The following is a 278,585-nucleotide window of genomic DNA, read 5'->3' as shown; positions in this document are numbered from 1 at the left end:
GCCATACCAGGGGTGCCTTCGGTTACCCCTTTGCTCCTCTTGTTGAATCCAAAACTTGGTCTTTTTATTGGCTGAGTGTGAACCTTTTACACCTGTATAATCTATACACTTGGGCAAACTAGTTAGTCCGATTATTTGTGTTGGACAATTCAACCACCAAAATTAATTAGGGACTAGGTGTAAGCCTAATTCCCTTTCAATCTCCCCCTTTTTGGTGATTGATGCCAACACAAACCAAAGCAAATATAGAAGTGCATAATTGAACTAGTTTACATAACGTAAGTGTAAAGGTTGCTTGGAATTGAGCCAATATAAATGCTTAAAAGATATGCATGGATTGTTTCTTTTATTTTTAACATTTTGGACCACTTTTGCACCACATGTTTTGTTTTTGCAAATTCTTTTGTAAGTCCATTAAAAAAATATTTTGCAAATAGTCAAAGGTAAATGAATAAGAGTTTGCAAAGCATTTTCAAGATTTGAAATTTTCTCCCCGTGTTTCAAATGCTTTTCCTTTGACTTAACAAAACTCCCCCTAAAGGAGATCCACCTCTTAGTGTTCAAGAGGGTTTTGATATATAATTTTGAAATACTACTTTCTCCCCCTTTTTGAACATAATAGGAAAACCAATTGATAAATACTTAACACTAAGTCTTTTGAAAATGGTGGTGGTGCGGTCCTTTTGCTTTGGGCTCATACTCTCTCCCCCTTTGGCATGAATCGCCAAAAACGGAATTATTAGAGCCCTCGAAGTACTATCTTCCTCTTTGGTCATAAGTAAATGAGTTAAGATTATACCAAAGACGAAGTCCGGTCCTTTTGCTTGGGGCTTTTATTCTTTCCCCCAAGGACAAGGTTCTTTTCTTGGAGCGATGACGAAGGATGAGTTACGGAGTGGAAGCCTTTGTCTTCGCCGAAGACTCCAATTCCCTTTCAATATACCTATGACTTGGTTTGAAATAGACTTGAAAAACACATTAGTCATAGCGTATGAAAGAGACATGATCAAAGGTACATTCATGAGCTATGTGTGCAAGCTAGCAAAAGAAATTTCTAGAATCAAGAATATTGAGCTCATGCCTAAGTCTGGTAAAAGATTGTTCATCAAGTGGCTTGGTAAAGATATCGGCTAATTGATCTTTAGTATTAATGTAAGAAATCTCGATATCCCCCTTTTGTTGATGATCCCTAAGAAAATGATACCGAATGGCTATGTGCTTAGTGCGGCTATGCTCGACGGGATTGTCGGCCATTTTAATTGCACTCTCATTATCACATAGCAAAGGGACTTTGGTTAATTTGTAACCATAGTCCCGCAGGGTTTGCCTCATCCAAAGCAATTGCGCGCAACAATGACCTGCGGCAATGTACTCGGCTTCGGCGGTGGAAAGAGCGACCGAATTTTGCTTCTTTGAAGCCCAAGACACCAAGGATCTTCCCAAGAACTGGCAAGTCCCCGATGTGCTCTTCCTATTGATTTTACACCCCGCCCAATCGGCATCCGAATAACCAATCAAATCAAATGTGGATCCCCGAGGGTACCAAAGCCCAAATTTAGGAGTATAAGCCAAATATCTCAAGATTCGTTTTACGGCCGTAAGGTGGGATTCCTTAGGGTCGGATTGGAATCTTGCACACATGCAAACAGAAAGCATAATGTCCGGTCGAGATGCACATAAATAAAGCAATGAACCAATCATCGACCGGTATACCTTTTGATCCACGGACTTACCTCCCGTGTCGAGGTCGAGATGCCCATTTGTTCCCATGGGAGTCTTGATGGGCTTGGCATCCTTCATTCCAAACTTGGTTAGAATGTCTTGAGTGTACTTTGTTTGACAAATGAAGGTGCCCTCTTGGAGTTGCTTCACTTGAAATCCTAAGAAATACTTCAACTCCCCCATCATAGACATCTCGAATTTCTGTGTCATGATCCTACTAAACTCTTCACATGTAGACTCGTTAGTAGATCCAAATATGATATCATCAACATAAATTTGGCATACAAACAAGTCATTTTCAAGAGTTTTAGTAAAGAGAGTAGGATCGGCCTTGCCGACTTTGAAGCCATTAGCAATAAGGAAGTCTCTTAGGCATTCATACCATGCTCTTGGGGCTTGCTTGAGCCCATAAAGCGCCTTAGAGAGCCTATAGACATGGTTAGGGTACTCACTGTCTTCAAAGCCGGGAGGTTGCTCAACATAGACCTCTTCCTTGATTGGTCCGTTGAGGAAGGCACTTTTCACGTCCATTTGATAAAGCTTAAAGCCATGGTAAGTAGCATAGGCCAATAATATGCGAATTGACTCAAGCCTAGCTACGGGTGCATAGGTTTCACCGAAATCCAAACCTTCGACTTGGGAATATCCCTTGGCCACAAGTCGTGCTTTGTTCCTTGTCACCACACCATGCTCATCTTGCTTGTTGTGGAAGACCTATTTGGTTCCTACAACATTTTGGTTAGGACGTGGAACTAAATGCCATACCTCATTCCTAGTGAAGTTGTTGAGCTCCTCTTGCATCGCCACCACCCAATCCGAATCTTGAAGTGCTTCCTCCACCCTGTGTGGCTCAATAGAGGAAACAAAAGAGTAATGCTCACAGAAATGTGCAACCCGAGATCGAGTAGTTACCCCCTTATGAATGTCGCCGAGGATGGTGTCGACGGGGTGATCTCTTTGTATTGCATGGTGGACTCTTGGGTGTGGCGGCCTTTGCTCTTCATCCTCCTCGTCTTGATCATTTGCATCTCCCCCTTGATTATTGCCGTCATCTTGAGGTGGCTCATTTGCTTGATCTTCTACTTCATCAACTTGAGCTTCATCCTCATTTTGAGTTGGTGGAGATGCTAGAGTGGAGGAGGATGGTTGATCTTGTGCATGTGGAGGCTCTTCGGATTCCTTAGGACACACATCCCCAATGGACATGTTCCTTAGCGCTATGCATGGAGCCTGTTCATCACCTATCTCATCAAGATCAACTTGCTCTACTTGAGAGCCGTTAGTTTCATCAAACACAACGTCACATGAGACTTCAACTAGTCCAGTGGACTTGTTAAAGACCCTATATGCCCTTGTGTTTGAGTCATAACCAAGTAAAAAGCCTTCTACAGTTTTAGGAGCAAATTTTGATTTTCTACCTCTTTTAACAAGAATAAAGCATTTGCTACCAAAAACTCTAAAGTATGAAATGTTGGGCTTTTTACCGGTTAGGAGTTCATAGGATGTCTTCTTGAGGATTCGGTGAAGATATAACCGGTTGATGGCGTAGCAGGCGGTGTTGACCGCTTCGGCCCAAAACCGGTCCGGTGTCTTGTACTCATCAAGCATGGTTCTTGCCATGTCCAATAGAGTTCGATTCTTCCTCTCCACTACACCATTTTGTTGAGGTGTGTAGGGAGAAGAGAACTCATGCTTGATGCCCTCCTCCTCAAGGAAGCCTTCAATTTGAGAGTTCTTGAACTCCGTCCCGTTGTCGCTTCTTATTTTCTTGATCCTTAAGCCGAACTCATTTTGAGCCCGTCTCAAGAATCCCTTTAAAGTCTCTTGGGTTTGAGATTTTTCCTGTAAAAAGAATACCCAAGTGAAGCGAGAATAATCATCCATTATTACAAGACAATACTTACTCCCGCCGATGCTTATGTAAGCAATCGGGCCGAATAGATCCATGTGGAGTAGCTCAAGCGGCCTGTCGGTCGTCATGATGTTCTTGTGTGGATGATGGACTCCAACTTGCTTCCCCGCCTGGCATGCGCTACAAATCCTGTCTTTCTCAAAATGAACATTTGTTAATCCTAAAATGTGCTCTCCCTTTAGAAGCTTATGAAGATTCTTCATCCCAACATGGGCTAGTCGGCGGTGCCAGAGCCAACCCATGTTAGTCTTAGCAATTAAGCATGTGTCGAGCTCAGCTCTATCAAAATCTACTAAGTATAGCTGACCCTCTAACACACCCTTAAATGCTATTGAATCATCACTTCTTCTAAAGACAGTGACACCTACATCAGTAAAAAGACAGTTGTAGCCCATTTGACATAATTGGGAAACAGAAAGCAAGTTGTAATCTAAAGAATCAACAAGAAAAACATTGGAAATAGAATGGTCAGGAGATATAGCAATTTTACCAAGTCCTTTGACCAAACCTTGATTTCCATCCCCGAATGTGATAGCTCGTTGGGGATCTTGGTTTTTCTCATATGAGGAGAACATCCTTTTCTCCCCGGTCATGTGGTTTGTGCACCCGCTGTCGAGTATCCAACTTGAGCCCCCGGATGCATAAACCTACAAAACAGTTTTAGTTCTTGACTTTAGGTACCCAAACTGTTTTGGGTCCTTTGGCATTAGAAACAAGAACTTTGGGTACCCAAACACAAGTCTTGGAGCCCTTGTGTTTGCCCCCAACAAATTTGGCAACAACCTTGCCGGATTTGCTAGTAAGCACATAAGATGCATCAACAGTTTTAAATGAAATGGCATGATCATTTGATGCATTAGGAATTTTCTTCTTAGGCAACTTAGCATGGATTGGTTGCCTAGAACTAGATGTCTCACCCTTATACATATAAGCATGATTAGGGCCAGAGTGAGACTTCCTAGAATGAATCTTTCTAATTTTGCTCTCAGGATAGCCGGCAGGGTACAACATGTAACCCTCGTTATCCTGAGGCATGGGAGCCTTGCCCTTAACAAAGTTAGATAAGTTCTTTGGAGGGGCATTAAGTTTGACATTGTCTCCCCTTTGGAAGCCAATGCCATCCTTGATGCCAGGGCGTCTCTCATTATAGAGCATACTTCTAGCAAATTTAAATTTTTCATTTTCTAAGTTATGCTCGGCAATTTTAGCATCTAGTTTTGCTATGTGATCATTTTGTTGTTTAATTAACGACATGTGATCATGAATAGCATCAATATCAACATTTCTACATCTAGTACAAATAGTGACATGCTCAATGGTAGATGTAGATGGTTTGCAAGAATTAAGTTCAACAATCTTAGCACGAAGTATATCATTCTTATCTCTAAGATCGGCAATTGTAACTTTGCAAACATCAAAATCTTTAGCCTTAGCAATCAAATTTTCATTCTCTAATCTAAGGCTAGTAAGAGAAATGTTTAATTCTTCAATCCTAGCAAGCAAATCATCATTATTATCTCTAGGATTGGGAATTGAAACATTACAAACATGAGAATCAACCTTAGCATTTAAATTAGCATTTTCATTTCTAAGGTTGTCAATCACCTCACGGCAAGTGCTTAGCTCACTAGATAATTTTTCACATTTCTCAATTTCTAGAGCATAAGCCTTTTTAACCTTAACATGTTTCTTATTTTCTTTAATTAGACAATCCTCTTGGGAGTCCAAAAGGTCATCCTTTTCATGAATAGCACTAATCAATTCATTTAATTTTTCTTTTTGCTCCATGTTAAGATTGGCAAAGAGAGCACGCAAATTATCCTCCTCATCACTATTATTATCATCACTAAAAGACTCATATTTAGTGGAGGAGTTAGATTTAACCTTCTTTCGTTTGCCGTCCTTTGCCATGAGGCACTTGTGGCCGACGTTGGGGAAGAGAAGTCCCTTGGTGACGGCGATGTTGGCGGCGTCCTCGTCGTCGGAGGAGTCGCTAGAGCTTTCGTCGGAATCCCATTCCCGACAAACATGGGCATCGCCGCCCTTCTTCTTGTAGTACTTCTTCTTCTCCTTTCGCCTCCCCTTCTTGTCATCACCTCGGTCACTGTCACTAGATATAGGACATTTAGCAATAAAATGACCGGGCTTACCACACTTGTAGCAAACCTTCTTGGAGCGGGATTTGTAATCCTTCCCCCTCCTTTGCTTGAGGATTTGGCGGAAGCTCTTGATGACGAGCGCCATTTCCTCATTGTCGAGCTTGGAGGCGTCTATTGGTTGTCGACTTGGTGTAGCCTCCTCCTTCTTCTCCTCCGTTGCCTTGAATGCAACGGGTTGAGCTTCGGATGTGGTGGCATCATCAAGCTCGTTGATCTTCCTCGAGCCTTCGATCATGCACTCAAAACTCACAAAATTCCCGATAACTTCCTCGGGGGTCATTTTAGTATATCTAGGATTACCACGGATTAATTGAACTTGAGTAGGGTTAAGGAAAATAAGAGATCTTAGAATAACCTTAACCATCTCGTGGTCATCCCACTTTACGCTCCCGAGGTTGCGCACTTGATTCACCAAGGTCTTGAGCCGGTTGTACATGTGTTGTGGCTCCTCCCCTTTGCGAAGCCGGAATCGACCGAGCTCCCCCTCGATCGTTTCCCGCTTGGTGATCTTGGTGAGCTCGTCTCCTTCGTGCGCGGTTTTGAGCACATCCCAAATCTCCTTGGCGCTCTTCAACCCTTGTACTTTGTTATACTCCTCTCTACTTAGAGAGGCGAGGAGTATTGTTGTTGCTTGAGAGTTGAAGTGCTCGATTTGGGCCACCTCATCCTCATCATAGTTCTCATCCCCTACCGACGGTACCTGTGCACCAAACTCAACAATATCCCATATACCTTTGTGGAGCGAGGTTAGATGAAATCACATTAAATCGCTCCACCTAGCGTAATCTTCACCATCAAAAGTTGGTGGTTTGCCTAATGGGACGGAAAGTAAAGGTGTATGTTTGGAAATGCGAGGGTAGTGTAGGGGGATCTTACTATACTTCTCGCGCTCTTGGCGCTTAGAAGTGACGAAGGGCGCATCGGAGTCGGAGGTCGATGTTGATGAAGTGTCGGTCTCGTAGTAGACCACCTTCCTCATCCTTTTGTGCTTGTCCCCTCTCCGATGTGGCTTGTGAGAAGAAGATTTTTCCTTCTTCTCTTTGTGGTGAGAAGAGGAAGACTTTTTCTCCTTCCGTTTGGAGGAGTCCTTCTTCTTCTCCTTCCTCTTGGTGCGGGACTCTTCCTATGAAGTGCTCCCGTGGCTTGTAGTGGGCTTTTCGCCGGTCTCCATCTCCTTCTTGGCGTGATCTCCCGACATCACTTCGAGCGGTTAGGCTCTAATGAAGCACCGGGCTCTGATACCAATTGATAGTCGCCTAGAGGGGGGGTGAATAGGGCGAAACTGAAATTTACAAATATAAACACAACTACAAGCCGGGTTAGCGTTAGAAATATAAACGAGTCCGCGAGAGAGGGCGCAAAACAAATCGCAAGCGAATAATGAAGTGTGTGACACGTGGATTTGTTTTACCGAGGTTCGGTTCTTTCAAACCTACTCCCCGTTGAGGAGGCCACAAAGGCCGGGTCTCTTTCAACCCTTCCCTCTCTCAAACGGTCCCTCGGACCGTGTGAGCTTCTCTTCTCAAATCAAAGCCGGGAACAAAACTTCCCCGCAAGGGCCACCACACAATTGGTGCCTCTTGCCTTGATTACAATGGAACTTTGATCACAAGAAAGAATGCGAAAGAAAAGAAGCGATCCAAGCGCAAGAGCTCAAATGAACACTACAAATCACTCTCTCTAGTCACTAGGGTTTTGAATGAGATTGGGAGAGGATTTGATCTCTTGTTGGTGTGCTTTGCAATGAATGCTAGCTCTTGTATAGTGGTTGGAAGCTGGAAAACTTGGATGCAATGAATGGTGGGGTGGTTGGGGTATTTATAGCCCCAACCACCAAATGTGGCCGTTGGGAGGCTGTCTGTTCGATGGCGCACCGGACAGTCCGGTGCACACCGGACAGTCCGGTGCCCCCTGCCACGTCATCACTGCCGTTGGATTCTGACCGTTGGAGCTTCTGACATGTGGGCCCGCCTGGGTGTCCGGTGCACACCGGACAGGTACTGTTCCTTGTCCGGTGTGCCAGTATGGGCACGCCTGCCATCTGTGCGCGCAGAGCGCGCATTTATTGCGCGGCAGAGAGCCGTTGGCGCGGAGATAGCCGTTGCACCGGAGTCGCACCGGACAGTCCGGTGCACACCGGACAGTCCGGTGAATTATAGCGGACGAGTCGTTGGCTTTTCCCGAAGCTGGCGAGTTCCTGAGGCTAACCTCCCTTGGCGCACCGGACACTGTCCGGTGTACACCGGACAGTCCGGTGAATTATAGCCGAGTCTCCTCTGGACATTCCCGAAGGTGGCGAGTTTGAGTCTGAGTCCCCCTGGTGCACCGGATATGTCCGGTGGCACACCGGACAGTCCGGTGCGCCATACCAGGGGTGCCTTCGGTTACCCCTTTGCTCTTCTTGTTGAATCCAAAACTTGGTCTTTTTATTGGCTGAGTGTGAACCTTTTACACCTGTATAATCTATACACTTGGGCAAACTAGTTAGTCCGATTATTTGTGTTGGACAATTCAACCACCAAAATTAATTAGGGACTAGGTGTAAGCCTAATTCCCTTTCAATCCCCTACAGATGGTTCCTGCGTTCCAAATTCAACAATGTCCCAAATGCTAGCGTGGAGTGAGGTTAGATGGTGCCTCATTTTATCACTCCACATACAATAATCTTCACCATAAAAAACCGGTGGTTTGTGAAAGTCAACTAGAGCGGGGGTGAATAGGCAAATCTGAAATTTATAAAGTTTAAGCACAACTACAAGCCGGGTTAGCGTTAGAAATATAATCGAGTCCGAAAGAGAGGGCGAAAACAAATCAAAAGCAAATAAGAGCGGATGGCACGGTGATTTGTTTTACCGAGGTTCGGTTCTTGCAAACCTACTTCCCGTTGAGGAAGTCACAAAAACTGGGTCTCTTTCAATCCTTTCCCTCTCTCAAACGATCACTTAGACCGAGTGAGCTTCTCTTCTCAATCAAACGGGACACTAAGTCCCCACAAGGACCACCACACAATTGGTGTCTCTTGTTTTGATTACAAGTGAGTTGGAAACAAGAATAGAGGAAGAAGAAAAGCGATCCAAGCGCAAGAGCTCAAAAGAACACAAAAGTCTCTCTCTCTCTAGTCACTAATTTGTTTGGAGTGATTCCGGACTTGGGAGAGGATTTGATCTCTTTGTTTGTGTCTTGGAATGAAGCCTAGAGCTCTTGTATGAGGTTTGATGGATGAAAACTTGGATGCATTAAAGTGTGGTGGTTGGGGGTATTTATAGCCCCAACCACCAAAATGACCGTTGGTGAAGGCTTCAGTCGTATGGCACACCGGACAGTCCGGTGCGCCAACCACGTCACCAGGCCGTTGGGTTCTGACCGTTGGAGATTCTGACAACGGGGCCACCGGACAGTCCGGTGGTGCACCGGATAGTCTAGTGGTGCATCGGATAGTTACTATTCACTATCCGGTGCGCCTTCTGCACCTGCTCTGACTTCTGCGCGCGTAGTCGTGCACTGTAGCGTTTCATTGTTCCTCTATAGATGACCGTTGGCCCGAGTAGCCGTTGCTCCGCTTGGCACACCGGACAGTCTGATGAATTATAGTGGAGCGGCTTCCCCGAATTCCCAAAGGTGGCATGTTTGGAGTGGAACTCCCTGGTGCACTGGACATTGTCTGGTGGTGCACCGGAAACTGTCCGGTGCGCCAGACCAGGGCTGCCTTCGGTTGTCTTTGCTCCTTTTTATTTGAACCCTTTCTTGGACTTTTTATTGGTTTGTGTTGAACCTTTGGCACCTGTAGAACTTATAATCTAGAGTAAAGTAGTTAGTCCAATTATTTGTGTTGGGCAATTCAACCACCAAAATCATTTAGGAAAAGGTGTAAGCCTATTTCCCTTTCAATCTCCCCCTTTTTGGTGATTGATGCCAACACAAACCAAAGCAAAATAAATAAGTGCGGAATTGAACTAGTTTGCACGATGTAAGCACAAAGGTTACTTGGAATTAAACAATATACATTTCATAAGATGTGCATGGATGCTTTCTTCTAATTTAACATTTTGGACCACACTTGCACCACTTGTTTTGTTTTTGCAAACTCTTTTGGAAATTCTTTTCAAAATCCTTTTGCAAATAGTCAAAGGTAAATGAATAAGATTTTGAGAAGCATTTTCAAGATTTGAAATTTTCTCTCCCTGTTTCAAATGCTTTTCCTTTGACTAAACAAAACCCCCCTTGGTGTTAAAGAGGGTTTTAGATATTAATTTTGAAAGGGGTTATACCAATTTGAAAATTCTATAAAAAATAAGATACTATTTGAAAAATCCTTCTTTTAATACAAATTTGAAAGACTTCATTTTTGAAATTGGTGGTGGTACGGTCCTTTTGCTTTGGGCTAATGCATTCTCCCCCTTTGGCATGAATCGCCAAAAAACGGATACTTGTGAGTGAAATATAAGCCCTTTTATTATTTCTCCCTTTGGCAAATAATATATTGAAAGGGAAATGTGCCCTTGGGCCATTTCTAAGTATTTTGGTGATTGAGTGCAAACACAAGTGCTTAAATGTGAAAATATGCCCATGGATGAACAAAGTGCAAATCACAAGTAAAGGTATGTTTCTAAGCCTTAGTACATTAGTTTTGTGTACTAACATCTTGTCTAAGTGTTAGAAACAGGAGAAAGAAGAAAAGAAAAGAAGTGGAGAGTGGCTGTGTACAGCCAAAGGCTGCTTCGGGCTGGGGCACCGGACTGTCCGGTGTGCACCGGACAGTGTCCGGTGCGCCAGACCAGTGCGGAGCAAACCAGCCGCTCTCGGGTTTTTCTCCGGTGACTTCGGCTAAAATTCACCGGACTGTCCGGTGTGCACCGGACTGTCCGGTGAGCCAACGGTCGGCAGGGCCAACGGTTGGCCGCGCGATCAGCGCGCGACACGTGGCCGAGCCAACGGTCGGAAGGAAGCACCAGACTGTCTGGTGTGCACCGGACTGTCCGGTGCGCCAGATCTGCAACGGTCGGCAACGGTCGGCTTCGCCATTTAAGGAAAGGAATCGGGCACCGGACACTGTCCGGTGTGCACCGGACTGTCCGGTGCGCCCGACGACAGAAGGCAAGGATAGCCTTCCAGATGTGTTCTCAACGGCTCCTAGCTGCCTTGGGGCTATAAAAGGGACCCCTTGGCGCATGGAGGAGTTATACCAAGCATTCCTTGAGCACTCTTGATCACTCACACATCAATCTCGCGCACTTGTTCGACATTCTAGTGATTTGAGCTCCGTTCTAGTGTGCTAGTCTTTTGAGCTCAAGTCTGGGTCTTGTGTGTGTGTATTCGCTGTGATCTTTGTGTCGTGTGTGAGTTGCTAATCCCTCCCTTGCTCTGTGATTCTCTGTGAACATCTTTTGTAAGGGCGAGAGGCTCCAAGTTGTGGAGATTCCTCGCAAACGGGATTGAGAAAAGAAAAGCAAGAACACCGTGGTATTCAAGTTGATCATTGGATCACTTGAGAGGAGTTGAGTGCAACTCTCGTCCGTTGGGACGCCACAACGTGGAGTAGGCAAGTTTTGTACTTGGCCGAACCACGGGATAACCACTGTGTCATCTCTGTGATTGAATTCTTGTGGTTATTGTGTTTTGACTCCTCTCTAGCCACTTGGCATAAACTGTGCTAACGCCTAATCAAGTTTTGTGGCTATAAGTTTAAGTTTTTACAGGATCACCTATTCACCCCCCCCCCCCTCTAGGTGCTCTCAATTGGTATCAGAGCCGTTCTCTTCAAGAAAGGGACTAACCGCCCGAAGAGATGGATCCTAAGGGGAAGGGAATTGTGATCAACGACAAGGAGAAGGAGTCCTTCGTCAACGAGCCAAGGGATGACAAGTCCAATGACTCGGGCTCGGGCCACAAGCGAAGAGATGGGAAGAAGAAGAAGACAAGACGCATCAAGGAGATCGTCTACTACGACAGCGATGAGTCCTCTTCTTCCCAAAAGGACGACGACCACGACAAACAAAGGAAACCGGTTAATTCTAACTTTTCTTTTGACTACTCTCGTATTCCGCAAAGTTCAAATTCACATTTGCTTTCCATTCCACTCGACAAGCCCCCACACTTTGATGGGGAGGACTACGGATTTTGGAGCCACAAAATGCGTAGTCACCTATTCTCTCTCCATCCTAGCATATGGGAGATTGTAGATAGTGGAATGCACTTTAATAGTTCGGATAGTCCTATATTCATTAATGAGCAAATCCATAAGAATGCACAAGCTACTACTGTTCTTCTAGCCTCATTGTGCAGGGATGAATATAATAAAGTGAGTGGCTTGGATAACGCCAAGCAAATCTGGGATACCCTCAAGATCTCTCATGAGGGAAATGACGCTACCTTGCTCACCAAAATGGAGTTGGTGGAGGGCGAGCTTGGACGGTTCGCGATGATAAGGGGCGAGGAGCCAACTCAGACATACAACCGGCTCAAGACCCTTGTCAACAAAATAAGGAGCTACGGAAGCACGCGATGGACGGACCACGACGTCGTCCGACTAATGCTCAGGTCCTTTACCGTTCTTGATCCTCATTTGGTGAATAATATTCGTGAGAATCCCAGGTACACCAAAATGTCGCCCGAAGAAGTCCTAGGAAAATTCGTCAGCGGGCGAATGATGATCAAGGAGGCAAGGTATGTGGACGACGCCTTGAATGGACCGATCAACGAGCCGCAACCTTTTGCTCTCAAAGCCACAAGGAGCAAGGAGGCACTACCCAGCAAGGTGGCGCAAATTGAGGCAGCCGGTCTTAATGATGAAGAAATGGCCCTCATCATCAAGAGATTCAAGACGGTGCTAAAGGGTCGCAATGGACAGCCGAGCAAGACTAAGACCAAGGGGAAGCGATCATGCTTCAAATGCGGTAAGCTTGGTCATTTTATTGCTAACTGTCCTGATAATGAAAGTGACCAGGAAAAGGGGAACAAAAGGGAGAAGAAGAAGCACTACAAGAAAGCCAAGGGCGAGGCGCATCTAGGCAAGGAGTGGGATTCGGATTGCTCCTCCTCCGACTCCGACAATGAGGGACTCGCCGCCACCGCCTTCAACAAATCGGCCCTCTTCCCCAACGAGCGTCACACGTGTCTCATGGCTAAGGAGAAGAAAGTAAGTACTCGAAACTCTACTTATGCTTCTTCTAGTGATAATGATTCTAGTGACGATGATGAAATAGACTATTCTAGTGTATTTAAAGGTCTAGATAGAATTACAATTGGCAAAATTAATGAATTAATTGATGCATTGAATGAGAAGGATAAACTCTTAGAGAAACAAGAGGATTTATTGTATGAAGAGCATGATAAATTTTTAGAAGCTCAAAAATCTCATGCTCTAGAAGTTAAAAGAAATGAGATGCTTACTTGTGAATTATCCTCATGCCATGAAACAATTTCAAAATTAAAGAGCATTAACGATGAGTTGAATGTTAAGATAGAAATAGCTAGTAAATCAACAACTTGTGTAGAAAATGTTGCTATTTGCAATAGATGTAAAGAATTTGATATTGATGCTTGTAGTGAACACATAGCCTCTATTGCAAAGCTAAATAATGAAGTGGCTAGTCTTAATGTCCAACTTAAGACTAGCAAAAGTGAATTTGATAAGTTAAAATTTGCAAGGGATGCCTACACAATAGGAAGACATCCCTCAATTAAGGATGGGCTTGGCTTCAAGAGGGAAGCCAAGAACTTAACAAGCCATAAGGATCCCATTCCCGCCAAGGAGAAAGGGAAGGCCCCTATGGCTACTAGTGCTAAAAGGAACCATGCATTTTTGTATCATGATAGAAGACAAACTAGAAATGTAAGTCATGATGCTTTTGATTCATATGTTTATGATTCTCATGCCATGTTTGCTCCTAGTTCCTCTTATGTGTATGATAGAAATGTTACTAGGAGAAATGTTGTTCCTAAAAGAAATGCTATTCATCATGTGCCTAGAAGGAATGTTGTTCATGCTCCTAGGAAAATAGCAAATGAACCTTCTACAATTTATTGTGCCTTGAATGCTTCATTTGCAATTTGTAGAAAGGATAGAAAAGTAATTGCTAGGAAGTTAGGGGCAAAATGCAAAGGTGATAAAACTTGCATTTGGGTCCCTAAGGATATATGTGCTAACCTTGTAGGACCCAACATGAGTTGGGTACCTAAGACCCAAGCCTAAATTTGCCTTGCAGGTTTATGCATCCGGGGGTTCAAGCTGGATTATCGACAGCGGATGCACAAACCATATGACGGGGGAGAAGAAGATGTTCACCTCCTACGTCAAGAATAAAGATTCCCAAGATTCAATTGTATTCGGTGATGGGAATCAAGGCAAGGTAAAAGGTTTAGGTAAAATTGCAATTTCTAATGAGCACTCCATATCTAATGTGTTTTTAGTAGAGTCTCTTGGATATAATCTGCTATCTGTTAGTCAATTATGCAATATGGGGTATAACTGTCTATTTACAAATGTAGATGTGTCTGTCTTTAGAAGAAGTGATGGTTCACTAGCTTTTAAGGGTGTATTAGACGGTAAACTTTATTTAGTTGATTTTGCAAAAGAAGAGGCCGGTCTAGATGCATGCTTAATAGCTAAGACTAGCATGGGCTGGCTGTGGCATCGCCGCTTAGCACATGTGGGGATGAAGAACCTTCACAAGCTTCTAAAGGGAGAACACGTGATAGGTTTGACTAACGTGCATTTCGAAAAAGATAGACCTTGTGCAGCTTGTCAAGCAGGTAAACAAGTGGGAGGAGCGCATCACAGCAAGAACGTGATGGCCACTTCAAGACCCCTGGAGCTGCTGCATATGGACCTCTTCGGACCTGTCGCCTATCTAAGCATAGGAGGGAGTAAGTATGGTTTAGTTATTGTTGATGATTTTTCCCGCTTCACTTGGGTGTTCTTTTTGCAGGATAAGTCTGAAACCCAAGGGACCCTCAAGCGCTTCCTCAGGAGAGCTCAAAATGAGTTTGAGCTCAAAGTGAAGAAGATAAGGAGCGACAACGGATTCGAGTTCAAGAACCTTCAAGTGGAGGAGTTCCTTGAAGAGGAAGGGATCAAGCACGAGTTCTCCGCTCCCTACACACCACAGCAAAATGGTGTGGTAGAGAGGAAGAACAGGACGCTCATCGATATGGCGAGGACGATGCTAGGAGAGTTCAAGACCCCCGAGTGCTTTTGGACGGAAGCCGTTAACACTGCTTGCCACGCCATCAACAGGGTCTACCTTCATCGCCTCCTCAAGAAGACGTCGTATGAGCTACTAACCGGTAACAAACCCAATGTATCGTACTTTCGTGTATTTGGGAGTAAATGCTACATTCTAGTAAAGAAGGGTAGAAATTCTAAGTTTGCTCCCAAAGCTGTAGAAGGGTTTTTTTAGGTTATGACTCAAATACAAAGGCGTATAGAGTCTTCAACAAATCATCGGGTTTGGTTGAAGTCTCTAGCGACGTTGTATTTGATGAGACTAATGGCTCTCCAAGAGAGCAAGTTGTTGATTGTGATGATGTAGATGAAGAAGATGTTCCGACGGCCGCTATACGGACCATGGCGATTGGAGAAGTACGGCCACAGGAACAAGATGAACGAGATCAACCATCTTCCTCAACTATGGTGCTACCCCCAACTCAAGACGATGAACAGGAGGCGTGTGATCAAGGGGGAGCACAAGTTGATCATGTGATGGAGGAAGAAGCGCAACCGGCACCTCCAACCCAAGTTCGAGCGATGATTCAAAGGGATCATCCCGTCGACCAAATTCTGGGTGACATTAGCAAGGGAGTAACTACTCGGTCTCGATTAGTTAATTTTTGTGAGCATTACTCTTTTGTCTCTTCTATTGAGCCTTTCAGGGTAGAGGAGGCCTTGCTAGATCCGGATTGGGTGTTGGCCATGCAAGAGGAACTCAACAACTTCAAGCGCAATGAAGTTTGGACACTGGTGCCTCGTCCGAAGCAAAATGTTGTGGGAACCAAGTGGGTGTTCCGCAACAAACAGGACGAGCACGGGGTGGTGACGAGGAACAAGGCTCGACTTGTGGCAAAAGGTTATGCCCAAGTCGCAGGTTTGGACTTTGAGGAGACTTTTGCTCCTGTGGCTAGGCTAGAGTCCATTCGTATCTTGCTAGCATATGCCGCTCACCATTCTTTCAGGTTGTACCAAATGGATGTGAAGAGCGCTTTCCTCAATGGGCCAATCAAGGAGGAGGTGTACGTGGAGCAACCCCCTGGCTTTGAGGATGAACGATACCCCGACCATGTGTGTAAGCTCTCTAAGGCGCTCTATGGACTTAAGCAAGCCCCAAGAGCATGGTATGAATGCCTTAGAGATTTCTTAATTGTTAATGCTTTCAAGGTTGGGAAAGCCGATCCAACTCTTTTTACAAAGACATGTGATGGTGATTTGTTTGTGTGCCAAATTTATGTCGATGACATAATATTTGGTTCAACTAACCAAAAGTCTTGTGAAGAGTTTAGCAGGGTGATGACGCAGAAATTCGAGATGTCGATGATGGGCGAGTTGAACTACTTCCTTGGGTTCCAAGTGAAGCAACTCAAGGACGGCACCTTCATCTCTCAAACGAAGTACACGCAAGATCTACTAAAGCGGTTTGGGATGAAGGACGCCAAGCCCGCAAAGACTACGATGGGGACCGACGGACACACCGACCTCAACAAAGGAGGTAAGTCCGTTGATCAAAAAGCATACCGGTCAATGATAGGTTCTTTGCTCTACTTATGTGCTAGTAGACCGGATATTATGCTTAGCGTATGCATGTGTGCTAGATTTCAATCCGATCCTAAGGAGTGTCACTTAGTGGCGGTGAAGCGCATTCTTAGATATTTGGTTGCTACGCCTTGCTTCGGGCTCTGGTATCCAAAGGGGTCTACCTTTGACTTAGTTGGATACTCAGACTCCGACTATGCTGGATGTAAGGTCGATAGGAAGAGTACATCAGGGACGTGCCAATTCTTAGGAAGGTCCCTGGTGTCATGGAACTCTAAGAAACAAACATCCGTTGCCCTATCCACCGCTGAGGCCGAGTACGTTGCCGCAGGTCAGTGTTGCGCGCAACTACTTTGGATGAGGCAAACCCTCCGGGACTTTGGCTACAATCTGAGCAAAGTCCCACTCCTATGTGACAATGAGAGTGCTATCCGCATGGCGGAGAATCCTGTTGAGCACAGCCGCACAAAGCACATAGACATCCGGCATCACTTTTTGAGAGACCACCAGCAAAAGGGAGATATCGAAGTGTTTCATGTTAGCACCGAGAACCAGCTAGCCGATATCTTCACTAAGCCTCTAGATGAGAAGACCTTTTGCAGGTTGCGTAGTGAGCTAAATGTCATAGATTCGCGGAACCTGGATTGAATTGTAGCATACATGTACTTATGCTTTTGATCATGTTCCTTTTTGCATTTTGTTGCTTATTATGGTGCTCAAGTTGTACAAACACTCCCTGGACCTCACAAGTCCGTTGCAAAGTGATGCACATGTTTAGGGGGAGATGTGTTACAACTTGACCCTTTGAGACTAACCATGTGCTTGAGTTTGATAATTTAGTCTCGAAGGAGGATTGAAAGGGAAAAGGTGGACTTGGACCATGAAAGACTTCCACTGCACTCCGATGAGAGGGTAACTAATTCCAAGTTCATCTCATGAAATCTTATTGCCATTTGCTCTTAATTGAAGACTTTGGTGAGGCAATGGGGTTAAAAGGGCCAAGATTGATCCCGTTTTGGTGCTTGATGCCAAAGGGGGAGAAAATAAAGGCCAAAGCAATAAATGGATCAGCTACCACTTGAGAGATTTTGAGAAAATAGTAGAATAGAGTTTTTGTTTTGTCAAAAGCTTTTATGGTCTCTTATTGTCTCTATTGTCAAAAGTTGGCTTCTTGTGGGGAGAAGTGTTGATTATGGGAAATAGGGGGAGTTTTTGAAATCTTTGATCAATCTCTTTTGGAATGACTCTCGTTATGCTTCAACATGTGTGTTTGACTTAGAGATAGAGATTTGAGTTTGATTTGCAAAAACAAACCAAGTGGTGGCAAAAGATGATCCATATATGCCAAAATTGAATAAAACTCAAAGTCAGTTTGAAAGGGAAATGTGCCCTTGGGCCATTTCTAAGTATTTTGGTGATTGAGTGCAAACACAAGGGCCTAAATGTGAAAATATGCTCATGGATGAACAAAGTGTAAATCACAAGTAAAGGTATGTTTCTAAGCCTTAGTACATTAGTTTTGTGTACTAACATCTTGTCTAAGTGTTAGAAACAGGAGAAAGAAGAAAAGAAAAGAAGTGGAGAGTGGCTGTGTACAGCCAAAGGCTGCTTCGGGCTGGGGCACCGGACTGTCCGGTGTGCACCGGACAGTGTCCGGTGCGCCAGATCAGCGCAGCGAAAACCAGCCGCTCTCGGGTTTTTCTCCGGCGACTTCGGCTAAAATTCACCGGACTGTCCGGTGTGCACCGGACTGTCCGGTGAGCCAACGGTCGGCCGGGCCAACGGTCGGCCGCGCGATCGGCGCGCGACACGTGGCCGAGCCAACGGTCGGAAGGAAGCACCGGACTGTCCGGTGTGCACCGGACTGTCCGGTGTGCACCGGACTGTCCGGTGCGCCAGATCTGCAACGGTCGGCAACGGTCGGCTTCGCCATTTAAGGAAACAAATCGGGCACCGGACAGTGTCCGGTGTGCACCGGACTGTCCGGTGCGCCACGAGACAGAAGGCAAAGATGGCTTTCCAGATTTGTTCCCAACGGCTCCTAGCTGCCTTGGGGCTATAAAAGGGACCCCTAGGCACATGGAGGAGTACACCAAGCATTCCTTGAGCACTCTTGATCACTCACACATCAATCTCGCGCACTTGTTCGACATTCTAGTGATTTGAGCTCCGTTCTAGTGTGCTAGTCTTTTGAGCTCAAGTCTGGGTCTTGTGTGTGCGTATTCGCTGTGATCTTTGTGTCGTGTGTGAGTTGCTAATCCCTCCTTTGCTCTGTGATTCTCTGTGAACATCTTTTGTAAGGGCGAGAGGCTCCAAGTTGTGGAGATTCCTCGCAAACGGGATTGAGAAAAGAAAAGCAAGAACACCGTGGTATTCAAGTTGATCATTGGATCACTTGAGAGGAGTTGAGTGCAACTCTCGTCCGTTGGGACGCCACAACGTGGAGTAGGCAAGTTTTGTACTTGGCCGAACCACGGGATAACCACTGTGTCATCTCTGTGATTGGATTCTTGTGGTTATTGTGTTTTGACTCCTCTCTAGCCACTTGGCATCAACTGTGCTAACACCTAATCAAGTTTTGTGGCTATAAGTTTAAGTTTTTACAGGATCACCTATTCACCCCCCCCCCCTCTAGGTGCTCTCAATTGGTATCGGAGCCGTTCTCTTCAAGAAAGGGACTAACCGCCCGAAGAGATGGATCCTAAGGGGAAGGGAATTGTGATCAACGACAAGGAGAAGGAGTCCTTCGTCAACGAGCCAAGGGATGACAAGTCCAATGACTCGGGCTCGGGCCACAAGCGAAGAGATGGGAAGAAGAAGAAGACAAGACGCATCAAGGAGATCGTCTACTACGACAGCGATGAGTCCTCTTCTTCCCAAAAGGACGACGACTACGACAAACAAAGGAAACCGGTTAATTCTAACTTTTCTTTTGACTACTCTCGTATTCCGCATAGTTCAAATTCACATTTGCTTTCCATTCCACTCGGCAAGCCCCCACACTTTGATGGGGAGGACTACGGATTTTGGAGCCACAAAATGCGTAGTCACCTATTCTCTCTCCATCCTAGCATATGGGAGATTGTAGATAGTGGAATGCACTTTAATAGCTCGGATAGTCCTATATTCATTAATGAGCAAATCCATAAGAATGCACAAGCTACTACTGTTCTTCTAGCCTCATTGTGCAGGGATGAATATAATAAAGTGAGTGGCTTGGATAACGCCAAGCAAATCTGGGATACCCTCAAGATCTCTCATGAGGGAAATGACGCTACCTTGCTCACCAAAATGGAGTTGGTGGAGGGCGAGCTTGGACGGTTCGCGATGATAAGGGGCGAGGAGCCAACTCAAACATACAACCGGCTCAAGACCCTTGTCAACAAAATAAGGAGCTACGAAAGCACGCGATGGACGGACCACGACGTCGTCCGACTAATGCTCAGGTCCTTTACCGTTCTTGATCCTCATTTGGTGAATAATATTCGTGAGAATCCCAGATACACCAAAATGTCGCCCGAAGAAGTACTAGGAAAATTCGTCAGCGGGCGAATGATGATCAAGGAGGCAAGGTATGTGGACGACGCCTTGAATGGACCGATCAACGAGCCGCAACCTTTTGCTCTCAAAGCCACAGGGAACAAGGAGGCGCTACCCAGCAAGGTGGCGCAAATTGAGGCGGCCGGTCTTAATGAAGAAGAAATGGCCCTCATTATCAAGAGATTCAAGACGGTGCTAAAGGGTTGCAATGGACAGCCGAGCAAGACTAAGACCAAGGGGAAGCGATCATGCTTCAAATGCGGTAAGCTTGGTCATTTTATTGCTAACTGTCCTGATAATGATAGTGACCAGGAAAAGGGGAACAAGAGGGAAAAGAAGAAGCATTACAAGAAGGCAAAGGGCGAGGCGCATCTAGGCAAGGAGTGGGACTCGGATTGCTCCTCGTCCGACTCCGACAATGAAGGACTCGCCGCCACCGCCTTCAACAAATCAACCCTCTTCCCCAACGAGCGTCACACATGCCTTATGGCAAGAGAGAAGAAGGTATGTACTCGCAACTCTACCTATGCTTCTTCAAGTGAGGACGAATCTAGTGATGAGGATGAAGTAGATTATTCATGTTTGTTCAAGGGCTTAGATAGATCTAAGATAGACAAAATTAATGAATTAATTGATGCCTTGAATGAAAAGAATATACTTTTAGAAAAGCAAGAGGATTTGTTGTATGAAGAGCATGATAAATTTGTTGAGGCACAAAAATCCTATGCTTTAGAAGTTAAGAGAAATGAAATGCTTTCTTTTGAACTATCTACTTGTCATGAAACCATTTCTACTTTGAAAGGTGTCAACAATGATTTAAATGCTAAATTAGAAGTAGCAAACAAATCCAATTCTTGTGTAGAACATGTTGAAATTTGTACTAGGTGTAAAGACTTTGACATTAATGCTTGTAGTGAACACCTAGTTTCAATTTCCAAGCTTAATGATGAACTGGCTAGTCTTAATGCTCAACTTAAGACTAGCAAGAATGATTTCGATAAGCTAAAATTTGCAAGGGATGCCTACACAATTGGTAGACACCCCTCAATTAAGGATGGACTTGGCTTCAAGAGAGAAGCTAAGAACTTAACAAGCCATAAGGCTCCCATTCCCGCCAAGGAGAAAGGGAAGGCCCCTATGGCTACTAGTGCTAAAAGGAACCATGCATTTTTGTATCATGATAGAAGACAAACTAGAAATGTAAGTCATGATGCTTATGATTCATATGTTTATGATTCTCATACCATGTTTGCTCCTAGTTCCTCTTATGTGTATGATAGAAATGTTACTAGGAGAAATGTTGTTCCTAAAAGAAATGCTATTCATCATGTGCCTAGAAGGAATGTTATTCATGCTCCTAGGAAAATAGCAAATGAACCTTCCACAATTTATTATGCTTTAAATGCTTCCTTTGCTATTTGTAGAAAGGATAAGAAAATTGTTGCTAGGAAGTTAGGGGCAAAATGCAAGGGAGACAAAACTTGCATTTGGGTCCCTAAGGATATTTGCACTAACCTTGTAGGACCCAACATGAGTTGGGTACCTAAGACCCAAGCCTAAATTTGCCTTGCAGGTTTATGCATCCGGGGGTTCAAGCTGGATTATTGATAGCGGATGCACAAACCATATGACGGGGGAGAAGAAGATGTTCACCTCCTACGTCAAGAATAAGGATTCCCAAGATTCAATCATATTCGGTGATGGGAATCAAGGCAAGGTAAAAGGGTTAGGTAAAATTGCAATTTCTAATGAGCACTCTATCTCTAATGTGTTTTTAGTAGAGTCACTAGGATATAATTTACTATCTGTTAGTCAATTGTGCAATATGGGATATAACTGTCTGTTTACAAATATAGATGTGTCTGTCTTTAGAAGAAGTGATGGTTCACTAGCTTTTAAGGGTGTATTAGACGGCAAACTTTATTTAGTTGATTTTGCAAAAGAAGAGGCCGGTCTAGATGCATGCTTAATGGCTAAGACTTGCATGGGCTGGCTGTGGCATCGCCGCTTAGCACATGTGGGGATGAAGAACCTTCACAAGCTTCTAAAGGGAGAACACGTGATAGGTCTAACCAATGTTCAATTCGAAAAAGATAGACCTTGTGCAGCTTGTCAAGCAGGGAAACAGGTGGGAGGAGCGCATCACAGCAAGAATGTGATGACCACTTCAAGACCCCTGGAGCTGCTGCATATGGACCTCTTCGGACCCGTCGCCTATCTAAGCATAGGGGGGAGTAAGTATGGTTTAGTTATTGTTGATGATTTTTCCCGCTTCACTTGGGTGTTCTTTTTGCAGGATAAGTCTGAAACCCAAGGGACCCTCAAACGCTTCCTCAGGAGAGCTCAAAATGAGTTTGAGCTCAAAGTGAAAAAGATAAGAAGCGACAACGGGTCCGAGTTCAAGAACCTTCAAGTGGAGGAGTTCCTTGAAGAGGAAGGGATCAAGCACGAGTTCTCCGCTCCCTACACACCACAGCAAAATGGTGTGGTAGAGAGGAAGAACAGGACGCTCATCGACATGGCGAGGACGATGCTAGGAGAGTTCAAAACCCCCGAGTGCTTTTGGACGGAAGCCGTGAACACGGCGTGCCACGCCATCAACAGGGTCTACCTTCATCGCCTCCTCAAGAAGACGTCGTATGAGCTACTAACCGGTAACAAACCCAATGTATCGTACTTTCGTGTATTTGGGAGTAAATGCTACATTCTAGTAAAGAAGGGTAGAAATTCTAAGTTTGCTCCCAAAGCCGTAGAAGGGTTTTTATTAGGTTATGACTCAAATACAAAGGCGTATAGAGTCTTCAACAAATCATCGGGTTTGGTTGAAGTCTCTAGCGACGTTGTATTTGATGAGACTAATGGCTCTCCAAGAGAGCAAGTTGTTGATTGTGATGATGTAGATGAAGAAGATGTTCCGACGGCCGCTATACGGACCATGGCGATTGGAGAAGTACGGCCACAGGAACAAGATGAACGAGATCAACCTTCTTCCTCAACTATGGTGCAACCCCCAACCGAAGATGACGAACAGGTACCTCAAGTGGAGGCGCTTGATCAAGGGGGAGCACAAGATGATCAAGTGATAGAGGAAGAAGCGCAACCGGCACCTCCAACTCAAGTTCGAGCGATGATTCAAAGGGATCATCCCGTCGACCAAATTCTGGGTGACATTAGCAAGGGAGTAACTACTCGATCTCGATTAGTTAATTTTTGTGAGCATTACTCCTTTGTCTCTTCTATTGAGCCTTTCAGGGTAGAAGAGGCCTTGCTAGATCCGGACTGGGTGTTGGCCATGCAAGAGGAGTTAAACAACTTCAAGCGCAATGAAGTTTGGACACTGGTGCCTCGTCCGAAGCAAAATGTTGTGGGAACCAAGTGGGTGTTCCGCAACAAACAGGACGAGCACGGGGTGGTGACGAGGAACAAGGCTCGACTTGTGGCAAAAGGTTATGCCCAAGTTGCAGGTTTGGATTTCGAGGAGACTTTTGCTCCTGTGGCTAGGCTAGAATCAATTCGTATCTTGCTAGCATATGCCGCTCACCATTCTTTCAGGTTGTTTCAAATGGATGTGAAGAGCGCCTTCCTCAACGGGCCAATCAAGGAGGAGGTGTACGTGGAGCAACCCCCTGGCTTCGAGGATGAACGGTACCCCGACCATGTGTGTAAGCTCTCTAAGGCGCTCTATGGACTTAAGCAAGCCCCAAGAGCATGGTATGAATGCCTTAGAGATTTCTTAATTACTAATGCTTTCAAGGTTGGAAAAGCCGATCCAACTCTTTTTACTAAGACTTGTAATGGTGATTTGTTTGTGTGCCAAATTTATGTCGATGACATAATATTTGGTTCTACTAACCAAAAGTCTTGTGAAGAGTTTAGCAGGGTGATGACGCAGAAATTCGAGATGTCGATGATGGGCGAGTTGAACTACTTCCTTGGGTTCCAAGTGAAGCAACTCAAGGACGGCACCTTCATCTCCCAAACGAAGTACACGCAAGATCTGCTAAAGCGGTTTGGGATGAAGGACGCCAAGCCCGCAAAGACTCCGATGGGGACCGACGGACACACCGACCTCAACAAAGGAGGTAAGTCCGTTGATAAAAAAGCATACCGGTCAATGATAGGTTCTTTGCTTTACTTATGTGCTAGTAGACCGGATATTATGCTTAGCGTATGCATGTGTGCTAGATTTCAATCCGATCCTAAGGAGTGTCACTTAGTGGCGGTGAAGCGAATTCTTAGATATTTGGTTGCTACGCCTTGCTTCGGGCTCTGGTATCCAAAGGGGTCTACCTTTGACTTAGTTGGATACTCAGACTCCGACTATGCTGGATGTAAGGTCGATAGGAAGAGTACATCGGGGACGTGCCAATTCTTAGGAAGGTCCCTGGTGTCATGGAACTCTAAGAAACAAACTTCCGTTGCCCTATCCACCGCTGAGGCCGAGTATGTTGCCGCAGGACAGTGTTGCGCGCAACTACTTTGGATGAGGCAAACCCTCAGGGACTTTGGCTACAATCTGAGCAAAGTCCCACTCCTATGTGATAATGAGAGTGCTATCCGCATGGCGGAAAATCCTGTTGAACACAGCCGCACAAAGCACATAGACATCCGGCATCACTTTTTGAGAGACCACCAGCAAAAGGGAGATATCGAAGTGTTTCATGTTAGCACCGAGAACCAGCTAGCCGATATCTTCACTAAGCCTCTAGATGAGAAGACCTTTTGCAGGTTGCGTAGTGAGCTAAATGTCTTAGATTCGCGGAACCTGGATTGAATTGTAGCATACATGTAGTTATGCTTTTGATCATGTTCCTTTTTGCATTATGTTGCTTATTATGGTGCTCAAGTTGTACAAACACTCCCTGGACCTCACAAGTCCGTTGCAAAGTGATGCACATGTGTAGGGGGAGATGTGTTACAACTTGACCCTTTGAGACTAACCATGTGCTTGAGTTTGATAATTTAGTCTCGAAGGAGGATTGAAAGGGAAAAGGTGGACTTGGACCATGAAAGACTTCCACTGCACTCCGATGAGAGGGTAACTAATTCCAAGTTCATCTCATGAAATCTTATTGCCATTTGCTCTTAATTGAAGACTTTGGTGAGGCAATGGGGTTAACGGGCCAAGATTGATCCCGTTTTGGTGCTTGATGCCAAAGGGGGAGAAAATAAAGGCCAAAGTGATAAATGGATCAGCTACCACTTGAGAGATTTTGAAAATAGTAGAATAGAGTTTTTGTTTTGTCAAAAGCTTTTATTGTCTCTTATTGTCTCTATTTTCAAAAGTTGGCTTCTTGTGGGGAGAAGTGTTGATTATGGGAAAAAGGGGGAGTTTTTGAAATCTTTGATCAATCTCTTTTGGAATGACTCTCTTTATACTTCAACATGTGTGTTTGACTTAGAGATAGAGATTTGAGTTTGATTTGCAAAAACAAACCAAGTGGTGGCAAAGGATGATCCATATATGCCAAAATTGAATAAAACCAATTTGAGTTTTTATTTAAAGTGATTTTGCACTTGTTCTAGTTGCTTTATATTGTGTTGGCATAAATCACCAAAAAGGGGGAGATTGAAAGGGAAATGTGCCCTTGGGCCATTTCTAAGTATTTTGGTGATTGAGTGCAAACACAAGGGCCTAAATGTGAAAATATGCTCATGGATGAACAAAGTGTAAATCACAAGTAAAGGTATGTTTCTAAGCCTTAGTACATTAGTTTTGTGTACTAACATCTTGTCTAAGTGTTAGAAACAGGAGAAAGAAGAAAAGAAAAGAAGTGGAGAGTGGCTGTGTACAGCCAAAGGCTGCTTCGGGCTGGGGCACCGGACTGTCCGGTGCGCCAGATCAGCGCAGCGAAAACCAGCCGCTCTCGGGTTTTTCTCCGGCGACTTCGGCTAAAATTCACCGGACTGTCCGGTGTGCACCGGACTGTCCGGTGAGCCAACGGTCGGCCGGGCCAACGGTCGGCCGCGCGATCGGCGCGCGACACGTGGCCGAGCCAACGGTCGGAAGGAAGCACCGGACTGTCCGGTGTGCACCGGACTGTCCGGTGCGCCAGATCTGCAACGGTCGGCAACGGTCGGCTTCGCCATTTAAGGAAACAAATCGGGCACCGGACAGTGTCCGGTGTGCACCGGACTGTCCGGTGCGCCACGAGACAGAAGGCAAAGATGGCTTTCCAGATTTGTTCCCAACGGCTCCTAGCTGCCTTGGGGCTATAAAAGGGACCCCTAGGCACATGGAGGAGTACACCAAGCATTCCTTGAGCACTCTTGATCACTCACACATCAATCTCGCGCACTTGTTCGACATTCTAGTGATTTGAGCTCCGTTCTAGTGTGCTAGTCTTTTGAGCTCAAGTCTGGGTCTTGTGTGTGCGTATTCGCTGTGATCTTTGTGTCGTGTGTGAGTTGCTAATCCCTCCTTTGCTCTGTGATTCTCTGTGAACATCTTTTGTAAGGGCGAGAGGCTCCAAGTTGTGGAGATTCCTCGCAAACGGGATTGAGAAAAGAAAAGCAAGAACACCGTGGTATTCAAGTTGATCATTGGATCACTTGAGAGGAGTTGAGTGCAACTCTCGTCCGTTGGGACGCCACAACGTGGAGTAGGCAAGTTTTGTACTTGGCCGAACCACGGGATAACCACTGTGTCATCTCTGTGATTGGATTCTTGTGGTTATTGTGTTTTGACTCCTCTCTAGCCACTTGGCATCAACTGTGCTAACACCTAATCAAGTTTTGTGGCTATAAGTTTAAGTTTTTACAGGATCACCTATTCACCCCCCCTCTAGGTGCTCTCACAGTTTTTATTTGAAGTGATTTTGCACTTGTTCTAGTTGCTTTATGTTGTGTTGGCATAAATCACCAAAAAGGGGGAGATTGAAAGGGAAATGTGCCCTTGGGCCATTTCTAAGTATTTTGGTGATTGAGTGCAAACACAAGTGCTTAAATGTGAAAATATGCCCATGGATGAACAAAGTGCAAATCACAAGTAAAGGTATGTTTCTAAGCCTTAGTACATTAGTTTTGTGTACTAACATCTTGTCTAAGTGTTAGAAACAGGAGAAAGAAGAAAAGAAAAGAAGTGGAGAGTGGCTGTGTACATCCAAAGGCTGCTTCGGGCTGGGGCACCAGACTGTCCGGTGTGCACCGGACAGTGTCCGGTGCGCCAGACCAGTGCGGAGCAAACCAGCCGCTCTCGGGTTTTTCTCCGGTGACTTCGGCTAAAATTCACCGGACTGTCCGGTGTGCACCGGACTGCCCGGTGAGCCAACGGTCGGCAGGGCCAACGGTCGGCCGCGCGATCAGCGCGCGACACGTGGCCGAGCCAACGGTCGGAAGGAAGCACCGGACTGTCCGGTGTGCACCGGACTGTCCGGTGCGCCAGATCTGCAACGGTCGGCAACGGTCGGCTTCGCCATTTAAGGAAAGGAATCGGGCACCGGACACTGTCCGGTGTGCACCGGACTGTCCGGTGCGCCCGACGACAGAAGGCAAGGATAGCCTTCCAGATGTGTTCTCAACGGCTCCTAGCTGCCTTGGGGCTATAAAAGGGACCCCTTGGCGCATGGAGGAGTTATACCAAGCATTCCTTGAGCACTCTTGATCACTCACACATCAATCTCGCGCACTTGTTCGACATTCTAGTGATTTGAGCTCCGTTCTAGTGTGCTAGTCTTTTGAGCTCAAGTCTGGGTCTTGTGTGTGCGTATTCGCTGTGATCTTTGTGTCGTGTGTGAGTTGCTAATCCCTCCCTTGCTCCGTGATTCTCTGTGAACATCTTTTGTAAGGGCGAGAGGCTCCAAGTTGTGGAGATTCCTCGCAAACGGGATTGAGAAAAGAAAAGCAAGAACACCATGGTATTCAAGTTGATCATTGGATCACTTGAGAGGAGTTGAGTGCAACTCTCGTCCGTTGGGACGCCACAACGTGGAGTAGGCAAGTTTTGTACTTGGCCGAACCACGGGATAACCACTGTGTCATCTCTGTGATTGAATTCTTGTGGTTATTGTGTTTTGACTCCTCTCTAGCCACTTGGCATAAACTGTGCTAACGCCTAATCAAGTTTTGTGGCTATAAGTTTAAGTTTTTACAGGATCACCTATTCACCCCCCCCCTAGGTGCTCTCATATATGAGTGAAGATTATACCAAATTGGAGAGCAATGCGGAGTGTCAACGAAGGATGAATAATTTGATGGAGTGGAGTGGAAGCCTTGTCTTCGCCGAAGACTCCATTTCCCTTTCAATCCATGACTTATTATGAAATACACTTGAAAACCATATTAGTCATAGCACATGAAAGAGATGATCAAAGGTATATAAATGAGCTATGTGTGCAAAATATCAATCAAAATTCCTAGAATCAAGAATGTTTAGCTCATGCCTAAGTTTGGTAAATGTTTTCTCATCTAGTGGCTTGGTAAAGATATCAGCTAATTGTTCTTTGGTGTTAATATATGCAATCTCGATATCTCCCCATTGTTGGTGATCCCTCAAAAAGTGATACCGAATGGCTATGTGCTTAGTGCGGCTGTGCTCAACGGGATTATCCGCCATGTGGATTGCACTCTCATTATCACATAGGAGAGGAACTTTGGTTAATTTGTAACCATAGTCCCTAAGGGTTTGCCTCATCCAAAGCAATTGCGCGCAACAATGTCCTGCGGCAATGTACTCGGCTTCAGCGGTAGAAAGAGCTACGAAATTTTGTTTCTTAGAAGCCCAAGACACCAGAGATCTTCCCAAGAACTGGCAAGTCCTTGATGTGCTCTTTCTATCAATCTTACCCCTGCCCAATCAGCATCTGAATATCCAATTAAATCAAATGTGGATCCCCTGGGGTACCAAATGCCAAACTTAGGAGTATAAACTAAATATCTCAAGATTTGTTTCACGGCCCTAAGGTGAACTTCCTTAGGATCGGCTTGGAATCTTGCACACATGCATACGGAAAGCATAATATCCGGTCGAGATGCACATAAATAGAGTAAAGATCCTATCATCGACCGGTATACCTTTTGATCTACGGATTTACCTCCCGTATCGAGGTCGAGATGCCCATTGGTTCCCATGGGTGTCTTGATGGGCTTGGCATCCTTCATCCCAAACTTGGTGAGTATGTCTTGAATGTACTTTGTTTGGCTAATGAAAGTGCCCTCTTGGAGTTTCTTCACTTGAAATCCTAAGAAATACTTCAACTCCCCCATCATAGACATCTCAAATTTTTGAATCATAATCCTACTAAACTCTTCACAAGTAGATTTGTTAGTAGATCTAGATATGATATCATCAACATAATTTTGGCATACAAACAAATCATTTGCAATTGTTTTAGTAAAGAGAGTAGGATTAGCTTTTCCGACTTTGAAGTCATTAGCGACAAGAAAATCTCTTAGGCATTCATACCATGCTCTTGGGGCTTGCTTGAGCCCATAAAGCGCCTTAGAGAGTTTATATACATGGTTAAGATACTCACTATCTTCAAAGCCGGGAGGTTGCTCAACATAGACCTCCTCCTTGATTGGTCCATTGAGGAAGACACTTTTCACGTCTATTTGATAGAGCTTAAATCCATGGTAAGTAGCATAAGCAAGTAATATACGAATTGACTCAAGCCTAGCTACGGGTGCATAAGTTTCACCGAAATCCAAACCTTCGACTTGTGAGTATCCCTTGGCCACAAGTCGGGCTTTGTTCCTTGTCACCACACCATGCTCATCTTGCTTGTTGCGGAAGACCCACTTGGTTCCTACAACATTTCGATTAGGACGTGGAACTAAATGTCATACCTCATTCCTCGTGAAGTTGTTGAGTTCCTCTTGCATTGCCAACACCCAATCCGAATCTCTTAATGCATCTTCCACCCTGTATGGCTCAATAGAAGACACAAAAGAGTAATGTTCACAAAAATGAGCGACACGAGATCTAGTGGTTACCCCCTTATGAATATCGCCGAGGATGGAGTTCACGGGGTGATCTCGTTGTATCGCTTGGTGGACTCTTGGGTGTGGCGGTCTTGGACCATCATCATCTTCCTTGTCTTGATCATTGGCATCTCCCCCTTGATCATTGCCCTCCTCTTGAGGTGGCTCATCTTCTTGATCTTCATTTTCATCCTCTTGAGCTTGATCCTCATCTTGGGTTGGTGGAGATGCTTGCATGGAGGAAGATGGTTGATCTTGTGCATGTGGAGGCTCTTCGGATTCCTTAGGACACACATCCCCAATGGACATGTTCTTTAGCGCGACGCACGGAGCCTCTTCATCATCTAGCTCATCAAGATCAACTTGCTCTACTTGAGAGCCGTTAGTCTCATCAAACACAATGTCACAAGAAACTTCAACTAGTCCAGTGGACTTATTAAAGACTTTATATGCCCTTGTGTTTGAATTACAACCAAGTAAAAAGCCTTCTACAACCTTAGGAGCAAATTTAGATTTTCTACCTCTTTTAACAAGAATAAATCATTTGCTACCAAAGTCTCTAAAATATGAAACATTTGGCTTTTTACCGGTGAGGAGTTCATAGGATGTCTTTTTGAGGATTCGGTGAAGGTAGAGACGGTTGATGGCGTATCAAGCGGTGTTGATTGCTTCCGCCCAAAACCGGTCTGAAGTATTGTATTCATCAAGCATGGTCCTCGCCATGTCAAGTAGAGTTCTATTCTTCCTCTCCACTACACCATTTTGTTGTGGCGTGTAGGGAGAAGAGAACTCATGCTTGATCCCTCATCCTCAAGGAAGCCTTCTATTTGTGAGTTCTTGAACTCCGTCCCGTTGTCGCTTCTAATCTTTTTGATCCTTAAGCCGAACTCATTTTGAGCCTGTCTCAAGAATCCCTTTAAGGTCTCTTGGGTTTGAGATTTATCCTGCATAAATAACACCCAAGTGAAGTGAGAATAATCATCCACAATAACTAGACAGTACTTACTCCCGCCGATGCTTATGTAAGCTATCGGGCCGAATAGGTCCATGTGAAGTAGCTCAAGCGGCCTGTCAGTCGTCATGATGTTCTTGTGTGGATGATGAACACCAACTTGCTTCCTTGCTTGACATGCGCTACAAACCATGTATTTCTCAAAATGAACATTGGTTAGTCCCAAAATGTGCTCTCCCTTTAGAAGCTTATGAAGATTCTTCATCCCAACATGGGCTAGTCGGCGGTGCCAGAGCCAACCCATGTTAGTCTTAGCAATTAAGCAAGTGTCGAGTTCAGCTCTATTAAAATCAACTAAGTATAGTTGACCCTCTAACACTCCCTTAAATGGTACTGAATCATCACTTCTTCTAAAGAAAGTAACACCTATATTGGAAAAACGGAAAGCAAATTGTAATCTAAATAGTCTACAAGAAAAAACATTGGGAATAGAATGGTCAGGTGATATAGCAATTTTACCAAGTCCTTTGACCAAACCTTGATTTCCATCCCTGAAAGTAATAGCTCGTTGGGGATCATGGTTTTTCTCATAGGAGGAGAACATTCTTTTCTCCCCAGTCCTGTGGTTTATGCACCCGCTATCAATGATCCAACTTGAGCCCCCGGATGCATAAATTTACAAAACAAGTTTAGGCCTTGTTCTTAGGTACCCAAACGGTCTTGGGTCCTTTCACATTAGAAACAAGCACCTTGGGTACCCAAACACAAGTCTTTGACCTCTTGTGTTTGCCCCTAACATATTAACTATTTTGCCTGATTTATTAGTGAGCACATATGAAGCATCAAAAGTCTTAAATGAAATGTTATGATCATTTGATGCAATAGAAGATTTCTTTTTAGGCATTTTGACATGTGTAGAACGCCTAGAGTTAGAAGTCTCATTCTTATAAATAAAAGCATGGTGAGAAACCGAATGAGTCTTCTTAGCATAAATTCTCCTAATCTTATCATTAGGATAACCAGCAGGATATAAAATATAGCCCTCGTTATCCTGAGACATGGGAGCCTTGCCCTTAACAAAATTAGACAATCTTTTAGGGGCATTGATTTTGACATTGCCTCCCTATTGGAAGCCAATGCCATCCTTAATGCAAGAGCGTCTCCCATTATAGAGCATGCTTCTAGCAAATTTAAATTTTTTATTTTCTAAGTCATCCTCATTAATCTTAGAATTAAGTTGAGCTATGTGATCATTTTGTTGTTTAATTAAAGCTAGGTGATCATGTATAGCATCAACATTAATGTCTCTACATCTAGTACAAATAGTAACATGATCAACACTAGATGTAGAAGGTTTGCATGCATCTAATTCATCAATCTTAGCATGTAAAATAGCATTTTCACTCTTAAGATTGGAAATAACATTATTGCAAGCATTTAAATCTTTAGCCTTAGCAATTAATTTTTCATTCTCAATTTTAAGGCTAGAGAGAGATTCATTCAACATGTCAATCTTAGCAAATAAACTAGCATTATCATTTCTAAGATTAACAAATACATCATCACAAACATTTGATTTCTCAAACTTAGCAATTAATTTGGCATTTTTATTTTTAAGGCTATAAATAGTGTTATGGCAAGTGCTTAGCTCACTAGTTATTTTTTCACATTTTTCTACCTCTAGAGCATAAGCATTTTTAACCTTAACATGCTTTTTGTTTTCCTTAACAAGTAAGTCATCTTGGCTATCCAAGAGTTCATCCTTCTCATGAATAGCACTAATCAATTCATTCAATTTCTCTTTTTGTTGCATGTTAAGATTGATAAAAAGAGTAAGCAAGTTATCCTCATCATCACTAGAATTATCCTCGTCACTAGAAGTTGCATACTTAGTGGAGGATCTTGATTTTACCTTCTTCTTCTTGCCGTCCTTTTGATAGCACCTAGAGGGGGGTGAATAGGTGATCCTGTAAAAACTTAAAACTTATATCCACAAAACTTGATTAAGTGTTAGCACAATAGAATCAAGTGGCTAAGAACCGAGCTCTTGTGAAACACAATAGTCACAAAGAAAACAAGCACAAGAGACACGATGATTTATCCCGTGGTTCGGCAAAGTATAACACTTGCCTACTCCATGTTGTGGCATCCTAATGGACGAGGGTTGCACTCAACCCCTTTCCAAGTGATCCAATGATCGACTTGAATACCACGGTGTTTTTCTTTCTTTTACTCTTTCCCGTTTGCGAGGAATCTCCACAACTTGGAGCCTCTCGCCCTTACAATTGTTGATCATAAAGAAGCACGGAAGTAAAGATGGGAAGAGCAACACACGCAGGACTCAAAGCACGAGCACAATCACGCACACAAGCCACAACTTGAGCTCACAACACAACTCAAAGTGTTCTCTACTCAAATGGAGCTCAAGTCACTATCTCAAAGAATCGAATGCACGAGAATGAAGTTTTGGTGCTTAGGAATGATCAATGAATGCTTGGATGACTGCTCTATGCGCCTAGGGGTCCCTTTTATAGCTCCAAGGCAGCTAGGAGTCGTTGGAGGCATTCTTGGAAGGCAATTCTTGCCTTCTGTCGGGTGGCGCACCGGACAGTCCGGTGCACCACCGGACATCCACTGTTCATTGTCTGGTGCGGATCTCCTTCCTAAAATGGCACAGCCGACCGTTGCAGAATTGTAGCCGTTGGCGCACCGGACACTGTCCGGTGCACACCGGACAGTCCGGTGCCCCCAGCCGACCGTTGGTCGGGGCCACACGTCGCGATGGATTGTGCGGCCGACCGTTGCGCTGGCGGCCGTTGGCTCACCGGACAGTCCGGTGCACCATCGGACAGTCCGGTGAATTATAGCCGTACGCCGCCACAGTTTCCCGAGAGTGGTCAGTTCGACAGAGCCAGCATGGCGCACCGGACACTGTCCGGTGCACCACCGGACAGTCTGTTGCACCTAGACTGAGCAGCAGTTGGCTGTACACAGCCAACTCTTTTCCAATCCTTTCTTTTCCTGATTCTAGCACTTAGACAAATATATTAGTACATAAAAACCAATGCACTAAGTCTAGAACCATACCTTCTTGTCGATTTGCACTTCATCCATCATTTGGCATATAATTACTCACTCAAAATGTGTTGGGCACTTAATCACCAAAATATACTAGAAATTCCCCAAGGGCACATTTCCCTTTCAATCTCTCCCTTTTTGGTGATTTATGCCAACACATCAAAAAGCAACAAATGAAAGTGCAACATCAAGGCAATTGAGAACAAAAATAGTCTTTGACAAGATTTGACATATTTGGATCGTTCTTCGCCACCACTTGGTTTGATTTTGCAAATCAAATTCATTTTCCTATCTCTAAGTTAAACACACATGTTTAGACACAAAGAGAGATAATCCAAGAGTAAGAATGATTAAGAGCCAAAAACTCCCCCCTTTCCCATAATCAAACATTCTCCCCACGAGAGACCAAATTTTGATAGTAAGAGTTATTTTGACAAATCAAAAGTTCTACTCTTTTCTTTTTCAAAAATTTCACAAGTGGTAGCTGATCCATTTGCTTTGGCCTTATTTTCTCCCCCTTTGGCATTAAGAACCAAAACGAGATCGATCTTGGCCCTTTAACCTCATTGCCTCACCAAAATTGTCAACTAAGAGCAAAAAGGCAATATGAGTATGGAGATGAACTTGGAGTAAATTACCCTCTCAGCGGAGTGCAGTGGAAGTCTTGCATGGTCCAAGTTCACTTTTCCGTTTCAATTCACCTTTGAGACTAAAATAGAGTAAACTCAAGCACACGGTTAGTCTCAAAGGGTCAAGTTGTAGCACATCTCCCCCTAAATATGTGCATTACTCACACATGGACTTTTGAGGTCCGGGGATTGCTTTCACAACTTGAGCACCATAAATAAAGAATAATATGCATAAAGGAACATGATTAAAGACATAACACACATGTATGCTATAGATCAATCGAAGTTATGCGAATCCAAGACATTTAGTTCACTATGCAGCCTGCAAAAGGTCTTTTCATCTAAAGGCTTGGTAAAGATATCGGCTAGCTGGTACTCGGTGCTAACATAAAACACTTCGATATCTCCCTTTTGCTGGTGGTCTCTCAAAAAGTGATGCCGGATGTCTATGTGCTTAGTGCGGCTGTGTTCAACAGGATTATCTGTCATGCGGATTGCACTCTCATTATCACATAGGAGTGGGACTTTGCTCAGATTGTAGCCAAAGTCCCGAAGGGTTTGCCTCATCCAAAGTAGTTGCGCGCAACACTGTCCTGCGGCAACATACTCGGCCTCAGCGGTGGATAGGGCAACGGAAGTTTGTTTCTTAGAACTCCAAGACACCAGGGACCTTCCTAAGAATTGGCACGTCCCTGATGTACTCTTCCTATCAACCTTGCATCCAGCATAATTGGAGTCTGAGTATCCAATCAAGTCAAAGGTTGACCCCTTTGGATACCAGATCCCGAAGCAAGGCGTAGCAACTAAATATCTAAGAATTCGCTTAACGGCCACTAAGTGGCACTCCCTTGGATCGGATTGAAATCTAGCACACATGCATACGCTAAGCATGATATCCGGTCTACTAGCACATAAGTAAAGCAAGGAACCTATCATAGACTGGTATGCTTTTTTATCAACGGACTTACCTCCTTTGTTGAGGTCGACATGTCCGTCGGTTCCCATAGGTGTCTTTGCGGGCTTGGCGTCCTTCATCCCGAACCGCTTGAGCAAGTCTTGCGTGCACTTCGTTTGAGAGATGAAGGTGCCGTCCTTGAGTTGCTTCACTTGAAACCCAAGGAAGTAGTTCAACTCGCCCATCATAGACATCTCGAATTTCTGTGTCATCACCCTGCTAAACTCTTCACAAGACTTTTGGTTAGTAGAACCAAATATTATGTCATCGACATAAATTTGGCATACAAATAGATCACCATCACAAGTCTTAGTGAAAAGAGTTGGATCGGCTTTCCCAACCTTGAAAGCATTAGCAATTAGAAAATCTCTAAGGCATTCATACCATGCTCTTGGGGCTTGCTTAAGTCCATAGAGCGCCTTAGAGAGCTTACACACATGGTCGGGGTATCGTTCATCCTCAAAGCCAGGGGGTTGCTCCACGTACACCTCCTCCTTGATTGGCCCGTTGAGGAAGGCGCTCTTTACATCCATTTGGAACAACCTGAAGGAATGGTGAGCGGCATAGGCTAACAAAATGCGAATAGACTCTAGCCTAGCCATAGGAGCAAAAGTCTCCTCAAAGTCCAAACCTGCGACTTGGGCATAACCTTTTGCCACAAGTCGAGCCTTGTTCCTTGTCACCACCCCGTGCTCGTCTTGCTTGTTGCGGAACACCCACTTGGTTCCCACAACGTTTTGCTTTGGACGTGGCACCAGGGTCCAAACTTGATTTCGCTTGGAGTTATTGAGCTCTTCCTGCATGGCTAACACCCAGTCCGGATCTAGCAAGGCCTCTTCTACACTAAAAGGCTCAATAGAAGAGACAAACGAGTAATGCTCACAAAAATTAACTAATCTAGAACGAGTAGTTACTCCCTTGCTTATATCACCCAAAATCTGGTCGACGGGATGATTCCTTTGAATCGTCGCTCAGACTAGAGTGGGAGGGGCTTGTGATGCTTCTTCCTCCATAACTTGATCATCTTGTGCTCCCCCTTGATCACACGCCTCTTCTTGATGAACCTGTTCATCGTCTTGAGTTGGGGGATGCACCATTGTTGAGGAAGAAGGTTGATCTTGCTCTTTTTGTTACTGTGGTCGCACATCTCCAATTGCCATGGTGCGTATTGCGGCCGTTGGAACGTCATCTTCATCTGCATCATCAAGATCAACTTGCTCTCTTGGAGAGCCATTAGTCTCATCAAATACAACGTCGTTAGAGACTTCAACCAAACCCGATGATTTGTTGAAGACCCTATACGCCTTTGTATTTGAGTCATATCCTAACAAAAACCCTTCTACAACCTTGGGAGCAAATTTGGAATTCCTACATTTATTCACTAGAATATAACATTTACTCCCAAATACACGAAAGTATGATACGTTGGGTTTGTTACCGGTTAGAAGTTCGTACGACGTCTTCTTGAGGAGGCGATGAAGGTAGACCCGGTTTATGGCGTGGCAGGCTGTGTTCACAGCTTCCGACCAAAACCGCCTGGGAGTCTTGAATTCACCAAGCATTGTCCTCGCCATGTCTATAAGCGTCATGTTCTTCCTCTCTACCACACCATTTTGTTGTGGTGTGTAGGGAGCAGAGAACTCGTGCTTGATTCCTTCCTCCTCAAGGTACTCCTCCACTTGCAGATTCTTGAACTTGGACCCGTTGTCGCTCCTTATCTTTTTCACCTTGAGCTCAAATTCGTTTTGAGCTCTCCTTAGGAAGCGCTTTAGGGTCCCTTGGGTTTCTGTTTTATCCTGCAAAAAGAATACCCAAGTTGATGAGGACATCACTATGAGTACGACTACACCAGCATCACCTCCACATCAAGCGCCACTTCCTTCATTAGTTGGGCCAATCACTCGGGCCCGTGCCAGAGATCTTAACTTCGTCATGCTACTGAAGAATGAGGGCCCAGAAGAATAGACGACCAGCCCAACTGCGGCCCATAGTGGACGACCTAGGGTTGGCCGCCCCTAGGGGCTGCGCCCCTCTCTATTTATCCAGGAGCTGCGCCTCCTTTGTTTTCGAGTTTTGTTTTACGTTAGCTTTAGCTACTCTCGAACACGCGCAAATCTGCGCTGTCTTCGTGTATTCAGAACTCCACCCTCAAGTAATAGATTAGATTGCTCGCATCTTTTTCTTGTTCGTTCTTCGATTGCGCACAGGAAACGATCTTCGTGATCAGGCCGATCTTGCATCAGCAAGGTCAGTAACCACAGGGAGTTGGTTCAGCGGTTGCATTGGCGCCTCGGGCTTGCTCGTCGTAGTCGGATCGCAAGGGTCATCTTCCGCCAAATTGGAATTATCTGTACTCGCCGAAAGATCGGGCACCTCAGCTACATCAATTGGTATCAGATTTCCAGGTTGATCGGTGAGTTTATCGAGTGTTTTTGTTCTCCTACAGTCCACAAAACCACATAAAAATTCAGGTTAGACCTTATACCAGCACCCTTTTGAGCCTCACACCTTCTTTCAATAATCTGCATTGTTGAATTTGTGTGCTTTCGCGTCATTTGTTGCTGGTCGCATTGTGTTTTTTTCTCACCATCCTTCTTCTTCCTTGTTTTTCTCCTTCGGTTACATCAAACCCTAGCGCGCCACAAAAATTTTCATGCCATGATATTCCTGCTAATAGCCAAGTGAAGGCTGCCATTAGTGAATTTACTGATTTTGCTTTAATTTGGTGGCGTGAGTATAAACAAAAACTTCCCATTAACAGTGTCATTACTTGGACCCAATTAAAAACTACCATGCGCCACAGATTTGTTCCTTCCTATTATGCTCGTGATTTGCTTAACAAAATGCAGCGTTTTCAACAAGGTTCACAATCTGTTGAGGAATATTATCAGGAGTTACAAAAGGGTATGCTTCGTTGTGGTTTGGTTGAGTCGGATGACGCTGCTATGGCGCGTTTTCGTGGTGGTTTGAACAGGGAAATTCAGGATATACTTGATTATAAGGATTATTGTGATATAACCACATTGTTTGAATATGCTTGCAAAGCTGAACGTGAAGGGCAGGGACGACGATCAAAGACATATACTAACTCTTTTGCAGGCCGGGGTCCAACACACAGCTCAACTCCTTCCAGCCTTGCACCTTCTACGCCTAGCACTACATCGCGCACAGGGACGACCAAGCCAGTGGCGCCCCCTGCCAAAGGCGCCGCTTCTTCCACAGGACGTACACGGGATATTCAGTGCCATCGTTGCAGAGGGTTTGGGCACATGATTCGGGACTGCCCAAACAAGCGTACCTTGCTTATACGTGACAATGGTGAGTACTCTTCAGCCAGTGATTCTGAGGAAACTAGTCATGCTATGATTGCCACTAACCATGCAGAAAATGAGGAAGTCCACGTTGATCCCATCGACGCCGATAGGTATGAGAGTCTTGTTGTGCAGCGTGTTCTCAGCACACAGGTTGCCCAGGCCAAAAAAAATCAGCAACACACTCTATTCCATACCAAGGGCGTTGTGCACGAACGGTCGATTCGCATCATCATCGATAGTGGCAGCTGCAACAATTTGGCAAGTACATCGTTGGTAGAGAAATTATCCTTGCCCACTCGCACACACCCACATCCGTATCACATTAAATGGCTTAATGATGGTGGTAAAATAAAGGTAACACGTTCGGTACGTGTCCCCTTTTCGCTGGGTTCTTATTCTGATTATGCTGATTGCGATGTTATTCCTATGGAAGCATGCTCTTTGTTATTGGGTCGACCTTGGCAATATGATACTGATAGTTTACATCATGGTCGTTCAAATCATTATTCTTTCATGTTTAAAGGCCAGAAAATAATTATACATCCAATGACCCCTGACCAAATTTTGAAAGATGATCTTACTAGGGCTGCTAAAACTGCACAACAAGTCAAATCGACATCAGCCGCACCTATTAAATCTGAAATCAAGTTGCACTCTCCTGTTTTACTTGCTACACATGCTGATTTTGATGATCTCCATGAAGCTCATATGCCCTGTTATGCACTTGTATGCTCGCGCATGCTTGTTCCGCTTGATGATGCACCGTCTTTGGATATACCCCCTGCTGTTGTTAACCTTTTGCAGGAGTATGCTGATGTTTATCCTACGGACTTACCACCGGGTCTTCCCCCCCTCCGTGGCATTGAGCATCAGATCGATCTCATCCCTGGCGCTTCTCTTCCAAACTGCGCCCCGTACCGTACAAATCTAGATGAGACGAAGGAGATCCAGCGCCAGGTGCAGACACTGCTTGATAAAGGTTACATTCGTGAGTCTCTTAGCCCTTGCTCGGTTCCTGTTTTACTCGTTCCAAAGAAAGATGGGTCATGGCGTATGTGCGTAGATTGTCGTGCTATTAATAACATCACAGTTCGTTATCGATATCCTATTCCACGCCTTGATGATATGTTAGATGAGCTTAGTGGTGCCGTTATTTTCTCTAAGGTTGATTTGCGTAGCGGTTACCATCAGATTAGAATGAAACTCGGTGATGAATGGAAAACGACTTTTAAAACGAAATTTGGTTTATATGAATGGTTGGTTATGCCATTTGGATTGACTAATGCTCCCAGCACCTTTATGCGTTTAATGAACGAGGTTTTACGGACCTTCATAGGTTTGTTTGTTGTTGTTTATTTCGATGATATCCTTATTTACAGCAAGTCTATAGAGGAGCATTTAGAACATTTGCGTGCTGTTTTTGATGCTTTGCGTGCTGCTCGCTTGTTTGGTAACATGGAAAAGTGCACATTTTGCACGCAACGTGTCTCGTTTCTTGGTTATGTGGTTACTCCGCAGGGCATTGAGGTGGATAGCAGCAAGATTGCTGCCATTCGGGAGTGGCCTACACCGACGACGGTCACACAAATTCGGAGCTTTCTTGGACTTGTCGGTTTCTACCGCAGATTTGTTCGTGATTTTAGCTCCATTGCAGCGCCTCTACATGAGCTTACAAAGAAAGATGTGTCGTTTGCTTGGAGTGATTCGCAGGAGGTAGCGTTCAGCACTTTGAAAGATAAGTTAACCCAAGCTCCCCTCATGCAATTGCCTGATTTTAATAAAGTTTTTGAGCTTGAATGCGATGCTAGCGGTATTAGGCTAGGTGCTGTTTTGTTACAAGAAGGAAAACCAGTTGCTTATTTTAGTGAAAAATTAAGCGGTGCTAGTCTGAAATATTCTACTTATGATAAGGAGCTTTACGCTTTAGTGCGCACTTTGCATACTTGGCAGCACTATCTTTGGCATCGTGAGTTCATAATTCATTCTGATCATGAGGCTTTAAAACATATTCGTACCCAAACAAATCAGAACCGTCGTCATGCTAAATGGGTCGAATTCATTGAGTCCTTTCCTTACATTATTAAACACAAGAACGGGAAGGACAATGTTATTGCTGATGCTTTGTCTCGTCGATATACCATGATGTCACAATTAGATTTTAAAATCTTTGGTTTGGACACTGTGAAGGATCAATATGTTGACGATGCTGATTTTAAAGATGCTTTCAGCCATTGTATTAATGGGATACCATGGGGCAAATTTCACATACAGGATGGGTTCCTGTTTCGCGCTAACAAGCTGTGTGTTCCAGCTAGCTCGGTTCGTCTTTTGTTGTTACAGGAAGCGCATGGAGGCGGTCTCATGGGGCATTTTGGCGTCTACAAAACGCATGAGGTGTTGGCTGTCCACTTCTTTTGGCCTCGGATGCGCGCTGATGTTGAGCGCCTTGTTGCACGTTGCACTACTTGTCAGAAAGCTAAGTCACAGTTGAACAACCATGGTTTGTATATGCCTTTGCATGTCCCTTCTTCTCCTTGGCTTGATATCTCTATGGACTTTGTTTTGGGCTTGCCTAGAACTAAGAAGGGGAGGGATAGTATTTTTGTGGTTGTTGATAGATTCTTTAAAATGGCTCACTTTATACCTTGTCATAAAACTGATGATGCTAGCATTGTTGTTGAATTGTTCTTTAGAGAAATTATTCGTTTACATGGTATTCCAAAAACAATAGTCTCTGATCGCGATGCTAAGTTTCTAAGCCATTTTTGGAGATCTCTTTGGAATAAATTGGGAACTAAATTGTTGTTTAGCACTACTTGTCACCCTCAGACTGATGGACAAACTGAGGTAGTAAATAGAACTTTATCTACCATGCTTAGAGCTGTTTTAGACAAGAATTTGAGACGTTGGGAGGATTGCTTGCCTCATGTTAAATTTGCTTACAATCGTGCCACACATTCTTCTACAAAGATGTGCCCTTTCCAGATTGTTTATGGTTACATCCCTAGGGCACCTATTGATTTGATTTCACTTAATGCTGTGAACGCCCCACATGTAGATGCTGTTGCACGTGTTGAACAAATGATTAACATACATGAACAAACGAAACAGAACATTGCTGCTACTAATGCAAAAAATCAGGTTGCTGGTAGTAAAAGAAGAAAACATGTTACTTTTGAGCCAGGTGATATGGTTTGGTTGCACTTGAGAAAGGATCGGTTTCCTACTTTGCGCCGTTCTAAATTAATGCCTCGTGCTGCTGGTCCTTTTAAGGTGCTAACAAAGATTAATGATAATGCTTATATCCTTGACCTGCCTGCGGAATTTGGTGTTTCCACTAGTTTTAATGTTGCAGATTTGAAACCATATATGGCTGACGATGAGGAGTTGTCGTCGAGGACGACTTCACTTCAAGAAGGGGAGGATGATGAGGACATCACTATGAGTACGACTACACCAGCAGCACCTCCACATCAAGCGCCACTTCCTTCATTAGCTGGGTCAATCACTCGGACCCGTGCCAGAGATCTTAACTTCGTCATGCTACTGAAGAATGAGGGCCCAGAAGAATAGACGACCAGCCCAACTGCGGCCCATAGTGGACGACCTAGGGTTGGCCGCCCCTAGGGGCTGCGCTCCTCTCTATTTATCCAGGAGCTGCGCCTCCTTTGTTTTCGAGTTTTGTTTTACGTTAGCTTTAGCTACTCTCGAACACGCGCAAATCTGCGCTATCTTCGTGTATTCAGAACTCCACCCTCGAGTAATAGATTAGATTGCTCGCATCTTTTTCTTGTTCGTTCTTCGATTGCGCACAGGAAACGATCTTCATGATCAGGCCGATCTCGCATCAGCAAGGTCGGTAACCACAGGGAGTTGGTTCAGCGATTGCATTGGCGCCTCGGGCTTGCTCGTCGTAGTCGGATCGCAAGGGTCATCTTCCGCCAAATCGGAATTATCTCTACTCGCCGAAAGATTGGGCACCTCAGCTACATCACAAGTGAAGCGGGAAAAATCATCAACAATAACAAGACCATACTTACTTCCCCCGATGCTGAGGTAGACGACGGGTCCAAAGAGGTCCATGTGAAGTAGCTCCAAAGGTCTTGATGTGGTCATCACATTTTTGCTATGATGAGAACTTCCCACCTGTTTACCTGCTTGACAAGCTGCACAAGGTCTATCTTTTTCGAAAGTTACATTGGTTAGACCTAACACATGTTCTCCTTTTAGAAGTTTATGAAGGTTCTTCATCCCAACATGTGCTAGACGACGATGCCACAACCAGCCCATGCTAGTCTTAGCGATTAAGCATGCATCTAGACCGGCCTCCTCCTTCGAAAAATCAACTAATTAGAGTTTGTCGTCTAGTACACCCTTAAAAGCTAATGAACCATCACTCCTTCTAAAGACAGACACATCTACATTGGTAAATAAGCAATTGTAACCCATATTACATAGTTGACTAACGGACAACAAGTTATACCCGAGCGATTCAACTAAGAACACATTAGATATGGAATGCTCGGATGAAATAGCTATTTTTCCTAGTCCTTTAACCTTGCCTTGATTCCCGTCTCCAAAGATGATCGAATCTTGGGAATCTTTGTTCTTGACGTAGGAGGTGAACATCTTCTTCCCCCCCGTCATGTGGTTTGTGCATCCACTGTCGATAATCCAGCTTGAGCCCCCGGATGCATAAACCTGCAAGGCAAATTAGGCTTGGGTTTTAGGTACCCAACTCTTGTTGGGTCCTACAAGGTTAGTTACAATAGTCTTAGGGACCCAAATGCAAGTTTTATCTCCCTTGCATTTTGCCCCCAATTTCCTAGCAACCACTTTCTTATTTTTACATGAAAGTACAAAATCAGTGTTGCAGGCATGAAAAACAGTAGCAGATTTATTTTGCATTTTCTTAGGCACATGATGAACAACATTGTTTCTAGGCATATTTCTACTATGCACAAAGGAAGAACTTGAAACAATCATGGCATGTGAATCATAAGCATTATAACTCCTATTATGATGAGCATTCTTAGAAAATTTTCTATCATAAATAAATGCATGATTCTTTTAACTACTACTAGCCATAGGAGCCTTCCCTTTTTCCTTGTTGAAAATGGGAGCCCTTTGGCTTGTTAAGTTCTTGGCTTCCCTCTTAAAGCCGAGCTCATCCTTAATTGAGGGGTGTCTACCAACAGTGTAGGCATCCCTAGCAAATTTTAATTTATCAAAATCACTTTTGCAAGTCTTAAGTTGAGCATTAAGACTTTCTACTTCATCATTTAATTTAGAAATAGAAATTAAATGTTCATCACAAGCATCAATATTAAAATCCTTGCATCTATTGCAAATTACAATATGCTCTACACAAGGACTAGATTTATTAACTACCTCTAGCTTAGCATTTAAATCATCATTCAAAATCTTCAAGCTAGAAATAGATTCATTGCAAATAAATAAATCAGAAGATAGTAATTCATTCCTTTTAATCTCTAAGGCAAGAGACTTTTGAACACTAACAAATTTGTCATGTTCCTCATACAAGATGTCCTCTTGCCTCTCTAGCAGTCTATCTTTTTCATTCAATGCATCAATCAACTCATTAATCTTTTTCTACTTTAGCTCTATCTAATATTTGAACAAGCTAGTGTAATCTACTTCATCGTCACTATAGTCCTCATCACTATAAATAGAGTACTTAGGAGTTTCTTGAGCGTTTACCTTCTTCTCATTTGCCATTAGGCAAGTATGGCGCTCATCGGGGAAGAGCGACGATTTGTTGAAGGCCGAGGCGGCGAATCCTTCGTCGTCGGAGTCGGACGAAGAACAATCCGAGTCCCACTCTTTGCCAAGATATGCCTCGCCCTTCACCTTCTTGTAAACCTTCTTGTTCTCTCTCTTCCCATGTCTTTCGTCTCCCTGGTCATTTTCATTATCGGGACATTGAGCAATAAAATGACCTATCTTACCGCACTTGAAGCAGGAACACTTTCCCTTTGCCTTGTTCTTGATTGAGTACTCCTTGCGTCCTTTCAATGCGGTCTTGAAGCGCTTGATAATGAAGGCCATTTCATCCTCATTTGGCATGGACGCCTCAACTTGCGCCACCTTGCTAGGTAGTGCCTCTCTGCTACTTGTTGCTTTGAGAGCAACCGTTTGAGGCTCGTAGATGGGCATTGGACCATTCAATGCCTCATCAACGTATCTTGCTTCCTTGATCATCATACGCTCGCTTACAAACTTTCCGAGTATTTCCTCGGGCGTCATCTTAGTGTACCTAGGATTTTCACGGATAGGGTTCACAAGATGAGGACCAAGTACAGTGAAGGACCTGAGCATAAGTCGGACGACGTCGTGGTCCGTCCATCTCGTGCTTCCATAGCTCCTGATCTTGTTGACCAGGGTCTTGAGCCTGTTGTACGTTTGGGTTGGCTCCTCCCCCCTGATCATTGCGAACCTTCCCAGTTCGCCTTCCACCAACTCCATCTTGGTGAGCATGGTGGCGTCGTTCCCCTCATGAGAAATCTTGAGGGTGTCCCAAATTTGCTTGGCGTTATCCAAGCCGCTCACCTTGTGGTACTCGTCCCTGCACAAGGATGCTAGCAAAACAGTGGTAGCTTGTGCTTTTTTATGGATTTGCTCATTGATGAAAATGGGATTGTTAGTACTATCAAAAAGCATTCCATTTTCAACGATCTCCCAAATACTCGGATGGAGAGAGAATAGGTGACTACGCATTTTTTGCCTCCAAAATGAGTAGTCTTCTCCATCAAAGTGCGGAGGTTTCACAACTGGAATCAAAAGTAAATGAGCATTGGAGTTAGACGGAATACGAGAATAGTCAAAAGAAAAGTTTGAGTTAACCGTTTTCTTTTTCTCGTCGTCGTCGTCTCTTTGGGAAGAGGAAGACTCGTCGCTGTCGTAGTAGACTATCTTCTTGATGTGCCTCTTCTTCTTCCCATCCTTCTTCTTGTGACTTGAGCCAGAGTCAGTGGTGAGAGCACCTAGAGGGGGGGGGGGGTGAATAGGTGATCCTATAAAAACTTGAAACTTAATGCCACAAAACTTGACTAGGAGTTAGCACAATAAAGCCAAGTGGCTAGAGAGGAGTTCTTGCAAGACACGATAACCACAAGAAGATCAACACACATAGACACAGTGGTTTATCCCGTTGTTCGACCAAGTCCAACACTTGCCTACTCCACGTTGTGGCGTCCCAATGGACGAGGGTTGCAATCAACCCCTCTCAAGCGATCCAAAGAACCACTTGAATACCACGGTGTTTTGCTTTGTTTCACTATATCTCGCTTGCGAGGAATCTCCACAACCTGGAGCCTCTCGCCCTTACAATTTGATGTTCACAAAGAAGCACGAAAGTAAGGCTGAGATGAGCAACGCACACAAGACACAAAATCAGAGCACAAACACGCACACAAGTCACAACTCGAGCTCACAACACACCCCAGAGAGTTCTCTACTCAAATGGAGCTCTAGTTGCTATCACAAGGAATCGAATGCGCGGAATTGGAGTCTTGGTGCTTAGGAATGCTTAGAGAATGCTTGTTGTACTCCTCCATGCGCCTAGGGGTCTCTTTTATAGCCCCAAGGCAGCTAGGAGCCGTTGAGAGCATTCCAGGAAGGCAATTCTTGCCTTCTGTCGCCTGGCGCACTGGACAGCCCAGTGCACCACCGGACACTGTCCGGTGCGGATTTCTTTCCTTCTTTGGCGAAGCCGACCGTTGGAGATTCAGAGCCGTTGGCGCACCGGACACTCCGGTGCCCCCTTTTGACCATTGGCTCTGCCACGCGTCGCGCGCGGATTACGCGGCCGACCGTTGGCCTGGCCGACTGTTGGCTCACCGGACAGTCCGGTGCACCACCGGACAGTCTGGTGATTTATAGTCGTACGCCGTTGATCGCTTCCCGAGAGCGACGACTTCGCCTGTGAATGGCTCACCGGACAGTCCGATACACCACTGGACAGTCCGGTGATTTATAGCCGTACACCGCCGTCGAAGTCCCGAGAGCAGCCAGTTGACAGACGCCAGCCTGGCGCACCGGACACTGTCCGGTGCACCACCGGACAGTCCGGTGCACCCAGACCGAGCAGTCTTTTGGCTGTACACAGTCAACTTCTCCATAATTGTTTCTCCTGTTTCTAGCACTTAGACACAATACATTAGTCTTCAAAACAATGTACTAAGTCTAGAAACATATCTTTAATCTTGATTTGCACTTCTTGAGTCCTTGGCACAATTTAACACTTAGACACTTGTGTTGGACACTTAATCACCAAAATACTTAGAAATGGCCCAAGGCCACATTTCCCTTTCAATCTCCCCCTTTTTGGTTATTTATGCCAACACAACAAAAAGCAACTAAAAGAAGTGCAACATCAATGCAAATGAAAACTCAAATTTGTTTTGATTCAAATTTGACATATTTGGATCATTCTTTGCCACAACTTGGTTTTGTTTTTGCAAATCAACTTCAATTTCCTATCTCTAAGTCAAACACACTTGTTGAGACATAAAGAGAGTTGTTCCAAGAGAAATTGATCAAGGATTTCAAAAACTCCCCCTTTTCCCATAATCAACCATACTCCCCACAAGAGGCCAACTTTTGACAAAAGAGACAATAAGAGATTTTTGACAAACCAAAAGCTCTATTCTACTATTTTCAAAATTCTCAAGTGTACTATTTTCAAAATTCTCAAGTGGTAGCCGATCCATTTGTTGCTTTGGCCTTATTTTCTCCCCCTTTGGCATCAAGCACCAAAACGGGATCAATCTTGGCCCTTAAACCCCATTGCCATACCAAAATCTTCAATTAAGAGTAAAAAAGGCAATAAGAGCATGAAGATGAACTTGGAGTTAGTTACTCTTTCATCGGAGTGCAGTGGAAGCCTTTCATGGTCCAAGTCCAACATTCCCTTTCAATCCACCTTTGAGACTAAATTAAGAACACTCAAGCACATGGTTAGTCTCAAAGGATCAAGTTGTAGCATAACTCCCCCTAAATATGTGCATCACTTGCAAATGGACTTATGAGGTCCGGGTAGTGCTTGTACAACTTGAGCACCATTAATAAACAACAATATGCATAAAGGAACATGATCAAAGGCACAAAAACACATGTATGCTATAAATCAATCCAAGTTTCGCGAACCTAAGACATTTAGCTCACTACGCAGCCTGCAAAAGGTCTTCTCATCTAGAGGCTTGGTAAAGATATCGGCTAGCTGGTTCTCGGTGCTAACATAAAACACTTTTGCTGGTGGTCTCTCAAAAAGTGATGTCGGATGTCTATGTGCTTTGTGTGGCTGTGTTCAACAGGATTATCCGCCATGCGGATAGCACTCTCATTATCACATAGGAGTGGGACTTTGCTCAGATTGTAGCCAAAGTCCCTGAGGGTTTGCCTCATCCAAAGTAGTTGCGCGCAACACTGTCCTGCGGCAACATACTCGGCCTCAGCGGTGGATAGGGCAACAGAAGTTTGTTTCTTAGAGCTCCATGACACCAGGGACCTTTGAAAAGGAATTAGGCTTACATCTATTTCCTAAATGATTTTGGTGGTTGAATTACTCAACACAAATAATTGGACTAACTAGTTTGCTCTAGTGTATAAGTTATACAGGTGCCAAAGGTTCACACTTAGCCAATAAAAAGACCAAAAAATGGGTTCAACAAAGGGAGCAAGAGACAACCGAAGGCAGCCCTAGTCTGGCGCACCGGACTGTCCGGTGTGCCACCGGACAGTGTCCAGTGCACCATCGGACAATGTCCGGTGTACCAGGGAACTCGACGCCCAACTTCGCACCTTCGGAAATTTTTAGAGGCGCTTCGCTATAATTCACCGGACATGTCCGGTGCACACCGGACAGTGTCCGGTGCTCCAGAGGAGAGCGACTCTGAACTCGCCAGCTTCGGGAATCCGCTCCGCTATAATTCACCGGACATGTCCGGTGCACACCGGACTGTCCGGTGAGCCAGCGGAGCAACGACTACTTCGCGCCAACGGTCGTCTGCAACGCATTAAATGCACGCCAGCGCGCGCAGAGGAGCAGAGCACGCGCGGGTGGCACACCGGACAGTCTACAGGACTTGTCTGATGCACCACCGGACAGCCAGGCGGGCCCACACCTCAGAGCTCCAACGGTCGGAACCCAATGGCCTGGTGACGTGGCTGGCGCACCGGACAGTGTCCGGTGGCGCACCGGAGTCCGGTGCGCCATGCGACAGCAGCCTCCACCAAACGGCTAGTTTGGTGGTTGGGGCTATAAATACCCCCAACCACCCCACATTCAAGTCATCCAAGTTTTCCAACTTCCAACCACTTACAAGAGCTCTAGCATTCAATTCTAGACACACCCAAGTGATCAAATCCTCTCCAAATTCCACAAAAGCTTTAGTGTTAAGTGAGAGAGATTTGCTTGTGTTCTTTCGAGCTCTTGCGCTTGGATTGCTTCCTTCTTTCATTCTTTCTTGCGCTCATCTCATTTGTAAGCAAGGCAAGAGACACCAATTGTGTGGTGGTCCTTGCGGGAAGTTTGATTCCCAATTGATTTGAGAAGAGAAGCTCACTCGGTCCGAGGGACCATTTGAGAGAGGGAAAGGGTTGAAAGAGACCCGGTCTTTGTGACCACCTCAACGGGGAGTAGGTTTGCGAGAACTGAACCTCGGTAAAACAAATCCGCTTGTCACACTCTTTATTCGCTTGCGATTTGTTTTGCACCCTCTCTCGCGGACTTAATTATATTTCTAACGCTAACCCGGTTTGTAGTTGTGATTAACTTTGTAAATTTCAGTTTCGCCCTATTCACCCCCCCTCTAGGCGATTTTCAATTGGTATCAAATAGCTGTGGGCATTCGGGTTAGCCCGAAAATTCGGGTCGGGTTTTTTGGGCTTTTAAAATTTCGGGTATCTAGAAACTATACCCGAAAACAGATTTACTAGACTCTATACCCGATATATTGGGTACCCGAAATTTTCGGGTTCGGGTATGGGTAGCCCATTGTACCCGGTTTGGAACTTCTAGCTAGTCAAGGACCTTGGTGATGTTCCTGTTTCGGCGTTGTACTGGATGACCGAAGGAGTGGGGAGGAGGCACCAAACGACAGATGAATGAAGGAGAGGAGGCACATGGAACTTCTAGCTAGTCAAGGACCATGGCAGATGAATGAAGGAGCACGGGGAACTTCTAGCTGGTCAAGGACCATGGCAGATGAATGAAGGAGAGGAGGCATTAGCACAGCACGATCCACACCGGCGGTCAGTCGGAGTGTCGAACGAGGACGAGAGCGGAGGAAGCATCAACCATCGGAGCCAAGGACGTTGGAGCCTTGACCGGCTATCGACGGCGCTGCGGCGGCTAGGGTTCCTAGCCCTAGGAGCGCCTGGTGCTTGGTTGGGAGTTGGGACAGTGGGCGGCCTGGCTAGTTTGGGTGCTGCGCGCGGGCTAGTTTGGGTGATGTTTGGAGCCTGGATGTTCATGGGTAGTGGCTACGTGGCTCCAGGGTGGGGGCATTAGTGGGCTTGGCAACTGGGCTTCTTTTGGCTGAAAGCCTATAGAAAAGCTACAAGACGCACAACAAAATTAACTTCGGGCATTATGGGTACTTGGGTACCGCGACCCGTTACCCGGTTAGGCCCGAACTAAATTCGGGTTTTCAATTTCATTACCCGCAGAAATAATTTGAGTACCAGGCTTTGGGCTAAATGGGTACGGGTTCGGGTATTTTGGGTTTCAGGCTTCGGGTCCGGGTTTTATGCCCAGATCTAGTATCAAAGCCCGGTGCTTCATTAGAGCCTAACCGCTCGAAGTGATGTCGGGAGAACACGCCAAGAAGGAGATGGAGACCGGCGACAAGCCCACTACAAGCCACGGGAAGGCTTCATCGGAAGAGTCCCGCAAAAAGGGGAAAGGGAAGGATAAGAAAGCCTCCTCCCACAAGTCGCATCGGAGTGGCGACAAGAAAAAGAAGATGAGGAAGGTGGTCTACCACGAGACCGATACTTCATCACCTTCCACCTCCGGCTCCGACGCACCCTCCATAACTTCTAAGCGCCATGAGCGCAAGAAGTTTAGTAAGATTCCCCTACGCTACTGTAAGTGCAATCAACCCCAAGTGAGGGTTTTGGTGATTTAATGAGAAAACAAATAAGGGTACTAACAGTTTTTGTTCTCAGTGTATGATTAGAAAGAAACAGGAACTTAAGGAAGCACCAAGGACTTCATGCAACGGACGTATAAAAATTTATGTAAAATCTTGTGTTGCATGATGTAATTCTTCCTTATTCTTTTCCGCACAGGTATAGGTGTTTGCTATAGCTCAAGTCCCCAAATTCAAAAGCTATTTTTGAAAACCAAAAATCTCTTTAACATTATTTGGTTGACCATGGTTAGGGTTCAGAAACCTAGAGTGTTCTTGCTAAAAAGCAGTTGAACTTCTTCAACTGCAGCTGAGCTTTCCAGCTGAACTTAACTTCAGCTGTGATGAGCTTCTTCAGCTGCAGTTCAGCTTTTCAGTTGAGCTGGACTTCAGTTGAGTTGAACTTTCAACTCCAGCTGAACTTCAACTTCAGCTATGGACCTCTTTGACCATACCCAGTTGAACTTGCCCCCGGGCAGCTGAGCTGGGGTTTTCTCCAAAACTCTCTGGTCTAGACCAGCTGAACTGGTCCTGGGGGCAGCTCAACTGGTCTCTGACCCTCTGACTTCTGATCTGCAGTCTGCCAGTCAGACTGGCAGTCAGGTCGCTAGGGGTGTCAGGGGGCGGTTCAACCGCCCTAGGGGGCGGTTCAATCGGTCCTGACCTGTCTGACCCGCCTGCAGGTCCGTCTGCCAGTCAGTCTGGCAGTCAGACTGGCAGACAGTCTACTGACCTGTCAGGGCCGCCCTAGGGGGCGGTTCAACTGGTTTTCGGCGAGGTTTCTGGTCAAACGACTAGTTTTTGAGCCGTGACTATAAATAGAACCCTCTCTCTCTCTTCTTTAATACGGCTGGACACTCACTCATTTATTGCTCACCTAACTCGAGACAAAGCACTCATCTCTCCATCTCTCTCACACTTAAATCTTCCTCAAGATTCAACCTTGTTGGAGGAGCTCTTGGGTGTGAGGTTTGTGCTTGTGCTCACGATTTGGTTTTCCTCTCCCATCTCTTTTACAAAGACTTGAGCTTGTGCAAACCCCTCTTGTGCTTTCTTGGTGTTCTTGAAACCCTAGGTTTCAAGATCTTTTGAGGTTGCTTGGGAGTCTCCAAATTTGTGGACGACCCCAAGAAGTTTGTATCACCCGCTCTTTGAGCTAAGATAAAAAGAGATTGCCTTGACCTTTGTGGTCGGCTTTTGGAGGATTAGGGTTGAAAAAGACCCGGCCCTTTGTGGGCTCCTCAACGGGGAGTAGGACACCTTTGTGGTGTGGCCGAACCTCAGATTAAATCTTGTGTCTTGTGTTCTTGCTTGTTTTAACTTGAGATATTTTTACTTGCAAGATTGACATAAAGATTTTTCCGTAGAGTTTATCTAGAAGTGAAATAGCCTTTACATATTCATCTTTTCATCCTAACTTAGCTATATCTTACTTCTCACAAGAACTCGTGAAATACTTTTTCGAGTAGATTTTAGTCTAAAAGTTTATAAAACAGTTGGATTGGTTCAAAGTGGTTCAACTTGCACACGTAGCTGTTGAACCGGCCTGCACCAGTCGAACTGTGTATTTAACAATCTTTCGAAATTTGTTGTGAAAATATTCAGATTAGCCTATTCACCCCCCTCTAGGCTACTTTCAGCTACCCTCGCATTCCTAAACATACTCCATTACTTTCCGTTCCATTAGGCAAACCGCCAACCTTTGACGGTGAAGATTATGCTAGGTGGAGTGATTTGATGAAATTTCACCTAACCTCACTCCACAAAAGTATATGGAATGTTGTTGAGTTTGGAGCACAGGTACCATCCGTAGGGGATGAGGATTATGATGAGGACAATGTGGCACAAATCGAGCACTTCAACTCCCAAGCCACAACTATACTCCTCGCCTCTCTAAGTCGAGAGGAGTATAACAATGTGCAAGGATTAAAGAGCGCCAAGGAAGTTTGGGACGTGCTCAAGACCGCGCACGAGGGAGATGAACTAACCAAGATCACCAAGCGGGAGACGATCGAGGGGGAGCTCGGTCGCTTCCGGCTTCGCAAAGGGGAAGAGCCACAAGACATGTACAATCGACTCAAAACCTTGGTGAATCAAGTGCGCAACCTCGGGAGCAAAAAGTGGGATGACCACGAGATGGTTAAGGTTATTCTTAGATCACTTATTTTCCTTAACCCTACTCAAGTTCAATTAATTCGTGGTAATCCTAGATATACACTAATGACTCCCGAGTAAGTAATCAGGAATTTTGTAAGCTTTGAGTACATGATCAAGGGCTCAAAGAAAATCAATGAGCTAGATGATCCCTCCACATCCGAAGCACAACCGGTCGCATTTAAGGCGACGGAGGAGAGGAAGGAGGAGTCTACACCAAGTAGACAACCAATCGACGCCTCAAAGCTCGACAACGAGGAAATGGCGCTCGTCATCAAAAGCTTCCGCCAAATCCTCAAGCAAAGAAGGGGGAAAGATTACAAGCCCCGCTCCAAGAAGGTTTGCTACAAGTGTGGTAAGCCCGGTCACTTTATAGCAAAATGTCCTATTTCTAGTGACAGTGACAGGGGTGATGACAAGAAGGGGAGAAGAAAGGAGAAGAAGAAATACTACAAGAAGAAGGGTGGCGACGTCCATGTATGCCGCGAATGGGACTCGGACGAGAGCTCCTCCGACTCCTCCTCCGACGAGGACACCGCCAACATCGCCATCAACAAGGGTCTTCTCTTCCCCAACGTTGGCCACAAGTGCCTCATGGCCAAGGACGGCAAAAAGAAGAAGGGTAAATCCAAATCCTCCACTAGATATGAGTCCTCCAGCGATGATAATGCTAGTGACGAGGAAGATAATTTGCGTACTCTTTTTGCCAACTTAAACATGCAACAAAAAGAAAAAATAAATGAATTGATTAGTGTTATCCATGAGAAGGATGATCTCTTTGACTCCCAAGAGGACTTCCTTATTAAAGAAAACAAGAAGATGTTAAAGTTAAAAATGCTTACGTTCTAGAAGTAGAGAAATGTGAAAAACTTTCTAGTGAGCTAAGCACTTGCCATGAGACTATTGACAACCTTAGAAATGAAAATGCTAGTTTAATTGCTAAGGTTGATTCAAATGCTTGTAATGTTTCAATTCCCAGTCTTAGAGATGATAATGTTGATTTGCTTGCTAAGATTGAAGAATTAAATGTTACTCTTGCTAGCCTTATGAATGAAAATGAAAAATTGCTTGTTAAGGCTAAAGAATTAGACATTTGCAATACTTCCATTTCCGACCTTAGAAGTAGGAATGATATATTGCATGCTAAGGTTATAGAATTAAAATCTTGCAAACCCTCTATATCTACCGTTGAACACACCTCCAATTGCACTAGATGTAGAAACATTAATGTTGATGCTATCCATGATCACCTAGCTTTAATTAAGAAACAAAATGATCACATAGCTCAACTTAATGCTAAGATTAGTGAGCATGACTTAGAAAATGAGAAATTTAAATTTGCTAGAAGCATGCTCTATAATGGGAGACACCCTGGCATTAAGGATGGCATTGGCTTCCAACAGGGAGGCAATGTCAAACTTAATGCCCCTCCTAAGAAATTGTCCAACTTTGTTAAGGGCAAGGATCCCATGCCTCAGGATAACGAGGGTTACATTTTGTACCCTGCCGGTTATCCTGAGAGCAAAATTAGGAGAATTCATTCTAGGAAGTCTCACTCTGGACCTAATCATGCTTTTATGTATAAGGGTGAGACATCTAGCTCTAGGCAACAAACCCATGCTAAGTTGCCTAAGAAAAAAACTCCTAGTGCATCAAATGACCATAGCATTTCATTTAAAACTTTTGATGCCTCTTATGTCTTAACTAACAAATCCGGCAAGGTAGTTGCCAAGTATGTTGGGGGCAAGCACAAGGGGTCAAAGTCTTGTGTTTGGGTACCCAAAGTTCTTGTGTCTAATGCCAAAGGACCCAAAACCATTTGGGTACCTAAAGTCAAGAACTAAACTTGTTTTGTAGGTTTATGCATCCGGGGGCTCAAGTTGGATCATCGACAGCGGGTGCACAAACCACATGACACGGGAGAAGAAGATGTTCTCCTTCTACGAGAAAAACCAAGATCCCCAACGAGCTATCACATTTGGGGATGGAAACCAAGGTTTGGTCAAAGGATTGGGTAAAATTGCTATATCGCCTGACCATTCCATTTCCAATGTTTTTCTTGTAGATTCTTTAGATTACAATTTGCTTTCTGTTTCTCAATTATGTCAAATGGGCTACAACTGTCTATTTACTGATGTAGGTGTCACAGTCTTTAGAAGAAGTGATGATTCAGTAGCATTTAAGGGAGTGTTAGAGGGTCAGCTATACTTAGTAGATTTTGATAGAGCTGAACTCGACACTTGCTTAATTGCTAAGACTAACATGGGTTGGCTCTGGCACCGCCGACTAGCCCATGTTGGGATGAAGAATCTTCATAAGCTTCTAAAGGGAGAGCACATTTTAGGATTAACAAATGTTCATTTTGAGAAAGACAGGATTTGTAGCGCATGCCAAGCAGGGAAGCAAGTTTGTGCTCACCATCCACATAAGAACATCATGACGACTGACAGGCCACTGGAGCTCCTACACATAGACCTATTCGGCCTGATAGCCTACATAAGCATCGGCGGGAGTAAGTACTGTCTAGTTATTGTGGATGATTATTCTCGCTTCACTTGGGTATTCTTTTTGCAGGAAAAATCTCATACCCAAGAGACATTAAAGGGATTCTTAAGACGGGCTCAAAATGAGTTCGGCTTAAGGATCAAGAAAATAGGAAGCGACAACGGGACGGAGTTCAAGAACTCTCAAATTGAAGGCTTCCTTGAGGAGGAGGGCATCAAGCATGAGTTTTCTTCTCCCTACACGCCTCAACAAAATGGTGTAGTGGAGAGGAAGAATAGAACTCTATTGGACATGGAAAGAACCATGCTTGATGAATACAAAACTTCGGATCGGTTTTGGGCCGAGGCGATCAACACCGCCTGCTACGCCATCAACCGGTTGTATCTACACCGAATCCTCAAGAAGACATCATACGAACTCCTAACCGGTAAAAAGCCCAATATTTCATATTTTAGAGTCTCTGGTAGCAAGTGCTTTATACTTGTTAAAAGAGGTAGAAAATCTAAATTTGCTCCTAAGACTGTAGAAGGCTTTTTACTAGGATATGATTCAAACACAAGGGAATATAGAGTCTTTAACAAGTCCTCTGGACAAGTTGAAGTTTCTTGTGACGTTGTGTTTGATGAGACTAACGGCTCTCAAGTAGAGCAAGTTGATCTTGATGAGATAGGTGATGAAGAGGCTCCGTGCATCGCGCTAAGGAACATGTGTATTGGGGATGTGTGTCCTAAAGAATCCGAAGAGCCTCCAAATGCACAAGATCAACCATCCTCCTCCACGCAAGCATCTTCACCAACTCAAAATGAGGATGAGGCTCAAGTTGATGAAGGAGAAGATCAAGCAAATGAGCCACCTCAAGATGACGACAATGATCAAGGGGGAGATGCAAATGATCAAGACAAGGAGGATGAAGAACCAGGACCGCCACACACAAGAGTCCACCAAGCAATCCAACGAGACCACCCCGTCGACACCATCCTCGGCGACTTTCATAAGGGGTAACCACTAGATCTCGTGTTGCGCATTTTTGTGAGCATTACTCTTTTGTTTCCTCTATTGAGCCACACAGGGTAGAGGAAGCACTTCAAGATTCGGATTGGGTGGTGGCGATGCAAGAGGAGCTCAACAACTTCACGAGGAATGAGGTATGGCATTTAGTTCCATGTCCTAATCAAAATGTTGTAGGAACCAAATGGGTGTTTGAAAGTAGCCTAGAGGGGGGGAGGTGAATAGGCTAATATGAAAATTTTCACAACAAACTTCGAAAGATTGTTAGATACACAGTTCGACTGGTGCAGGCCGGTTCAACAGGTACGTGCGCAAGTTGAACCACTCTGAACCAATCCAACTGTTTTATAAACTTTAGACTAAAATCTACTCGAAAAAGTATTTCGCAAGTTCTTGAGAGAAGTAAGATATAGCTAAGTGAGGATGAAAAGATGAATATGTAAGGGCTATTTTACTTCTAGATAAACTCTACGGAGAAATCTTTATGTCAATCTTGCAAGTAAAAATATCTCAAGTTAAAACAAGCAAGAACACAAGACACAAGATTTAATCCGAGGTTCGGCCACACCACAAAGGTGTCCTACTCCCCGTTGAGGAGCCCACAAAGGGCTGGGTCTTTTTCAACCCTAATCCTCCAAAAGCCGACCACAAAGGTCAAGGCAATCTCTTCTTATCTTAGCTCAAAGAGCGGGTGATACAAACTTCTTAGGGTCGTCCACAAATTTGGAGACTCCCAAGCAACCTCAAAAGATCTTGAAACCTAGGGTTTCAAGAACACCAAGAACGCACAAGAGGGGTTTGCACAAGCTCAAGTCTTTGAAAAAGAGATGGGAGAGGAAAACCAAATCGTGAGCACAAGCACAAACCTCACACCCAAGAGCTCCTCCAACAAGGTTGAATCTTGAGGAAGATTTAAGTGTGAGAGAGATGGAGAGATGAGTGCTTTGTCTCAAGTTAGGTGAGCAATAAATGAGTGAGTGTTCAGCCGTATTGAAGAAGAGAGAGAGAGGGGGTCTATTTATAGTCACGGCTCAAAAACTAGCCGTTTGACCAAAAACCCCGCTGAAAACCGGTTGAACCGCCCCCTGACAGGTCAGCAGTCTGTCTGCCAGTCTGACTGCCAGACTGACCGGCAGACTGACCTGCAGGCGGGTCAGACAGGCCAGGACCGGTTGAACCGCCCCCTAGGGCGGTTGAACCGCCCCCTGACACCCCTGGCGACCTGACTGCCAGTCTGACTGGCAGACTGCAGATCAGAAGTCAGAGGGTCAGAGACCAGTTGAGCTGCCCCCCAGGACCAGTTCAGCTGGTCTAGACCAGAGAGTTTTGGAGAGAAAACCCCAGCTCAGCTGCCCTGGGGCAAGTTCAGCTGGGTATGGTCAGAGAGGTCCATAGCTGAAGTTGAAGTTCAGCTGGAGTTGAAAGTTCAACTCAGCTGAAGTCCAGCTCAGCTGAAAAGCTCAGGTGCATTTCAGCAAGAACACTCTAGGTTTCTCAACCCAAACCATGGTCAGCCAAATAGTGTTAAAGTGATTTTTGGTTTTCAAAAATAGCTTTTGAATTAGAGGACTTGAGCTATAGCAAACACCTGTACATGTGCGGAAAAGAACAAGGAAGAATTACATCATGCAACACAAGATTTTACATAAATTTTATACGTCCGTTGCATCAAGTCCTTGGTGCTTCCTTAAGTTCCTGTTTCCTTCTAATCAAACACTGAGAACAAAAACTGTTAGTACCCTTATTTGTTTTGTCATTAAATCACCAAAACCCTCACTTGGGGTTGATTGCACTTACAATCTCCCCCCTTTTTGGTGATTGATGCCAAAACAATTAAGGTCAAAAAGATATATATTTGCAATAGAAAATTTCTTTTGAATGATTGTATGTAGATGGCTCCCCCTAAATGTGTGCACGATTGTGAATCCAACGTATTGACATAATATGTCATGTGAGCAACACATTTAGAGATAGTGACAAAATCATACTAAATACAATCATCCGAGGGGTGCAAGAGTGTCATAACAGGAGTTGTGATGCACAAGACTATCTCTAAAAACACATTATTTTTACTTCATAGCAGAGTAGTCATTACAAACTGATAGGACAAAAGATGATGGCCAGAAGACCATCATATTACTTTGAATAACAATCCAACAGTTTTATTTCATACAATGGTAAAAAGGGTACAAGCCACAACAGTGGCCAAAAACAAAAATGATCCAAAAGAAAACCGAAAGAACCACAAACTAGAAGTTGGATTTTCTCCCCCTTTTTGGCAACAAGTACCAAAAACGGAGAGAGAGACAAGGATACAAGAATCAATATCCTCCAGGAGGAGGATATGACAGAGGATATGAAGTGTAGTCAGGGAAAAAAGTCCTCATCGCGTCCTCCTCAAAAGTGGAGTCCCGAGGTGGCTCATCAGCCACAGAAAAAACAGATGCCGAAGATGTACGATGATCAGGAGGAGGTGGAGGGTGGTGGTGGTAACCAGAGCCGGATGGCCTAGGGTCACCAGGAATGGGTCCCGGACCCGGGTAAGGAGGCGGAGGGTGGGAGGATGATTGACCCGGATCCCCATGGTAGGGAGGCGAGGCAAACTCCTCGCGATCATCAACATAGGCTTCTTCATCATCATCGTCTGCAGACATAAAAGGCACCCCGTAGGCCTGCTGGTGCCACTCATTGATCTCCGGGGGAGGAGGATGGAGAGGCACATCAGGCGAACGAGGGACAAAAGGCATGCCCATGGTGGAAGCTTGACGACGAAGATTGTCGTCAGTCTCCCGCTGACGCCGTGCCACCTCATGGACATCAGCAGAAATGTTACGGCACATGGAGAAAAATGCCACAAACCCATGGACCAAGCGAGCACCCATCCCTCGGCCACGACCTCGACCACGACCACGAGCACGTGGCATGGGAGATCCACGGCCAGGAGAGGGACACGAGGCAGCAGCGGGGGGAGAGGAAGATGGATGATGGGGAGGCTGGTGAGGTGGCTCAGTGGAGGAGGCAGGGCCTCCAGACCGTGAGGGAGCCCGCTTCGTACGAGCAGCTGGGCAGCATGGCGCCCAGACGGACTGTGCAGAAGTGACCGAACAGAGAGAAAAAAGTTTCTGCATGCACAGCAGCTGCTGACCGGACATCACAGAAAAAAGGTTCTGTGCGCGCAGCAGGATGCGACCGGACATCGACCAAATAAAAGATTCTGGCGCGCGGGCTGACAATGCTGTGCAGAAGCGTCCAAAAAAAAGTTCTGCACGCGCCCAGCAGAGGAGAAGTGACCGGACAGAGAAAGAGAAAAGAAAAAAAATCTGCACGCCAGGCCGCCAGCAGAGAGGAAGCGATCGGTCAATAAAGAAAAAGATGTTGCGCGACCAAAAAAAAGGTGCAGCTGACAGACCTGCGCGGACAGGCCTGCGCGGACAGACCGGTCAGAGACCGGTTCAACCGGTCCACTATGCCGGTTCAACCGGTTTTAACCAGGATGGTCCTGGTAAAAACTGGTTAAAAACAGCTGAGCTGAAGTTCAGCTGGCCTCCTCCAGCTGAACTAGAAAGTTCAGCTGGTCAAGCCAGTTGAGCCCCAAAAAAAATCTTAGCACTAAAATGCATTCGAATTTTAACATTTTCACCAAGTTTTTGAAAGATCATCACATAGCTTTAAAACTATCAATCAAAAATAGTGAATCAAACAATTTTTGTGACCGTTTTCAAGATAAGTTACGAGAATCCAAGATATTTAATTCACTCCTAAGAAAGCAAAACCTAGTCTCATCGAGGGGTTTTGTGAAGATATCGGCTAGTTGATTTTCGGTGCTCACATGAAACAATTCGATATCTCCTTTGGCTTCGTGGTCTCTCAAGAAATGGTGTCTGATGTCAATATGTTTAGTTCTAGAGTGTTGCACAGGGTTGTTTGCAAGTTTTATGGCACTCTCATTGTCACACAAAAGTGGAATTTTGTTAAACTCACAACCAAAATCTCTAAGGGTTTGCTTCATCCATAACAACTATGCACAACATGCCCCAGCTGCTATGTACTCAGCTTCTGCAGTGGAAAGTGCAACACAATTTTGTTTCTTGGAACTCCATGATACTAAGGATCGCCCAAGGAATTGGCAAGTCCCAGTAGTGCTTTTTCGATCTACTTTGCAACCGGCATAATCTGAGTCAGAATAGCCAAGTAAATCGAAAAAGGAGCCTTTGGGATACCATAATCCTAGGTTTTGGGTGTGAACTAAGTATCTTAGAATTTTCTTAACTGCTACAAGATGGCAATCTTTAGGATTTGCTTGAAAACGTGCACACATGCAAACACTCAACATTATATCAGGTCTAGATGCACATAAGTAAAGCAGTGATCCTATCATTGATCTATATAATTTTTGATCTACAGGTTTACCTTCCTCATTTAGGTCGAGATGTCAATTTGATGACATTGGAGTCTTGGCGTGTTTTGCCTTTTCCATGCCAAACTTCTTGAGCATATCTTGTGTATATTTGGTTTGGCATAGAAAAGTACCTTCCTTGAGCTGTTTGACTTGAAATCCCAGGAAGTATTTAAGCTCGCCCATCATAGACATCTCAAACCTGTTCGTCATTACTTTGCTAAACTCTCCACAAAATTTTTCATTAGTACTACCAAATATAATGTCATCAACATATACTTGGCACACAAATAATTCATTGTCAACTTTTCTAGTAAATAAGGTAGAGTCAGCTTTTCCTATTGTAAACCCATTCTTAATTAAAAACTCTTTAAGACAGTCATACCAAGCTCTAGGGGCTTGTTTAAGCCCGTAGAGTGCCTTGTGAAGTAGATAAACATGATTTGGCTTCTTTGGATCTTTAAAACCCGGTGGTTGCTCCACATATACTCTCTCTTGTAGTGTTCCATTTAGAAATGCGCTCTTGACATCCATTTGATATAGCTTGAAATCATGGTTAGTAGCATATGCAATTAATATTCTAATTGATTCTAACCTTGCTACCGGCGCATATGTTTCGCCAAAATCAAGTCCTTCCACTTGAGTGTAGCCTTGGGCAACCAACCGTGCTTTGTTTCTTGTAACCACGCCATGTTCATCTTGTTTGTTCCTAAAGACCCATTTAGTCCCAATCACATTTTGTTTGGGTCTTTGGACTAAGGACCAGACTTCATTTCGGGTGAAGTTGTTCAACTCCTCTTGCATGGCAATTATCCAATCCGGATCACCCAATGCTTCTTCAACCTTAAGTGGCTCAAGAGAGGAAACAAACGAGTAAAATTCACAAAAAGTAGCTAAACGAGATCGAGTCGTTACCCCTCTCCTGATGCTACCCAGGATGTTGTCCACCAGATGATCCCTTTGAATTGTATGATGGACTCTAGGATGAGGCACTGATGGTTGTCTTTGTATTTGCTCCTCCTCCTCATTCACTTGATCAAGAGGCACTTCACCATCAATACTTTCGTGTTCATCTTCTACCACTGTTGGCATCCTTTGATGATTTTCTTCATGGCTTGGATGACTTGAGGTTGATGGGTTTGCTTGGGTGGAGACTTTGTCACTCACCACCTTTGCACCCACATCCACAACCTCATTGGTCATCCAGAAAGTTCCTTCCTCATCATCCTTTTCTTGAGGTCTCACTTCACCTATTGCAAGTTTCTTTATAGCTTCACAAGGTAGTTCTTCATTTCCTGCAGTGACATTAGAAACATGCCCTTGCGAGCCATTAGACTCATCAAATATCACGTCTATCGCTATTTCAACAAGACCTATGGTATTGTTGAAAACACGATATCCATGCGCATTTGATGCATAACCAAGCAAGAAGCCCTCATCCACTCTAGGAGCAAACTTTGAGCTCTTGACTTTCTTGTTAAGAATAAAACACTTACAACCAAATACTCTAAAATAATCAACTTTAGGTTTGTTACCGGTGAGAAGCTCATAAGCAGTCTTTTTGTAGATCTTATGAAGATAGAGACAGTTGATTGCATGACAGGCGGTGTTGACCGCCTCTGCCCAAAAATTGTCAGGTGTCTTGTACTCATCCAACATGGTTCTTGCAGCTTCAATTAGAGTTCGGTTCTTTCTTTCCACAACACCATTTTGTTGTGGAGTGTAAGGAACCGAGAACTCATGTTTGATTCCTTCTTCACCTAAGAATTCTTTGACACCCGTGTTCTTGAATTTCGTCCCATTATCACTTCTCACTTTCTTGATTTTGAGCTCAAATTCATTTTGAGCTCTCCTCATGAATTTCTTCAATATTTCTTGAGTTTCACCTTTATCACTCAAAAAGAAAACCCAAGTGAATCGAGAAAAATCATCAACAATGACTAAACCATACTTACTACCACCAATGCTAATGTAGGCCACAGGTCCAAAGAGGTCCATGTGAAGAAGCTCCAATGGACTCTTTGTTGTGACCACATTCTTTGATTGATGTGGGACTCCATGTTGCTTTCCAGCTTGGCATGCGCCACAAACCCTATCTTTCTCAAATACAACATTTGTTAGTCCAATGATGTGATTATCCTTTTGAAGTTTGGCCAAATTCCTCATACCGACATGGGCTAGCCGGCGATGCCATAGCCAACCCTTGTCGGACTTTGCCACTAAACAAGTCTCAGGCGTCACTTTACTTGTTGTGAAATCAACAAGATAAAGCTTGCCCTTCAAGCGACCAGTAAAGGCAACTGAGGAGTCCTCCCTTCTAAGGATCTTCACATCCACATCAGAAAATAAACAATTATAACCCATTCCACAAAGTTGTGAAATGGACAACAAATTATAGCTTAAAGAATCTACCAATAAAACATTTGAAAGTGATTGTTGGTCAGAGATAGGAATTTTACCAATACCAATCACCTTACTCTTGCCACTATCTCCAAACACAATTTCTTGTGCTTCTTGAGTTAGTTGCAATGAATGAAACATGTCTTTCTCCCCGGTCATGTGATTTGTACATCCACTATCAAGCACCCAACTTGACCCACCAGAGGAGTAGACCTGCAAAACAAGTTTAGGCTATGCTTTTAGGTACCCAAATTGAATTGGGTCCTACAGTGTTAGTTATAGCCTTGGGTACCCACACACTCCTTTTCATGACTTTTCGTTTAGTGTAGGCACCCACATATTTCACAACCAATTTCCCTAAATCCCAAGTCAACATATAATCACAAAGATATGAGTGGGAAATGGGAGCATTAGATTTTTGTCCACTTGAGGATCCCACTTCCTTCATCTTACTCTTTGTGGAACTCAAGTTAACTTTTACCTGAGGTGACTTGTCATTTGAGGAGTGAATCCTCCCCAAGGCATCATATAGGGTGGTTCCCTCTATGAACTTGGGGAATCTCCACTTTTATCTTCTTCGGCCTTTCTTCTTGACTCTTCTTCTTCGGCCTTTTTCTTAGCATCTTCCTCTTTCATTTTGAGGAACATTCTCTCGGCAATCTTCATGGCGAGGTCGAGGACCTTGGGGTCCACTTCCTCACCGGAAGATGTGATGGGGATTTCCTCGAGGAGAGGATCCACATGGTCCCGTTGAGTAGACATGATCGTTTCCTCACGCGGTTAAGCGTAAAACGAGGTACGTAGCTCTGATACCAATTGAAAGCAGCCTAGAGGGGGGGTGAATAGGCTAATCTGAAAATTTTCACAACAAACTTCGAAAGATTGTTAGATACACAGTTCGACTGGTGCAGGCCGGTTCAACAGCTACGTGCGCAAGTTGAACCACTCTGAACCAATCCAACTGTTTTATAAACTTTAGACTAAAATCTACTCGAAAAAGTATTTCGCAAGTTCTTGAGAGAAGTAAGATATAGCTAAGTGAGGATGGAAAGATGAATATGTAAGGGCTATTTTACTTCTAGATAAACTCTACGGAGAAATCTTTATGTCAATCTTGCAAGTAAAAATATCTCAAGTTAAAACAAGCAAGAACACAAGACACAAGATTTAATCTGAGGTTCAGCCACACCACAAAGGTGTCCTACTCCCCGTTGAGGAGCCCACAAAGGGCCGGGTCTTTTTCAACCCTAATCCTCCAAAAGCCGACCACAAAGGTCAAGGCAATCTCTTCTTATCTTAGCTCAAAGAGCGGGTGATACAAACTTCTTAGGGCCGTCCACAAATTTGGAGACTCCCAAGCAACCTCAAAAGATCTTGAAACCTAGGGTTTCAAGAACACCAAGAACGCACAAGAGGGGTTTGCACAAGCTCAAGTCTTTGAAAAAGAGATGGGAGAGGAAAACCAAATCGTGAGCACAAGCACAAACCTCACACCTAAGAGCTCCTCCAACAAGGTTGAATCTTGAGGAAGATTTAAGTATGAGAGAGATGGAGAGATGAGTGCTTTGTCTCAAGTTAGGTGAGCAATAAATGAGTGAGTGTTCAGCCGTATTGAAGAAGAGAGAGAGGGGGTCTATTTATAGTCACGGCTCAAAAACTAGCCGTTTGACCAAAAACCCCGCTGAAAACCGGTTGAACCGCCCCCTAGGGCGGTTGAACCGCCCCCTGACAGGTCAGCAGTCTGTCTGCCAGTCTGACTGCCAGACTGACCGGCAGACTGACCTGCAGGCGGGTCAGACAGGCCAGGACCGGTTGAACCGCCCCCCTAGGGCGGTTGAACCGCCCCCTGACACCCCTGGCGACCTGACTGCCAGTCTGACTAGCAGACTGCAGATCAGAAGTCAGAGGGTCAGAGACCAGTTGAGCTGCCCCCCCAGGACCAGTTCAGCTGGTCTAGACCAGAGAGTTTTGGAGAGAAAACCCCAGCTCAGCTGCCCTGGGGAAAGTTCAGCTGGGTATGGTCAGAGAGGTCCATAGCTGAAGTTGAAAGTTCAACTCAGCTAAAGTCCAGCTCAGCTGAAAAGATCAGCTGCATTTCAGCAAGAACACTCTAGGTTTCTCAACCCAAACCATGGTCAGCCAAATAATGTTAAAGTGATTTTTGGTTTTCAAAAATAGCTTTTGAATTAGAGGACTTGAGCTATAGCAAACACCTGTACCTGTGCGGAAAAGAACAAGGAAGAATTACATCATGCAACACAAGATTTTACATAAATTTTATACGTTTGTTGCATGAAGTCCTTGGTGCTTCCTTAAGTTCCTATTTCCTTCTAATCAAACACTGAGAACAAAAACTGTTAGTACCCTTATTTGTTTTGTCATTAAATCACCAAAACCCTCACTTGGGGTTGATTGCACTTACAGTGTTCCGCAACAAGCAAGATGAACATGGTGTGGTGACAAGGAACAAAGCCCGACTTGTGGCCAAATGATACTCCCAAGTCGAAGGTTTGGATTTCGGTGAAACCTATGCACCCGTAGCTAGGCTTGAGTCAATTTGTATATTATAGGCCTATGCTACTTACCATGGCTTCAAGCTTTACCAAATGGACGTGAAGAGTGCCTTCCTCAATGGACCAATCAAAGAAGAGGTCTATGTTGAGCAACCTCCCGGCTTTGAAGATAGTGAGTACCCTAACCGTGTTTATAAACTCTCTAAGGCGCTTTATGGGCTCAAGCAAGCCCCAAGAGCATGGTATGAATGCCTTAAAGACTTCCTTATCACTAATGGATTCAAAGTCGGAAAGGCCGATCCTACACTCTTTACCAAAACACTTGAAAATGATTTGTTTGTATGCCAAATTTATGTTGATGATATTATATTTGGGTCTACTAACGAATCTACATGCGAAGAGTTTAGTAGGATCATGACACAAAAATTCGAGATGTCTATGATGGGGGAGTTGAAGTATTTCTTGGGATTTCAAGTAAAGCAACTCCAAGAAGACACCTTCCTAATCCAAACGAAGTATACTCAAGATATTCTAAGCAAGTTTGGGATGAAGGATGCCAAACCCATCAAGACACCCATGGGAACCAATGGGCATCTCGACCTCGACACGGAAGGTAAGTCCGTAGATCAAAAGGTATACCGGTCGATGATAGGCTCTTTACTCTATTTATGTGCATCTCGACCGGATATTATGCTTTCCGTATGCATGTGTGCAAGATTCCAAGTCGACCCTAAGGAAGCTCACCTTACGGCCGTGAAACGAATCTTGAGATATTTAGTTTATACTCCTAAGTTTGGGCTTTGGTATCCTAGGGGATCCACATTTGATTTGATTGGTTATTCCGATGCCGATTGGACGGGGTGTAAAATTAATAGAAAGAGCACATCGGGGACTTGCCAGTTCTTGGGAAGATCCTTGGTGTCTTGGGCTTCGAAGAAGCAAAATTCCGTAGCTCTTTCTACCGCCGAAGCCGAGTATATTGCCGCAGGACATTGTTGCGCGCAACTACTTTGGATGAGGCAAACCCTTAGGGACTACGATTACAAATTAACCAAAGTTCCTCTTCTATGTGATAATGAGAGTGCAATCCGCATGGCGGATAATCCCGTTGAGCATAGCCGCACTAAACACCTAGCCATTCGGTATCATTTTCTAAGGGATCACCAACAAAAGGGAGATATCGAGATTGCATACATTAATACTAAAGATCAATTAGCCAATATCCTTACCAAGCCACTAGATGAACAAACTTTTAACAAACTTAGGCATGAGCTAAATATTCTTGATTCTACGAATTTCTTTTGTTGATGTGCACACATAGTACATTCATATACCTTTGATCATGTCTCTTTTACATATGCTATGACTAATGTGTCTTCAAGTGAATTTCAAACCAAGTCATAGGTGTATTAAAAGGGAATTGGAGTCTTCTGCGAAGACAAAAGCTTCCACTCTGTAACTCATCTTTCGCCGTCGCTCTGAGCAACTCTCCGTCTTTGGTATAATCCTCACCCATGTTTTATTTGCCAAAGGGGAGAAAGTAGTTAGGAAAAGGGCTCTAATGATTCCGTTTTTGGCGATTTATGCCAAAGGGGGAGAGAGCATGAGCCCAAAGCAAAAGGACCGCACCACCACCAAACTAAAATTTTGGTTTTCAGTTTAGAAAGAAGTTTTTCAATTGGTATGATCTTCAAGTTGACATCTCATTGTGTTCAAAAGGGGGAGAGAATAGTATTTCCAAAATCAATATCTTAAAACCCTCTTGAACACTAAGAGGAGGAATTTATCAAGGGGGGGTTTTGTTTAAGTCAAAGGAAAAACATTTGAAACAGGGGGAGAAAATTTCAAATCTTGAAAATGCTTCGCAAAATCTTATTCATTTACCTTTGACTATTTGCAAAAGAACTTTGAAAAGGATTTACAAAAGAATCTGCAAAAACAAAACATGTGGTGCAAGCGTGGTCCAAAATGTCAAAAATTAAAGAAACAATCCATGCGTATCTTATAAGTATTTATATTGGCTCAATTCCAAGTAATCTTTGCACTTACATTATGCAAATTAGTTCAATTATGCACTTCTATACTTGCTTTGGTTTGTGTTGCCATCAATCACCAAAAAGGGGGAGATTGAAAGGGAATTAAGCTTACATCTATTTCCTAAATGATTTTAGTGGTTGAATTGCTCAACACAAATAATTGGACTAACAAGTTTGCTCTAGTGTATAAGTTATACAGGTGCCAAAGGTTCACACTTAGCCAATAAAAAGACCAAGAAATGGGTTCAACAAAGGAAGCAAGGGACAACCGAAGGTAGCCCTGGTCTGGCGCACCGGATTGTTCGGTGTGCCACCGGACAGTGTCCGGTGCACCATCGGACAGTGTCCGGTGCACCAGGGAGCTCGACGCCCAACTTCGCACCTTCGGGAATTTTCAGAGGCGCTTCGCTATAATTCACCGGACATGTCCGGTGCTCCAGAGGAGAGCGACTCTGAACTCGTCAGCTTCGGGAATCCGCTCCGCTATAATTCACCAGACATGTCCGGTGCACACCGGACTGTCCGGTGAGCCAGCGAAGCAACGGCTACTTCGCGCCAACGGTCGTCTGCAACGCATTAAATGCACGCCAGCGCACGCAGAGGAGCAGAGCACGCGCGGGTGGCACACCGGACAGTCTACAGGACTTGTCCGATGCGCCACCGGACAGCCAGGCGGGCCCACACGTCAGAGCTCCAACGGTCGGAACCCAACGGCCTGGTGATGTGGCTGGCGCACCGGACAGTATCCGGTGGCGCACCGGACTGTCCGGTGCGCCATGCGACAGCAGCCTCCACCAAACGGCTAGTTTGGTGGTTGGGGCTATAAATACCCCCAACCACCCCACATTCAAGTCATCCAAGTTTTCCAACTTCCAACCACTTACAAGAGCTCTAGCATTCATTTCTAGACACACCCAAGTGATCAAATCCTCTCCAAATTCCACAAAAGCTTTAGTGTTAAGTGAGAGAGATTTGCTTGTGTTCTTTCGAGCTCTTGCGCTTGGATTGCTTCCTTCTTTCATTCTTTCTTGCGCTCATCTCATTTGTAAGCAAGGCAAGAGACACCAATTGTGTGGTGGTCCTTGCGGGAAGTTTGATTCCCAATTGATTTGAGAAGAGAAGCTCACTCGGTCCGAGGGACCGTTTGAGAGAGGGAAAGGGTTGAAAGAGACCCGGTCTTTGTGACCACCTCAACTGGGAGTAGGTTTGCGAGAACTGAACCTCGGTAAAACAAATCCGCTTGTCACACTCTTTATTCGCTTGCGATTTGTTTTGCACCCTCTCTCGTGGACTTAATTATATTTCTAACGCTAACCCGGCTTGTAGTTGTGATTAACTTTGTAAATTTCAGTTTCGCCCTATTCACCCCCCCTCTAGGCGACTTTCAAACTTCCTAAGAATTGGCACGTCCCCGATGTACTTTTCCTATCGACCTTACATCCAGCATAGTCGAAGTCTGAGTATCCAATTAAGTCAAAGGTAGACCCCTTTGGATACCAGATCCCGAAGCAAGGCGTAGCGACTAAATATCTAAGAATTCGCTTCACAACCACTAAGTGACACTCCCTTGGATCGGATTGAAATCTAGCACACATGCATACACTAAGCATAACATCTGGTCTACTAGCACATAAATAAAGTAAAGACCCTATCATAGACCGGTATGCCTTTTGATCAACGGACTTACCTCCTTTGTTGAGGTCGACGTGTCCGCCGGTTCCCATTGGAGTCTTTGCGGGCTTGGCGTCCATCATCCCAAACCTCTTGAGCAAGTCCTGCGTGTACTTCGTTTGGGAGATGAAGGTGTCGTCCTTGAGTTACTTCACTTGGAACCCAAGGAAGTAGTTCAACTCGCCCATCATTGACATCTCGAATTTTTGAGTCATCACCCTGCTAAACTCTTCACACGACTTTTGGTTAGTAGAACCAAATATTATGTCATCGACATAAATTTGGCACATAAAAAGATCACCATCACAAGTCTTAGTGAATAAAGTTGGATCGACTTTCCCAACCTTGAAAGAATTAGCAATTAGAAAGTCTCTAAGGCATTCATACCATGCTCTTGGGGCTTGCTTAAGTCCATAGAGCGCCTTAGAGAGCTTACACACGTGGTCGGGGTACCGTTCATCCTCGAAGCCAGGGGGTTGGTCCACGTACACCTCCTCCTTGATTGGTCCGTTGAGGAAAGCGCTCTTCACATCCATTTGGAACAACCTGAAAGAATGGTGAGCGGCATAGGCTAACAGTATGCGAATTGACTCTAGCCTAGCCACAGGAGCAAAAGTCTCCTCAAAGTCCAAACCTGCGACTTGGGCATAACCTTTTGCCACAAGTCTAGCCTTGTTCCTTGTCACCACTCCGTGCTCGTCTTGTTTGTTGCGGAACACCCACTTGGTTCCCACAATGTTTTGCTTGGGACGAGGCACCAGTGTCCAAACTTCATTTCTCTTGAAGTTGTTGAGCTATTTCTGCATGGCTAACACCCAGTACGGATCTAGCAAGGCCTCTTCTACCCTGAAAGGCTCAATAGAAGAGACAAAAGAGTAATGCTCACAAAAATTAACTAATCTAGAGCGAGTAGTTACTCCCTTGCTAATATCACCCAAAATTTGGTCGACGGGATGATTCCTTTGAATCGTCGCTCGAACTTGAGTTGGAGGTGTCGGTTGTGCTTCTTCCTCCATTATATGATCATCTTGTGCTCCCCCTTGATCACATGCCTCATCTTGATGAACTTGTTCATCGTCTAGAGTTGGGGGATGCACCATTGTTGAGGAAGAAGGTTGATCTTGCTCCTTTTGTTCCTGTGGCCGCACATCTCCAATCGCCATGGTGCGTATTGCGGCCGTTGGAACGTCTTCTTCATCTACATCATCAAGATCAACAACTTGCTCTCTTGGAGAGCCATTAGTCTCATCAAATACAACGTCGCTAGAGACTTCAACCAAACCCGATGATTTGTTGAAGACCCTATACGCCTTTGTATTTGAGTCATAGCCTAACAAAAACTCTTCTACAGCTTTGAGAGCAAACTTAGAATTTCTACCTTTCTTTACTAGAATATAACATTTGCTCCCAAATACACGAAAGTACGAAACATTGGGTTTGTTACCGGTTAGGAGCTCATACGAAGTCTTCTTGAGGAGGCGATGAAGGTACAACCGGTTTATGGCGTGGCAAGCCGTGTTCACGGCTTCCGACCAAAACCGCTCGGGTGTCTTGAATTCTCCAAGCATTGTCCTCGCCATGTCTATGAGCGTCATGTTCTTCCTCTCTACCACACTGTTTTGTTGTGGTGTGTAGGGAGCGGAGAACTCGTGCTTGATCCCTTCCTCCTCAAGGTACTCCTCCACTTGAAGGTTCTTGAACTCGGACCCGTTGTCGCTCCTTATCTTTTTCACCTTGAGCTCAAACTCATTTTGAGCTCTCCTTAGGAAGCGCTTGAGAGTCCCTTGGGTTTCATATTTATCCTACAAAAAGAATACCCAAGTGAAGCGGGAAAAATCATCAACTATAACAAGACCATACTTACTTCCTCCTATGCTTAGATAGGCGATGGGTCCGAATAGGTCCATATGAAGCAACTCCAAAGGTCTTGATGTGGTCATCACATTTTTTGTATGATGAGAGCTTCCCACCTGTTTACCTGCTTGACAAGCTGCACAAGGTCTATCTTTTTCGAAAGTAACATTTGTTAGACCTATCACGTGTTCTCCCTTTAGAAGTTTGTGAAGGTTCTTCATCCCCACATGTGCTAAGCGGCGATGCCACAGCTAGCCCATGCTAGTCTTAGCAATTAAGCATGCATCTAGACCGACCTCCTCTTTTGCAAAATCAACTAAGTAGAGTTTGTCGTCTAATACACCCTTAAAAGCTAATGAACTATCACTCCTTCTAAAGACAGACACATCTACATTTGTGAATAAGCAATTATATCCCATATTACAAAGCTGACTCACAGACAATAAGTTATATCCAAGCGACTCAACTAAAAACACATTAGAAATAGAGTGCTCGGATGAAATGACAATCTTCCCTAGTCCTTTGACCTTGCCTTGATTCCCATCACCGAATATTATTGAGTCTTGGGAATCCTTGTTCTTGACGTAGGAGGTGAACATCTTCTTCTCCCCCGTCATGTGGTTTGTGCATCCGCTGTCGATAATCCAGCTTGATCCCCCGGATGCATAAACCTGCAAGGCAAATTAGGCTTGGGTCTTAGGTACCCAACTTGTAACACCCGGTTTTAAAGGACAAAGCCGGGTGCATCTCATACATGCGCCAAGAAGACAACATATATAATAACAGAGTGTATAGAGATCAATGTCATAAAACATCAGAGTAATTATTACATAGCGGAAGACTTATTACAAAAATAGAAGTGTAAACATAAAACGAACTAAGGATCGTCGGCGCCAATGTCGACTGAGAAAACGCCACCTAGATCAGATCATACTCCTCGCCTTGTGGCTCCTCCTGAACCATCTGCTCTTCTCCTGTGTGGGGGGGTGTGAGACAGCAAGAGTGAGCTCACATACGTTCATAGCTCAACAAGTCGTGGGGAATAATGTGGCATGAACTCACCAAAGGTGGGAGTTCATGTAGTGTAAGGCTGAACAATGAAATAGAGGTTGAGGCTGAGCATTGCTTTTATAAGTTGGTCAAAATTTTATTAGCAATTACTAAGTGTAAGTAAATACCAAACCTTAATAATAATAAAGAACAATAATAGTAAAATAATCCCAAATGCGATGCAAATGTCAAATTGAATTTAAGTTCCATAATTAATCATGTGAGGGTCCGAGCCGCTCTTGACCGTGAGCACGGCTAGTATACTAGTTTTACACTCTGCAGAGGTTGCGCATCTTTACCCACAAGTCGTGTATCCCATGTCGCCTGGGTTTGCAAGGCCCTTAGACACTACCGAGGTGAATGGCTAGGGATCCACTACGAGGCCTTTACAAAGTTCCACTAGCTTCCGAAAACCCGCTACAGTTTATAGGAAGATCCAGTACAGGGTTCCTGGCTGACAGCCATCGCAGCAAAATCAACCAGGGACCTCCCCGCACTGACCTCTCCCCTACTGCCCTTGCCCCTTTCGGGTAAGGTAGTCTTCCACTAGCTTTCCTAATTAGTCAGCCAAGGGCGTCCCATTATACCCTTGTGGTAGCACTGTTTTCCCGGGTGGTCGCTCCATGTTCCCATTAATTTAATGATCTTAACATGAACAATAATAATAACAAGTTAATAACGGAATAATCATGAATAGTGTATCTCCATACCCAATCCATATAAAGCAATAGCAAGTACTACCCAAAAATATTTCAGGGGTGAACAAGGTATAGAGGTAATCAAAACTGGGGTAACATAAAGGCTCCCATCAAAATTATCCTATGCAGATCATTAAAATTAATAAGAACATGGCTGGGAAAGTAAGTGATCAAGGGCACAACTTGCCTGGCACTTGAGATTCCAGGTACCAATTTGCTCCGATGACACGTGTCCACGCGCTAGTCGTAGCAATACAAACAAACATGGTATAGATAAATTAACATCACACCAAACATAAGAATATATTGTGTAATGATGATCTACGTGCTTGTACGAGACTAACGCAACTTGAACGGATCAAATCGGAGTTAAAACGAAGGAGTTATGATTTTCCTAAGGTTTCATGGGTTTGGTATAGGATTAATTAGGAAATAAGTTTTAATATGATTTTCATGTCAAACCAGATATACTATGTGATAAACAATAATATTATAGATTTATAGGAATTGGAACAAATTAATTTGGGCTTAATATAAATTTTCTATGAATTACCCAAGTTTTATAATTATTTTTATACTCAAAATCATTTTCTAAATCTATTTTCTGGTTTCATTTAATTCCTGGACTGGGCCTCAATTCCCAGAGAAGGCAGGGGTTATTCTATAAATATTCCCGAGACTCAGGGAAACAGGCCCGAGGACCGCGGGTTGGTATAGAAAAAGTTAAGGGGCTCTTTTACAAAATCAAACGGCGAAGGGGTACGGGTAACTGTGAGCCACCCGATCAAGTCTGAACGACCAAGATTAGATGGTGGATGTAATAAACTGGTACGCAGCGTCAACCGTTAGATCGAGATCCGATGGCCTGGATGCGATGTACTCAAACAACCCTTCTATGAACTATTCCTGTCCGCTCAGGAAGGATCTAACGACCAGGAACCCATCTTCTCCCCTTAGTCAACACCGGCGCCCCCTGGACGGCATCGAAGACGGCGGCAACCTTTCATCCCTATTCTCCTACCGACGGGTTCTACATGATGCAAGCGAAGGTAGCGAGGGAAGCCACGGTGCTCTTACCAGATCCTGCGCCGAGGCAGTACTCCGCTCCCGCTCGGTGCGGCCCGCGGAATCGAAGCACAAGGCGACCATCTCCTTCCCACTGAATCTCTCCCTGCGCCCATGGAGGAGCTTGAACAGGAAGCAGGTGTGAGTGATGGCGAAAGTCTACCAGGTGGATGAGAGGAAAGGGGGTCGCAGATTTTGGCTGGTCATATACCCGTCCACGGCTCGCGATACAACCGTAAGCCCCGATCCCGGCAGCCATGGCAAGCTTCGTTGGAGTCTGTCACGGTGGTTGAAAGCAGAGCCAACAGCGGATCTCACGCCCGAGGAAAACGGCTGAGGAATAGGGATCCGGGCGAGGTTTTCGCGCGCAGTTGAGCCAGCGCCGTTGCGATCGATTCCGGTAGTCTCTCGCACGCTCCGGTTCTCACGAGGAAGAAGCTGACCCGCTGACCCTACAACGCAGTAGCCGGCTTGAGCAAACAGGTATGCTGACGAGTGGGCCCATATGGCAGCGACTCCGCGCGCGTGGGCCGGCGGAAGTGGAAGGGGAAATGGGCCGGTTTTGTAGGCTTTGGGCCCAAGCGTCATTTCCCTTTCTTTTTCTTTATTCTTTTATAATTTTATTTTCTGTTTTCTTTCCCTTTTAATTTCTAGAATTCAAATTGTAAGATTATACTCATTTTAAATGTACACATTGAACCTAATAATATGAAAAGTCTAATTATCTTTATATCTATTTCTTTATTGTTTTTTATAACATTTTCCTTCTCTTCTCTAACCTCTAATTTGCGAACTAGGGTTAAATATCCAAATTTGGATTTTTAATATATTTCTTTTTACACAACTTTTATATTGTCACAAAATGCACACAAGATAAAATCCCAGCATGATGCATAATTTAGTGGTAAATCTTTTAGATTAGTTATTTGTCTTTAAATATGATACTTACTTGTGATGATAAGTAGATACAATATACACATATACATAAAGGAAATAATTTTTTTTCCTTTTATATTATCTCTTACAAATTAGGTATTACAAATCCTACCCCCCTTACAAAGAATCTCGTCCTCGAGATTTAGGAAGATCTAGGAAAAAGGTGGGAAAAATCTATGCGAAACTCTTCTTCTCTTTCCCATGATGCTTCATCTTCTCCATGGTGACGTCATTGCACTTTGCACATCTTTATCACCTTATTTCTTGTAACTCAAGCCAAAGTATCAAGAATCTTGATAGGATACTCCGTGTAAGTCAAATCACCCTGAACATTGAGCTCTTCCATTGGTAATTGTTCCTTAGGGACACGAAGACACTTCTTAAGTTGAGATACGTGAAATACATTATGCACATCTGATAGATTATCAGGTAGCTCGAGTTGATAGGCCATCTCTCCAACTTGCCTAAAAACTCAGAATGGTCCAATAAAGCGAGGGGACAATTTGCCCTTGACTTTGAATCTCCTCATTCCACAAAGTGGTGATACCTTGAGGTACACTTGATCACCTTCCTCAAACTCCAGTGGTCTTCTATTATCTGCGTAGCTCTTTTACCGGGTCTGAGCTACCCTCAAGTTCTCCCTGATTATATAGACTTGTTCTTCTGCCTCTTGAATAAGTTTAGGTCCAAAGAACTGTCTTCCTCTAGTCTGATCCAATATAGAGGAGTCCTACATTTCCTGTCATACAGAGTCTTGAAACAATGACATCTCCAGACTGGCCTGGTAACCATTATTATATGAGAACTCAGCATAAGGTAAACTCTTATCCCAACTACTACCATGCTGAAGGGTACAAGCTCTCAACATGTCTTCCAATACTTGATTAGTCCTTCCAGTCTATCCATCAGTCTGACGATGGTAGGCCGAACTAAAATTCAACTTCGTATCCATATTCTCATGAATACTTTTCCAAAATCTAGAGGTAGACTGTGATCCTCTATCCGAAACGATCTTCTTCGATGCTCCATGTAAATACACAATCTGAGTCATATATAACTCTACCAATTGAGATCCCTTATAAGTAGTCTTGACCGGAATGAAATGAGCCATTTGGTCAATCTATCCATAATAACCCATATCAAATCATATCCTTTCGGGGGTGAGGCAATCCAGTAATAAAATCTATACCAATCTCTTCCCACTTCCACTCGGGTATCTTCAGTGGGTGCAGTAGTCCGGCTGGCCTCTGGTGTTCAGCCTTAACTCTTCGACACACATCGCACATAGCCACATGTGCAGCCACATCTCTCTTTAGTCCATACCACCAATACTTTTGCTTTAAATCCTGATACATCTTAGTGCTCCCAGGGTGGATAGAATAAACTGAATCATGTGCCTCCTTCAATATGGTTTCCCGAAGACTATCGATATCGGGAACACAGATCCGATTCTTGAACCATATCGTGCCTTGCTCATCCTCTGTGAACTCTGGGCCTCTACCCTCTGTTATCAGATCCTTGATCTCCTGGATTTTGGCATCACCAACCTGACCTTTACGAATTTCTTGCTCCAAGGTAGGTTCCAATTCAATAGTAACTCCTTCCGTATGTGTAACAATTCCCAGGTTGAGTCTCTCAAAATCTTTTGCTAATTCATCAGGTAGCTGGACAACGAAAGCGGAGTGAACATGCTCCTTCCGACTCAAGGCATCTGCAACCAAATTTGCCTTGCCTGGGTGATAGTGAATCTCCAAATCATAATCCTTAATAAGCTCCAACCAACGGCGTTGCCTAAGGTTGAGATCCTTCTGAGTGAAAATATACTTCAAACTCTTATGATCCGTATATACTTGACACTTGGTTCCCATAATATAATGCCTCCAAATCTTAAGTGCATGCACAACGGCTGCAAGTTCCAAGTCATGAGTAGGGTAGTTCAGTTCATGTTTCCGCAACTGACGAGATGCATAGGCGATCACATGTCCTTCTTGCATGAGCACACGTCCTAAGCCTTGGCCACATGCATCATAATAAATGTCAATTCCTTTCTGTATATCTGGCATAACCAACACTGGTGGTTACATCAATCTTTTCTTTAATTGATCAAAGCTCTCTTGGCACTTCTTGTCCACTTAAACTCTCTTCCCTTCTCCAGAAGTGAGGTCATAGGCTTAGCAATCTTAGAGAATCCTTCAATAAATTTCCAATAATATCCTGCAACTCCTAGGAAATTCCGAATCTTCGTAACTATAGTGGGTATGCTCCACGCCACTATCTCCTTGACTTTAGCAGGATCCATTGATATTCCTCCATTAGAAATGATATGTCCAAGAAATGGCACCTTGTCAATCCAAAACTCGCACTTACTGAACTTAGCATAGAGTTGATTATCTTGCAACTTCTGTAGCACCATCCTTAGATGTTCCTCGTGATCACTATCACTCTTAGAATAGATAAGAATATCGTCGATGAATACCACGACGAATCTGTCCAAATACTCCATAAACACCTTATTCATCAAGTTCATAAAATAAGCTGGCGCATTAGTTAATCCAAATGACATAACAGTAAACTCATATAATCCATATCGAGTCGAGAAAGCCGTCTTGGGAATATCCGATGGTCTAATCCTCATCTGATGGTAACCGGATCGGAGATCAATCTTCGAGAATACTCTTGCACCTCTCATCTGATCAAATAAATCCTCAATACGGGGCAACGGATACTTGTTCTTCACTGTAACATCATTAAGCGATCTATAATCGACACACATCCGCTGCGATCCATCCTTCTTCTGTACAAACAAGACCGGTGCTCCCCAAGGTGAGGAACTCGGACGAATGTACCCGGCCTCTTGTGACTCAGTTAACTGCTTCTTAAGTTCTTTTAACTTTTCTACACATCCTATATGGCCGTTTAGAAATAGGGGCAGTTCCAGGTAAGAGATCAATAACAAACTCAACTTCTCTATCAGGTGGCATCCCTGGTAACTCCTCTGGAAAGACATCCGGAAAATCTCTAACCACACGGATGTTGTCGCCCAAAAACTTCTCATCTACTAAGAATGCCGCTAGTCTGGTGGCGGTAGTTACTGCAATTCCAACTTCAAACCTTTCTCCTTTGGAACTGGTGAGTTCTACGGTTCCCTTAGCATGGTGTATATACAGTCTTTGCCTTCCTTAACCACGACCTACCAAGGATCAAATCTATACTGCTTTCTTCTAACAGTATAGGGGCAGCCCATCTGGGTTAGAAACACAGGGTAAGAAAGGAAGAATTGTAGACAAGGCGAGTAATTACGAGAAATGTTACTGCGGGGGATTTATTAGCTAAGTAGATTAGTGTGTTATAAACTAAAGCTAATACTTTACCTTATGGTGGTACATGCTAAGATGTCCATCTATAATATTTCACTCAATCAAAGAAGCAAATCAGGCATTGATCATCAGAACAATCAACCAACATTTTTAATAGAGAAAATAATTTAAATTTCGTCTTAGGTTCCCTACCTCTGAAAAGGTTCATAGTTGTAGGATTCCAAGGTGTGAAATCCATCTTGTCTTAGAGTAGTAAAGGTAAGAATAATTAGAGTAGAATAGCAAAAGGTGAGACAGGATCAAGATAAGGTAAGTATGGAATGAATCAGAGTAAGATAAGTAGGTAAGGGATGTCCATTTCTATCTAGGTTTCGTCCTACAGTCAACATTTCCTCTGATACCACTTCTGTAACACCCGGTTTTAAAGGACAAAGCCGGGTGCATCTCATACATGCGCCAAGAAGACAACATATATAATAACAGAGTGTATAGAGATCAATGTCATAAAACATCAGAGTAATTATTACATAGCGGAAGACTTATTACAAAAATAGAAGTGTAAACATAAAACGAACTAAGGATCGTCGGCGCCAATGTCGACTGAGAAAACGCCACCTAGATCAGATCATACTCCTCGCCTTGTGGCTCCTCCTGAACCATCTGCTCTTCTCCTGTGTGGGGGGGTGTGAGACAGCAAGAGTGAGCTCACATACGTTCATAGCTCAACAAGTCGTGGGGAATAATGTGGCATGAACTCACCAAAGGTGGGAGTTCATGTAGTGTAAGGCTGAACAATGAAATAGAGGTTGAGGCTGAGCATTGCTTTTATAAGTTGGTCAAAATTTTATTAGCAATTACTAAGTGTAAGTAAATACCAAACCTTAATAATAATAAAGAACAATAATAGTAAAATAATCCCAAATGCGATGCAAATGTCAAATTGAATTTAAGTTCCATAATTAATCATGTGAGGGTCCGAGCCGCTCTTGACCGTGAGCACGGCTAGTATACTAGTTTTACACTCTGCAGAGGTTGCGCATCTTTACCCACAAGTCGTGTATCCCATGTCGCCTGGGTTTGCAAGGCCCTTAGACACTACCGAGGTGAATGGCTAGGGATCCACTACGAGGCCTTTACAAAGTTCCACTAGCTTCCGAAAACCCGCTACAGTTTATAGGAAGATCCAGTACAGGGTTCCTGGCTGACAGCCATCGCAGCAAAATCAACCAGGGACCTCCCCGCACTGACCTCTCCCCTACTGCCCTTGCCCCTTTCGGGTAAGGTAGTCTTCCACTAGCTTTCCTAATTAGTCAGCCAAGGGCGTCCCATTATACCCTTGTGGTAGCACTGTTTTCCCGGGTGGTCGCTCCATGTTCCCATTAATTTAATGATCTTAACATGAACAATAATAATAACAAGTTAATAACGGAATAATCATGAATAGTGTATCTCCATACCCAATCCACATAAAGCAATAGCAAGTACTACCCAAAAATATTTCAGGGGTGAACAAGGTATAGAGGTAATCAAAACTGGGGTAACATAAAGGCTCCCATCAAAATTATCCTATGCAGATCATTAAAATTAATAAGAACATGGCTGGGAAAGTAAGTGATCAAGGGCACAACTTGCCTGGCACTTGAGATTCCAGATACCAATTTGCTCCGATGACACGTGTCCACGCGCTAGTCGTAGCAATACAAACAAACATGGTATAGATAAATTAACATCACACCAAACATAAGAATATATTGTGTAATGATGATCTACGTGCTTGTACGAGACTAACGCAACTTGAACGGATCAAATCGGAGTTAAAACGAAGGAGTTATGATTTTCCTAAGGTTTCATGGGTTTGGTATAGGATTAATTAGGAAATAAGTTTTAATATGATTTTCATGTCAAACCAGATATACTATGTGATAAACAATAATATTATAGATTTATAGGAATTGGAACAAATTAATTTGGACTTAATATAAATTTTCTATGAATTACCCAAGTTTTATAATTATTTTTATACTCAAAATCATTTTCTAAATCTATTTTCTGGTTTCATTTAATTCCTGGACTGGGCCTCAATTCCCAGAGAAGGCAGGGGTTATTCTATAAATATTCCCGAGACTCAGGGAAACAGGCCCGAGGACCGCGGGTTGGTATAGAAAAAGTTAAGGGGCTCTTTTACAAAATCAAACGGCGAAGGGGTACGGGTAACTGTGAGCCACCCGATCAAGTCTGAACGACCAAGATTAGATGGTGGATGTAATAAACTGGTACGCAGCGTCAACCGTTAGATCGAGATCCGATGGCCTGGATGCGATGTACTCAAACAACCCTTCTATGAACTATTCCTGTCCGCTCAGGAAGGATCTAACGGCCAGGAACCCATCTTCTCCCCTTAGTCAACACCGGCGCCCCCTGGACGGCATCGAAGACGGCGGCAACCTTTCATCCCTATTCTCCTACCGATGGGTTCTACATGATGCAAGCGAAGGTAGCGAGGGAAGCCACGGTGCTCTTACCAGATCCTGCGCCGAGGCAGTACTCCGCTCCCGCTCGGTGCGGCCCGCGGAATCGAAGCACAAGGCGACCATCTCCTTCCCACTGAATCTCTCCCTGCGCCCATGGAGGAGCTTGAACAGGAAGCAGGTGTGAGTGATGGCGAAAGTCTACCAGGTGGATGAGAGGAAAGGGGGTCGCAGATTTTGGCTGGTCATATACCCGTCCACGGCTCGCGATACAACCGTAAGCCCCGATCCCGGCGGCCATGGCAAGCTTCGTTGGAGTCTGTCACGGTGGTTGAAAGCAGAGCCAACAGCGGATCTCACGCCCGAGGAAAACGGCTGAGGAATAGGGATCCGGGCGAGGTTTTCGCGCGCAGTTGAGCCAGCGCCGTTGCGATCGATTCCGGTAGTCTCTCGCACGCTCCGGTTCTCACGAGGAAGAAGCTGACCCGCTGACCCTACAACGCAGTAGCCGGCTTGAGCAAACAGGTATGCTGACGAGTGGGCCCATATGGCAGCGACTCCGCGCGCGTGGGCCGGCGGAAGTGGAAGGGGAAATGGGCCGGTTTTGTAGGCTTTGGGCCCAAGCGTCATTTCCCTTTCTTTTTCTTTATTCTTTTATAATTTTATTTTCTGTTTTCTTTCCCTTTTAATTTCTAGAATTCAAATTGTAAGATTATACTCATTTTAAATGTACACATTGAACCTAATAATATGAAAAGTCTAATTATCTTTATATCTATTTCTTTATTGTTTTTTTATAACATTTTCCTTCTCTTCTCTAACCTCTAATTTGCGAACTAGGGTTAAATATCCAAATTTGGATTTTTAATATATTTCTTTTTACACAACTTTTATATTGTCACAAAATGCACACAAGATAAAATCCCAGCATGATGCATAATTTAGTGGTAAATCTTTTAGATTAGTTATTTGTCTTTAAATATGATACTTACTTGTGATGATAAGTAGATACAATATACACATATACATAAAGGAAATAATTTTTTTCCTTTTATATTATCTCTTACAAATTAGGTATTACACAACTCTTGCTGGGTCCTACAAGGTTAGTAACAATAGCCTTAGGTACCCAAATGCAAGTTTTATCTCCTTTGCATTTTGCCCCTAATTTCCTAGCAATCACTTTCTTATCCTTTCTACAAATAGCAAAGGAAGCATTTAAAGCATGATAAATTGTAGAAGGTTTATTACTTGTTTTTCTATGTACATGAGCATTTCTCCTAGGCACATGATGAATGACATTTTTCCTAGCCAAACTTCTATCATGCATAATAGAAGAACTTGAAGCAAACATTGCATTTGAATCATAAGCATGTGAAACAACATCATTGCAACTTCTATCATGATGAACATTCCTAGAATATCTCCTATCATGGTATAAGAAAGCATGGTTCTTTTGAATATTATTTGCCATAGGGGCCTTCCCTTTCTCCTTGGTGGAGATGGGAGCCTTTTGACTTGTCAAGTTCTTGGCTTCCCTCTTGAGACCAAGCCCATCCTTAATTGAGGGGTGTCTACCAACCGTGTAGGCATCCCTTGCAAATTTTAGTTTATCGAAATCATTTTTGCTAGTCTTAAGTTGAGCATTAAGACTAGCCACTTCATCGTTTGGTTTAGAAATGCAAACTAGGTGTTCACTACAAGCATCAACATTAAAATCTTTGCACCTATTGCAAATCGTAACATGTTCTTCACGAGAGGTTGTTTTACTAGCTATTTCTAACTTAGCACTCAAATCATCATTAACACTTTTTAGGCTAGAGATAGATTCATGGCATGTAGACAATTCACATGAAAGCATTTCATTTAATTTAATTTATAAAGCAAGAGAATTTTGTGCTTCTACAAACTTATCATGTTCTTCATACAAAAGATCCTCTTGCTTTTCTAATAATCTATTCTTATCATTCAAGGCATCAATCAACTCATTGATCTTATCAATCTTAGTTCTATCTAAGCCCTTGAACAAACTAGCGTAGTCTATTTCATCATCGCTAGATTCATCATCACTAGAAGCATAAGTAGACTTTCGAGTGTTTACCTTCTTCTCCTTTGCCATTAGGCATGTGTGATGCTCGTTGGGGAAGAGGGACGACTTGTTGAAGGCCGAGGCGGTGAATCCTTCGTTGTCGGAGTCGGACGATGAACAATCTGAGTCCCACTCCTTTTCAAGGTATGCCTCGCCCTTGGCCTTCTTGTAGGCCTTCTTCTTTTCCCTCTTCTTCTCTTGTTCCAGGTCACTATCATTATCGGGACAATTAGCGATAAAATGACCAATCTTACCACATTTGAACTATGAGCGCTTCCCCTTCGTCTTGTTCTTGTTGGGATGCTCCTTGCGACCCCTTAGCACCGTCTTGAAACGCTTGATGATGAGGGCCATCTCTTCCTCATTGAGCCCTGCCGCCTCAACTTGTGCCACCTTGCTAGGTAGCACTTCCTTGCTCCTTGTTGCTTTGAGAGCAACGGTTTGAGGCTCGTGGATTGGGCCATTCAACGCATCATCAACATATCTTACTTCCTTGATCATCATCCGCCCGCTTACAAACTTCCCAAGTATTTCCTCGGGCGTCATCTTGGTGTACCTAGGATTCTCATGAATATTGTTTACAAGATGTGGATCAAGGACAGTGAAGGACCTTAGCATTAGGCGAACGACGTCGTGGTCCATCCATCGCGTGCTTCCATAGCTCCTTATTTTGTTGACGAGGGTCTTGAGCCGGTTGTACGTTTGGGTTGGCTCCTCTCCCCTGATCATCGCGAACCTTCCTAGTTCGCCTTCCACCAACTCCATCTTGGTGAGCATGGTGACGTCCTTCCCCTCATGTGAGATCTTGAGGGTGTCCCAGATCTGCTTGATGTTATCCAAGCCGCTCACCTTATGGTATTCATCCCTGCACAATGATGCTAGAAGAACAGTAGTAGCTTGTGCATTTTTATGAATTTGCTCATTGATAAATATGGGACTATCAGTACTATCAAATTGCATTCCACTCTCTACTATCTCCCATATGCTTGGATGGAGAGAGAACAAGTGACTGCGCATTTTGTGACTCCAAAATCCGTAGTCCTCTCCATCAAAGTGAGGAGGTTTACCAAGTGGAATGGAGAGTAAATGAGCATTTGTACTTTGCGGAATACGAGAATAATCAAAAGAAAAGTTTGAATTGACTGTTTTCTTTTTCTCGTAGTCGTCGTCGTCCTTTTGGGAAGAAGAGGACTCGTCGCTGTCGTCGTAGTAGACGATCTTCTTGATCCGTCTCTTCTTCTTGTCGTCGTAGTTTGAATTGACGGTGTTTTGCTTTGTTTCACTATATCCCGCTTGCGAGGAATCTCCACAACTTGGAGCCTCTCGCCCTTACAATTTGATGTTCACAAAGAAGCACGGAAGTAAGGCTGGGATGAGCAACGCACACAAGACACAAAATCAGAGCACAAACACGCACACAAGTCACAACTCGAGCTCACAACACACCCCAAAGAGTTCTCTACTCAAATGGAGCTCTAGTTGCTATCACAAGGAATCGAATGCGCGGAATTGGAGTCTTGGTGCTTAGGAATGCTTAGAGAATGCTTGTTGTACTCCTCCATGCGCCTAGGGGTCTCTTTTATAGCCCCAAGGCAGCTAGGAGCCGTTGAGAGCATTCCAGGAAGGCAATTCTTGCCTTCTGTCGCCTGGCGCATCGGACAGTCCGGTGCACCACCGGACACTGTCCGGTGCAGATTTCTTTCCTTCTTTGGCGAAGCCGACCGTTGGAGATTCAGAGCCGTTGGCGCACCGGACACAGTCCGGTGCACACCGGACAGTCCGGTGCCCCCTTCTGACCGTTGGCTCTGCCACGCGTCGCGCACGGATTATGCGGCCGATCGTTGGCCCGGCCGACTGTTGGCTCACCGGACAGTCCGGTGATTTATAGCCGTACGCCGTTGGTCGCTTCCCGAGAGCGACGACTTCGCCTGTGAATGGCTCACTGGACAGTCCGGTGCACCACCGGACAGTCCGGTGATTTATAGCCGTACACCGTCGTCGAAGTCCCGAGAGCAGCCAGTTGACGGACGCCAGCCTGGCGCACCGGACACTGTCCGGTGCACCACCGGACAGTCCGGTGCACCCAGACCGAGCAGTCTTTTGGGTGTACACAGTCAACTTCTCCATAATTGTTTCTCCTGTTTCTAGCACTTAGACACAATACATTAGTCTTCAAAACAATGTACTAAGTCTAGAAACATACCTTTAATCTTGATTTGCACTTCTTGAGTACTTGGCACAATTTAACACTTAGACACTTGTGTTGGACACTTAATCACCAAAATACTTAGAAATGGCCCAAGGGCACATTTCCATTTCAAGTGGGCTTATCGTCTCTTGGCTCGTTGAAGACGGATTCCTTCTCCTTATCGTTGACCACCATCCCCTTTCCCTTAGGATCCATCTCTTCGGGCGATTAGTCCCTTTCGTGAAGAGAAAGGCTCCGATACCAATTGAGAACACCTAGAGGGGGGGTGAATAGGTGATCCTGTAAAAACTTAAAACTTATAGCCACAAAACTTGATTAAGTGTTAGCACAATAGAATCAAGTGGCTAAGAACCAAGCTCTTGTGAAACACAATAGTCACAAAGAAAACAAGCACAAGAGACACGATGATTTATCCCATGGTTCGGCCAAGTATAACACTTGCCTACTCCATGTTGTGGCGTCCCAATGGACGAGGGTTGCACTCAACCCCTTTCAAGTGATCCAATGATCGACTTGAATACCACGATGTTTTTCTTTCTTTTACTCTTTCCCGTTTGCGAGGAATCTCCACAACTTGGAGCCTCTCGCCCTTACAATTGTTGATCACAAAGAAGCACGGAAGTAAGGATGGGAAGAGCAACACACACAAGACTCAAAGCACGAGCACAATCACGCACACAAGCCACAACTTGAGCTCACAACACAACTCAAAGAGTTCTCTACTCAAATGGAGCTCAAGTCACTATCTCAAACAATCGAATGCGCGAGAATGAAGTCTTGGTGCTTAGGAATGATCAATGAATGCTTGGACGACTCCTCCATGCGCCTAGGGGTCCCTTTTATAGCCCCAAGGCAGCTAGGAGCCGTTGGAGGCATTCTCGGAAGGCAATTCTTGCCTTCTGTCGGGTGGCGCACCGGACAGTCCGGTGCACCACCGGACATCCACTGTTCATTGTTCGGTGCGGATCTCCTTCCTAAAATGGCACAGCCGACCGTTGCAGAATTGTAGTCGTTGGCGCACCGGACACTGTCCGGTGCACACCGGACAGTCCGGTGCCCCTAGCCGACTGTTGGCTGGGGCCACGCGTCGCGCGAGAATTGCGCGACCGACCGTTGCGCGGGCGGCCGTTGGCTCATCGGACAGTCCGGTGCACCCAGACTGAGCAGCAGTTGGCTGTACACAACCAACTCTTTTCCAATCCTTTCTTTTCCTGATTTTAGCACTTAGACAAATATATTAGTACATAAAAACCAATGCACTAAGTCTAGAACCATACCTTCTTGTCGATTTGCACTTCATCCATCATTTGGCATATAATTACTCACTCAAAATGTGTTGGGCACTTAATCACCAAAATATACTACAAATGGCCCAAGGGCACATTTCCCTTTCACCTTTGTCATGAGGCACTTGTGGCCGACGTTGGGGAAGAGAAGGCCCTTGTTGATGGCGATGTTTGCGGCGTCCTCGTCGGAGGAGGAATCGGTGGAGCTCTCATCGGAGTCCCACTCCTGGCAAACATGGGCATCGCTGCCCTTCTTCTTGTAGTATCTCTTCTTTTCTCTTATCTTTCCCTTCTTGTCGTCGCCTCTGTCACTATCACTAGATACTGGACATTTAGCAATGAAATGATCGGGCTTACCACACTTGTAGCACACCTTCTTGGAATGGGGCTTCTAACCTTTCCCCTTCCTTTGCTTGAGGATTTGGCGAAAGCTTTAAATGATTAAAGCCGTCTCCTCATTGTCGAGATTGGAGGTGTCGATGGGAAGCCTACTTGATGTAGACTCTTCCTTCTTCTCTTCCGTCGCTTTGAAGGCAACGGGTTGCACCTCAGGTGTGGAGGTGGCGCCTTGCTCGATGATTTGTTTGGAGCCTTTGATCATTAGCTCAAAGCTCACAAACTTTCCTATCACTTACTCAGGAGACATTAGTTTATATCTTGGATCACCATGAATTAATTGTACTTGAGTAGGATTAAGAAAAACAAGTGATCTAAGAATAACCTTGACCATTTCATGCTCATCTCATTTGGTGCTCCCGAGGTTGCGCACTTGGTTCACCAAGGTTTTGAGCCGGTTGTACATAGCTTGTGGCTCCTCCCCTTGGTTAAGCATAAATCGACCGAGCTCCCCCTCGATCGTTTCCATCTTGGTGATCTTGGTTACCTCGTCTCTTTCGTGCGCGGTCTTTAATACATCTCAAATCTCTTTTGCACTTTTCAACCCTTGCACCTTATTATACTCCTCTCGACTTAGAGAGGTGAGGAGTATAGTAGTTGCTTGGGAATTAAAGTGTTGGATTTGGGCGACTTCGTCCACATCATAATCTTCATCCCCCACGGATGGTACCTGTGCTCCAAATTCAACAATGTCCCATATGCTTGTGTGGAGTGAGGTTAGGTGATATTTCATCATTTCACTCCACCTAGAATAATCTTCACCGTTAAAAGCTAGTGGTTTGCCTAATGGAACGGAAAGTAATGGAGTATGTTTGGAAATGCGAGGATAGCGTAAGGGGATCTTACTAAATTTCTTGCGCTCATGGCACTTAGAAGTAACGGACGGCACGTCGGAGCCGGAGGTGGATGGCGACGAAGAGTCGGTCTCATAGTAGACCACCTTTTTCATCATCTTCTTCTTCTTGTCGCCACTCCGGTGCGACTTGACGCGGGGAGGTGATTCCTCCCTCTTGTTGCCGGACTCCCCCGATGGAGCCTTCCCGTGGCTTGTGGCGGGCTTCTCGCCGGTCACCATCTCCTTCTTGGCGTGAGCTCCCGACATAACTACGAGCGATTAGGCTCTTAATGAAGTACCAGGCTCTGATACCAATTGAAAGTCGCCTAGAGGGGGGTGAATAGGCAAATCTGAAATTCATAAAGTTTAAGCACAACTACAAGCTGGGGTTAGCGTTAGAAATATAATCGAGTCCAAAAGAGAGGGCGAAAACAAATCAAAAGAAAATAACAGCGGATGACACAGTTATTTGTTTTATCGAGGTTCGGTTCTTGCAAACCTACTCCCCGTTGAGGTGGTCACAAAGACCGGGTCTCTTTCAACCTTTCCCTCTCTCAAACAGTCACTTAGACCGAGTGAGCTTCTCTTCTCAATCAAACGGGACACTAAGTCCCCACAAGGACCACCACACAATTGGTGTCTCTTGTTTTGATGACAAGTGAGTTGGAAACAGGAATAGAGGAAGAAGAAAAGCGATCCAAGCGCAAGAGCTCAAAAGAACACAAAAGTCTCTCTCTCTAGTCACTAATTTGTTTGGAGTGATTCCGGACTTGGGAGAGGATTTGATCTCTTTGTTTGTGTCTTGGAATGAAGTTTAGAGCTCTTGTATGAGGTTTGATGGCTGAAAACTTGGATGCATTGAAGTGTGGTGGTTGGGGGGTATTTATAGCCCCAACCACCAAAATGACCGTTGGTGAAGGCTTCAGTCGTATGGCGCACCGGACAGTGCGGTGCGCCACCGGACACTGTCCGGTGCGCCAGCCACGTCACCAGGCCGTTGGGTTCCGACCGTTGGAGCTTCTGACAATGGGGCCACCGGACAGTCTGGTGGTGCACCGGACAGTCACTATTCACTGTCCGATGCGCCTTCTGCGCCTGCTCTGACTTCTGCGCGCAGTCGCGCACTGTAGCGTTTCACTGTTCCTCTGCAGACAACCGTTGGCGTGAGTAGCCGTTGCTCCGCTTGGCACACCGGACAGTCCGGTGCTACACCGGACAGTCCGGTGAATTATAGCGGAGCGGCTTCCCCGAATTCCCGAAGGTGGCAAGTTTGGAGTGGAACTCCCTAGTGCATCGGACACTGTCCGGTGGTGCACCGGACAGTCTGGTGCGCCAGACTAGGGCTGCCTTCGGTTGTCTTTGCTCCTTTTTATTTGAACCCTTTCTTGGACTTTTTATTGGTTTGTGTTGAACCTTTGGCACCTGTAGAGCTTATAATCTAGAGCAAACTAGTTAGTCCAATTATTTGTGTTGGGCAATTCAACCACCAAAATCATTTAGGAAAAGGTGTAAGCCTATTTCCCTTTCAGTTTGCCTAGTGGGACGAAAAGTAAAGGAGTACATTTGGAAATGCGAGGATAGTGTAAGGGGATCTTACTAAACTTCTTGCGCTCATGGCGCTTAGAAGTGACGGATGGCGTGTCGGAGCCGGAGGTGGAGGGCGACGAAGAATCGATCTCGTAGTAGATTACTTTCTTCATTTTCTTCTTCTTGTCGCCACTCTGGTGCGACTTGACGCGGGGAGGTGATTCCTCCCTCTTCTTGTTGCCGGACTCCCCCGATGGAGCTTTCCCGTGGCTTGTGGCGGGTTTCTCGCTGATCACCATCTCCTTCTTGGCGTGAGCTCCCGACATCACTTCGAGCGGTTAGGCTCTAATGAAGTACCGGACTCCGATGGCAATTGAAAGTCGCCTAGAGGGGGGGTGAATAGGCAAATCTGAAATTTATAAGCTTTAAGCACAACTACAAGTCGGTGTTAGCGTTAGAAATAAAATCGAGTCCAAAAGAGAGAGCGAAAACAAATCAACCAAAGAAATAGAGTGGATGACACAGTGATTTGTTTTACCGAGGTTCGGTTCTTGCAAACCTACTCCCCGTTGAGGTGGTCACAAAGACCGGGTCTCTTTCAACCCTTTCCCTCTCTCAAACGATCACTCAATCAATTGGGACACTTAGTCCCCACAAGGACCACCACACAATTGGTGTCTCTTGCTTTGATTACAAATGTCTTGGGAACAAGAAATGGGGAAGAAGAAAAGCGATCCAAGCGATAAGAATTCAACTGCATGTTTGGTTGGCTTCTCCACGTAGCCCGGCTGCATGAGCCATGCTGGCGGGAGCCTGGCTCCAGAGATGCGACCAATTTGCTCGCGTCTGTAGAGCCTGGATCAGGGTGCTTTAAGTATCGTGCGAGCCTGACTCCACATCTACACGCACGTAACCAAACACACACCTCGCATGCGTATAGTCTGGTTAACAACAACCAAACACTAGCTCATTGCATCCTGCGATGCAAGCACCAGCAAATACAGGCAACCAAACACATGGCAAATGAACACAAATGTCTCTCTCTCACAAGCCACTAAATCTTTGGAATGTGTTTGGGACTTGGAGAGGGTTTGATCTTTGCTTTTGTGTCTTGGAGTGAAGTCTAGAGCTCTTGTATTGAATGTGTTGGCTAAAAACTTGGATGCCTTGAAGTATGGTGTTTGGGGTATTTATAACCCCAACCACCAAAGTGGCCGTTGGGGAAGGCCGCTGCCGATGGGCGGTGCGCCAGCCACGTCACCCAACCGTTAGGGTTCGACCGTTGGAGCTCTGACAAGTGGGGCCACCGGACAGTCCGGTGGTGCACCAGACAGGTACTGTTCACTGTCCGGTGTGCCTTCTGGCGCCAGCTCTGACTCTGTGAGAACTGTCCGCGCACTGTAGCATTGGCAGTCGACCGTTGCGCTGGCGACCGTTGCTCCGCTGTCACACTGGACAGTCCGGTGCTATACCGGACGGTCCTGTGAATTATAGCGGAGTGGCATTTCCAGAAACCCGAAGCTGAGCAGTTCAAAGTTGTTTTCCCTGGGGCACCGGACACTGTCCGGTGGCACACCGGACAGTCCGGTGCGCCAAACCAGGGCAACCTTCGGTTGTCTTTTGCTCCTTTCTTTTAAACCCTATCTTGGACTTTTTATTGGTTTGTGTTGAAACTTTGACACCTGTAGAACTTATATTATAGAGCAAACTTGTTAGTCCAATTATTTGTGTTGGGCAATTCAACCACCAAAATTATTTGGGAAAAGGTTTGACCCTATTTTCCTTTCACACCGGAGAGTCCGGTGGCACACCGGACAGTCCGATGAATTATAACGGAGTGCGGCCTCAGAAACCCGAAGGTGAAGAGTTGGAGTCGATCGCCCCTGGTGCACCGGACAGTCCGGTGCGCCATACCAGGGTTCTCTTCGGTTTCTTTTGCTCATTTCTTTTTGAACCATAACTTGATCTTTTTATTGGTTTGTGTTGACCCTTTAGCACCTGTAGAATATATAATCTAGAGCAAACTAGTTAGTCTAATTATTTGTGTTGGGTATTCAACCACCAAAATTATTTATATGAAAAGACTTAAACCCTATTCACCTTTCATTATGTCCACGTGGAAACTTAAGGTTATATTTTTATAGATTATTTATTAGTACTCGTAACTTATTTACAATTTTCAGCTGTGAAAGGGAATTAGGCTTACACCTAGTTCCTATATATTTTTGGTGGTTGAATTGCCCAACACAAATCTTTGGACTAACTAGTTTGCCCAAGTGTATAGATTATACAGGTGTAAAAGGTTCACACTCAGCCAATAAAAAGACCAAGTTTTGGATTCAATAAAGGAGCAAAGGGGCAACCGAGGGCACCCCTGGTCTGGCGCACCGGACTGTCCGGTGTGCCACCGGACAGTGAACAGTACCTGTCCGGTGCACCAGGGGACTTAGACTCCAACTCTTCACTCTCGGGAATTCTCGGAAGCCGGCGCGCTATAATTCACCGGACTGTCCGGTGTGCACCGGACATGTCCGGTGCTCCAAGGAAGCTCGGCCTCCTGAACTCACCAGCCTCGGGTTCGCGCGACAGCCGCTCCGCTATAATTCACCGGACTGTCCGGTGTACACCGGACTGTCCGGTGTGCCTGCGGAGCAACGGCTCCCTGCGGCGCCAACGGCTCCCTGCGGTGCATTAAATGCGCGCGCAGCGCGCGCAGACGTCAGGGTTGCCCATACCGGTGCACCGGACATCAAACAGTGCATGTCCGGTGTGCACCGGACACCCAGGCGGGCCCACAAGTCAGAAGCTCCAACGGTCAGAATCCAACGGCAGTGATGACGTGGCAGGGGCACCGGACTGTCCGGTGTGCACCGGACTGTCCGGTGCGCCATCGAACAGAGAGCTCCCAGCAACGGCCACATTTGGTGGTTGGGGCTATAAATACCCCAACCACCCCACATTCATTGTCATCCAAGTTTTCCAACTTCTAACCACTTACAAGAGCTAGGCATTCAATTCTAGACACATACAAAGAGATCAAATCCTCTCCAATTCCACTCAAGCCTTTAGTGACTAGCGAGAGAGATTTGCCGTGTTCTTTTGAGCTCTTGCGCTTGGATCGCATTCTTTCTTTCTCTTTTGCTCTTGTGATCAACACTCAATTGTAACCGAGGCAAGAGGCACCGATTGTGTGGTGGCCCTTGCGGGGAAGTTTTGTTCCCGGTTGATTGAGAAGAAGGAAAGCTCACTCGGTCCGAGGGACCGTTTGAGAGAGGGAAGGGTTGAAAGAGACCCGGCCTTTGTGGCCTCCTCAACGGGGAGTAGGTTTGCAAGAACCGAACCTCGGTAAAACAAATCCACGTGTCACTCTCTTTATTTGCTTGCGATTTGTTTTGCGCCCTCTCTTGCGGACTCATTTATTATTACTAACGCTAACACCGGCTTGTAGTTGTGATTATTTTTGTAAATTTCAGTTTCGCCCTATTCACCCCCCCTCTAGGCGACTATCAATTGGTATCAGAGCCTGGTGCTTCATTAGAGCCTAACCGCTCGAAGTGATGTCGGGAGATCACGCCAAGAAGGAGATGGAGACCGGCGAAAAGCCCACTACAAGCTACGGGAGCACTTCATCGGAAGAGTCCCGCACCAAAAGGAGGGAGAAGAAGAAGAGCTCCTCCAACAAAGGGAAGGAGAAGAAATCTTCTTCTCACCACAAAGAGAAGAAGGAAAAATCTTCTTCCCACAAGCCGCATCGGAAAGGCGATAAGCACAAGAGGATGAGGAAGGTGGTCTACTACGAGACCGACACTTCATCAACTTCTACCTCCGACTCCGATGCGCCCTCCGTCACTTCTAAGCGCCAAGAGCGCAAGAAGTATAGTAAGATCCCCCTACGCTACCCTCGCATTCCTAAACATACACCTTTACTTTCCGTCCCATTAGGCAAACCACCAACTTTTAATGGTGAAGATTATGCTATGTGGAGTAATTTGATGCGATTTCATCTAACCTCTCTCCACAAAAGAATATGGGATGTTGTTGAGTATGGTGTACAGGTACCATCAATAGGGGATGAGGACTATGACACGGACGAAGTGGCCCAAATCGAGCACTTCAACTCCCAAGCCGCAACCATCCTCCTTGCCTCCCTAAGCAAGGAGGAATACAACAAAGTACAAGGATTGAAGAACGCCAAGGAGATTTGGGACCTACTCAAGACGGCGCACGAGGGTGATGAACTCACCAAGATCACCAAACGGGAAACGATCGAGGGGGAGCTCGGTCGCTTCCGTCTTCGCCAAGGGGAGGAGCCACAAGACATGTACAACCGGCTCAAGACCTTGGTGAACCAAGTGCGCAACCTCGGGAGCACAAAATGGGATGACCACGAAGTGGTTAAGGTTATTCTAAGAGCTCTTATTTTCCTTAACCCCACTCAAGTACAATTAATTCGTGGGAATCCTAGATATCCACTAATGACCCCCGAGGAAGTTATCGGGAATTTTGTGAGTTTTGAATGCATGATTAAGGGCTCCAAGAAGATCAACGAGCTTGACGAGCCTTCCACCTCCGAGGCGCAACCGGTGGCCTTCAAGGCAACGGAGGAGAAGAAGGAGGAGTCTACACCAAGTAGACAACCAATTGACGCCTCCAAGCTCGACAACGAGGAGATGGCCCTAATCATCAAAAGCTTTCGGCAAATTCTCAAGCAACGGAAGGGGAAGGACTACAAACCCCGTTCCAAGAAGGTTTGCTACAAGTGTGGTAAGCCCGGTCACTTCATTGCAAAATGTCCTATGTCTAGTGACAGTGACAGGGGCGACGACAAGAAGGGAAGAAGAAAGGAGAAGAAGAAATACTACAAGAAGAAGGGCGGCGATGCCCATGTTTGTCGGGAGTGGGACTCCGACGAAAGCTCAAGCGACTCCTCCGACGACGAGGACGCCGCCAACATCGCCGTCACCAAGGGCCTTCTCTTCCCCAACGTCGGCCACAAGTGTCTCATGGCCAAGGACGGCAAAAAGAAGGTAAAATCAAGGTCCTCCACCAAATATGAAACATCTAGTGATGAGGATGATGATAAAAATGAGGAGGATAACTTGCGCATTCTTTTTGCTAACCTTAACATGGAACAAAAGGAAAAATTAAATGAACTAATTAGTGTCATCCATGAAAAGGATGATCTCTTGGACTCCCAAGAGGACTTCCTAATCAAGGAGAATAAGAAACATGTTAAGGTTAAAAATGCTTATGCTCTAGAAGTAGAAAAATGTAACAAATTATCTAGTGAGCTAAGCATGTGCCATGACACTATTGCCAACCTTAGAAATGAAAATGCTAAATTAATTACTAAGGTAGATTCTCATGTTTGCATTGATCCTAGAAATGATAATGTTGATTTGCTTGCTAGGATTGATGAGTTAAATGTTTCCATTACTAGCCTTAGAAATGAGAATGAGAAACTAATTGCTAAGGCTAAGGATTTTGATGTTTGCAATGCTACTATTTCCGACCTTAGAACTAAAAATGATATGTTGCATGCTAAGGTTGTTGAACTAAAATCTTGCAAACCCCCTACATCTAATGTTGAGCATATTTCCATTTGTACTAGATGTAGAGATATTAATGTTGATGCTATCCATGATCACCTAGCCTTAATTAAAAAACAAAATGATCACATAGCTCAACTAAATGCTAAGATTAGAGAGCATGACTTAGAAAATGAAAAATTTAAATTGGCTAGAAGCATGCTCTATAATGGGAGACGCCCTGGCATCAAGGATGGCATTGGCTTCCAAAGGGGAGACAATGTCAAACTTAATGCCCCTCCAAAGAACTTATCTAACTTTGTTAAGGGCAAGGCTCCCATGCCTCAGGATAACGAAGGTTACATTTTGTACCCTGCCGGTTATCCCGAGAGCAAAATTAGGAGAATTCACTCTAGGAAGTCTCACTCTAGCCCTAACCATGCTTTTATGTATAAGGGTGAGACATCTAGCTCTAGGCAACCAACCCGTGCCAAGTTGCCTAGAAAGAAAACTCCTGATGCATCAAATGATCATGCCATTTCATTTAAAACTTTTGATGCATCTTATGTGCTTACTAGCAAATCCGGCAAGGTAGTTGCCAAATTTGTTGGGGGCAAACACAAGGGTTCCAAGACTTGTGTTTGGGTACCCAAAGTTCTTGTTTCTAATGCCAAAGGACCCAAAACAGTTTGGGTACCTAAAGTCAAGAACTAAATTTGTTTTGTAGGTTTATGCATCCGGGGGCTCAAGTTGGATACTCGACAGCGGGTGCACAAACCACATGACCGGGGAGAAAAGAATGTTCTCCTCATATGAGAAAAACCAAGATCCCCAACGAGCTATCACATTCGGGGATGGAAATCAAGGTTTGGTCAAAGGTCTTGGTAAAATTGCTATATCTCCTGACCATTCCATTTCCAATGTTTTTCTTGTAGATTCCTTAGATTACAACTTGCTTTCCGTTTCTCAATTATGTCAAATGGGCTACAACTGTCTATTCACTGATGTTGATGTCACTGTCTTTAGAAGAAGTGATGATTCAATAGCATTTAAGGGAGTGTTAGAGGGTCAGCTATACTTGGTAGATTTTGATGGAGCTGAACTCGACACTTGCCTAATTGCTAAGACTAACATGGGTTGGCTCTGGCATCGCCGACTAGCTCATGTTGGGATGAAGAATCTTCATAAGCTTCTAAAGGGTGAACACATTTTAGGACTAACCAATGTTCATTTTGAGAAAGACAGGATTTGTAGCGCATGTCAGGCAGGAAAGCAAGTTGGAGCCCATCATCCACACAAAAATGTCATGACTACCGACAGGCCGCTGGAGCTACTACACATGGACTTATTCGGCCCGATCGCTTACATAAGCATCGGCGGTAGTAAGTATTGCCTTGTAATTGTGGATGATTATTCTCGCTTCACTTGGGTATTCTTTTTACAGGAAAAATCTCAAACCCAAGAGACTTTAAAAGGATTCTTGAGACGGGCTCAAAATGAGTTCGGCTTAAGGATCAAGAAAATAAGAAGCGACAATGGGACGGAGTTCAAGAACTCTCAAATTGAAAGCTTCCTTGAGGAGGAGGGCATCAAGCATGAGTTCTCTTCTCCCTACACGCCACAACAAAATGGTGTAGTGGAGAGGAAGAATCGAACTCTATTGGACATGGCAAGAACCATGCTTGATGAGTACAAGACACCGGACCGGTTTTGGGCCGAAGCGGTCAACACCGCCTGCTACGCCATCAACCGGTTATATCTTCACCGAATCCTCAAGAAGACATCATATGAACTCCTAACCGGTAAAAAGCCCAATATTTCATATTTTAGAGTTTTTGGTAGCAAATGCTTCATTCTTATTAAAAGAGGTAGAAAATCAAAATTTGCTCCTAAAACTGTAGAAGGCTTTTTACTTGGTTATGACTCAAACACAAGGGCATATAGGGTCTTTAACAGGTCCACTGGACTAGTTGAAGTCTCCTGTGACGTTGTGTTTGATGAAACTAACGGCTCTCAAGTGGAGCAAGTTGATCTTGATGAGATAGGTGAAGAACAGGCTCCATGTATCGCGCTAAGGAACATGTCCATCGGGGATGTGTGTCCTAAGGAATCCGAAGAGCCTCCAAGTACACAAGATCAACCATCCTCCTCCATGCAAGCATCTCCACCAACTCAAAATGAGGATGAGGCTCAAAATGATGAAGAGCAAAATCAAGAAGACGAGCCACCTCAAGATGATAGCAATGATCAAGGGGGAGATACAAATGATCAAGAAAAGGAGGATGAGGAAGAACCAAGACCGCCACACCCAAGAGTCCACCAAGCAATCCAACGAGATCACCCCGTCGACACCATCCTCGGCGACATTCATAAGGGGGTAACTACTCGATCTCGGGTTGCTCATTTTTGTGAACATTACTCTTTTGTTTCCTCCATTGAGCCACACAGGGTAGAGGAAGCTCTCCAAGATTCGGATTGGGTGGTGGCGATGCAAGAGGAGCTCAACAATTTCACGAGGAACGAGGTATGGCATTTAGTTCCACGTCCTAACCAAAATGTTGTAGGAACCAAATGGGTCTTCCGCAACAAGCAAGATGAGCATGGTGTGGTGACAAGGAACAAAGCTCGACTCGTGGCCAAAGGGTATTCACAAGTCGAAGGTTTGGATTTTGGTGAAACCTATGCACCCGTAGCTAGGCTTGAGTCAATTCGCATATTATTGGCCTATGCTACATACCATGGCTTTAAGCTCTATCAAATGGACGTGAAAAGTGCCTTCCTCAACGGACCAATCAAGGAAGAGGTCTATGTTGAGCAACCTCCCGGCTTTGAAGACAGTGAGTACCCTAACCATGTCTATAGGCTCTCTAAGGCGCTTTATGGGCTCAAGCAAGCCCCAAGAGCATGGTATGAATGCCTAAGAGATTTCCTTATTGCTAATGGCTTCAAAGTTGGCAAGGCCGATCCTACACTCTTTACTAAAACTCTTGAAAATGACTTGTTTGTATGCCAAATTTATGTTGATGATATTATATTTGGGTCTACTAACGAGTCTACATGTGAAGAGTTTAGTAGGATCATGACACAGAAATTCGAGATGTCGATGATGGGGGAGTTGAAGTATTTTCTAGGATTCCAAGTCAAGCAACTCCGAGAGGGCACCTTCATTAGCCAAACGAAGTACACTCAAGACATTCTTGCTAAGTTTGGGATGAAGGATGCCAAACCCATCAAGACACCCATGGGAACTAATGGGCATCTCGACCTCGACACGGGAGGTAAGTCCGTGGATCAAAAGGTATACCGGTCAATGATTGGTTCATTGCTTTATTTATGTGCATCTCGACCGGACATTATGCTTTCCGTTTGCATGTGTGCAAGATTCCAATCCGACCCTAAGGAATCACACCTTACGGCCGTAAAACGAATCTTGAGATATTTGGCTTATACTCCTAAGTTTGGGCTTTGGTACCCTAGGGGATCCACATTTGATTTAATTGGTTATTCGGATGCCGATTGGGCGGGGTGCAAAATCAATAGGAAGAGCACATCGGGGACTTGCCAGTTCTTGGGAAGATCCTTGGTGTCTTGGGCTTCAAAGAAGCAAAATTCGGTCGCTCTTTCCACCGCCGAAGCCGAGTACATTGCCGCAGGACATTGTTGCGCGCAATTGCTTTGGATGAGGCAAACCCTGCGGGACTACGGTTACAAATTAACCAAAGTCCCTTTGCTATGTGATAATGAGAGTGCAATCAAAATGGCCGACAATCCCGTCGAGCATAGCCGCACTAAGCACATAGCCATTCGGTATCATTTTCTTAGGGATCACCAACAAAAGGGGGATATCGAGATTTCTTACATTAATACTAAAGATCAATTAGCCGATATCTTTACCAAGCCACTTGATGAACAATCTTTTACCAGACTTAGGCATGAGCTCAATATTCTTGATTCTAGAAATTTCTTTTGCTAAGCTTGCACACATAGCTCATTTGAATACCTTTGATCATATCTCTTTTATATGCTATGACTAATGTGTTTTCAAGTTTATTTCAAACCAAGTCATAGGTATATTGAAAGGGAATTGGAGTCTTCGGCGAAGACAAAGGCTTCCACTCCGTAACTCATACTTCGCCACCACTCCGAGCAACTCTCTCTTCTTTGGGGGAGAAATGAGCATCAAGGAAAAGGACTTCATCCTTGGGGGAGAGAGTAAAAGCTCAAACGCAAAAGGACTTCGTCTTTGGTATAATCTTAACTCACTTATTTATGACCAAAGGGGAAGATTGCACTTCCAGGGCTCTATTGATTCCGTTTTTGGCGATTCATGCCAAAAAGGGGGAGAAATGAGCCCAAAGCAAAAGGACCGCACCACCACCAAATTCAAAAACTTAGTGCTTTCCAAAAGTCTTTATCATTTGGTATCCTATTGTGTTCAAAAAGGGGGAGAAAGTAGTATTTCAAAAATGGTATATCAAAACCCTCTTGAACACTAAGAGGTGGATCTCTTTTAGGGGGAGTTTTGTTTAGTCAAAGGAAAGGCATTTGAAATAGGGGGAGACAATTTCAAATCTTGAAAATGCTTTGCAAACTCTTATTCATGTACCTTTGGCTATTTGCAAAAGATCTTTGAAATGGATTTACAAAAAGAATTTGCAAAAACAAAACATGTGGTGCAAACGTGGTCCAAAATGTTATATAAGAAAGAAACATTCCATGCATATCTTGTAAGTAGTTTTATTGGCTCAATTCCAAGCAACCTTTACACTTACATTATGCAAACTAGTTCAATTATGCACTTCTATATTTGCTTTGGTTTGTGTTGGCATCAATCACCAAAAAGGGGGAGATTGAAAGGGAATTAGGCTTACACCTAGTTCCTATATATTTTTGGTGGTTGAATTGCCCAACACAAATCTTTGGACTAACTAGTTTGCCCAAGTGTATAGATTATACAGGTGTAAAAGGTTCACACTCAGCCAATAAAAAGACCAAGTTTTGGATTCAATAAAGGAGCAAAGGGGCAACCGAGGGCACCCCTGGTCTGGCGCACCGGACTGTCCGGTGTGCCACCGGACAGTGAACAGTACCTGTCCGGTGCACCAGGGGACTTAGACTCCAACTCTTCACTCTCGGGAATTCTCGGAAGCCGGCGCGCTATAATTCACCGGACTGTCCGGTGTGCACCGGACATGTCCGGTGCTCCAAGGAAGCTCGGCCTCCTGAACTCACCAGCCTCGGGTTCGCGCGACAGCCGCTCCGCTATAATTCACCGGACTGTCCGGTGTACACCGGACTGTCCGGTGTGCCTGCGGAGCAACGGCTCCCTGCGGCGCCAACGGCTCCCTGCGGTGCATTAAATGCGCGCGCAGCGCGCGCAGACGTCAGGGCTGCCCATACCGGTGCACCGGACATCAAACAGTGCATGTCCGGTGTGCACCGGACACCCAGGCGGGCCCACAAGTCAGAAGCTCCAACGGTCAGAATCCAACGGCAGTGATGACGTGGCAGGGGCACCGGACTGTCCGGTGTGCACCGGACTGTCCGGTGCGCCATCGAACAGAGAGCTCCCAGCAACGGCCACATTTGGTGGTTGGGGCTATAAATACCCCAACCACCCCACATTCATTGTCATCCAAGTTTTCCAACTTCTAACCACTTACAAGAGCTAGGCATTCAATTCTAGACACATACAAAGAGATCAAATCCTCTCCAATTCCACTCAAGCCTTTAGTGACTAGCGAGAGAGATTTGCCGTGTTCTTTTGAGCTCTTGCGCTTGGATCGCATTCTTTCTTTCTCTTTTGCTCTTGTGATCAACACTCAATTGTAACCGAGGCAAGAGGCACCGATTGTGTGGTGGCCCTTGCGGGGAAGTTTTGTTCCCGGTTGATTGAGAAGAAGGAAAGCTCACTCGGTCCGAGGGACCGTTTGAGAGAGGGAAGGGTTGAAAGAGACCCGGCCTTTGTGGCCTCCTCAACGGGGAGTAGGTTTGCAAGAACCGAACCTCGGTAAAACAAATCCACGTGTCACTCTCTTTATTTGCTTGCGATTTGTTTTGCGCCCTCTCTTGCGGACTCATTTATTATTACTAACGCTAACACCGGCTTGTAGTTGTGATTATTTTTGTAAATTTCAGTTTCGCCCTATTCACCCCCCCTCTAGGCGACTATCAAGCTGACGCTACAATATTTTATGGATTTAATTGTATTTTGATGGTTTTCTACGACACGAAATTAATAATACATAAATAGCCTAAAAAATCGTGGAATTTTATAGAGGCACAACATATGTTCATTTGTAACCATAAAAAGTATTTGGATCATAAGATCTATAAGACATCCGCGTTTCTTCCATTTCAATTTCACTTATCTGTATGAGTTACATGTGAAATCACTGTAAGTATTCAAATTTCAACATAATCAATACTTACTTTACCATTTTTATATGAGGACTTTATTTATCTTCGTATAAAATGTTTATTAGTTTTTTAACATATTTGCAATTTTTGAGTGAAATTAGAATATTTTATGAATTTTAATAACGTGGTTTTGGTTCCATAATGTCATAATGTCCTTGTGATTAGTAACTTTGAACTGCATGATGTCAATTTTATTGGTTTCTTTTCCTACATTTGATCTATCATATACATGGTTATGTATTGCTTAATTTATATATTTGTTAGATGGTTGAACAATTAATATTATCGGGATGAACTACCCGACAACTATCCGGTACTTACTCGATTAGTATCCGTTATTTGTTTCTTACCTTCCCGGATTATTACCCGCTTCCGTCCTGTATTCGTTCCGAATCTTAACTATCCGTATCTGGTTATGTAGCCGAGATAAATATTATGATAAGATAACCTGTATCCGACTGTATTAGAGCAACTTCAAAAGAACGTGTAAATTAACTACAAAACAGATATTAGTCAATAATAGTGATTTTTCTTACTCCAACAGTTCCCTCATTCATTTTCCCAAAAAAATAGTGTCCCTCGTCCACAACCTCATCTCCCTCATATTTTGGTGTGTTACATCCCTCCTCAATACCAGGCCCGGGCGGGGGGCATGTGCCACCGGTGCACAAGAACAGGGCCCCCTCCCTCTAAGGGCCCCTAAAATAATAGTTAGCAATAGTTTAATCAATACAAATTTTAGTAATGATTAGAAGGTCTAGCTAAGTCAGCTCGATAAGAATAAAACATAGTGTTTGTCGTAACAACCGAGTACCAATCTGTCATGCACCTCATTTTAGCTATATGGCGAAGTGCAGCTAGCACATGCTGGCATAACATCTAAACGTTAAGATCATTCGTTACCGTTATTAAGCCATTTCCCACATTAATAATTCAATCACGGTTAATAAATGAGATTAATCTATACCCTCTATTCTTAACAAAGAAAAAAAAGAAAAAAAATCGATACAGGGCCTTGAATTATGCTGGCCCGGCCCTGCTCAATACATTCATCAACATGTCAGATCATCCACGGTCTACCGACGACTGTACAGATTGCACCACATGTCATATTTAAAGGAACTGTTGGAGTACCCATTATAATTCACTCTTAAAAATTTTTAGTCTACTCTTAATAATCAATTTTTAGGGTAAAATTTTTAACATACTTTTGGAGTTGCTCTTATTACGTTTTTCATCACTTATCACATGGTGCGCTGCAGCGCTGGTGAACCGGGAAGTGACACGTCGCTACAGCAGCGGCCAGCGGCGTGTGGCGACATGACCTGACAGACGGAACTAGGCGAATTCTATACCTCAACTAATCACCGACCTATTACCCACTAACGCTGCATCTAATTAAACAATTAGAAATTGCTGATTCTAAAATGGGCGGACTCTTTAAAAATTCGGCGAGGGATGACGTGTCCTCGTTTTTGTGGTTTCGTTTCTGGCAACGTGGTATAGCTATATATACACAGATTGTCAGAACAAACATTACCTCCGTAAAAACAATGTAACCCATTATTTTCAAGGATCAATTAACTCAAGCCGACCTAATATACTGGAAATATTAGTGATTAGAGTGAAATGTGGCATAGGTAGGTTCTATTCGGACATGTCATTCTACCTCTCAACTAAAAACAAAAACAAGAGAGAGATGTGTAACGGACCTATGCCCAAAAAATCATTAAACGAGCTCTTTGTGTGTCAAAAATCATACACGACCCTTTTTAAAAAAAACCAAATTACCAAACAGTAGGGCTGTAGGGGTACAGTAGGGTTGTGAAAGCCGATTGAAGCCCTGAGCCTATGACAAAAGGGGCCCAGTTCTGGGCCACCTTCCAGTCGGACACGGAGACACGGGACCCACCCCCGGTCTGCCCGTGGTATCTCTCTCTTGTCCCTGCCTCCCTTCCTCCCTCCCTCCAACCCAGTGTGCGCACTTCACCCCCCCTCTCGGTCTCACCCTCCTGGCGACGACTGGGCGGCCGAACGGCCGTCGCCGCCGCCCCACGCCAGGTTTCAAAGTCTTCGTCAGGCCCTTCTCCGGCGACTCGAGCACCACAGGTACGCCCACGGCCCACCCCTTGTCTTCCCTTCCTTCTGTGCGAGAACCGAGCACGGACCCAAACCCTACCTTACTATTTGTGCTCGGATCTGATCTAACTTGGATTGTTTCCCCAAAATTACCCGGCGTAGATGCGTATACCCATGCCCTTTACTGGGCCTGCTCGTGCTACAAAGTTTACTCGGAATATATCCTGGCTTTTTTGCTTCCTCAGTGGGATTACACTAGCTACCGGTGCTCACGGGGAAATTTGTTTCAGGGTGACAAGGATAGCTTTCTCGGGTCACTGAAGGAAGACATCTTCTCGACGCGGTAGACCTTCTGACGGTTGGCTGGTTGTGCTATAAGTGTTCAAGGGGTGGATTAGGACCGGGAAACTCTGTACTGAAGGGAAGGTCAAAAGTGTCAAGAGAGCTTGTTCCAAGATGGATGAAGGTCAGGGAGTTAGGTATTGGTGCCACATGTGTCAGGAGGTGATAGATCCTATGCCCGAGATGAAGTGCCCAGGCTGCGAGGGCGGGTTTGTGGAGGAGATGGACTCCGAAGACTTCGAGCCAGCTGCGAACGCGAGGTCTGATCGCTCCGTCTCTCTCTTGGCTCCACTGCTGCTTGGTATGATGGGGGGTTCGTCGCGCAGATCAAGACTCAGGAGGGAGGCCATGGTTGAAGCTGATGCCGACCAGGATGACGAAGAGGATGATTCAGACCATGAGCTTGAACTTTCCAGGAGGAGGCGGAGGAGGAGGCGCTCATCAGCGCTTTTCAGTGTGCTTGAGGCTATGCGTGACCGTGATGAAGTAAGGGGCTCGGATGACACCGACAGTGATACAGAGAGAGACCTGGAGAGAGGGAGAAGGGAGAGGATGGAGAGGCAGAGGGAGAGGTTAAGGCAGATCGAGAGGGTGAGTGCTCGTGGCAGAGAGAGGACGGAAAGCTTAATACTGATCAACTCCAACAACGAGGCTATTATTCTGCAGGGAACATTCGGATCTGATGACAACCAGGAGGACTCAAGCAACACAAGTTCTGGTGTATCACTTGGGGATTACTTTCTTGGTCCTGCCTTAGACACTCTCTTGCAGCGTTTGGCGGAGAGTGACCTCAGTCGTTCTGGCACACCGCCTGCCAAGAAGGAAGCAGTCGCCGCGCTACCAACCGTGAACATCGAGGAAGCGTTGGGCTGTTCAGTCTGTCTTGAGGATTTCGAGATGGGAGGAGAAGCGAAGCAGATGCCCTGTCAGCATAAGTTCCACTCGCACTGCATACTCCCGTGGCTGGAGCTCCACAGCTCTTGCCCAATCTGCCGGTTTCAGTTGCCTACTGAGGAGACGAAGAACAACCCATGCGAATCAGCCAGCACCGCAGGGACCGTGAACGGCGGTGGAGACAACGCTGCTGCAAGCGGCAGCGATACAGAAAGTACTAACCACAATGAAGATGACCATTCCGATAGCCCTATCTTCTCTGCTCTGAGCACACTCTTCTCTGATCCGTTCTCATCCGACGATGATGAAAGTGTTCCACACTCTTACGAGAACTGAAGGTAAATGATAAAATACTACGAGTCTATGACCGTGAATAATATGAACAACGAAAACACCAGCCCTACTATTAATGTGCTTGATACCTCCCTCAGCAGCTACGCTTGCATTGCAGATAGCGTCGGACGCAGGCTTGCAATATGGTGAAGACGTTCTGCTTCTGAGGCTGGCATCTTTATATTGTAGCTTCTGTACATATCTCTCTGAACGGTCGCCCCCCATAAGACAAACTATTACCTCTCCGTTTTACTGAAAACTATGTGGCTTGTAATCTGCTAGTGCTTGCTATGTTCACTTGCCTCGAATAAATGTTATCCTTTAGCGTGCTTATTACCATCTCCGGACGGCCCTAGACGTGCATGTGGACGCAGATTTGATTGACAGTATGGCCAATGTAAGGCATATATGTATGCAGTGGCGTTGCGTCTTACTCCTATATTTTAACTGTCAATGAGAAGGTCCTTGGAAGATGGCTGGATAGTTACTTCTGTGAAGGCGAATATCGTCCAGTGGTCCTCACAACACGCTCCACTGCATTCTGAGGTGGATGGAACGTTGCAGGTGATGCTGCCCCATATGGTCCTGAATGTCACGCCCTTGAGGATCTCCGGTATCTTGTTGCTGTGTCTTTTTTTTAATCTGGTTCATTTTATTGCCTTGTCCTTCTCGTTGATGATTTTTTTTTTCGTTTTGAAAAAAAAAACATGGAATCGGTCTCTGTTGCAGCCAGCTCCAAGCGCATTCGTGTTGGTATTTTGTCGTAAGGAGGTCGCTGAAAGGAAAAAAAAAAACATTTGCCATCGTAGCTGGACCAGTCGGGCGACGGGTGGGATAAGCGGAGCAGGTTGCTGCCATGCGTATCACCACCTCCTTGGAACTAGGGAAGGTATCAGGTGAAAATCCGTGCAACCGTGTAAACTTTTAATCTGAATCATATGACGTTGATCCAAGAGACGCAGGAGACGTGGATAATTTTACACTTAACCGTTCGCGGCTAATCACACTTTTTCAAATCCCTCATTCCACTCCTCTGCACGTTCCCTAGGATCAACATCATGTGATTCATATTAGAAGTTTGCACGGTTGCTCCCTTGGAACTATTGCCTGAGCAAGAACAATTCTGCTTGCTGATTATTCTGACGGCGTGGTCGTTTGGTAGGTTCGGGTTGGTCGCCCGGTTCTTCACTCTGTTGGTTCTTCTGCTTGTACAGTTGTGCTGCAGCGTCCCATTTGGGAGGGCATCAAACTTGGAATGTTTTTGATTTGCAACGCTTTGCTTAGCAGGCATGGCTGGATTCGAAGACAAATTCAAGATTGTTTCTGGGAATTTCAAGCTCCTTTTTTTTTCTTCCTTTCTCGCGATTTTTGGTGTTGGTTTGCCACGCTTGTTCGGTGTAGTGTAGGCGGTAGCTTGCGTGCAGTGTGGACTGTGGAGTCTCGGCTGCTGCCTGCTGGAGTGCTGGTGTTGCCGGTCCTTGTTCTTCGGCTCTGGTCTCTTGACTTGGAGGCAAGGGGGTGCGCGACGCTCACGGAATGTTTGGGACGTCTTTTCTTCTCGGTGCTGCGGCGACCGAAGACGCCTGAGTCAACCGGGACCGTAGCTCTCCAGTCTCCACCGTCATCTATCATATCTCATCATCTTTTATTTTAAACTTTACTATACAAGCGGTAAGCGGTATAATGTAAAAATTCTCTATTATACACGATCTGTTGTGAACAACTTTATTTGGATCACCGCTTAATAATTGCGTGCAACTGCATCGTTCGCTTGCGAAACCTGTAAAGGAATCAGCGACACAATAAGATTATCCGCATCATACTGTATAAAATAAGAGATTTGCAAGATCTGTGATATTTAGATTCTGGTGATAGCTAGATGATTCAGTTAGAAAAACTTTTCAGATTTTTTTTTGTCCCACTCAGCCCTATAGTTTTACTCTTGCATCGCCATCGCTTGCGTTTGCATCCTCGCTGCCGTCTGTCTGGACGTGAGGTTCAAAGTAGATTAGTGAGTGATAATATAGTTGTTTAGTGCGTGATGGAGAGATCGATGGTCCGGCCCGTACTGGACCAGGAGGACGGTGAAGTAAGCAGCAGGCTGGCACCCAACCCACGACTCGCGCGCGGCCGTCAACGCCAAACGCGTTGGCTGATGCCACCAAGACCGTTCCGCACGCTGGCTGTTCCTTGTCTTGGTACCAAAGCAACATTTCATACAGGCCTCGCTCCTCGTCGTCTTGTTTCTAAAAGCCTAGCTTGCGCGGGTTTAGAATAGAAACCGATCGACAGCGAATCGGGTATACATATGATCCCCTCGCTCGATCGCTCCGTCGCTCGTGGATCAATTGCTGGGAACTTGCTCTACGTTTGCCGCCCACATGCCCAACACTTACACCTCCTCGCTCGTCGTCCAAGCTGATGCCCACCTGGCTGGCCTGTGGCCTGCATGTATATATATAAGATACGACGCATGTCGTCCGTCCAAGTCCAACGCAATTAATCCAAGGCGGAGTCGACGATCTCTTCGATCCACGGCAACAGTACGTACGTCAAATTGAGACATGTTGGAGCTGCTGGTGCTGCCGCCGGCGCTGGACCTCCTCCTCCACAGCTGCCTCATCGTGTCGGTGTCATCTCTACTGATCATGCTCGCGCTCCAGCCGCTACTGCCCGGCGGCACCGACGTGGCCTCAGCGAGCAGGGGCGTGCGCTCCGCGTCGCGGGCGGTCCTCGCGCGCCTCCTGCCGTCGTCGTCCCGCACCCGCAGCGGCGTGCCCGTGGCGCCGCCTCCTCCTCCTCCTCCCCCGCGGCATTGCGAGCTGTGCGCCGCGTCGTCGTGGCCGGGCACCGTGGCGGCCGTGACGGCGACCCTGCACCTGGACGCCGACGCCGACGGCGACACGGAGCGCTCCTCCATCTCCTCCGCCGAGGAGGACGGCACCGCGTGCGGCGGGTGCGCGGCGTTGGCGGCGGTGGAGGAGCTGCTGGGAAGCAAGGAGGCGACGGAGCGCGAGCTGCGCGAGGCGTTCCGCGTGTTCGACCGCGACGAGGACGGGTTCGTGGGCGCCGCCGAGCTCTGGTACGTGCTGCGCCGCCTCGGGATGGGCGGCTCGAGCTCGGCGCGGGAGGACTGCGCCCGGATGATCGCGGCGCACGACGCCGACGGCGACGGCCGCATCAGCTTCCGCGAGTTCAGGGACATGATGGAGCGCGCGGTCTGAGCGAGCGCCGTGGGTGGAGGTGGACCCTGGACCGTGCGTGGACGTAGCACGCGGTTGGCTGGGGCGGCCGGGGTGGTTTTCGTTTTCGTTTTCGTTGCTCGATCTATGTAAATTGCACAGTAAGTGCCGGCCGTGAACTTAACTAGCTGTGTAGTTAGTTAGTACCACTACTTAGCTACGGCATTGAGATGTTTGATAAATAAACGGTAAGTAAGATGTTGAGGTTTGGAGTCCCAAGAAAACGGGAGCCTCGAACTTCTGGTTCACACCGGTGTTGGCGTTTAGTACTCTGAGAGAGAGAGAGAGTGTGTGTGTGTGTGTGTGTGAACGAAACGAAGCGGTTTTCCCAGCGAGGTGTGCAATGCAACTCAGCAAGCAAAGCTCCCGTGGAAAAAACAATCAGACAAATGTAAAGTATTGCACGGAAACATACTACCTCATTTTTTTTATTTGTCGCAGTTTAGTTTAAAAATAAATTAACGAACGACAAATATTCGAGAACAAAATTAATACTACTATTTTATAAAGTTTAAAGTATAAGATAAAAAACAGAGTATGCTGAATGTAGTCTAAGGCTATCTATAGCAGATTTTCTATCCTATTCTATATTACGAAATACACTCTGTAATCAATGCAAAATTGTATTTTGCACGTCTGTTTACCTGGCCTACTGAATATGGCCTAAGGTTTATTGGGATTCATTTTCACCGTTCCTAAACCCTAAACCCTAAACCCATTATACCCATACTTGTCGAGCCAAGAAAGACTCTACGTGATCCACAATGTTGGAATGCCTAATATCGCCATGGAGCCAATTTACCAATCCTGGCATTTCTGGCAGAAATCTAGTCACGGGCCTTTAGGACTTATTTGGTGGACACAGACCACGAGCTTGGGATTCTTCCACATGGACCTCCTTATGATTCATATCCACCAAATCAGCCTCTTAAAGTTTATTGAAACATTGAGGCTTTCTTTGGTTATGAATGGATTGAAGGGATTTCTCCTTCCCCAAATCTGCCTGCAACCGAATAAGACCTTTTTTTTCTTCTCGAACACGCAGGAGAACTGCACATCATTATATTAAGTATAGAGAAAGGTCTAAAGAATACCAAGAACAACGACTATACAAAAATAAGGGAGAAAAAAGAGAGGAAAACCAGAAAAAGAGGAGAAAAAAGAAGAAAAAAATGGGGGAAAGAGAAAGACAACCAAGACCCCAATTTAGCCTTAGCACGTGCCATCTCCCAAAGCCTGGCATCCTCCTGGATCTGTTGCAGAACTGTATTCGTGTTTGGGGAGACACCATCAAAAATACAAACATTTCTGTGCTTCCAGATCCACCAAGCCACGAGAATAACCAATGTGTTGAACCCTTCCCCATGCAAAAATGGCACAAGACCTTCAGCCATACTCCACCAACCGAATAAGACCCGAGGGATATTATTAAAGCTTCTAGACCAAGATTTGGGCTGCCAAGGAAGACTATTAATTTGGAATGTATTGTACAAATTTATTTGTAGTAGTAGGAGGAGGTAGTGAGAAGAAGGGGAACCATAGATTACCATAACAAGTGATCAAAATATTGCTTAGGACTAGCATTTCATAGCTTTATTTGCGGCAGGAAGTAGTTCGTGGTGACGAGCATATCTGGGGTCTGTTAAGATGGAGATTATAACTATAAGTTAGCTTCTATATATATTTGTTATGACAATAGAAACTATGTTTTTAATGAATGGTTTCTTTATTTTTAGCTAATCTTTTGTCCTATACCTCCATCATCTTCATATCTTGATTTTTTTGTCCTGTCTCTATCATATATCTCCATATCTTGATTCCAGTACATATATATTTTCTTGTATATTCCTTACTAGTTGATTTGTTGTTGGTATTGGCTAGGGGTGGATAACGAGGCAGCTCGGCTCGGCTCGTTAAGGTAACGAGCCACAGAGTCAGCTCGGCTCGGCTCGTTTACGAGCTCGAGTTGGCTCGTTTAGCTCGCGAGCCAGAGCAGAAAAATAAAATCAAATATACATAATAATTATTTTTAGTTAATTTCAAACTAATTTAACAATAAAAAATAGTAATTATACTCATAGTTTCACAAACCACGTCAATATAACACCAAATTAGCACAATTCATCACTCATTAATTCACAATTCACATACATGTTTATCAGTTTAACCCCGTAATTATATTTGCATACACCAAATTAACACATAGACATAGTTCATTAATCATTAGTTTAATTTATAGGCCATAAACATCTCACATATATATAACACGTTCATCAATTATTTTGTAAATGATATGCATATAGTTTCGTTTTGCTGGAATATGGTAGCTCGTTTAGCTCACGAGCTGGCTCGTTAACGAACCGAGCTAGGATGTTAGCTCAGCTCGTGAAAAAATTCAAACGAGGCGATCCGAGCCGAGCCGAGCTGACCATAAACTGAGCGAGTCACGAGCATTTCGTCCGGCCCTAGTATTGGCACCGGCAAATGGCTGCTTCTGTCATTGAATGGAGATCCAGGCATGCTGCTAGAGATGTCAATGGGGAATTCCCCACCGGGTTATAGCATCCCATACCCATCCCCATCATGTTTGATCTATCCCCATACCCATCCCCATACCCATCATGCGTACAAAACTCATCTCATACTCACCCCCATTCGGGTTTCGGGTCCCCAATGGGTCCCCATCCCCAATTAGGGGATAACTATGTACTAACATGTAGCACACACAATCTAGATTTTAGACATCACTACATCGACCATGTAACGCCCCGAATTTTGCAGTTGAATTTTTTCTTTTCTTTACTCGCCAAAATTCGGGCGTTACCTTTTCCTTTTCTTTTTCCCTTCGCTAAACCTTGACCTTTTTCAAAGTTTAGCGGGATTCGGTTTGGATCTCCCGTGTAGGAAAAACCCTAAATACCTTATGTTGTTTGATGCACCATGCCGAACCTTGCATTTCTTTTGATTGCTTTGAAAGCGCAATTGCATTCATGTAGAAAGATCGGATTTCGAAAATGTGGAGAAGATCTTTTCTTTCTTTTTTTTCTCCCTCTCTTTTTCTCTCCTCTTTTTCTCTCTCTCCCGCGCCGTGGGCCGACCCCGGCCGGCCCAGGCCCCTGCGCGCCCCCCTCTTGGGCCTGGAAGGCCCAGCCGCCCCCCCCCCTCTTTCCCTTATTCCCTAACCCTCTCCCTCTCCCCCTCATTTTCTCCCTCCCCACCTAAGCCGCCGCCCCTACCCCCTACCCGCCCCCTGCCCTAGGTCGCCGCGCCGCCCCCTGCCGCCGGCCGCCCCTCGCCGTCGATCCCCGACACCGGTGAGCCCCCCCCTCCTCCCTCTCTCCCTCCTCCCCCTCTCCTCCCTCCCCTTCCCCTCGCCGCTCGGCCCCATGGCCGGTTCGGCCGCCCGCCCCACCCCGCCGGCTCGGCCGCTCGGCCGCCCCGCGCCCTGCCCCGCGCCCCTGCGCGCCCAGCGGCTCGGCCGCCCCGTCCCCCCTGCTCGGCCGGCTCGGCCGCCCCCTGCGCCGCCCGCCCTCGCCAGCCCGGCCGCCCGCCGCCGGTTCAACCGCCCCTAGGGCCGGTTCAACCGCCCCCCCCCCCCTCTGTTTTTTTTATTTTATTTTATTTACTTTCTGTGATCATAATTACTGTATTTTAAGTAGGCTAATCACTGTTCATGCTATGGGAAAATAGGAAGTTTAATTTAAAATTCCGTTATGTTATTGATTCACGTAGTTAATTGTTTACCCTGTGCAATGTTGATCAACTAAAAGTGATTAGGTTTCCATTAGTATATATAAATATATATAACAGAATTATTTTGTTAAAAACCAATTGTAATTGATCGTTAGTGCATAAGATTTAACCCCCTGCGAGACCCTTTCCCGTTTCTTTCTAACCATAACAAATGCGTTATCGAATGTCATACTTGATGCATATTCACTTTATTTGTTATCTTGTATGGTGTACTGTTCTTTTGTATTAAATATGTGGATGTATGTATGTATGTTTGCGCTCGCATAGAGAACGATCCGGTCGAAGAGCCCGAGGAATTCGCAGGAGAAGCCCCTGAGCAGCAGTCGGTTGGTGGAGGCAAGTGTCCTTTGACCTATCCATGTCCTATTCATTCTTTAATTCACCTCCCGCATTACACATTTATACCTAAGGATTGACTAGCTTTTGTTATCCATGTCCTTGTTTACCTATTTGGGTCGGATTATTACTACTTAGTCTGATGCTATTGCTCAACTCTAATCAATGAACATGATGTGATTATCTATGATACGCTGTTTTCCCGTTCTTCTTTATGATTATACTTGTGGTATTCAAGGGGGCTCGAGCGGTTTCTCGAGTGCCTCTCCGTAAGGACCTGTTCTATGGATGACCGCCCGGGAAAACAGTGCAACCATGAGGGTGGAATGGGGTGCCCTTAGCTGAATAATTAGAGGATCCGGGGTGTAGTTCGCTTCGCCGTCGTGCCGTCAATGGGGCTCGGTGTATGCGGCTCGCTCTGCCAAGGTTGATTTGTCCCTTGGGGAGGAGTGCGGTACATTTAGGAAACCTAACGGGCGGCTACAGCCCCGGGGAATCTTTGTAAAGGCTACGTAGTGAAACCCTGCCTATTCACCTTGGTAGTGTTTAAGGGTTTGATCGGCCCGAGGCAAGAGGGAATCACGGCTTGTGGGTAAAGTGCACAACCTCTGCAGAGTGTTATGAAACTGATATATCAGCCGTGCTCGCGGTTATGAGCGGCCAAGGGAGCTCCAGTGATTAGTGGTACTTGATCAGAGACATTGTGGTACAGGTGGTTATGAGATTGATGGTTTTGGTTATGACTATGGTGCTGGTAAGTGGTATTCTTTCCGTTTGGAAAGGGTACATCGGGTTAATAACTTGGGTTAATGCTAAAACTTGGCTTTCTACTAGTAAATAATAATCTGACCAACTAAAAGCAACTGCTTGACTTATCCCCACATAAAGCTAGTCCACTACAGCCAAACAGGATACTTGCTGAGTATGTTGATGTGTACTCACCCTTGCTCTACACACCAACCCCCCCCCCCCAGGTTGTCAGCATTGCAACCACTGCTCAGGCGAAGATGAAGCTGTGGAAGGAGACTTCCAGGAGTTCCAAGATTACGACGAGTTCTAGGTGTGGGTTAGCGGCAACCCCTAGTCGGCTGCCTGTGAAGGCCGTGTTATCTACGTTTCTTTTCCGCACTTTGATTTATTGTAAGAACTATATGGACGTCTCAGACGTATGATGTAATCGACTATTATCCCTTTTTAATACTATTTTGAGCACTGTGTGATGATGTCCATATTATGTAACTGCTGTGTACGTGAATAACTGATCCTGGCACGTACATGGTTCGCATTCGGTTTGCCTTCTAAAACCGGGTGTGACATAAGTGGTATCAAAGCCGTGCTGACTGTAGGACCGCTGACCTAGAGTAGAATGGTCGTTCTAAGGATTATAGACCTCTGTCTCTTCCTTGACTTTGATATCCCTTCAAAAGTTGGTCCTACTGACCAAACCTATGTTCTACTACATATTATACCTTGCTGAAAATTATGTTTTATTCTGATCCTTCATTTACTTATGATTCATTACTTGCTGGTCATATTAATTCTGTTCTCACCCTTTTGCTTGCGATGTCTTTTGTAGACGGCTCGACTTAGACACACTGCACGAAAGTCAGTCATCCCCTTCTTACCCTCCCGCCTTGCTGAGCGTCCGCTTCGCCGTCCTGTGGCCGGACAGTCCAGCCACTTGGAGAGACTACACCACCGCCTGCGTGAGGAGCAGGAACGTCGACGACAGGAGCAGCAGAGCTCTTCCCTCTCGCTCCACCAGGAGATAGAGTCTGTGAGGAGCTGCTCCCCTGTGCTTCCTCTGGAGCCGCCCCCTGCACCACCACTGGGCGCCCCAGCCCCTGGAGTAGCTGCTGGAGGAGACCCAGACGACGGAGGAGGCGACGACAGCTCGAGCCACGACACCGACTTCTCTGCTAACCCTGAGCCGGAAGGATGGGTTGCTCGACCCATCACTCGCGACGCTGCTCGCGGGTGTCACTTCCATGATGCGCTCGACACCCTGCTACGTCGGGCATTTGACCGGCATACTTGGTCCGTCGAGTATCGCTGTGTGGTCTACCAGCATAGTCGCGGGGTCTACCCGGACCGCTGGGAGGCGACTTGCTTGGTGCGCTGCCCGGAGGACAGTCTCCAGGGTGCAGAGGCCTGTTCAGAGCACTATTCTATCTCTGAACGGGACTCAGCTGAGGCAGCCATGCAAGATGCTGCACGGCGTGCGCTTTCGCACTACTGCTCGGTTTTCGGTGGGGCAGCTGACGGTCTTGACCTGAAGTATTACCCTCGCCGTTCATCTGGCAGCACAGGAGGCGTGATTGTCTCACCTGTCGGTGAGGGCAATCCTAGGTTGAGCAGCACAGTCAACCTAGCCGCCGTGCTAAACACGGAGCTGGACCATGCATTAGACGAGCTGAGTAGGGCTCGTGCTGAGATCGCCCTGCTGCGGGCTGAGCGCGCGGAACGTCGTTATCTGGATGGTGGTTCCCCCGCTCCCGTTGGGACTCAGCACCCGTACCGCTCACCTCAGCGTGGACACCAGTCTTATGGCAATCCCGCCTGCAAGACCAAGATAAACCTAGAACCATAGATCGTTAGAGTTGGATCTTGTAATTAATACGAAATATATATACATGGAAGCTTCAGTCTTAGCGTTAGTCTCGGTCTTAGTTAGTTTTAGTTAGACAGGGTAGTTTGCTATATCCTGTGCATTTATGTTTGTCATGATGAACTATGTTTGGTTTGGATCTTTGTAATGATTGTCACCAGAGTGTGGGTATCCCCTGCATTTTGGTTTACATACTATGTCAATAAAGTTAGTTATATAGTTGGGAAAACCTTTATTCTACTTTCCTCTTTATCTGAGAAGCTGTGTGGTCTGTGTTGGAGATCAGTGAAGATGCTCATCTGTTCAGTGCTGTTGGAGAATTCTATACTCTTTTCTTATGCTGCAAGCTTTGCCAGATCAGTTCTGATGTGTGGTTGCGTTCTGCAGATGTCAGAGAACAGGCGTAGAGGAGGAAGGCGTGCTCAGCAGGAGCGAGCCGCTCCGCAGGATGAGGTGCCCCAGCAGCAGCACCTGCCGCCCCCGCCCCCGATGTCGATTGAGCAGATGTTTCTGATGCAGACTCAGGCAGTTCAAGCCATCGGTCAGACTCTGGCCGCCATTCAGCAGCAGCAGCAGCAGCAACAGCAGCAAGCACCACCCCAGCCTCAGATGCCTCAGATGCCTAGAGACAAGCGTGCTGAATTCATGAGAGGTCATCCCCCAACGTTCGCTCACTCTTCTGACCCCATGGATGCTGAAGATTGGCTGCGCACTGTGGAGCGGGAGTTGCATACCGCTCAGTGCGATGATAGGGAGAAAGTTCTGTATGGTCCCCGTCTGTTGAGAGGAGCAGCCCAGTCATGGTGGGAGTCTTACCTCGCCACCCATGCCAACCCCGACACCATCACCTGGGAAGAATTCAGAGGTAGCTTTCGTCAGTACCATGTCCCTGCAGGTCTGATGACAGTGAAGAAGGAGGAGTTCCTGGCCCTTAAGCAAGGGTCATCGTCTGTCAGTGAGTACCGGGACAAGTTTCTGCAATTGTCTCGCTATGCTCCTGAAGATGTCAACACCGATGCCAAGCGGCAGTACCGTTTCCTGAGAGGCTTGGTTGACCCTCTGCAGTATCAGCTGATGAATCACACCTTCCCGACATTCCAGCACCTGATTGACAGAGCAATCATGACAGAAAGGAAGCGTAAGGAGATGGAAGATCGTAAGCGCAAGATCAGTGGACCCCAGCCTGGAAGCAGCAGCCGTCCCCGTTTCTCAGGCAATCAACCTCAGCAGTTCAGGCAGAACCAGCGTCCACCTCAGCAGCATCAGCAGCGTCAGCAGTATCAGCAGTTCCAAAGGCAGTATCCTCAGCATCAGTACCAGAACCGTCAGAGCAATCAGTCAGGAGGTCAGTTTCAGAAGCAGAATCAGCAAGCACCTCGTCTTCCTGCCCCAGCAAATCAGCAGAACAGTCAGGCAGCACCAGCTCAGGTTGGAAACAGGGCATGTTTCCACTGTGGAGAGCAAGGCCATTGGGTGATGCAATGTCCGAAGAAGGCAGCCCAGCAGCAGTCAGGCCCCAATGCCCCAGCAAAGCAGAATGTGCCTCAGCCTGGAGCAGGCAATCGCTCTCAGCAGCGCTATAATCATGGAAGATTGAATCACTTGGAGGCTGAAGCAGTTCAGGAGACCCCCGACATGACAGTAGGTATGTTCCCAGTCGACTCCCATATTGCAGAAGTGTTATTTGATACTGGAGCAACGCATTCTTTCATTACTGCATCATGGGTAGAAGCACATAATCTTCCAACTACTACCATGTTAACCCCCATTCAAATTGACTCAGCCGGTGGTAGAATTCGAGCTGATAGCATTTGTTTAAATGTAAGTGTGGAAATAAGGGGGATAGCGTTTCCCGCCAACCTTATAGTAATGGGTACTCAGGGAATAGATGTCATCCTAGGGATGAATTGGCTAGATAAGTATCAGGCAGTTATCAGTTGTGATAAAAGGACAATCAAGTTGGTGTCCCCACTAGGAGAGGAAGTGGTGACCGAGTTAGTCCCGCCTGAGCCAAAGAAAGGAAGTTGTTATCAGATGGCTGTCGATAGCAGTGAAGCAGACCCAATTGAGAGTATCAAGGTTGTGTCTGAATTCCCAGATGTGTTTCCAAAGGATTTACCGGGTATGCCCCCAGAGCGGAAAGTTGAATTTGCTATAGAGCTTCTTCCTGGAACCGCCCCCATCTCTAAGAGAGCTTACAGAATATCTGGACCAGAGTTGGTTGAGCTTAAGAAGCAGATTGATGAGCTGTCAGAGAAAGGTTACATCCGGCCAAGCACCTCGCCTTGGGCCGCCCCTGTCTTGTTTGTGGAGAAGAAAGATGGCACCAAGAGGATGTGTATCGATTATCGAGCTTTGAATGAAGTCACGATCAAGAACAAGTATCCTTTGCCCAGAATAGAAGATCTGTTCGACCAGTTGAGAGGAGCCAGTGTGTTCTCCAAGATCGATCTGAGGTCAGGTTATCATCAGCTCAGGATCCGACCTTCGGACATTCCGAAGACGGCATTCATTACCAAGTATGGTTTATATGAGTTCACAGTGATGTCTTTTGGTTTGACCAATGCGCCAGCATTCTTCATGAACTTGATGAACAGTGTATTCATGGATTATCTTGATAAGTTCGTGGTGGTATTCATTGATGACATTCTGGTTTATTCTCAAAGTGAAGAAGAGCATGCAGATCATTTGAGGATGGTATTGCAGAGATTGCGAGAGCACCAGTTGTACGCAAAGTTGAGCAAGTGTGAGTTCTGGATCAGTGAAGTCCTGTTCTTGGGTCATATAATCAACAAAGAAGGATTGGCTGTGGATCCGAAGAAAGTGGCAGACATTCTAAACTGGAAAGCGCCAACGGATGCTCGAGGAATCAAGAGCTTCATTGGAATGGCCGGATATTATCGGCGATTCATTGAAGGGTTTTCGAAGATTGCGAAACCAATGACAGCGTTGCTAGGCAACAAGGTTGAGTTCAAGTGGACCCAGAAATGCCAAGAGGCCTTTGAAGCGCTGAAAGAGAAGTTGACAACAGCGCCTGTCTTAGTCTTGCCTGATGTGCACAAGCCCTTCTCGGTGTATTGCGATGCTTGTTACACAGGTTTGGGATGTGTGTTGATGCAAGAGGGAAGAGTTGTGGCTTACTCGTCCCGACAGTTGAAGGTTCATGAGAAGAACTACCCAATCCATGATCTAGAGTTGGCAGCAGTGGTTCACGCACTGAAGACATGGAGGCACTATCTGTATGGACAGAAATGCGATGTTTACACAGACCACAAGAGTCTGAAGTACATATTCACTCAGTCAGAGTTGAATATGAGGCAACGAAGATGGTTAGAGTTGATCAAAGACTATGAGTTGGAAATTCATTACCATCCAGGCAAAGCAAACGTAGTGGCAGATGCTCTGAGCAGAAAGAGTCAAGTCAATCTGATGGTCGCTCGTCCGATGCCTTATGAGTTGGCCAAGGAGTTTGACAGGTTGAGTCTCGGATTTCTGAACAATTCGCGAGGAGTCACAGTTGAATTGGAACCTACCTTGGAGCGCGAAATCAAAGAAGCGCAGAAAAATGATGAGAAGATCAGTGAGATTCGGCGATTGATTCTAGATGGCAGAGGCAAAGACTTTCGAGAAGATGCAGAAGGTGTGGTATGGTTCAAAGACCGCTTGTGTGTTCCCAATGTCCAGTCTATTCGGGAGTTGATTCTCAAGGAAGCTCATGAGACAGCTTATTCGATTCACCCTGGCAGTGAGAAGATGTATCAGGATCTGAAGAAGAAATTCTGGTGGTACGGAATGAAGAGAGAAATCGCAGAGCATGTGGCTATGTGCGATAGTTGTCGAAGAATTAAGGCAGAACACCAGAGACCAGCTGGATTGTTGCAACCGTTGCAGATCCCTCAGTGGAAATGGGATGAAATTGGTATGGATTTCATAGTCGGATTGCCTCGCACTCGAGCCGGCTACGATTCCATCTGGGTAGTAGTGGACCGTTTGACCAAGTCAGCCCACTTCATACCTGTCAAGACCAACTACAACAGTGCAGTATTGGCAGAGTTGTATATGTCTCGGATCGTTTGTCTTCATGGTGTGCCAAAGAAGATAGTGTCAGACAGAGGAACGCAGTTCACCTCTCATTTCTGGCAGCAGTTGCATGAAGCCTTGGGCACGCATCTGAATTTCAGTTCAGCTTATCACCCGCAGACAGATGGTCAGACTGAAAGAACCAATCAAATTCTTGAAGATATGTTGAGAGCCTGTGCGTTGCAAGATCAGTCCGGATGGGACAAGCGATTGCCTTATGCAGAGTTTTCCTATAACAACAGTTACCAGGCCAGTTTGAAGATGTCACCGTTTCAAGCGCTGTATGGAAGGAGTTGCAGAACTCCGTTGCAATGGGATCAGCCTGGAGAGAAGCAGGTGTTTGGGCCAGATATTTTGCTCGAAGCCGAAGAGAACATCAAGATGGTCCGAGAGAATCTGAAGATAGCGCAATCAAGGCAGCGAAGCTATGCAGACACAAGAAGAAGAGAGCTGAGTTTCGAAGTCGGAGACTTTGTCTATCTGAAAGTGTCACCGATCAGAGGAGTCAGAAGATTCGGAGTCAAAGGCAAGCTGGCACCCCGCTACATTGGTCCGTATCAGATTCTTGCAAGACGTGGAGAAGTGGCCTATCAGCTCAGTTTGCCAGAGAATTTGTCTGCTGTGCATGATGTCTTTCATGTGTCTCAGTTGAAGAAGTGCTTGCGTGTGCCGGAAGAGCAGTTGCCAGTGGAAGGTCTGGAAGTCCAGGAGGACTTGACCTATGTTGAGAAGCCAGCTCAGATCCTTGAGGTTGCAGATAGAGTCACCCGAAGGAAGACCATCAGAATGTGCAAAGTCAGATGGAATCACCACTCTGAAGAAGAAGCAACCTGGGAGCGTGAAGATGATTTGATGGCCAAGTACCCGGAGCTCTTTGCTAGCCAGCCCTGAATCTCGAGGGCGAGATTCTTTTAAGGGGGATAGGTTTGTAACGCCCCGAATTTTGCAGTTGAATTTTTTCTTTTCTTTACTCGCCAAAATTCGGGCGTTACCTTTTCCTTTTCTTTTTCCCTTCGCTAAACCTTGACCTTTTTCAAAGTTTAGCGGGATTCGGTTTGGATCTCCCGTGTAGGAAAAACCCTAAATACCTTATGTTGTTTGATGCACCATGCCGAACCTTGCATTTCTTTTGATTGCTTTGAAAGCGCAATTGCATTCATGTAGAAAGATCGGATTTCGAAAATGTGGAGAAGATCTTTTCTTTCTTTTTTTTCTCCCTCTCTTTTTCTCTCCTCTTTTTCTCTCTCTCCCGCGCCGTGGGCCGACCCCGGCCGGCCCAGGCCCCTGCGCGCCCCCCTCTTGGGCCTGGAAGGCCCAGCCGCCCCCCCCCCTCTTTCCCTTATTCCCTAACCCTCTCCCTCTCCCCCTCATTTTCTCCCTCCCCACCTAAGCCGCCGCCCCTACCCCCTACCCGCCCCCTGCCCTAGGTCGCCGCGCCGCCCCCTGCCGCCGGCCGCCCCTCGCCGTCGATCCCCGACACCGGTGAGCCCCCCCCCTCCTCCCTCTCTCCCTCCTCCCCCTCTCCTCCCTCCCCTTCCCCTCGCCGCTCGGCCCCATGGCCGGTTCGGCCGCCCGCCCCACCCCGCCGGCTCGGCCGCTCGGCCGCCCCGCGCCCTGCCCCGCGCCCCTGCGCGCCCAGCGGCTCGGCCGCCCCGTCCCCCCTGCTCGGCCGGCTCGGCCGCCCCCTGCGCCGCCCGCCCTCGCCAGCCCGGCCGCCCGCCGCCGGTTCAACCGCCCCTAGGGCCGGTTCAACCGCCCCCCCCCCTCTGTTTTTTTTTATTTTATTTTATTTACTTTCTGTGATCATAATTACTGTATTTTAAGTAGGCTAATCACTGTTCATGCTATGGGAAAATAGGAAGTTTAATTTAAAATTCCGTTATGTTATTGATTCACGTAGTTAATTGTTTACCCTGTGCAATGTTGATCAACTAAAAGTGATTAGGTTTCCATTAGTATATATAAATATATATAACAGAATTATTTTGTTAAAAACCAATTGTAATTGATCGTTAGTGCATAAGATTTAACCCCCTGCGAGACCCTTTCCCGTTTCTTTCTAACCATAACAAATGCGTTATCGAATGTCATACTTGATGCATATTCACTTTATTTGTTATCTTGTATGGTGTACTGTTCTTTTGTATTAAATATGTGGATGTATGTATGTATGTTTGCGCTCGCATAGAGAACGATCCGGTCGAAGAGCCCGAGGAATTCGCAGGAGAAGCCCCTGAGCAGCAGTCGGTTGGTGGAGGCAAGTGTCCTTTGACCTATCCATGTCCTATTCATTCTTTAATTCACCTCCCGCATTACACATTTATACCTAAGGATTGACTAGCTTTTGTTATCCATGTCCTTGTTTACCTATTTGGGTCGGATTATTACTACTTAGTCTGATGCTATTGCTCAACTCTAATCAATGAACATGATGTGATTATCTATGATACGCTGTTTTCCCGTTCTTCTTTATGATTATACTTGTGGTATTCAAGGGGGCTCGAGCGGTTTCTCGAGTGCCTCTCCGTAAGGACCTGTTCTATGGATGACCGCCCGGGAAAACAGTGCAACCATGAGGGTGGAATGGGGTGCCCTTAGCTGAATAATTAGAGGATCCGGGGTGTAGTTCGCTTCGCCGTCGTGCCGTCAATGGGGCTCGGTGTATGCGGCTCGCTCTGCCAAGGTTGATTTGTCCCTTGGGGAGGAGTGCGGTACATTTAGGAAACCTAACGGGCGGCTACAGCCCCGGGGAATCTTTGTAAAGGCTACGTAGTGAAACCCTGCCTATTCACCTTGGTAGTGTTTAAGGGTTTGATCGGCCCGAGGCAAGAGGGAATCACGGCTTGTGGGTAAAGTGCACAACCTCTGCAGAGTGTTATGAAACTGATATATCAGCCGTGCTCGCGGTTATGAGCGGCCAAGGGAGCTCCAGTGATTAGTGGTACTTGATCAGAGACATTGTGGTACAGGTGGTTATGAGATTGATGGTTTTGGTTATGACTATGGTGCTGGTAAGTGGTATTCTTTCCGTTTGGAAAGGGTACATCGGGTTAATAACTTGGGTTAATGCTAAAACTTGGCTTTCTACTAGTAAATAATAATCTGACCAACTAAAAGCAACTGCTTGACTTATCCCCACATAAAGCTAGTCCACTACAGCCAAACAGGATACTTGCTGAGTATGTTGATGTGTACTCACCCTTGCTCTACACACCAACCCCCCCCCCCCAGGTTGTCAGCATTGCAACCACTGCTCAGGCGAAGATGAAGCTGTGGAAGGAGACTTCCAGGAGTTCCAAGATTACGACGAGTTCTAGGTGTGGGTTAGCGGCAACCCCTAGTCGGCTGCCTGTGAAGGCCGTGTTATCTACGTTTCTTTTCCGCACTTTGATTTATTGTAAGAACTATATGGACGTCTCAGACGTATGATGTAATCGACTATTATCCCTTTTTAATACTATTTTGAGCACTGTGTGATGATGTCCATATTATGTAACTGCTGTGTACGTGAATAACTGATCCTGGCACGTACATGGTTCGCATTCGGTTTGCCTTCTAAAACCGGGTGTGACATAAGTGGTATCAAAGCCGTGCTGACTGTAGGACCGCTGACCTAGAGTAGAATGGTCGTTCTAAGGATTATAGACCTCTGTCTCTTCCTTGACTTTGATATCCCTTCAAAAGTTGGTCCTACTGACCAAACCTATGTTCTACTACATATTATACCTTGCTGAAAATTATGTTTTATTCTGATCCTTCATTTACTTATGATTCATTACTTGCTGGTCATATTAATTCTGTTCTCACCCTTTTGCTTGCGATGTCTTTTGTAGACGGCTCGACTTAGACACACTGCATGAAAGTCAGTCATCCCCTTGCGATGTCCATATTAATCATGTTTGATCTATCCCCATACCCATCATGCGTACAAAACTCATCTCATACTCACCCCCATTCGGGTTTCGGGTCCCCAATGGGTCCCCATCCCCAATTAGGGGATAACTATGTACTAACATGTAGCACACACAATCTAGATTTTAGACATCACTACATCGACCAGCACTCATCCATGAACCATGATCCATCCATCCATCCATCAGAAAAGACATAAGTACTTCGGGACCGATAGAAGAAATGGAGTTTTCTCACCTTCCTTGGTCACCATCTGAGTTCGTTGGCGCCTAAGAATCCATGGTCATCACCGTCGTCTGGGCAGGGCGTAGCATATGACTGGTTATTTTAGGGTTTTGTTTTTTACTAGTATGCTAGTTGCCTTGTTGGGCTAGGACCTGGGACCTGGTGCGCTGTCGTGCTGGGCTTGGTGGCCGGCTCGGCCTCAACTTATTCATACAAACACGACATGTGTACACGTATGAAATACCCATGGGTAATCGGGTTCGGATTATTGCTTCCCAAACCCATACCCGTTTACCCAATGAGTGGGGATTTTGTCCCATATCTATACTTATGGGGACAATTTTCGTCGCATACCTATACCCTAATAGGGGAATTCCCCACGGGTTGGCGGGTATCGGGTCCCCGTTGACATCTGAACGAACGTGTACCACGCCGAGCTGAAAAAGTATAGCTTAGGTACGTACGAACCACTCGTGGAAAGAGAGTTTGTTCAGTACAGCTACTATAAAATATATGTTATCGTGACAACTGACAACACGTACTCCGTACTAGCACTTGCTATCGTGCCGCCAGTGAGCTAGCGACGGCGTCGTCGTGCCAGCAGCGCAATAGTAGAATCAAAGCGTCCACACCGCGCGCGACGCGATATTTCACCGGCCGGCAGTGTCCTCCGACGATCCGGAGAACGTGTAGCCCGTCCCTGTCCCCTGCCGCTAATTAACCAGTGCCGGCCTATCGTTTAATTAATTAGCGGCCTGATTGCAGCCGCAAAGGCGGCACTACTTGCACGGACCGGTATCACCATGCATGCCTTTGCACCTCAGGAACCTGACGCTTTTGACTTTGCGGTCGTACGGTGCCGGATGCATGCGTCCTCATGCTTGGCTGATGCGGTGTTTGGTTCAAGAAATAAGCATCTTCTTATTTTATACTTTTTTATTTAATTAGTGAAATAGAATGAGTTAGTTTATTACAATCTCATTTCTTGTAGTTAATTAGTTAGTACTAAAATAAGAAATACGATCATCCTATTGTTCGATTAGCTTTTAATCTATATAAATTGGATGTAATTTTTTTTGAGGATGATGCACATCGGTGTTGCCGACGGGCAAGAGCTCTCGGAGTCTCGGTATATCGCTTTCGGCCGTTGTGGTAGCAGTGTCCGTGTCATGACCATGAGTATATATAATAACCGGGGATGGGGGTAGCGGTGAGGTAGATTTGCCAACGCAAGTTGGCAGCCAGCAAGGTTCAGTGCACCGGCCGGCTGTATCACACGTTTCACGTGTTAATTAGTTTTCGATCACGGGGCAGGGCTACCCCTAGTCGTAGGCTAGTAGCTAGGTCCAGCAACCTGCACTGCACTGCACTGCACCTGGATAAGAACGACCGACGACGCTCCGGGCAAATATAGTACCGTACACGTGTCAGCCGTGCACTCGCTCGTCTCGGCCCTAGCCCATACACGCACAGCGACGGCAACGCGTGCGATGCGACTCACACTCTCACTCGCCCCGCCACGTGCCTCGCCACACGCGCGGCGGCTCGAGACGCCTGCTTGCCATGCCGGCCTACTTCTCTCTTTTTCTTTCTTCCGTACGGGCACTCGTGTCGACGCATGGGTCCTGAATCAGCTGACGTCGCCCGTGACGCCACCCGCGGTCCCGTCCAATCCCGGGTCGCTGAGGTGGCCGTCCACGAGCCTGTCGCACCACCACGTGCCCTTTCCCTCCCGAACCCACACCCACCTCCGCTTTCCCGCGGCATCGCACTACCGCCCGCCCGCCGCTATATATCCTTCCTCTGCCCGCGGTTCTCAGCTTCAATGACAGCGCAGAACCCGCCCACAGGACAGGACACACAGAGCCGAGCCACCCCACCCACCATCGGCGACCAGCAGCCAGCCGCGGGAGCGAGCTGTTTAAAGACACCGAGTCGGAGTCGGACGGAGGACTGGCAGGCACAACCGAAGCCACCGCTTCTAGTTCTCGGGTTCATCGCCAGCAATCCAGACCACATAATGGGACAGCCGGTGACGAGGAGGAGGGAGAGGGACGCGGAGGCGGAGCTGGACCTGCCGCCGGGGTTCCGGTTCCACCCCACAGACGACGAGCTGGTGGAGCACTACCTGTGCCGCAAGGCGGCGGGGCAGCGCCTCCCCGTGCCCATCATCGCCGAGGTGGACCTGTACAGGTTCGACCCGTGGGACCTGCCGGAGCGCGCGCTCTTCGGGGCCCGGGAGTGGTACTTCTTCACGCCCAGGGACCGCAAGTACCCCAACGGCTCCCGCCCCAACCGCGCCGCCGGCGACGGGTACTGGAAGGCCACCGGCGCCGACAAGCCCGTCGCGCCGCGCGCCGCCGCCGCCGACGCCCGCACGCTCGGGATCAAGAAGGCGCTCGTCTTCTACGCCGGCAAGGCGCCGCGCGGGGTCAAGACAGACTGGATCATGCACGAGTACAGGCTCGCTGACGCCGGCCGCCGCGCCAAGAAGGGGTCGCTCAGGGTAAGTTTCTACACACAAAAAAAAGAGAGGGCTGAACGAGGAATTTTTTAGCTTTTAATTCTGTCTTGGATCGATCTGTGTGTGTGCAGTTGGATGACTGGGTGCTGTGCCGGCTGTACAACAAGAAGAACGAGTGGGAGAAGATGCGGCTGGGGAAGGGGGCAGCCGCCGGCGCAGTCAAAGAGGAGGAGGCCATGGACATGAGCACCTCCCACTCGCAGATCACCCACTCGTGGGGCGAGACGCGCACGCCGGAGTCGGAGATCGTGGACAACGACCTGCCGTTCCCGGATCCGGCGATGATGGTGCCCAAGAAGGAGCGGGTGGACGACGGCGGCAGCGCCAGGACCAGCGACCTGTTCGTGGATCTCAGCTACGACGACATCCAAGGCATGTACAGCGGCCTCGACATGCTGCCGCCGGCCGGCGAGGACTTGTACTCCTCGCTCTTCGCGTCGCCCAGGGTCAGGGGGAACCAGCCCACCGGACCCGCGGGGTTGGGCCCCTTCTGAGTGAGCTCAGGCGAGGATGGAGGCATGGAGATCAGGAGAGAAGACGGACGGCGTTGCCAACTCTGTAAATACAGCATAGGACGAGGAGTCGAACCTGACTGAACCTGGTCGGGGTTACAAGTCGAGTGTGTCGGTGTTTCGTACATGGGAACCGGGCCTTACATGGGAGCCGGCCCGGTCTTGGTTTGGCGCTGGCTCATTCTTTAGTTTCACTTCCTGCGCAGACGGTAGATGTGTATGCATAGCTGTTCACTATCACTTCCTCTTCAACAGAACCGATTCACTCCGAATGGCAATGTTTGAAGTGAATCCAGCGAACGGAAAAGGTTAGGTTCTGTCGTGCGTGCAACGTGGTGGTAGACTGGTAGTCTTCCAATGCAGCAGGCATAGAGACACGTGGTACCCTAAAAGTGCAGCAAGATAGTCTAAGTTCAAGCTAAAAGTTAATACTTTCTCAGCAGAAAGTGCAGCAGAGGGGATATTACTGAACCACAACCATGACACACCTAAACGAACAGATCTCCTAAAAAATGTTTCACATGGAGCTCGTTTGACTGCACTATTAGACTTTATTCTGCTATTCCCATTATATATGGGTTCCCATTATATATGGAATATAGTGGGTTAGTAGGTGGATGACCGTGCGTTGCAACGGAAACATATCGTCGGGATAGGGAATATGGCTCCTACCAATCTGGTATCAAAGGTCTCGACGATCATGAGCTCTGCCGCTGCCCCAGGCAGCAGCCACCGCCAGTATCAGGCGGCCCCCAGCAACGTCCAGCGCGCTAGTCGCAGCTGTTGCTTCGTCGGGAGCCATGATGCTTGGCCGATAATCTCCCAAATACCCAGCCTCCTTGTCGGGCAGCGTCACTGGAGGCATGGTGGCCCCGTAGCCAATGGCGGCCACATGTTCTAGGTGGAGTACGCTCTTGAGACCGTCCGCGGCACGAACACCGTTGTCCTCGGCGTCGAGAAGAAGCCCACACCCAAGCTCGATTAATCTAGGTAGCAAACCCTCCGCTCCTTCTTTCTATCATCCGAGCAGATCTCGTGATCGTGATCCTGCCCGACGCGGACAGAGGAGGTGCGGCGACACTACGAAGCGCTGGTGGATGAGAAGGGGGAGAATTGAGCTGATCTAGACGAGGAGGCCTAGGACGGGCTGTCTTAGCCCACACAAAATTTTAGTTTTTTCTATATAAATGAACATTAGATATAATAGGTTTTAAAAATTGAGTGGGGCATGATCCACTTTGCCTCCCCTTGGTCAACTACTGGTTTATTAAGAATAGAATTATACGATATAATTATGAGAGTCCTCATAACACAAGCTAAAAACGAATAAAGCTTTGTTCGATTGCATGGGGCGAAGGGGATCTAGCAAGGGATTCAATCCCCTTCGATCCTTTTCAATCAGCTCTTAATCGAACAAGCCTGACAATCCAAATAAATCTAGAATAATATAAAAAAGCAAGGAAAAGAGGATCCTCAAACAAGCTGTCTAAGAAAATTTAAAAAGTGGACACGAGTTGTGTACAGAGAAAAAAAACTTATTGTAACATGGATCCACCCAAACGAGACAAACTTCGGTCACAAGGCATCTGCATGGGATGAGACCAACAACAGCTAATTTATAATAGCAAATAAATACGTACCATTTTAGATAGATAATGGAATATATTTCTCTAACTAGTTACTCTATTCGGTGCCATAGATAAGAATGATTCTCTCTGTAGATGCTACTTTGATTATACGACTCAGAACAAAACTGAAATGTCGTACTTTGTTGGACGGAGATAGAAATACTTATGTCGCATTGGACCTGCTTTGAGCATTGTACCAATCTGTATAAGACAATTTAACACGGATAAATGCAAGCGAGCATCGTGATCCATTACATCATGATCTAAACGTATGTCACATTTAACACTTAAATATTTCCACCAGTTCGTATAGATTTATAAATAAGCTACTAAAAACTATAACTATATATACAATTAAATCATGATCAAACAGAATAGGATGCTCGTTTGCATGTTTGTACCTAAGGTCTAATTGTATATTAGTCGTTACCGACTAATACAAGGGATCAGAGGCAATGCAGGAAGGAGGCGAGATCGGGTCAGCTCAGGTGTTGAGTTGAGACAGGAGAAGGCAATGTTCCCGGATCACGTGGTACCCTAAAAGTGCAGCGAGATGTCCAAGTTCAAGCTAAAAGATATTATGTTCTTAGCAGAAAGTGCAGCAGAGGGGATATTACTGAACCACAACCATGACACACCTAAACGAACAGATCTCCTAAAAAAATGTTTCAGATGGAGCTCATTTGACTGCACTATTAGACCTTATTCGGTTATTCCCATTATATATGGATTGGATGAGGTTGGATTGGATAAAGTTGCAAAAATATTAGAAGAACTTTGACTTGTTTGAGATTTAAACCTATCCAATTCTACTCAATCCACATGGATTGAGAGCTAACTTTAGGGCTTGTTCGGTTATTCCAATCCCATGTGGATTGGATGGGATTGGAAAAAATTGTGAAAGATTTTAACTTGTTTGGGATTGAAACCCATCCAATCCCACCCAATCCACATGGATTGAGAGCAAAACGAACAAATCCTTATACGGAATCAAATATTATGTTCAAACATAAAGGTTTGCAGAGTGCCTTCTCTAGTAGTTCCCTAGATGAGTCACCATCAGGGAACAGGCAAGCCCACCCCCGTGTCCAGATTTCAAATGCTTCGTCCTTCCAGACCATAAAACTTGCTGGATCAACAACGGTAGGCTGGCTAATCTCCTTGCCAGGGAAGCCCACCCCACGTGACAGCATTCGCGGCGTTCGGTGCAATATTGGAGAACGATTCTCCATCCTTGTTCACCGCAATGAAAGTGAGAGAAGGGAATGCTTTGATCTTCTCAATTAGCTGGTCGTACAACTTCTCTTTTGCGCAGAAGAATTCAAGGTAGGCCTTCTGATAAACGTAGCCTCCTGGGCCACCCCAACCTGCAGAACAGGGCATAAATAAACAGGTCAGAAAGGCTCAAATGATAGTTCGAGCAAGTATTTGACAAGAACGGCCGAGACATTTCCAGATGATCTGGAAAGCCAAGAATTGCTATATGTAGCAGAGGAGCTTTTTGGATCTCAGGTATCCCGATCTCGCGGCTTCGTAAACTTGGTATCCCGAAGATGGCAATTGGATTCCTGTTATTATAACAACCTATCCTTTGTAGTTTTGGTATTGTTCTTGGTTTGAGTAGGCATCAACCACTAACGACCTCAGTTCTGTCACTTGTAGGACAGTTTGAGTAGGCATCAAACTGTCGAAGCAGGAAATTTATGTTCGTGATTTTTTTTTGCTGTTTTCAAATCAATGCTGATTGAAGACACCACATTTTTTTTCTCTCACAGATTGCAGTTTGATTTAAATGTCAGAAGGTGCAGTGTGATGAGGAGGCCTTTTGGAATCAACCACACCCACCCACTAAATGGATCACACCATTTGAATCAAGTCGTATCAACTAATGTTGTTTTAGAGTTTAGTGTCTTTAATGGGAAGTGTATGAATTGTAGTGTAACACTGAACTGTCCTTTGCGACATGTGTTCTTCAGTTTAGTCTGTTGTTGTTTGTAATATGTGCTATTGAATAGCCTTTTATTTATGAACTGGCCAATGGCCTTTGTGGTTCAATTATTGTGCTTCCTGTGTTCTTCACTTTGCCAATGGCCAATGGTGAATGATGGTCTGGACTGCAGTGCAGTTTCTTTGCCATTCAAACTGAGATCGTGTTCTTGCCATTCTCGCACCTCACCTCCGCCTCCAATCACGGCCGCCAGGAATGCGCAGAAAGCTGCCCGCCAAGCGCCCAACTCGCCTCCAATCACGGCAGCAAGCCATGCCCCGCCTCGATTCCTTACTCTCCAATCCTGCCCTCCAATCCCAGCCGCCATCAGCGCCCTCCGCCAACTCCTACCAAAATCGAGCCCTAGCCGTCATCAGCGGCAGCGCCCTAGCCGCTACATGCCATGCGCTGCTTCGCCGCCAGTGCTCCAAATCTCGGCCGCCATCAGCGCCTCCCCAATTGGAGGAGCTCAGCATCGGCCACGGCCCCACCGCCTGGCCCCCATCCACCCCCGAATTGGCAAGAACACGATCTCGGCAGTACGTATCTCCCCCACACCTCGCCCTCCATCCACATCCCCAAATGGCGTGCCTTCCTGGAATTATAAGTCCGAAGGGAGGCCATACACGAGACCACCAAGCGGACACACGCGAGTACATCTGACGCCCACCATCAGCCAGGTGATGGTCGATTACGAGTTCATCCTGCGCAATTCTTTCTCTGTGTTCAGTATGTTGTTCTTTTTGCTATACATGTGACTTTCGAAAGTCCTTGCAGGAGCCTACTTCTCAGTCGACAACTGGGTCGTCCTGCACTCCCGGCGCTCCTTCGAGCCACCGCGGTATGTTCTATAAAATTTGTGTGCCGCCATGGTATGGGTTTTATACTTTTGTGGAACTAATTCTGCATGGGAAGGATTTGCTGCTTCGATTAACGCCTGAAACTGGTAATAATTTCACACGCTAGAGAGAGCGGTGTTTAGAAATTCCATAGAACAATGCTGGTAAACTGTTGGAAGCAGCAGGAAGTAACTCTGGGAGTGGGCCTATTGCGCAATGTTGGGTGTTTAGTGTGTTTCTGCAATGTTTTGTGTTCAGTCATACATTGGACAGTCACACATAGGTTACATGTTTATTTCTGAAATAAATTTATTTCTGAGACAGATTACAGGTTTACCGATCGTCTCCATTGAGAGCACCTAGAGGGGGGGTGAATAGGTGATCCTGTAAAACTTCAAAACTTAAGCCACAAAACTTTGGTTAAGTGTTAGCACAGTTATGGCCAAGTGGCTAGAGAGGAGTCAAAACACAATAACCACAAGAATTCAAGCACAGAGATGACACGGTGGTTATCCCGTGGTTCGGCCAAGTACAAAACTTGCCTACTCCACGTTGTGGCGTCCCAACGGACGAGAGTTGCACTCAACTCCTCTCAAGTGATCCAATGATCAACTTGAATACCACGGTGTTCTTCTTTCCTTTGATCTTTTCCCGTTTGCAAGGAATCTCCACAACTTGGAGTCTCTCGCCCTTACAATTGAGTTTCACAAAGAAACACGGAGTAAGGAGGGAACTAGCAACGCACACAAGACTCAAAATCAGAGCAACAACGCGCACACAAGCAGCAACACGAGCTCGCAACACAACTCAAAGAGTTCACAACTCCACAAGAGCTCTATATGCTATCACAATGAAACAAATGCGCGAGATCGATGTCTTGGTGCTTAGAGATGTTGTAGGAATGCTTGGTGTGCTCCTCCATGCGCCTAGGGGTCCCTTTTATAGCCCCAAGGCAGCTAGGAGCCGTTGGGAACAAATCTGGAAGGCCATCTTTGCCTTCTGTCTCGTGGCGCACCGGACAGTTCGGTGCACACCGGACACTGTCCGGTGCCCGATTTGTTTCCATAAACAGTGCATCCGACCGTTGCTTTCTGATGCAGATCTGCGCACAGTTGGCGCACCGGACATGTCCGGTGCACACCGGACAGTCCGGTGTATCTTTCCGACCGTTGGTTCGGCCACGTGTCGCGCGCCGATCGCGCGGCCGACCGTTGGCCCGGCCGACCGTTGGCTCACCGGACAGTCCGGTGCACACCGGACAGTCCGGTGAATTTTAGCCGAAGTCGCCGGAGAAAAACCCGAGAGCGGCTGGTTTGCTCCGCGCTGGTCAGGCGCACCGGACACTGTCCGGTGCACACCGGACAGTCCGGTGCCCCAGCCCGAAACAGCCTTTTGGCTGCACACAGCCAACTCTCCACTTCCTTTCTTTTCTTCTCCTTCCTGTTTCTAACACTTAGACAAGATATTAGTACACAAAACCAATGTACTAAGGCTTAGAAACATACCTTTACTTGTGATTTGCACTTTGTTCAACCATGGGCACATTTTCACATTTAAGCACTTGTGTTTGCACTCAATCACCAAAATACTTAGAATTGGCCCAAAGGCACATTTCCCTTTCAATCTCCCCCTTTTTGGTGATTTATGCCAACACAACATAAAGCAACTAGAACAAGTGCAAAATCACTTCAAATAAAAACTAACTTTGAGTTTTATCCAATTTTGGCATATATGGATCATCTTTTGCCACCACTTGGTTTGTTTTTGTAAATCAAACTCAAATCTCTATCTCTAAGTCAAACACACATGTTGAAGCAAAAACTCCCCCCTTTCAAAAACTCCCCCTTTCTCTATCTCTAAGCCAACTTTTGACGAAAGAGACAATGCAAGAGTTTTGAACAAACCAAATACTCTATTCTACTATTTTCAAAATCTCTCAAGTGGTAGCTGATCCATTTATTGCTTTGGCCTTTATTTTCTCCCCCTTTGGCATCAAGCACCAAAACGGGATCAACTTTGGCCCTTTTAACCCCATTGCCTCACCAAAATCTTCAATTAAGATCAAATAGCAATAAGAGTTCATGAGATGGACTTGGAATAAGTTACCCTTTCATCGGAGTGCAGTGGAAGTCTTTCATTGGTCCAAGTCCACCTTTCCCTTTCAATTCTCCTTCGAGACTAAATCAAGCAAGCTCAACCACATAGTTAGTCTCAAAGGGTCAAGTTGTAACACATCTCCCCCTAAACATGTGCATCACTTTGCAACGGACTTGTGAGGTCCAGGGAGTGTTTGTACAACTTGAGCACCACAATAAGCAACAAAATGCAGAATGAACATGATCAAAGGCATAAACACATGTATGCTACAATTCAATCCAAGTTCCGCGAATCTAAGACATTTAGTTCACTACGCAGCCTGCAAAAGGTCTTCTCATCTAGAGGCTTGGTAAAGATATCGGCTAGCTGGTTCTCGGTGCTAACATGAAACACTTCGATATCTCCCTTTTGCTGGTGGTCTCTCAAAAAGTGGTGCCGGATGTCTATGTGCTTTGTGCGGCTGTGCTCAACAGGATTTTCCGCCATGCGGATAGCACTCTCATTATCACATAGGAGTGGGACTTTGCTCAGATTGTAGCCAAAGTCCCTGAGGGTTTGCCTCATCCAAAGTAGTTGCGCGCAACACTGTCCTGCGGCAACATACTCGGCCTCAGCGGTGGATAGGGCAACGGAGGTTTGTTTCTTAGAGTTCCACGACACCAGGGACCTTCCTAAGAATTGGCACGTCCCCGATGTACTCTTCCTATCGACCTTACATCCAGCATAGTCGGAATCTGAGTATCCAACTAAGTCAAAGGTAGACCCCTTTGGATACCAGAGCCCGAGGCAAGGCGTAGCAACTAAATATCTCAAAATTCGCTTCACCGCCACTAAGTGACACTCCTTAGGATCGGATTGAAATCTAGCACACATGCATACGCTAAGCATAATATCCGGTCTACTAGCACATAAATAAAGCAAAGAACCTATCATTGACCGGTATGCTTTTTGATCAACGGACTTACCTCCTTTGTTGAGGTCGGTGTGTCCGTCGGTCCCCATCGGCGTCTTTGCGGGCTTGGCGTCCTTCATCCCAAACCGCTTTAGCAGATCTTGCGTGTACTTCGTTTGGGAGATGAAGGTGTCGTCCTTGAGTTGCTTCACTTGGAACCCAAGGAAGTAGTTCAACTCGCCCATCATCGACATCTCGAATTTCTGCGTCATCACCCTGCTAAACTCTTCACAAGACTTTTGGTTAGTAGAACCAAATATTATGTCATCGACATAAATTTGGCACACAAACAAATCACCATCACATGTCTTTGTAAAAAGAGTTGGATCGGCTTTCCCAACCTTGAAAGCATTAACAATTAAAAAGTCTCTAAGGCATTCATACCATGCTCTTGGGGCTTGCTTAAGTCCATAGAGCGCCTTAGAGAGCTTACACACATGGTCGGGGTACCGTTCATCCTCGAAGCCAGGGGGTTGCTCCACGTACACCTCCTCCTTTATTGGCCCGTTGAGGAAAGCGCTCTTCACATCCATTTGGTACAACCTGAAAGAATGGTGAGCGGCATATGCTAGCAAGATACGAATGGACTCTAGCCTAGCCACAGGAGCAAAAGTCTCCTCAAAGTCCAAACCTGCGACTTGGGCATAACCTTTTGCCACAAGTCGAGCCTTGTTCCTCGTCACCACTCCGTGCTCGTCTTGTTTGTTGCGGAACACCCACTTGGTTCCCACAACATTTTGCTTCGGACGAGGCACCAGTGTCCAAACTTCATTCCGCTTAAAGTTGTTGAGCTCCTCTTGCATGGCCAACACCCAGTCCGGATCTAGCAAGGCCTCTTCTACCCTGAAAGGCTCAATAGAAGAGACAAAGGAGTAATGTTCACAAAAATTAACTAATCAAGACCGAGTAGTTACTCCCTTGCTAATGTCACCCAGAATTTGGTCGACGGGATGATCCCTTTGAATCATCGCTCGAACTTGGGTTGGAGGTGCCGGTTCCGCTTCTTCCTCCATCACATGATCATCTTGTGCTCCCCCTTGATCACACGCCTCCTATTGATGAACCTGTTCATCGTCTTGAGTTGGGGGATGCACCATTGTTGAGGAAGAAGGTTGATCTCGTTCATCTTGTTCCTGTGGCCGAACCTCTCCAATCGCCATGGTTCGAATAGCGGCCGTTGGAACATCTTCTTCATCTACATCATCACTATCAAAAACTTGCTCTCTTGGAGAGCCATTAGTCTCATCAAATACAACGTCGCTAGAGACTTCAACCAAACCCGATGATTTGTTGAAGACTCTATACGCCTTTGTATTTGAGTCATAACCTAATAAAAACCCTTCTACTGCTTTGGGAGCAAACTTAGAATTTCTACCCTTCTTCACTAGAATGTAGCACTTACTCCCAAAGACACGAAAATACGAAACATTGGGTTTGTTACCGGTTAGTAGCTCATATGAAGTCTTCTTGAGGAGGCGATGAAGGTAGACCCTGTTGATGGCATGGCAAGCCGTGTTCACAGCTTCCGACCAAAAACGCTCGGGGGTCTTGAATTCTCCAAGCATCGTTCTCGCCATATCAATGAGCGTCCTGTTCTTCCTCTCTACCACACCATTTTGCTGAGGTGTGTAGGGAGCGGAGAACTCGTGCTTGATCCCTTCCTCCTCAAGGAACTCCTCCACTTGAAGATTCTTGAACTCGGACCCGGTGTCGCTCCTTATCTTCTTCACCTTGAGCTCAAACTCATTTTGAGCTCTCCTGAGGAAGCGCTTGAGGGTCCCTTGGGTTTCAGACTTATCCTGCAAAAAGAGCACCCAAGTGAAGCGGGAAAAGTCATCAACAATAACTAGACCATACTTACTTCCTCCTATGCTCAGATAGGCGACGGGTCCGAAGAGGTCCATATGTAGCAGCTCCAGAGGCCTTGATGTGGTCATCACATTCTTGCTGTGATGCGCTCCTCCCACCTGTTTACCTGCCTGACAAGCTGCACAAGGTCTATCTTTTTCGAATTGAACGTTAGTCAAACCTATCACGTGTTCTCCCTTTAGAAGCTTGTGGAGGTTCTTCATCCCCACATGTGCTAAGCGGCGATGCCACAGCCAGCCCATGCTAGTCTTAGCTATTAAGCATGCATCTAGACCGGCCTCTTCTTTTGCAAAATCAACTAAGTAAAGTTTGCCGTCTAATACACCCTTAAAAGCTAGTGAACCATCACTTCTTCTAAAGACAGACACATCTACATTTGTAAATAGACAGTTATACCCCATGTTGCATAATTGACTAACAGATAGTAAATTATATCCTAGAGACTCTACTAAAAACACATTAGAGATAGAGTGCTCATTAGAAATTGCAATTTTACCTAACCCTTTTACCTTGCCTTGATTCCCATCACCGAATATAATTGAATCTTGGGAATCTTTATTTTTGACGTAGGAGGTGAACATTTTCTTCTCCCCCGTCATATGGTTTGTGCATCCGCTGTCGATAATCCAGCTTGAACCCCCGGATGCATAAACCTGCAAGGCAAATTTAGGCTTGGGTCTTAGGTACCCAACTCATGTTGGGTCCTACAAGGTTAGCACATATATCCTTAGGGACCCAAATGCAAGTTTTATCTCCCTTGCATTTTGCCCCTAACTTCCTAGCAACTATTTTCCTATCCTTTCTACAAATAGCAAAGGAAGCATTCAAAGCATGATATATTGTAGAAGGCTCATTAACTTTCCTAGGAATATTAACAACATTTCTCCTAGGCATATTATGAACAACATCCCTTCTACCAACATTTCTATCATGCGCATATGAAGAACTAGAAGCAAACATAGCATGAGAAAAATCATCGTACGCATTATAACTTCTATAAGCATTTCTAGTTTGTCTCCTATCATGATACAAAAAGGCATGGTTCTTTTTAGCACTAGTAGCCATAGGGGCTTTCCCTTTCTCCTTAGCGGGAATGGGAGCCTTATGGCTTGTTAAGTTCTTGGCTTCCCTCTTGAAGCCAAGTCCATCCTTAATTGAGGGGTGTCTACCGATCGTGTAGGCATCCCTTGCAAATTTTAGTTTTTCAAATTCATTCTTGCTAGTCTTAAGTTGGACATTAAGACTAGCCAATTCCTCAGTTAATTTGGAAATTGAAACCAAATGATCACTACAAGCATCAACATCGAAATCTTTACACCTAGTGCAAATCTCAACATGTTCTACACAAGAATTAGATTTACTAGCTACTTCTAGTTTAGCATTTAAGTCGTCATTAACACTCTTTAAAGTAGCAATGGTTTCATGACAAGAAGATAGTTCACTAGAAAGCACTTCATTTCTTTTAACTTCTAAAGCATAAGATTTTTGTGCCTCTACAAATTTGTCATGCTCTTCATACAAAATGTCCTCTTGTTTTTCTAAGAGTCTATCTTTTTCATTCAAGGCATCAATCAATTCATTAATTTTATCTACTTTAGTTCTATCCAATCCCTTGAACAAACTAGAGTAATCTATTTCATCATCACTAGACTCATCATCACTGGAAGAATCATAAGTGACATTGTTTTGATTACATACCTTCTTCTCCCTTGCCATAAGGCATGTGTGACGCTCGTTGGGGAAGAGGGATGACTTGTTGAAGGCAGTGGCGGCGAGTCCTTCATTGTCGGAGTCGGAGGAGGAGCAATCCGAATCCCATTCCTTTCCGATATGTGCCTCGCCCTTGGCCTTCTTGTAATGCTTCTTCTTTTCCCTCTTATTTCCCTGTTCCTGGTCACTATCATTATCGGGGCAGTTAGCGATAAAATGACCAATCTTACCGCACTTGAAGCATGAGCGCTTCCCCTTCGTCTTGGTCTTGCTTGGCTGCCCCTTGTGACCCTTCAGCACCGTCTTGAATCTCTTGATGATGAGAGCCATCTCTTCATCATTGAGCCCGGCCGCCTCAACTTGCGCCACCTTGCTAGGTAGCGACTCCTTGTTCCTTGTTGCCTTTAGAGCAATGGGTTGAGGCTCGTGGAGTGGACCGTTCAATGCGTCGTCGACGTATCTTGCCTCCTTGATCATCATCCGCCCGCTCACGAATTTTCCAAGTACTTCCTCGGGCGTCATCATCGTGTACCTGGGATTCTCACGAATATTGTTCACGAGATGAGGATCAAGAACGGTAAAGGACCTGAGCATTAGGCGGACGACGTCGTGATCCGTCCAACGCGTGCTTCCGTAGCTCCTTATTTTGTTGATAAGGGTCTTGAGCCGGTTGTAAGTTTGAGTTGGCTCTTCTCCCCTTATCATGGCGAATCGTCCAAGCTCGCCCTCCACCAACTCCATCTTGGTGAGCATGGTGATGTCGTTCCCCTCGTGAGAGATCTTGAGGGTGTCCCATATCTGCTTGGCATTGTCCAAGCCGCTCACCTTATTGTACTCTTCCCTGCACAAAGATGCTAAGAGAACAGTAGTAGCTTGTGCATTTCTATGAATTTGTTCATTTATAAGCATAGGGCTATCCGAGCTATCAAATTTCATTCCATTCTCTACTATCTCCCATATGCTTGGATGGAGAGAGAATAAGTGACTACGCATTTTGTGACTCCAAAATCCGTAGTCCTCCCCATCAAAGTGTGGAGGTTTGCCAAGAGGAATGGAAAGCAAATGCGAATTCGAACTATGTGGAATACGCGAATAATCAAATGAGAAGTTCGAATTGACCGTCTTCCTGTAGTCGTTGTCGTCGTCCTTTTGGGAAGAAGAGGACTCATCGCTGTCGTAGTAGACGATCTCCTTGATGCGTCTTGTCTTCTTCTTCTTCCCATCTTTTCGCTTGTGGCCCGAGCCCGAGTTGTTGGACTTGTCATCCCTTGGCTCATTGACGAAGGACTCCTTCTCCTTGTCGTTGATCACAATTCCCTTCCCCTTAGGATCCATCTCTTCGGGCGGTTAGTCCCTTTCTTGAAGAGAACGGCTCTGATACCAATTGAGAGCACCTAGAGGGGGGGGTGAATAGGTGATCCTGTAAAACTTCAAAACTTAAGCCACAAAACTTTGGTTAAGTGTTAGCACAGTTATGGCCAAGTGGCTAGAGAGGAGTCAAAACACAATAACCACAAGAATTCAAGCACAGAGATGACACGGTGGTTATCCCGTGGTTCGGCCAAGTACAAAACTTGCCTACTCCACGTTGTGGCGTCCCAACGGACGAGAGTTGCACTCAACTCCTCTCAAGTGATCCAATGATCAACTTGAATACCACGGTGTTCTTCTTTCCTTTGATCTTTTCCCGTTTGCAAGGAATCTTCACAACTTGGAGTCTCTCGCCCTTACAATTGAGTTTCACAAAGAAGCACGGAGTAAGGAGGGAACTAGCAACGCACACAAGACTCAAAATCAGAGCAACAACGCGCACACAAGCAGCAACACGAGCTCGCAACACAACTCAAAGAGTTCACAACTCCACAAGAGCTCTATATGCTATCACAATGAAACAAATGCGCGAGATCGATGTCTTGGTGCTTAGAGATGTTGTAGGAATGCTTGGTGTGCTCCTCCATGCGCCTAGGGGTCCCTTTTATAGCCCCAAGGCAGCTAGGAGCCGTTGGGAACAAATCTGGAAGGCCATCTTTGCCTTCTGTCTCGTGGCGCACCGGACAGTCCGGTGCACACCGGACACTGTCCGGTGCCCGATTTGTTTCCATAAACAGTGCTGAAAGCATCTAGGCCCCTGGTTGGTTTTAGTGATTAATGACAACGTATTAGTATATGTGACTAACGTGTGTTTTGCAGAGACAAATGGTAAGTTAGGTCGCATGACAGGTAGAAGTACTACAACGGAGAAAACAATCCCGGAGATAAGAACTCGAAGCGACGGCTAAAACGACGAAACAAAAGGTGAAGGCCTACGGAGTCCGAGTGTCAAGGAGATGTGGACACTCGCATTTTAATTAGGCTTTTTATTCTCTTTTAGCCGTACTATAAAGAGGGGTTGTCGATGAGTAGTTTGACCAAGAGAGTTCTAGTGTAGTGTTGGTGCACAATCACACTCATACACAGTGCTAGGTGTCACTCTAGAACTCACACACAAGTTAGAGCGAAAACCGATTTGAAAATCAGCTGAAAAACAAGACTTAGGGTTTCTGGCTTTGGGGCACCGGACTGTCCGGTGTGCACCGGACTGTCCGGTGCACCCTCTGCCAGGTGGGACCAGGCTGGTTCACAGCAGAGCCTTCCCAGTCGCAGAAACCCGAGAGCGCTGCCTTCGGAGATGAATTTTAGTGGCACACCGGACATCGCACCGGACTGTCCGGTGTGCACCGGACAGTGGACTGTTCACTGTCCGGTGCGCCATGAGTCCAACGGCTCTGTGTCAGAACTAGCCGTTGGAAGTGACCGTTGGCGCACCGGTGGCGCACCGTTGGCGCACCGGTGGCGCACCGGACTGTCCGGTGCGCCATCGCGCAGCAAGTTTCCTGTAACGGCTAGTTGGTGGGTGAGGGCTATTTATACCCCTTCCACCCACCATATTCAATGTCTTGCACTCCACATTTATTCCAGCACCTTGGTAGAGTATTGCAAGCACCAAAAGCCTAGTGAGGAGATTAGAGAATCATAATCCGCGCTTGTTCCTCATTAGCGCTAGTGAGAGCCACCTAGAGCACACACCACTTGCATTAGGCTTCTCTTGGTCAAGCGAAAGTCTATGGCTTGTTACTCTTGGTGATCGGCATCACCTGGACGGCTTGGTGGCGTTGGGAGCTCGGTGATCACCATGAAGATCTTGTTGGTGACCCGACTCAAGTTTGTAAGCGGTCTCGAGGGATCCACCGCGCCGGAGTGGCAAAGGATCATCTCGTAGTGAGCACTTGGTTCTTGCGAGGACCAAGGGGGAGCGATACCCTTGCGCGGGTGCTCCAACGAGGACTAGTGGAGAGTGCCGACTCTTCGATACCTCGGGAAAAATTGGAGGAGTCTTCTAAACTTTGCTTTACATTCCGCACTTAATTCAAGCTATTTACTTTGTGTATTTGTTTAGCAAGTATTTGAAGCATTGTTTTAGCCTTGTTACATTTCTAGTATTATTTTCGTAGTGCTAGTTGTTGGGGTGAAGTTGGGCTCTTGTTTAGCTCTTGCTTAGGTTTTAATTAGTGTTGATTTTTAGAAAAGCCCAATTCACCCCCCCTCTTGGGCATCGTGATCCTTTCAATTGGTATCAGAGCCTTGTTGCTCATAGATTAGCTTAACCGCTAGAGTTACGATGTCCGGTGGGGATGGACCTCCTCCCGTTTTTGATGGTGACGATTTTCCTTATTGGAAAATTCGTATGGAAGCATACTTAGAGGCTATAGACATTGGTGTCTATAAAGCCGCCACACAAGGGTTTCCCCAACCTAGAGATCCCACAAATCTTGTAGGTGATGAGTTCAATTATGAGAAATGGAATGCGAAGGCCAAAAACACCCTTTTTAGAGGCCTTTGCAAAGATGTGTTCAATAGAGTTCGGAATCATAAAAATGCTCATGATTTGTGGATGGACATTTGTGCTCTACACGAAGGAACTAGAAGTGAACGTGAGGAAAGATATCACATAGCTATGCGAAAGTTAAATTCTTTTGAAATGCTTGCTAATGAAAATGCAAACGCTATGTACTCACGACTTAATATTCTTGTAGAGGAAGTCAATGGATTGGGGCTTACTCAAATCTCACAACCGGATGTTGTGAGGAAGATTCTCAGTGTCCTCCCAATAGACAAATATGGACACATTGTCACTGTGCTACATCAAATGGATCTTTCAGTTACCACACCTACACAAATTTTGGGAAAGATCAATGCTCATGAGATGTACATGCACATCAACAAAGAAGAATCATCTTCCAAAAGAAAGGATTTGGCTCTCAAAGCAAATCATGAAAGAAAAGGAAAAGCAAAAATTCAAGTTGAGGAAGAATCCTCAAGTGATGATGACCTTGATGCAAACATTGCCTTGATGGTAAGGAAAACCACCAAGATGTTGAAGAAGCTAAATAGAGAAGGCATCAAATTTGATTCAAGAAAGAAGAAGTTCTTCTCCAACAAAAGAAAGCCCATTTCTGAGATGGACTGCTACAACTGTGGTGAGCTTGGTCATCTTGCTCATCAATGCAACAAGCCCAAGAAGAACAAGTTCAAGGGCAAGAAAGAAGATGACAGTGATGATGAAAAGAAAGAAAAGAAATTCTTCAAAAGAAGGGATGGGAAGCAAAAGAGGTTCCACAAAAAGAAGAATGGAAAGGCTTATATTGTTGGCGACTGGCTCACCGACGTCGAGTCATCAAGTGGATCTTCTTCAAGTGAAGAAGAGGATGATGAAAAAGTTGCGGCCATCGCCGGGGACTTCTCTTCACCACCACCATCGCCATCATCCACTTCTCACCTATGCCTCATGGCTAGGGGTGAACGAAAGGTACATAATGATATTAATATTGATGATGATAGTGATAGTGATAGTGATGAAGAATTTGCTTCACCTTCATATGATGAGTTAGCTGACTTACTTAAAGAATATACTCAAATCATTAGAAAGTCAAAAGCTAAATGTGATAGGTTGAAAAATGAAAATGAATCTTTAAATGCCAAGTATGACATAGTTATAAAGGCTAGTGATGAAATAAAAGAAGAAAATAAAACTATGTCATCAACTGTAAATGAGCTCACAATCTCCCTAAAAGATGCTAAGGAAAAATATGACAAATTAAATGAAGCTAATAGGGAGTTGCAAAATAGACTAGTTAAGATCAAGGAAGACTATACTCAAATTAAATTTGATCATGACAATCTTCTTGTTGAAAATGAACTTTTATCTTGCAAAACACATGAGGCTATTAACCCTGTTGTTAAGCTTGATGTAGCAACCTCATGTGATGATTTGATTCAAGAAGAGCAAACTAGTCTACATGCTGAATTGACTGAAAAAGTTGAAGTCCTGACTTTAGACAACCAAAAATTGAAGAATTATTTGATTGATGCAACTACTAGAGGAAAAGTTGCTATTGAGAACAATGATTTCAACAATGAGTTGGCAGTGGATAATCAAAGGCTTAAGAATGAGGTCAAGAAACTAAAAAGTGAAAATGAACATCTTGCAACAAGTGTGCAAAAGTTCAACAAGGGTCAATACCTCCAAAATGAGCTGCTTATGAACACTGTTATGAAAAATAACAAGAGTGGTATTGGATACAATGCTTTTGTGCAAAAGAAATCTATCACTCAATACAAGCCAAAGCAGACTCACAAGCCTATCAAATGCTTTGAGTGTGGAAATGAAGGTCATTTTGCCCACAACTGCAAAGCTAAACCACCAACTCCCTTGCCTAAGCACTCAAGACCATTTGCTTTCAATGCTCACTATGTTCTAAGAAAGGTTGCAAATGGAAAGATTAAGGTTACATTCCTAGGTCCACCAAATAAGAGTAGACCTAGACAAATCTGGGTGGCAAAGTCCTTAATTGAGAGAGTCACTGGTCCTATGCAATATAGGGCTCTCAAAACTCAAGCTTGAATTGTCTGTGAATGTAGGTGAACTACAAGACCGGTGGGAGCCATTGGGTTATTGACAGTGGATGCACACAACATATGACAGGCAACCCACGGATGTTCACCTCATTAGATGAGAATGTTGATGATCAAGATAAAATCACATTTGGAGACAACTCAAAAGGAAAAGTACAAGGACTTGGCAAGGTGGCAATCTCAAATGACTTATCAATATCAAATGTTCTCTTAGTTGCACCTTTGAGCTTCAATTTATTATCAGTAGGACAACTCTGTGATCTTGGACTTCAATGCTTATTCACCCCATCAGAGGTTATTGTAACAAAAATGGATGATGAATCAATGGTATTCAAGGGTTTTAGATACAACAACCTCTACTTAGTGGATTTCACTTCAGAAGATGCAGACTTAAGAACTTGCCTCTTCACCAAAGCTTCTCTTGGATGGCTTTGGCATAGGAGGCTTGCACATGTTGGGATGAGCACACTCAAGAAGGTATTAAAGAAAGATATGGTTAGAGGATTAAAGGATGTGGTATTTGAAAAGGACAAGCCATGCAGTGCATGTCAAGCTGGAAAGCAGGTTGCTAATACACATCCCACTAAAGCTTTCATGTCAACATCAAGGCCACTGGAACTACTTCATATGGATTTATTTGGACCTACAAATTATGTCAGTGCCGGTGGCAACCTCTACTGTCTAGTGATTGTTGATGACTTCTCAAGATACACTTGGGTGTTCTTTCTCCATGACAAATCTGAAGTTGCATCTATATTCAAGAAGTTTGCCAAGAAAGCTCAAAATGAATTTGATTGCAAGATTAAGAAGATCAGAAGTGACAATGGCAAAGAATTTGACAACACCAACATTCATGAGTACTGTGATGAAATTGGGATCAAGCATGAAGTATCTGCCACATATACACCTCAACAAAATGGAGTTGTTGAAAGGAAAAATAGGACCTTGATCACTCTTGCAAGAACAATGATTGATGAGTATAGCACACCGGAGAGGTTTTGGGCCGAAGCTGTCAACACTGCTTGCTATGCATCAAACAGACTATTTCCTCACCGGCTACTTGCGAAGACTCCTTATGAACTGCTAAATGGGAAAAAGCCAGACGTCTCTTTCTTCCGGGTGTTTGGGTGCAAATGCTACATCTACAAAAAACGCCATCATCTAGGGAAGTTTCAAAGACGTTGTGATATTGGTTTTCTTTTGGGTTATTCATTAAAGTCCAAAGCATATCGAGTATTCAACCATGCCACTGGCGTGGTAGAAGAAACATATGATGTGGAATTTGATGAGACTAATGGCTCCCAAGGAGCACTTGAAAATCTTGATGATGTAGGTGATGAGCCACTTAGGGAAGCAATGAAGAACATGCCTATTGGAGCTATCAAACCAAAAGAAGATGAAGAAGAGGTGCAAATCATTAGCAGGCCTTCTTCATCAAATGTACCACAAGATGATGAAAAAGATGAGAGGCATGCAAATGAAGATACATTTGTCTCTCATGAACAAGCAAGGGTACAAGCCGAAGATGTTGATGCTCCAGGATCTTCTTCCCAAGTGGTTAACAGGAGAAACTCATCACTACTTCAAGCTCATCCTCAAAACCAAATCATCGGGAGTCCTTCACAAGGGGTTATTACTCGATCACATAGACATGCTAATTTTATTGAACATCACTCTTTTGTTTCTTGTGTTGAGCCTACTTGTATAGATGAGGCGCTACAGGATCCGGACTGGGTGAATGCCATGCATGAAGAACTTAACAACTTCACCCGTAACGAAGTTTGGACCCTGGAGAAGCCCCCACAAGATGCAAGAATCATTGGAACAAAGTGGGTGTTCAGAAACAAACAGGATGATCAAGGTGTGATTGTAAGAAACAAGGCAAGACTTGTTGCAAAAGGATTCTCTCAAGTTGAAGGCTTAGACTTTGGAGAGACCTTTGCACCGGTTGCTCGACTGGAAGCCATCCGTATCCTACTTGCATATGCATCATGTTATGATATAAAACTTTATCAAATGGATGTAAAAAGTGCATTTTTAAATGGCTTCATAAATGAACTTGTATATGTTGAGCAACCGCCTGGATTTGAAGACCCTAGATATCCTAACCATGCTTACAGGTTGTCCAAGGCGCTATATGGACTAAAGCAAGCTCCAAGGGCTTGGTATGAGCGTCTTCGCGACTTCCTCATCGAAAAGGGCTTCAAAATCGGGACCGTCGACACAACTCTCTTCACAAAGAAACATAACGGTGATATTTTCATTTGTCAAGTATATGTTGATGATATAATCTTTGGCTCGACAAATGACTGTCATTGCAAGGAATTTGGTGAGTTGATGTCGAAGGAGTTCGAGATGTCAATGATTGGTGAGCTAACATACTTCCTCGGCTTTCAAGTCAAGCAAATGAAAGATGGTAACTTTCTCTCTCAAGAGAAGTATACCAAAGACTTGTTGAAAAGATTCAACATGGAGAAGTGCAAACCAATCAAGACCCCCATGCCTACAAATGGACATCTCGACTTAGATGAGGGAGGTAATCCGGTTAATCAAACTCTCTACCGTTCTATGATTGGTAGTTTATTATACCTTACCGCATCTAGGCCCGATATCATGTTTAGTGTCTGCATGTGTGCTAGATTTCAATCTAATCCTAAGAAAGCTCATCTTCGCGCTGTTAAGAGAATTCTTAGGTATCTCAAGCACACCACAAGCGTTGGTCTGTGGTATCCCAAAGGAGCTACTTTTGATTTAATTGGCTATTCCGATTCGGATTATGCCGGTTGCAAAATTGATAGGAAAAGTACTTCTGGGGGATGCCATTTGCTTGGTAGATCACTAGTTTCATGGACATCCAAAAAGCAAAATAGTGTTGCCTTGTCAACTGCCGAAGCGGAATACATTGCCGCAGGTGCTTGTTGCACACAGATTTTATATATGAAACAAACTCTTCTAGACTATGGTGTAGTTCTAGAAAAAGTACCTTTGTTGTGTGATAATGAGAGTGCTGTTAAAATTGCTAATAATCCTGTACAACACTCTCGCACCAAGCACATTGATATCCGTCATCACTTCCTTAGAGATCATGTTGCTAAAGGAGATATTATTTTAGAAGGAGTGAGGTCGGAAGATCAATTAGCGGATATTTTCACTAAGCCACTTGATAAGACCCGCTTTTGCATGTTGAGGAATGAACTAAATATCCTTGATCTCAGAAATTTTATGTGAAATGTCAAATGGTGTTGTCACTTGCATTGCATATTTAAATTTCTTGTATTGCATCTAGGGCTTGTCTAACCTAGTTGAGATAACCGCCAATAAAGCGAGTGAAAAAGCTTAACTCGGGTCAAACTTGACAAGTCTTAGTTTTAAGCTTTTAGCACTTAAATTCTTACTTTCAAGCAATTATTGATTCTTGAAATATGCATGAGGTACAGCACTTAGGGGGAGTATTCAAAACTCAAATCACTCATGAAAAACCCCTAGTGCAAACCAAAATGCAAATTTCACTATTTGCCTATTTTCTCTAAAAATTATCTAGCCTATGGCAAAATATTTTGAAAAGTATATGAGGGTGCCAATACCTGTCCCAACAAGTGTTCTTTTGTGTGATTATATGTTGGGATTTGGTTTGGTTAGGAGTTAGATAGAAAAATTCAAAATTTTCCAAACTCCCCTCTGTCTGGGCTCACCGGACAGTCCGGTGTGCACCGGACACTGCACTGTGCAATGTCCGGTGCACCGGCAGCCGCGCGCGAAGTTCCTTTTTTTTCTGTGCGCTGTCCGGTGGTTCACCGGACATCTACTGTGCGCTGTCCGGTGTGCACCGGACAGCCACTGTAGACTGTCCGGTGTGCCCATCTCGCGTTTTAAAAAACAGCCTCCAGCCCGAGCCGAGCCAGAGGCCCTCTGGTTGTTCTTTTCTCCCTGCCGCCCAGCCTCTGCGTCTGGCGTTTTCCTCCTCCCGGCGACCTCTCCGGCGGCCACCATCTCCGGCCATCATCGCCGGCGACCTCGCCTCTCTCCATCCCTCCCTCGGTGAGCAAGTCTCTCTCCCATCTCCTGTTCTTCTTCCTCTCAGTCCTCTGTGACAAGTCTGCCCCCTCTCCACCCTTTCTCCCACCTTTTGCAAATCTTCAAATTCCTGTGAATCCAATTGTTGAAATGTGTTCATGTACCTCCATTGTGTATCCCTGCAAACCTTTAGCTCCTTCGGGAGGGCATTCCCACCTCAAATGGCCATATTCCTAAAACCCTAGATCCCCGCACACCAAGTGCTCGGTGGAATGCCCAAACCAGCCAAACTTGCTCCAATTGAACCCAAATTTTTCAGGCACCTTCACCACACTTCCAGTAACCTACTTGCCAAATTTCACGCCAATCCGAGATCCCAGGCTTAAATTTAACCAAAATTCTCGTTTTGCACGATCGTTTCCGAGCCGAGTGCCCAAAACCCTATTTCTTCGCCTAAATTCAAACCAAGCACACACTTCACTCATATTGACCTATATAAACCTATTCGTGAAGTATCGGCTCAATCCCATATCGTTTTGTGCCTCAATTTGAATTCCAATCATTCTATGTCTCTATTTGTCCGTCAAACGTCGTTTTCACGGCTTTTGACTTATCGATCGTCCCATCTCGTGCCATATCTCTTTGTGTATGTATTTATTCACATTTCATATGCTTATGACTATGTGACTAATACGTGCTCACCTCTTCTGTCATTTCAGTGACCTTGTGTGACCGTGTGCCGTCTCCCGTCCTGCCTGGATCGTCACCTCTAGTGTGAGCTTTCCAGGTAGACATCTCACTCTTTGCTAAATCTATCGGTCATTTTTTTCTCTGTGCTTAGTCTCTCTATCTCATTTGCAGACTTTAGTCCAGGATGCCGCGCACAAAGAATGCGTCGGCATCAGGGGGTGGCGATGACGAGGACCCTCGTCGCCCCTTCAGGCAAGTGAAGGGGAAGACTGTGTATCTGGAGCAGCAGGAAGGCCGCAAGAAGCGGCGTTCAGACAGAGAGGCTCGCGCAGCAGCAGCAGCTGCCGCAGCCGCTGCACAGGCAGCACTTGGAGATCAGCCGGATATTCCATCAGATCAGATTGCTTTCCGTGCTCGTCGTCTCGCCTCCCGGTCTCGCTCCTCCACTCACACCTCCGCTTCCACTCCGCCACCCACTCTGCCTGCTCCAGTCACTCCTATTGCTCCATCCACCTCCACCGCCATACCCACTACCAGCACCACGCCAGCTTCCACTGCTTCCCCTGCCCCCGCTCCCGCTTCAGCTCCACCTGTCCCTCCACCTCGCTTCCGGGAGCGCGATGAGACTGAGGTCCGTCCACTGGGTTCGGATCCTCGTCTATTTGATCTTCAGCGTGCCACTGCAGCCCGGGTACGTCGGTTCAGGTACGTACCCGTGGAGTCTTGGCTGCCAGCTCAGAGAGACCCAGCAGCAGGAGTTCTTTTCAGCACTCGGATTCAGGAGTCTTTCTTCAGGGCTCAGATGTCAGCTCAGATTGCGCTACGAGTGCACCGCCTATTGGATCTTCCAGCTTTCTTGCTTGCAGCCGGTGCTGAGTCTGAGGCCCATCTCACCTATTTGCCAGGTCTTCTGTCCTTTCTGACTATCAGCGGCAGATACGTTGAGGAGTGGGTCCGCGTCTTCTATGCCTCTGTTTGGATTGACCCGGATCATCAGTGGATGAGGTTCCGCTTTGAGCGCGAGGATGTCACGATCACTGCCAGTCAGATCAGACAGCTTTTTGGATTCCCTGATTCGACGACTCGCCTGCACAGTCTCTGCTATGGCACTTCAGATCCTCCACGTCGCCCTCACGGTGGTGTAGCTCCAGGGACAGCTCATGTCGCGGCTCTGTTCCGCCCGCCTTTTTCAGATGGGTCGCGACGTTCTCCAGCAGACTTCACTCCGGCAGCGAAGTACTTATATGAGCTCGTCAGACGGACACTCCTGCCTAGGATGGGATACAGGGAGGCCACCACTCATATCCAGCTTTGGCTCCTTGGTGCCCTGGTATCCCACTCTGAGTTTGATGTTGTTGACTTTCTGATCTGTGAGATTGAGGACACTGTTCTGGATGGGATTCGTGCTCGGCGGCAGCTACCCTATGCTCACTACTTATGCCACATATTTGCGCAGCTGATCCAGCCACCTCGTTTTCAGAGCACCCTTGAGGCCTCTCGCCTTGTGTTTGGATCTTACCGTCCTGCTCCAGAGATTCCAGTGCCAGCTTATGCTCCTGTGTTTGACACTCAGGCCGAGGATGCTGCACTTCGACAGTTTGACTCCCAGGGTGCAGCAGCTGATGATGATGATGATGATGATGATTTTGGGGTTCCTCTTCCGCCTCCGCCTCCTATGCCTCCACGCTCACATGATCATGAGGCTGGGAGTTCCCGTGCTGCCCCTGCTCCTCCAGCTTTGGACCCTGCTCTTGCTTCGATTCTTCAGACTCTCACCCAGCAGCAGCAGACTCTCACCCAGCAGCAGCAGACTCTCACCCAGCAGCAGGCTCTCCTGGCAGCCGAGCAGGCCCGTTTATCTGACCGTATGCTCTCGATGTTTCAGAGCATGCAGGACAGGCAGGATGCTCTTCAGCAGCAGCTTATTCAGGATAGGGCAGAGAATAGGGCATTCATGGCCCTCATGCTTCAGCACTCTGGTATCTCAGCGTCTCCAGTTCAGTCTGCTCCGCCTTCTTCGCTTCACGCTCCAGTAGTGCCTTCGATCTTGTCTGCACCCCCTGCTGTTACCTCTCCGCTCCGGCCGGTCACCTTGGCGTTCACTTCACCAGTTCTCAGCTCTGTCTGCCCGCAGCCGCCAGTGCCACCAGCATCTGCTGTTTCCACTACCGCTGTGGCAGTATCTGTGACTGCTTCTGCTCCGGTAGCTCCTGCAGCGCTGCCTGTGTCCGAGTCAGTACCAGCTCCAGCTTCTACCGCAGATCCTGGATCCGAGCCTGACTCTGACCCTCCGTCGGCGTTTGCTCTGCTACCTCGACCTCGACCGGATGCGCCCCCGTCGCCTCCTCCTGCATCCGATGTTTAGGTCCCTTTTGGTGTTTGACGCCAAAGGGGGAGAGATATGAGTTGTGAGAGCTAGGGGGAGTTAGAGAGAGAGTCAGTGTTCTTTTGATGTAATATTTGTGCCTGCTACTCTCTGTACTAGCTTTATGTTTTTGGCTCACAAACTCGTCATATACTCTCGTTGCTTTTGGTTGACTGTGTGTATTACGTTTTCACCTTATTTCAAATCACCAGTCTTCTAGCTCTTGTTTCATTAATTTACTTTCTCTTTTATATGAACAAGAATCTTATGATGTGTATGCGCTCACTCTTATTATTATGGTACACATTTCTTCTGTCAAAAATTACTGAGTATAACTAACCATTCTTTCTATTGACAGAATCTTCAAAACAAACTACTCTCACAAAACTTGTAGGGTTGTCATCAATCACCAAAAAGGGGGAGATTGAAAGCATCTAGGCCCCTGGTTGGTTTTAGTGATTAATGACAACGTATTAGTATATGTGACTAACGTGTGTTTTGCAGAGACAAATGGTAAGTTAGGTCGCATGACAGGTAGAAGTACTACAACGGAGAAAACAATCCCGGAGATAAGAACTCGAAGCGACGGCTAAAACGACGAAACAAAAGGTGAAGGCCTACGGAGTCCGAGTGTCAAGGAGATGTGGACACTCGCATTTTAATTAGGCTTTTTATTCTCTTTTAGCCGTACTATAAAGAGGGGTTGTCGATGAGTAGTTTGACCAAGAGAGTTCTAGTGTAGTGTTGGTGCACAATCACACTCATACACAGTGCTAGGTGTCACTCTAGAACTCACACACAAGTTAGAGCGAAAACCGATTTGAAAATCAGCTGAAAAACAAGACTTAGGGTTTCTGGCTTTGGGGCACCGGACTGTCCGGTGTGCACCGGACTGTCCGGTGCACCCTCTGCCAGGTGGGACCAGGCTGGTTCACAGCAGAGCCTTCCCAGTCGCAGAAACCCGAGAGCGCTGCCTTCGGAGATGAATTTTAGTGGCACACCGGACATCGCACCGGACTGTCCGGTGTGCACCGGACAGTGGACTGTTCACTGTCCGGTGCGCCATGAGTCCAACGGCTCTGTGTCAGAACTAGCCGTTGGAAGTGACCGTTGGCGCACCGGTGGCGCACCGTTGGCGCACCGGTGGCGCACCGGACTGTCCGGTGCGCCATCGCGCAGCAAGTTTCCTGTAACGGCTAGTTGGTGGGTGAGGGCTATTTATACCCCTTCCACCCACCATATTCAATGTCTTGCACTCCACATTTATTCCAGCACCTTGGTAGAGTATTGCAAGCACCAAAAGCCTAGTGAGGAGATTAGAGAATCATAATCCGCGCTTGTTCCTCATTAGCGCTAGTGAGAGCCACCTAGAGCACACACCACTTGCATTAGGCTTCTCTTGGTCAAGCGAAAGTCTATGGCTTGTTACTCTTGGTGATCGGCATCACCTGGACGGCTTGGTGGCGTTGGGAGCTCGGTGATCACCGTGAAGATCTTGTTGGTGACCCGACTCAAGTTTGTAAGCGGTCTCGAGGGATCCACCGCGCCGGAGTGGCAAAGGATCATCTCGTAGTGAGCACTTGGTTCTTGCGAGGACCAAGGGGGAGCGATACCCTTGCGCGGGTGCTCCAACGAGGACTAGTGGAGAGTGCCGACTCTTCGATACCTCGGGAAAAATTGGAGGAGTCTTCTAAACTTTGCTTTACATTCCGCACTTAATTCAAGCTATTTACTTTGTGTATTTGTTTAGCAAGTATTTGAAGCATTGTTTTAGCCTTGTTACATTTCTAGTATTATTTTCGTAGTGCTAGTTGTTGGGGTGAAGTTGGGCTCTTGTTTAGCTCTTGCTTAGGTTTTAATTAGTGTTGATTTTTAGAAAAGCCCAATTCACCCCCCCTCTTGGGCATCGTGATCCTTTCAAGTGCATCCGACCGTTGCTGTCTGATGCAGATCTGCGCACAGTTGGCGCACCGGACATGTCCGGTGCACACCGGACAGTCCGGTGTATCTTTCCGACCGTTGGTTCGGCCACGTGTCGCGCGCCGATCGCGCGGCCGACCGTTGGCCCGGCCGACCGTTGGCTCACCGGACAGTCCGGTGCACACCGGACAGTCCGGTGAATTTTAGCCGAAGTCGCCGGAGAAAAACCCGAGAGCGGCTGGTTTGCTCCGCGCTGGTCAGGCGCACCGGACACTGTCCGGTGCACACCGGACAGTCCGGTGCCCCAGCCCGAAACAGCCTTTTGGCTGCACACAGCCAACTCTCCACTTCCTTTCTTTTCTTCTCCTTCCTGTTTCTAACACTTAGACAAGATATTAGTACACAAAACCAATGTACTAAGGCTTAGAAACATACCTTTACTTGTGATTTGCACTTTGTTCAACCATGGGCACATTTTCACATTTAAGCACTTGTGTTTGCACTCAATCACCAAAATACTTAGAATTGGCCCAAAGGCACATTTCCCTTTCATCCATACAACTGGTCGGTTATGTTTCATTCAATTTTCAGTTAAGTCATAGTACTAAACTGTACAGGTCCTGTTGAATTTTCAGTTAAATCAACATGTTAATTTGGTACCATAATTTTAAAATATGTTCATCTTCTCTTGGTGCGTTTAAATATGTTAGTTTTGTACAATTCAAGTCTGTCAAACCAATTTTGCTAGACTATTTAGTAGTACGGGTATCTTTATATAACGACTGCTCTTTGCTCATACTCCACCTAATTTTAGTGCCTGATTCTACTCATAGTACTAAACCACGCTGCTTGTTTCATATTGACGTTATAAACCTGTTGTAGAATTACGGTTAGAAACAATTTAGTGTTTGTGAGTGGTACAGGTCAAAATGCCTTTGATAGCATACCGTTTTGAAATACACGGGCATCCATGACAATAGGACAAAATAGCCCTGCACGGTATTTTGAATTTGCAGCTGTTAAAATTCATACTGTACACAATATGGTCAAATTGTCATTTTGCCCATAGACCCATCCTTACCCAGTTGTTGACCACATTGGCCAAAGTGACAGCCAAGAATTGAGTCTTTGAGAACAATTCCCTTACGGATGGGAATTTACTGCCTTGGACTTTAGATCCAATTCTCCCATCTAGAATTAATTGCAACTCAGACTTGCTTATAGTACGGCTGTCAATAGGATCACTTTATACGTTCACCATCCATACAGAGAGCCACAAATAACCAAGTGACGCGAAGAAGGTGAATGTTCCAGAGAGGCCTATGTGTGACATGATGATCGGTGTTGCTAGGAAGCTTATGACATTTCCAAGATGGAATCCACCCATGGAAATGGCAACAACAGTGGCACGCTCATGTGTTGGGAACCACCTGTTTCATGTTCGATTTTAGATAAATCACAAAAACTGAAATCTTGTTCAATTACATTGGCATCAAATAGGGGGGGGGTGCAGTTATTTCATTTTATATACTTTGTAGCAACTAGAATTGACATCAGTATAGAAGAATGTATGCAGTGTCCAGAAAGTATGGTAAAGAGATGGTGAATGCTTGTATGTGCACTTCAAAGAATGGGCCTAGAGCCCTAGACTACAATAAACAGATTTAATTTAGATTCCAACCAGCCATTCTCAAGTTCTTTTCTACTTAGTCCATTCAAGCTTCAGAGGTTAATGTTTCTTAAGCAAGGGCGCAAGGCTGTCCAAAAACAACTCAATTATGAGTAGATTCAATGAGCGAAAATTGTTACTCACTTTGGTAGGAAAGTGCTCATTGTCGGAAACGCAACACCTTCTGCAAGGACAAAGAGTGCACGTACAGCAAGCAACATGAGGGTGGAGCGGGAGGCAGCCCAAGGAGTGAGAATTGTGGCCAAGGACCAGAGTGCAGCAGCACCTGCCATCACCTTCTTCCCGCCATATTTGTCTGCCAAAGCTCCTCCAACCATGGATGACAAAACATATCCCTATAAAAATGATGACTGCAGAAATTGGCGAGAATACTTAGCCTCTGTTGATCAGCTTAATAGCAAAATAGCTGTGCTTGTTCAGAACTATAGTCATGCATTGGGCATTTGGGCTTATTGATTTGAGTCTTCAGCAAATTTAAAACTATAGTCTTCAGCAAATTTTAAAATATGTTCATCTTCTCTTGGTGCGTTTAAATATGTTAGTTTTGTACAATTCAAGTCTGTCAAACCAATTTTGCTAGACTATTTAGTAGTACGGATATCTTTATATAACGGCTGCTCTTTGCTCATGCTCCAGCTAATTTCAGTGCCTGATTCTACTCATAGGACTAAACTGTACAGAGTAGAGCTTACAACTGGTCGTACCTTCCTGTTCATACAATTAGTTAGTTCTTGTTGATAACTGAATTGTAGCTATGTTACTTCCTTACTTCATTCAATTCTTAATTCACTACCTTTTCATTGTGATAGGTGAAGACAATTACCTACCCTCTGCAATCCAACTTATATAGAGATCGACGTCAAAAGGAACCTAAGGCTTTGTATTCAACAGGACCTTTACAAACGACTAACTTAAATCGGCGAGGTAACAACCAAATTATCTCACCATTCCATTTTTTATCCATTGATCCTACCTCTAATCATGTTCTGTCTTACTTTACCATTACGTCTTGTTTACTATAGAGTAGAGAATAAGGCAAGGATCTTCGAGCAGAATGCCACGGATAGTGAGTGCAAGGTCGATCCTAAAGTGCTCTCCAAGCTATATGATCCGTGGGTGATGCCACATACCAAGGATGTCGAAGTTGAGTACCTCCTGCACTGCCTTGACTAATCACCGATTAGCTGTAACTGTAAATTTTATGTATGCATGGTTCAGTTGCGCTCGAACCAATTGTCTTGACCTTGAATAGACATTTTGATGTTTATTTCATCTGATGCGTCATGTTTCATGACATAGACTTTCATTTCTTGTGATTGTTTTATAGTGAACCTGTAAGATGTAAAATGACCTGTAAGATGTAAAATGACCTTTATGACACAACCAGCTGCAAGAACAGAGTATTCTGAGGAACCTTTGTTGAAGTAAATGTAATCGAGTTTCCTAGCAATCTTGTTCCTGCTGGTATCATATTTCTTTGAGCTAATCTTGTTCATCAGCTTTATATGGCTTTTGCTATGAACAAAAGCTATGCACTTGTCTGGATTTTGTATATCATAGTGATATTTGTCGATCTATATCTATTTTTTACTCCCGTTGCAATGCACGGGCATGGACCTAGTATCTTATATGTTACTTTGGATGAAGTAACATATGCATGCATGTTTCCTGAGTCCTGACACTGTCGTCGTCCTCCGCAGGCACTACTCCGCTCCCCGATGCAGGGCCACATGCTCCAGGCGTTGTGCATCCCCGTGATTGTCTTTGCGAGCGCCCTGGTGCTGGTGGCCGCGGTGTTGTGCGCCGTCGCGGTGCGGGCGCTGCGGCGGGCGGCGGCGCGGGAGATGGCGCTGAACGTCGACCTGGCCCGGCAGAAGGAGGCGCTGCGGCAGGCAGAGCGCAAGAGCATGAATAAGAGCAATGCCTTTGCCAGTGCTAGCCACGACATCCGGTCCGCGCTGTCCGCCATCGCCGGGCTCGTGGACATGTCCCGCCAGGAGGCGCAGTCGCTCCCCGCCATCATGGAAAACCTCGACCAGATGGGTGTCTGCACCAACAAGTTGTTCGGTTAGTCCACCACCATAGACTCTTATTATGGAGTTAATAATTTCCATCAAGCTTTGCTCATCGTCATCTAGCTAGTAAAGTAGGAATATTGCTGTGACTAATATGATGTTTCTAGTGTTACATATGGTCTACCAGTTAATACTAACAAAAAATGCAGGATATGTGATCTACTGTATTTTCTCAGCTACAATAGGAAGGACGTACTAATGTTGCTAATATAGTTCATCAATTAAAACATTCTATAGTAGGAAAGGTGCCAGCTACAGATTATCTAATCAAACAGGGCTAGCTGTTGTATATTATTTGCAGAACAATATTAGTAGGTTATGTTGATGGATATGCTCGATTTGTTTTCCGCAGATATCCTGAACTCAATTCTAGACACAAGCAAGGTGGAGTCGGGGAAGATGCAGCTAGAGGAAGCCGAGTTCAGCATGGCAGACGTCCTGCAGGAGTCGGTGGACATGGCCTACGTGACGGGCGTCCGGCGGGGAGTCGAGGTGGTCTGGGACCCCTGCGACTTCTCAGTCCTGAGATGCGCGACTGTCCTCGGGGACAGCAAGCGCCTCAAGCAGATCCTAGACAACCTACTCGGCAACGCCCTCAAGTTCACCGATGAAGGTCACGTCGTCCTTCGGAGCTGGGCGACCCGACCGATCATCGGGAGCAATGTCAGAGCTCCATCAAGGTTTGTGCACCCACGGCATGGCGGCGGCAGCTTCTTGGGATGCTTGTTCAGGGCAAGGAAGGGTCCTGGTGACCAGGATCATGTGCAGAATGACCCCAATTTGGTTGAGTTTTACTTTGAAGTGGTCGATACTGGCATTGGGATCCCCCAGGAGAAGAGGATGTCCGTGTTCGAAAACTATGTTCAGGTGAACAATGGCCAAGGCGGCACGGGCTTGGGGCTCGGAATCGTGCAATCCTTTGTAAGTTACCACTCAAATATATGTATTATGAGTATGTACATATATGTATCTCATGTTCATTTTTTCGATGATCTATGTTGATCTTGATCACAGGTACGTCTGATGGGAGGAGAGATTAGCATCAAGGACAAAGAGCCCGGGGAAAGGGGAACATGCTTCGCGTTCAACGTGCTCCTGAAGATAAGCGAGGTGCAACAGCCTCAAGACATAGAAGAAGGACCGTCGGTTCCATTAGACACCCTGAACCGCTCCATTTACATAGCCTCAGCGTTTCAAGAAGCTAGCAACTTCAAGGGCGTGCACTGCGTTCTCTACGTTCATGGGTATGAAACCAGGAGGATCCTGAAGACGTGGATGGAGAGCATCGAGGTCAAGGTCTGGCTGGTTCCGCAAGCCGAGTTCATCGGTTCCACCTTGGAGAAGGTGCAGAGCAATAGCACGGCCACCGCTACCGCGGAATGCGGCAGCGCCGACCGGTGCTTCAGCTCCAAGGAGATGGTGAACCTGTTGAGGAACAACTCTAGTCCTAGGAGAGCCATCCTCGGGGGGATTCCTTCCGGTATCCTTGTTGTCATCGACGTGTCCGGTGGTGAAACGGAAGAAATTTGCCAGGAGATGGCCAAGCTTGCCAGGATCAAGCATCAAGCCCCATGCAAAGTTGTTCTGCTCGAGGATATCAAGACCCCTTCCAATGATCTGAGGAGGCTCAAGGACATGGGCTGCGATCTCGTTTTGCGAAAGCCAGTGCATGGGTCTCGCCAGTTCACTCTCCTTATGACCCTGAGAGACCTCCAAGTTTTAGATGCACAAGCACAGTCTTCCCATGTTGGCCCTGAGATTGCTGGGAACAGGCAGCAACAAGATTTGCCAGATGTTGTTGTTCCTTGCGTGGAAGACACTGCTGCATCAACTGAAGCTTCATGCTTGGCTCAGGAACAACAGAAGCCTGGAGATGATAAGCCGCTAGCTGGGATGCGAATCTTGCTGGCTGAAGACAATCTAGTGCTGCAATCAATCCAGAGGAAAATCATGAACCAGCTTGGAGCATTTGTCACAGTAGCTCAAAATGGAGCTATGGCTGTGAACTTGCTCAGAGAAGCTCTTGAGCAAGCCAATGCTTCAGAAGAGGATATAGTGTCCTTGCCCTACCATGTCATCTTCATGGATTGCCAGGTTTGTTCAACCAAAACTTTTTACCTCTGCATGTGCAAAGCTCCGTCTGATGATTGCCTGACACCTGTAGTATTTCTTGTTTGTTTTTAGATGCCCGGTATGGATGGCTATGAAGCGACGAAACTCATCCGCGAGGAAGAACAACGCTACGGAATTCATACTCCAATCATCGCTTTGACCGCGCACGACATGGAGGAGGATCTGCAGAAGGCCATCGATGCCGGAATGGATCTTCACCTCGCAAAGCCAATATCGCGGAAGAAGATAGTGGATGCTGTTCGCAGTGTCTGCAAATGTGAGAATTGACAAAGTGTTTCTGCATCGGGTGAAGAACTCTCAGGAAACCAGTGGTTTCATTGACTAGGATGGCGATGATCAGAGCTCACAACATCCATCTGGTCATTATATAGTTAGCTCTCATTCAGGAAGCTCTCTTGTTTTCTGTTGGCTGTGGCCTGCGGGGCTGTCACTTTGGCCTGCACTGAGGTGTATCAAGAACGGCCGAGACATTTCCAGATGATCTGGAAAGCCAAGAATTGCTATATGTAGCAGAGATTCTCCGACAATGTGGCACTATGCTGATAATAACAATGGACGTGAACCCGATCCCTTGTTTGCCAGGATACCCATAAGTGTATCCCTGTAATAAATTGGAAGATGCTTAAAATACTGCTCTCAGTGTTGAGTAACCTAGAAGTTTAAGCTGATAGGGAAAGTGAGCAGTGCACTTATATTTCAACACCCAGGGCCACCTATTATAAAACAAACTTACCAACAGTAGGCGAGTCCGATTTCTCTCCATTTACAGCAGGTTCGCTGTTAATGGTAAGGAAACCCTTCTGGTTAATCTTCACCAACTGGTCATCAATAATCTTTGTCTCTGGTTGAAGACCATCCAGTTCTGACCATGGGCTGCTTGTGAGTTTCCCTTGACAGAAGTTTGTAAAGCGCTGGGATATAGAGAATATCAGAATTAAGAAGGGTTAGCAAGACTTTAAAATGACAACTTCTATGCCATGAAGACCAATAATGTATCACGCAGTTTAACAGTTACCTCACTAATGCCCTCCACAGATTTCAGTGGAACGGCCCATTCCTCTTGGAGCTTTTTACCACGTCCACGTGGTCTTGTGAACTGTTTAAAAATGAACAGATGATATGACAAATAGTCACCACAGAAGCCAACTTGAGTAACTTTGAATAGATATTTGTTGGTCAAATGTACAGTGATAGTGTGAAAAAAAATCATATAGTGAAACACCCTTTTAGGGTCCATGATAATATTTTCATTACTGAATAAATATCTATGAGTCATATTAAATGTTCATTCTAACTTGACCTTTTTTTCCTGGAAGATGTATTATTTGTATCACCCTGAGAATCATACAAAAATATTGCATACTGCATAAGTGATGTTGCAGTAAACACAAAAAAAAGTGACCGGAACACAGAGATACCGAAATTACCTTGTGATCAGTAAGAGCTAGTTTGAGAACCACAAAACGGAGGGGATTGGAGGTGCTAAAATCCCCTCCTTATTCAATTTTTAATAAGAAGGAGATTTTAGCCCCTCTAACCCCCTCCGAGTTTTGGACTCCCAAACTATCCCTAAGTGCTCCATATGATGGGTTTCGAGAATCACCCCACCTTCATGGGGGTACTGATCCCAACCTAATGTCCTTTTAAGATAGCTCTTTGGTCTGCTGGCCCTGCACAATCATTAACACTCACTAGACTGGGTTAGCATGTCAGACCTCAAGCATCTTAACATAAAAGAACCTCAATATACTACCAGAATATAGGTCGAACAACCTCTTTAACACGGAAAACATTAGTTGCTGGTCTCCAAGGTAATGACCTTGAAACCTTGGACTCCTCAATTAATCCAAGATTCTGGTGGGAACAAAATAGTTGTAAGGGGTCCGGATAAAAAATGAAATTCAGACATGGAAATTACCATCAAAATTCCTAGAGCAGACTTGTCCACGTTTAGTGTGTAAAGGTGCAAAGTCTTAATGCCACTAGCAATAATTTTCTTGCACATCTCAGTTCCAAGGTGGATTCCATATGCTCTAACAGCCTCCTCATTGTCTTTAATAGGATCCAGTGCAGCGGTGATCTCAGAAGGTATCTGTTAGACATTCAAAGTGATTATTTTAGTGAGAACTCAAAACATTTGAAAAATGCAAAAGTATTCGTCCATTAACAACAATGGTATGAAAGTTCAAATTACGAAGAGGTGGTGTTTGTAGAACATTTACCTAAACGTACAATGAACCAATTGTGAGTTAACAGTATGGAGGTGTGAATTTGAAAATTTTCATTAATCTTGAGGAGTATTGTATGGTGTTAGCAATACAATTACCTACACGCACAAGTGGGAAAGCTATCTCCGTTCAAATTCAGGTATTGATATAAAACATTCTACCAAGTGAAAAGTTAATATATGCATAACAGCATAAGTCCATGCAAAACTGATAATAGATGGTCCGCAAACAATTACTAATGATGGAACAACCAGCAACAGATCTTACTTTAGTTTTGCAGAACCCAGTCATGCGCATGAAACCTTTGTAGTTATTTATTGGCATTATGCCAGGAACAATGGGACAAGTAATACCAATTTGGCGGCAGTCATTCACAAACTTGAGAAAGATGTCGGTATCATAGAAAAGTTGTGTGACAATAAGGTCAGCACCAGCATCAACCTACATAGAAAATGTATAACAGAGTGAGAAGCGAACAAAAATATTACGCTTGACAAAACATATAAAGGCCCATGATTTACAACATTATACATTCGTTTTCAACCTATAGTTTGGTTCATGAACCAACAAAAATGAATTCTGCTATCATTTTGAATTGAGAAAAGTAAACAAAATCAAGAAAGTAAAGAGAACCTTTCTCTTCAAATACGCAAGATCATTGCTATATGCTTCCAATGTAGCACCTCCCTCGCCTTGTATCGCATCGGGGTGTGCCTCTGATATTTGAAAAAGGTATTTCAGATAAAACATCCAATTTACAGGGTAGGGACTTGAAACCATCCCCTTTAAAGATATGTAATGGTTAGCTGACCTGGATAACCAGCTACAGTAATGCCAAAATAATCACCATACTTGGATCTAATATGCTGCACCTGCAAGTAAAAGACATAAGACAGTTTGAATGTGAGGTGGTTTCTTTGAGGATTCAGATGAGTTGATCTAGTCATCTAGTTTCCAATATATAACAGCCGTTGCAGCAGCAATAAATTAGCCATCACGCCCATGTAACAATTATGTTGCCTTTAGTGCAATCTTACCAAATCAAGAGCACAAGCAAATCCGCCTTCAACTTGCACAAACTTGTCTTGCCCATGTGGAGGATCCCCTCTGAGGGCCAAAACATTATGAATCCCATTGAATTTGATGGTTTCCAAGGCATGGTCAATCTTCTCTACTGGCATGTTTGTACATGTCAGGTGCATCATAGTTTCCACACACACCTACAAAACAGAACCAGAATAAAATAATATAAACATTCAATGCATGGGAAATGTTTGCTGATTATCAAGCGAGACATGGTCAAAGTTGATAGTTGTATGCTTCTGTTTTCTGTGTATATGTTTGTGTTTGTTCTAAACCTTTTGCCTATGTCTATGTACGCTTCTATTTTTGTGTGTGTCTGTTCTGAACCTTTCTATGTTTCTGTTTACTGCTGCATTGAAAGATGACGGTCCGAAGCTACCCTCTTCCGCCGAAGTTCTCGCCGCATTACAAGAGGTTGAGGGACTTGATGAAGACACAAAACTTGAGCTTTATGACATCCTCACCTCTAATGCACGTAAGTTCGAGTTGATGATGACACTCCCAATGGAAAGAAGGAAGAGGTGGCTTATGATGCAGCTAAGGAAGTGAGCAGCTTATGTGTGAACTTAGATGTCTTTGTGAATTTGTTGTGTGCGAATTTGATGGCTTTGTGAAACTGTTGTGTGCGAATTTGATGGCTTCGTGAAACTGTTGTGTGCGAACTTGGTGGCTTTGTGAAATTGCCGTGTGAAAATTTGATGTCTTTGTGGAACTTTTATGTGCTAACTTGATGCCTTTATGAAACTATTATGTGTGACTTACCTTTGTGGAACTATTATATATATATGAACTTAATAGTTCCTGACAATTGTAAATTGTTCACGCTCATTATTAAAGCAAACGAAAATAGTTCCTGACAGTTGCTTTAATAGTTCCTGTTGTCTAGATATTCTTACTTGTTTGTATTAAAATCCCGTATGCAAAGTATCCAAACAACATCTAGAATTTAATTCTAGGAATTCCATTACTTGTATAACCAAACGAAAATAATGGAATTCAATCATTTTCTAGTCGATTGAATTCTAAATAATTCATTTCTTGGAATTTATTTCTTGGAAAAGGTTTCATTTCTAGCCATCCAAACGGGGTGTAAGGGAAATTGAACTAATTTTTTCTTAGAAAAATGAATTCCTAGAAAAATGGGTTCCTAAACTAGCACTTAAAGTTAGATTCTGACCGTCAGAATCTGGTTCAGTCAGCTAAATGTTTTGCTCTGTGTTGTTATAATAGAAGGAATATGTTGCTTTCTAGATCATAGACTCTATAAACTCTTTTTTCTTTATCCGTCTATATAAGACTTATGATATTTAGATTTTGGTGACAACTAAATTATTCATCAATCCAAATTTTCAGAAAAGTTATCTAAAGTATTAAAACCCCATGGGGTTTCAGCGCCTCTCCGCACTCCACGGACACTCCAGCACTCGCGCGTGGACGTGTGGCGGCGTGCCGCGTGGTTGCTAATGCGCTGCTCGACCGCTGCTTCCTGTTTCAGTGTCTGTGCTGCTCTGCCTGTTCTCTTTCTTTTTCCTATCATCTCTCTGTCGTGTTGACCGGAACGGTGTTTCCGTCCGTGATAGTTTGACGGGCGCGGGTTGGGTTGGGTGGTTGCGGCTGCTGCCGCCGTTGCAGTTGCGGCAGTGGAACCCGCGTGTCCGTGTCCTGGACTTGCGCTGCTCCCACTCGCTTGTAGTACGTTGTACGTAGTTGTACTGCCCCCTCCATCGGCGTCTCCCTCTCCCCATTTTTTTATTACTTTTAGATATCAGTGTTTGACTTTTTGTCTTGTACAAATAAAAACGATTGTCATTGTAGTATTTCAAATGATAAAATAAATACATATATATAATTCAGAATAAAACATAAAATATTTAAAAGTAAAAAAGATATCCTGTATTTATTTTGGGACGTGACGGGTGGAGTAGGTATAATGGCTTACGGCTCGACGTCGTGTCCTGTCGTTGCAGATCGACGATGCAGCGGGGGCCCGGCCGGGAGCGGTGTGACTAGTCAGGATAAACGATCGCATCAGCTCCGTGGGAATCCGTTCTTTTCTTCTCTCTTCTTCCAATGAGCAGCACTTAACGTAGACGACGATGGCTAGATAGTGACCAGAATCTTTTCTGAGAAGCATGCACATTGCTCACGTGCCTCGTGGGTTACTTTGTTAATAGGTTTATTTTTGAAAGGTTTTATTTATTTAGGCTGAACAATTTTTGTGCCTCGTTCAGAGCAAAAGTTTTTCACTGTTTTTTTTCTTTCCCGAGAGCTAGTGAGTTTAAAGGTCAGTGGCGGGAGACTATCACTGTTGCGCACTTCACATTCTATATAAATAATATTAAAAGTGTATCGTTTCCAGTCAGCATAAGTGTCATACTACTGCAGTGTTGAAATCAGAAACCTTATTATGTGGTGTTGAACTGATTACTGCAGATATGCATGCAAAAATATCTTCATGACCAAGCTAGCAATGAATTTCTACCGTCATTATAACTAGGAGAAGTGAAGCGAGAAGTGAATCTTGATGTTTCCCAGATCATATGCCAGTCATTGTTACATCTTCTAAGACTATATTGTGTCACCTGCAGGTTGATGGAAGGCATTCCAGTGATGGGTGATGAAATTTTCTACCCTACCAAATATTGTAGGTTTTATATAGTCCTCACTCCTCAGTCCTCACCTGCTTAAATTTGATCTGTTCTGTTTTGAAATTTTCAAAATTTGTCTAAGAGCACTAATAAAATGTGGCTTACATCTCTCTGATAACTATAGACCTAAGCATCCATAGATTGTGTTTTAACACATGCTGATCTGCACCGCACAGTCTTCAGTCTACACACATACAATAGGAAGTGTGATGCATACTGCTCTTGTATTCCTGTTATGCACCAGGACAAGTGTTTTTGGGCAATTGTTTGGTCTTTTTATGTTGGTGTACGCAGGTTCTTAAAGGCAAGCCCATACAATAGGAAGTGTGATGCCTACAGCTTCGACATATGCTTAATGCTTGTGGGAAATCTACTTCTGTGACATGCCATATTGAGAGCACCTAGAGGGGGGGTGAATAGGTGATCACAAGCAGCAATAAGAGCTCGCAACACAACTCAAAGAGTACACAACTCCACAAGAGCTCTATATGCTATCCAAATGAATCGAATGCGCTAGATCAATGTCTTGGTGCTTAGAAAGGTTGTAGGAATGCTTGGTGTACTCCTCCATGCGCCTAGGGGTCCCTTTTATAGCCCCAAGGCAGCTAGGAGCCGTTGAGAACACATCTGGAAGGCTATCCTTGCCTTCTGTCGTCGGGCGCACCGGACAGTCCGGTGCACACCGGACACTGTCCGGTGCCCGATTTGTTTCCATAAAAAGCTCATCCGACCGTTGCTTTCTGATGCAGATCTGCGCACAGTTGGCGCACCGGACATGTCCGGTGCACACCGGACAGTCCGGTGTACCTTTCCGACCGTTGGCTCGGCCACGTGTCGCGCGCCGATCGCGCGGCCGACCGTTGGCCCGGCCGACCGTTGGCTCACCGGATAGTCCGGTGCACACCGGACAGTCCGGTGAATTTTAGCCGAAGTCGCCGGAGAAAAACCCGAGAGCGGCTGGTTTGCTCCACGCTGGTCTGGCGCACCGGACACTGTCCGGTGCACACCGGACAGTCCGGTGCCCCAGCCCGAAACAGCCTTTGGCTGCACACAGCCACTCTCCACTTCTTTTCTTTTCTTCTTCTTTCTGTTTCTTACACTTAGATAAATATATTAGTACGCAAAACCAAAGTACTAAGACTTAGAAACATACCTTTGTTGAAGATTTGCACTTTGTTCATCCATGGGCATGAATCACATTTAAGCACTTGTGTTGACACTCAATCACCAAAATACTTAGAAATGGCCCAAGGGCACATTTCCCTTTCAATCTCCCCCTTTTTGGTGATTTATGCCAACACAACATAAAGCAACTAGAGCAAGTGCAAAATCACTTCAAATAGAACTCAAATTGATTTTGATTCAATTTTGGCATATATGGATCATCCTTTGCCACCACTTGGTTTGTTTTTGCACATCAAACTCAAATCTCTATTTCTATGTCAACCACACATGTTGAGGCATAAAGAGAGTCATTCCAAAAGAGATTGATCAAAGATTTCAAAAACTCCCCCTATTTCCCATAATCAACACTTCTCCCCACAAGAAACCAACTTTTGACAATAGAGACAATAAGAGACAAAAGCTTTTGACAAAACAAAAACTCTATTCTACTATTTTCAAAATTTCTCAAGTGGTAGCTGATCCATTTATCACTTTGGCCTTTATTTTCTTCCCCTTTGGCATCAAGCACCAAAACGGGATCAATCTTGGCCTTTTTAACCCCATTGCCTCACCAAAATCTTCAATTAAGAGCAAATGGCAATAAGAGTTCATGAGATGAACTTGGAATTAGTTACCCTCTCATCGGAGTGCAGTGGAAGTCGTTCATGGTCCAAGTCCACCTTTTCCCTTTCAATTCTCCTTCGAGACTAAATCAAGCAAACTCAAGCATATGGTTAGTCTCAAAGGGTCAAGTTGTAACACATCTCCCCCCTAAACATGTGCAACACTTTGCAACGGACTTGTGAGGTCCAGGGAGTGTTTGTACAACTTGAGCACCATAATAAGCAACAAAATGCATAAGGAACATGATCAAAGGCATAAACACATGTATGCTATAAGTCAATCCAAGTTCCGCGAATCTAAGACATTTAGCTCACTCCGCAGCCTGCAAAAGGTCTTCTCATCTAGAGGCTTGGTAAAGATATCGGCTAGCTGGTTCTCGGTGCTAACATGAAACACTTCGATATCTCCCTTTTGCTGGTGGTCTCTCAAAAAGTGATGCCGGATGTCTATGTGCTTTGTGCGGCTGTGTTCAACAGGATTTTCCGCCATGCGGATAGCACTCTCATTATCACATAGGAGTGGGACTTTGCTCAGATTGTAGCCAAAGTCCCGGAGGGTTTGCCTCATCCAAAGTAGTTGCGCGCAACACTGTCCTGCGGCAACATACTCGGCCTCAGCGGTGGATAGGGCAACGGAAGTTTGTTTCTTAGAATTCCATGACACCAGGGACCTTCCTAAGAATTGGCACGTCCCCGATGTACTCTTCCTATCGACCTTACATCCAGCATAGTCGGAATCTGAGTATCCAACCAAGTCAAAGGTAGACCCCTTTGGATACCAGAGCCCGAGGCAAGGCGTAGCAACTAAATATCTAAGGATTCGCTTTACCGCCACTAAGTGACATTCCTTAGGGTCGGATTGAAATCTAGCACACATGCATACGCTAAGCATAATATCCGGTCTACTAGCACATAAGTAAAGTAATGACTCTATCATTGACCGGTATGCTTTTTGATCAACGGACTTACCTCCTTTGTTGAGGTCGGTGTGTCCGTCGGTTTCCATCGGCGTCTTTGCGGGCTTGGCGTCCTTCATCCCAAACCGCTTTAGCAGATCTTGCGTGTACTTCGTTTGGGAGATGAAGGTGCCGTCCTTGAGTTGCTTCACTTGGAACCCAAGAAAGTAGTTCAACTCGCCCATCATCGACATCTCGAATTTCTGCGTCATCACCCTGCTAAACTCTTCACAAGACTTTTGGTTAGTAGAACCAAATATTATGTCATCGACATAAATTTGGCACACAAACAAATCACCATCACATGTCTTTGTAAAAAGAGTTGGATCGGCTTTCCCAACCTTGAAAGCATTAGCTATTAGAAAGTCTCTAAGGCATTCATACCATGCTCTTGGGGCTTGCTTAAGTCCATAGAGCGCCTTAGAGAGCTTACACACGTGGTCGGGGTACCGTTCATCCTCGAAGCCAGGGGGTTGCTCCACGTACCGTTCATCCTCGAAGGGAATTAGGCTTACACCTAGTTCCTATATAATTTTGGTGGTTGAATTGCCCAACACAAATCTTTGGACTAACTTGTTTGCCCAAGTGTATAGTATATACAGGTGTAAAAGGTTCACACTTAGCCAATAAAAAGACCAAGTTTTGGATTCAACAAAGGAGCAAAGGGGCAACCGAAGGCACCCCTGGTCTGGCGCACCGGACTGTCCGGTGTGCCACCGGACAGTGAACAGTACCTGTCCGGTGCACCAGGGGACTCAGACTCCAACTCGCCACCTTCGGGAAATTCCAAGGCGACTCGGCTATAATTCACCGGACTGTCCGGTGTACACCGGACAGTGTCCGGTGCGCCAAGGGAAGTCGGCCTCCGGAACTCGCCAGCCTCGGGTTCGCGCGGCAGCCGCTCCGCTAAAATTCACCGGACTGTCCGGTGTGCACCGGACTGTCCGGTGTGCCAGCGGAGCAACGTCTCTCTGCGGCGCCAACGGCTCCCTGCGGTGCATTTATTGCGCGCGCAGCGCGCGCAGACGTCAGGCACGCCCATGCCGGTGCACCGGACATCAAACAGTACATGTCCGGTGTGCACCGGACACTCAGGAGGGCCCACAAGTCAGAAGCTCCAACGGCTAGAATCCAACGGCAGTGATGACGTGGCAGGGGCACCGGACTGTCCGGTGTGCACCGGACTGTCCGGTGCGCCATCGAGCAGACGCCTCCAGCCAACGGTCAAGTTTGGTGGTTGGGGCTATAAATACCCCAACCACCCCACCATTCATGGCATCCAAGTTTTCCACTTCTCAACTACTACAAGAGCTCTAGCATTCAATTCTAGACACACTAAAGAGATCAAATCCTCTCCAATTCCACACAAAGCCCTAGTGACTAGTGAGAGTGATTTGCCGTGTTCATTTGAGCTCTTGCGCTTGGATTGCTTCTTTTCTTTCTCACTTGTTCTTGAGATCACACTCCATTGTAATCAAGGCAAGAGGCACCAATTGTGTGGTGGCCCTTGCGGGGAAGTTTTGTTCCCGGCTTTGATTAGAGAAGAGAAGCTCACTCGGTCCGAGGGACCGTTTGAGAGAGGGAAGGGTTGAAAGAGACCCGGCCTTTGTGGCCTCCTCAACGGGGAGTAGGTTTGCAAGAACCGAACCTCGGTAAAACAAATCTCCGTGTCTCTCTTGCTTATTCGCTTGGGATTTGTTTTGCGCCCTCTCTCTCGGACTCATTTATATTTCTAACGCTAACCCGGCTTGTAGTTGTGTTTATATTTGTAAATTTCAGTTTCGCCCTATTCACCCCCCCTCTAGGCGACTATCAATTGGTATCAGAGCCCGGTGCTTCATTAGAGCCTAACCGCTCGAAGTGATGTCGGGAGATCACGCCAAGAAGGAGATGGAGACCGGCGAAAAGCCCACTACAAGCTACGGGAGCACTTCATCGGAAGAGTCCCGCACCAAAAGGAGGGAGAAGAAGAAGAGCTCCTCCAACAAAGGGAAGGAGAAGAAATCTTCTTCTCACCACAAAGAGAAGAAGGAAAAATCTTCTTCCCACAAGCCACATCGGAAAGGCGACAAGCACAAGAGGATGAGGAAGGTGGTCTACTACGAGACCGACACTTCATCAACTTCTACCTCCGACTCCGATGCGCCCTCCGTCACTTCTAAGCGCCAAGAGCGCAAGAAGTATAGTAAGATCCCCCTACGCTACCCTCGCATTTCCAAACATACACCTTTACTTTCCGTCCCATTAGGCAAACCACCAACTTTTGATGGTGAAGATTACGCTAGGTGGAGCGATTTAATGCGATTTCATCTAATCTCGCTCCACAAAAGTATATGGGATGTTGTTGAGTTTGGTGCACAGGTACCGTCGGTAGGGGATGAGAACTATGATGAGGATGAGGTGGCCCAAATCGAGCACTTCAACTCTCAAGCAACGACGATACTCCTCGCCTCTTTAAGCAAAGAAGAGTATAACAAAGTGCAAGGATTGAAGAGCGCCAAGGAGGTTTGGGATGTGCTCAAAACTGCGCACGAGGGAGATGAGCTCACCAAGATCACCAAGCGGGAAACGATCGAGGGGGAGCTCGGTCGGTTCCGGCTTCAAAAAGGGGAGGAGCCACAACACATGTACAACCGGCTCAAGACTTTGGTGAACCAAGTACGCAACCTCGGGAGCAAGAAGTGGGACGACCACGAAGTGGTAAATGTTATTTTAAGATCTCTCATTTTTCTAAATCCCACTCAAGTTCAATTGATTCGTGGTAATCCTAGATACACTAAAATGACCCCCGAGGAAGTTATCGGGCATTTTGTAAGTTTTGAGTGCATGATAGAAGGCTCGAGGAAAATCAACGAGCTTGGCGACACATCCGAAGCTCAACCCGTTGCATTCAAGGCGACGGAAGAAAAGAAGGAGGAGTCTACACCAAGTCGACAACCAATAGACGCCTCCAAGCTTGACAATGAGGAGATGGCGCTCGTCATCAAGAGCTTCCGCCAAATCCTAAAGCAAAGGAGGGGGAAGGACTACAAGTCCCGCTCCAAGAAGGTTTGCTACAAGTGTGGTAAGCCCGGTCATTTTATTGCTAAATGTCCTATATCTAGTGACAGTGACCGAGGCGACGACAAGAAGGGGAGAAGAAAGGAGAAGAAAAGGTACTACAAGAAGAAGGGCGGCGATGCCCATGTTTGTCGGGAATGGGATTCCGACGAAAGCTCAAGCGACTCCTCCGACGACGAGGACGCCGCCAACATCGCCGTCACCAAGGGACTCCTCTTCCCCAACGTCGGCCACAAGTGCCTCATGGCAAAGGACGGCAAAAAGAAGAAGGTTAAATCCAACTCCTCCACTAAATATGAATCTTCTAGTGATGATAATGCTAGTGATGAGGAGGATAATTTGCGTTCCCTTTTTGCCAACCTCAACATAGCTCAAAAAGAAAAATTAAATGAATTAGTTAGTGCTATTCATGAAAAGGATGACCTTTTGGACTCCCAAGAGGATTGTCTAATTAAAGAAAACAAGAAACATGTTAAGGTTAAAAAGGCTTATGCTCTAGAGGTAGAAAAATGTGAAAAATTATCTAGTGAGCTAAGCACTTGCCGTGAGATGATTGACAACCTTAGAAATGAAAATGCTAGTTTAAATGCTAAGGTTGATTCTCATGTTTGTAATGTTTCAATTCCCAATCCTAGAGATAATAATGATGATTTGCTTGCTAGGATTGAAGAATTAAACATTTCCCTTGCTAGCCTTAGATTAGAGAATGAAAGTTTGATTGCTAAGGCTAAAGATTTTGATGTTTGCAAAGTTACCATTGCCAATCTTAGAGATAAAAATGATATTCTTCATGCTAAGATTGTTGAACTTAATTCTTGCAAACCATCTACATCTATTGTTGAGCATGTATCTATTTGTACTAGATGTAGAAATGTTGATATTGATGCTATTCATGATCATATGGCTTTAATTAAACAACAAAATGATCATATAGCAAAACTAGATGCTAAAATTGCCGAGCATAACTTAGAAAATGAAAAATTTAAATTTGCTAGAAGTATGCTCTATAATGGGAGACGCCCTGGCATCAAGGATGGCATTGGCTTCCAAAGGGGAGACAATGTCAAACTTAATGCCCCTCCTAAAAATTTGTCTAACTTTGTTAAGGGCAAGGCTCCCATGCCTCAGGATAACGAGGGTTACATTTTGTACCCTGCCGGTTATCCCGAGAGCAAAATTAGGAAAATTCACTCTAGGAAGTCTCACTCTGGCCCTAACCATGCTTTTATGTATAAGGGTGAGACATCTAGCTCTAGGCAACCAACCCGTGCCAAGTTGCCTAGAAAGAAAACTCCTAATGCATCAAATGATCATGCCATTTCATTTAAAACTTTTGATGCATCTTATGTGCTTACTAGCAAATCCGGCAAGGTAGTTGCCAAATTTGTTGGGGGCAAACACAAGGGTTCCAAGACTTGTGTTTGGGTACCCAAAGTTCTTGTTTCTAATGCCAAAGGACCCAAAACAGTTTGGGTACCTAAAGTCAAGAACTAAATTTGTTTTGTAGGTTTATGCATCCGGGGGCTCAAGTTGGATACTCGACAGCGGGTGCACAAACCACATGACCGGGGAGAAAAGAATGTTCTCCTCATATGAGAAAAACCAAGATCCCCAACGAGCTATCACATTCGGGGATGGAAATCAAGGTTTGGTCAAAGGACTTGGTAAAATTGCTATATCTCCTGACCATTCTATTTCCAATGTTTTTCTTGTTGATTCCTTAGACTACAACTTGCTCTCAGTTTCCCAATTATGTCAAATGGGCTACAACTGTCTTTTTACTGATATAGGTGTCAGTCTTTAGAAGAAGTGATGATTCAATAGCATTTAAGGGTGTGTTAGAGGGTCAGCTATACTTAGTGGATTTTGATAGAGCTGAACTCGACACATGCTTAATTGCTAAGACTAACATGGGTTGGCTCTGGCACCGCCGACTAGCCCATGTTGGAATGAAGAATCTTCACAAGCTTCTAAAGGGAGAGCACATTTTAGGATTAACAAATGTTCATTTTGAGAAAGACAGGATTTGTAGCGCATGCCAGGCGGGGAAGCAAGTTGGAGTCCATCATCCACACAAGAACATCATGACGACCAACAGGCCGCTTGAGCTACTCCACATGGATCTATTCGGCCCGATTGCTTACATAAGCATCGGCGGGAGTAAGTATTGTCTTGTAATAGTGGATGATTATTCTCGCTTCACTTGGGTATTCTTTTTACAGGAAAAATCTCAAACCCAAGAGACCTTAAAAGGATTCTTGAGACGGGCTCAAAATGAGTTCGCCTTAAGGATCAAGAAAATAAGAAGCGACAACGGGACGGAGTTCAAGAACTCTCAAATTGAAAGCTTCCTTGAGGAGGAGGGCATCAAGCATGAGTTCTCTTCTCCCTACACGCCACAACAAAATGGTGTAGTGGAGAGGAAGAATCGAACTCTTTTGGACATGGCAAGAACCATGCTTAATGAGTACAAGACACCGGACCGGTTTTGGGCCGAAGCGGTCAACACCGCCTGCTACGCCATCAACCGGTTATATCTTCACCGAATCCTCAAGAAGACATCATATGAACTCCTAACCGGTAAAAAGCCCAACATTTCATACTTTAGAGTTTTTGGTAGCAAATGCTTTATTCTTGTTAAAAGAGGTAGAAAATCTAAATTTGCTCCTAAAACTGTAGAAGGCTTTTTACTTGGTTATGACTCAAACACAAGGGCATATAGGGTCTTTAACAAGTCCACTGGACTAGTTGAAGTCTCATGTGACATTGTGTTTGATGAAACTAACGGCTCTCAAGTAGAGCAAGTTGATCTTGATGAGATAGGTGAAGAACAGGCTCCATGCATCGCGCTAAGGAACATGTCCATCGGGGATGTGTGTCCTAAGGAATCCGAAGAGCCTCCAAATGCACAAGATCAACCGTCCTCCTCCATGCAAGCATCTCCACCAACTCAAAATGAGGATGAGGCTCAAGTTGATGAAGGGCAAAATCAAGAAGATGAGCCACCTCAAGATAATGGCAATGATCAAGGGGGAGATGCAAATGATCAAGAAAAGGAGGATGAGGAAGAACCAAGACCGCCACACCCAAGAGTCCACCAAGCAATCCAACGAGATCACCCCGTCGACACCATCCTTGGCGATATTCATAAGGGGGTAACCACTAGATCTCGTGTTGCACATTTTTGTGAACATTACTCTTTTGTCTCCTCTATTGAGCCACACAGGGTAGAGGAAGCACTTCAAGATTCGGATTGGGTGGTGGCAATGCAAGAGGAGCTCAACAATTTCACAAGGAATGAGGTATGGCATTTAGTTCCACGTCCTAACCAAAATGTTGTAGGAACCAAATGGGTCTTCCGCAACAAGCAAGATGAGCATGGTGTGGTGACAAGGAACAAAGCTCGACTCGTGGCCAAAGGGTATTCACAAGTCGAAGGTTTGGATTTTGGTGAAACCTATGCACCCGTAGCTAGGCTTGAGTCAATTCGCATATTATTGGCCTATGCTACTTACCATGGCTTTAAGCTCTATCAAATGGACGTGAAAAGTGCCTTCCTCAACGGACCAATCAAGGAAGAGGTCTATGTTGAGCAACCTCCCGGCTTTGAAGACAGTGAGTACCCTAACCATGTCTATAGGCTCTCTAAGGCGCTTTATGGGCTCAAGCAAGCCCCAAGAGCATGGTATGAATGCCTAAGAGATTTCCTTATTGCTAATGGCTTCAAAGTTGGCAAGGCCGATCCTACACTCTTTACTAAAACTCTTGAGAATGACTTGTTTGTATGCCAAATTTATGTTGATGATATTATATTTGGGTCTACTAACGAGTCTACATGTGAAGAGTTTAGTAGGATCATGACACAGAAATTCGAGATGTCGATGATGGGGGAGTTGAAGTATTTTCTAGGATTCCAAGTCAAGCAACTCCAAGAGGGCACCTTCATTTGCCAAACGAAGTACACTCAAGACATTCTAACCAAGTTTGGGATGAAGGATGCCAAACCCATCAAGACACCCATGGGAACTAATGGGCATCTCGACCTCGACACGGGAGGTAAGTCCGTGGATCAAAAGGTATACCGGTCGATGATTGGTTCATTGCTTTATTTATGTGCATCTCGACCGGACATTATGCTTTCCGTTTGCATGTGTGCAAGATTCCAATCCGACCCTAAGGAATCACACCTTACGGCCGTAAAACGAATTTTGAGATATTTGGCTTATACACCTAAGTTTGGGCTTTGGTACCCTCGGGGATCCACATTTGATTTGATTGGTTATTCGGATGCCGATTGGGCGGGGTGCAAAATTAATAGGAAGAGCACATCAGGGACTTGCCAGTTCTTGGGAAGATCCTTGGTGTCTTGGGCTTCAAAGAAGCAAAATTCGGTCGCTCTTTCCACCGCCGAAGCCGAGTACATTGCCGCAGGACATTGTTGCGCGCAATTGCTTTGGATGAGGCAAACCCTGCGGGACTACGGTTACAAATTAACCAAAGTCCCTTTGCTATGTGATAATGAGAGTGCAATTAAAATGGCCGACAATCCCGTCGAGCATAGCCGCACTAAGCACATAGCCATTCGGTATCATTTTCTTAGGGATCACCAACAAAAGGGGGATATCGAGATTTCTTACATTAATACTAAAGACCAATTAGCCGATATCTTTACCAAGCCTCTTGATGAACAAACTTTTACCAAACTTAGGCATGAGCTCAATATTCTTGATTCTAGAAATTTCTTTTGCTAGCTTGCACACATAGCTCTTTTGAATACCTTTGATCATATCTCTTTTATATGCTATGACTAATGTGTTTTCAAGTCTATTTCAAACCAAGTCATAGGTATATTGAAAGGGAATTGGAGTCTTCGGCGAAGACAAAGGCTTCCACTCCGTAACTCATGCTTCGCCATCACTCCGAGCAACTCTCTATTCTTTGGGGGAGAAATGAGCATCAAAGAAAAGGACTTCATCCTTGGGAGAGAGAGTAAAAGCTCAAAAGCAAAAGGACCGGATTTCGTCTTTGGTATAATCTTAACTCATTTACTTATGACCAAAGGGGAATAAATTACTTCGAGGGCTCTAATGATTCCGCTTTTGGCGATTCATGCCAAAAAGGGGGAGAAATGAGCCCAAAGCAAAAGGACCGCACCACCACCAAAAACTTAGTGCTTTCCAAAAGTATTTATCATTTGGTATCCTATTGTGTTCAAAAGGGGGAGAAAGTAGTATTTCAAAAATGGTATATCAAAACCCTCTTGAACACTAAGAGGTGGATCTCTTTTAGGGGAGTTTTGTTTAGTCAAAGGAAAAGCATTTGAAACAGGGGGAGGAAATTTCAAATCTTGAAAATGCTTTTGCAAACTCTTATTTATTTACCTTTGACTATTTGCAAAAGATCTTTGAAATGGATTTACAAAAGGTTTTGCAAAAACAAAACAAGTGGTGCAAACGTGGTCCAAAATGTTAAATAAGAAAGAAACATTCCATGCATATCTTGTAAGTAGTTTTATTGGCTCAATTCCAAGCAACCTTTACACTTACATTATGCAAACTAGTTCAATTATGCACTTCTATATTTGCTTTGGTTTGTGTTGGCATCAATCACCAAAAAGGGGGAGATTGAAAGGGAATTAGGCTTACACCTAGTTCCTATATAATTTTGGTGGTTGAATTGCCCAACACAAATCTTTGGACTAACTTGTTTGCCCAAGTGTATAGTATATACAGGTGTAAAAGGTTCACACTTAGCCAATAAAAAGACCAAGTTTTGGATTCAACAAAGGAGCAAAGGGGCAACCGAAGGCACCCCTGGTCTGGCGCACCGGACTGTCCGGTGTGCCACCGGACAGTGAACAGTACCTGTCCGGTGCACCAGGGGACTCAGACTCCAACTCGCCACCTTCGGGAAATTCCAAGGCGACTCGGCTATAATTCACCGGACTGTCCGGTGTACACCGGACAGTGTCCGGTGCGCCAAGGGAAGTCGGCCTCCGGAACTCGCCAGCCTCGGGTTCGCGCGGCAGCCGCTCCGCTAAAATTCACCGGACTGTCCGGTGTTGAAAGTGCATTTATCCCTTTTGTGAGTTTTGGTGATTTGGATAACAACACATTTAAAGGTCTAACAAGTTTGCTAAGTGTTGAACAGGAAATTCAGTATGATGAACATACTTGAATAGTGTATAATGATCAGTGAACAAGGTTCAACACAAGGTCAAATAACCAGTGAGACAATGCAAATGGATATAATATGGTCTCTATATTGGTTTGAATATATGGACAAGTCCTGAGAAATCACTATGCATAAATATGATCATAATAGAGGTTGAAGTGATTAAGAGGATTGGTCAAGCCAAAGTGAATAAGATATGAGGAATCGTGAATTGACTTGACCATATTACTATTAGTCCATATATGAATATATGAGAATCAAACTAGAGCTTGATTGATCTTAGCAGTTATATCTAGATGACATTCAAGCAAGGTTCACAATATTGAAGAAATGATTCCCTCAATGGATGCTCAATAGGATGTGACTCAAGAATGGCTTGATAGGGTGAAGATAGCAAGGAAAGGGCTTCGAGGAACTAAGCGAAGGTGAAGGCCAAGCGACGGCTTGTAGACCGAGGTACCATGGCTAAGGTGAAGAAGAGAGTACCTGCACTAAATCGATGAACTAATCAGCTATGAAGAGTTACAACATGTTGATGCATCAGTAAGGTGACTTGAAGCCATGATTTGAACTCATATATGGTGAAATGGCACAAGTCACAGGCTCGATTTGTGTTTGCTTCAAAAGGTGAGACAAAGATATTTGTGATCCTTATGAAGCAACACCATGGAGAAATCACACTTGAGACACCAATGACTCAAGGAGTTTACTTAATTATATTTTATCTAACTTGAGTATAGGAATCGTCGTACTATCAAGAGGGATCCATAAAGAAGGTTGGTGTTGGTACTAAAGCTCAAAATCCTTGATCTAAAACTTCCATTTTACTCTTGTTTCACTTCACTTTTCTCAAAATCTGCGCAACAGTTTCAAAAATTGGTTCAACCGAATTTTGGCCTGGCTCAACCGAATTTGCAAAACGGATCAACCGAATTTTGGCCCGGCTCAACTGAATTTGAAAAACGGAGCAACCGAATTTTGGCCTGACTCAACCGAATTTGCAAACCGGTTCAACCGAATTTGCAAACCGGTTCAACCGGTTTCTGCACTGTTCCCCTCTGTCACTGCCAGTCTGCCAGTCAGTCCTGTCAGAAAAAGGCGTGTGCAGATTTTTGGGAAACCGGTTCAACCGAATTTTGAATCCGGTTCAACCGAATTTGAAACCGGTTGAACCGAATTTGAGTCCGGTCCAGTCTCCGACTGAGTCCGCCAGTGAACCGAAAACCGACTGGTGGAATCCGGTTCAACCGGTTTTAGAACCGGTTCAACCGAATTTCAGTCAGATTTCCCCAACGGCCACCAGCTTTTGGGGGCACCTTTATATACACCTCCCACACTCTTCCCCATAGTAGAGCACGCACAAAACTCCATTTCTAACCTGAGAAACACCTCCCACTCTCTCACACACACCTCTTGCCTCTCCCATTTCAAATCTTTGGAGAGAAATCTTTGAGTGAGTTTGAGAGCTGCGGTTTTTGTGCTTCATCTCCAAATCTCTCTTGCTCTTCTTGATTCGAGCTTTGGTACTACATCGAGTTCTTTGTGGATTCATTACTCTTGGAGCTTCTAGCTCCTAGACGACTAGGTGTCTCTTGTGAGTCTCCAAATCTTGTGGAAGACCACAAGAAAGTTTGTATTACCCGCTCGTTTGAGCAAAGATTATTGTGTGGGCTTGACCTTTGTGGTCGGCAAAGGGAGGATTAGGGTTGAAAGAGACCCGGCTCTTTGTGGGCGCCTCAACGAGGAAGTAGGGCACCTTGGTGGTGTGACCGAACCTCGGGATAAATCTTGTGTCTCTTGTGTTCTTGCTCATTGTGTTTGTTTATGTTCTTCGTTCTCTCACCATTCCGTGAAAGATTTGTTTATATCTTTTAGGTGTGTGGATTTTGAGAAGTGCCCTTCTCAGATCTACTACTTTGAACCCTGTGGATCATTTAGAACATCTCATTTCCAAAGTTAACTGGGTGAATTTCGAGATCAATTCAGTTTTACCCAGTTTGCTTCTAGTTGTTTGTTGAAAAAGTTTTAACTTGCCTATTCACCCCCCCTCTAGGCAACTTTCAATTGGTATCAGAGCCTAATCCTCGTTCTAACGCTTAACCGCGTGAGGAAAAGATCATGTCGGGGGGGCTAAGAAATGAAAGTGCTTCTAAGCTTGAAAAAGTTGAGGTTGCCTCGACTTTATCTTTTGGTGCAGATGTTGATCCTAGGGCAATAGATCTTGCCATGAGAATCGCCGAAAGGATGTTCCTCAAAATGAAGGAAGATGAGGCGAAGAACAAGATTGAAGAAGAAGAAAATGATCGATGGAGACCAAACGATGAATCCACCTCTTCACAAGGTTCGTCTTTCAAATCCACTTCTCATATGTGCTTTGTCGCTAATGGGAGTGACAGTGAAAGCGAAAGTGAGGATGAGGAGGAGCATGAAAGTGATAGTGAAGATGAGGATGATCTTCAAAAATTCTTCGCTCAACTAAGCAAGAAGAACCGGATGAGCTTGCTCAATCTCATGAAAAGAGCAGAAGAACAAAAGGAAATGCTTCATAAGCAAGAAGACATCCTCATCGAAAAAATCAAAGACTTGGAGAAGTTGACCAAAGAGCATGAGAAGCTAAAGTGCTCTCATGATGATTTGGTCCAAAGGTATGAAGACATTTCAATTGAGCAAATTAAAGCTGTTCATCATTCATCATATATTGCTCAATTAGAAAATAAAAATGCTATGCTCAAGAACACAATAGAAAAGATAAATATTGAAAATGTAGCTTTGCAAGAAAAACATGATATGCTTATGTACTCTCATAATAAATTTATGGATTCACATATCATGTTAGAAATGGCTCATGAGGTTGTGTTAACTAATTTGAAATCATACCAACCTCACATATGCACATGTACTCAAATAGAAACTATATTACCATGTGCTAACAATTGTTGTTATCAAGCAAGCCAATCTTCCATTGAGCTAGAAATTTCAGGAATTAGTGATATCTCTATCACACAAGAAAATAAAGAGCTCAAGGAAGAAAATGAGAGGCTAAAAAGGAGCTTGACTCAATTGAAGGGAAAGTGTCATGCTCAACCTTCTCAAGATAACCGTGATAATATGGTGAAAAAGCTTGAGAAGGGGACAACCGTAGCATGCACAAAACCTCTTCAAAAGAATACCAAGCTTTCCAAGAAGGGCATGAGCAAAATCCATGGTGAGAAAATTAATGCTCATATGATTTGCTCTAACAATGTACCTATGTGCTTCAATAAAGAAAGATCAAAGAGAAGCGATAGGAGGTGCTATGGATGCAAGGAGAAGGGCCATGAAATTGATTCATGCCCCCACATGAAGAATCAAGACCTTGCACGATCAAGAAAGATGGACATCAAAAAGGATGAAAGCAAAAGGCAAATGCATTGCAAGGACAAGCATCACATTTGCTACAATTGCCGTGAAAAAGGTCATCTATTCAAGGTTTGTCCAAAGGGTAAAACTCCTAAGCCTAACTTGTCAATACATTCAAATATGCTTAGGAGACCCAAATTTGACTCTTGTGCTAGAAAGGTGATGAGTTCACCACATTCTAGGACCAAGGCTATTTGGGTGCCTAAGTCCTTATTGGCTAACCTTGATGGACCTATCATGAGATGGGTACCAAAATGTACTTAATAAGTTTTGCAGGTACCTAGAGATGATATGAAGCTTTGGGGTGCTTGAGCGCAAGAACTTGTGTTGTAGGAAATAAGGATTAACCTTTGTGGGAATCAAGCAAAAGGCCTACAACCAAGTGATATCCAAAGGATGGTAACAATTAATTCTTAAGTGCACATTGCTTTTAATTGGTATATTCCTTTGTGTATTTTGTAGCCACATAGGAAAAATGAAGCACTTGAGAATGAACTTAAAAGATTTTACCTTGCTTTGGAAAGGATCTAATTATATGGTAGATTGCAAGTTCATATTTTTATATTATGACAATCTACATGCTTTAAATTGGTTGTATGTATCTTGTGGCATATTTCAAATTGATTATCGTATTATTGCCATGACCTAGACATAAAGAGGATTATCCCATGTTCTTAAATGAATAGAGTGCTAAGTAAGAAATTCAAATTCTTAAAGCACTTACCAAAAGGGAAATTCTCTATATGACTAGAGTTGTGAGACTAATGTTTTTATCTAAGTGATTTATGTAGTTTCACAACATGAGAATGTGTTTCCCAAATGGAGTGTGACATTCAACGTTCAAAGAAGATCTAACCAATACTATGTGATGTATTCATTCTCATTTAAATTGGTTTTGAGTCTTCTACATTAATCACTTACCATGTTATGAATTAAACTTGCCATGTAAACTTAATTAAATAATCATGCTACTTTCATCTTTTTTACAATTGATGTTATGCATGATGCTTGTAAGGGTAATTTAGTTCATATCATGAGGTTTCCTTATTTTAGTAACCTTCTTGTCATTCATATACTAGAGGTTGCTAAATAGGAAACTATTGCTTGTGTTACTAATACAATCTCTTTTAAGATATTTCATGGAAATTCATAAGTAGAGATTGTGCTCTTTCAATTGGTAAAATCACAAGCTTTAAATGTTAATCTTCACCTAAAAGAAAGATTAGGAATGCTCAAGGCAAAGGTATTGAACTAATTGCTTCAATTGGTTGTTGATCAATGGTAGTTCCTTTCAAGTGACATTCTTTCAATTGCTAATAATATATGCTATGAAAAGAAATGTCAATATGAAGATTAAATTCCTTTTGGCTTAAATTTGTAAATTAGTGCATATTATGAATTCACCGCTCCATGTGCATTAACTTAAAAGGAATTTAATTTATGCCTTTACGCCTCATAAATGATGATTTGTTTGCCATTCATATATATATATATATATATCATCATTCATTAAATACTTCCTTGTACTACTAATACCTCTTTTCAAAGTGTTTTATCGACTAGTTTTAAAAGGAAAAGAGATAACAAAGAAGGAAGTCTCCACAAATGATGAAAAGAAGAATACTAAGGTGACACCACCACAGATAGTAAGATCTGTCAAATTGGTATAACAAAAGGTACATTCTATATGGTGGTAAGTATTCTTAGGCATAAGTTAATTCATTGCAAATTTGTCATGCCTTGACCATGATATGTAATGTACTCCTCATGAGACTCTTAACTGAATTGAAAGTGCATGTGGCAAGTCATTCAAATACTTGATGCACATATCTAGTGGGAGAACATTATATATCTTGTGTCATAGAGAATACCTTTCACTTGAGTGAACTATACTAAGACAATCCAAAATGGTAAATTTGTATCTCATTAATATGGATTGTAATCTTTGTTTTCTAAATAGCTACTCTTGATGCAGTTTAAAATTCCCTTATCGTTAAATCTAAAAGTGCATAAGAATCCTTTTGTTAATATTCATGACATACATATGCACTAACATGGATATGATTTTTAAACTATAAAAGGTACAATTAGTGATCCATACTCTCTAAATTTTGGAAACCCATATTTTAATATCTTAGAAATCTACTTCAATCAGTATCCATATGCTTCACATTGAATTCGATCACTAGGTTGTAAATTCCATGCATAACTTGTCTTTATGATATGAATGCTTGTGCGACTAACCTTGATAAGCTAGGTGCACCCAAAGTCAAGGTAGGTTCATCATCAAGAAGGCAACACAATGATGTATTAATAAAAGGAGAAAAGGCTCCTATTCTTAACTCTAGTTTTTATCTATGTGATTAAATATTGACTTGAAACCATGTAAGATGGTTGTCAAGTATATGTGGTTGCCTGCACAAAGAGAAAGGCCACAATAAGGATTGTGTGGGTACTCAAGGCTCTTACTACTAATCTCAAAGGACCCAATTCAAATTGGGTACCAAGATATGAAGCTTAAACTTGTTTTGCAGGATCACTCCTTCAATGGATCAAGTTGGGTGCTCGATAATGAATGTATAAATCATCTTTGGAGATAGTAGCTAGGGTGGTAACAACTGAATCTCAAGTGCATATTATTTTCAAATCTTATCTTTTTGTGACTTGTGTAGCCACTAAGGGAAAAGAAGCACTTGAGGATATACATCAGTTGTTGATTATGAAATAAAGGTCTAATTGGAAGTTGAATGAATATTATCATATGGTGAACAATCCAAAATTATGTGACGTATTCTCTATCTAGTTAATTTGGATTTGATTCTTCTATATTAGACACTCACCATAATATGGATTAAGTCATCCCTTTAGACTTCATTGAATAACCATGCATATTATCCATGTCATTCAAAATATATTGTGCATGAGGAATCAAGGGAAATTTAGTCCATATTATGAGGTTTCTCTATTTTAGCAACTCGTTTGCCTTTCACATATAAAGGGTTGCTAAATAAGAAACTAGTGCTTGTGCTACTAATGCCATCTCTTGTGTTGAGTTTATCCATAGAAAATCTATGTTAAGAGATGGTGCTTGTTTTAAATTGGATAAATCACAAGCTTAAAGGATACTATTCAACTAAAGTAAGATGAAGTTGATAAGAGGCCAAGGTATGAAAACTTCCTATCCTTCAGTTGTTTTAGTATTCTATCCTTAGTGGGATGTACCATAGTATAGGTTAAATTCATTGCATTATAAAATGTTCAATAGTGCATATAACTTCGACATCAACTATATGTGTGCACTAATTTAAAGGAATTTAGTCTATCCTTTTGGGTTTCAAGAATGATGGTTCATTTTCATCCACATATAAGGATCATCATTTGTGAAACCTTCCCATATGTTTTTAATGCTCTCTTTTCTAAGTGTTTGAACAAGGTTCTTCCAAGTGCTTTCAAGATGGATTCAAAATCTACAGATATAAGAGTCTTGGTTATTTCAATCATTGAGTTTCAATGGGTCTCATATCATGTATGATTGAACCATGCCAAGATGAATGAAGTTCAAGATTGCCTGGTTGGATGAAATCATAAAGAGAAAAGAGATCACAGTGAATCAAGAAGGGGTTATATATTTTTTTTTGTCAACCAAATAATGAAGATGTAGTGACATATTTATATGATATCCTTCATTATGAGGTTGAGGTTCATATTAGCATGCTTTACCCTCCAAGATTTCAATTGATATACTTTTAGTTCTTAAACTTTTAATTGGTTTAATTTTCATCATATATGTAAAGCATGTTATGTTAAACCAAGATATAGTGCAAACATCTCCTTTAACCTCGTATTGTTAATGTGCATAAGTGTACTTTGTGTACTCTTGCATGCACAAATTGAGGAAGAGTTTAGCCTATATCTTGTGAGGCTAATGATTTCTTCAAGTTCATGTTTTGTAGTCTCACACCTTGGAGAACATCAAATGAGGATGAGTGGTTCCAAGGAAATGATCAAATATTTACCACATGTCACCCCATGGATTAGTTCTATTGGGGAACGATATGTGTTCTCTAGCATAAATTCAATTGTTTCAAATATATTATGCCTTGACCAAGATATATGATGAACTCCTCTAAGAATCTTAATTGAATCAAGTGCATGTTACAAGTAATTCAAGTACTTGATGCATACATTTAGGGGGAGCTCATTCTATATCTTGTGTCCTTAAAGACTAACATTTTCTTTTAGTGAATTTGTGTAGTTCTTTGAAGAGAATGAGTTTCTCTTGATCGTTTAGAGAGGATAAGTTTCTCTTTGAAATGTCAAGCCTATCAAAAGCTAAGATAGAAATTCATGATTATAATGGAGACCATGTGGCGTAGAACAAAGGTGTGTCACTCCATGAACAATTGTATTACATTTTTTTGTATCTAGGCTCTTACATGCTAGTGTGTGCATGTATATGCAATATCTTAAGTCACATCATAAGGTTGCACTTGAATCTTGGCTTAAAATATTGCATATCATGTCTATTAGTATACCTTTTGATTATGAGTAATTCCTTAAATTGGTGCAATTTCATATTTTCATACTTTATTTGTACCAAGGTTCAAATTGTATAACTTAATCCCCTGGCCTCACAAGTCCAAGTGCATAAGCTAAACAAGTATTCATCACTTGTATGCACACATTTTGGGGGAGAATGGTCTATAATTTGAATCTTTGAGACTAACTTCATTTTCAAGTCTATTATGTGTGTAGTCTCAAATTAGAAAGGAATCTTCAAGCAAAGACAATCGCTTCCACTGCAAATTTTGATGGGTATCAAAGATTCTTTGCTCCAATAAATGTATCTTCTATACATTTCATAAGAGAATGAGTTTCTCTTGTATATGCTACTCCAACGTCATCTAAAATTGGTAAGTATGTATCACATCTTTTTGGATTACAAATATCTGAAGTAGCATAGCTTATAGATTCTCCTGTCTAGAACTTAATTGATTAAATAGTGCACATGTTTCTTATGTTGCATGATTATGTTCAATTGATACTCCTTTTATGCCAATGGTACTTTAAGTTGCAAATAAGTACTCTCAACAGGTATCAATTGAATTCATATATATGTGTGCACTAAAACTTCAGGAGAACTTAGTGTAATATGCAATTAGTGATCTGATTATCTATCAAATTGTATCAATTGGTGGTTTTCAATTGATATTTTTCGAACATGATCACTAGTTGTATAATCCATACTTGTGCAATTTTCATGTTGCCTCTTGTTATGATAAGAAAATGCTAGGTGACATCTAGACTCCAGGTATCAAGATTTATCTTTCAATTAGTATGACAATATTCAGTTGATATCTTGGACCTATGTCACAACTATACCAACAAGAGCTTGCAAATGAATTGTAAATCCAACACAAGTTTGGAACTCCCCTTGAAAAGGTAAAATGCAAAGGTACATCACTTTATGTCACTTCTCCATTACCTTTGTGCCATATAAGGACCCTTTTCATGATAGTGTGTTCAAATCTTGATTAATCATAATTTCTGCCCTTTAAACTCTTTATATCTTTTTTTGGAGATTTATGACAAAGGGGGAGAAATTGTGCATTAAAGCTTACCTTTAGTCTTATGTAACTAAGTGTAGACTTTAAAAAGGGGAGAAATAATTAAAAAAAAAGGAAGTCATAAGAAAAACATAAGATGTAGAAAGTTGATTAGTGCATACTATGTCATGAGCATCACGTTTATTTTATGACGCACTGCATCCTATGAATAGTATGATATAAGTTGTCTCCATACTTTGACCCAAATATGTGCTTTTGGCATTTGAGTACAAAATTGGTATTTTCTGAAATGCACATATTTAGGGGGAGGAAACTATATCATAGGATTCAAAATCTTATTTATCAAATCTTATGTAAGCTTTAAATGTGTTGTCATCAATCACCAAAAAGGGGGAGATTGAAAGTGCATTTATCCCTTTTGTGAGTTTTGGTGATTTGGATAACAACACATTTAAAGGTCTAACAAGTTTGCTAAGTGTTGAACAGGAAATTCAGTATGATGAACATACTTGAATAGTGTATAATGATCAGTGAACAAGGTTCAACACAAGGTCAAATAACCAGTGAGACAATGCAAATGGATATAATATGGTCTCTATATTGGTTTGAATATATGGACAAGTCCTGAGAAATCACTATGCATAAATATGATCATAATAGAGGTTGAAGTGATTAAGAGGATTGGTCAAGCCAAAGTGAATAAGATATGAGGAATCGTGAATTGACTTGACCATATTACTATTAGTCCATATATGAATATATGAGAATCAAACTAGAGCTTGATTGATCTTAGCAGTTATATCTAGATGACATTCAAGCAAGGTTCACAATATTGAAGAAATGATTCCCTCAATGGATGCTCAATAGGATGTGACTCAAGAATGGCTTGATAGGGTGAAGATAGCAAGGAAAGGGCTTCGAGGAACTAAGCGAAGGTGAAGGCCAAGCGACGGCTTGTAGACCGAGGTACCATGGCTAAGGTGAAGAAGAGAGTACCTGCACTAAATCGATGAACTAATCAGCTATGAAGAGTTACAACATGTTGATGCATCAGTAAGGTGACTTGAAGCCATGATTTGAACTCATATATGGTGAAATGGCACAAGTCACAGGCTCGATTTGTGTTTGCTTCAAAAGGTGAGACAAAGATATTTGTGATCCTTATGAAGCAACACCATGGAGAAATCACACTTGAGACACCAATGACTCAAGGAGTTTACTTAATTATATTTTATCTAACTTGAGTATAGGAATCGTCGTACTATCAAGAGGGATCCATAAAGAAGGTTGGTGTTGGTACTAAAGCTCAAAATCCTTGATCTAAAACTTCCATTTTACTCTTGTTTCACTTCACTTTTCTCAAAATCTGCGCAACAGTTTCAAAAATTGGTTCAACCGAATTTTGGCCTGGCTCAACCGAATTTGCAAAACGGATCAACCGAATTTTGGCCCGGCTCAACTGAATTTGAAAAACGGAGCAACCGAATTTTGGCCTGACTCAACCGAATTTGCAAACCGGTTCAACCGAATTTGCAAACCGGTTCAACCGGTTTCTGCACTGTTCCCCTCTGTCACTGCCAGTCTGCCAGTCAGTCCTGTCAGAAAAAGGCGTGTGCAGATTTTTGGGAAACCGGTTCAACCGAATTTTGAATCCGGTTCAACCGAATTTGAAACCGGTTGAACCGAATTTGAGTCCGGTCCAGTCTCCGACTGAGTCCGCCAGTGAACCGAAAACCGACTGGTGGAATCCGGTTCAACCGGTTTTAGAACCGGTTCAACCGAATTTCAGTCAGATTTCCCCAACGGCCACCAGCTTTTGGGGGCACCTTTATATACACCTCCCACACTCTTCCCCATAGTAGAGCACGCACAAAACTCCATTTCTAACCTGAGAAACACCTCCCACTCTCTCACACACACCTCTTGCCTCTCCCATTTCAAATCTTTGGAGAGAAATCTTTGAGTGAGTTTGAGAGCTGCGGTTTTTGTGCTTCATCTCCAAATCTCTCTTGCTCTTCTTGATTCGAGCTTTGGTACTACATCGAGTTCTTTGTGGATTCATTACTCTTGGAGCTTCTAGCTCCTAGACGACTAGGTGTCTCTTGTGAGTCTCCAAATCTTGTGGAAGACCACAAGAAAGTTTGTATTACCCGCTCGTTTGAGCAAAGATTATTGTGTGGGCTTGACCTTTGTGGTCGGCAAAGGGAGGATTAGGGTTGAAAGAGACCCGGCTCTTTGTGGGCGCCTCAACGAGGAAGTAGGGCACCTTGGTGGTGTGACCGAACCTCGGGATAAATCTTGTGTCTCTTGTGTTCTTGCTCATTGTGTTTGTTTATGTTCTTCGTTCTCTCACCATTCCGTGAAAGATTTGTTTATATCTTTTAGGTGTGTGGATTTTGAGAAGTGCCCTTCTCAGATCTACTACTTTGAACCCTGTGGATCATTTAGAACATCTCATTTCCAAAGTTAACTGGGTGAATTTCGAGATCAATTCAGTTTTACCCAGTTTGCTTCTAGTTGTTTGTTGAAAAAGTTTTAACTTGCCTATTCACCCCCCCTCTAGGCAACTTTCAGGTGTGCACCGGACTGTCCGGTGTGCCAGCGGAGCAACGTCTCTCTGCGGCGCCAACGGCTCCCTGCGGTGCATTTATTGCGCGCGCAGCGCGCGCAGACGTCAGGCACGCCCATGCCGGTGCACCGGACATCAAACAGTACATGTCCGGTGTGCACCGGACACTCAGGAGGGCCCACAAGTCAGAAGCTCCAACGGCTAGAATCCAACGGCAGTGATGACGTGGCAGGGGCACCGGACTGTCCGGTGTGCACCGGACTGTCCGGTGCGCCATCGAGCAGACGCCTCCAGCCAACGGTCAAGTTTGGTGGTTGGGGCTATAAATACCCCAACCACCCCACCATTCATGGCATCCAAGTTTTCCACTTCTCAACTACTACAAGAGCTCTAGCATTCAATTCTAGACACACTAAAGAGATCAAATCCTCTCCAATTCCACACAAAGCCCTAGTGACTAGTGAGAGTGATTTGCCGTGTTCATTTGAGCTCTTGCGCTTGGATTGCTTCTTTTCTTTCTCACTTGTTCTTGAGATCACACTCCATTGTAATCAAGGCAAGAGGCACCAATTGTGTGGTGGCCCTTGCGGGGAAGTTTTGTTCCCGGCTTTGATTAGAGAAGAGAAGCTCACTCGGTCCGAGGGACCGTTTGAGAGAGGGAAGGGTTGAAAGAGACCCGGCCTTTGTGGCCTCCTCAACGGGGAGTAGGTTTGCAAGAACCGAACCTCGGTAAAACAAATCTCCGTGTCTCTCTTGCTTATTCGCTTGGGATTTGTTTTGCGCCCTCTCTCTCGGACTCATTTATATTTCTAACGCTAACCCGGCTTGTAGTTGTGTTTATATTTGTAAATTTCAGTTTCGCCCTATTCACCCCCCCTCTAGGCGACTATCAACATCCATTTGGTACAATCTGAAAGAATGGTGAGCGGCATATGCTAGCACGATACGAATGGACTCTAGCCTAGCCACAGGAGCGAAAGTCTCCTCAAAGTCCAAACCTGCGACTTGGGCATAACCTTTTGCCACAAGTCGAGCTTTGTTTCTCGTCACCACCCCGTGCTCGTCCTGTTTGTTGCGAAATACCCACTTGGTTCCCACAACATTTTGCTTGGGACGAGGCACCAGCGTCCAACCTTCATTGCGCTTGAAGTTGTTAAGTTCCTCCTGCATGGCCAACACCCAGTCCGGATCTAGCAAGGCCTCCTCTACCCTGAAAGGCTCAATAGAAGAGACAAAGGAGTAATGCTCACAAAAATTAACTAATCGAGATCGAGTAGTTACTCCCTTGCTAATGTCACCCAGAATTTGATCAACGGGATGATCCCTTTGAATCATCGCTCGAACTTGGGTTGGAGGTCCCGGTTGCGCTTCTTCCTCCATCACTTGATCATCTTGTGCTCCCCCTTGATCAAGCGCCTCCACTTGAGGTACCTGTATGTCATCTTCGGTTGGGGGATGCACCATAGTTGAGGAAGAAGGTTGATCTTGTTCATCTTGTTCCTGTGGCTGAACTTCTCCAATCGCCATGGTTCGTATAGCGGCCGTCGGAACATCTTCTTCATCTACATCATCACAATCAACAACTTGCTCTCTTGGAGAGCCATTAGTCTCATCAAATACAACGTCGCTAGAGACTTCAACCAAACCCGATGATTTGTTGAAGACTCTATACGCCTTTGTATTTGAGTCATAACCTAACAAAAACCCTTCTATAGCTTTGGGAGCAAACTTAGAATTTCTACCCTTCTTCACTAGAATGTAGCATTTACTCCCAAATACACGAAAGTACGATACATTGGGTTTGTTACCGGTTAGTAGCTCATAAGACGTCTTCTTGAGGAGGCGATGAAGGTAGACCCTGTTGATGGCGTGGCAAGCAGTGTTAACGGCTTCCGTCCAAAAGCACTCGGGGGTCTTGAACTCTCCTAGCATCGTCCTCGCCATATCGATGAGCGTCCTGTTCTTCCTCTCTACCACACCATTTTGCTGTGGTGTGTAGGGAGCGGAGAACTCATGCTTGATCCCTTCTTCTTCAAGGAATTCCTCCACTTGAAGATTCTTGAACTCGGACCCGTTGTCGCTCCTTATCTTCTTCACTTTGAGCTCAAACTCATTTTGAGCTCTCCTGAGGAAGCGCTTGAGGGTCCCTTGGGTTTCAGACTTATCCTGCAAAAAGAACACCCAAGTGAAGCGGGAAAAGTCATCAACAATAACCAGACCATACTTACTTCCTCCTATGCTCAGATAGGCGACGGGTCCGAAGAGATCCATATGCAACAGCTCCAGAGGTCTTGAAGTGGTCATCACATTCTTGCTGTGATGCGCTCCTCCCACCTGTTTACCTGCTTGACAAGCTGCACAAGGTCTATCTTTTTCGAATTGCACGTTAGTCAAACCTATCACGTGTTCTCCCTTTAGAAGCTTGTGAAGGTTCTTCATCCCCACGTGTGCTAAGCGGCGATGCCACAGCCAGCCCATGCTAGTCTTAGCTATTAAGCATGCATCTAGACCGGCCTCTTCTTTTGCAAAATCAACTAAATAAAGTTTGCCGTCTAATACACCCTTAAAAGCTAGTGAACCATCACTTCTTCTAAAGACAGACACATCTACATTTGTAAATAGACAGTTATATCCCATATTGCATAATTGACTCACAGATAGCAGATTATATCCAAGAGACTCAACTAAAAACACATTAGATATGGAGTGCTCATTAGAAATTGCAATTTTACCTAAACCTTTTACCTTGCCTTGATTCCCATTACCGAATATAATTGAATCTTGGGAATCCTTATTCTTGACGTAGGAGGTGAACATCTTCTTCTCCCCCGTCATATGGTTTGTGCATCCGCTGTCGATAATCCAGCTTGATCCCCCGGATGCATAAACCTGCAAGGCAAATTTAGGCTTGGGACTTAGGTACCCAACTCTTGTTGGGTCCTACAAGGTTAGTCACAATTTCCTTAGGGACCCAAATGCAAGTTTTATCACCTTTGCATTTTGCCCCTAACTTCCTAGCAATTACTTTTCTATCCTTTCTACAAATTGCAAAGGAAGCATTCAAAGCACAATAAATTGTAGAGGGTTCATTCACTACTTTTCTATGAACATTTGCACTATTTCTTTTAGGAGCAACATTTCTCCTAGTAACATTTCTATCATACACATAAGAAGAACTAGGAGCAAACATGGCATGAGAATCATAAACATATGAATCAAAAGCATCATAACTTCTATTTCTAGTTTGTCTTTTATCATGATACAAAAAGGCATGGTTCCTTTTAGCACTAGTAGCCATATGGGCCTTCCCTTTCTCCTTGGCGGGAATGGGAGCCTTATGGCTTGTTAAGTTCTTGGCTTCCCTCTTGAAGCCAAGTCCATCCTTAATTGAGGGGTGTCTACCAACCGTGTAGGCATCCCTAGCAAATTTTAGTTTTTCAAAATCACTTTTGCTAGTCTTAAGTTGAGCATTAAGACTAGCCACTTCATCATTTAGTTTTGAAATTGAAACTAAGTGTTCACTACAAGCTTTAACATCAAAATCCTTACACTTAGTGCAAATTGTAATATTTTCAACACAAGAGTTACTTGCTACTTCTAGTTTAGCAGTTAAAACATTAATTTCACCTTTTAAAGAAGAAATGGTTTCATTACAAGTAGAAAGTTCACAAGAAAGTATTCCATTTCTTTTAACTTCTAGAGCAAGTGAATTTTGAGCACTAACAAATTTATCATGCTCTTCATATAAAAGGTCTTCTTGTTTCTCTAAGATTCTATCCTTTTCATTTAAGGCATCAATCAGCTCATTAATCTTAGCTATCTTAGTTCTATCTAATCCCTTGAATAAACTAGAGTAATCAATTTCATCCTCACTAGATTCATCATCACTAGAAGAATCATAAGTATTAGCATTACGAGTGATTACCTTCTTTTCCCTTGCCATGAGGCAAGTGTGATGCTCGTTGGGGAAGAGAGCCGATTTGTTGAAGGCAGTGGCGGCGAGTCCCTCATTGTCGGAGTCGGAGGAGGAGCAATCCGAATCCCACTCCTTGCCGAGATGCGCCTCGCCCTTGGCCTTCTTGTAATTCTTCTTCTTTTCCCTCTTGTTTCCCTGTTCCTGGTCACTGTCGTTATCGGGGCAGTTAGCGATAAAATGACCAATCTTACCGCACTTGAAGCATGAGCGCTTCCCCTTTGTCTTGTTCTTGCTTGGCTGCCCCTTGTGACCCTTCAGCACCGTCTTGAATCTTTTGATGATAAGAGCCATCTCTTCATCATTGAGCCCGGCCGCCTCAACTTGCGCCACCTTGCTAGGTAGCGACTCCTTGCTCCTTGTTGCCTTTAGAGCAATGGGTTGAGACTCGTGGAGTGGACCGTTCAACGCGTCGTCGACGTATCTTGCCTCCTTGATCATCATCCGCCCGCTCACGAATTTTCCAAGTACTTCTTCGGGCGTCATCATCGTGTACCTGGGATTCTCACGAATATTGTTCACGAGATGAGGATCAAGAACGGTAAATGACCTGAGCATTAGGCGGACGACGTCGTGATCCGTCCAACGCGTGCTTCCGTAGCTCCTTATCTTGTTGATAAGGGTCTTGAGCCGGTTGTAAGTTTGAGTTGGCTCTTCTCCCCTTATCATGGCGAATCGTCCAAGCTCGCCCTCCACCAACTCCATCTTGGTGAGCATGGTGATGTCGTTCCCCTCGTGAGAGATCTTGAGGGTGTCCCATATCTGCTTGGCATTGTCCAAGCCGCTCACCTTATTGTACTCTTCCCTGCACAAAGATGCTAAGAGAACAGTAGTAGCTTGTGCATTTTTATGAATTTGTTCATTGATAAACATAGGGCTATCCGAGCTATCAAATTTCATTCCATTCTCTACAATCTCCCATATGCTTGGATGGAGAGAGAATAAATGACTACGCATTTTGTGACTCCAAAATCCGTAGTCCTCCCCATCAAAGTGTGGAGGTTTACCAAGAGGAATGGAAAGCAAATGTGAATTCGAACTATGTGGAATACGAGAATAATCAAATGAAAAGTTCGAATTGACCGTCTTCCTGTAGTCGTTGTCGTCGTCCTTTTGGGAAGAAGAGGACTCATCGCTGTCGTAGTAGACGATCTCCTTGATGCGTCTTGTCTTCTTCTTCTTCCCATCTTTTCGCTTGTGGCCCGAGCCCGAGTTGTTGGATTTGTCATCCCTTGGCTCATTGACGAAAGACTCCTTCTCCTTGTCGTTGATCACAATTCCCTTCCCCTTAGGATCCATCTCTTCGGGCGGTTAGTCCCTTTCTTGAAGAGAACGGCTCTGATACCAATTGAGAGCACCTAGAGGGGGGGTGAATAGGTGATCACAAGCAGCAATAAGAGCTCGCAACACAACTCAAAGAGTACACAACTCCACAAGAGCTCTATATGCTATCCAAATGAATCGAATGCGCTAGATCAATGTCTTGGTGCTTAGAAAGGTTGTAGGAATGCTTGGTGTACTCCTTCATGCGCCTAGGGGTCCCTTTTATAGCCCCAAGGCAGCTAGGAGCCGTTGAGAACACATCTGGAAGGCTATCCTTGCCTTCTGTCGTCGGGCGCACCGGACAGTCCGGTGCACACCGGACACTGTCCGGTGCCCGATTTGTTTCCATAAAAAGCTCATCCGACCGTTGCTTTCTGATGCAGATCTGCGCACAGTTGGCGCACCGGACATGTCCGGTGCACACCGGACAGTCCGGTGTACCTTTCCGACCGTTGGCTCGGCCACGTGTCGCGCGCCGATCGCGCGGCCGACCGTTGGCCCGGCCGACCGTTGGCTCACCGGACAGTCCGGTGCACACCGGACAGTCCGGTGAATTTTAGCCGAAGTCGCCGGAGAAAAACCCGAGAGCGGCTGGTTTGCTCCACGCTGGTCTGGCGCACCGGACACTGTCCGGTGCACACCGGACAGTCCGGTGCCCCAGCCCGAAACAGCCTTTGGCTGCACACAGCCACTCTCCACTTCTTTTCTTTTCTTCTTCTTTCTGTTTCTTACACTTAGATAAATATATTAGTACACAAAACCAAAGTACTAAGACTTAGAAACATACCTTTGTTGAAGATTTGCACTTTGTTCATCCATGGGCATGAATCACATTTAAGCACTTGTGTTGACACTCAATCACCAAAATACTTAGAAATGGCCCAAGGGCACATTTCCCTTTCACATATCCGGACCTCATCCACTGTTCTTCATTAGGTCTGTTTTCAGTTTCTGGATTCACTGCTGATGGTCGTTCACACACTGACCATATACTGGGCAGAACATATCAATGGTACTTTGTGTGCGCATGCATATGTCCAACCTTCACTAGAACCTTATGGTTTCCATTTGTTTGTGTGTGCAGAACCTGTGACCTGACATCCTTGTTGTTGCCCAAGCCCAATGGCGAACATCATCCGCAAGTGCTGGGACCCGAACCTGGATAAGCGCCCTGACATGGATGAGGTGGTGCGGTTGTTGGAGGCCCTCGACACAAGAAAGCGCGGTGGCATGACACCAAAAGGCCAGGCGGGCGGGTATAAACCTTTTGGATCTTATTAACCAAAGAGATACGACTTTGGGCTATGGTTAGCTCAGCTCCAATCTAGAATCCCCAGGGAACCCCAAGAATTCTTGGTATACGTTCATTCCAATCCTCAATTCTCTTTTCGAGATTCAGCGATAGTGAATCAATTGAACGTGTTTTGAAAATTTGTTCTACTTTTGGAAGACCTTGCATTATATCACCGGATCTCGATTTTTCATATATAAACGTAACTAACCTATCGCCTTTATAAAGTCCTTAGAACCAACACTTTCTAGCGGCCCTCCTCTCCTTGCTTATACCATACTATAAAATTGGAGCCAGATCTAGGCCTTTGTTTGGTGAAAGTGAGACATGTTGAGATTACAATTGATTATAACAATATCTTGATGTTGTTTCCTAAATCACTTTTTCTCACTTGACATACATTGTTGAATCTTCTAACATGCCCAAGGCGCTTGAATAGGTGCAGAGTTTTTTGTGGGTGAAGCTAGGCTTTTTGGAGTTATCTGCTTGTGTCATCGGTTGCGAATGTTTGTAGCTAAATTCTGTGAGGTGGTAAGGGATTGTCCTAGCTATTTTCTTGGTTCCACGTTTAACACTGCCATACATTTCTTCTGTTGGTAAAGTAATCCACTTTCTGTCTGAAATTTCGAAGTTATGTACATGCATATGCTTGTTACAGCATGTTGGAGGAACTCTAGAAAAAGCTGGTGAAATTCTCTGCATGGACAATGGCTTGAGTATTGCACAATGGTTCTAATTCTGCATAGGGGTGAGTATTACATCAGGCCATGGTCACATATGTTGCTAAACTACATTACACAATATAAAATAGTGAGTACAACTCTGCCCTTCTTATTTAGTTGTGCTCTTCCTGCACACCTTTTCTTTAAGACATTTTTGTCTCAGTGGACAGTACCTAGCTTAGGGACATATGTTTTCTTCACATGCATAGTTTCAGCACGATCGATCATGTTCATGTTGTGAACAACCTTTTTTGTTGGAGTTCAAACTTCAAACATTTATGCAGAGCTTTCATTATATCCCTAGCTTTTGATGCCCTACATGTATATTGTATTTCAAAGTTGTATTCTGATCGAAACCTGATCCTAACTTGAGTATGGTGTCTTTGTAACAACAAATTGTTCTATGATCATGCTGAGTTTGTTTATATGAATTGGTTGCTGCATCAACGAATTTTTTTTACTCATTGTAAACTACAATTTCATATGATTATATGATTATGTGAAAGCCATAGCGCCCGATAGGCCGCAGCTTTATTCTAGTTCATTAAAAAGCTGCACAAAACAAGCCACTGTTAGACGTCAGCCCATTACAAAATCAAACCCATTTTGCCCCGGTCATGAAGCCCATTACAACGTGCAGAAACCCAATCCACAGCACGAGCGTGTCAAACGTTATCCGGTTCAAAGCCGAGCGGCGTCTCCTCTCTCCAGCGGCTCCAGCCAATCCGGCAATCCCGCTCCCCCAGCTCGCTGCTCGCCCGCTCTCCTCCGCCCTCCGCCATGGCGGCCTTCCCCTCCGCCTCCCCGTCGCCGGCGATCTCCGCCTCGACCTGGAGCATGGCTTCCCTCCGTACGTCCCTCCCCGCACTCCGCCCCTCCCCCGCGGGAAGGCTCCGTTCGTCGTTCTCGCCCGCGGCGGCGGCCACGGCTGCATCGGTCGGCTGCCTCGGGTCCTTCTCCGGCCTCGCGCCCGTCTCGAATCTCCTCTCCCTCGGCGCTGGTAAAGGAATCGTAGCAAATGCCTGAGTTATTAGGCCCGAGATTATAGTGTGCTGCATGTTCGTTGCCGATGGATGTCGTACCACTGTACCAGGAATGTCACAGAGTTTGTAGCGAGTCAGGGAACAGTTATAAATTACTATAGGAGTGTCAATTGTTAGTTCATAAATGCATAATACACCACAAAGTGCGACATGTTGTGTCATGATATAAATATATTTTAACAAAAGTGAAGTGCGCTTTTCAACCTCGAACTTAGGCTTTGTTTGGAAGCGACCTTGTTTTTAAGAATCCATTTTCTATCTTTAGTTTTTAGAAACTGGGTTATTGTGTTTGGAACCAACTCAATTTTCATAAACTAATTTTAGCTAGAGGAGCCTAGCTTTTTGGTTTTTAAGAAAATGGAAATCTAGTTTCTATAAACTAGGACATAAACTGATATGTTTGAAACCAACTCAATTTTCATAAACCAGTTTCTTACAAATTGGGTGCTTTCAACAGGACCTTACATGATAGTCTGATTTTCAAATTTGAACTGTGAAACCGGTGCCCTTCAACTGTCAAAATGGGATGCATTGGTACTCTTGCTGGTTTTAAGGTGGTTTTTCCAATTTCTTAAAAATAATAAAATTTTGGTTTGATCTCTAGAAATTCATAAATAATTCATTGTAACACTGGTTTTATTCTAAAAGGGTTATGTATCTTTCGGTGCTCTATTCAGAGTTATTTGGATATTATTGGTTTGAAATAAATAATAGTAACGAATATGAGCAATAAAGCAATTAAAAAAGTTCAAATAACTATATAGATTATAAATAGGTAGATAGCATTTTTTAGGAAAAAGTTGGTACTAGTTTTACCTTTTTGTTTTAAAATAATTTATTTATAAATTTTTAGATAGTTGACCAGCTTTATTATATTTATAAAATAGAAAGCCACCTTTGAACCAGCAAGAGGACCAAATTTATCCAGTTTTGACAGTTAAAAGTTATGTATTACTACCCGGTTTCATAGTTCAAGGCTGGAAATCAAACTGTCATGTAAGTTGGAGGTTGAAAAATGCACTTTACCCTTTTAACAAAGCTCCAACAGAAAGAAAGTTAGCCACTTTGTATAAAGATTATGTTATTTTACTTGATTGCATTATTTATTTGCGGTTAGCACACAGCTGCAGTTTAATTGCCATTCAGCATGACAGTATGTACATATTTTAAATACTAGTTTTACACACCTGCTGTGGCTGTATCAGCTTGGTCTGGTTTGTTATGATGTCAGAATATGTCATTAGATCAGCCTTTTCACTCAAATTTCATAACTACGATGCACACTGAAAAAACTAGGATTGTGGTTGAACCTTCTTTTGAAATTTCCTACAAGCTCCTTCACTGGTTTTTTTTGTCAAACCTACTGTAGAGAACTCAAGCTTTGAGCATCGGTTGTTTGGTATTGATGCCCGTGGAAGGATAGTTGCGATGCGACATGGGAGACGCGTTCCTAAACTTAACAGGCCTCCGGATCAAAGGAAAGCGCTGTTGCGTGGGCTTACCACACAGCTGCTGAAGCATGGGAGGATAAAGACTACAAAGCCAAGGGCAAAGGCAATGAGGAAGTATGTCGAGAAGATGATCACGTTGGCAAAGGATGGATCTCTTCACAAGAGGAGACAGGCTCTGGCATTTATTTATGAGAAGCATATCGTCCATGCCTTGTTTGCTGAGGTTGCAGACAGGTATGGAGACCGAGAAGGTGGCTACACAAGGATCATCCCGACGTTCCCGAGGCGGGGAGATAATGCACCTATGGCGTACATTGAGCTTGTTTAGGTAATTGAATATCTTGCTATGTGATTCCTGAAATCTGAACTTCCAAGGTCACTAAACCGCACTTATTATTCCATGTGTTGACCTAGACTGTCAACAAGACAAACTAGTATTCTTATCGTTACCAGAAGTATGCCCGTGCTAACGCTGCGACCTACGAGGGAAATCGTTTTTTTTTTGAAGAGGGAAATAATAATGTGAAAAAATGACACGAGAAAAATACCCTCTATTTCCAAACACACTCAAGATTTTCCAATGTGGCTGGTAAGGTGTTGTCAAGGATTATGGTGTGTGTTGACTTCTATAAATAATGTCTCTGCTACTAGTTTGGTAAGGTAACGCTGTTGCAGTGGGGATGTGGGATAGTGGCCCTAGTACTATTGGAAAGGGAAAAAAAATGAAAATTCGTTCAGCTGCTTGCCTGTTGTGTATTCAGCAAATTTTATTCTGCTTCCTGATACTTTGTTGGAGATGAGTTTCTTACAGCTTATGTTATTTTTATCTGTAGGATTTTCCATCGGTTGCTGTGGTTTCATTGGTTGGTGCCATGCAGGCTGAGTGGTCATGTTTGCGCATTGCCGTTCGGAGATCTGTTTTTTTTTCCCTTTCCTTATCAAGTTGTTCTGTACCAAAGTGTAGATCACGCGTGAAATTTGGAACTCGTCAAACTTCGTTCTGTAATTGACAAGGCGCCATTATATAATCTGGAAAATAAGTTCGTGGCCTCACATAAAAAAAAGAATAATTATATACATGACATTCAAAATTTACAAAATTGGATGAGTAGTTCATTTTGATGCCATGGAGTGACATAAAGATGAATTAGTTTCCAATTTTTATAAATTTTGAGCGGCATGTTTTAACTGACCCTAAAGAAAAACAGGACGTCTCTTTCTGATTTATGTCCACTTCTGTTGCTATTTTAGTAGCATTACAATACATATATATGAATATTAAGTAATTTGAAACTACAAAAAAAGCATCAACAGTCAGGATGGCCGAGTGGTCTAAGGCGCCAGACTCAAGTTCTGGTCCTCTAACGAGGGCGTGGGTTCGAACCCCACTTCTGACATTATTTTTTATTTTTAGTTATTTTATTACATTTCGTTTTCCCCTGTTACATACCATTTAGCAAATACTTTGTCATGTATGGAGTCCTTTTTCTTGTTCAGTTTCTGGTTACGATTGTTTTGCCAACTGTGCGTTTGTCCGGACGACCCGGACGCGCGCGTCGACGGATCTGCGCGCTGCCCCTGGCAGTTGCCGCTGAGCCTGAGCGAAAGGCGTCGTACTGCGTTAGATATCTTTGTCATCTCGTATCTGGCGACCGACCGACCGACCGATGGTTCGGGTACGTACGTACGTGCGTGCGTGGTCGTGCCGGCGGGCGCATTGGATGCACTTGCACCCGGGGGCAATGACGACGCCGCCACGTGCGCCCGCAGGTGCGGTAGGTGGCGGCACCCCCCTCGTGCGTGGGCGAGGGAGCACGAGCACCGGCACCGGCAGATCAGAATCATCAGATTAGCCGGCCGAGCGCGCGAGGCAGGCACACGCAGCGCAGCGCAGCAGCAGCAGACACGAGGCACTGGGCTGGGCGCGGCGCGGCAACGTGCGCTGCCTCCCTCCCTCCCTCCCTCCCTGGCAATAAACGCCCGAGACGGAATCCTATGCGGATACTCTGGTGGATACACGCGACGCGACGCGACGCGACGCGAATCTCAGGACGCTGCTGGACTCTGGACGACGGACGGACGGAGGGCAGGAGTAGAGATGGTAATGGGTAAAAACCCGCTGGGTATTACTTGCCCAAATCCATACCCGCGAAGAAAAAATACGTCCGCTAAAAAACTCATACCCATGACGGGTATAAAATTTTGCCCAAACTCATACCCATGCGGGTTTCGGGTACCCAACGGGTTTCCCATACCCACTAACATCAACATAAAAATAATTCATCATGTAAATGACAATCAATACATTAATAAGCTAGCATAAAAGGAACAAGTGATAACTAATTTTAGCATAAAATTTGTTACATGAAGTTTATTTCAATTAGAACATATTCAATTAATAATATTATGAGAAATATTTATAAGGAATGTTGATTTTTAGACGGGTTTTAAAAACCCATGGGTTTGCGGGTATGGGTAGTGGAAGAACAAACCCATGCCCACGTACCCGTTGGGTTTTCATTTGAACCCATTAACAAACCCATGGGTAAAGAAATTGACTCAAACCCATACCCTAATAGAGCAAAAACCCACCGGGTTTCGGGTAGCGGGTACCCATTGCCATCTCTAGACAGGAGGAGCCCCTGCGGCGCCGACCACCCGCGCACTGCGCACATACGCGGGCGGCGGGCCGGTGCCGGTGGGTCGTTCCTTGGCCTCCTCTGCCTTGCACTGTCGACGCGACGCGAACGGGAAGGGTCATCATACGCCCCACCCACCCACCCGTTGGGTGCACCGTGCCCCCGGAAACAGCGATTAAAATCCGGCAGCATGCTGCTGCAGGGGCGCATCGCATGTGAAGGCCGATGGAAAGGGGCAGACACAAAAGCTGATGCCCGGACCAGAGCATACCAGGTTCTTGTTCTCACTAATTCACGCCCTCAGGTCTGCGAGAAGGCTCATTACATATAAATAAAGTATGCTCACCAGTCATCACTATATAAAAGTATGCTAAACAGCTTAGTCCTTGTTCGCTTATTCCCAATACACATGAATTTGATGATATTGAAAAAAAAATTGAGAAAAAGTTTGACTTGTTTGGGATTCAAACTCATTCAATCCCACTAAATCCAAATGGTACGAACAGGTTGCCGATGTGTCGTAAGACACAGATGAATGGCTGGTCAGAGTCGTGGACGAACAAAGTGTTGATGGCCACTTTTTCTGCACTGGTAGCTAGCTAGCTAGCTAGCTCGAGTAATCCCTAGTCAGCACTGGCTTTAGCCTTCGGAGAGGGATGCGCCGCTATCCACCCGGCGCGACCTGGTCGACAAAAGGTTTTCCATATTGTTATTCTCTCGGCAGGCTCTGCGTTAGTTCTTAGGGAGACTATTGATTTTGTTCAGATGGGTGTACAGCAGCTACTCTAATTAATAAATAACAGCATGTGATTTTTTTGTTGTCTCTCTATCGTATTAATTAATGTATCCCAAACTTATATTTGCTCGAAATCCATTTGCGGTATGGAGTTTATTATTCTCATACCGTGGATAGGTTACATTTATTTTCTAATGGGAGTACGATTTACGTAATTTATTTCCCGAGCAAGCAATGGATAGGTACGTACATTTCTTTTTCGCTAGCTATATATCCATGGCGTGGAAAGCTCTGCACCGTATCCACCATTCCACCACCACACAAATGGCCGCTCTGCTCCATCTCTATACTCTAGCTCTACAAGCTACTACTGCTCCCTGCTGCTGTGTACCGACGACAGCGACACCCATGCCATGCTCACCAGCGACCGACAGACACATCTCGCGCGATCGATGAAAAAACTGGTGATTTCTGGCGTGGGCCTCTACAGTACGTGGTTAAAACATGAAAGTTTCCTCGTGGCACGGCACCTACCAGTACCAGCCAGTCATCAGTCAATAACCCAGAGAGACACACCACTCCACACACAGACAGTCTTGAATCAGTCATGTCATGCGGGGCCCACACGCCGCTAAATAAATGCTTGACAGCCAAAAAAAACCGAAAGAAAATTCCCCACGCACCTAGTACAACAACAACAACAACAACGTACTGCTGCATGCGCCGGGGCGCAAGCGCAAGCTCAGAGCCAGGGGAGGGGGGAAAGGGGGTTTTGGAGCTTGCCGCAACGGGACAGAATGGACAGCGCAGAGGAGCTGCTTGCAATTGCAACAACAGGTGTGTGCCGTTAGAGCTTGCAGCTTGGCTTGGCTTCCAGCTGTTGACATCACGCACGCACGATGAAGCATGCATGCTGTGCTGTCGTCAGAGAGGGGTTTAGCTGTAGATTTTAAGCTTAAAACGGCGTGTGTGTATATATATTTATTTTCGGAACTAATTCAGCCAGCCAGACCTGCAGATGTATACTACTATACGCGGTGGCGATGCTACCACGTACGCGCGCGTACCGGCCGGCTTTCTAGAGAAATTAAGAGAGAGAGAGCGAGCGAGAGAGAGAAAAAAAAAGATTGTTTTTTTTCCTCACAAACGGGGAAAACCAGGGTGCGGCAAGATAGACTTTGTTGACGTGACTCGAGAAAAACAGGAGGTTGCGTTTTTCTCGTGGTGGTTTCCCATCTATTGTTTTGTTTTTTTTTGTTTCGATCGATCCGAATTTCCATCGGCGTCGTGTTGCGAGCGAGAGAGAGAGAGAGGAGGGTTTCCAGAGCGGCAGCGGCTGCGGCTGCCTGCCAACCCCTCTACCCCCAGCTCTGCAGGCTGCACCCTAAAGCAGCGAGCCTTTTTACCACTCTTCCTGCTACCACCCCACACGGCGCACACACCACCATCTCTCGTCGCCTCGCCTCCACTTCCTGGGCTACGTACCCATCTCAATCGCTTCGACTCCTCCGCCGCCGCCGCCATGTCGGGGCTCTACAGCCAGGGCTTCTCCCCTGCGCGAAACCTCTCCCCTCAGATTAGAAGCAACCCGGATGTCGATAGGTACAGCGGCGCGCGTGTGGATTTCAATTCTCCTGTGTTTCTATCCAGCGACTACCAAGATTGCCAAGATTGCTTCTTTGCCCCCCCGCCCCCGCCCCTCTCTTCCTTTTTCTTGTCTGGTTTAATAGATGATCCATGATACTGCGATAGCCTTCACGCTTGATGCCATGACTCATCGGTTTGTCCGGTTTCTCGCAGCCAGTACTTGGCGGAGCTGCTCGCTGAACACCAGAAGCTGGGGCCGTTCATGCAGGTGCTGCCCATATGCAACAAGCTGCTGAGCCAAGGTGAGTGAGGTCCTCCCTCTGATCCCCGCCTCGTCGTTTCCTGCAAGCCCGATGAGAGGTTTCCTTTGGTTATCTGAGTGAGCTAGCTCTTCAATCTGCAATCGTCACTCAGCCGGGGACTGCTGCCCTCCCTCCCTCCCTCCCTCGCTCAATGCTTGGATGAGTACTCGGTTTCGATGGCATTGGATTCTACCTCTACGCGTACGATCTCCTTCGGTCCCCCACGGTTCCTTATGTTTCGTTGGTTTATATTTGTGTTGCGAAGCTTAATCCAGTGGTCATCAGAATAATAGATGATCGGGGTTTGGGGAGATATATAATGCCACCTTTGCCGATCGGTCTGGCTGTTAATGTTGATATTTCATATGCTTCCAAGGGGTAGTTGTAGTTGATCTTAACACAAGCAATGGCAAAGCTCCTGTATTAATTGTGCAAGTGTGTTGGATGTTTTGATGGTGATCCTCATATGTTTTCCAGCACATTACCAGCAACAGGGTGGATACGTATCACACAACATACACGTTACTACTTATATTTGAAATTTCTGACCTATTATGAAGAAAAAAATCGAACAAAATTGTGCTTCCTATAATATTTGATTCTAACTGTTGCTGATACTGGAAATGCTGGAGCCTTTGTTTTTGCATTGAAATGTCTTTTTTTTTCTTGATTGGGTAATTGTGCTCTGTCAGCTGACTCTACTCTTTGTGTTCAATGCATATTACCAGACTAAGGGGCTCCCTTTATTTTAACATTGTAGATTGAATAATGTATTGACTGATCAAGTGCCCACTGATCGTGTTATTTGGTTGGGCCATTCTGTAAAAATAATTTTCCACATAGCTAAGTGGCCATCTGTATATTGCAGGCATAATAAGGTGATTTATATCAATGTGCATGTCTTAGTATTTGCTGATATTTTTTTCTTGTTGATTCTCATGGTTTGGTGGGAGTGTCATCTTCTGGCCTCTGTTAGCCTAGTTCTAATCCACGACCTATCTATTTCTTACTGTATGAATGAAACGATCTTCTGAGTTCTGACCTTTGTTGTGCACCCAGAGATTATGCGGGTGTCAAGCATTGTCCACAACCATGGATTTGGCGATCATGACAGGCATCGGTTTAGAAGTCCTAGTCCGATGTCTTCTCCGAACCCTAGAGCTAATCTCCCTGGCAATGGGTTCAGTCCTTGGAGCGGACTACAAGAGGTAACACTTCAGAATATATTTGCAATCAAGTTGGTGACTCTTCTGTACTTAACATACACAAATGGATGTGTTTTTTTTCCTCTGGGGGTCCTGGCCCTTGACATTGATAAAGATGAACCACATATCTTCTTGTAACTGGCAATGATATTTCAGAGTCATAGTGAATTAATATGGAAACTACATGCAAGATGTACTGGCACATGTTTACATGCGTTAAGATGTGTCATGTATGTGTTTTGTCTCAAATACTGATAAAACATATGCTTTTGCCTTGTGAACAATTCCAAAGAGATTAGGTTTTCCTCAACGAACTAGCATGGACTGGCAAGGAGCACCACCAAGTCCTAGCACCCAAGTTGTGAAGAAGATTCTTCGTCTGGAGGTTCCGGTTGATTCTTATCCGAATGTATGCTCTCCAACTTGTGCAGTTCTTCTTGAAGTTCACACAAAAGAACCATTTAGCTGTTTTAAGCTTTTTGTTGATATATTCTTCTCTTATGTCCCAGTTCAATTTTGTGGGGCGCATTTTAGGACCTAGAGGTAATTCTCTAAAGCGTGTAGAAGCATCCACTGGGTGCCGTGTTTTCATTAGAGGAAATGGTTCCATCAAAGATCCAGGGAAGGTAAGAGAAGTTTCTTTTCTTTTTTTTTCTTTTGAACTAAAAGTTTCTGTTCTTTTTCACATCCATCAAATTAAAGTCCTGTTGCTTATATAACTCTCAGGCAAATATGTTGTTCGCGAGCCTTTGAATCTCAATCCGTTTTTCTTGAACTTGCAATGCTGTATTGAAGGTTCTCTAAACAGCATCTTTCCTAGAAATGTTCATGGTTTCTCTGCAATATAATCGGTTACTTTTACAATATTTTGCAATGTGCTTCTAGCCTGCCTTACCTATCATTCCCTTGCCACCAGCATAAATCTATTTGATCCTAACAAGCCGACGATGCTTTATTGCTCTGTTTCTGCCTATGTCTTTCCTATTTCTGCTCCCTTGTGACACGCTTTACCTACACCGTTTCATGATTTTTCAAGGAGGACAAACTACGGGGAAAACCAGGCTATGAGCACCTGAGTGATCCTCTGCATATCTTGATAGAGGCCGAGTTCCCTGCCAGTATCATCGATGCAAGGTTGAGACATGCGCAGGAGATTATAGAAGAATTGCTTAAACCAGTGGTGAGTGATTGCTGATCTGTATGGATCCTATATATTACGCTGTGTGCACATTGTATATCTATATCTGCTAGATATTGTATGACACCCCTTCCTCCTGCCCATTGGAACATGCTTGTACCTCAACTTGGGAGATAGTTCTTTAAGGCTACACTTTATTCTAAGAAGATAACAATTTAAACGTGGCACAGAGAGTTTAACATTTTTTTTAAAAAAAATGAATGATGTCAAGATCCTTTAGACTTGCACCATCATTCGTGTGCTTAGATGAGAAAAAAAACGCCTTTGACTTACCTACTACCCCACACTTCCCACATAACTTTTTCCTTGAATTTTGCTTACCGGTTATTGACCTGATTCTTTGGTTTGTTCTATTCTGAATCTGAACCTTGTGTACATATTTTTACGCGTATAGTTGCTTCTTAATTACTGGAAAATTCTATATATTTACGTGCACTTACGAGATCATATCGGTATCTTCTGCAGGACGAGTCCCATGATTTCTACAAGAGGCAACAGCTCAGGGAGCTGGCGCTGCTGAACTCAACCCTGAGAGAGGACAGCCCTCACCCTGGGAGCGTTTCTCCATTCAGCAACGGCGGTATGAAACGCGCGAAAACAGGCCAGTAGAGAAACACCCGTGCTCTCCTACCTGGCCCTGTCCAGGTGTGTTACGCGGTCGTCGTCACGAAAGACGCCATGCCTGCCTTGGGGAGGGCAATGTTTTGCCATGGGCATGCGTGAAGGAAGCAATGCGCCTTCACTGGCGGAGTCCGTCGTCCGGTGCCAGCTAGGTTTCACCTCCATACAGGGGAAGCTGCTGCTGGGAAAGATGAGATAGATAGTCGCGGTCGCGGATCGTTGGTTGGTTGTTGTATGGTGTTAGAACATTCCTTCTATTTGTTATTGACGGTTTGACCCTAGTATGTGGTGGTACACTGCGAAGTTGCTAAACTAGAGGCCTAAGCTTTATTTAGGTGGTTCATTGACCTTGTATCATAACCTTTTGACATTATCGAGTTGCAAAATAAGGACCATCAGCTTTGTACATTGTTGTGATCTGTGTGCCATAAACCGCCACTAGAACATGAGGCGCCTCTTCGGGCGCCCTATAGTGGGTGACGATAAAGCTAATGTATAGTAAATTAGACAGTTTATATAATAAACAGAAACATAGAATAATATGAATTTTAGATCAATGAGACAATCCAATGCATACGTCATGACTCACAAGTGTTTGTGAACTTGAACTCTAAAGCTTGATACAGAACGGATAATGTTTGGGAGAGGCAACCATTCCCTAACAAAATGAACAAATGCTAGAGAATATAGGAAATCTGTGTATTAGTTTTTGAACTGAACAGGCTAAGAGTACCAAAAAGGTTGATGAACACAATCCATTTCTTAACAACATGTAAAATTTTTTAACAAGTTTATGGTAGCAATACAATATATCGACCAAAAGTCGAGTTACTAAGGAAAACTTTGCTTCACCATAATTGACAACTGTCACAACATAAAATAGAGAATCATGCTCCACCGCACTCAAACATTCTTGATTCTCAGCATAAGTTCAGGTAGCCATCTCCAGTATTCTGCATTACGATGGTACAGTGGTTTATGAATGCCTTTAAACTGGACCCGTTGCTCCAAATTATAGGTCATTTAATCTTGGTTATAATCTTGGTTCTAAGTCAGACTTCTCTAATTCTAACCAAGTTTTTAGAAAAATATTTCTAACATGTACATCTCCTTAAAATGTATTGGCATTTGAAACCTAAAATTTTCAGAACGAATTTGTGGTCAAAACAACACGCACCAACATTAGGGAGTGGTGAGAAGCCGCGAATGCATACTTCTTAAACACATCTATAAAATTAGGTTCTAAGCCAAAGGAAGTGACACTTATGTTTGTTGGAATCAACATTAGATTATCATAAGTAGTCTATCAGTGCATAGAGAAATTTTAAATGCATCTAAGGTGAGAAAGCTGCACACAAGTGGAGGATCAAAAAGTTGGCATTAGCAGAAATTGTCTTCCAGACGGTATTGTTGCTGATATGTTAAGCAGATTTGTTGAGCAGAACACTGCCAAATTTAAATAGATGCATAATCAATGTAGAGGGAAACACGCATTTTAACTGCAGACTGCAGTGGTGCTTACCGCTTGGAGCCTACACTGAGGGTTCTTACAGTAAAAAAATATCTAGATGTTATATTAGCAGCATAATATGGAGGAGCGCCCGGCTTTAGTACCACCTCGCTAGCCGGAGGGGGCCGTGGTGAGCTTATAAGTGAGATTTTCCCTCCTCTCACAGCCCGGGTTTTGAGAGCGAGTGAAGGGGCTCGCTTGTGTTAGCCCACGAGCGCCGGGAAACGCCCAAAGGTGTAGCGTTGAGTGGGCTAGGCCGGGAAGGTCGCTGACAATTGGTATCAGAGGCAGACAGTCGCCATACCGCCCGAAAAGGGGGATGGGATGTCAGGAGCCTAGCCGTTAGCGCCCGGCTTTAGTACCACCTCGCTAGCCGGAGGGGGCCGTGGTGAGCTTATAAGTGAGATTTCCCCTCCTCTCACAGCCCGGGTTTTGAGAGCGAGTGAAGGGGCTCGCTTGTGTTAGCCCACGAGCGCCGGGAAACGCCCAAAGGTGGGCACGATAGGGGCCCTCTGCATAGGAACAAAAGGAGCTGATCAAAATGCATCGACAAGGCTTATCTGTAAGTGTAGATAATAGTAACAGGAATAGGACAACAAAGCAATCTAGACACCGGAAGGTGGCCTCATTAACAACTTGGTTCTCGAGTCGAGGGCGAACCTTGTTACGACACTGTTGGCCCCAAAGTGGTTCTGAAATATATTCCATGATAAAATCAATCCCATCAGCACTGAATACAAACTGTATTTTCTAAAATATTCTTTTAGAGAAGAAAGCATGACAATCCACAAGTTTAAACTAATTCTTGTGAAAAGCCAACATAAACATTAGTTTGCAATCAACGTTTAGGAAGGTTTACTTTTTCTCAATATTTTTAATGTTGTAAGGTGATCTTATGACATGGTCAAATAAGAGTGCCCAATAATGACGCCTTAAATGATACTTGATGATGCAAATGGTGGTTGTTCTTTCTTCAATCAGTTCCTTCAATAAAGCAAAAAACAAAATATATAGTCTTCAAAATCAATTCAATAATACATTATATACCCACTAAATACTACAGAATTCATGGTTTCATTCGGTAATGCATGAAATAACTTTCTGACTGGAATAGTCTGAATGCTAACATCCTGGTTTGAGAGAACAAAACATGGTAAACAGAACACATATACTTTAGCTAAAAGTTAAAGGAATACTGCTTCATCTAATGAAACATGGTACTCATACAGGATGCATGTAGCTCATATGCCTTTGTTTCTTACAGTTGAATAAAAAGTGTTCAGGAAAGTCATTAGCAAAACTTAGTAGGGATGATGTTATGCAAACATGAACAAATTACTGCTATACCAATTAGTGTTGATACCTTGTTGAGCTCGCTCTGCCGCCGTGGCTCTCTAGTCCGTAGCAAGCGGAAGCTCGGGATCCACCCCGAAGTCCCAACGCTTGGGCGTAGGTGGTCTATGGGCGAAAACACTGCGCGACGGTACGCTGAGAACAACGTGGTCATCTCCATCCCTGGCACGGTGTGTGCAGCCTTTTCCGCCGCGTCCCGTTGAGCCATCAGCCATGGCAGCGTTAAGCACTTAGTCGAGCTCCTTCTGCGCACAAATCGTTGCCGCGCGGCCTGGGTCTGGTGGCGGTGGTAGTCAACGTTGGTGTCGAATGCCGGGAGATTGACAAGGAAGAAAATGACGTCGCTGGGGTGGGGGCGGGAGGCGTTAGGGTTGCTACACTGGCAGAGCAGCGCCAACGCGATGCGGCGGGGGGGGGGGGGGGCTACCTTGTCGACGGCCTCGGCGTGGGCTGCCTTCTCGGTGAAGCGGTCCTCGAAGGGGACGAGCTCGCCGGGCTCGAACCACCCGTGCTCTTGTCGCCGAAGAAGACGACCAGGATGAACCCGTCGCGGTAGCCGCGGTGTACCTCATCGTCATCGATGAGACGGTGAGCCTGACTTTGTAGATGTGGCCAGGCCACCACGGGTGCGACCGTGCGACCATATTGCCGAAGTGGGGGGGCGTCATTCTCCCACACGGTGCTACCTCCGCCAGCAGGGATCACGTGGAGGGGCACAAAAAACATAGATCTGGATGCAGGGCTGGTCCTCGATCGGTCTGGGCTTGGGCAAGAGGAGGGCGACTCCGAGATCTCAGAGGAAGGAGGGCATTCCTGACGGGACGAAGAAAGAGAAACTGAAAAAAGACGAGGACAGAGAACTGTGCTATGTACGCTGTTCTCTGTACTGTCAGCGGCAGTGTTGGCTTTTTCCCATAGCCACGCGTCGGCACCAGCTAAGGGCAAATCTCCGTGAAACGTGGGGAGGAGCTCAAACCCCATGGGGTTTTAATAATAGAGATTTTTGTAATGCCCATCTGCAGCCAAACTGTACTGTGTTCAGCTGGCCTGAAGCTTGTCTGCTGAGAAAACGGAATTCAGAGTCACTCTATGGACAGGGCCCAGGAAGGTCGTCTGTGCATACATTCAAGGTAACTCGAGCAAAGAACTGTGGCATACAAAGCTGTGCAGAATAATGTCAATTAGGTTATAAATAAAACCTATCTCGAACAATGTACATAGACAGAAGAATGTAAGCTATAGGTGGCACTCAAGATCAATCGGCGTCATTTTCAAGTGCCGAAGTACTGAACTGTAGATAATACCAGAGCATATATTATCATAAGAATGTAGGCACTCAGATCAACTGGCCAGCATTTCCTGAAGCGCAAATACATACGAGACCAGAAACTTGAAGAGATGTTTATATAAAACAGATATCTGATACACTTCAGTGCAGGCCAAAGTGACAGCCCCGCAGGCCACAGACAACAGAAAACAAGAGAGCTTCCTGAACCAGAGCTAACTATATAATGACCAGATGGATGTTGTGAGCTCTGATCATCGCCATCCTAGTCAATGAAACCACTGGTTTCCTGAGAGTTCTTCACCCGACGCAGAAACGCTTTGTCAATTCTCACATTTGCAGAAACTGCGAACAGCGTCCACTATCTTCTTCCGCGATATTGGTTTTGCCAGGTGAAGATCCATCCCAGCATCGATGGCCTTCTGCAGATCCTCCTCCATGTCGTGCGCGGTCAAAGCGATGATCGGAGCATGAATTCCGTAGCGTTGTTCTTCCTCGCGGATGAGTTTCGTCGCTTCATAGCCATCCATACCGGGCATCTAAAAACAAACAAGGAATACTACAGGTGTCAGGCAATCATCAGACGGAGCTTTGCACATGCAGAGGTAAAAAAGTTTTGGTTGAACAAACCTGGCAATCCATGAAGATGACATGGTAGGGCAAGGACACTATATCCTCTTCTGAAGCATTGGCTTGCTCAAGAGCTTCTCTGAGCAAGTTCACAGCCATAGTTCCATTTTGAGCTACTGTGACAAATGCTCCAAGCTGGTTCATGATTTTCCTTTGGATTGATTGCAGCACTAGATTGTCTTCAGCCAGCAAGATTCGCATCCCGGCTAGCGGCTTATCATCTCCAGGCTTCTGAGCCAAGCATGAAGCTTCAGTTGATGCAACAGTGTCTTCCACGCAAGGAACAACAACATCCGGCAAATCTTGTTGCTGGCTGTTCCCAGCAATCTCAGGGCCAACATGGGAAGACTGTGCCTGTGCATCTAAAACTTGGAGGTCTCTCAGGGTCATAAGGAGAGTGAACTGGCGAGACCCGTGCACTGGCTTTCGCAAAACGAGATCGCAGCCCATGTCCTTGAGCCTCCTCAGATCATTGGAAGGGGTCTTGATATCCTCGAGCAGAACAACTTTGCATGGGGCTTGATGCTTGATCCTGGAAAGCTTGGCCATCTCCTGGCAAATTTCTTCCGTTTCACCACCGGACACGTCGATGACAACAAGGATACCGGAAGGAATCCCCCCGAGGATGGCTCTCCTAGGACTAGAGTTGTTCCTCAACAGGTTCACCATCTCCTTGGAGCTGAAGCACCGGTCGGCGCTGCCGCATTCCGCGGTAGCGGTGGCCGTGCTATTGCTCTGCACCTTCTCCAAGGTGGAACCGATGAACTCGGCTTGCGGAACCAGCCAGACCTTGACCTCGATGCTCTCCATCCACGTCTGCAGGATCCTCCTGGTTTCATACCCATGAACGTAGAGAACGCAGTGCACGCCCTTGAAGTTGCTGGCTTCTTGAAACGCTGAGGCTATGGAAATGGAGCGGTTCAGGGTGCCTAATGGAACCGACGGTCCTTCTTCTATGTCTTGAGGCTGTTGCACCTCGCTTATCCTCAGGAGCACGTTGAACGCGAAGCATGTTCCCCTTTCTCCGGGCTCTTTGTCCTTGATGCTAATCTCTCCTCCCATCAGACGTACCTGCGATCAAGATCAACATAGATCATCGAAAAAATGAACAGGAGATACATATATGTACATACTCATAGTACATATATTTGAGTGGTAACTTACAAAGGATTGCACGATTCCGAGCCCCAAGCCCGTGCCGCCTTGGCCATTGTTCACCTGAACATAGTTCTCGAACACGGACATCTTCTTCTCCTGGGGGATCCCAATGCCAGTGTCGACCACTTCAAAGTAAAACTCAACCAAATTGGGGTCATTCTGCACATGATCCTGGTCACCAGGACGCTTCCTTGCCCTGAACAAGCATCCCAAGAAGCCGCCGCCGCCGTGCCGTGGGTGCACAAACCTTGACGGAGCTCTGACATTGCTCCCGGTGATCGGTCGGGTCGCCCAGCTCCGAAGGACGACGTGACCTTCATCGGTGAACTTGAGGGCGTTGCCGAGTAGGTTGTCTAGGATCTGCTTGAGGCGCTTGCTGTCCCCGAGGACAGCCGCGCATCTCAGGACTGAGAAGTCGCAGGGGTCCCAGACCACCTCGACTCCCCGCCGGACGCCTGTCACGTAGGCCATGTCCACCGACTCCTGCAGGACGTCTGCCATGCTGAACTCGGCTTCCTCTAGCTGCATCTTCCCCGACTCCACCTTGCTTGTGTCTAGAATTGAGTTCAGGATATCTGCGGAAAACAAATCGAGCATATCCATCAACATAACCTACTAATTTTGTTCTTTCTGCAAATAATATACAACAGCTAGCCCTGTTTGGTTAGATAATCTGTAGCTGGCACCTTTCCTACTATAGAATGTTTTAATTGATGAACTATATTAGCAACATTAATCCTTCCTATTGTAGCTGAGAAAATACGGTAGATGACAGATCCTACATTTTTTCTTAGTATTAACTGGTAGACCATATGTAACACTAGAAACATCATATTAGTCACAGCAATATTCCTACTTTACTAGCTAGATGACGACGAGCAAAGCTTGATGGAAATTATTAATTAACTCCATAATAAGAGTCTATGGTGGTGGACTAACCGAACAACTTGTTGGTGCAGACACCCATCTGATCGAGGTTTTCCATGACGGCGGGGAGCGACTGCGCCTCCTGACGGGACATGTCCACGAGCCCGGCGATGGCGGACAGCGCGGACCGGATGTCGTGGCTAGCGCTGGCAAAGGCATTGCTCTTATTCATGCTCTTGCGCTCTGCCTGCCGCAGCGCCTCCTTCTGCCGGGCCAGGTCGACGTTCAGCGCCATCTCCCGCGCCGCCGCCCGCCGCAGCGCCCGCACCGCGACGGCGCACAACACCGCGGCCACCAGCACCAGGGCGCTCGCAAAGACAATCACGGCGGGGATGCACAACGCCTGGAGCATGTGGCCCTGCATCGGGGAGCGGAGTAGTGGCTGCGGAGGACGATGACAGTGTCAGGCAGGAAACATGCGTGCATATGTTACTGTTAATACACATGTGTATCGTATCAGCATTTATCATGGATCGAAAGGTTATTGGAAAAATTATGATTGATTGGTTTCCTTCCTTGTGATTTCCTTTAGTGCAAGATTAGTTTCCTTTCTACTGTCTGAAGCGCAAATGCATAGACCAAAGTAACAACAGCCAATGAACAAACAGTTCCCCGTGTATTTTTTGGTATGAGGGCGAGAGATCAGCGCTGTGCTGTGCTGCCACCTTCCCCCACTTGGGTGGGCGTCCTCCCTGTCGCTCTCGGCAGACGGCGTGGCCTGGTGGTACGTGAGTATGTCGTCCGCGCGCACCGCATCGGCAGACCACGCTGGAGCCGTCGTCGTCGTCTTCGCCGAGTTTGTGGCGTCGGCGGCTGGCCTGGCCGGCCTAGCGTTACCATGCTTTGCCACCGATGTGTTCAGGTGCGGACTTTTGGAAACGGGGTGAGGAGGGTTGCAAATTCGAAAGCCGGCTAAAATCATTAACAAGGTCAAGGTCGTCTCCCCTGCCAACAAAACAAACGTCGCCATCAATTTGCTAATGGATTCATTAACTGAGACTTCCTATATATGACGAGTAGCCGACAATTATATTACACGTACCGTTGTGTGGGGAAAAAAAATTATCCGCCCTATATATTCTGTCGACAAAACCTTAGTACGGTCCATCAGATTACATCAAGAGCGACCCTAGCAGGTTTGGGTCTTCGTTACCTACAAGGCAGGTTAGGCAGACGGCAGTGAACACGTTAGCATGCAACGTTTCCGACGTGGCGACGTCCTTTGCCTGACGAAGCCTCGTGCTGGCCTAGACTAGAAGGCACTGCAAAGTTTTAGGGCATGTTGGCCTAGCTTGACCCCTCTCCCGAGTTCTTGATCCACCGTGGTGCGCAAACCAGTGAGTCAACCCTTTTTTTTTGCAGGCAAACAATCCTAGAGCAGATAGTCCGAAATGGGACAGCGCATCATCTGATATAGATCTCGATCTTCATCCAGACAATGGAAACAGAAATGGAGCACAGCACCACTAATCCATCAGCATCGTCTGACTTGGCACCATTCTATTCTAACTCCACCCAAGAACATTCACATCTGGTGACGATGCGATCAAGTCAACAACATTCACGCGTTCGACTAGTACAATCTGAATGAATCAGGAGGCTGCCTGACAGAGGAAGAGGATAACTGCTCCTAGTTTACGGGGGGTAAAAAAGGGGAAAAAAGTTGAGTTGTTCAGCCTGCCCTGTCGAACTTCCAGTCACAACTAACAGAGCACACACATCACAGCAGGATAGTGTGCTCAGCACAACTAAGTAAACACTTTAGCAAGGCTGAACACTCAGCAGAACTTCCAGTGATTGTTGCAGTTCACGCATGTGACGAACGTCGTCATCGGTTCATCAGCACTCCGAGTCTGCAGCTGGTAGTAAGTCGTCTTCCGCTGCCCACATCTGGCACACTTGAACTGGTCCGTCGTCGCCTTTGGTGCCGCTCCACGCTCGCAGTCGAACAGAGCCTTCTCCTTGATCTGCATGTTCTCTTGCTTCCTTGCGTCGCTAGCCATCTCATCAGGGGGTATGTCTGGAAGCCTCTCCGGCGCCACTAGACCGATGAGGACCCTCCTCCGGAAATCGGTATTGTTTTCAGCCCTCAGGTTGAACATGATTGACCTGTATTTCGCCCTGTGAGTCCCAGTGGAAGGTCCAAGCCTCTCGAATAGTGCAGACTCTACTGTCACGGCAACCCTGTATGGGTCGCATGCCTCGACTTCATCCAAGATGTTTTTCACTTCGTCTCTGTCATCATCACTAGTCTCTCTGGAAACACTTACAAAGGCTTCAGCAAGTAGTTCCCGGATTTTATCTCGGGTAGGATCATTGCATTTGACAAGAGATGTAAGCTTTGGGTGGCCATTGGGGACGGATGCTGGCCTCTTCGAGTCAGGAGTCCTTATGACTTCTTTGGATACCCTTTCCACCTTCACAGATTGAGCTTTGGAACCATTACTAGTAGTCTTCTCAACTTTGACATTGTTAGGCTTCTGACCCCTAACATCCACATCTCTTTTCTCAAGCTTCATGCTTGCTGATGCAGAGTTCTTTTCAATCTTCACGGGCCTCACCTTCTCAACCTTTCCTGAAGAGTCACTTGATCTTTCATTCTCTGAGCCGCCATTTTTCTTTCCTGACTCTTCAAGGACAACCTTTTTCCAGTACCCAAAAAGGTCTGCAGCAACTGCTTGAATGCCTGAGTGAGGATGCTTAGTAAGGGGTCGAAGGCGTTTGCCAACCTGACAAAACAACATAGCGTGTAAGCACTGCAACCTAATAAGCGGCATAAAAACAGACAGAAACCAATATATCTATTTTAAAAACCAGTAAACAGGCCAAAACAAAAGGAAGAAGTTCAAACCTAAGTATAAGGTAATATGTTTTATGTGCCAACATCGTTTTAGTCAATAATTCAGTTAAAAATATATCACGAGTTCTGCCGAAAGTTCCTAGGCCGACGGGTTCAAGGAATGGGGGCAGCAGGTTCGAGAGTCGACACTTGAAAAAAAAACATGGTACACGGGGAGTATACCTCTATGGGACGTGAATCCTAGATTTGGTACGTGAATCGAGTCCAATGGGTCGATGATTCTGGGTCGACACCTTGGGTCCAGAGTCGCGATCCAAGATAATAAATATTAAATAACATCATCTATATTCAAAACACTTCTAACCATGCCTCGTATACCCTCCTATATACCCCACCTTATAATTTTTATACCCTCCTCTATACCCCACTTTCTATTTTTTTCTAATATTTTCCTATTTTGTTTTTATTTACTATATCCAACCGTTTCTATCCATTCTCGAGATCTCCTTCCTCATATCCTATGTTCCTCCACCCAGCACTGCCACCCTTCTCCAAGTCGCCGCCATCCTCTAGGCCACCACCCCCGCAGATTGTGGCTCATCCACGTTGCCTACGCTGACGCTCAAGAGACACTAAGGGGGGATGTGACAACGACCTCCCGCTGAATCCGGTCCGTCACCACCAGATTTCCTCATCCTTCTCCGCCATTAGCAAACAGCGACCGACTATCCTCATCGATGACAACCCACTGGTGTTGATGACATCCCCGTCGATCGTGGCCCATGAAATTTTGGTACATGTCTCTTCTCCATGCCAATTTGTAATGGTACTGCGACCTTCTTTCATTTGAGATGATGATCTAGGGACCAAGGTGACCTCAACCCGTGATTTGGGACGACAATACCGAGTCACGGAACACGGCCTCGACCCTGTATCCTGTGACTATGGTTCTCCCTATCACAATATGTATACACCTTATTGGTTGGGGGAGCGGAGCGGTGCTGGGAGGGGGGATTCCATAATTGAATGTTATGTAATAAGATTTGCTTTGCCAAAAATATATAGAAGTTTAAACTGTGTAACTTGCTTCCTGAATCAGAGCAACCAATATAATAAGAACCATATTAGACATTGAAACGTTCGTGTTCCGCAAGCTTTCCCCACAAAATCCGCAAACGACAAAACAACTAGATTCAAGTAACTTCTTTTAAAATCATTACTACTAGAATCAACAAAACCCGCAAACGACAAAATAACCGTTTGCTTCGCCTTGTTTCCCGCCAAATCAGAATTCTGTACACAGACTGAATCAAATACAAGCCATTGTGCACAATTCATGTTCAACAGTGTGTTGACAATGATATTGAATCACAGACTAAACAAAAGTTTGTGCCTGGAACACCACACGTCCACTACAGTTTGCAGAATACCAGTGAAGATTAAACCAATACCAAAAATGACCTATTTTCCATATCGACCACAGTGGAGTTCCAACAAATTAAATTCAGGACGCAAACCTCAACACAACGCATATCTATGAGGCACGAACTGTGTCATTTAAAAAGATCCCAGCCACCAACCCCTGGCTACAAAATTTCCTAAAACTGGAAGCCCCCTAACAAAAGCATCAAAATTAGCAGAAAAAGGAGAATGAATCATATACCTATCCAGTATCCACCCAAAATAGAGACAGGAACTCAATAGATCTAGTTCCAAACGAAGGCCCTGTTTCTTGCGCGCGTCTACCCGGCGTCGTCTTAGAGGAGAGGGAGGGGAAACAGGCCGTCGATTCGACGAGGCATATCTACAGCAGACCCAAAACCAATGAGACATCGCCTACAGTGATATTGCCGCCACCGCACGCATCGGCCGGGAACGTGGATTCCTCCGCCACCAAAACAATCAGCCAATCTAACCGGGGCAGGCGGCCGCTGACCTGCGTCGAGACGAGGATGTCGGTGTTGACGCGAATGTCGCGCAGCCGCCGCAGCGCGTCGAGGCAGCGGCCAGCCTCCGGCGAGTTGCCGTCCCCTGCCGCCTCGTCGGCCGCCTTCTTGGCCGCGTCAAACGTCTCTAGAAGCTCCCTGTCCATGGCTTCGGCGTCGGGGCGGCGCAGCCTAGCCGGCGAGGCCGGATCAAAACCCTAGCTCCTCCGCCGCCGCCGTCGCTCCCGCTCGCTATCCTGTGTGTGGCGTGGCCTGGTGTGGAGGGCGAGGCAGACGGGGAGAGAGAAAAGAGGTCAGATTTGGGCGGAGGGAGGCCTTTATAGCGGGTAAGCGGCTCACGGCGCGAGCGGCTGTCACCTGTCAGAGCCCGCCGTTGATTCGGAGGCGGATTGTTCTGGAACGACACCGATCGGACGGTCTAGGAGGCGACACGTGGCTGTTAAGTTGTTGGAAACCAGGGTGCTGCTGCTGCAGTCCTAGAGACATGACGGGTGAACTGCTAACCTCAGGAATGTTTGGCCCAGATAACCCTACGATTTTCCCCGTTCGTGTAATCAGTGACGTCACGCGTTTCCGCAACTGGTTGGATTGATGAAAGGAGAAAGTACAGATTTTTTGGGTCATGCTCACAAGTAGGGATGGTTTTCATATTTTTTAGTCGGGACCAAAACAAAAACCATCGGTTGATAATACGGGATCGGAATTGTCAGTTATTCGAAAACGATAAATTATAGTCGAAAAGATAAATATTTTATAGTTTTCAAAAAACATAATAAAAATATAATAAAGTGATGTATAGCCTAACTTTTAAGATACAAAAATACACAAACAATTATTTTCATCATTCATATTAGTTAGAGTAATTATAAATTTTTATTTTCGCTTATTCATTCACTTGAATCTAACAAAAGTCTCTAACTTGAATAAATTATATGCTAGATCTATATCATATTATATAAAAATGGTATCATCGAGACTCGAAAACGAAAACGAGAAATAGCTAAATCGTTTTCGTACCGTTTCTAATCAGTTTCAGAACAATTCGGAAATGATCAAGAAAAAAACAGTATTCGAAACGGGACGGTACGAGAATTTCTCGTCCCGTTTTCATCCCTACTCACAAGTTCTGTCTCCTTTATACAAAAGGAGAAAAAAGGGCAAAGTAAACATAATCTGAAAATGACTTTGTAAGCTACAATACCTCTGATGGAACTACAGCAGAGAAAAGAGAAGAAAAGAAATCACAGGAACTGAAGAAAACAAAGGGCATGAGTTTGTAAGCTACAATACCTTTTGTTCTTGCGGTAGATGGGCCGAAGAATTCCAGTGGGCACTTCCACCATCCCCTACAGGCTGCTGCAGCCTGCAACTGTTTAATGGGCTCATATAGGATCTCACTTCTAGAAGCCCAAAACTAGGCCAGTCATAAACCTCAGCAAGGATAAAGCCCACTAGGGTTCCCGGGCTAGTATAAAAAGCTGTTCTTCTCCCCTCATCGCATACGGCATACCACACTAGAGCCGCCGCCGCCGCCGTTTCGCGCACCGTACCCTAGCCCTCGTCAGCGGCGGCTTCGAGCTCATCCAGCCATGGTGAGTTCTTCGAGACCAATCTCCCTTCTCGCCGACGTTGCCGTCTAACCTTTGTTGTTGTCTGGTTGCCGCCGCAGACGTTCAAGCGGAGGAATGGCGGACGCAACAAGCACGGGCGCGGCCACGTCAAGTACATCCGCTGCTCCAACTGCGCCAAGTGCTGCCCCAAGGTAACACTTCCCTTCCCATAGAGCGCGGTTGTTTGTGATGGATGAATCGGGCCGTTGTTAGCTGCAGGGAAAGTGGTATTCTCGAGTCTAGACCTCTCGTTCACACATTGTTTAGTCGCTATATAGGTTGATAGCTCTCACGATCACGGTACATGCAAAAAAAAATCCATGTTATTATTGGGTACCTGTACTTTCCGATAAAACAACTCCTGAGTTGCCCAAATATATTTCATGTTTGTATTAACTATACTAATTTTGTGGCATAAATGTTAGTTCATTTTTCTACAAAGTTTTGCCAAAATATTAAAAATCTTTGACTAGGACAACTCTGGATGTTAAGTTGCTTAGGATTTAGGGACAGAATAAGTACTATGTTATTAATGAAACGTGGAAAGATCCCTATATTGACATGGAACTTATATGCTCTTATTTGTCACTTCTGTTGTTGATTTATTTCAATTTCACTTCTAGTTACATACTTGCATTGGGCTGAATCTCATCATGTTATTAATGTATGTACATGCATAGCTGCAGTTCTGTTGTTTTATGTGTTGTCGCCTTGGTTCTCTCTAACAGAAATGTTATGAATTGTGTCTGGGTAATATTGAAACCAGATACAATGTGCTCAGACATGTTTGACTTGCATTGCAACATTAGAACTTAATTTTGCTCTGAACTGTGTATGTTGTAGAAGATATATGATGTTTGCTGTACTTGCAGGATAAGGCTATCAAGCGGTTCTTGGTGAGGAACATTGTTGAGCAGGCTGCCGTGAGAGATGTGCAGGAGGCCTGTGTACATGATGGTACTGTAGATATCCTTATTTCTTGCATGATTTAATTTAATTTAACTGTAGGTTGACCAGAGAAATTGTCCTAACATGTTCATTTGGACAGGATATGTTCTACCCAAATTGTATGCAAAGGTTCATCACTGTGTCTCATGTGCAATCCATGCGCACATTGTCCGGGTCCGCTCTCGTGAGAACAGGAGGAACCGTGAGCCCCCGCAGCGCTTCAGACGCCGGGTATAATTCTGTCACATGCCTTTCTTTTTAATCATATGGGTTGTATCTTGTATTTTTGTCTGAACTTGATTGTTTCCGGATAACTATTGAAAGTTGTGCGACCACATACTCTTAGTGTTATAATGTTGTCGCTTTTATAGGCGTTGCATTCGATGTGTTATATCACAATGGATGCGTCAACAGAAGCGTACATAAACATGTGTTGGTGCATTGCAGTCTTATGTGTTATGCCTGACTTTTAGTACAGTCATTACTTGAATGCACGCATTGGAATATAATTTTTGCACATATTGGCATGTCTCTATTTGTCCACTTTCCTGTAGTATTGCATATTTACTTGGTACTTGATAAAGCAATTTCTGGTGCCTTGCTTTGTGTGAGATGTAAAAATGTTCTATTATCGCTTTTATAGGCGTTGCATTCACTGCATATATTGCAATGGATGCGTCAACGAAAGCGTAGATAAACATTTGTTGGTGCGCTGCAGACTTGTATGTGATGACTGAATTTATTGTTCAGTCATAACTTCTTGAAGGCACACATTTTGATATAAGTTTCATACTTTTACATTGAGTAGTTGGTATGGTTTGCGGTAACACCCTATTTATTTTCACTCTATAAATCAATTACATGTGACATGTTTCCTTGCTTCGAAGACCACAAGTCTGGACTAGTATCGAATGCCTTGGAACTGAATGGTTTATCGATTATGATTTCCACCCTTCTGTCAGCCATAGCCCATAGCTGTTGGACTTTTATTTTTTTAATTACAAATAAAATGGTAGTTTTCAGACAGGTGCCCTGCTTTGTCTGATATTTGCCTGATTTGCAAATGAACATAGTCAGTATGCCATGATCTTTTATTATGCAAACTGATGGTTCTGTTAACTTTCCTTACAGGATGATGGCCCAAGGCCTGGTCAGGGCCCGCCGCGCCCAGGCGGTGCAGCTCCTGCAGCTGCAGCTGCTGCTGCTCCTCGTACCTAAGTTCTGGAATTAGTTTCGGGGCTTAGTTTTGTGAAACATTACCTGTTTTGAGAAACCATTGTTACTGTATCCCCTTGATGTCAAACTTTTTAGCACAATTTGTGGTTCTGAAAAGGTTGGTTGAATGTTGCAGCTAATGGTTGAATGTACTAGAGCTAATGGTGCCGCTAAAATTAGCTAAGGACATCTAAACAGTATAGCTAATAGTCCAGGAGCTAATGGTAACTGCACTGTGAGCAACAAGAGCTGTCCTCCGAACACTGCTCTTCTAAATGCTGCGGATCGCATAGTCCACTCAAAATCCAACCGTTCAATCCTAACTGAGTCTGAGTCTGTGATACAGCTAGGCTCCAAATCATAACCTAACTAGGAAAAACAGTAAATCAGTTGCTGTGATACAGCTATGCTCCAAATCATAACCTAACTAGAAAAAACAGTATATCAGATGCACATGAGGACATGATCATCAATCTTAGATTCAACGTGCCCCTCTCCTCCCCGTCATGTATAGAAAGTCGCATATACATCAAATACGCTCCCATCTCCTTAACCAAACACAGAAAAATGTTTTGCTAGTGGAAAATAATACTTTACTCTAGTGCCAGTCAAACTGGACATGGTGTTGTGGTTCATTTTGGTTCTTATGTTGTGTTTGGTTGGAGAGTTAATTAGAATGAACCCGCTTCATTCTAATTTTTGAAACGTGCAGTAACATGATATGATGAACTAATCAGTAGCTTGATCTCAGGCGTCACAATGCTTGATGGGACGTTTTTGCGGCCAAGAGCGTCGATACTGGAGTGCGCGTAATACAGACAAACGGACGATCTCGTCGCCATAATTTTCTGACGAAAACATTCACATGGGCGGCAAAGGTAGCAACGGGATTCGAGTGGACGGCCTGTAAACAAAAAAAAAAAAAGAGTAGCGAGAAGATGATGGACTAGCTCATTTCTTGTGACTATAAAAGGAGGAGCCTGGAGTCTTCAACGAGGAGGACTTCATGACTTCACGGCTCACAACTTACCTCACTCCCGATATTGACACTCACCTCAATTATACTCAGAGACTTGGGACTCACTCACTCTCTCGACTTGCTTATATCCGCTACTACGAGCACTTAGGTGCAAGATAATACAATCACCCCTCTCCGGTTGGATGTAGGGCCTTCTCTTATCCAAATCCGGATAAATCTTGTGTCTTCGCATCAATCATCCTGAACAAGGGTACACATCACAAAATTACTAGTCGATTAGGACCCCAATTTTCAAAACACCAACAACGGGTGACGGTGGTAAACGAACAACGGGCGCTTGCCTAGACATGGGTCTCACACCTTGGTGCTAGTCGTGGACTTGTAGTTGGGGTAGAATAAATGGATAGGGTTTAACCTTGTATATAGAATGACCGTTAGGTTGGACTTTGATTTATTCATGTCTCTCATAAGACCTCGCAGAGAAAACTTCTTCTATATCTCTGTCCCATTTATTATGGAGCCGTGCGATCGTTTTCTATTGAAGTTTCATACTCATTAAATGTGATGATACTTCATCATACTTGTTGACATGACAATGTAATTAATAGGAGGTATATAGAGAAAGTCTAATGGAAATAAAATCCTAAGTGCACAGTTTTCTGGCTTAAATCTAGTATGACAACCTTGAAAATAGTGCATGGAAACTGAATGGCCTAAAGGATAAAAAGACCCATCTCTACATTGAATGGAACAAATCCCCACAAGATCCGGTGAGTGTTGAGAGAGATTAATCTCTTTTTATTTTAGAGTTTCTTTGGTAAAAAAAACCCGAAGGGTATCACAAGGGCTAAAATCTACTTTCTATATAAATTTGAATTGAATAAAAAGGAAATTTTAGTCTCTCTAATCCCCCTCCAGTATCTTTACTTCTAAACAAACCCTTGATTTTACTAGCAAACAATTTAGGTCATGTTTGGAAGCAACCCAATTTTAAGAAACTACTTTTTATCTTTTAACTGGGAGATGTCACTTTCTTGGTTTTTAAGAAATTGTGAAACTAATTTCTATAAACTGAAGCATAAACTGATATGTTTGGAACCATACTAACTTTTATAAACTAGTTTCTTAGAAATTGAGTGTTTTCAAACAAGCCCTTAATCCCTCTCCGTTGCCCATGCAACCGAACATGCCATCCTTACACGCTCGCAGGCCGCGGCGTACATGGATGTTTTTGTTTTATGAGATACAATAAATAATACCTTATTAATAAATTACCCTTATCTAGATCAGACCCCGGTATAATGGGGGCAATCCAGAAAACAAAACACTACTTTAAGACAATATTCAGAAAATAGTACCTATTTTCAAGCAATTCAAAGAACAACACGAGTTTCATTAAATGAATTAAAAAACAACATTCCATCTATTTTTTTTCTCATTATTTTATTTCTCAGCTCACAAGAAAATGGACCAAATTGTCCCTATCATTTCTCAGTTTTTTTTTATTTATTCAGTCCAGAAGAACAACATAAATGCATATAAATATATGAGAACTATTTTAATATTATTTAGAATAGTGTTAATCATACAAATAAACATATATGTTATGTAAAGGAGGAAGTTTAGATTTAACAATTGAACTTCAAAACTATATTATGTGATGGAGGGAGTAGTTTTTATTGAACATATTATTTTTTTATAAGACAAATGATTGAAGTTTTTGAAAAAATAACCACGTCAAATAAAAAGGAACAAAAGAATTACATTCGAAGGCCTCTCGGTGAACCAAGTACGTCTAAATTTTAATAGTTCGATGTTGAAGATACCTAGGTGTGAAGTTCAACAGTTAAATATAAGCTTATTCTTTCATAAAAAATATGTGCCTATTTGTATGTTTAACACTATAAATATAGAGGTTGTATGTTTTATCTATTTATGTTTTTCTTATGGATAAAAGAGATAAAATGGGCTGTGAAATGAATAGGGTTAATTTGGTTTATATATATATATATATATATATGGTGTAAGAGCATCTTCAAGAGTACCCTAAATATCTCCTCCTAATTCCTATTTTAGGGAAAAGTAAAAAAAACTCACTCCGACCGTTCCTCATGTAGCCTCCCTATTCTTCCGCCGGCGAAAACAGCAGGCTGCGCAGCGCAAAAATCTGCCGCCATCTCCTCCTCCTAAATCCCTGCCTTTCCTGCGCGGGCAGCTGCTTCCCAGTCGCAACGGCGATCACCTGTACGTCGTTGGAGCCCAGCTGCCCTAGTGATAGGTACATGCTTCAGGCAACAACAAGCAACAACAAATGGCGGCGCACAAAGGTGAACGGCGATAGAAAAATAGTGGTGCGGGCAGATACGGTGGCAAATAAAATTCACGTGAAACATATGTGCCTGTTTGGTTCAGCTTTTTTCTTACCAGCTTTTTCGAGAATCTAGCTGTAGGGAGAATCTGGCTGTGTAGAGAATCTGAGTATCATTAGAATTACGTGCGAAGGAAGATAAAGTTGTTCATGGGGCTCAGGATCTATAAAGTGACGGATTACTACTATTGCGACAACTCAACCGATTATATGTTTATGTTGATTTTGAATGGTTTTTACCCAAACGAATTTTATAGAAGCTGGCTGAAAAGCTGAGTGTTTGGCAGTCCGCAGCAGCTTTTGGTGGCCAGAAGCTGCGAAAAGCCGAAACAAACAGGGGCATAGCCTGGCAGGAACTTTTGTGGGCCTTCACCAACAAATCGATTAGGTTTTTAAGAATATATTGGGAGCTGTTGGAATCCTACCATTTTTTTAGAAATTAAGAGTTTTAGAAAGATTCCAATACCCATATTTTTGGGAGATTTATTTTTGGTACTCTTGGAGATGCTCTTGCAATAAAAGATTGCAAAATATAGGTGGAGCGTTGTTTTTCGAACTAATTTAGTGATAACAGTGTTATTCTAGGAACTACTTGAAAACAGATGTTATTTTCTAAACGTTTTTACAAACGCTGTTCTGTTGATTCTTCTAGAGTATAAGTGGAGCTGCTCTAGGGCCAGATCCAGCTTCTCTGCCGTCGCCTCTTTCTCCGCCTCGAAGGATCTAGAGCCGCACGTGCTCCCAACCAAGCGCCGCCCGCCTCGTGCCCTCGTCCTTGCGCGCGGGCTGCAGTTGTTCTTCAAGTGCCGCCTCCGCTTCGGCGCGGATCGCCTCCCGTTATCCCGTTCATGGCCGGCCGCAGCGATAAGAAACCGGCGAGTTCCGCCCCGCCGCGGAAGGGCGGTTACCCTCACGGATCGGTAAGCGCAGCGATGTCCAACCGCTCTCTCTATCGTCCGCCAAAACGCCGGTTGCCCCACTAATAATTTTAGACCCTAACGCTAGGGTTCACCGCTGTTAATTGCTACAATGTAGTGCTGCTGGATCGCAAAAATAACGCCATGTTTATGTGGTGCGCCACGCGTTGTTGGTGCTCAACGCGGGTTAGTAGTACTGTTCTTTCTCCCCAGTTAGGAATATGAATAGGTGACCAACATGACATTGATTTGCCTTTTTTTTACAATATATTAGTCATAGTTGAATTGGAACAACAAGATGTATGATACGAAAACTTGAGAATTGTGTGATGAGTGATCAATTCTAAATTTGGATTCAGGTTATTCTGGATATGGTAGGTATATTTTTGATAAACCTCGATTCTTTTTTCATGCATCTGACAACCCATTTTTACCGTTAGGTCTACGGAAGTTCTTCGGAACCTCGAAAACAGGATGCCTGTACATTCTCTCCTTCGGTTAGCAGCAAAGATTCACTGCATAAGGTGGTCACGCTTACACCAGTTCAACCACAGAAACCTGTAGACTCCAGAGGCAGTCACTGTAATGCAGGATCTGATTCTGGAGAGGCCCCATTTGATATATGCATGAGTGGTAACAAGTGCGCTGTAAAGTTAAAACCATCCATATTCGAGACCAACAGAGAAAGAAAGCAGCGAGACAGAGAATGTTCCAAGGATGTACGTCCATTGCAGTTGAGACCTGGGATGGTTCTGTTGAAAAGATTCATAAAGCCTAATGATCAGGTATGTGTATGTTGACACATGTTATTTCTGTAATACAGGGTCAATCATTTAGGCATTATTTGAGCGTAAACTTCTTCTCTTTTAAATCTAGCCCTTGATCTTTTTTAAATATAGCCGAATCAAATTAGTGATTTATCCAAGGAAATAGTAACGGTTGTGTGCAATAGAAAGAGTATGAAATGTTATTGTCCATGTGTTTTTTTTCTTTCGAAAATTTGCGAGCTCATTTCTTTGTAGTTATGTCTTCTATGTCTTATCAGCATAGTTTGTTGCAACTTTCATAATTCTCAGATTTCATATTTGCAATGAATAGGCGTGGTCTGTTGATTTGATAGCCATGATATTCTTAAGCACATCAACTAATGCACATTTACTGCTGAAAGAAGATACCTGACGCTTTTATTGCTCATCAAGTTAAAATTGTCAAATTTGTTGGCAACTTGATGTTGGTTCTGGGGGGTTCTGTTGATTTGATTACCATGATGTTAAGCATGTCAACTAATGCACACTTACTGCTCATACCTGACACTTCTGTCTCATATCAGGTTAAAATTGTCAAACTTTGTTCGCAACTTGGTGTTGGTCCTGGGGGATTTTATAGACCTGGCTACCGAAATGGTGCTTTGCTAAAACTGTGGATGATGTGCTTAGGGAAGAACTGGGATCCAGATTCATCCTCGTATGGAGATAGACGTCTGTTTGATGGTGCTCAACCACCGACCATACCAGAAGAATTTCAGAAGTTCGTTCAAGATGGCATCCAAGCTTCCCATGAATTCTTGAAACAACAAAAAGGAGCTACCAATGTTGTGCAAGAAATCCCTGCAATGTCTCCGGATATCTGCATTGTTAATTTCTACAATAGTAGTGGGAGGTTGGGTCTTCATCAGGTACAAGAGAAACTCTTTCTGTGTTGAAGGGTGCCACTTAGGCCCATGAACTTTGGAAATGTGTTTTTGGGCCTTTAAATTAGTTTTTTGGTGCACCACACATCCTTAAACTTGTAAAATGTTGCATCACAGGTTCATTTCTAGACCACACCGGCTATTGTGGTGCACCACTTAACAAGTTTAGGGGTCTAGAAACGTGTTTCCAAAGTTCATGGAAGAAAGTGACACTCTTAACAACTTCAGGCGCTGCTCATGCATTTAATTCAATATATAATGCAAATATAAGTTTCATAACATTTTGAGCCTGCTCGCTTAGGTTGCGGCTGTTTCCTGCTCTAGCTACTGTGCAAAGCTGCTTACTAGGCTTTACCTGAAGTTCTGTAGACAAAATAAAAGCAGAAGCTACTTATTTGGCTTTACCTCTTTTTTCCCTTCCTATAAAGTATAATCAGATGAGGAAGAACTAGCTCATCTTCCTTCCATCGAGCGGAGTAAACATGGCCTCCCTCCCCACCGGCTCTCTCCCCCACGGCGACCGCGCTCCCCCCGCCGCCGCATCCGCCCGATCTGCCGCTGTCTCGTCGTCCTCGGCAGATCCCACCCCCAGGAAGCCAGATCCCACCCAGCGTACTCCCCTAGCTCCCCTAGCACCGCTAGCTCGGCCTCCCATGCCCCTGCCCCCGCTGCCGCCGCCTCCACCTGCCAGCCTACCCCAGATCCTTCACTCCTCCAAGCGCGTTCGCTTTGCATTGACTGCGAGCGGCGCGCCAGACGTCACTCACCTCTCCTCCCCCAAATCCACCAGCAAATCCAGTCGCTTTGATGTCTCCACCGATCCTCCGACAACTCATGGCTGCGACCGCATTGAAGACGAAGCTCCTGGCAGCTGGACGACGATTCGGCGCAGGCGCCGACGCGCTGCCTGTGCGGAACCAGACCGCGCGACATGGGTGCCTCGCTCGACCCCGACTCCTCGCCGTCTGCTGGTAAGTCTGCAAGGTAAATGCGCCCGCTGTCTGGGCAGAGGCCACTTCGCCATTGATTGCAGAGACCCGGTGAGGTGCATAAATTGCCTGCGCAACGGACACCGTTCCTGGCAGTGCTCCGGGAGAGGTAGTAAGACACCTCCAACCCCCAAGTGCCAAGCTCCACGCCTCGACAACGTCAACTTTCCACCGCTCGTGCTCGCTGCTCCGTCCATGGCTCAACCCGGCGACCCTGCTGTCCGCCCGGAGCATTCCTGCGTCGTCGCCTCCTCCACCAGCAACATGGAGCGGGAGCTTGAGCGGCTGAGTTCCCATGCGGTGGTCGTGTGGCTCGGGCGTGACCGCCCCGTCATCAGCCCGGAGCGGGTGATGCGGGCCTTCTGCTCCCGCTTCGGGGTGAGGACAGAGGACATCAAGGTGGCTCGAAGCCCTCCGGGCGACTTCCTCGTCACCTTCACACACCGCCACCACCGGGAGGCGGCCGTCGCTGCAAGAGACTTCCTACACAGCAACCTTGACTTCCGCATCAGGCCATGGCAGCTGGTCGCCCTCGGGGAGCGCCATGATCTCTACTTCCATGTCAGACTGTGCTTGGAGGGCATCCCTCCCCACGCCTGGAACGAAAACATCGCCAAGCGCTCGGTGGCTCGTGCCTGCGTCCTTGACTACGTCGAAGAAGATTGTCTCTCCTCCAACAAGGCGGACGCGCGCTGCCTCAACCTGTGGGCATGGACGGGAAATCCGTCTGACATCCCCAAGATCGTCTGGCTCACCATCACGGGCCGTTCAATGGTGATCCATGACAACGCCCCCCCTCCGCCAGGGTAGTGTGGCCTCACCTTCCGGGTGCTGGTGCACATTGATCTGGTGGAGAGCCCCTCGGGGCAGGGTGGGCGGCTGGCCACTCGCTCACTTCCGTGGCGCCATGGTGTGGTTGACGGCGAGCGGGGCCCCCGCGACCGGCATGACCCACCCCCGACGGATCACTGTAATGGGAGTCGCCGTTGGGACAGAGAAGACGAAGATGATGAGGATGGTAGGCGTGGGCGTCGGCAGCACAAGGCGGGGAGCTGGAGTTCCCGCCTCTTCCGCAGCGTCTCCCGCGCGCCACGTGACCGTGATCGCTCCGAGCCTAGGCGTGACGCCCACGACCGGGGATCCAACACTGGTGGTCGACGCCACCACCATGTCCGGGGCCCTTGCACCGATGGCCTAGCCCATCCCCCCGGGCTCGTGTCTGCCCCCCACTCCGGGCCTGCGTGGTAGGACCGTGGACGCAGTCGGGAGAGGCATTCGCCCCGTCGCCATGGACACCGCAACCGGTCCTCCCCCCGTGGGCTCCACCAGCGCCACGTGCCCTCTCCGGTCGTGTTGTTGGGCTGTAGCCCCGGATCCCCCGCGGGCGCTGGGGAAGACCGCTGGCCCTCCCCACGGCCGCCGCTGCATCGCGTCGGAGGCGACCAGTGTGGAGAGGATGTGCCACAGGATGATCATAACCACTCAGCACCGCCGCCACAGACAGTGACGTCGAGCCCAGGTTTGATGTCTGTGCACGTAGAGCGACGCTTTCTGCCTGGCCGGGTCTACCGCAGGCGCGCCCGTTCTGCCCCGCCAGAACCGGGGCAACATTCGCCTGCCACCATCACGATGGATGCATCGCTGGGGGTAGCTGTGGGTTCGGAGACAACTCTTGACACCGGCATGGAGACCGCTCAGCAGGCTACAACTGTTTTCCCGGAGCTAGGGGAGCCGGCCACTACCACCGTGGCGTCCTTCATCAGCAACCACACCTGCCCTGTTGCACCACCACTGCTCCAGGAGCTCCATCAAGCGCCACCAAACCTGAAGACAAAGAAGAAGCAAGCGGCCAGGGCGACCCGCAAGAGCATGCGGCTGGCGACGATCGCATGGCCGCGTGGGAACATCCAGGAACGCGCACGCCAGGTCCTGCTAAAGCGCCTGGGCTTGCTGCCTAAGGAAGGCCAGTCGTCTGATCAGGCTACTGCAAGTGCCACGCAGGAGACCTACATCAACCTCTTCAAGGGTCCACTGTCGTCCTTGGTGCTGCAAGCGCTGATGGACCTCTGCGGAATCATTCCACCACAGGGGCCTGCGACGCAGGTTTAAGACATGCGGTCTGGCACGCTCTGCAGGGGCCTTTAGTCTGTTGCAATGTCTAGCACATCTTCGTTCTTTTGTCCTGAATGCGTCATGGTGTATCTGCACAACCAATTTGTTCGGTGGCCGAGAATCACGGCAGCAGCCAGGGGCCTTCAATTGCTGCGATTCTGCTGGACCACTCAGCTTAGTCGTCGTCGTTCGTCGTTACAAGGGTCTGTCTACTATCTGCAATGTTCTGGGAACTTCAAGTTGTCTACCAATGTCTCAACATAACTGCAAAATTTTGAGTTGGAATGTGCGGGGGCTCAATGAAGTGGCCAGGCGTGATTCTGTACAAGAACTAGTTCGGGATACTGGCAGTACCATTGTTTGCTTGCAGGAGACTAAACTCACTACAGTCGACGATGCAACCATCCTTCGTACCTTGGGTCCGAATTTTCTAAACAACACTGCTGTGCTGCCTGCAATTGGATCTAGAGGTGGGATTCTGCTTGCAGCTTTGAATGATTTTTTCTCACTTTCGCAAGTGTACACCACCTCACACACTGTCTCGGCCATGATCACTATGAAGGCGGACAATTCAGCTTGGTGGATCACAGGGGTTTATGGGCCACAGTCGAGCGCTGAGAAACTTGTTTTCCTTCAAGAACTAAGCGGCCTCGCAGCACAACGTTGGACAAAGTGGTTGGCGTTAGGAGATTTCAATCTCATATATCAAGCCTCGGATAAAAATAATTGTAACTTGAATCGGCGCCTCATGGGTGCGTTCAAATCAGCACTGGACAACCTACAGATGAAGGAAATCCACCTCAATGGCCGCCGCTACACTTGGAGCAACGGGCAAGCAAATCCAACGCTAACAAGAATTGACAGATTTTTCTGTACAACAGAATGGGAGCTGCTTTTTCCTAGCTGCTATATGCACTCCCTTCCCTCCCTCATGTCTGACCACACTCCGCTTCTCCTCCAGGGAGAATTGACAACGACACATAGCCCCTCTTTCCGCTTCGAAAATTTTTGGGTAAAGATGGAGGGATTCAAGGAGGCGGTTCAGACTGCCTGGCTGAAACCACTTCGTTCCTCCTTTACACCCATGAAGCGCCTTCATATCAAACTAGTGCGTGCAGCAAAGGCCATCAAACTATGGCGTAAGACCAAAGTGGGAGACACGAGATTACAGCTTGCAATTTCCAAAGAATTAATCCTCCGCTTCGAAACTGCTCAAGAGGAGCGTGTGCTCACCCAAGAGGAACTGGATCTCCTGAAGGCACTCAAAGCCAGGGCACTGGGACTTGCTGTAATTGAAAAATCAAGGATCCGTCAACGGGCTCGCCTCACTCGCATTAGGTTGGGCGACGCAAACACTAAGTTCTTCCACCTATCTGCTAGCTCCAGAGCACGTAAAAACTTCATCCATTGCCTGCAGCCCCCAATTGGAAACTTAGCGGTAGCCCATGAGGAAAAAGAAAAAATCATTCAGGAACACTTCAAATCTCACCTAGGGACAACCCCGGAGAGAGGGATCACCCTCAACTGGCCGGCTCTAGCTTTAGCGCAGCATGACCTCTCATCGCTAGAAGCGCCGTTCTCCCTCGAAGAAATAAAGGAAACAATCTTCTCAATGCCGAGCGACAAAGCACCAGGCCCGGACGGCTTTACAAGTTTATTCTTCAAAGTATGCTGGGATATCATCAAGGAGGACGTTCTTGAGGCTTTTCACCAACTTCATAGCATGAATGGGGCGGATTTTCGTTTACTCAACTCTGCCAACATCGTGCTTATACCTAAAAAGTCGGATGCCTTGACAGTGGGGGACTACCGCCCCATCAGTTTGATACACAACATCGCAAAAATCTTCTCCAAACTGCTTGCTAACCGGCTGGCCCCCCTCCTCAACACTCTAATCTCCAAGTTCCAAAGTGCCTTCATCCAGAAAAGATGTATACAAGACAACTTCCTTTATGTGCATAACGTAGTTAGAAGACTACACAAGCAAAAAAAACCGGCGCTCTTCCTGAAGCTTGACATCCAGAAGGCTTTCGACACAGTTAATTGGGGCTATCTCCTGGAAGTCCTCCAGACCATGGGTTTTGGCCCTCGTTGGCGTGAGTGGATTTCCATCCTTTTTGGGTCCGCCTCGTCTCGAGCCCTCCTCAATGGCCGACAGGGAGCAAACATCCAGCACAGGAGGGGGGTTAGGCAGGGAGACCCCCTTTCCCCTATGTTGTTCATCCTTGCCATTGATCCATTGCAGCGTATCCTGGACCTTGCAGCCAGAAATGGGATCCTTTCCCCCATTCCGCTAACTACAGCAAAACTGAGGACTTCTCTCTATGCCGATGATGCTTCTATCTTTATCAACCCCTCTAGAGAAGACCTCCTGGCGGTCAAAGACATCCTGCACGCTTTTGGCTGTGCCTCGGGCTTGGTCACCAACCTTGAGAAGAGCTCTATCCACCCGATAAGATGTGATAACATAGACCTAGACCACGTGCTCCAGCCGTTCCAAGGGACCAGGGGGACCTTCCCGTGTCGTTACCTAGGCCTCCAACTTCACACCCGGGCGCTCCAGAAAATTCATGTCCAACCTCTGATCGAGAAAATCCAGAACCGTCTGGCTGGATGGAAAGGCAGCATGCTCAATCGGGTTGGTCGTCTCACGCTTATGTCTTCCGTCCTGTCCGCCATGCCCACATACCACTTGTCGGTCTTCCCCCTCGCGACATGGGCCCGTAAACGCATCGATAGGATCCGTCGCTCCTTCCTCTGGAGAGGAAAGGCTGAATCAAATGGAGGCCATTGTCTTGTGGCTTGGCCACTTGTCAGCAAGCCCAAAACCCTAGGCGGACTGGGCATCCTCAACCTCGACAAATTCAGCTGCGCCCTCCGGCTAAGGTGGCTTTGGAAGAGCTGGACGACAGAGGATCACCCTTGGAAAGGGTTTGATGTGCCTTGTAACCTTGCGGACAGGCTCCTCTTTAGCGCCTCCACCATCGTCACCGTTGGAGATGGCAAGACAGCCAAATTCTGGCACGACAGTTGGCTTGATGGCATGGCGCCAAGAAACCTAGCACCACACCTCTTCGAGCTAGTCTCAAGAAAGAACAAGTCAGTTGCCATTGAGATCAATGACGGGAATTGGATCAGGTCGTTGAGAGGCAAGATTACCTCCACGGTGCAGATCGAGGAATTCGTCTCCCTCTGGTTTAGACTCCGTGATTTCCACCTCCAACCACAGGTGCCAGACTCCATTGCCTGGAAATGGAACCCCGACGGTGTCTTCACGGTAAAATCAGCCTACAATGCACAATTCATTGGTTCGTACAACCACATTAATTCTGATTTTGTTTGGCGGGCACGGGCAGAGCAAAAGTGCAAGATTTTTGCTTGGATTCTTCTACAGGACAAGCTCCTCACTGCTAACAATCTGGCCACTCGGGGTTGGCCGCACCAACCAAACTGCTTCCTTTGCAATGGTCCCTTGGAGACCGGCCCCCACCTCTGTTTGCATTGCCCTTTTGCCCGGGCGGTGTGGCGTCAGATTCTAGTTTGGGAGGGCTTGAGCCTCCTGGCCCAGGCTGACCCTACACACTTCTCCAGCATAAAAGACTGGTGGGAAGCTACATCCTCCCCGCTCCCAAAGAACCAAAAGCGTGACTTCAACGGCCTCATGATATACACCCTATGGAACATCTGGAAGGAGAGAAACCGGAGGATATTCGAAAACAGCGCCCTCACCCCTATCCAATTAGCCTTGAAGATTAAAGAGGACGTGTGCACTTTCAAGAGAGCCATGTTCCTCCAGTATTAGGGTTGCTGCAGTGGTTTCGCGGATTTGTGCGGGTCTGTTGGGAGCGGTCCTCACGTTGTGTTTGCTAGTCTGTCTTATCTCGGTCCTCGGACCTGTACAGTGTATTTTCTGAACTATCTCTTTTAATGATTAGGCAGAGCTCCTGCCATTTCCTTCAAAAAAAATAAAGTATAATCATGAATTTCCTATTCTTGGGATCTAACAATTGAGTTGTCGTATCATTGCGATCTTGTTTGGTGATTACTCACTGCGATGTACCGTTGTGTTGTTTGACAGGACAAAGATGAATCACAGAGCAGCCTTGACAAGGGATTGCCTGTCGTTTCCTTTTCGATAGGCGAGACTGCAGAATTCATGTTTGGCGATGTTAGAGACGAAGAGAAGATTTCAAAGGTTGATCTTGAATCCGGCGACGTCCTAATATTTGGTGGCGAGTCAAGGCTTATATTCCACGGGGTTAACAACACCAAACCTAAAACGGCACCAAAGTGGCTTACGGACGAGACAAGTCTTCGACCTGGGCGTCTGAATCTCACATTCAGGCAGTACTAGGCAGGTTTCCCCCACCTTGAGCATTTGCATTGGAACAGCAAAGAACTTGCTCATGATATTCTAGTACTAGGGTCAGTTGGGTTAGTTACCAGTAGAGATCACCTGTCATTTCTTATATATATTCCCTCATGGGCTACTCACAAGGAGATCTATCTAGTCACTGAAAACCACCACTTAATCCATTGCTACTCGCTTAAATGTTTGTTTCCATGTTCAACTTTTTCATTTTGCCTTCATCATGCATGCGAGTATACGCGGAGGGGGAGTTCGTGACTCTACTGAGAGTTTCAGACACTCAATTCTTTTTACAGGGCTTCACTTGAAATACAGTGCATTTCTTGCAGCACTGTTAATACACAACAAACAATAACTGAGAAAACGCTTAGTGCCGTTTGGTTCACAGAATGTAACGTAAATAGATAATTATTTACATTCTATTATTAATGGTAATAAGTTTGAATACGAGGATATTAGTTTCTTATGTAGTAATCTCTCCGTTCATAAATATACCGTTGATTTTTTTTAAAAAAACTTTGATCACTTGTCTTATTTAAAAAAACTATAAGTCATTATTTATTTTGTTTATTTTTTATCATTTAAGGTAGTTTATGTTTGATTTAAAATTTTATATTTTTTAATAAATATTTTGAATAAGATAAGTGGTTAAAGTTTTTAAAAAAAAAATCTATAATGTTATATATTTGTGAACGAAGGTAATATCATATTACGATTGAGGGTAGTATCATATTACGATTGAGGTAAATGGTTATATGTGCCAAACAACACCTTAGCCTTTAGCCTTTGGAGATAGATTGGTTGGAACACGAATGGCGGCAGTCAACAGGAATTCTGATCTTTGACGTCTTGAGAACGTCGAGAATAACGGTCGGTGCAAGGATAACCGCTCGGTCTATGCCGGACCCGGATAACCCAAACCCAATCTGTACTCTGTGATAGCATGATTGTCGGTGATAAGATATTGATTGCTGGCGTCCTATATATATATATATATATATATATATATATATATATATATATATATATATATATATATATATATATATATATATATACTAGTAGTGTGCCCGTGCTTTGCTACGGTTTCATTTATACAGCGTAAACTACAAAGATGTGTGCATCCTATTTATTAAAGCCAACAACCATGTTTCAAATATACATTTGTGCAAAAATTTATTATAGGAAGCGATCGGGTAGTGGTGCTTGGTAGTTGAGATATACACGAGACATTTATTAAGAAAAATAAAGAATGGTCTTTTTATCTTGTGTATACGCATTCTTCTACTTTCTTTATCATTAGAAACAAAGAGAAAAAGATTCTAACACAATTTCTATTACATAGTTAAGCCTAGCGCGTGCGGGCAGTGGCCACACACAAAGCACGTACACAATAATTATATAAAAAACGAACAATATTTATTCTTTGTTAATAACCAATGCATAACTAAACTCGGGATATTTTGGATTAAAAACTTAGTCATAAAAACATTGATTGTGTTGCAATATACTGAACATCTTTGTGTAGTAAACAGGAGTGAGACAATTTCTATATATGTTGTTTAAGAAAAGTAATAGATAAATCAGCACAACACCGGTGGCTTTGCCGATGTAGGCCTCAACATCTTCATCTGATACTTCAGCAGCCTCAACCTCTGGTGCATGCTGACCAACTTCCATCGCCCGACTCATCTGACAAAACACATCACAAATTATAGATAAAATCATTCGATGATGGGCATCCCATGCAGACATAGTGATCAGTCATCTTATCATCATCATGTCAGTCTCGCTACAAATTAAATTAATAATAGTGGGAGAGGGGGCAATGTCATCCATCGTATACAGACCCAAAAAAACAATGCTGTCGCCTGTCATCAAGCCAAGCCCACCAAATCTTCTTAATCTGTCAATCATGGGTCACACCACACCACATTATAGACATCTCAATATATTCCAACTTCAGCTGCTATGTTCTCATCACATAATTTTTCTTTTCACTCGAGCTTCACATATCACAGAAGAGAATGAACCTAATCACATCAACAAACAAAGAAAAAGGAATGTCGGTTATAAAATTGTTTGTGCACCACTACATAGAACACCAACTCTTTGTACTCGCAAAAAAATCAATGGCATGCAAACCTGGTAATTTCTACCATCAGCTCGCCACATATAGAACATGAGCTACTACTTCCGAGGCACGACAGGAGGGAGCTGCTGGAGGCCTCCTGAGGGGCTGGCTCGATCGATTCAGAACGCCTAATCTTCGGTTGAGTAAAAGCAAAAAGGAATTCCTTGAAGGTCACCATTCCATTATTGTCTCAATTCATCTCTGCGTTCACCAAAGGAGTAAATATCCTGGCAGATATATAAACAGGTAATAACCATGATTGGACTGGAGTAATAATAACCAATACATAACTAAACTCGGAATATTTTGGATTAAAAACTTAGTCATAAAAACATTTATTGTGTTGCAATACACTTAACATCTTTGTGTAGTAAACAGGAGTGGGACAATTTCTATATATGTTGTTTAAGAAAAGTAATAGATAAATCAGCACACCACCGGTGGCTTTGCCGATGTAGGCCTCAACATCTTCATCTGATGCTTCAGCAGCCTCGACCTCTGGTGCATGTTGACCAACTTCCATCGCCCGACTCATCTCACAAAACACATCGCAAATTATAGATAAAATCATTCGATGATGAGCATCCCATGTTGACATGGCGATCCGTCATCTTATCATCATCATGTCAGTCTCGCTACAAATTAAATTAATAATAGCGGGAGAGGGGGCGATGTCATCCATAGAGACCTGAAGAGCAGCACACATAAGGCGAAAGCACTGCTGCCATCGTGTACAGACACAAAAAAACAATGTTGTCATCAAGCCAAGCCCACCAAATCTTCTTAATTTATGTCAATCATGGGTCACACCACACCACATTATAGTCATCTCAACGGACTGAGGTTGATGGTTCAAATGAGTCCAATGACTTTGAGCCTGGTTCACTTAACACAACAAACCAGCTCATATGCCAATGGCTATCTTTCACAATGCGACCAATTCACTGCACAGGTTGAGCCCATTGCTTCTACTGTGCTTTACATGGTTGGGAGGTTCTCCAGGATTCCAATTCGACAATAGATCAAGTAATAAAACGATACAGTTTTTATATGTTTCTGATGCTACTAATTTGTGGTTGCAGTGGTAGCCACAAAAGAGATTGGCCTGGATCAGGATCTTTCTATGGAAATCTTGATTCAGGTGGTGAATGCGGGGTACCAGCTCAGAATATGTTCTACGTGCCAGCAGAAAACCGTGAGCAGTTCTGGTATGAAATAAAACATGAAGCTACTGCTTATATACGTGGTCAAATACAAAGATATTTCTGGTTCAACTAAAATAAATAATAGACAGGCAAAAGAGGACATTAACAACCTTTTATGGTGTTTGATGAAGCTGAGATGGCTGAAATTTCACTACTCATGACACCTGCAAAAAAGTCAAAAACAAATACTTATGGCAGTTAACAAATACAGCATTGAAGCTATTTGTTGATGGAGCTGAGCTGTGCATCACTGTCCATCTAGAAAGTTACAGTATTTTCCAACCTTTTTTCTGTAAGAAGCTCTCATTGAACATCAGCTTATAATTCTAGGTACTCAACGGACTACGGGATGTTCCGTTTCTGCGTAAGCCAATACCGAGTTGGACTGGAGGCCAGGAACGGAGCAGTACAGGTTCATCGAGCACTGCCTGTCATCTGTTGATCGGCAGAAACAACCATGGCTTATCTTCCTCGCGCACCGTGTCCTGGGTTACTCGTCAGCCACCTTCTACACCGACGAAGGAACGACTGAGGAGCCCATGGGCCACGAGTGCCTTCAGCCACTCTGGTAGAAGTACAAGGTCGATATCGCTATGTACGGTTTCAATAAATTATATAAAAATGAACACCACATATTAATTATTATAATCTAACTCAAAATCTCAAATTCTTACACAATACGAACCAAACCGGCAATTTCCTCTAGACATGCAAAAATTAAGGTCCAGTCCCAACTGCTTCTTGAAAGTTGATCACACCGGGATGGAGATGGACAGGGAGACAAAAGATAAGGGTTGAAGCTGAGATCAAGAAGGGGGAAGACGGAGCTAAAGAGAACTGAGATCATGGCGAAAAACGCACATGCAGGTCGCTATGTTTTTTGCGAGGAAGTTGAAACAGAGCAGTGGAAAGAATGGTGGCAGTTCGTCTAACTTAAGTGGACACTATTACCAAGAAAGGCGAGAATGTTTAGTGTCAACACAACATCCTGATAAGTGATAAATGGTTATAATTTTGCAAAAAAAAGTTCCTAGAATTTGTTATATGACAAAGCAAAAATTCTCGTCTAGAGCACATAGGCCGACAACACTTAAACTACTCAGATGCTATCCTGACTGTTACAAGGCCTTAATGATGTTATTACATTGCACAGGGAATCTGGATTCCTATATATCATAACATATTTGTTGTTGTATATGCAATTATTATGCATTCCAGTTTTAGTTTGGAGTTGCAAAACGGATTCAGTTACAGGTGTGCTTGTTCAATTATATAGAAAAAATGTCTGTACCAGAAGTAACATACGGAATTTTTTATACCTATAAAGCTGCTATAGAATAATATGTATTTGTATATTACTTTTTCTAACTCCACATAAACATACTCTCCAGAATTAGTTTTAGAAATAATGTGACTATGCTCAAGAACCATGCATACAAGATAATCTAGCAGTAGCATGTGAAATTCTCATTATAGTAGTAGTTCGACCATAATGATTCTTTCTGTTTTGTGCTAGTATACATCAAAGCTGAAATGTACATCAAGGGCTAACTACAACTTGATGAAATGTACTTCAAGAGGTAACTATGATATATGACAAAGAAAAATCTACCGTACAAACAGTAAAGGCATTGGATATCTTTTATTCTAGATGCTTCTTATCTACAGAGAGTAAGGATTTAGGATGTTCATTCTTTTCAGAAAAAGTTGTTGTTACCAGAAAAAAATGTACACAGTGAGCACGTGATTTTAGCTTACATTCTGTAGGCTTAGGAATATATTTCGCAAGCCGATACTACCTTTCCATTGACGAACCATGTTGGAAACCTTCAAGACCAGAAGCGGCACATTCTGCAGTCCTTTACTTTCCATTACCAACTCAATTTGGGAAATATTCCACATAGTCTAGAATTTTTGTAGCTTCACCACCAAACATATAAACATCTGGTTAGATTGAAAAGTGGTTCTGACCTTTTTGTGTTGTACTTCCAATATCTTCAGAAACTCTCCTAGTTGCTCGGAACTACCAAAATACAGTATATGGTAGTAGAATTCAGTTGATATGTTATCACATAACATATGGAGAAAAAATACATGTCAGTTTATTATAAAGCACCTCTCCTCCAAACGGATAGTTCGCACTGGTAGAAATTTTAGAAGGAAAAACAACGCGGAGCAGACGGAGAGCAAGAGCGCTCTGCCCACCTGTGCCAGTCCAAAGAAACCAACAAAATCAGCAGGTCTTTGTGAGTCCCATGGGTAATGAGAAGTGGTAAGCACGAGGCAGCGATCGGTTGATCTGACCCAAGTTGATGCTTCTGTTGATTGCGCCTAAGAACTTGGAGCCACCGAGAGAGAACATGTTGGACTTCAAAAGCGGCTCGTTGGCACTGGACGAGTACATGATTCCAGCTCCGAAGTGAGGGCTCTGCAACGTGGTTTGTTAGCCCCGCTCCCGGAAGAAGATTTGACAGCATTTGTTTAAGCGGCATAACATTTAAGGGGATACACGTCCTTGCCTGCTCCGGCAGAGCTAGACGACGACGTTGTCGGGCAGGCTCTCCCAGCAGTCTCACACACGATGCCATACAATGAGCAGAATGTAATGTCTAGCTCCTCGAGCTGAGGGAAGCAATTAACTGCCTCTGCAAAACCTTGATTAGTGACGTAATGGCACAGGCAGAGATGGAGGCTCTTCAATGAGGGGGCCCTGCATCAGAGTTGGTAAATCTGGATGAGCTTGTTTTTAGTCAATCCAAATAATCAGGTCTCAGACCCAAGCTAATTTCTAAGATCATAACATGCAGCGTAAAAAATTGTGCTACAAAAGTTGCCAAAAATGGTTACAAGCCAGTTCTTAAATCAATCAATAATAACATACCGAAAACTATCTAAAACCTATTTAGAAGGCAAAATTCAACACGCATACTGTCTTAGGTGACACTGTACAGTTAGTCTATGTATGCCATCTTGCTAAAGGATTGCGAGGATAACGAACCACACTAAAACACCACTAACAGAGGTAAGCATTATCTCAGCATAAATGAGAAATCAAACTTGCTAAAGTTGGTAACTGTTGTAAACCAAAAGCCGATGCAGCAGCACAAACAGATGATAGGTTTGTCAGTTCAATTTGTGGAACATGAAGCAAACAGTTGCACCCAGTAAACACTAAACAAACAAAAAAGATCAGTTCTGACTACGAAGTCATTTACAGGCATTGGCTTACACCAACACTAAACGACACGAGTAATTTCAAGTAGAAGAAAGAAAGTAACCACTGATGATAGTAAAAATTTGGCAGCAGACAACTCAATTACACGATGATCTTTTCCTTTGACGGTGTGGAGGACGCGGAGAGGTGCGAGGTGCCGAGGATCCACACGTCCTCGAGCTCCATGAAGTTTAGCGGCCACCACGCCGGGACAGGGCCAAACTGCCGCCACCACGCCGGGACAGGGCCAAACTGCCGCCACGATACGCGTACAAGCGCACCGGACTCGACCAGACCCGCCAGCGAGGGGTTCCCTGCGGCGGCGGCGGCACCCCAACCAACTCGTAGATTCTAATCGTCTGCAACAATCAAACGCAAAAATACGTATACCACCATAGAAAATAAGCTTGAGCTAATACCTCTGGAGAAAGCCCTTCTGGAGTCAGCCCCTTCTGTGAGCTCCAAATCCAAATCGCTGGAGTCGGCTTTGAAGTCCTCATCGTCTTACGCAGCGAACGAGCGTCTGCCGCCCCTCTTGAACTTCTTCTTCGGCTGCTAGATGTCCCACTCCATGAGCCGGCGCGGCGCTGGCTCGCGAAGGTCGGCAAGGATCGCGTCGCCGCACAGCACGGAGCGGGGTTGCGGGGTGGGGACTCCATGGAGCGTCCACACCATGCAGATCGGTCTTCCAGGGAGATATTGGGAGCGGTAGATCGGGGGGAGGGGGAGTAAATCGCGCATACGTACAGAGACTCCATGGAAGGCGTCCACGCGATGCAGAGATTGGGAGCGACAAATCGGGTACTTCATGTAGGTGAGGCAGATCGGGGGAGTGGATCACGCGGATCGACATTCCAGGGAGAGATTTGGGAGCGGCAGATCGAATACTTCCATGGAGGTGAGACAGATCGGGGGGAGTGGATTGCGCGGACGTCATTGCTAGAAGTGGAGATCACGGCGAGGAGAGGCGGGTCCACGTGCGGGCGAGGGGGGAGGGGCGGGCGAGATTTCTGCGGCGGGACGACAGTCGGGGAAGATGGGGCGGCGCGATGTGCGGGAGCGGGGGCACGACAACTGTGGACGCCCTCCTTGCTGTCTTATAGAGTAGTAATAGATATATATATATATATATATACTGTATTGGCTTTTGAAAGGATCATTCTCAGTGAGTTTGACTTTCGTCTTTGCATGGTCTATGTAAATTAAACAGTAGTTACACATTCCATCTTCTTTATCAGAGAGAAAAAGAAATATGCTCAACTAACAATTGGAGGCAATACTATATGAACAGTGTCGAGGTTGGGTAACGTGACACATCACACATGAGATGGTAGAGTTGTGATTCACAGGCTATACAAGAGCCTCCATGGAGAGGTTGTACCCGGAGACGAGAGCAGAGAGGCCAATGGCCACGAACGCGAAGAAGGCCATGCTGATCGCCGCCGCCGCCGAGTCCGTGAACAGGTTATCCGCCGCCTGGCGCATGTAGTCCGTCACCGGCGCCGCCGCGGACATGGCCGATATCAAGAAGTAAGCGACGACCTGCACCAACGTTTCCAGATTTTCCATCAGAGAAAAAAAAAAGCGAGACAGACAATAGTAATCGGCGGTTGGCGATCGGTGGGTGGATCGGATCGGATCGTTCCACGGCGGCGCACACACACGCGCACCGGATGAACCCACCACCTGGTCTCCGGCGAAGTCGACGACGGCCGACGCCTTCCTCGCCGCGATGAGGTCCCGCCCGGAGCCGAGGCGGTGGACGTCGCGCAGGACCTGCGCCGTGGCGTACAGCCACGCCACGATCGAGATGCCCAGGCAGTAGCTGCACGCTTGGAAACTCAGCACTGCATCGATTCCAATGGTCGATCGATCGAGAATGGGTGGTGCTGGTTAATTTGGTTAGCCTACTGTACTGACTTGTATTCGGGGTACTCGCGGAAGTCCTGGCTGCCGCCGTGCTGGTTGGACGCCATGACGACGAGGGCGAGGAGGGAGAAGAGCCACGCCAGGGCCCGCAGCAGCAGCCGCGCCCGCGCCGGCGCGCCGTCCATCTTCCACCGCTGCACCATGGACCTCACCCCGCCAGCGTCAGCCGGCCCGCCCCCGGCGCCTCCATCGGCGGCCGGGCCGGACTCTGACATATGCAGATCTCTCGATCTCGATCGGGTTGCGCGTTTGGTGACTGGCTGGCTAGTTGCTTTCCTCCTCGGCCAGGGACGCAAACGCAACTTGGTGGTGGACCACGAGGCAGAGCCGGCGAAAGCGAAACCGACGTGGTTGTACCGCTACGGAGCTGTGAGTCTGTGACAGTGTGACGACGGGCCAGGCACCTGCACCTGCACGGGCACGGGTGATGGTGACGCCGTGACAGTGACGCGCGACTCGGTTGGGCAGAGCACCCTGCATGGCTGCATGCACCAGAGGCCCCCTAGAAAAATAGAGATGATGGCAGGCAGGCAGGAACGAAGCAAGGTATACTATCGAATCAAACGATCACTAGTTTTAGTGCAGTACAGAAAAACTATAGTATTTATGTAATAGACATCTGTAAACCATGGTATTTGTAAACCACGGTTTTAAATAACTGAAGTACCAAACAGGGCCTCTGTGTTCAAAATTACAGGCTCACATTTATTCACCTATGGGCCAAACAGGGCCGTCGTGATCCTCGCGCTGTCGCTGCTCCGCTCAGCCCAGCCCGTCCAGGCGGCGCTGTCGCTGCTCCGCTCCCTGTCATCGCTCGGGCAGTTCAGCATCCTCGCCGACGCCTGCACCGTGCTGGCTGTGGCCTGGCCACCGTGGTGAAGCAGGACCTCCAGGCTCCAGCTCCTGGCCACGCGCGGCGAGCAGCCGTTCGGGGGCCGGGACGCGGTCGCGGGGCTCTGGGGCGTCGCGTTTGCCGCCCGCTTCGTCGTCTTAATTCTGCTTCAAGGGCTTCTGCATGACGCTGGTGCTCGAGGCGTCCATGGCCGACCGGAGCAGGTTCCGCCCCGTGCTCGTGCAGGCCATCGCCGGCGTCACAGTCGTGTACATCTGCTTCGGCGCCTGTGGTTACCTCGCCTACGGCGACGCCACCAAGGACATCATCACGCTCAACCTACCGAGCACCTGGTCCGCCGCCGCCGTCAAGGTCAAGAAAACTCGCTCGTTCACGAACGTGTCGTCGAATCGATCGACACGCACGGCCGGCCGGCCCCATCGGCCGATGAAACGAAACCGATCGCGAATTAAAAAAAAACGGTTACTTTTTCGTGCAGGTGGTGCTGTGCAGCATCGCGCCGTGGACCGGGCGGCCCTGCACGCGAGCCGCGTGGTGGTGCTGGTGGCGCTGTCCGCTGTGGCGTGCTTCGTGCCGGCGTTCGGGTCGTTCGCGTCCTTCGTCGGGAGCACGGTGTGCGCGCTGCTCTCCTTCGTGCTGCCCGCGTGTTGTTTCACCTCCGCGTCGTGGACTGGGGCATCCTCCTCTTCGGCCTCGCGTTCGCCGCGCACGGCCTGTATGCCGTCCTGTCGCGGCACTGACGTTCCCATCCCAACACACGAGTTTGAGTTTCTCTTCCTCGCGCGCTTGTGCTGATAAGATAAAAAAAGATACAGCAGTTTCGTACACAAAATTGGTTGATTGATACGTTTGGTTTGGACTAGAGGATTTGTTCACTCCGGCGGTCCTGCCTGTTTGGAAGCAAGAAATGTGAAATATTAGCTCCAATTTTTTTAAAAAAAAATACGGAGGTAGTAATTTATTGTTTCTCGATGAATCAGAACCGCACTAATTAGATATAAAATCAGATTTTTTTTTTACAATTGTATTTTGATGGATCATAATCACATTAACTGGATCTGGCGCTGTACGTCGAGGACGCTGTCCCCGGTTTCGGGAGCACGAAACGATAAATTTGCATCGACTCGGATTAAAGTGATGTTTGGTTCAATCAAGTGAACGTTAACGACAACGGGATCGACTGCCTCCCCTATGTGTTACAGTGTACTGGTGCTTAACACCCTTTGTTTGGTTCGGCAACGTTCTCCATTTCCGTAACAACCTGAACATAACAAGCAGGCTTTCAACGACTCCACCAATACTAGTTGGGAGTATAGATGTCCAGCAAACCCAAAACCTGACTCGAAGCATGTTTTTTAGCCTGATACGAGCTCAGCCCACCATCGTTTAAAACGGAAGATCTAGTCTAGACCAGCACGAATAAGCGGGCTAGATCCGAACAAAGAATCATATATAGCTAGACAGGAACAAAGAATCAGACCCGAATAAAAAATGGAAAATAAGATGGGATAGATAAACTTTAAGAAGGAACATGCATGGGAGGTGTGTTGGAGCAGAAAAAACAACCGTTGATCATTGGCAGGTGAATATACGTGAATTGGTTAGGAGATAGATGCATCATGCATGATGGACATGCTCTTGAATTGGTTAGGTCAGCATTTACTGCACGCTTGCAAGTTGGGCGGGGGCGCTGCGGCGTGCGTGCCCCGGCCCATAACTTGTCAAAGCTCTTGCAAGTTGCATGCATGCATGATAACACGTGCGACTGGTGAGCGCGCGCACACACACCTCATCCGCCTGCACACGGATATACTACTAAAGTAATCATGCCTGCATGCATGCATGGAGCCAGCAGGATGAGACACCTGGATCGGCCGCGGACGCGCACTGGCCGGCCGGGGACGATGATGTCCTTGAACTTGAAGCGAAGCTACTAGCGACGAGACGACGACGACGACGACCTCGATCAATCTCAGGCTCGCCTCCTGCATCTCAACAAGAAAGAATGAAGGAGTACGACGCACACAGAAGGCAATTCTAGCTGGGAGCGCGCGAGGAGCTCGAGATCGGCCGGCGGCGGCGGCGGCGCGTACGTGGTACGTAACTGGTAAGAACAAGCCGTGGAGCTCAGGATAGATAGCGCTTCGGATCGATTCATCATATATAGACAGAACCTTGAGATGGATCCAAGAGAAAGTGAGAGAGAGAGACAGAGCAGCATAGCTGCTCTGTCTCTCTCTCTCTCATTCTCCCTTCCTCTTCGTGGCTCCAATCTATGTGTGATTTCCTAGGCGCTATCCCTCCTGAGCTTCAAGGACTGTTCCATACCCTTCCTTCCTTCTCCGATCCTCAGATGCTTGCATGATCAGGTTCTCACCATCACATGTCTAACACTATTCCTATCTATGAGTATGAATATGTGTATGTATAGTAGCTACGTCGTTCTTTGCAGCTAGCAGCGCAAGACCAAGCTCTGTCGAAGCAACCGCACTAGCCCATATATATATGGATCGGAGTGTGAGCTACTGCTGGAAGTGAATGAAGATGGAATGGCCCCAAGTGCCTTGCCCTATTTATAGTTCAAGAAGAAGATCACACAGGACACACACACTCTCTCTCTCTCTCACTCACTGTGGAGTACTGAGACAACTGTCACGCTTGTTGAGGCATGGGGAGGAGTGAGGGAAACAGGGGAGAGCGAGAGACCTCTCCGGTGTTTCTACGCCAAATCAAGCCCCACTATCTTTTGCTTTGAGCTGAAGCGAGCGCGAGGCCCGATCGAGGCGCCACCAGCTGCCAATGCCCACTACTGCTACAGTGCCAGTGCTACTACGACCCGCTCTCCCCTGCCAAACGCTAGCACGCGGCATCTATATCTGTATGGCCACACCATGCATGCATGTGGCTGTGGTAGACTACTGGTGGCCATGCCCGCCTTGCTTGAGCATGCATGCAGCTTCTTCATGGCTCCTGCATGCCCTAGCTAATAAAGCGCGGTGTCACTCCTCTGGCACCACACGCCGTCCTCGCCTCGCCTCGCCTTTCTTTTCTTTCGCCATCCATGCATGCATGTACCGTACGTCTCATGCACATGATGCACCCCGCGCCCCGTATCAATAGCAAGACGACACATGCTAGAGACAAGCAGGGTACGTATTCCCCCTTCGCCATGAATGGATCGACCATCCATCGTGAATGAATGGAAAAACAAACAAACAAAAACATTTCCCGGTATACACTGCTGCCACTGCCCTATACTGGCTGCTGCTTGCTCTATCTGCTGCGAGATATTTCTGACACTAAATCATTCCCGTCGTCATTGTAAATATCTGTGCCTAGCTGCCCGTTTACACGCACATGCTTTAGTTCCTTATGCTCTATTTTTACCACATGATATAGTTACTGTTGTTGGTGCAGAGGCCGAACTTGACCTCAATTTGTTTAATCACACTATAATCAGACATTTCTTACACATGATCATTAAACGGAGGGTACATTGGATTCTGCGCGTAGCAGTCTCCGCTCGACTCTCCACGGGAGAGTCAAGCGGAGGGCCCTTGACATCAAGAAGGGGGCTCGATGTAGATCCAGTCGCACACCAAAGGCCTTTTCCCTAACGGCGGTGCCCAAACCAAGCAAAGGCAAGGACGTGATTTCGCTGAACCCAGAAGGCCTCTCCTCCGACGGCGACGCCCAGTCCAAGTGATTGCAGCGACGTGACTCTACAGAACCAAGGGTGCGACACACAAGCGGAGACCTCATCAAGCTACGGAGAAACCCTGGACTCCACCCCGCTAACATCTGAGACCACTTGTAAGCCTCCTTGCGGGGTAATTTTGTAGTACGCCTGGATTAATGTACTCCATTCATTGAAATGACCCTGTTGAGGGGAATATTCTAGAAATATAGCAGGTAACTGGGGTATAGCAGTACTTAGGGACCCACTAACCCTCCTGGTTACCTATAAATATCCCTAACTTGTACGCAAATGGGGCACGTATAACAAGACACTGCAGTTATTCTCCTACTATCTCGTTGTGCACTTGAACCCTATTGTGGATGTATGCTCAATAACAGTGTTGTGCAATAGCAGTAATTACAGCCCCGTCAGGCGCCAAGTACAGATATGTTGTTCGCCTGAGTTCGCCCTCGAGACAGACAAGTGCACCAACAACTGTCGCTGATAATGCATGGATGCGAGTGAGCTTCTTATACACTACTAGCTAATACACATGTTGTCATGTTGATATTAGAGTATATGTACCACGAACATGCACTATAAGTCACGATAAGTTAGTACTAGCATATAGATCTTCAAATAATTTTATTACAAAATATTATATAACTAATTTAATAGTATGCTTATTTTGTATTATTATTGTCTACAGTTTTTATATAAATTTAAAGTTTATACTGTTGGAAAAACGAGAATTGCATTTCTTTTTACGTAGGGAGAAAGTAGGTATAGCTTTAATAAGTTGGTCAGGTAGTATTATGGATCTAGCTTTTGGTTTGATCTGGCAATGATGTGAGAAGGCCTTTGCATGCATGCTAGCATAGAAATTAAAACAAACAAACAAGGTAGACAAAAGCTTGTGGATGTATGCTCAAGCGATCTTTCAACAACCGTCTATCCACTCGTAACAGTGTTCAGGTTGTGGGAAGGTATAGGGGTGCTGTGCTGTGCGCAGGGACTGAACTCACACCATATATAAGTTAAAGCAAACACTATTCCGATCCATACCAAAATCTCCATGATTTCACTGACCACAGTCACAGAGTAGTTATGGTAACTGCTAACTGAGAAATAAATGTTAGATGTCAGCTTTTGTTAAGGGAAAGATAGAAAATACTGTAGCTAGTAAAAGGATATATCATGTATCGACCAAGAATGATAACAAGGTAAAAGCATATGTGAGACACTGGTATGCACGCCCTGATTTAGTACCACATCGTCTAGCCAAAGGGGTGTCGTGGTGCCCTTATAAGTGCGGGTTTCTCTCCTCTCTCAGTCTAGGTTTTAAGAGTGAGGTGTCCGTCTAAATAGGCTGCCGCAAGTGCATGAACGCCCGACGCTGGCGATGGTGGACATTAGGTGAACTAGCCCAGGGGCGCGTTATATATTGTGTTACAGCATCACATATCTATCTGTCTATCCAGCCTCACTCTCCATAGTCTATAGAGCGTGTTCACATGATACTATATATGCCGGCTCCAAAATATAAGTTGTTTTTTTGTTAGGAAATAAAATAGACACAAAGATTTACGTGGAAAAATCACCTCCAATATGAAGGAGCAAACAATTACGAGAAAACAGATCCACTGTCAACCGCCGAGTACAAGTTACATGGAGGGTCTATAGTAAAGCATATTCTAAGGCATATTCCAAATATATAAAATGATTTTGAATCATATTCCAACATTTTTTTATTCTTAGACACCTTATTTGATTGTTTGTATTATTTAAAAATTCTTAGACACCTTATATGAGTGGGGGTTGCTAGGGGATCTGCATGGGGCATATCTCCTGCTGGTCAGGGGCACCTGTTCATGGCAAGGCAAGGTGTCAGGCGAGACGATCCCCAGCTTTCCGTGGGGAATCCACTGTGGCATTTAAACCAAGGGGGATGGACACCATACTTATTACCGGATGCATGGACCATACTTATTGGACATAAACCACACCCATGTGGCATTTAAACCAAGGGGGATGGACGACTACGACTACGTTGTGGTGCTTGCTGTGCACAGGTGAGAGCGAAAGAAGAAGCAACAATAGAAAAGGCTCTGCAGGCATAGAGAGAGGAATCGGAGCCGGGGGCCATGGAGCTGGGAATTTCTCTCTGCTGCTACGTACTGAGCTTGTGAGTTTTGAATGTGTCTTGGGATGAAGTGTTTATTCTTGTATTGAATGAAAATAAATGAGATGCTTGGATGAACTGAATGGAGCTGGTTAGGGTTGTATTTATAGAAGTCAAGCACTTTCTACTCGTTGCCCACTTACTACCACAAGCGAACGGTCCATTCCCTTTCTCTGAACGGTCTGCCACTATACATTAACTGATGGATTTGCAATGGTCAGCAGTAAAAGCTATATCAACGGCTATAAGTGCATTAAATATGTTGTCAGATGTTAGATAAAGCAGCCGCGAACTGCCCCCTGTGCACCCCGGACGGTTCGCGAGGACGCTAGAAATGAATTTAACCGAACCCGTCACCTTCGGGTTTCTCTGATTTTCAATGGGCGGATGGTCCGCGCATGAGGCCGGACGGTCCGTGCTTGGTCTCGGACGGTGCTCTTTTTTCTCCTTCGGACAGACCATAGTAGAAGTGTGGTTTTCAACATAGTTCTTGTCCGAGGTGCTTTAAGGCATCACGGACTGTCCGCCGGAAGGGCTCAGACGGTCCGCGGCAACAGTAAAAAAACCCTAAAAAGTTCTCCTATCCGGAATGAATGGACTTATTCACTTGTAAATCAACCAACTAGATAAACTAGTTAGTCCATAAAATTTGTGATGGTCGAGAAGCACCAAAATTAATTATAAAAAAATGGTTAAGGTAATTTCACTTTCACGTAGCTGCTGGACTGGTGTGATTGGTGGATAGCCGGATTATAGGAGCGAGCGACGCCTTGTGTGGGTCATGGACTTTCAGTTGATTTTAATTCACCTGCCCGCACGCACAAGCACAACCCCTTGGGCCATGTCTTTGCCAACTAATGCAGTCAGTTTGTCAGTGGCTGGCTGAGTGCCTGACGGGCACGCACAAGCACGCACCTCCAGATTCCCGACGGCGGTACCGGCCTGCGACTGCGCCTCGTAAATTCTGGCGCAGGGCATGCAGTACGAGTACGACAAGCTCGTCAGCCCTACCACTAGCACTATCTCCTCCCCTACGTACGACGGTGGCGGGTGGCCACTGGCCAGCCCAATAAGCCAATGAGCACTAGCCGTATTATAAACACGGTGATTAGTTTTAAAAGCCCTGTAGTGGTAGCGACTCCTGTCACGGGCTGTCTGAAGCGTCTAGACCTGGCACGATTTTTTCTCGGTGTCAGGCTCGGGCCCGTAAACACTTCAAAATTCAGAATTTAACTTTAAAGGTGATGTTCATATTCATTTTATTTAATAGCTTATACTCCTATTTAAAGTTATGTGCACATTTGATCAAGTGTAATTCAATGCAAGAAATGTGGATGTACTCCTGTATTTGGACTGTATATCTACTAGGTTGTAAGAAAAATAAAAAGAGTTGTTTTGAAGCGCAAGCAATGGATGGATAGGTTGCCTTGTAATCTAATCCGCATTTGGAGTATTGATCTAATTAATGCTCCCTCACATCTAGAACACCTCGGACCCCAGAGCCGATGCTGTCTCGGTACCAGGTGATGGTGTCCCACATGCGGCGAACATTTGGTCACTTGCCCCCTATCCGATACATGTTCCCTACAGTACATCTCTATTTCACTTCTCTAAGCACAGTTCAGTGCCGCCACAAAAAATATGCTTTCTTATTTTCTGATTTTTTAGATGTATTCATTTTACTATATTTTTTTACATAATATCATATATCTGAGCGCATGTAAAATACATGTATCTAGAAAAGATAAACCATCTCATACTCTGGTATGCAAGGAGTAAGTTGACATAGGGAAAATATGATTCTCAGATTTGTACCGCCATAGCACTCCTAACTGATCAGCTCACCAACTTAAGGTGTTGTTTGGTTCGGACGATGTTAAGTGAATAGTAATGAAATCTCTTACCGACGATAATGGTTACTGGTTATAATTAGATTGGATAGTAGTACCTAGTACTAATGGAGAGACCTTAACCAAACAAAAAGTACTAATTATAATTGGATTGCATAGCGGTATCTAAGTACTACCAAAGAGAGTTTAACTAAACAAAATATCCATATCCATTATCTAATCTGTTGCGATTTCGGCGAACAAAACACCACCACCGTGTAGCCATATTATGGAGAGAAAAAAGTTATGCTATTCCCCTCAAAACAAACTGAACCAACATGAAACCATGGACACGAATGCGCTAGAACTAAGTAGCAAAAAAAAAGGCAGCATATTGTGAGGAAGCAGACAAGACTAGACCGACGGCATGGAGTCTACCATGCCCTCTGACAAATATCACAATAAGACGAATTCAAGGAAAGCTCAAAGAACCACGAAAAACATAAATTAATATTTGAATAAATTGATTTGGCAGGGGTCGCGCGAACGCGTACCCCATCTCCCACAAATTACGACGTCCACTCTCCCAGTTAGGGAGATAGTAAGCCAACGCGCCCTCAGAGTGCAATGAGGGCCACTGACCTAGACAACCGGCCTTCTTGATCGCCTGTTAGTCCCGTCCAGGTAAGTATGGAGTAACGGGCACGGAGCACTCGTCTTGTAGCGGGAGCTCGCGGCGTGTCTGCCTTCGGCTGGCGAGGTGGTGCTAAACTCTCGGACGTGCGCATTCTTCCGCTTAAGCTCTCGTGGGCCACCGAGACATGGAGAAGTCTCTGGGACTTTAAGCTCGGCCCGACTCACTTTCCTTTTTCTTTTTGGTAAAAAAAGGTGGCTCGTGCCGCGACGTAACGGCTAGACTGCCGGCGGCAATAGATCTCGGTTACACGTGAAATTAGTTCTCGAGGCTTGGAAGGTTTTTTTTTTCTTTCTTGCATCTGCAAGATGCAGCTCTCGTGTTGTATACAGAGAAAAAATACTCATAAAAAAGAGGCAAATGATTTACTGACGCTGGTGCTCTACTTTCAGAATCATCTGCAACTGCAAGAGCATGTATGGTCGCATTCGCATGCATAAATTAACTGCAATCTGCTGTCGTCAATCGTCATCTATACTACCTATTAAGGCTCTAAGGGGTATGCTACCTCCCCTGGTTCTACCTTCAGCCAATCTGCACCGTCCGCTCGCTTCCGTAAATCTACACCGTCCGCCTACCCACGCCCACGTTCGTCCCCCCTCCCCCACCCCGCGTGAGTCTCCGCCGCCCCGCCTCCCCCCTCCAGTCACGGTAACCGGCGGCGAAGCTATATGAGGTCGCCCGGGTCGAGATCGATCCGCCGCCGCCCCGCCTCCCTCTCCCCCAGCGCCGTGATGCCCGCCGCCGCGCACGCCCTCCTTCCTCGCGATGCCCCGCCGCCCCCAAACAGTTCCACGCTCTGCTTTCTCCACCGCACGCACCCAAGCGCTCAGGACACGCCGCACGCCATCCGCTCCTCAACCGCTGCCCCAAACAGCTCCCGCGCTCCGTCTTCTCCGCCGCCCGACTGCCCATTGCCTCACACGCCGCACGCACTGCGATAAGAAGGCTCGTGCTCCTCGCCTCCTCCTATTTCTGTGGCTCCACGACGCCATGCGAAGGCGACTTCTTTTGCTGGTGGCAGTCCATCATAGGAATCTGCGCCGACGAGTTTGTTCGTGCATCCTTCGACTTTTCCTCTCTGTGCTCGTCGCACTCGCCCCCTTCCACTACCTCGCTCCGCCATGGGCCGCCTCCTCACATTTCCCCCCTTCCCATCTCACCCATCGCGCTGGGCTAGAGGAAGAGGACGAGGAGGACACAACTCCGACTTTTCCTGGGGCGGAAGCAGAGGTGGAGGCTAATGCGTAAGTCGGTGGCGCGGAGGCTAATGTGTAACCGCTGCCACAAGTTGTTCGCGGCGCTCGAGTCCCTCAAGAAGAAGGGCAACAAGGGCGCGGCCATGCCCCCGCCCGAGCCCCTTCCCCAACTCTGGTGAGCAGGATGACCGCCCTCCCGTGGTTGTTGATTCCCTGTACCTATCTCTCCCCTACCTCTTCCTCCCATGTTCTTTGCGACAGGGACTTGGTATTCCTCCGAGCACGGCTTCAACGGTGGCAACTGCGACCAAGCACGCAGGCACCGGGTGGTGGTCGAATCGAGGGAGGCCATGCCCCTGTCCTTCAACAACTCCACCACCGAGGATTCAGCGGCTGCCGGTGGCGGCGCGAGGCGGGCGCCAGGTGCAGCTGTCCGAGGCTGAGATCCGGCAGCTCTGCGTAGAGGGCAAGCGGGTGCTCCTCTCCCAGCCCAATCTCCTCCGAATCCACGCCCCAGTCAAGATCTGCGGTAATCGTCACCTTTCTCTTATCTATCTATGTATCTACCTCGGCGATGCCGCCTGATTCCTTCGGTCCTTCCCCTTTTCGTTTGGGACGCCGCCATCGAGACTGACAGATCGGCGGCGCGATCGTATCGTGGTGGCCGGTAGGCTGTCGCCAGCGCGCACAGCTGCGAGACAGCCGGGATCGATATCCTCCTATCCATCGCCTGAACCGCAGTCGCAGAAGCAAAGCAAATGCGATGATGTCTCGGCCGGTAGAACAGGAGCAGTCAGAGCGATGGAGGACCTTAGGACAAGTTGTAAAGGTCTTGGTTCCGGTCGTTCCTCTCCAAGTCCTGTGACGCGGCGTTCCTCGATGGAGGGGACGACACGGAGGAGGGGACCATGGGGCGGTCGTGGCCGCTGGCGCAGCTCCACGCGCAGAGGGACTTCCTGCGCGCGTAACCACCTTGCCTCACAACCAACGCGAAGAAGGAGAAGCACGTCGATGCCCCCCGTAGAGGCGACCGATGCAGGGAAGCCTGACCACTTCGCATCGGCGTGTCTGGAGCGTACGCTCTTCGGCTTCAAGGATCCGGTCCCTGACGCCGAGCCCGCCTCCACAGGCGTCGAGGTCGCGGTGGCGCCGTTCTGGAACAGGGAAAAGGTACTCATTACCTGCTCCCGCCGCATCACGTACATGTGAGTGTCCCCTATCTAATGCAGTACATGTTGTCTCTGCTCCCGCACGCGGAGAAGGACATCAAGGTCGAGCCAAAGCAGAACAAGGGGAACGCGGCGAACGAGCTGATCCAGCTGCCTTTTCTTCGAGGTATAGATCTTCTAATCTGTTTCTACCCTGCACGGTGGATCTTCTAAACAAGTTGTATAAACCGCAACTCTTAATCTCAAGCTTGATCAAGTATGCATGCCTGAAAATTTTGCTTAGATATTGTTAGTGCCATTTAAAGTTTTGTTTCTTCATTTATAAAAAAATGATCTGTTTAATTCTTACATGTTCCTTCTCTCTTGAGCAAATAACAGTGCTCCCTGGTGTCATCTGCATATGGAGAATTTAGGACTAAAAGGGCAGGTCAAGCGCAAGGCTGGAATCAACTGAGAGGAGAGAATTTGAATGTGCATGAGATATCTTGTCGAGTATAACTGTTAAATGAGAAAATGTACTATTACATGTTTAGTGATTCCTGGCACATGCACTATATTGCTGCACATTATGTTCCCTTAGTAAGTACTGACCTTTTCAGAACAATGTCAATGGTATTCTGTAGATAAGAAAAGGTGTACTTCCTCGCCTTCTAGAGGAGATATTGTCAACAAGAATTATGGTGAAACAAGAATTATGGTGTCATCTGCATATGCAGTTTCATGTAAATTGGTTGCAGATTTCAAAAACATTGCCTGCTAACTTCCTCTTGATTGTTGTGTCCCCTTGCACTTGTGAAGGGCTAATTTATATGCAAACATTGTGATGGGTATTCAGTTTCATCAGAACATTGTAGTAAGTGCTATCTATACCACTATAACAGAAATAACTGTTCGTTGTCCATATTTGGGTAGGTCCCGATGTCGGTGGGGAGTTTGGGCCTTATCGCCAGTCAGAACGGAATTCACTTCAAGAAGTATGCCGAGAAGCTTTTGGACTCTGGTGCGGTTTACCGCTGCTTTTGCTCCAATGAGGTATTGTTCTCCCCTTGCATAATTTGCATGATACTGTGTTTTATCAAGTGTAGTTGGTTTCCACATTCTCAGCTTAACAGGTGAATGTGCTATTTAGTCTCCTTATGAATATAAGAAGCAGACTTCTAGAAACTTTTTACCATTTTAATAAAATTTCTGATCCTTATGTTCGAGAGAAAATTCATAGCAATCAATTCTACAATCCTAAGGAATAACTAAATTTGAAGTCATTTGATAGGATCCACAGTATTTTCTATTGGTCATATACTCATAATAAGTTGTCCAGTAGTTCAGTTTAATAATTGTTTCCATTTCTTCAGGAATTTGAGCAAATGAAGTAGCAAAGCAGAGACAACTTCCTCCTGTGTATACGGGGAAGTGGGCAAGTGCTTCTGATGCAGAGGTACATCAGGAATTAGAGAAAGGTACGCCGTACACTCACCGCTTCCACGTGCCAAAGGAAGGGTCATTGAAAGTTAATGACTTAATTCGTGGTGAGGTGATATGTCAAAACCTAGAGCATAAGCTTCAGCATACCTTGCTTTTAGTACTAGCTTATGTATGTTGATTTGCACATCGTCAAAAGTGATTACATGAACTGATCAGCGGATAGTTTCATAAAGGTCAGTTGGAACTTAGACACTCTTGGTGATTTCGTGATTATGAGAAGCAATGGACAGCCTGTGTATAACTTCTGTGTGACAGTTGATGACGCTACCATGCAAATATCTCATGTTATCAGGTAAAACTCTGTTTCAGCCTTCCTTTTGAACGTCCAGCATAGTGACATCAATGGAGTTACATATTTACTCTATTTTGTCACAGAGCTGAAGAGCATTTACCAAACACATTGCGGCAAGCTCTAATTTATAAAGTAATACCATCTACCTTCTGTTATCTTGTTTTTCATAATCCGTATCCTGACACTTAATAAATATGTACGTTGTAATGTTATGTCCTTCTACATGCTCTTGGATTTGCAATGCCTTCATTTGCTCATGTTTCGCTTATTCTGGCTCCTGACACAAGTAAACTGTCTAAACGACATGGAGCTACTTCTGTGGGGCAGGTAACTTACCGATTATTTTCTATCTCAAATCTCTGCCAACATATATTGTTTTATACAAGAATGAAGTCTGATGTTTCTTTATCACCACACAGTATAAAGAGATGGTCAATTATTTAGCACTACTGGGCTGGGTGATGGTACTGAAAATGAGTTCTTCACTATCGATGAATGCATAATTAAATAGTTAATTTGTATCGATCTTCTTTTCTTGTCATTGTTAAATATGGTTTCCTCAGTGTTCTATATAAAGATTTGTGATGAACTCAGCCTTAAATTTAAACTAAATGCGGGCTTTTTTTTTGTCTTGCTTGAGTTTTATTATATAGTCACAGTAAATAAATGGAAAATAATTTGTGAATTTTAATATGTGCTTTTATATGCAATTGGTTTAATCTTGCTCTGATGAAGTCTGTCATTTTTTTAAAATGCAGCTTGCTTTCACTTCTTAGTGTACCCTTCACTGATCCTGGTTTAGATGCATCGGCCAAGCTGCTTATCTGTCCCAGCACCATAACCTTGACGCAAGCTACCAGATCGGGTTCTACATTGCAGTTCCTGGTACGAACACTACTGCCACTATCTGGTTCACGTATGTACTCTACATTGCATTATGCTTTCAGTAGTGAAGTCGCCTTCGAAGAAGCGATGGAGTGCTTGATATCCTAGATATTGTACTAGCTTCAGACCTCGCCGAATTGACACCTTCGAACAAATGAAGTCGCCAGATTGGTAGGCTCTGAGTGTTTCACCTTTGAACAAATGGTATAATTTTTTAGCATAGGAAATCGGCACTACTGTGCTAGATAGAAGTTAGAAAGCGCTGGCTTTGATACAGGATCATAAGAACTTCCACTTATGCAGGTGAAGGTTCTCAGATCAATTCAGAAAGTGATATGAATAGAGTGGGACAAAGCAGGGTAAGTAGCACACCATTGTCCTTTCAATAATAAAAAATGGACTCATTATCCTAAAAGTTTCAGCTAGACATCGACATCTGCAAGTTGATTTCAATGCGCAAGGTACCCAAATCTGCACAGAAACAGGAAGAGGGAGGGCAATGTGCAGTTTGGAAAGTTTGGTCAACGTGGATTAGTACCCCAACCTGATCTATAGGGATGTTCCATACCATTTCCTGAAGGACTCAAAGAATCATCCCTCCAACCGTGGGGCTTATAGATGGTGTAACTAACTCTTTGAATTATGTCAAACATAATGTTTCAGCACTAGATTACTATCATCATGAATTCGTGCTGAATCATAGAATCAAGAAAGGCTTATCTTGGAACGTGCAATGCTTTTCTTTTTACATGGGAATGGCAAGATGGCTGTGTGATCATAAGGCTAATGAGTCGGACCATGCAAAATGGAATTGTAAGAAAACAAGGAGGCTGACAGATGCATCATCATTCACTTAAGGCAAAATGTCTGTTTTTTGTGCTAATGTACTAATGAGCATTTATGATGCCATTTGGTTTTCTATGATTTAATTTAGCTCACCAGTGCATAGAGACGCTTGACTGAGGAAAACTTGTGTTTTCAGTGTAATCTGCATTTCTTTACTCAAAATGGACAACTTTTATATATAATTGAACCCAGCTAAAGCTAATTTCCCATTGCTTTGGCTAAACTAATCACGAAATATTATTATTTTTTATTTGATACTTGAGATCACATTTATCTCCTGATATAGGTTGCCATTCGTGGTGGCATTACTATGGATGGTGGTGGAGGTGTTTCCATTCCTGGAACATTCCACATTGCAACTTATAGGACAGTACATCACTTTTATTTTCTATAGATTTTTGTGGCGAGCTTATATTATTTTCTTTTTGATGCTTCATGAATAGTTTAACCGCAGGTGTTTGATATATTTTTAACGCAACTATTCCAAGTCTTTGTAACTCGAGAAGTTTATATTGGATTTCCATCCTGATGTTGCAGCCTTCTTTTATTTGTGGCATCTTAATAATATGGAGTGAAAAGTCTTTTGGTGCAAGCAGGCAGACAATGCATCCATGTTGGATGAAATCTCTATATTAATTATGTGCTTATCGTAGGCGTCCACAATTCACAGTGGTGCACGGTTCTGCCGTTGCGCTGCGCGCCTACCATCTCCCTCCTTCCTTCCTTCGACGACGCTCTTTCCTTCGACGGCCCGCAGCGGCTCCCCTCGAATCTCGCCCGCGCGCCACCTCGCATCCCGACCGCCCGCCGCTCGCCTACTATGGAATGGGTGTCCCTCGCATTCCGCCCGCAGCGGATCCCTCAAATCCCGTCAGCAGCGACTCCAATCCCCGCTCCTATCGCCATTGCTTGATAAATGATGACAATGGTGATGGTCATGATATATGCTCAATATTGTATTGATCTTTTTCCGAGTTTTAGGTTGTCATGTTGTTTGCTGGAATGGAGATATTTCATTGTTCACTTGGTTCATGTGACAGAGTTAATTACCTTATTTCCGTCCTTTCGTAGTACCCTTTTTCTGAGATTTGAGTTGTAAATAACATTTTCCTAATCGTGTTGTCATTATAACTCAATGACATTATTAAAATCATATATAAAAGTCTATATGGTACCGATGGTTGCAATGTAATGGTGAAATAGCTAGATTAAAATAACAAAATTTATGTAGGGTAAGATCACAAATGGATTCTGAAACATTTTCTCATAACAATATAACACACATATGTACATAAGTTATCGTGTTATTATACGGTTCCGTTGCAACGCACGGGCACTCACCTAGTTCATTTATACGTATGTACACAAATGGCTAGAGGCATCATAGTCGGCCCTGAATAACACCACACCAATCTGCAGAATTAACTGACAAATCGTTATGGTAGTACATGGAGAAGCCAGAAAGATTTTTGCTCCAAAATTCGACCCATCCATTCTGGAACAAATTAGCCAGAAAAGAAAAGCAAACATGACCACGAGGAGTTCCAGCGCTCCGATGCAACAGATTTTTCTAGCATGCTTAATCCGGTGGATTCTGCGACTATCCTTTTACAGCGAGAATGAGATGGCAGACGAGTCAAAGCTATCTTGTGCCGGCAGTCATCTTTGGATATTGGTGTGCTGGCTCTCGTATTGTCCATAGGAAAATGGTTGACTCGTGTAATAGGAACTGGCACCAGCGTGCATGTGAGCCTGTAATTTTGAACACAGAGATGTCGAGATCAGATTCAGGATGAGCTGCTTGCTGCCTTGTGCAGTACTTATTTTCAAGATGATTTGTGAAAGGCAATTAAAATAGTAAATAAAAATCTGACTCTTTTTGGCCAAAAAAAATATCAACGTCAAAAGCTTGATTGTTCCATTATCTGAAACACAATGGCACCCACGTTTAGGAAGAAGGGATGCTTAGCTAACCAGACCAAAAATATCTAAAGTGACATGTGACACTGGATGAGATTCACAGCTAACGTAATGCAGACAGTAGAAGCAAACTATATGTCTACAGGCATCATTCCAGAAATTTATGAGCCTACATAGCACAGAACACTACAACTACAAAAGTTATATCTCACAAAAAGGAGGTCATTTAACTGGGGACCGTATTAAATAGTGGCATCATGTAATTTACTAAACTTCTTAAAGAAAAAAAGGGAAACCCAGAACTACTAAAGGTAAATATTCAGAAAGGGAAACAACATAGAAGAGAAGAAAGAAGAGATGACAGGTTGATCATTAATCATGCAAAATAAATAACTGAGTTTCAAACAACAGAAATAAGAAATCGATTCTGAAACCATATTTTTTTATTTTCATTAGTGTATCTCAATAGACTGCACCTTTTAGATGCATCCAAGAACAATTGTTGTAGTTAAATCAAAAGCAAATAATAGAAGAATCACAAAGCAAGTAAACAAACCTGATTAGTGTTATAAGCATCAGGATAGGCCTGTGCAGTATATGTTGCATCAGGATTGCCATACATTGCAGTATATGTTGGCTCAGAATTGCCATAAGCCGCAACATACCCTAAGATAGGTTACATAAGAAAGTTAACGCAATTGAAGTTAGACATACCCTGAGATAGGATTACACAAGAAAGTTAATGCAATTAAAGTTAGACATACCCTGAGATAGGATTACACAAGAAAGTTAATGCAATTGAAGTTAGACATAGCTTCAACTAAATAATTAAGGCTTCGAGAAAGCGGGAGCTAAATGGATGGCTTCTTCACCTGGTTTCTTAATATACTGAAGCTGCCCTAATTAAAGAAGCCAGAAGATGTAGGGATTATCTTCTGAACAGAACCCAAAGGCCCACCCAAGCAACCACCTCTTGTATAAGATAGTAGCTTAGTGCTACTATTACCAAAACGGTTTCTTTGATTCCTACCTGAAACTAGTCCGCTCGCCCTTCTTGACCACTGATCCCAAGAGCTAGCGTTTTAGATAACCTAGTAAGCTCAAGGGACAAATGGCTCTATATTTAGTATCATGTCAGGCTTTCAAATACACTTAAAAGTTTCTACAGTACTTCAGGATATTAAAATTATCCAAAAACTTTTTTTTTGAGATATAAACAACAGGAAAAACTCATTGGAATCTGTACATATCTCACAAAACTAGCTGCAACCACAAAGATGATCTAAGCTGCTGAAAGCAATTGGTTTTGTGTTTAACAGCCTGCAATAAATGATGATCATTATGCTAAGTGCCTAAGCCCATTCTCCCAAAATACATAAATTCTACTTAGAGGAAAGTGACAGTAGTACAGTACTCTGAGTAGATTAAGAATGGTACCAGAGTTACCAACAGCTGCTGCTGGGTTGACAGCGGTGGCCCCTTTTTCAGCATTTGCAAGCTCTCCTCGAAGCCTCTCAATCTCACTAGCCACAGCAATCATATTTTTCTCCATTGCTTTACTTTGTTCAAGGTTATCAGAGTGTGCCTTCTTTTCAAAATCAACCGCAGCTCTGTCATATTATGGGAAGATGTCAGGGACAAAACAACACATCCACTCTATTGAAATGGACATGGATTGTCATTTGGAGCAAACTAATTACAAAGGTATAAGGACACAGATCCTCAGTTTGAGAGTTTGTTGTGGGACCAGTTGAGAATCTAAGGACGCCCTCACACCCATGCATTTCAGTGAAAAAAAAATTGAGCAGGACTAGAGTGATTCAGGTGGATTAGTGGGATTAGTGGATGCCGATCAATGGGCTGGTACAAATGAGCTGATAATATTTTTTTCATAACATGCAGCCACACCATGCTTGAATTCCTGATTGAATTTTACTTATTGTGCACAGTCGATACTTAGGATCAATGCTACAAAAAGACGGGTAGTGGGGGATATTGATTAAGATGTTAGCCATAGAATTAAAGCAGGTGGATGAAGTGGCGTCAAGCATCTGACATCTATATGACAAGAGGGTACCACAGAAGATAAAAGATAAGTTTTATAGGACGGCGATTAGACCTGCTATGTTATATAGTGCAGAATATTGGCCTACAAAAAGACAACATATCCAGCTAATAAGTGTTGCAAAAATGCATATGTTGCGTTAGATTTGTGGCCATAGAAGAATGGATCAAGTCCGGAATGGTGATAGACGTGATAGGTTAGGGGTAGCACCAATTGAAGAAAAGTTTATCCAACACCTATTGAGATGGTTTGGACATGTCTAACAGAGATCTAAAGGCACTAGTGTGTAATGGGAACCTAAGGCGTGATAGCAATGAGAGAGAGGCAGGGGAAGGCCGAAGTTGACATGGGAAGAGGCAGTAAAAAGAGACATAAAGAGATGAAATAAAACCAAATATTTAGCCTTGAATAGGTGTGCATGGAAAACAGATATCCATGTGACTGAACCTTGACTTGTGGTTTCTCTTGGGATTCAACTCTAACTTACCCAACTTGCTTGGGACTAGAAGGTATTGTTGTTGTGCATGGTCTGGAACCCAAAGATTTTGTATTTGCGTATAAATAATTTGGCTCCAACCAATTAGTTTTTTTTAAAGATGCAGGTATGATATATATATATATATATCGATCTAGATCAGTTTTATGCCAACTATGAGCTAGCACGTCTGGCAAAAAAAATGTTCACGCAGGAGTAAATGCAAAACCCATAACTGATTTGACATTTCCCCACATATTCTAATACTACAGGGCTATTAGATTAGGTTTCAATACTTAGCCAAAACAAGCTACACTCCTTATGTGTCTGGAGACATTGAAGGATGAAATGTGTGGTGGGATGGCCTGCGTGCAGACGGAAATATTGAAGTTGAAGCATGAAATGTGTGGTGGAATGGCTTGCATGTAGACTTCACATATTTTCCTCAACAAAGAGAAGAATCATGTTCGATTCACCCAAAATGTGAAACATCCTTAGTAGATGTGAATAGCACAAAAAAATAATTGTCTACTATGCATCTCAATCTCAATAACCAGTCCAAAGCTTAAATCACAACTCGTAATAGAACCAGATTACTCTGATTAGATCCTTATGCACATGTTATTAGTTATTACCAGTGTATACCGGGATGCTACTGCTGCAAATCTACTTGTATCATTCAATCCAAAACGCATTAGCTCAGAAGTCAGAACATGTAATCATGAAAACATTAACAGACTGTCAACTCATACTGCATACAAACATAAAAAGGCTTTAGGAGACAAGGTTAACCAATACAATGGCATCTAAAAAAGGCGACCCTTCAAAGTCACCTCACAGGGCATTGTCAGCATGTTGTAGGCATACCCTGTGAAACTGGCATGGTGACAGTGTAAAGGCTTCCTTGGACAAAGCAGCTTGCTTAAGGAGCAACAAATGCTTAGTTCTCATTTACATGCAACAGCTCTCTGAAACAGATTTGTTACCAGGTTTGAGGAGCAGCTGCGGAACAGAGATATCCTAGTCATCCTACACAAGGTGTCGCATGTTCTTGTATTTTACAAGCTTCACAAGCTAACTATCAAAATGCATGACTGTTTTCAATAAGCAATAGGTCAACAAGCGAGGAGAGCTCAAAACAAGGTAGAAAAATCACGAAATCGCATATTATCAGTGAACATTAAACCAGAGTGATTAAATGAAGCAACACCGATACCTGCCCTTCTGGATCTCCCGGCGCATGGTTTCAATCTGGGCACGGACGGAATCGGTCTTACTCGCCTCAGCCTTCTTGTGCGCGAGCTTCTCCCGTAGGCCCTGGAGCCGGTTGACAAGGTCAGTGCGCGCCGCGACGAGCACCTGGACGTCGGCGTGAACCTGGTCGACCTCCGCGCGCGCAGCGGCGACGGCCCGCGCCTCGGCCTCTATGTGGGCCGCCTGGTCGGCCAGCGCTCGCACCTCGACCTCCCGCTCGGCGCGCGCCCTGGTGGCAGCGACGGAGACCGCCCGGAGCTCGTGCTGCGCCGCGATAAGCTGCTGCTGAAGCGCGACGTGCGTGGCGGCGAACCGCTGGTTGTCGACGAGGAGCTCCTGGATGTCCTGGTCCCGGGCTACGAGGCGCTCCTCGATAAGGGCGAAGGCCGGGTGCGAGGCGGATGCGCTCGAGGGGGCGGCGCGAGGGTGCTGCGCGAGGATGCCCTCATCGCGCGACGGCGCGGGGATGGCGGCCGGTGCGGTCCCCGGCGCCCGGCCGAGGAGGGGCGGGTTGGGATCGTGGAGCTTGATGACGTGGGGCCCGCGCCGCGCGGCCATCGGAGGCGGCGCGACTGGCGGCGCTGAGGATTGGAGCTCGGTCTGGGATTTGGGTGGATTGGTTGCTCGTCAGTCGTCACAGCGAGGGGCAACCGGGCAACAGAGACGAGAGGGAAAAAAAGTAGGTGCAATTATGTCTATGTCACCGTCTTGACATCAAACTATGTTCGTTTGGATTTTTTTTTCGCCATATGTTTGGATGCGCGTTAGGTTTATTTATTTTATAAAATAAATAAAAATAGTTAATTGAAATAAGGGGCTATTATGTTCTAATTGTAATTTTGTCTATCAAACATTGTGATTTACCTATAAAATGTAGGTTCGACCTAAAAGTGAGGAATAAAGTGCACATGATGACTCACACCGAATCAATGAAGGCACTAAGTGATAACAACTATGACAGTGATTTAGTCATATCCTTCGACTCTGTATTATTTTCTCTAACTCTGAATATGACCCTGGCAACAAAATATTTGATGAGGATGTTGCGATGATACCTCTACCTTTGTATATGATGTGAATAACCCTTGTATTGATAAGGGTATGGTGTTCCCATATGTGGTGTGTGCAGTAACTCGTCGTGTGTTTTATGTGATTATGTTTACGAGACAATTAAGAAGTGCAAGAAAAGGTTTAGAGCAAAATGCAAGAGAACATATAAGGGTTGTAAGTGATAGCTTTTTGGATCATAAAAAAGTACATCGATTGTGTGGTAAATAAGCATGTCAATTATGCATCTTGTATTCTTTTTGCATCAATTAGCAAGTCATAATTTGGCTGCAAGTGATAATCCTTTGTACTCTGTGTTGTAGGTGAAGCTAAATGGACAAAGACACGACCTTTTCATACTCACAAGAAAAAAACATCGGGTAAGAATCAAACCTACACGCATGCCCGTAGGTACAAATTCACATCCAAACCCACACTTTATATGTATTTATCACAAACACATGGATAAAATGTGCCTGTTGACATCCCTACTCAGGACCAACATGCCTCTAGCTTGAACCCTTTGCTTTATTCATCAAATTTCTGTCAAGTACTTGTAGTACATTTGTGTCGCACCACAGCGACACTTTGTTATTGCCCTTAGCATAAAAATATAGTCAATGAGTGTTTTGCAATCATCGTGCTATGAGAAGAGTGAAAATGGCTTAGAGGGGGTGTGAATAGACTAAACCTGAAAACTATCACCACAAACTTCAAGATAATGTCAAATTTACAGATCAACTCGTGCAGGTCAGTTCAACTGCTATAAAGGCAAGTTGAACTACTCTGAACTAGTCCAACTGCTAGAATAAATCTAGGCTTTGAACTACGTGGAAATACAACGAGGGATCTATTAGAATGGAAAACGCGGGGGATAAACTAAATGTGGATGGTGAGAAATACAAAAGTTAGGGCCTGTTTGGTTTGATGCCTAATTTGCCACAATTTACCTAACTTTTCTGCCTAAGGTCAGTTCTTCAATTCAAACAATTAACCTTAGGCAAAGTGTGGCACATTTAGCCACGAACCAAATCGTGTGATCCACGTGAGAAATACCCGCCACCATCTTATTGGAGAAATTCCTAACAATCAAAGTTTCAACATGCCTATGCTTCAGTGGGAACTTCTATGCAGAATATGGATCCCTTGGAAAGGCATCATGCAAGAGTGATGTGTTCGGCTTTGGAACCATGCTCTTTGAAGTTTTCACTGTGAAAAGGCTGAAAGGGAATTAGGCTTATACCTATTTCCTAAACTAATTTTGGTGGTTGAATTGCCCAACACAAATAATTGAACTAACTAGTTTGCCCAAGTTTATAAGTTCTACAGGTACCAAAGGTTCACCATAAGCCAATTAAAAGACCAAGAAAAAAGGTTCAAACAAAGGAGCAAAGGGACAACCGAAGGCATCCTGGTCTGGCGCACCGGACTGTCCGGTGCACCACCGGACAGTGTCCGGTGCACCAGGGAAGATCGACTTCAAACTCTTCACCTTCGGGAATACTCGGAGCCAGCGCGCTATAATTCACCGGACTGTCCGGTGTACACCGGACAGTGTCCGGTGCTCCAAGAGGAGGCGGCTCCGAACTCGTCAGTCTCGGGAATTCGCATCGGCTGCTCCGCTATAATTCACCGGACATGTCCGGTGTACATCAGACTGTCCGGTGTAACTGCGGGACAATGGCTACTTCAGGCGCCAACGGCTACCTGCAGCGCATTAAATGCGCGCCAGCGTGCGCAGAGGTCAGGCACGCCCATGCTGGCGCACCGGACACTCCACAGTGCATGTCCGGTGCGCCACAGGACATCCAGGAGGGCCCAGCAGTCAGAGCTCCAACGGTCGGAACCCCCACGGCCTGGTGACATGGCTGTCGCACCGGACATGTCCGGGGTGCACCGAACTGTCCGGTGCGCCATACGACAGACAGCTTCCACTAAACGGCTAGTTTGGTGGTTGGGGCTATAAATACCTCCAACCACCCCACATTCAAGTCATCCAAGTTTTCCACTTCTCAACCACTTACAAGAGCTAAGCATTCAATTCTAGACACACTCAAGTGATCAAATCCTCTCCAATTCCACACAAGGCTTTAGTGATTAGCGAGAGAGATTTGTCGTGTTCTTTTGAGCTCTTGCGCTTGGATTGCTTCTTTTCTTTCTCACTTGTTCTTGTGATCAAAACTCCATTGTAACCGAGGCAAGAGACACCAATTGTGTGGTGGTCCTTGCGGGGAAGTTTTGTTCCCGATTTTGATTTGAGAAGAGAAGCTCACTCGGTCCGAGGGACCGTTTGAGAGAGGGAAAGGGTTGAAAAAGACCCGGTCTTTGTGGCCTCCTCAACGGGGAGTAGGTTTGCGAAAACCGAACCTCGATGAAACAAATCCACGTGTCACACTCTTCATTTGCTTGCGATTTGTTTTGCGCCCTCTCTCTCTCGGACTCATTATTATTTCTAACGCTAACTCGGCTTGTAGTTGTGATTAATTTTGTAAATTACAGTTTCGCCCTATTCACCCCCCCCTCTAGGCAACTTTCAATTGGTATCGGAGCCCGGTGCTTCATTAGAGCTTAACCGCTCGAAGTGATGTCGGGAGATCACACCAAGAGGGAGATGGAGACCGGCGACAAGCCCACTACAAGCCACGGGAGCACTTCATCGGAAGAGTCCCGTACCAAGAGGAAGGAGAAAAAGAAGGACTCCTCCAACAAAGGGAAGGGGAAGGAGAAGAAATCTTCTTCCCACAAGTCGCATCGGAGAGGCGACAAGCACAAGAGGATGAGGAAAGTGGTCTACTATGAGACCGACTCTTCATCACCATCGACCTCCGACTCCGATGCGTCGTCCGTAACTTCTAAGCGCCAAGAGCGCAAGAAGTATAGTAAGATCCCCCTACGCTACCCTTCAAAACGTACTCCTTTACTCTCCGTTCCATTAGGCAAACCACCGGTTTTTGACGGTGAAGATTATAATATGTGGAGTGACAAAATGAGGCATCATCTAACCTCACTCCACACAAGCATATGGAATGTTGTTGAGTTTGGTGTACAGGTACCATCCGTAGGGGATGAAGACTACGACTCGGACGAGGTGGCCCAAATCCACCACTTTAACTCCCAAGCAACCACTATACTTCTCGCCTCTCTAAGTCGAGAGGAGTATAATAAGGTGCAAGGGTTAAAAAGTGCGAAGGAAATTTGGGACGTACTCAAGACCGTGCACGAGGGAGACGAGGTGACAAAGATCACCAAGCGGGAGACGATCGAGAGGGAGCTCGGTCGCTTCATGCTTCACCAAGGGGAGGATCCACAAGCTATGTACAACCGCTTGAAGACCTTGGTGAATCAAGTGCGCAACCTCGGGAGCGAAAAATGGGATGACCATGAGATGGTCAAGGTTATTCTTAGATCCCTCGTATTTCTTAATCCTACACAAGTTCAGTTAATTCGAGGTGATCCTAGATATAAGCTAATGTCCCCCGAGGAAGTGATAGGAAAATTTGTGAGCTTTGAGCTAATGATTAAAGGCTCAAAGAAAATCATCGAGCAAGTGAAAGGGAAATGTGCCTTTGGGCCATTTCTAAGTATTTTGGTGATTGAGTGCCAACACAAGTGTTTAAATGTGAATCTATGCCCATGGGTGAACAAAGTGCAAATCAAGAGCAAAGGTATGTTTCGAAGTCCTAGTACATTGGTTTTGTGTACTAATATACTTGTCTAAGTATCAGAAACAGAAAGAAGAAGAAAAGAGAAGAGTTGGCTGTATACAGCCAAGAGGCTGTTTCGGTCTGGAGCACCGGACTGTCCGGTGGTGCACCGGACAGTGTCCGGTGCGCCAGGCTGGCTCGAGCGAAGTGACCGCTCTCGGGAATTCGCCGACGACGTACGGCTAAAATTCACCGGACTGTCCGGTGTGCACCGGACTGTCCGGTGAGCCAACGGTCGGCCGCGCGATCTGGGCGGGACACGTGGCCGAGCCAACGGTCGGAAGGGGGCACCAGACTGTCCGGTGTGCACCGGACATGTCCGGTGCGCCAACGGCTCCCGCATCTGCAACGGTCGGCTTCGCCATTTAAGGAAGGAAATCGGGCACCGGACAGTGTCCGGTGTGCACCGGACTGTCCGGTGCGCCCGACGACAGAAGGCAAGGATGGCCTTCCAGATTTGTTCTCAACGGCTCCTAGCTGCCTTGGGGCTATAAAAGGGACCCCTAGGCGCATGGAGGAGAACACCAAGCAACCTTAGAGCATTCTTGATCATCCACACTCAGTCTTTGCCCATTCGTTTGTCATTCTAAGTGATTCGAGCTCCGTTCTAGTGAGAACTTTGAGATAGTCTTTGAGCTCGATTCTTGGCCCTGTGTGTGCGCATTTTGCTGTGGATTTGTGTGTGTTGCTTCCCTTCCTTACTCCGTGATTCTTTGTGAACATCAAAAGTGTAAGGGCGAGAGGCTCCAAGTTGTGGAGATTCCTCGCAAACGGGATAAGAAAAGAAAAGGCATAACACTGTGGTATTCAAGTTGATCATTGGATCACTTGAGAGGAGTTGAGTGCAACTCTCGTCCGTTGGGACGCCACAACGTGGAGTAGGCAAGTTTTGTACTTGGCCGAACCATGGGATAAATCACTGTGTCTTCTCTGTGTTGAATTCTTTGTGATTATCGTATTGTGCAAGACCTTCTCTCTAGCCACTTGGCGATTATTGTGCTAACACTTAACAAGTTTTTGTGGCTATAAGTTTAAGTTTCACAGGATCACCTATTCACCCCCCTCTAGGTGCTCTCAATTGGTATCAGAGCCGTTCTCTTCAAGAAAGGGACTAACCGCCTGAAGAGATGGATCCTAAGGGCAAGGGGATGGTGATCAACGACAAGGAGAAGGAGACCTTCGTCAACGAGCCAAGGGATGACAAGTACAACGACTCGGGCTCGGGCCACAAACGCAAAGATGGGAAGAAGAAGAAGACAAGACGCATCAAGGAGATCGTCTACTACGACAGCGATGAGTCTACTTCCTCCCAAAAAGACGACGACCACAACGAATACGAGAGAAAGAAACCGGTCAATTCGAACTTTTCTTTTGATTACTCTCGTATTCCTCAAAGTACTAATGCTCATTTATTATCTATTCCACTTGGTAAACCTCCTCATTTTGATGGAGAGGACTACGAATTTTGGAGTCACAAAATGCGTAGTCACTTGTTCTCTCTCCATCCTAGCATATGGGAGATTGTAGAAAGTGGAATGCACTTTGATAGTACGGATAATCCCATGTTTATTAATGAACAGATTCATAAAAATGCACAAGCTACTACTGTGTTGCTAGCCTCCTTGTGCAGGGACGAGTACCATAAGGTGAGCGGCTTGGACAATGCCAAGCAGATCTGGGACACTCTCAAGATCTCTCATGAGGGGAACGATGTCACCTTACTCACCAAAATGGAGTTGGTGGAGGGCGAGCTTGGACGGTTCGCAATGATAAGGGGCGAGGAGCCAACTCAAACATACAACCGGCTCAAGACCCTTATCAACAAAATAAGGAGCTACGGAAGCACGCGATGGACGGATCACGACGTCGTCCGCCTAATGGTAAGGTCTTTTACCGTTCTTGATCCTCATTTGGTGAACAATATACGTGGAAATCTGAAAGGGAAATGTGCCCTTGGGCCATTTCTAAGTATTTTGGTGATTGAGTGTCAACACAAGTGCTTAAATGTGAATCAATACCCATGGATGAACAAAGTGCAAATCTAGAGCAAAGGTATGTTTCTAAGCCTTAGTACATTGGTTTTGTGTACTAATATATTTGTCTAAGTGTTAGAAACAGAAAGAAGAAGAGAAGAGAAGACTTGGCTGTGTACAGCCAAGAGGCTGTTTCGGTCTGGGGCACCGGACTGTCCGGTGGTGCACCGGACAGTGTCCGGTGCGCCAGGCTGTCTCGACCTGAAGACGCCGCTCTCGGGAATTTGCCGACGGCGTACGGCTAAAATTCACCGGACTGTCCGGTGTGCACCGGACTGTCCGGTGAGCCAACGGTCGGCTGAGCCAACGGTCGTCCGCGGAATCTGCGCGCGACACGTGGTCTGGCCAACGGTCGGAAGGAAGCACCGGACTGTCCGGTGTGCACCGGACTGTCCGGTGCGCCAGATCTGCAACGGTCGGCAACGGTCGGCTGCGCCTGTTAAGGAAAGAAATCGGGCACCGGACAGTGTCCGGTGTGCACCGGACTGTCCGGTGCGCCCGACGACAGAAGGCAAGGATGGCCTTCCAGATTTGTTCTCAACGGCTCCTAGCTGCCTTGGGGCTATAAAAGGGACCCCTAGGTGCATGGAGGAGGACAACAAGCATTCCTACAACCTTTCTAAGCACCAAGACATTGATCTAGCGCATTCGATTCATTGTGATAGCATATAGAGCTCTTGTGGAGTTGTGTACTCTTTGAGTTGTGTTGCGAGCTCTTGTTGCTGCTTGTGTGCGTGTTGCTCTGATCTTTTGAAGTCTTGTGTGCGTTGCTCATTCCCTCCCTTGCTCCGTGATTCTCTGTGAACATCTTTTGTAAGGGCGAGAGGCTCCAAGCTGTGGAGATTCCTCGCAAACGGGATTGAGAAAAGAAAAGCAAGAACACCGTGGTATTCAAGTTGATCATTGGATCACTTGAGAGGAGTTGAGTGCAACTCTCGTCCGTTGGGACGCCACAACGTGGAGTAGGCAAGTTTTGTACTTGGCCGAACCACGGGATAACCACCGTGTCATCTCTGTGATTGAATTCTTGTGGTTATTGTGTTTTTGACTCCTCTCTAGCCACTTGGCATAAACTGTGCTAACGCTTAATCAAAGTTTTGTGGCTATAAGTTTAAGCTTTTACAGGATCACCTATTCACCCCCCCCTCTAGGTGCTCTCAATTGGTATCAGAGCCGTTCTCTTCAAGAAAGGGACTAACCGCCCGAAGAGATGGATCCTAAGGGGAAGGGAATCGTGATCAACGACAAGGAAAAGGAGTCCTTCGTCAACGAGCCAAAAGATGACAAATCCAACGACTCTGGCTCGGGCCACAGACGTAAAGATGGGAAGAAGAAGAAGACAAGGCGCATCAAGGAGATCGTCTACTACGACAGCGACGAATCCTCTTCTTCCCAAAGGGACGACGACCACAACGACTACGAGCAAAGGAAACCGGTTAATTTTAACTTTTCCTTTGACTACTCTCGTATTCCGCAAAGTTCAAATTCACATTTGCTTTCCATTCCACTCGGCAAGCCCCCACACTTTGATGGGGAGGACTACGGATTTTGGAGCCACAAAATACGTAGTCACCTATTCTCTCTCCATCCTAGTATATGGGAGATTGTAGATAGTGGAATGCACTTTAATAGTTCGGATAGTCCTATATTCATTAATGAGCAAATCCATAAGAATGCACAAGCTACTACTGTTCTTCTAGCTTCATTGTGCAGGGATGAATATAACAAAGTGAGTGGCTTGGATAACGCCAAGCAAATCTGGGATACCCTCAAGATCTCTCATGAGGGAAATGACGCTACCTTGCTCACCAAAATGGAGTTGGTGGAGGGCGAGCTTGGACGGTTCGCGATGATAAGGGGCGAGGAGCCAACTCAAACATACAACCGGCTCAAGACCCTTATCAACAAAATAAGGAGCTACGGAAGCACGCGATGGACGGACCACGATGTCGTCCGACTAATGCTAAGGTCCTTTACCGTTCTTGATCCTCATTTGGTGAATAATATTCGTGAGAATCCCAGGTACACCAAAATGTCGCCCGAAGAAGTCTTAGGAAAATTCGTCAGCGGGCGAATGATGATCAAGGAGGCAAGTGACCAGGAAAAGGGAAACAAGAGGGAAAAGAAGAAGCATTACAAGAAGGCAAAGGGCGAGGCGCATCTAGGCAAGGAGTGGGACTCGGATTGCTCCTCTTCCGACTCCGACAATGAAGGACTCGCCGCCACCGCCTTCAACAAATCAACCCTCTTCCCCAACGAGCGTCACACATGCCTTATGGCAAGGGAGAAGAAGGTATGTACTCGCAACTCTACCTATGCTTCTTCAAGTGAGGACGAATCTAGTGATGAGGATGAAGTAGATTATTCATGTTTGTTCAAGGGCTTAGATAGATCTAAGATAGACAAAATTAATGAATTAATTGATGCCTTGAATGAAAAGAATATACTTTTAGAAAAGCAAGAGGATTTGTTGTATGAAGAACATGATAAGTTTGTAGAGGCTCAAAAATCCCTTGCATTAGAAATTAAGAGGAATGAAATGCTTGCTTGTGAAGTGTCAACATGCCATGATTCTATTTCTAACTTAAAGAGCATAAACGATGATTTAAATGCTAAACTAGTAGAAGCAAATAAATCCAACTCTTGTGTTGAATATGTTGAAATTTGCACTAGGTGTAAGGATATTGATATTAATGCTTGTAGCGAACACTTAGTTTCTATTTCAAAATTGAATGATGAATTAGCTAGTCTTAATGCTCAACTTAAGACTAGCAAGAGTAATTTAGATAAACTAAAATTTGCTAGGGATGCCTACACGGTTGGTAGACACCCCTCAATTAAGGATGGGCTTGGCTTCAAAAGAGAAGTCAAGAACTTGACAAGCCATAAGGCTCCTATCTTCGCCAAGGAGAAAGGGAAGGCTCCTATGGCTAGTAGCACTAAAAAGAACCATGCTTTTTTGTATCATGATAGAAGACAAACTAGAAGTGCTTATAGGGGATATAATGCTTATGATGATTTTGATGCTCATGTCATGGTTGCTTCTAGTTCTTCTTATGTGCATAATAGAAATATGCCTAGGAAAAATATACATCAAATGCCTAGGAGAAATGTAGTTCATAATGCTCCTAGGAAAGTAGTAAATGGACCTTCTACAATTTATTGTGCTTTAAATGCTTCTTTTGCCATTTGTAGAAAGGATAAGAAAATTGTTGCTAGGAAGTTAGGGGCAAAATGCAAGGGAGACAAAACTTGCATTTGGGTCCCTAAGGATATTTGCACTAACCTTGTAGGACCCAACAAGAGTTGGGTACCTAAGTCCCAAGCCTAAATTTGCCTTGCAGGTTTATGCATCCGGGGGTTCAAGCTGGATTATTGATAGCGGATGCATAAACCATATGACGGGGGAGAAGAAGATGTTCACCTCCTACGTCAAGAATAAGGATTCCCAAGATTCAATTATATTCGGTGATGGGAATCAAGGCAAGGTAAAAGGGTTAGGTAAAATTGCAATTTCTAATGAGCACTCAATTTCTAATGTGTTTTTAGTTGAGTCTTTGGGATACAATTTGCTATCAGTTAGTCAATTATGCAACATGGGGTACAACTGTCTATTTACAAATGTAGATGTGTCTGTCTTTAGAAGAAGTGATGGTTCACTAGCTTTTAAGGGTGTATTAGACGGCAAACTTTATTTAGTTGATTTTGCAAAAGAAGAGGCTGGTCTAGATGCATGCTTAATTGCTAAGACTAGCATGGGCTGGCTGTGGCATCGCCGCTTAGCACATGTGGGGATGAAGAACCTTCACAAGCTTCTAAAGGGAGAACACGTGATAGGTTTGACTAACGTGCAATTCGAAAAAGATAGACCTTGTGCAGCTTGTCAAGCAGGTAAACAGGTGGGAGGAGCGCATCACAGCAAGAATGTGATGACCACTTCAAGACCTCTGGAGCTGTTGCATATGGATCTCTTCGGACCCGTCGCCTATCTGAGCATAGGAGGAAGTAAGTATGGTCTGGTTATTGTTGATGACTTTTCCCGCTTCACTTGGGTGTTCTTTTTGCAGGATAAGTCTAAAACCCAAGGGACCCTCAAGCGCTTCCTCAGGAGAGCTCAAAATGAGTTTGAGCTCAAAGTGAAGAAGATAAGGAGCGACAACGGGTCCGAGTTCAAGAATCTTCAAGTGGAGGAATTCCTTGAAGAAGAAGGGATCAAGCATGAGTTCTCCGCTCCCTACACACCACAGCAAAATGGTGTGGTAGAGAGGAAGAACAGGACGCTCATCGATATGGCGAGGACGATGCTAGGAGAGTTCAAGACCCCCGAGTGCTTTTGGACGGAAGCCGTGAACACGGCTTGCCACGCCATCAACAGGGTCTACCTTCATCGCCTCCTCAAGAAGACGTCGTATGAGCTACTAACCGGTAACAAACCCAATGTATCTTACTTTCGTGTATTTGGGAGCAAGTGCTACATTCTAGTGAAGAAAGGTAGAAATTCTAAGTTTGCTCCCAAAGCTGTAGAAGGGTTTTTTGTTAGGTTATGACTCAAATACAAAGGCGTATAGAGTCTTCAACAAATCATCGGGTTTGGTTGAAGTCTCTAGCGACGTTGTATTTGATGAGACTAATGGCTCTCCAAGAGAGCAAGTTGTTGATTGTGATGATGTAGATGAAGAAGATGTTCCGACGGCCGCTATACGAACCATGGCGATTGGAGAAGTACGGCCACAGGAACAAGATGAACGAGATCAACCTTCTCCCTCAACCATGGTGCATCCCCCAACTCAAGACGATGAACAGGTTCATCAAAAGGAGACGTGTGATCAAGGGGGAGCACAAGATGATCAAGTGATGGAGGAAGAAGCGCAACCGGCACCTCCAACCCAAGTTCGAGCGACGATTCAAAGGGATCATCCCGTCGACCAAATTCTGGGTGACATTAGCAAGGGAGTAACTACTCGATCTCGATTAGCTAATTTTTGTGAGCATTACTCCTTTGTCTCTTCTATTGAGCCTTTCAGGGTAGAGGAGGCCTTGCTAGATCCAGACTGGGTGTTGGCCATGCAGGAGGAACTCAACAACTTCAAGCGCAATGAAGTTTGGACACTGGTGCCTCGTCCGAAGCAAAATGTTGTGGGAACCAAGTGGGTGTTCCGCAACAAACAGGACGAGCACGGGGTGGTGACAAGGAACAAGGCTCGACTTGTGGCAAAAGGTTATGCCCAAGTCGCAGGTTTGGACTTTGAGGAGACTTTTGCTCCTGTGGCTAGGCTAGAATCAATTCGTATCTTGCTAGCATATGCCGCTCACCATTCTTTCAGGTTGTACCAAATGGATGTGAAGAGCGCTTTCCTCAACGGGCCAATCAAGGAGGAGGTGTACGTGGAGCAACCCCCTGGCTTCGAGGATGAACGGTACCCCGACCATGTGTGTAAGCTCTCTAAGGCGCTCTATGGACTTAAGCAAGCCCCAAGAGCATGGTATGAATGCCTTAGAGACTTTTTAATTGCTAATGCTTTCAAGGTTGGGAAAGCCGATCCAACTCTTTTTACAAAGACATGTGATGGTGATTTGTTTGTGTGCCAAATTTATGTCGATGACATAATATTTGGTTCTACTAACCAAAAGTCTTGTGAAGAGTTTAGCAGGGTGATGACGCAGAAATTCGAGATGTCGATGATGGGCGAGTTGAACTACTTCCTTGGGTTCCAAGTGAAGCAACTCAAGGACGGCACCTTCATCTCCCAAACGAAGTACACGCAAGATCTGCTAAAGCGGTTTGGGATGAAGGACGCCAAGCCCGCAAAGACTCCGATGGGGACCGACGGACACACCGACCTCAACAAAGGAGGTAAGTCCGTTGATCAAAAAGCATACCGGTCAATGATAGGGTCTTTACTTTATTTATGTGCTAGTAGACCGGATATTATGCTTAGCGTATGCATGTGTGCTAGATTTCAATCCGATCCTAAGGAGTGTCACTTAGTGGTGGTGAAGCGAATTCTTAGATATTTGGTTGCTACGCCTTGCTTCGGGCTCTGGTATCCAAAGGGGTCTACCTTTGACTTGGTTGGATACTCAGACTCCGACTATGCTGGATGTAAGGTCGATAGGAAGAGCACATCGGGGACGTGCCAATTCTTAGGAAGGTCCCTGGTGTCGTGGAACTCTAAGAAACAAACTTCCGTTGCCCTATCCACCGCTGAGGCCGAGTACGTTGCCGCAGGACAGTGTTGCGCGCAACTACTTTGGATGAGGCAAACCCTCCGGGACTTTGGCTACAATCTGAGCAAAGTCCCACTCCTATGTGATAATGAGAGTGCTATCCGCATGGCGGAGAATCCTATTGAGCACAGCCGCACAAAGCACATAGACATCCGACATCACTTTTTGAGAGACCACCAGCAAAAGGGAGATATCGAAGTGTTTCATGTTAGCACCGAGAACCAGCTAGCCGATATCTTTACCAAGCCTCTAGATGAGAAGACCTTTTGTAAGCTGCGTAGTGAGCTAAATGTCTTAGTTTCGCGGAACTTGGATTGAATTGTAGCATACATGTGTATATGCCTTTGATCATGGTCATTCTGCATTTTGTTGCTTATTGTGGTGCTCAAGTTGTACAAACACTCCCTGGACCTCATAAGTCCGTTGCAAAGTGATGCACATGTTTAGGGGGAGATGTGTTACAACTTGACCCTTTAAGACTAACCATATGTCTCGAAGGAAAATTAAAAGGGAAAAGGTGGACTTGGACCATGAAAGACTTCCACTGCACTCCGATGAGAGGGTAACTTATTCCAAGTTCATCTCATGAACTCTTATTGCCATTTGCTCTTAATTGAAGATTTTGGTGAGGCAATGGGGTTAAAGGGCCAAAGTTGATCCCGTTTTGGTGCTTGATGCCAAAGGGGGAGAAAATAAAGGCCAAAGTGAAAAGTGAAAAATGGATCAGCTACCACTTGAGAGATTTTGAAAATAGTAGAATAGAGCTTTTGGTTTATTCAAAACTCTTGCATTGTCTCTTTCGTCAAAAGTTGGCTTCTTGTGGGGAGAAGTTTTGACTATGGGAAATAGGGGGAGTTTTTGAAATCTTTGATCAATCTCTTTTGGAATGACTCTCTTTATGCTTCAACATGTGTGTTTGACTTAGAGATAGAGATTTGAGTTTGATTTGCAAAAACAAACCAAGTGGTGGCAAAGGATGATCCATATATGCCAAAATTGAATAAAACTCAAATTTATTTTATTTGAAGTGATTTTGCACTTGTTCTAGTTGCTTTATGTTGTGTTGGCATAAATCACCAAAAAGGGGAGATTGAAAGGGAAATGTGCCCTTGGGCCATTTCTAAGTATTTTGGTGATTGAGTGTCAACACAAGTGCTTAAATGTGAATCAATACCCATGGATGAACAAAGTGCAAATCTAGAGCAAAGGTATGTTTCTAAGCCTTAGTACATTGGTTTTGTGTACTAATATATTTGTCTAAGTGTTAGAAACAGAAAGAAGAAGAGAAGAGAAGACTTGGCTGTGTACAGCCAAGAGGCTGTTTCGGTCTGGGGCACCGGACTGTCCGGTGGTGCACCGGACAGTGTCCGGTGCGCCAGGCTGTCTCGACCTGAAGACGCCGCTCTCGGGAATTTGCCGACGGCGTACGGCTAAAATTCACCGGACTGTCCGGTGTGCACCGGACTGTCCGGTGAGCCAACGGTCGGCTGAGCCAACGGTCGGCCGCGGAATCTGCGCGCGACACGTGGTCTGGCCAACGGTCGGAAGGAAGCACCGGACTGTCCGGTGTGCACCGGACTGTCCGGTGTGCACCGGACTGTCCGGTGCGCCAGATCTGCAACGGTCGGCAACGGTCGGCTGCGCCTGTTAAGGAAAGAAATCGGGCACCGGACAGTGTCCGGTGTGCACCGGACTG

The 278,585-nt window shown here is 45.2% G+C and overlaps 13 protein-coding genes, 1 long non-coding RNA gene, 3 other non-coding genes and 2 pseudogenes across 27 annotated transcripts; 10 read left to right on the top strand and 9 right to left on the bottom strand.

Moving 5' to 3' along the window:
• The first annotated feature begins 103,287 nt into the window (after positions 1–103,287).
• LOC100282229 (uncharacterized) lies at positions 103,288–105,529 on the top strand. 2 transcript variants are annotated; one of them, XM_008645435.2, is made up of 3 exons: positions 103,288–103,551; positions 103,812–105,095; positions 105,189–105,529. In XM_008645435.2, the coding sequence occupies exon 2, from the start codon at positions 103,978–103,980 to the stop codon at positions 105,091–105,093; it is 1,116 nt and encodes a 371-aa protein (XP_008643657.1). In that variant the 5' UTR covers positions 103,288–103,551; positions 103,812–103,977; the 3' UTR covers positions 105,094–105,095; positions 105,189–105,529.
• A 1,850-nt stretch (positions 105,530–107,379) lies between these two features.
• LOC109939414 (probable calcium-binding protein CML21) lies at positions 107,380–108,663 on the top strand. Its single transcript, NM_001364725.1, has one exon. The coding sequence runs from the start codon at positions 107,655–107,657 to the stop codon at positions 108,312–108,314; it is 660 nt and encodes a 219-aa protein (NP_001351654.1). The 5' UTR covers positions 107,380–107,654; the 3' UTR covers positions 108,315–108,663.
• A 16,407-nt stretch (positions 108,664–125,070) lies between these two features.
• Positions 125,071–126,552, top strand: LOC100273092 (uncharacterized). Its single transcript, NM_001353563.1, has 2 exons — positions 125,071–125,752; positions 125,842–126,552. The coding sequence occupies exons 1-2, from the start codon at positions 125,072–125,074 to the stop codon at positions 126,262–126,264; spliced, it is 1,104 nt and encodes a 367-aa protein (NP_001340492.1). The 5' UTR covers position 125,071; the 3' UTR covers positions 126,265–126,552.
• A 2,338-nt stretch (positions 126,553–128,890) lies between these two features.
• Positions 128,891–195,765, bottom strand: LOC103627952 (methylenetetrahydrofolate reductase 1-like; annotated as a pseudogene).
• On the top strand, positions 155,702–158,828 carry LOC103625776 (uncharacterized). The gene is made up of 4 exons (XM_008646171.4): positions 155,702–156,062; positions 156,423–156,991; positions 157,085–158,164; positions 158,255–158,828. The coding sequence occupies exons 1-4, from the start codon at positions 155,714–155,716 to the stop codon at positions 158,468–158,470; spliced, it is 2,214 nt and encodes a 737-aa protein (XP_008644393.1). The 5' UTR covers positions 155,702–155,713; the 3' UTR covers positions 158,471–158,828.
• Positions 195,626–198,529, top strand: LOC100274150 (50S ribosomal protein L17, chloroplastic-like). The gene is made up of 3 exons (NM_001148528.1): positions 195,626–195,983; positions 197,396–197,805; positions 198,311–198,529. Exons 1-2 carry the CDS (start codon positions 195,764–195,766, stop codon positions 197,803–197,805), a joined length of 630 nt encoding a protein of 209 aa, NP_001142000.1. The 5' UTR covers positions 195,626–195,763; the 3' UTR covers positions 198,311–198,529.
• Positions 198,530–198,790: 261 nt separating this feature from the next.
• TRNAL-CAA (transfer RNA leucine (anticodon CAA)) lies at positions 198,791–198,874 on the top strand. The gene has a single exon. It is a non-coding gene; the product is annotated as a tRNA-Leu (tRNA).
• Positions 198,875–202,252: 3,378 nt separating this feature from the next.
• On the top strand, positions 202,253–206,170 carry LOC100191210 (uncharacterized). Its single transcript, NM_001136644.1, has 7 exons — positions 202,253–202,454; positions 202,653–202,741; positions 203,801–203,949; positions 204,239–204,355; positions 204,456–204,572; positions 204,983–205,126; positions 205,610–206,170. Exons 1-7 carry the CDS (start codon positions 202,375–202,377, stop codon positions 205,751–205,753), a joined length of 840 nt encoding a protein of 279 aa, NP_001130116.1. The 5' UTR covers positions 202,253–202,374; the 3' UTR covers positions 205,754–206,170.
• Positions 206,171–206,489: 319 nt separating this feature from the next.
• Positions 206,490–209,493, bottom strand: LOC100276442 (uncharacterized). 7 transcript variants are annotated; one of them, XM_035967874.1, is made up of 4 exons: positions 209,056–209,487; positions 208,639–208,972; positions 207,936–207,967; positions 206,490–206,718 (listed from the first exon to the last, which is right to left on the bottom strand). In XM_035967874.1, the coding sequence occupies exons 1-4, from the start codon at positions 209,352–209,354 to the stop codon at positions 206,697–206,699; spliced, it is 687 nt and encodes a 228-aa protein (XP_035823767.1). In that variant the 5' UTR covers positions 209,355–209,487; the 3' UTR covers positions 206,490–206,696. The 7 variants fall into 7 exon arrangements, 5 of the variants coding, with proteins under 5 accessions (XP_035823767.1, XP_035823769.1, XP_035823766.1 ...); NR_159930.1 differs by lacking the exon at positions 206,490–206,718 and adding an exon at positions 207,126–207,787 and having other exon boundaries at positions 208,639–208,905; positions 209,056–209,442; NM_001367313.1 differs by lacking the exon at positions 206,490–206,718 and adding an exon at positions 207,126–207,787 and having other exon boundaries at positions 209,056–209,447.
• A 388-nt stretch (positions 209,494–209,881) lies between these two features.
• LOC103625775 (probable histidine kinase 2) lies at positions 209,882–213,572 on the bottom strand. The gene is made up of 4 exons (XM_008646170.3): positions 212,641–213,572; positions 211,708–212,276; positions 210,544–211,614; positions 209,882–210,452 (listed from the first exon to the last, which is right to left on the bottom strand). The coding sequence occupies exons 1-4, from the start codon at positions 212,990–212,992 to the stop codon at positions 210,237–210,239; spliced, it is 2,208 nt and encodes a 735-aa protein (XP_008644392.1). The 5' UTR covers positions 212,993–213,572; the 3' UTR covers positions 209,882–210,236.
• Positions 213,573–214,091: 519 nt separating this feature from the next.
• LOC100282906 (transcription elongation factor A protein 2) lies at positions 214,092–217,657 on the bottom strand. The gene is made up of 2 exons (NM_001369265.1): positions 217,365–217,657; positions 214,092–215,357 (listed from the first exon to the last, which is right to left on the bottom strand). The coding sequence occupies exons 1-2, from the start codon at positions 217,518–217,520 to the stop codon at positions 214,407–214,409; spliced, it is 1,107 nt and encodes a 368-aa protein (NP_001356194.1). The 5' UTR covers positions 217,521–217,657; the 3' UTR covers positions 214,092–214,406.
• A 1,187-nt stretch (positions 217,658–218,844) lies between these two features.
• LOC100193262 (40S ribosomal protein S26-3) lies at positions 218,845–221,264 on the top strand. The gene is given in 5 exon segments (NM_001138411.1): positions 218,845–218,966; positions 219,044–219,136; positions 219,857–219,941; positions 220,033–220,163; positions 221,064–221,264. Coding segments are annotated over 5 exon segments (399 nt in total). The 5' UTR covers positions 218,845–218,963; the 3' UTR covers positions 221,151–221,264.
• Positions 221,265–225,234: 3,970 nt separating this feature from the next.
• On the top strand, positions 225,235–234,758 carry LOC100273226 (2-oxoglutarate-dependent dioxygenase family protein). Its single transcript, NM_001147668.1, has 4 exons — positions 225,235–225,414; positions 225,852–226,196; positions 226,742–227,086; positions 234,281–234,758. Exons 1-4 carry the CDS (start codon positions 225,343–225,345, stop codon positions 234,554–234,556), a joined length of 1,038 nt encoding a protein of 345 aa, NP_001141140.1. The 5' UTR covers positions 225,235–225,342; the 3' UTR covers positions 234,557–234,758.
• Positions 234,759–236,015: 1,257 nt separating this feature from the next.
• On the bottom strand, positions 236,016–238,974 carry LOC118471977 (uncharacterized). Of its 2 annotated transcripts, XR_004849327.1 has the most exons (5): positions 238,194–238,322; positions 238,021–238,074; positions 236,717–237,910; positions 236,422–236,604; positions 236,016–236,263 (listed from the first exon to the last, which is right to left on the bottom strand). It is a non-coding gene; the product is annotated as an uncharacterized lncRNA (long non-coding RNA). The 2 variants fall into 2 exon arrangements; XR_004849328.1 differs by having other exon boundaries at positions 236,717–236,906; positions 238,021–238,974.
• A 3,274-nt stretch (positions 238,975–242,248) lies between these two features.
• LOC100278700 (CASP-like protein 4B1) lies at positions 242,249–243,507 on the bottom strand. 3 transcript variants are annotated; one of them, XM_008645201.4, is made up of 3 exons: positions 243,045–243,453; positions 242,808–242,949; positions 242,249–242,666 (listed from the first exon to the last, which is right to left on the bottom strand). In XM_008645201.4, the coding sequence occupies exons 1-3, from the start codon at positions 243,266–243,268 to the stop codon at positions 242,475–242,477; spliced, it is 558 nt and encodes a 185-aa protein (XP_008643423.1). In that variant the 5' UTR covers positions 243,269–243,453; the 3' UTR covers positions 242,249–242,474. The 3 variants fall into 3 exon arrangements, with proteins under 3 accessions (XP_008643423.1, NP_001145363.2, XP_008643424.1); NM_001151891.2 differs by having other exon boundaries at positions 242,811–242,949; positions 243,045–243,358; XM_008645202.4 differs by having other exon boundaries at positions 242,291–242,666; positions 242,795–242,949; positions 243,045–243,507.
• Positions 243,508–243,572: 65 nt separating this feature from the next.
• On the top strand, positions 243,573–244,972 carry LOC103627951 (amino acid transporter ANT1-like; annotated as a pseudogene).
• Positions 244,973–246,026: 1,054 nt separating this feature from the next.
• Positions 246,027–246,218, bottom strand: MIR390b (microRNA MIR390b). The gene has a single exon (NR_121179.1). It is a non-coding gene; the product is annotated as a microRNA MIR390b (primary transcript).
• Positions 246,219–252,127: 5,909 nt separating this feature from the next.
• LOC111589369 (U1 spliceosomal RNA) lies at positions 252,128–252,288 on the bottom strand. Its single transcript, XR_004849790.1, has one exon. It is a non-coding gene; the product is annotated as a U1 spliceosomal RNA (small nuclear RNA).
• Positions 252,289–259,414: 7,126 nt separating this feature from the next.
• LOC100272540 (Protein FLC EXPRESSOR) lies at positions 259,415–264,511 on the bottom strand. Its single transcript, NM_001147008.1, has 4 exons — positions 263,840–264,511; positions 261,521–261,693; positions 260,640–260,749; positions 259,415–259,915 (listed from the first exon to the last, which is right to left on the bottom strand). Exons 1-4 carry the CDS (start codon positions 264,433–264,435, stop codon positions 259,823–259,825), a joined length of 972 nt encoding a protein of 323 aa, NP_001140480.1. The 5' UTR covers positions 264,436–264,511; the 3' UTR covers positions 259,415–259,822.
• Positions 264,512–278,585: the final 14,074 nt, after the last annotated feature.

This window comes from Zea mays, chromosome 5 (assembly GCF_902167145.1).
Source record: "Zea mays cultivar B73 chromosome 5, Zm-B73-REFERENCE-NAM-5.0, whole genome shotgun sequence".
Classification (NCBI taxonomy): Eukaryota; Viridiplantae; Streptophyta; class Magnoliopsida; order Poales; family Poaceae; genus Zea; species Zea mays.
This window is presented reverse-complemented; position numbering and strand designations above follow the sequence as displayed.

Bases quoted from the DNA above. Each gene is read 5' to 3' on its own strand.
- LOC109939414 (NM_001364725.1), top strand. From the start codon at position 107,655: ATGTTGGAGCTGCTGGTGCTGCCGCCGGCGCTGGACCTCCTCCTCCAC.
- LOC100276442 (XM_035967873.1), bottom strand. From the start codon at position 209,354: ATGTTTTTTGTGCCCCTCCACGTGATCCCTGCTGGCGGAGGTAGCACC. The intron at 208,973-209,055 runs GTAGCCCCCCCC...CCCCCACCCCAG, and splicing joins ACGCCGAGGCCGTCGACAAG to CGACGTCATTTTCTTCCTTG. The intron at 208,260-208,638 runs GTATCAACACTA...GCTTTATTGAAG, and splicing joins GGCAGAGCGAGCTCAACAAG to GAACTGATTGAAGAAAGAAC.
- LOC100282229 (XM_008645435.2), top strand. From the start codon at position 103,978: ATGGATGAAGGTCAGGGAGTTAGGTATTGGTGCCACATGTGTCAGGAG.
- LOC100191210 (NM_001136644.1), top strand. From the start codon at position 202,375: ATGTCGGGGCTCTACAGCCAGGGCTTCTCCCCTGCGCGAAACCTCTCC. The intron at 204,356-204,455 runs GTATGCTCTCCA...CTTATGTCCCAG, and splicing joins CGGTTGATTCTTATCCGAAT to TTCAATTTTGTGGGGCGCAT. The intron at 204,573-204,982 runs GTAAGAGAAGTT...TGATTTTTCAAG, and splicing joins CCATCAAAGATCCAGGGAAG to GAGGACAAACTACGGGGAAA.
- LOC103625776 (XM_008646171.4), top strand. From the start codon at position 155,714: ATGCAGGGCCACATGCTCCAGGCGTTGTGCATCCCCGTGATTGTCTTT. The intron at 156,992-157,084 runs GTAAGTTACCAC...TCTTGATCACAG, and splicing joins TCGGAATCGTGCAATCCTTT to GTACGTCTGATGGGAGGAGA. The intron at 158,165-158,254 runs GTTTGTTCAACC...GTTTGTTTTTAG, and splicing joins TCATCTTCATGGATTGCCAG to ATGCCCGGTATGGATGGCTA.
- LOC100272540 (NM_001147008.1), bottom strand. From the start codon at position 264,435: ATGGCCGCGCGGCGCGGGCCCCACGTCATCAAGCTCCACGATCCCAAC. The intron at 261,694-263,839 runs GTATCGGTGTTG...ATAATATGACAG, and splicing joins CGGGAGATCCAGAAGGGCAG to AGCTGCGGTTGATTTTGAAA. The intron at 260,750-261,520 runs GTACCATTCTTA...AACCTATCTTAG, and splicing joins AGCAGCTGTTGGTAACTCTG to GGTATGTTGCGGCTTATGGC.
- LOC100282906 (NM_001369265.1), bottom strand. From the start codon at position 217,520: ATGGACAGGGAGCTTCTAGAGACGTTTGACGCGGCCAAGAAGGCGGCC. The intron at 215,358-217,364 runs GTCAGCGGCCGC...TTGTTTTGTCAG, and splicing joins ACATCCTCGTCTCGACGCAG to GTTGGCAAACGCCTTCGACC.
- LOC103625775 (XM_008646170.3), bottom strand. From the start codon at position 212,992: ATGCAGGGCCACATGCTCCAGGCGTTGTGCATCCCCGCCGTGATTGTC. The intron at 211,615-211,707 runs GTAAGTTACCAC...TCTTGATCGCAG, and splicing joins TCGGAATCGTGCAATCCTTT to GTACGTCTGATGGGAGGAGA. The intron at 210,453-210,543 runs GTTTGTTCAACC...GTTTGTTTTTAG, and splicing joins TCATCTTCATGGATTGCCAG to ATGCCCGGTATGGATGGCTA.
- LOC100278700 (XM_008645201.4), bottom strand. From the start codon at position 243,268: ATGTCAGAGTCCGGCCCGGCCGCCGATGGAGGCGCCGGGGGCGGGCCG. The intron at 242,950-243,044 runs GTCAGTACAGTA...CCAAGCGTGCAG, and splicing joins CGCGAGTACCCCGAATACAA to CTACTGCCTGGGCATCTCGA. The intron at 242,667-242,807 runs GTGGGTTCATCC...ACGTTGGTGCAG, and splicing joins ACTTCGCCGGAGACCAGGTG to GTCGTCGCTTACTTCTTGAT.
- LOC100273092 (NM_001353563.1), top strand. From the start codon at position 125,072: ATGACAGCGCAGAACCCGCCCACAGGACAGGACACACAGAGCCGAGCC. The intron at 125,753-125,841 runs GTAAGTTTCTAC...GTGTGTGTGCAG, and splicing joins CCAAGAAGGGGTCGCTCAGG to TTGGATGACTGGGTGCTGTG.
- LOC100273226 (NM_001147668.1), top strand. From the start codon at position 225,343: ATGGCCGGCCGCAGCGATAAGAAACCGGCGAGTTCCGCCCCGCCGCGG. The intron at 226,197-226,741 runs GTATGTGTATGT...GTCTCATATCAG, and splicing joins TCATAAAGCCTAATGATCAG to GTTAAAATTGTCAAACTTTG. The intron at 227,087-234,280 runs GTACAAGAGAAA...GTTGTTTGACAG, and splicing joins GGAGGTTGGGTCTTCATCAG to GACAAAGATGAATCACAGAG.
- LOC100274150 (NM_001148528.1), top strand. From the start codon at position 195,764: ATGGCGGCCTTCCCCTCCGCCTCCCCGTCGCCGGCGATCTCCGCCTCG. The intron at 195,984-197,395 runs GTAAAGGAATCG...AACCTACTGTAG, and splicing joins TCTCCTCTCCCTCGGCGCTG to AGAACTCAAGCTTTGAGCAT.